The sequence below is a fragment of the Mesoplodon mirus genome (genome assembly GCF_964341445.2).
Source record: "Mesoplodon mirus genome assembly, chromosome: 18".
NCBI lineage: Eukaryota > Metazoa > Chordata > Mammalia > Artiodactyla > Ziphiidae > Mesoplodon > Mesoplodon mirus.
Genome location: NC_138994.1, coordinates 16,437,062 through 16,700,469, shown reverse-complemented (window position 1 = coordinate 16,700,469; position 263,408 = coordinate 16,437,062). Strand labels below are relative to the sequence as shown.

Genomic DNA, 263,408 nt, shown 5'->3' with positions numbered 1-263,408 from the left:
ACAGTGAGTCCCATCTGCCGTTTTGAAACTGTCCTGTGTTCACTGTGTGGCCATGTCGGGACAGCCTGTGGCCTGGGGGAGCCCTGCTTCTGTGTGACAGGATATTGTGGGCGTGTGTGTGTGTGCCTGCAGGCGTGTGTGTCTTGGGGTGGGTGTGTGTCAGTGGGGGGACGGGGCGAGTAGAAACTTAGTTCAAGTAATGAAGGGTTCGATTGCATAGAAGCAGGTCAGATTGTGAGGTTGGTCTGCTTTTTACTTTTTCTTTTTGATTCCAGTTACCAAGCCTGGTCTACCTTTTATTGGCCCTCGTTTTCTCAGCTTGTTATGGGAAAAGCAGGTTCTTTGCGAAATCTGTCCAGGTGTTGCCTTGGGTCAGTCTCCGTGGTGAATGAAGACGTGTGCCGTGGTGGGTGCGTGGCGGAGGCTGTGCTTTTAAGGATCTGGGCCAAAAGCCAGGCGGCCATCGTCAGCGTGTGATGGGCACGGAAACCCTGAGTTGCGTTGTTGTAAACCTGCCCTGGAGGTGTTAGGTGGGTGCCGCGTGGCAGGAGAGCTGTGTGGACGAGCGTGCGCCCGCGGGGAGGTGTCCGCAGGTCTCCGGAGGGGCGGAGCAGCCCTCCCGGGCAGCGATGCTCGGTGGCTGCCTGCACGCTGAGGACGTTCCTGGGCATCTCCCAGGGCTGCTGGCCTGTCCGGAGCACAGCTGTGCGTTTCCTTCACAAGAGAAGCTCACCATTGGCACCTAAAGGCTTGTTTCCAGAAAGCACAGTAGGGTTAGTTAGTGCATCCGTGCTGCTTCCTGTTTCCAAATTCTCAGGACCTGAAGACGGTCCCGTCTCTCTCCTTCTCTGTCTCTTTCTCTGTGTCTCAGATGGCGATTTTGCTGACAGCTGCCAAGAAAACACTTCACTCGACAGTCCACATCAGCCCAGGGGCGCTTGTAGAACTATCTGAATTGCAGCCACCCCTCCCCCAGTCTGAAGAGCGGCTCTTTTTGAGTTGACTCAGAAGTGGCACTGTCTCATCCCCAAAGAGTTGAATGCATCCTTAAGCGTTCACAGCACATCACTGCACAAGTACTTGCAGGGTACTGCTGAGTACCCATCGCCCCGTCCTCCTTGGAAGGGGGCTGTGAGGCAGGTAGACTTGGATCCCGCAGTTCCTCGCGACTCCTTCAGTGCCCTGCACTCTTAAAATGTTGCTGTCGTTGCACCTGTCTTCAGCACTAACGATCCTTTTGGTTTCCCCTCTATTACTAGTGTCTTAATTCACTTTCTTTCCTAATTTCATTATTTACGTATCAAATTCTGTAAATGTTTTGTAAACATATTACCTCACTCTTGGTAATACAATACTGATAGTCTTTAAAAGATTTTTTTATTGTTATCAATAATAAATGTGAACTGTTTAAAAAAAAAAAGAATGTCTTTTTCTTACTATGGATCGGCAGTCTCCCTTGAAGAGTGTGACGTCCTTAGGAGACTTTAGAGATTGCAGGAAGGGGAGATTCTGGAGCCAGAGGACTGGTGTTCCAGAAGCTCGGGAACACTGGCTAGCTTGTGAGGGGCCATTGTACACTGTCCTGCACACACGTCGCAGCTGTGGGCTGCCGATTCCTCAGGAGTGCGGAGCCCGGTACTTACAGCTCCCTCGCTCCCGGAAGAGAACAGGCTGTAGTTTTCCTTAAACTCCATGAGGTCGAACAGGACTCAGCCACGATGCAGTGCTTCTTTAATAACAAAATGGGTCCTTCCATCAGGTGGCCGGCGCGGACCTTCAGAAACCTGGGCCGCCTTGTCCCCAGCTCCTGCAGTTGGGCCTGCCGGGCTGGGATGCCGCAGAGGCAGGAGCAGTGCCTACCCCATCAGGAGCCTCGAGGGCCCGTCCTTGGTGGCAGCGGCCGTGGGATCGGCCCGGCCGCGGGGCGGGAGCAGGTGATGCCTGCATGAGCCCCCATGCCCGCGGCCCAGCCTGGATTGTGAGCCCACCCCCACCCCCCCGGCAGTCGAGACAGGAGACGGGCTTCAGTCCTCCCTCAGCAGCACCTGCAGGACGTGCAACTGATGACTCAGCCAGCCTGTCCCCAAGGGAAGGGAAAGGCTTTTTTCCACGAATTCCTTCGAGCTCTGCCATCTCCTGGGCCCACTTTACCAAGCCTTTGGTTTAGCGTCAGGTTCTCACAACGGTGGCCAGAGCAACATGAAAAGCAGGTGAGGCTGTGAGCACCTGTCCCCCACTGCCCGTCTCTGACTATCTCAGGGCCAGAGTGAAACGGGGCATCCTGACAGTGGGCGTCAGGTTTTTATACCGGGCCACCAAGCTGTAACATGTATTGATCCGTAAGTGTGTCGTTCCCTTTAACACCAGGTCTCATCAGACGACAGAGCCTAACCACAGGCTGCATTGCAATCTTGAGTCGTGGCAGGGGTGTTCTCGGTAAAGTGTTGGTGTGAAACAAACCAATGAATCAGTTTTGTTTGAAAAGTTAGGGCTTTGGAAAGCAGGGGATTCTGGAAAGATTGTAGTGTCATCCCCACATGAAAACAGAAAGACCAATGTGGAACCTGAAAACTACGTACAACTGGCTTGTACCCTAGAAAATAGTTAAATGGCAAAGCTTATATATTCTCCACAGTTAAAAAAAAAAAAAGAAAAAACTATGGACATAATTTACAACAAAGCTAGGGGATAAGGTATCCTCATCAGCCCCAAATAGAGGCACAAACCAGCTATAGTCACAAGACTCATGTTAAACAATGGAGTGTCTGGGAATTCCCTGGCAGTCCAGTGGTTAGGACCCCGTGCTTCCACTGCAGGGGACACGGTTTCTATCCCTGGTTGGGGAACTAAGATCCCCCAAGCCATGAGGCGCAGCCCAAAAAAATGAGGGGAGAGTGGGGACGGCATATGCAAGAAATTAACATGGTTATTCTGAGCGTCTTGGTATGTAATAGGTGTGTGTGGGTACACACACACATATATACACATACATAGACACATAGGTCACATACTAAGAATAGCCATGTTGATGTATATATGTGTGGATACATATATAACATGTTTGTGTGTATGTATGTGTGTGTGTGTATACAGGTATAGCCTGCTTTCCTAGAGTTCGTCTTGCACCATTTTGCTTTTATGAAAGACCTACATTAATACCCACTTTCGGTAACAATTCCGAAGAGGATTTTTGCGTTCATGAAGAAAGGCAGAGAGTGAAAATAGCATTCAGTGTTGGTTTTGCACGGGATGGAATGGGAGCCGTGGGGCAGTTCTTATTCACCGAGTCACAGATTCGACATGTGTGCTCTTCCATGTCTGTGTTTTATCTTACAATAGAAAGGTTTTTTGTTTTAGTTAGGGCTTTAGGTGGGTTAGTTTGCCTTCAAGGAAAGTAACGCAGGTTCTTGAATTGGGAGTTTCCTTTTACCCAAATCACCATGTGGGGACTGCTGGCACCTATGGCCCAGGCACTGTGGCCGGGGACGTACCCTGCAGTAGCTAGTGTTTGATCCTGCGTTTGTTGTGTCTGTGCCCAGGACAGCAAAGCAGAGTCACCCAGCTGGTGACAAGTGACAGCAAGGCTCCTGCAGTTCTCCAGGAGAAAATCTGAGGCCAGTCCCTTTAAAGCTCTGCCCCTTGCCATGTGCTGCCCATGACCCGTCCTTTCTCTTCCTTCAAATAGAAGCAACTAGACTGTTTCCCACTCTGACCTTGCCTTTGGGTTTAAGAGCTCGGTCAGTCACCAGGACCCAGTTTGACAGTGACAGAGAGCCAGCTACGAGCCCTGGGAGATTCAAATTACTGAGCCTCTGTGCACCAGCCCCAAACCACTCTGTGTCAAAGTGAGACAAGCACAGAGGGTTTCTGGGTTATTTCTGGGAACCAAAGAGGGGCAAGTGCCTGGCTGCAGAAAGGAGGACCTTCTCAGCTCCACCTGTAGAGCCTTTCAGACTTCCATGGAATTGTCTGGCTGCCCAGTCCTTCTCCTTCCCTTTTGCAAGGCTGGTCTACACTCTAGATCTGAGTCCCTGGGGCTACAGCCAGAGAGTGAAACCCAACCTCAGCCCCCAGGTGGAGCCCCTTTCCAGCCGGCTGCGGGTTGTCACGGCTCCATCCAGGGAATTGCCTCCGCGGGCGCCACCTTGTGGCCACATGGGAGATGCGCATCCCGGTCACTGAGCTGGGGCGATGGGCGTGTCTTTGCTCCTTTCAGCTCTGCCCCTGGAGTCCGAGCCATGGGAGCAAAGTCTCCAGCCCACATGTCTACCGAAATCTTACCTTGGGAGGGGTGTGATGGTTAATTTTGTGTGGTAATTTGGTTGGGCCATGGGCCAGATATTTGGTCAAACTAAGGTTCTGAGTGTGTCTGTGAGGGTGTTTTGGTTTTTGTGTGTGTTTTTAAAATAAATTTATTTATTTTTGGCTGCATTGGGTCTTCGTTGCTGCACGTGGGCTTCCTCTTGCGGCGAGCAGGGTCTACTCTTTGTTGTGGTGCACAGGCTTCTCATTGTGGTGGCTTCTGTTGTTGCGGAGCATGGACTCTAGGTGTGCAGACTTCAGTGGTTGTGGCTTGTGGGCCCAGTAGCTGTGGCCCATGGGCTCAGTCGTTGTGGCTCGCTGGCTCTAGAGCACAGGCTCAGTAGTGGTGGTGCACGGGCTTAGTTGCTCCGCGACATGTGGGATCTTCCCGAACCAGGGCTTGAACCCGTGTCCCCTGCATTGGTGGGCGGATTCTCAACCACTGTGCCACCAGAGAAGTCCCTGTGTGGGTGTTTTTCGATGAGAGTAACATTTACTCAGTAGACTGAGTAAAGCAGATTGCCCTCCCTAATGTGGGTGGGCCTCATGCAGTCAGTTGAAGGCCTGAATAAAACAAAAAGGTTGACCCTCCCCCAAGTAAGAGAGGCTTCCTCCTGCCCAACGGCCATGATATGGGATACTGGCTTTTCTCTCCTTTGGACTGGAGCACTGGCTCTTCCTGGGTCTCAGGCCTGCCAGCCTCCAGATGGGAGTTATGCCATCAGCTCTCCTGGGTCTCCAGCTTGCCCACTGCAGGTCTTTGGACTTGTCATCCTCCATCGTCACATGAGCCAGTTCCTCATAATAAGCCTCTTTCTGTATATATGCATCCTATTGGGTCTGTTTCTCTGTGGAACCTTGACCGATTACAGGAAGTTTGCTCCAAAGTCCTGGCATTGCAAAGCCTTTGACATTTACCAAAAACTGGTTAATCTGGAATCATATCTCATTGGGTGTGTGTGTGTGTGTGTGTGTGTGTGTGTGTGTGTGTGTGTTTTGGTTTGGGTTTTTTCCATCAATAGACTTATCCTTCTTTATTTTATGTAGAATAAAATTCCAGGCTGGGGACTTCCCTAGTCGTCCAGTGGTTAATAATCCCCCTTCCAATGCAGGGGATGTGGGTTTGATCCCTGGTTGGGGAACTAAGATCCCACATGCTGCAGGGCAGCTAAGCTGGTGTGCCACAACTAGAGAGAAGCCCGCGCACCACAACGAAGAGCCCGCACGCCGCAGTGAAGATTCCGCATGCTGCAACTAAGACCCGATGTAGCCAAAATAAATTTTAAAAAAAGGAAGCAGCCATTAAATTTTCTAAAAAAGAAAAAAAAATTCCAGTCCATCAGAGCTGGGCAAAGAGCTTAGCCTGATCTGGTTCCAGCTCTTGCAGCTTGAGAAGGTGCAGCCCAGAGGGGTGAGAGGGGGTGTTCCCCGAGCAGGTGGCCGTGAGTCCACCTCCTCAGCGCCGATTCTCATCCGCCCACCGTGAAGGCCGAGCCGGGAGAGCTCCCGCGTCCCTTCCATCTCGCTGTCGTTGCCGCTGATCATAAAGTGGGAAGAAGCAGGTTATCTCCTCGGGTCGTCGTCAAGACACAACGAGCAAGCGATACTAGAGCATGTCACACACTTGGAAGCGCTCTGCGAACGCGGGGAGTACGGTACAGCCGGGGCGCACCAAGGACTTGGGAGCACAGCCAGGCCCAGGTCCGAGGAGACACCAGGGCCTGCCCGTCCCCGCCATGCCTGCGCGGGAGGGTCCTCTGGGAGAAGAACGAGCTCGGCATCAACAGAAGGCAGGCCACCACAGGGGAGATCAGAAAGGGCAAACAGTAAGAAAGCATTGTGGCGCCCTTTCTTCCCTCTTCAGGGGAGGAAATGAGACGACCACAGGGGTAAATGTCCCTCTGCTCAGGCGCCCGTGAGAACCGGAGGACAGACGGCTTGCTGCTGGAGCCAGGGGCTGGGGGGCGGGTAGGTGGCTGCCCGGGAGAGCTGCTCCCAGGCCTTCTGGCACCTTCTCTCTGCCCTCACGCTGGCCTCCTGCTGGCCTCACTCATCACGCTCCGTGTGGGGCGCTCAGCACAAGGCGTGACGAGGCTCCCACGCTCAAGGGGCGGGGGCTCGCCCGGCCCGTGGCTCTGGTCCTGCTGGGGCTTAGGACAGTGCCTGCCACAGGGCAGACATCCCGAAATATCTGTGCAGTGAAAGTGGAGTTCTCATCGTTCCGGCCTCGCAGTCAGGGCGTTATTCTGACCCCATGGGCTGGGCACGTTTGCTTTCCTCTATTCGACAAGGTGGCTGAGGACGTTTCTGTCTGGAGGCATAAAGATGCACGTAATCCAGTCTGGACTCATTATACACTCAGCCCTGGGACACAGTTGGCCCTCCGTGGCTGCGGGTTTCGCAACCTCAGATTCAGCTGACCGTGGCTGCTTGGAGCGAATCTGCGGATGCGAAATCCGCAGCCGCGGGAGGAATTCTGGGTGAGGGACTCACGCAACCGCGGGGTCTGGGCGTCACGGGGGCGCCTGGAGCCACTCCCCCCAGAAACCAAGGGACGGCTGTGCTCATGTTTCCTTCTGATTTTAAGAGAAGTTAAGACACGTTTGGGGGCCCCCGGAAGAATCCTGGGCCCTGGGTGCCGGCCTCCCGGGCCTGGTGAGGAAGGCGGCGCTGGCCCAGTGGCAGGGCAGCCCAGAGGGCGAGGGGAGGCGCCTGCCAGGTTTCCAGAAGTCCTGTCCGGAGCCACCCGCTGACAGGTAAACCCTGAGACCTGCTGGGCAGCCCTGTCCCTGCAGCGCTTCCCAGAGGGGATGTCGCTCCCTCACGGCCCTAGGCATTGGCATGTGTGTGCATGCGTGTGCATGCATGTGTGCGTGTGTGTGTATGTGCGCCCGCTGGGTCTGTGTTGACCCTGCGGAGGTCTCTGGAGGATCCGTGCCCTATAGACCATGTAGGAGAAGCCTGGAGGAGGAGAAGGGTCCCTCGTGGTCGGTGGGTGGGTGCATGTGGAGGGTGGTGCTCAGCTTCCTGGGACCTGATTACCTATTTCAGAACCGCTCTCTGCCGACCCACAGACAAGCAAATAGGAGACACTTTGCGTTTGGAAGTGAAATAGGGCAAGTTGGAGTTCTGCACGGGAAAGAGAGCAAGGACAGGTGTGAGTCTGTGGACAGGCACCTGCTGCTATTTTCTCCCTCACCTGCACTTTGATTTTGGCACTGCAGGACTTGGCTGTTAGGGACGGGGACCTGGTACCGAGGAGATGAGCTGCTTCTGGACAAGCTCAAACAGTGATGACCCCGTGCCCAGGATGGACTGGATCCCTGAGTCACCGTGTGGAGTGGCTGCTGCCTGCCTCTCACTGGACTTGGCGTGAGTGGGGGTAAATTCATACTGCATTACGCCTCTGTGACGTCAGGGTTTATCTGTCACCACTGCAGAAAGGAGCTTGTCCTGACAAATACAGGGATGAGGTCAGAGTCGGGGGGAGGGGAGGCTAGGTCCCCAAAGGCTATATGGGTCCTGCGAGGCCACCAGCTTTTTGGCTTAAGCTCTGAATGAGGTGGGAGCAGTGTCTTTTCTATCCTTTGGCCTTGACTTTTTTGTTTTGTTTATTTTTGAACAGAAAATTTTTATCTTTATGAGATCAACTCTATTATCTCTTCCTTAGTAGCTTCTGGGTTTTACATCTTGCTTAGAAAGAAGTTCCCCATGCTAAATTCTCCTACATTCTTGGGGAGTTCCCTGGTGGCCTAGTGATTAGGATTCCAGGCTTTCACTGCAGTGGCCCGGGTTCAATCCCTGGCCGAGTAAACTGAGATCCCACAAGCTGTGTGGCACAGCAAAAAAAAAAAAAAAAAATCTCCTACATTCTTAAGGTGCTTTCATGGCTTTATTTTTCCACATTTAAATCTCTGATGCATCAGATGTTGGTTTCTATGTAGTGACTTTTTTTTTTTTTTAAAGGGCTTCAAAGGCTTGGCTTTTTGTTTGTTTATTTATTTATTTATTTATTTATTTATTTATGGCTGTGTTGGGTCTTCATTTCTGTGCGAGGGCTTTCTCTAGTTGTGGCAAGCGGGGGCCACTCTTCATCGCGGTGCGCGGGCCTCTCACTATCGCGGCCTCTCTTGTTGCGGAGCACAGGCTCCAGACGCGCAGGCTCAGCAGTTGTGGCTCACGGGCCTAGTTGCTCCGCGGCATGTGGGATCTTCCCAGACCAGGGCTCGAACCCGTGTCCCCTGCATTAGCAGGCAGATTCTCAACCACTGCACCACCAGGGAAGCCCTATGTAGTGACTTTTGATTCATCTTCAGTGACTCTCTAGATTCAGCCGCCACAGGGCCAAACTCATTTCCAGCTCGAGACCCTCGTGAGAAATCCTTTAGGGGCTGGTGCCGAGTTGGGGGTAGGAAGGGCGGGGAGAAATAGGCGGACAGTAGCAGGTCCCCAGGGAGGGCCAGGGCCAGCTGGGCAGCTGCTTGTGGACAGTTTTAAGGGTTGAAAAATCGCAGTGCTAATGCCAGTCGGCTCAGGTGTTGACTGTGGACACTTTCCATACCCAGCGGCCACAGTCGTGATCACCCTCACGTGGACACAAAGCTGGCAGCATCCCCGCGTCAGTGCTGAGTCCCAGAAATACGTGGCCAGGTAACTAAGCGGCTGTTGTCCGATGACGAGTGATTTCTTTTATTGCCTCACTTTATTTATTTATTTATTTAAATCAAGTGGTCTTTTGTTAAAAAAATATATATATTTATTTATTTATTTTGGCTGCACCGGGTCTTAGTTGTGGCATGTGGGATCTAGGTCCCCGACCAGGGATTGAACCCCGGGCCCCCTGCATTGGGAGCATGGAGTCTTACCCACCGGACCACCAGGGAGGTCCCTTGCCTCATTTTAAAACACTTCAGTATGCTTCCCAGGACGCTGTTTGGTTTGGAAAAATTACAAGAGAAAACTGAAGAGAAAATGCAAACTATAGACAAGTGGGGAAGGCTTTGCCCCAAAACATTGGCTCTACTCTGCTGTGGGTCACTTGTTAGGGGTCAGTTTTGGGCTTCTGGAGCAGGTGGCTGTTTCCTGGGCAGGGTCTGATTCCCAGTACAGATCTGAAAGAGGCACATGGGTTTTTATTAACCATATAAAGAATATTGTTTCCACTGCCTCTGGAAATAAGCAGGGAACATCTATCAGGTTAAAGGGGTGCCTACCTGTCTCTGAAGCTATTAGGAAATGAACAAACGAAGGCAGGATGGAGGAGAGAGGGCAGGCCCAGGCCTCGGTCACCCTGTACTCTGAGCCCCGAATGTGACATTTTGACCCCGAGTTCCAGGGTTCACTGTCACAAGCTCCAGCCTCAGCTGCCAGCTCTTCTCTGCTGCTCCCAGAGCTGGAGGGAATCCCATTGGAATGTCACCAGATTCCCTGGAGACCCTCAAGGACGGGGGGAGAACTGGGCAGTGAGCCTTTCCCGCCTCCCCGGGTGAGTCCTGCCCGGCCGGGGCTGGCTACGACCTTGGTCCTGCCCCATCATCCTGACAAATGGCATCAACTTCGGCCCCACTGACATCCTGGGAGGGATCATTCTTTGCAGTGGGGGCTGTCTGTGCACTGTAGGGTGTTTGGTAGCATCCCTGCCCTCTGCCCTCCAGGTGCCAGTAGCCTCCCCCAGTTGTGACAACCAATGATGTCTCCATACACTGTGCACTGCCCCCCTGTGGGGATGAAACCATCCCCAGTTGCTGTTCTAATCCAGCACTCTCATGAGTGGGAGGAAGAAACTGAGGTCCAGAGAGGTTAAGACATTTGCCCAAAGTAACACAGCGAGTCCACGGAAGCGGAGCTGGAGCTTGGCTGCTGGTCCTGGGCCCCCAGATCGGTGCTCTGCCCATTGCAAGTGCAGCAGCCAGTGCGAGGAGTGTGGTTTTAATGAAGGGTGCAACTCGGACTCCTCCAAGGTCCAGTTCTCCCACGGCAGTCACTGAGATTGCAGACGCTTGGGGCGGGCAGAAATTAGTCTCCTTGGCTGGACCAAGAGCCAAGGGAGTTTGAATTCCAGGCCCTGACATGGACTCTCCCCTGCCTGATCCTGCACAGAGAACACAGCCTTGCAGATCCGGGCCGGGACATCTGGACCAGACAGTAACGCACTCACCTCCGGACAGTGCCCGCCTTTGTTCCAGCTGTTGCGCTCAGCCTCACGGACCCTCTTGATCCCCATCCTCATCAGTAACTACTCACCTCAGACTTCAAGGTCCAGACGTGACTGCGGGCTCCTCAGTAAACACCTTCCCAGTAGATCAGATCAGATTTGAAGATGTGCTCTGGGAAAAGGGTGTAGAAAGGAGCCCCCAGCAAGAATCCTTTAGTAATGCCAGATTCCCCTTGTGGTTACTTCCTGATTTTCTGTTTAATAAATGAAACTAGACACGGTGGGGAATTTCCTTACATCACGAATACAGTTATTTGGGGGCAGCAATAGAATTGTGTGCGTGTGATGTGGGGGTCAGACATACCCTAAGGCCTGAGTCCGTCTGTCCTAGAACAGGGCGCATGAATCCAGTCACGCATTTGATGTTGTCATCCAGACGGGGTCAGCAGCTCCGGCACACGACGTGCACATCAGAGGGAAGTTGCCCCAGATGAGCAGAGCGTCGCTCCTGTTTTCAGCCTGTTCTCCCGACTCCCTTGGGACGGCCTCGGTCAGAGCCAGATGGGGGTTTCTTGTCTTCATTCAGGCACGTCCCACAGCCCTGGGGTCTGCGTGTGTCCTGTCTCATGCCTGCAGGCTGGACGTCTGCAGACCGAGACACGGGAGCCCAGGTGTCAGGGAGCTGGCGAGGGCTTGGGGACTGCAGGCCTCAGCTCTGCCACGGGCTACCTGTCCAGCATTGGGGAAGCTATGGGACCTCTTTATTGTTTATTTTTTTTAATTAAAAAATTTTTTTGTAGTATGTGGGCCCTTCACTGTCGTGGCCTCTTCCGTTGCAGAGCACAGGCTCCGGACGCGCAGGCTCAGCGGCCATGGCTCACGGGCCCAGCCGCTCTGCGGCATGTGGGATCTTCCCGGACCAGGGCACGAACCCATGTCCCCTGCATCAGCAGACGGACTCTCAGCCACTGCGCCACCAGGGAAGCCCTATGGGACCTCTTTAAATCTCAAGAGGGTTATTCTCCGGGTGGAATGAGCTCACGTGCATGGTGTGCTTAGCCTCGAGCCTGACACATACACAGCAAGTCTTTTATAAATATTAGCCACTGGAGAAAGCCCGTGATGACAATGATTCAAGGTGACCTGAGGACCTTGCAGTCACACTCAGGGTTCGGTTCCTTTCTCAGATGTGATCAGAGCTAGTCTGAAACTTTCAGGGTCTCGGCTGCAGCAAGGCCCCCAGAGCCGTTCCGGGCTCCAGCTCAGCCCAGCCGGGTGTTGTCACAGGCTGTCTGCTCCGCTGTCCCTTCCCTCCAGCTTTCACAGCCACAGGAGGCCTGCTTGCTCTCAGAGGGAAGACAGAAGTAGGGGAGCAGAACACAGGCTGTGCACGCCAGTGAGGGCCGCCGGCTGCTTCTGCGGCTGTAGTCCTGGGAACACGGCCACACAGCCCCTCGGGGTCCAGCAGCCGAGGCTCCTCCAGGCAAAGGACTCAGACCAACTTGAGGGTCCCCTGAAACTTGAGAGACAAGCTAATGAACATGATAACATAGTAGAAGTCTACATTCTCCAATACCTATAGCTGGATTACGTTAGTTCTTAAATGTCAGCAAACCTGACTCCACAGAGCAGCACTCCTTCCTGGAGACCTTCCCCTTAATTTGGGGTGTCACATTATGCCTTGGGCCTTTCCGAAGGGCCCACTCCAGACTCGCCCACTCCCCAGATGGCTGAGCCTTCGGAAGAAACCCGGGTAGATGCATGGCCCCCGAGCTGAGCCAGGGCTGCTAGCGCGTGTGCCCATGACACTCCCGTCCTCAGATCTGGCTCCCGGGATGGCTGCCTTGGGGACAGCTCGCTGTGCCTCCACCTGTGGCTGAGGATGGCTGTGCACACTCCAGGGCAGTGACCTGGGGGCACCCACAGACCAGCCGGGCCGCTGCATTTGCCGCAGGGACCAGTGACCTTTCTCAGGGACTGCAGTTTCTCAGTACTTTTCCTGGCGAGGCTCCCACACCCCCAGCCCCCTGGAAACGAATTGAGAGGGTAAATAGCGCCTCTTCCATGAAAGTGGCTCAGGGAGAGCCTGCTGCGCACGTCACCAGACAATCCTGCCAGCCTCACACAGGCAGCTCCTGTCCAGAAACAAAGCAGATCCTCCCAATGGGACGATGAAACTGGAGGTGGGTCAGGGGTGACCAGAATCCCCCAGGCAGGGCGCAGACTGGCCTGCGGTGGCGTGTGGCTCAAGGAACACCTTGAACTGGCCAGAAGCCTCAGCAGGTGCTGTGCTCGGTCGGGAGCGGAGGTCTCAGGTGGAGGCTGTAGTCTGAGCACCGGGGCTTCCCCACTCACATGCCCCTATGTTGCTCCTTCACTAAGTGTCCCCAGGCTGCCATGCTCTCCAGTTTCTAAAATTGTTGTTCAACACTCAGCTCCCTCACCTGCTAATGATGTGGTCTGTGACAAGTCATACAATTCCTCCGTCTCCACTCTGGCCGTGGGGTGTGGGAGCTATGGACCGGGTGCTGAGCCCCGGAGAAGGTGCCCCCGGGACCCCCAGGGCTTTCGTCCTCTGGCACCCATCCCCACCTCCCAAGCACCCACGTGGAATTTCCAACACGGCCACTCCCTGTACGTCAGGGCCATCGACTGCTCTTTATTGTTGCCACTGTAATTGTGTGCTGTACAACGCCCATGTCCCCCGTGTGATCTGTACTTGATCTTTATTGAAAGTTTAAAAGACTATTATGAGAAATTTCAAACGTATGGAAAAGTACAGAGGGTAGCATTACAAATGCCTATGCATCCATCCTCTAGATTTAGCAGTTGCTAACATTTTGCCATATTTGCTTCATCTGGTTTTTCCAAAATTATTTTAAAGTAAGTTGCCATCTTTGTGACATTTCCGCCCTTAGTATTTGAGTACACGTATCTTCAAAAAAGGACATTTTCGGGCTTCCCTGGTGGCGCAGTGGTTGGAAGTCTGCCTGCCGATGCAGGGGACACGGGTTCGTGCTCCAGTCCGGGAAGATCCCACATGCCGCAGAGCGGCTGGGCCCGTGAGCCATGGCCGCTGAGCCTGCGCGTCCGGAGCCTGTGCTCCACAGTGGGAGGGGCCACAGCAGTGAGAGGCCTGCGTAACACACACACACACACACACACACACACACACACACACACACACAGACAGACACACACACAGACATTTTCGGGAATTCCCTAGCAATCCAGTAGTTAGGACTTGGTGCTTTCACTGTCGGGGCCTGGGTTCAGTCCCTGGTCAGGCAACTAAGATCCCACAAGTCGTGCAACATGGCCAAAAAAAGGACATTTCCTACTTCAACAATGCCATTATTGGACTTCCCTGGTGGTCCAGTGGTTAAGACTCCACGCTTCCACTGCAAGGGGCGCTGGTCGGGGAACTAAGATCCCGCATGCCACATGGCGCAGCCAAACAACGAAACCAAGCAAAACAAAAATGCCGTTATCACAGCTAACAAAATTAACAATAATTCCTTAATGTCATTGAGCGCCTGGTCCATGTTCAAATCTGTCCAGTTATCTCCCAAATGTCTCTCAGAGCTGACTTGTTCAATCAAGATGTGATCAAGGATGGTGCCTTGCACTGGGTTGTTAAGTCTCATATGTCGCTTGTAACCTAGAACCAGACCCGCCTCCCCCTTTGTTTTTATGACACTGACTGTGGAAGAGACTGGGCCGGGTGATTTGCAGAGTGTCCAACCTTCAGGATTCGTTTGTTTCCTCTTGCTGTTACTCGCTTTGTCGCCCCACATTGGCTATGACATGGGTGTCAGATCTGAACGAGGTGTAAGCAGAAGGTTAGACGTTTGGCGGGAATGTCTTGTAGGTGATGCGTCACATGAGGACGCATACAGTGGCCAGTGGTGACACCCCTCTCGGGGATTCTAAGGTTGGTCCCTGGGCTTGGGGGTGAGAGCTGGCCCTCTCCGTTCTTAAAGCCACGGCTCCCCTCTTGGGGGCCATTGGGTAACCCATGGGGGACACTGTGGCACAGGAAGAACATGTAGTTCCCTGCCAGTCTGTCACCAGCACCTGCTGATGACCCTGCTTGAATCAGTCGTTTCATTCAGAGTTACAAAATGGGGATTTTCTAGTCTACGTTTATTGCTTGACGTTCTTCTGAAAGAAGAATTTGCCTCATCAACTGGGCCATTCTGTTGTCATTAAATACAGTTCCTACTTGAGTGGCAGTGTTGACACTTGATTTGTTCTCTTTATATCCTGTTTTCAAATTAAGGAGTAAGTGTAATAATTTCCAAGAAAGGCAGGGAAGGTTTTATTTGTTTGTTTTGTCTTTGCTTTTTCTTTGTTGATTATAATGGATTTTTATATATCCAGTGTGTTTCAATCATTATTCTTTCTGATGCTCAAATGGTCACAGCTTTGGCCAGGGGTACCCTCTTTGAGCTGGTTCCTGTGTCCTTTTGACATGACCCTATTAGTCTTGGAAAGCTTCCTTGCTTTCTGGCACAAGATGTCCCATGATCACTTTGTACATTCTCTGCCCCTAGACCTGGAATCAGCTATTTCTCCAAGGAGCCCTGGTTCCTTTGAGTAGAGGCTGGTTTTAGAGACCAAAATCTGAGCATGGGGGTGCTCGTGGTCTGCAAAGCATGGACACTCACAACTCTCATTGATTCCTGGTAATTGTACGTCCTTCTTGAGCCTGGAGTCTGGCTGCATCACACATAGTGTCACTTTTCCAGACCCGAGACATTGGGCCTGGGGAGCTGGCTGAACTCCAAGCCCCTCGGCCCATGCCTGGGGGTAGAATGCTGGCCCAGAGCAGGTGCACTGCCCTAGGCATGGAGACCCAGTCATAGGAAGAGTAGCAGCTGTGTGGTTAAAGTGGCAGTGCTGGTCACCGTGTGGCTAAGTGACCCAGGACGGGTTTTGTCTGGCTCTGTGATCTTTCCTTCCCACCTGTAACCTGAGCTTCCCAAAGTCTCACCAGGCCAGAGTACCAGCAAAACCCCCAAAACGTCAGAACCTCTGCCTGCCGTAAGCCCGTGTCTCCCAGGTGATTCATTCACACCTGTTTACAGCAGGTGTGCAGGTGCGTTCTGTCCAGCTCCACTTCTTATCGTCTGCAAGTGAAGGAAGGGGGCGCACACCTTCATGGCTGTGACTCACCAGACCGGAGTGCGCTGCTGCGCTTACCCCTAGCTGTGTCAGGGCCGCTCTGTGTGCCGTATGGAAATGGGAGACCTCCTACCCCCCGACACCAGGGGGCACTTCTCACCTGTGGTGGGAGTAGAACCATTTGTGCCCAAGTCTCACTGATTCCTGATGAAATCAGCTCACTCACCTTTGCCTCCAGCGCCAGGCTCTGTGGCCGTCAGACCCGGAGCCTGAAGTGTCCTCTCTGCGTCCCCACCCTGCCTCCTTGATTGTTTGTCCCTCCTGAGAGATGCTGTCTCTGACCCCAAATCTATCCGAGGTAACACGGCTTCAACAGCGCCTCCCCTACACTCACCAAGCTGGGGTCTGAACCTGCAGACCCCCCACTGCATGATGACTGTTCCCCCTGAGTTTTCTCCGTGGAAGGTTCTCCCCCAGGGTATTTGCAGCCTTGGTTCCAAACCTCAGGCTAACCTGTTCACGATCTCCTGTAAGCTTGGTTCCTAAGAATCCACTTCAAACTTTCGTGACCCACTTTGGGTGTGAACACTGGGGAATCTGAGCCGATCAGAACAGTGAGAGTGGATGGTGGGCTGGGCAGAGAACTCAGCCAGGAGGGGGCAGTGACAGGACCCAGGGCAGGGTGCTGGGCACCAGCTGTTGATTACAGGGCATCAATCAACCTGTTGATTACAGGGCAGCTGTAATCAACACAGTGTGTGGGGGGGGGAGGGAGGAGTCTGGGGGAAAGGAGAGCGGAAAGTTCAGAGCTTTAGGAAGGGACTGTAGGGGGGGACTCGAGCCCTCAGGGGAGTCTGTGCAACGGATGGGCAGCTAAACTCTGCCAAGTTCAGGGGAACAAGGGGAGCAGCAGCTCTGAGACAGCACATCACAGGGAGAGAAAGGCCGCCCATCCCAGGCCATGATTTTCTAGCTGCGAGGCCTTGGGAGAACGAATTTCTCAGAAGCTCAAGCCTCTTTTTTTATTTATGTCAAAAATTTTTTAAATATTTATTTATTTTGGCTGTGCCGGGTCTTAGTTGCGGCGTGCGTGATCTTTGTTGCGGTGTGCGTGGTCTTCGTTGCGGCATGCATGCGGGGTCTAGTTCCCCAACCAGGGATCGAACCCAGGACCCCTGCATTGGGAGCGTGGAGTCTTACCCACCGGACCACCAGGGAAGTCCCAGAAACTCATGCCTCTTATCTACAAAAATGGAGAGAACGGTGTCCACTGGCCAGCACTGAGGTAGAGGATTACACTTGCCGATGCCTGGTCTCTTGTACGAACTTGGGTTGTGTGCAGCTCACCACACCAGCCCTGCTCATCAGCTCAGCCTCTTTGCAGACCCTCTCCCCCGCCTCCCTTCCCTCCCAGAGCAAGTCAGGCTGGTCTCTGCCCCAGGGCCTTTGCACCTGCCATCTCTCCCCCAGGTCTTGGCCTGATGGCCCCATCTCTGGCCACCTGATTTAAATGGCACCGCCTACTCAGGTAGCCCAGCAGTCTCCTCTGAGGTGACCGGCAGACTCGGGCCCCATGACAGCAGGGGCCCCGTGTGCTGTGTCCACTGCTGTAGCCCCGGAGTCTCACAGGTGGGGGTGGTTGAATGGAGGATGCAGATGGATCGTCAAGGTCCTTACTACAGGAGAGGGCTGCAGGGCAGGCAGCTGGGGTCTCCAGGCCCTCCCAGGGTCTCGGGGCTGCAGACTGCGTGGTCGAGAGCATCGGGCTTGGGCTGGTGGGGTCAGACTTCCAGCCCTGCCTGCTAGTCACTGGCTGTGGGCCCTGGTGTGAGTTTCTCAGCCTCTCTGAGACCTGACCTTCTCACCTGCCTGACGAAGACCTAAGAGTAGAGGGAGGATCCCTCTGAAGGTGAAACCAAAGCCAGCTGAAGGCACCTCAGCCCCGGATGGGGGGCACGTGCAAAGGTCAAGGAATGCCAGACCGTTTGTTCCATCTGTGAGACCTCGAAGGCTCTTCTCAACTCCAAATTCCATGGTCCCAGGATAATTAGAAACGAAGCACTTGAAAATGGGCTTGAATTTTCAGCTCCCTCTTATCTGTAGGTAGGGACGACAAAGGATGCTCTCCCCACTTTGCAGATGAAGACAGGCCCGACCCCGCCTCTGTTCGGCTCTTGGTCTGGTCCGCGGGGAGGGAGCCCCGGGCCTCGGTCCGACGGGCAACAGCGCCACCTGCTGGAGTGAGCCCGGCGGGCACTGGGCCGTCTCCCGGTCTCTGACGAGGGTGCCAGGGGCTCACCTAGCCCTTCCCACCGGCAATCCGTCCCGGAAGGACCAAGGCCAGGAGACTGCGCGACACGGGGAAGCGTCTGACACCCAGAGCTGGGCCTTGGGACCTTCAGTGGACACTCCAGAGGTCAGCGGGGACTGGGCCTCCCTCCTCCCTCGCAGGGCTGGTCCTCACTGAGCCTCATTGCACCAGGCGGATGACACTGCACTCCTCCCCCCTAACCTCCCTCCCCCATTGCTTCTCCATCTTAAAGACAAGGAAACTGAGGCCCAAAGAAGTCACAGACTATGGGTGGGCAGAGGGCCTGGGATTCCGACCCAGGCTGGTTGGCTCCACAGTCACCTGTGGCTCTCTGCCGGGAATGTTCTCTCCCTCAGCCTAACCTGAGGAACTTTACCTTCAGGAGGCCACCTCCTCCAGGAAGTCTTCCCTGATCCCTCCACGTTAGGGCGGGTACTCCTGCTCTGTGCTCGCCTAGCAGCCTGTTCCCCATCCTAGCTCTTGCCAGGTTGGACCATCATTGTTCCTCTGTCCCATGTTCACCTTATCCCAGTCTGTGAGCTCCTGAACGTGTCACCATGTCTGTTTTGTTCACCTGCCCACTGTAATGAACCAAACCTTTAATTGCATAATTTTAAGTTAATTACAAGAGGGTGGAGAACAGTGAAGGAGGGGCAAGGTCAGAGGATGCACCAGAAGCCCATCTCCTGCTGGGTTTGGCTGGGGGTACCTCTGGGGTTTGCCTCCAGGGAAGATGCTGAGCTGGGCTCTGAGCAGTGCAGAGGCAGGACCTGTGTCTGCCAAGCTCACAGATGGGCACCAGGACTCTTGTCCCCCAGTGAGGTCCAGGGGCAGCCCCGTAGCTGGTCATATCTCAGATTCGGCAGGAGCATCTTATGGGTGCTCCTTGCAGGGTGCTGACTTGCCACCCAGATTCCCATCCTCCTCTGCCCTCCCCACCCCCTTTCTTTTTTTTTTTTTTTTTAATAAATTTATTTATTTTTGGCTGCGTTGGGTCCTTGTTACTGCGCGCGGGCTTTCTCTAGTTGCGGCGAGCGGGGGCTACTCTTTATTGGGGTGCGCGGGCTTCTCATTGCAGTGGCTTCTCTTGTTGCGGAGCACAGGCTCTAGGCACGTGGGCTTCAGTAGTTGTGGCTTGTGGGCTCAGTAGTTGTGGTGCACGGGCTTAGTTGCTCTGCGGCATGTGGGATCTTCCCGGACCAGGTCTCGAACCCATGTCCCCTGCACTGGCAGGCGGATTCTTCACCACTGTGTCACCAGGGAAGCCCCAAGAAGGAATCTTAAAGCATCAGGAAGGTATAAAGAAAAATAGAAAGAGCAGAAATGTGGGAACATACAATAGACTCTCCTCCCCATAAGGCTTCTAAATCAAATGTGATGATTGAAACAAAAATTATAGCACCATCTGACACCTGGCCACTTAATGTCAGGGGCTCCCAGTCGGTCCTCTTGCTGGTTCTGCCTGGAGGAGCTTGTGTTTTGTGAGACTCTGGGTCAGTCCAGGAGAGCAGTGAGCCTGCTTGGACTGCCTCCTGTTTCACGGTCAGAGCTTGGGAAATGCACACCTGGGTCACCTGCTTCTATTGGGTTGCAGGGGGGATCATAGGTGCCCTGCTGTTCACTGTCCTGACCCAGCCTTGGAGTCCCTGACCAGCTCGCCTTCTCCTTCCACTTGTCAGAACCCCCTTTGGTTGCCTCCTGCATCATCCCGGGGTTTATAGCTGTGCTTAGCAGAGAGGCGCAGGAAGAGACTAGTCTGCACCGTCCTATCCAGGCTGGACGTCCCTAACTATTTGTCTGAGTGATGGAGCATCTGTTTGAAGGACAGTGATGCACACAGGACCTTGTCCCAGGCAAGACCTTCCTCTGTGAAAGGTGGACGAACTGCCTCCTGCTGGACCCATGAGACACCGGCTGGACTCGCAGGCTAGCCAGCTCCTCCCACCGTCCCCCCCCCCCCGGAGGGGCCCCATCTGGAGTGATGGGTGAGGATCCCAGGCTACGGGACGTGTCCTGAGGGACCCGCTGCTCATCTGCCCTCCACCGAAAGGCACTGGCCGGGGGGAAACAGCCAACTGCTCCCCAGCTGAGGGATGGAGAGAAGCAGGGAGGGGTACACCTGCAAAACCACCTCTGCCCCCGATGAGGGTCACCCTTTCGAGTGGAGGGTTTGTGAGGATGGGTGTGCAGCCTTTTGGAGTGGGAAAGAGAAAAGCTGGGGGGCGAGCCCCACGGATCCCTCTGAGCCCAGGGGCCTCTTGAGACCAAATCTCCTTTCTCTGCTCCTTTCCTGCGGCCCCAGTGCCTGAGCCTGGGGCAGTAGGAGGCGGGGGTGGGAGCTGCACAAACCTCTAGAAAGTTCTGTGGGCCTAATGAAACTCGGAGCTCCGTCACGGGCCTTTGTTCCGGAGGGAATGGCTGCTGCCTTTCAGAGCCCGCCAGCTTCCCAGCTCCTTATCGCCTGGAATCTTGGCCACTGAGTCAGTGTGTAAACAGCCCCGCCGGGGTGGGGGCCGGAGGGGGAGGGGAGGCCGTGGAGGCAGGTGACTTTGGGGGGATTAGGACAGGAAGAAAGGGAGACCCCAGAGACCAATCCTTTTTCGTTCTTTTCCATTTCCTTCCAGATACATAGACAGTCCCTTTCTGTGCGCAACTCCGTGCTGGGGGAGAGGCAGGGTGTGGGGAGTGGGTGCACAGATGAAGCAGACCCAGCCCTGCTCTCCGTGCCAGTTCACAAACCCTTAATCCACAGCCCAGCCCTGGAAGAGCACCGCAGGCTCAGGAATGCAATAAAGTGAGAATGCTTCCCAGTCCTGCCCTAGGTGGTCTCAGTTCAGAGCGCTGGAAGGTTCCAGATGCCAGCGTTCGGACAGGGCCAGTCTCTCTCTCGGTTGGCACCTGGCCGGGCGAGGGGTCCCCTCCATCACTGAGGGGGAGCTGAGGCCTGGCCCAGCCCCCAGTCACTGCTCCCAGGCCTGTCCTGTGCTCCCTCCCCCTCTCCTGCTGTGGCCTGTCTTCCGGGGGGGGCCCCCGCCCCCGGTCCTTACTGTGTTCCCCTCACCTCCCTTTGCCGGGCCCGTCTGTGGCTCCCGGAAGGTGTGACCCGGGTCGCCCTCAGCAGAGGCCCTGCCCCACCCCGGCTCTGCCCCGCTCTCCTTCCCCCAGCCTGTATTTAGGCCCCTCTTGGGCCACCTCCTCCGACAGACGCCCACCAATCCTTGGAAGCCTGTAATTTCTGAGGGCTGAGTCACCGCCGCCTGCCCAGAGCTGGGTAAGCGTGCAGCCTAGCATGGGCGCTGCAGTGAGCTGCCGGGTTCTGGGCCTGCGGTGGGGAGCCCAGAGGCCTGTTCCCAGGAGGCCTTGCCTGTGAATAAGTCTTTAAATGCTACGAGTCCAGGCTGAGAATAGCCACTCCTTTATTCCCTCACCCCACCCGGTCAGGCAGCGCTGGGCCCCCCACATCCACTGGGCTTTCCCCAATGCCCCCGGGGTCTGGATGAAGCCCAGAAACAGAGAAGAATGGACAAAGCCTGCACATTTCAGATGGGGTGCTGGCCACGCCATGCAGGACTCGCCAAGAGATTGCAGAGCAGTCAGCAGAGGGCCAGACAGGACAGTATAGTGGTTACGAGCACAGTGCCAGGAGGTGTGCCTGGGCTTGCGTTAAGGCTGCGCTGCTGAGCAAATGTGTGACCTTGAGTGGGTGACTTAACCTCTCTGTGCTTCTGTTTCCTCATCTGAAATGGGACTGTGATGAGGCTTCAATGAATTAGTGCTTGTAAAGCACAAAGACAGGGCATGCCCGAGCCAAGGCCACAAGAGCTCAGAGGATGCTAGAATCTGACAGTGGGCTTAGCTGGAGGCAAGGTTTTAGGAACAGAGGTGGGGAGTGGGGAGGGGGAGGCGTGCTCCCCCCACCCAAGCCGAGAGAGGGAGTCCTGAGGGAACCACTTGCAGAGGTCAGATCCTCAGCCGGGTGTTTACTGAGCTTCAGAATTGCGCCCCGGGACATGAGAAGTGGGGCGTTCCTGGGAGGCTTGGCCCGTATGAGTGGGGCTCCTGGGTGCAGACAGGCAGAGCTGGCTCTGTGTGCATCTGGAGCGTTCTGAAGGCTGCCTGGGTGGCCACGCTCTACATTTCTACTATTCTCCTCGTGGCTCCATGGGGTGGGCCAGGTGGGGAGTCTTTGGAGGGCTGGCTGCCTGAGTCCGTTGAGCCACCAGCCAGGGGCTGCGGTGGGGCCTGGAGTGGTCCCTGCGGGCATCTCCACATCAGAGCCTCTGCTGGGACACCCCCCGACCCAGGACTTGACGGGCAAGAGAACTGCACCGGCACCAGCTGAGTGAGCCTCGGCTTCGCTCCCCTTTCCTTCTCCCTCCTGCCCCACCAGAGTGAGGGGAGAGGAGGTGGGGGGGTGGAGGGGAGCCCGTAGGTGAAGGGCAGTCCAGTCTCGGGCCCTGCGGCTGTGACGTTGATATTTTGGGTTGGATCAGTCTGGTTATTTGAAAATGCGACAGTGAGTCTAGATTAGCAACGATGATATGGTTCTTGGTGCTCAAGATGAAGGAAAAGCTAACAAAGGTGAACATCTTGCCATGTTTGATTCAGACTGCCCCTCTCTCCCTCCTTCCCCTCTAGTAAATGTTAACAATAAAATGTTACACATAAAATTGAAGACCACTCGGTACCCTGTCTGGGACCCCATTTTTCCTACTTTTGCAAGGCTAACTACTTTCCTAATGTCTTTACGTTTATAATTTTATGTATTTTTTAACATGTATAAATATCCATAAGGAATACCTAGAATTGTGTGTCAGTCTTGCTGTTCGTATCATTCTGCATTATTGATATATTTGGACTTTGTTGTTTAATTTTATGTTTCCTATTCACCATGACGCTTTGTCTCCCCTTCCTATCTTCTGCTGGATTGATAAGGGTTTCAACATTCTCTTTTTCTTTTCTGTTTGGAAGCTGCAGGAAGCACCCTTTTGGTAGGAATTAATTAATTATTTAATTAGTTATTTTGGGCCATGCTGCGCAGCTTGTGGGATCTTAGTTCCCCGACCAGGGACTGAACCCACACCCTTGGCAGTAAGAGCGTGAAGTCCTAACCACTGCACTGCCAGGGAATTCCTGCTAGGTATTTAAATCTAGATATTTAACTGTAAATTTTTATAACAAAGTGGAAGGTTATTCAGTATTTCTATCCTTCTTTGCAAGCTTGAACTTGCCATTGAACATAATCCTTCATAGTCTTTGTTACTGTTTTTAGAATTTCAGTCCCACTGTTTATAACTCATGAAATTAGTTGTTATTTTCACAATCAACATGTACTAAATCAACCAGTATGTTTCTGTGTTCACCCTTGTTTCTTGCAGTCTTCTCTTTCCTCCTGGGTTGACTTTTCTTCTTGCTAAAGTTCACCCTTTGGTAAATCTTTCAGGGGTGGTTTGCGGTAGAGGAACTCTTTCTTAGACTTTGCATGTCTGAAAATGTCTGTTCTCTACTCTCACTCTTGAATGATAGTTTAGCTGGCTATAGAATTCTAGGATGACGATTGTGTTCCTTTTGCCCTTGGAAATATTTCTCCAGACTACAAGAAATCTGCTGAATTCTATTCATTCCTTTGTGGATAATCTGTCTTTTTGTCTCTGATACCTTTTTGGATTTTCTCTTTATCCTTGGATATGGTACAGTTTCACTATTCAGTATCTGAGTGAGAATTGATGTTTATTTATCATGTGCTGCATTTTGTGTTCAAAAGATTTTGGCTATTATCTTTTAGAATATTATTTTTGCATCATTCCTTCTATTCTCATCTTCTGAAGTCCCTGTTAGACATATTTGGAAGCTTCTTGATCCACCCTTGTGTTTCTTACCTGTAACGTCTTATTTTGTCTGTTTCATTCATTTATTTCTGGGCCACATTCTCAGTAATGTCTGCCAACTAATTCTCTCTTCAGTGTGTCCAACCAAGTGTATTCTGTTGAGTTTTTAATTTCAATAATCACACCTTTTATCTCTGGGATTTCTAGTTGATTCTTTTTCAAGACCACCTATTTTTGTTTAATTTAAGCCAGTTTGGGTTTCATAATTAAAAAAATTTATTTGATAATCCTACATATTTTTATTTGAAAATCATTTTCAGATTCCTCTGTTATTTCCATTTCTTATGGAATGATTTCTTATCTCCACAGTTGATTTTTCTTGATTATCTTTATTAGCATTAACTATGCCCAAGTTTGGGGGGGTCAGGTTTGTAGGCTCATCTTTTTTTTTTTTTTTTTTTCGTGGTATGTGGGCCTCTCACTGTTGTGGCCTCTCCCGTTGCGGAGCACAGGCTCCAGACGCGCAGGCTCAGCGGCCATGGCTCACAGGCCCAGCTGCTCCGTGGCATGTGGGATCTTCCTGGACCAGGGCACGAACCCGTGTCCCCTGCATCGGCAGGCAGACTCTCAACCACTGCGCCACCAGGGAAGCCCTGTAGGTTCATCTTGAGTAGATGTTTCTTTCTCTTCAATCTTCCCAATTCCACCACCTTCCCCCATTTTCCAGTGGCCTCCACTTGGCCTCCTAGTGGTCCCAGTCCAGAACAGTGAAGTCATTTCCTGTTGGCTCAGAGAACCCATCTCCTGGGGGGATGTTGGGCATATTGGGGACCCAGTTGCTAAGTCCCTGGGTGTCATGGCTTGGAAGCTCTGGTTGCTTCCTCCTACTTCTCCAGGTACACAGCTGAGAGCCCTGCTTCAGCCCCTGTGCCAAGCGTGGCTCCAGTCCCTGCTTCGTTTAGTGTCTGTTACATGGAGATGGGTGTCTTATTTTTTATTATGGTTATGTCTTTTAAGTTTCTCTTTTTATAGTTTAAGTGTCTTTCTCTGTCTCTTATGTCTATATGGGATGACTTGAAAAATGAACTTAAAGTGCCATCTATGTTTTTTTTTTGAGCTTTAAATGTTTCCTTTTATTGTAAGCCCATTAAAAATGGAAAACCAGTGTAAGTTTTTAGTTTCCTGGAATGTAATAGGTTTGAAGGTTAATTTAAAAAAATAAAACCTCATTAAACTGACCCAAATGTAAGCTCAGCTGAACATTTTTATTCCATAGTGGTGGGCTCTGCCAGCTGCATGCAGGCAACAAATAATAAATTACTATTCCCACTTAAAAGTTGGAGGTAATAACATTTCCTAGCAAGATAAATCATGTCAGTTTCTCTCTATTAGAAGCCTCTTTGCTAATTGAACTTAGTTGTTAATTTTTAATAAACAATTTTATTGAATTATAGCATTGACACTAGAAAAGTGCACAGATTATAAGTGTACAGCGTGAAGAACACAGCACGTGGATACACCTGTGCAGCCTCTACCTGATCCTAAGCAACCCTGTGGCCTGGGTCATGGTCTCCATCCCAAGGGCAAGAAAGCAAAAGATCAGAGAGGTCAAGGGCTTTTCCCAAGGTTCCCAGCTAGGAGGGCACAGCCAGGCCTCATGGCTGGGGGGTGGGGGGTAGGGGGGAGCAGGGGGGAAGGGCTGGAAAGGTGGGAAGTGGCAGCTGGGAGCAGAGAAATGTAACTTCTGACAGGACCTGGGGAGGGGCGAACCCACTGGACTGTGGTGTGGAGACAATCATTTTACTGCCCCTGGCTTTGGGATTTCACAGTCCAGTTTTGTTTGTTTTTTTAATTGGAGATTTTAAGATGGAGTGGCTATGTCTTCATTTTGCCAAAAAGATAAATTTTAAAAGACACACACTACTTCCTATTACCATTATTTTATTTTTTTAAATTTATTTATTTATTGGCCGCACCATGCGGGCGTGTGGGATGTTAGCTCCTGGACCAGGGATCGAACCTGGGCCCCCTGCAATGTAAGAAGAGTCTTAACCACTGGACCGCCAGGGAAGTCCCACCATTGTTTTATTTTTTAAAGGACTTTTTCTCATGTAGGACATTTATACATGTAGGAAGGGAAAATTTCAGAATAAAGACCAGTCCTTTGAACATCTTCAGCTTTACTTGAAAAAAAAAGAAGGCAAAAACCAAAAAAGCCAAAAACAAAACCCCAGAACCTCACCTCTTTGCATTGTGCTTGCTTGTCTTATTTTGCCTCTGACTTGTCACAGGCTGGCTCCAATCCCCAGCCTGGTGTTTGGGAACCCTGAATGTGGGGATGGCCAAAGCTCCCTTGCAAGGCTACTAGTCTAGGTCTGGGAGCTGAGGCCACAGGGTTTCCAGGTTCAGCAAGGAAAATTACAGGATGACCGGTTAAATTCTAATCTCAGATAAACAATCATTTTTTAGCATCAGTATATCCCAAATACTACATGGGACATACTTATACTACAAAAATTATTTGTTGCTTATCTGAAGCTCAGAGCTAACTGGACATCCTGTATTTTATCTGGCAACTTCATGAGGGACACTTAGAGCACAAGAGGACTGTGGGTTTGCCAAGGAGAGCCAGAAGGCACTGCAGGGATGGTCATGTCCCTCCCCACCCCCGACTCCCCTCCATGACCCTCGGCCATGCTCAGCTGCAGCCCCTGAGGGCTGCCAGCTCTTTCCCAACGCTCCCACTGGCCCTGTCTGGCAGGCCCTGTATTTATTTATGTTTTTCATGAAAGTAAATGAAGATTCACTTACTCTGGGGAACTGTGCCGCGATTGCTCTCGTGATAAGTGGAGACACCAGGCCTTCCTCTCGGGTCCTGCGTGGGGCCCGTTCCCACCGGCTGCTCTTCACCCCACCATCCAATGTGTACCAAGCGCCTCTGCACACCTGGCTCACCGTCCACTTGGGGACGCAGGGGCATCACCCAACTCCAGGACAGTCCAGGACAGGCATCTTTATCCCCACTGAGCAGACGAGGAAACTGAGGTACAGAGGTTTGGGGTTGTGCAGGAAGGCATAGTGCTGAGAGCCAGTGGCGCTGGGAGCTCAGCTCAGACCTCTGGCTTCCTGCCACCAGGCCCGTGGGCTCAGCCCAGGGAGCGTTGTAAAAGCTCCCTGTCCCAGAGATTCTGATCCAGAGATTCTGATAGAATGGGCCTGGGGCGGGGCCTGAGTGGGTGGCTGTAAAAGCTCCCTGGGAGATTCCAATGGAGGGAGATAACTCTAGCTTCTCCCTGCTACAGAGATAAGCTCAGAGGAAACCTCCCCGTGGGAGGGGAAGCCCCACAGAGGAGGAGGAGAAAGAAGAGGAGGAGGAGGAGGAACTCCATCCCGTTCCAAAGACCAGATTCGAGTCCCTGGAAAGGGTGTTCCCTGGGGAAGGGACAGCAGGAGCAAAGGCACGGGGGTGGGGGTGGGGGGGGCGGGGGAATGTGCTTGCCGTGAGTGAACAGGATGGGCCGTGATGAAGACAAGACCCAAGATGGGGGGTTGCCTGCACTCTCCTCTAGATGCTTCTCGGAGATTCCCAGCTTCCCCTTGTGCCACAGGCACTGCTGAAATGTCAGTCCCTCCCCTTCCTCATTCCTGGATGCAGTTTTCCCATCAGAAAGCTCATCCTGACTCCTTCTCCTGTGGGATAGTAGAGGGATAGCGTAGGAGTAGGCAAGGCCAGCAAGACTCCACTCTCCCAACGTGGGGGGCCTGGGGTCGATCCCTGGTCGGGGAACTAGATCCCGCACGCATGCCGCAACGAAGATCCTGAGTGCCACAACTAAGACCCGGTGCAGCCTAAATAAATAAATAAATATTAAAAAAAAATTTCTTGAGGTGAAATTCACATAACACAAAATAACCTTTTTAAAGTGAGCAATTCAGTGGCATTTAGAGCATTTACAGTGATGTGTGACCACCATCCCCCCTGAGTTCCAAAACATTTCCTGAAGTCCTCGTTTTGCACCCTTCAGAGTTGTGTCTGTTCTTCTGCCAACTAAGAGAACGGTTATTATTTAAATCTCAACCTGTTCTTGAGCACTAGCTTGTTTTAAACTTCCCGGTATTGTCAGTAAGACTGCTGCCAGCACCTTTGGGTCTGCCTTTTGTTGGCGAGTCTGTTTCCATTAGGCAGGGCCGGGGCATTCGTGTCGCCTCCCGCACTTCAGTTCCCAGCTCTCCCCAGCTGAGACCCCACCTCTGACGCCAAACCACACAGCCTGAAGCCTTGGATGCTTTGGAGTCTCCTCAGCACCACGTACCCAGAACCCAGCCAGTCTTCTCTCATTCTTTCCTCTCTCTGCTGAGGGCACCACCTACCATCCTGCTGTTCCCGTCACAATCCGGAGCCACCCTGTCACCTCCCTCCCTCTTGGCCTCCCATGCAGCCCGTCCCCAGGTCCCGGTGATTTTCTCTTCAGAATTCCTCTTGGGTACTCTGGAATTTCTCTCTTCACATCTGTCCATCTCCCCATCATGGTCCAAGCCACCATCTCTTCGTGCTGGGAACACTGCTTTAAGGCACCCAGCTGGACTCTCATCCCCTCCTGTCGCTCCCCCGATCATCTATTTTTATTTATTTGTTTGTTTGTTTACTTATTTATTTTTTCAATTTTTTGGCCACACCGTGCAGCACGTGGGATCTTAGTTCCTCGACCAGGGATTGAACTCCCGCCCCTTGCAGTGGAAGCATGGAGTCGTAACCACTGGGCCGCCAGGGAAGTCCTCCCCCCTGTTCATCTAGAGCCGCATTTTCAAAATGCCAATCTGGTCATGTCAGCCCCACTGTTCCCCTCTCAGAACCTTTTCATGACTTCCCTTTTCTTTTAGGATCTTTATCCTAAAGATAAATCCAAGACCTTGCGGGCCTGGTTCCTCCACCATCTCTCCAGCCTCTCTGGGCCCCAGCCTCCTGGGTCCTCTTCCGGTTCCTTGTATGGACTATATTTCCTCCCACCACAGGGCCTTTGCTGTTCTCTGCCTGCAATCTCTTTCCCCTTGTTTTTCCTGGTTAAGCCCTGTTCATCTTCCTGGCCTCAGCCCAATCTACCCTTCTCCAGGGAAGCCCTCCCTGACCCCAGACCAGCTGCGAACCTTTTAGTGTATACCCTCATTGTACCTTCTTATGTGGTTATTTGGTTAATGTTTGTTTCCCCTACTAAAGTATAAGCTTTAGAGGGCAGGGACCATAATGAGTAATCAAGAAATATATATTGAATCAACCAACGAGAAAACAGTATAATTACTGGAACAAAGCACATGGGCACTTTTTAAAAGCCATTTAAATTTTATTGCCGAGTGCTTTCTGGAAAGGTGGGAGCAGCGTACATTCCCACATTGCATAGGAGAACGTCAGTGCAGCCACACCTTTACCGTAAATTGTACACATGCAGCAAGGCCTCAGTCATCTGACAAGTTCAAGCTTGGGGACTACCACAAGTCAGAGAACAGTCAGCAGCAGAGATGCTAAGCCAAGCAGGGGAGAGAGCAGCTGAGCTGAGCTTAAGAAGCAAAGGTGGCCACACCCCCAGCATGAGCCGGCCCCTCCTGGGTCAGGAGACAAAAGCAATGCCCCCAGTTGGCCTGTGAAAGCTAAGTCTGACCATTCAGGTCTGGAAACCTGAGGGATCAGCTGGAGAAAGGACTAGAAAGAAGTGGACAGAAGAGAAAGAAGAAGAAGTGAGCAGAAGCAGCAGAGCTCAGAAACGGAGGCCGATGGCAGAGGCCACGGCTGGGGCAGGAAGCCTCAGAACTGCTGACGACGGGAGAACGTGCAGTAAGGGCACCCGTGAAGGCTCTCTGCTCTCATTTCTTGCGTCTGGGCTGGGACGACTCAAAGTCCAGGACTGCCCACTAGGGCGGCCGCTGTGGCCTCCCCATGACAGGTTGCTTCTGAGATGGTCCCAGTGAACTCTGCCTCCTGGTACCTCTGGGCTGCCACTTCCATGGTCAGATCATGAGTCTGTAATGTCCGTTTTGCCAGCAGACCATCTTTCTTACTGGCTTTGATGGACAAGTTGCTACGTTGGGAGTCCCGCCTGGCAAGGAACTGAGTTCTAGTTGGCTAAAAAGTGAGGCTTTCCAACTAAGAGTGTTTGGGGAGCTGAGTCTGCCAACAACCATGTGAGCCTGGACATGGCTCCTTCCCCAGCTGAGCCTCCAGATGAGACCCAGCCTCCGCCAATACCTCGGCTGTAGCCTGTGAGACACTCTGAAGCTGATAACCCAGCTAAGTTGTACCCGGATTCCTGACCACAGAAACTGTGCGACGATAAATGTGTGTCATTTTAAGCCACTAGGTCTGTGCTAACTTGTTATGTGGCAATAGATAACGAATACACCGCAGTTCTCTGGCTTCCTTGCAATATGGAGGTCTCTGGGTGACCAGACCCTTACTGAGTGGCTCAGGGCTCCAAGTTCAAGGGTTACAATCAAACAAAACCCCTCCCGGATTCAAAGGGAGGGAACACAGAGAAGCATGCCAAGCTCACATGTGGAGGAGGAGGAGGGGTGGGAGATATTGTTGGGACTGTTTAGGGAAAACAGTCTGATACAGCCCGCCCTCGGCCACAACAGCTCACATCTCTCCCACGTGCAGAATACGCTCACTCGACTCCAGGACCCCAAAAGGCTCACCCACCGTGGTGTGCATGCTCAGACTCGAGGTGCAGGATCTAGTTCTGTAAATCAGTGCAGGTGGGTGCTGGGTGAGGGGGGCGTTCTTCCAGGCCTTCACCCCGGGGGTTGTTTTCCCTGCCTTGGCTCTGCCTCTGAGTCATACGTCCTTTTTCATAAGAAAACTGAGTTTGCAACTAAACAGCTTTCCCAGCCTGCTTCCTTCCTCTAATAGTTTGAGTCCAAAAGCCTCTTTTTCATTTTGTCCTGCCTTCATCCCACTGAGTCCAAGAACCTAATTAATTCCTGTCAAAACCTGGGGGATGCCTATGTGTTCACTTAAAATCCATTCTATGAGATAAAAACCTTACCCACAAACCTTTTTCTTAAATAGACTTTTTTTTTTTTTTTTGCAGTACGCGGGCCTCTCACTGCTGTGGCCCCTCCCGTTGCGGAGCACAGGCTCCGGACGCGCAGGCTCAGCGGCCATGGCTCACAGGCCCTGCCGCTCTGCGGCATGTGGGATCCTCCCGGACCGGGGCACGAACCCGTGTCTCCTGCATCGGCAGGCGGACTCTCAACCACTGCACCACCAGCGAAGCCCTAAGTAGACTTTTTTTAAGAGCAGTTTTAGGACTTCCCTGGCGGTCCAGGGTCCAGTGTTTAGGACTTGGTGCCTTCACTGTGGGGCCCCAGGTTCGATCCCTGGTTGGGGGACTAAAATCCCACATGCCTCGCGGCACAGCCAAATTAAACAAAAAAAAAAAAGCAGTTTTAAGTTTATGGAGAGTCACAGAGTTCCCATATGCACCGCCCCCTTCTCATTTCCCCTCTTATGAACATGTTGCATTAGTGTGGTATATTTGTTACAATTGATGAGCCAATATTGATATTTGATTACTAACTAAAGTCTGTAGTTTACATCAGGGTTCACTCTTGGTGTTGTACATCCTGTGGGTTTGGGCAAATGTTTCATGTCATGTATCCACCAGTACAGTGTCATACAGAGTAGTTTCACTGCCCTAAATATCCCTGTGCTCCACCTCTTCATTCCCCCACCTCCCCCCACCCCTTGGCAACCACTGATTACTGTCTATAGTTTTGCCTCTTCCAGAATGTCATATAGCTGGAATCATACAGTCTATAGCCTTTTCAGATTGGCTTCTTCCGCTCAGCACCACAAAACTTTTTGCGTTAAGCCCTCTCTACCCTCACATGAGGATGCAGTGGGTGGATCCCCTTGAGAGTTTAGAATCTACTGCAAGGTATGTTCTGAAGATCCTCAGAAAGCCTTTGTGAAAGCGTTTATGAGGCATCTCGACATTTTTCTCTGAAGTCTTAACAAAGGATCTTCTAGTCCCATTTGGACTTCTTTGTTCTGAAGCCCTTGACTTTGAGACTCCTTTGCTGGCTGAAAAGACTGTCCTGGTCCTTTGCATTCCCTCCTAATTCCACTTGGAACTGGATATTTTGCTTTTAGCTCATCCCTCTCCTTGTTAATTTTATTCCAGTGCCTTCAGCATTCTGCCTGGAAACCCTCTTGGCTAGATCGTCAGGTTTGCTGCAAACACTTGGTGTCTGTTTTCTGCGCTACTCCAGGCAACAGTTGTGCTAAACTTTCTGCCACCAAATTACGAAGGTCTCCTTTCTTCCCACGTCCAATAGCTTTCTCTTTGCTTCCCTTCAAGCTCTCTTCGCCAACTTCCTCCAAGACAATCAGGCTTCTGCCCACCTCGCACTCTCACGGCCAATGCCACATGTTGTAGGTCTGAGTGACGGCAGCACAGCAAGGCACTTAATACACATCACTTTCCTAATCATTACCTCCGCCTTGCAAACTGTGTAAGGGATTTTAATCCCCGTTTATAGGAGTGGAAATGGAGACGGAGAAACTATATGGCTTGTCACAAATCACACCGTAGGTGAGGGAGCTGAATGTTGAAAAACAATTTTAGAAATTGCATAGCATGGTGGCCTCGGGACGCTTACTGAAGGAGCAACATAGTAGTATGTGAGTCTGTAATGGTTAAACGTGTCATTTAAGATGATCCTGGGACTTCCCTGGTGGTCCAGTGGCTAAGACACTGCACTCCCAATGCCAGGGGCCCGGGTTCGATCCCTGGTTGGGGAATTAGATCCTACATGCATGCTGCAACTAAAGATCCCATATGCCACAACTAAGACCCAGTGCAGCCTAAATAAATAAATAAATAAATAAAATGAAAAAAATTTTTATTTTATTTATTTTTGGCTACATTGGGTCTTCGTTGCTGCGCACAGCCTTTCTCTAGTTGTGGCTTTCTCTACTCTTCATTGCTGTGCGCAGGCTTCTCATTGCAGTGGCTTGTCTTTGTTGCAGAGCATGGGCTCTAGGCGCATGGGCTTCAGTACTTGTAGCACACGGGCTCAGTAGTTGTGGTGCATGGGCTTAGTTGCTCCGTAGCACGTGGCATCTTCCCGTACCAGGGCTCGAACCCGTGTCCCCTGCATTGGCAGGTGGATTCTTAACCACTGCGCCACTAGGGAAGTCCAATAAAATAAATATATTTTTTTTAATGTGTAAAAAAAAAATGATCTTGAGCCACGAGAAGAAGGGTCACTAACATTTGGTATACACTACTCATCGAGGCAAGTGATTACATCATACAGTTTACAGAGTTGTCCATAAAATTAAAATTTCGTGCTTAAACAATTTACCTTCATGCATCCTGAAAAAGCACTCATTCCCCCTCCTTCCCTCCCTCTCTCGTCTTTCCTTCAGATTTTTGGCAGTTTTTTATGTGCAATATCACTACAACACAGGTGTCTTGATTCCTGGGTGCCCAGGTACTTGTGAATTATGACTCACAGGTAGAAATGCTAGCATTGAGAGGCCAACCAAACACAGAGGACACCCAAGGGTCCTCCATGACTCCGGGATCCATCTACTCAGAGGATGGAAGTGTACCAGAGCACCTTTGACTTGAGCTAAGTGAAACAACCAACCCCTAACTTGCCCATTAGACAGATTCCTTTTTTAAAATTAATTATTTTTTTGAATTTTATTTTATTTATTTTTTTATACAGCAAGTTCTTATTAGTTATCTATTTCATACATATTAGTGTATATATGTCAATCCCAATCTCCCAATTCATCCTCCCACCCCCCCATCCCCCCACCACCCCCACTGGCCACTTTTCCCCTTTAGTGTCCGTGCGTTTGTTCTCTACATCTGAGTCTCTATTTCTGCCCTGCAAACCGGTTCATCCCGTTAGACAGATTCTTGAGAGGTAGTTGGGCCTTGGGAAGCTCAGGCATCAGTATGGGGGTGCTATCACCATGCCTACTGACCAGAATGAGGACAGAGTTCAGCCTTCTGGCTTGGCCAGAGCGAAATTTGCAGGAGCTGGTAGAAGCAGCACTTGGTGGGGCGGGGTGGGGGGTGAGGGTGGTGGTGAGTGTGGATATCCCAGAATCCAAGGACAGCTGTTCACAGTTCATCTCTGCTCCCCAGGCCTGTGGCTGCTCCCCCTCCCTTCACCTCCTCCCCAGGTCCCCAGATAAGGAGTTGGAGGTTGGCCCAGGTGGAGTCCAGTGTCCACTCTGGTCCAGTCAGCTCTAGCCAGGGGTTAGAGGAGGTCACGTGGCTGGGCTGCTCCCTCTGCAGGTCCGTGGCTGGACAGATTTTTTTTTTAAGGAGATACTTTTATTTATTTATTTATTTATTTATATTTATTTTCGCCACTCCGGGTCAGTTGCCGCTCGCGGGATCTTTGCTGCAGCACGCGGGCTCTTAGTTGCATTATTTGGACCCTTTGTTGAGGCATGCGGACTTCTTAGTTGTGGCATGCTTATGGGATCTAGTTCCCCGACCAGGGATCCAACCTGGACCCCCTGCATTGGGAGTGCGGAGTCTTACCCATTGGACCACCAGGGAAGTCCTGGACAGATTTCTTAGGAAGTGGTACAGGAGAGACAATCTGACGGAACCACATGTGCCTCGGTTCTTATTTATACAGGTTTTTCCACTCTCTGGCAGGAAATGAAAATGCTGCTTAGACCCCCAAGGAAAGTAAAGGAGAAAGAAAAGAGAAGAGGGTGCTTTGGTGACGTTAAGTCTACTTTCGGTCTCCTGTACACTCTGGATTGTTGGGCAGAAGGCAGCGTCGCGCCCTTGCTGACAGTTTGCGGCGCTCCTCGGCCCTGCGTATCTCTCTCCGCAGGTTCTGGGCTACTACGCGCCTCTGGCTCGGCCACACCCTTCCCTCTGCCAGGAACAGCCCGCCTCCCCATCACCTTGGCTTCCTGGCAAATTCCTGCTCATTCTTTAAATCCTTGTTTTGAATCACCTCAGTAAAACTCTGACAACACCCTCTAGACAAAATTAATCACTTTTCCCTCTGTACATTAAAAAAGTCGTTTTATTATGGAAAATTTATTTAGGGTACAAAGGCAGAGAGAATTATTCTGTACAGTTTTTGCTCAGGAACGCACACTCTCCTCACTGCTTATATTACCCGGGCTGTAAAGACGCGTGTCCTTGTATCTGCTCTCCTAGGTCGAGGCCCTGAGCGCGCACAGTACCCGGTGCAGGGGAGGTGCTCAATATTTCTCAGATACAACAGAAATTATCATCTGGTCCAACGCACCCATTTTACAGATGAGGTACCCGAGGCCCCAGTTCAAGGAGTCAATGCAGTCGGCCCTCTTGATTACCAGAAAAGTAGTGGGACAGATATGGTACCTCCCCTGCCCTGCCCTGCCCTGCCCTGCCCTGCCCTGCCTTGGTCCACTAAGCCGGCGTCCGGGCTCCGACCCCCGGGGCTGTGCCGGCGCGCTACCGCCCGGCCCGGCGGCCGCTCCCTCCGCCCTCCTCCCGCTGCCACCTGGCGCGGCCCCGCCCCGCCCGGACTCCGGACTAGAAAGTGGCGGCGACGCCCCGGAAGGAACCATTCGCGCCAGGGGGGTGTGGCGGCTGAGGACGGCCGTCGCCTTGGCGACCCCCACCCTCGGACCGCTTGTGTCGCAGCTGCAGTGCAGGGGCTGCGGGGACTGGCCCGGGCCGAACGGGGTCGAGCGCAGGGCCGGGCTCAGGGATGCTGCCTCTCCAGGCCGGGTGTCGGGAGGCGCGGCCCGCGGGGCCCCGCCAGGTATGGGGCTGCGCGGGGCGGGGCTCAGCGCTCACCTCCGCGCGGCGGGGCGGGGCCGGGGCCGGGCAGGGCCGCCCGTCCTCCCCGCCCCCATCCCTCCCACTCCCGGCCCGGGATTAGCGACCTGGGAGCCCGCGCCCCGCGGCCTCGCCGCCTCACTTTCCTGGGAACGGCAGCCACGGCGGCACCATGAGGAAGTCGTACTCAGGTGGGCGCCGCGCCCGGATTGGGGAGGGGTGTGTCCCGGGTCGAGCCCCTCTCACCTGAGCGGAGGCGGTCGCGGGTGGCCGAGTGGGTCCTTGAGGCGGGGACACCGCGGGGCTCCGGGCTCCCGGGGCAGATTTTGATGTGTGGGGCGTTCGCGCCGGCCAGTTGACGCAGCTCCACCCCGCATCGGGATCGCGGGGTCCTGGAGGCATTGAGCCCCTCGACGGACTTGGCTTTCTCCTTTGCTCCAAGCCGCCTCTCCAAGGCCGCGGGGCCCGCGCGCTGGTCCGAGACCACAGGTGCCTGGGGGACACCGGGTGCTCGAGACCTCCGACCCCTGCACGGTTGGGCCCCGATTCTGACCTTGGCCGAGGGTCTCCTGCCCCTGTATGTCGGCCACTACTCGCTCAGGTGTCTGGAGGGGCCACTGTGGGAGCCGCTGCCCTGGGCTGGCCGTCCCTCCTGCTCGCCCTCCTCCCCCCTTGCACCTTCTCTGGAATCGCTGACTTTACAGGCGCCGAGGGTGCAGGCGTTTTGTGGTGTCCCCCCCCCCGCAACTTCCTCTGGGCGTATGTGTGCGTGGGTGGAGGCTGGGTGGAGGATTTCCTTGGGGTCAGCCTCCAGGACTGGTGGTCCAGGTCACAGCATCCTTTCTTCCCGTGAACTCCTGTTATTCCTCTACCCAGTGGAGCACGGGAACTTCGCCAAATGGGACCATCTAGCTGCACCCCAGCTTGGCAACTCGGATTCACCTTTTAGGTATCAAGATGCCGTCAGGTGTGCTGGCATCCTAGGTCCACTAGCAGGCCTGACCTCACATAGGTGGAGGGGGCCTGACCAGTTCTTATCATGTGCACAGGATCCTTTGTAACCGTTTTCCCCTTGGGTACTCTGAAGTTCCATTCTATGGATGGGTAAACTGAGGCCACGAGCCTTGAAGGGCAGGTTAAGGGTAATCCAGATCTCTGTTCTTTTTTTTTTTTTTTAATTTATTTAATTTATTTATTTTTGGCTGCCTTGGGTCTTCGTTGCTGTGCTGGGGCTTTCTCTAGTTGTGGCCAGCGGGGGCTACTCTTTGCTGCACTGTGCAGGCTTCTCACTGCCATGGCCTCTCCCGTTGCGGAGCACGGGCTCTAGGCGTGCAGGCCTCAGTAGTTGTGGCTCGCGGGCTCCAGAGCGGAGGTTCAGTAGTTGTGGCGCACGGGCTTAGCTGCTCCGCGGCACGTGGGCTCTTTCCGGACCAGGGCTCGAACCTGTGTCCCCTGCACTGGCAGGCAGATTCTTAACCACTGTGCCACCAGGGAAGCCCTCTGTTCTTTTTTATTTCCCTTTTTTTCTTTGTGATTTTTTCCCCCCAAAGGATCCAGGCAGGATCTTTTGTCTTCCTCAGTTGTCGAATTATAAACAGCATCTCTTCTTCTGCTAACCCTGCAAAGTTTCTCCTCATGTTCCTCCCCTTAATCTATTTGGACATGAAGTTTTCTGCCAAGGACTCATGAATTAATTTTTCTTCATAAGAGGACAGAGTCATGGTACTTAGTTGGAGCTGAAGAGGTCATCTGGGCCATTTTTGGGGTCATTTTTTGACCCTTCCTTTGGGTCATTTTTTCCAGTCTCCTCCTGCTTTCCACATTCAGAAAGGAAAACAAGTAAAGAATAACTCGTCTCAAAGAGGGTTACTTAGAACTTCCCCTAAAATGGCCTTCTGGGCCGGTGGCATAGAATTTCAACTTTCACCCCCTGTTGCAAACAGCATGGCCCTCAGACACCCTGCTCACAGCTCCGTCTCAGGAGCGTGGGAGTATTGATGTAATGGTGGGGGAGGAGGGGGCTTCCAGGTGGCATATGCTGGGGTTCGGCACTCAGCCTCCCTCCCCAACATGCTCCAAATACTTGAGATGGTTGTGGGCATCACTGCCCCACGCGGCCCTTTCCCTGGGTTCTGCAGCCCAGTGTGGCCTAGGGACCCCAGCTGGCTCTTGCCCTTGGCTCTTGAACTTTGCCTGCTGCTGGTCCGTCTGGACAGTGGGGGCCACCAGGGCCCCCCCCCTCAGTTGGCCTTTTCCTGGGGGGACTTTGAGACCCTCCGACACAGATGCCAGAGGGCCTCTGAGGCAGGCTCGATGTCTGTTCTCTTCCACGCCTGCCCCCTCCTGCCCTGGCAAATTAAGAAAAAAAAAGAAGACGAAGGTTTTTGCAGTAGTTAGAAGTAGAGTTCATGGGTGGGTAGGAATCAGCTCTTGTAAAGGCAGCCTCCGTGGCTCCAGTGTTTACCTGAAGGGGCAGGGCCCTGGAGGATGGGCCTGGGAGGGCTTGGACCTCTTCCAGCTTGTTCTCCTCCTGGCGATGGTCCAAGGCGAGCTGGGTCACTCTGTTGCAGTTGTGTGGGGTCGGGCTGGAGGGGGCCGGCCCAGGGGCGGGGTGGCAGCTTGGCCCCATTCTGAGGGGCTCCGGTTCTCTTAGTTCCCACCCCCCCACCCCCGCCCAGTTCCAAGGAGAGGCATTTTGCAGAAGTCAGACTGACCCCTATGTAGCATCAATGCCATGAAATTAAGGAAAGCAGCAAACTGTGAAAAATTCCCAGTGTCAAAAATTCAAGGACAGCCAACCAGGAGGGCTTTTATTTTTCACCTGGGTTGAGTGGGATGATTGCTTCTGGACCTATTTATGGGCTCCAAAATAAATCAAATATGTTCTCGGTAGAGCTGGCTTGAACATTCATGAGTCTCTGAAAAGTGGGGAATTTTCGAAATGTTTGAGGGGATCCCGAGTGCCTTAGATATACATTCACTGGACACACATTATGTGTTAGGCCTGTGCAGCCAGGGCCTCAACGGTACAGAGATGATGGAAAGACGTGGTCCTTGCTTGCAGGGGAGCTGCATTCTCCTTGGGGAGGCAGGATGCAGGGGGGACCCCGGCTGGTTAACACCCCCCAACCCCCTCCCGAGCAGTACAGACTCCAAATGCCCAGGTGGGAGGTTTCAGGGGGAGGCAAGATTGAAATGGGCCTTGAGGAGTGAGCAGCTCTGAGAAGGTGGAGAATAAAAAGGGCCCTTCTAGGTGGGGAACAGAGCGAATGCCCAGTGGGGCTGCAGGATGCCAGGTGGGTGTGTGGGAGCTCTGTCTGGTAGCTCCAGTTCTGCTCCACGCTCTTCCTGGATCTACCTCACCTGATGCTCCAACAGGGCAGAGCTGCAAGTGATGTGGCCCAGTGGTTCATAGCATGGGCTCCTGGAATTCAATCATAGGCTGGCACCTCCTCGATGTAGGGCAAGGTACTTGATCTTGGGTGTCTCCTTTGCCTCATTTGTTAAACAGGGACAGTGCCAACTGGTTGTAAAGATGAAATGAATTGCTGCATAAAAGGCTTGAAAATGCCTGCTCCATCCATAATTCCCTGCCGTTGTCTTCACTATCCGTATCAACAGCTGGAAGGACGAGGAGACTGTGTTGCCGCCTTTGCCAGGATGCCTGGGGGCTGCCGGCACCCTCCCTGGGCCTTTGCTGGTTTGGAGGCCAGGAGGGTGGCCTGTCCCCCGGCCCCTTGGTGTCAGAGCCGACTGCTCTCTGAACCCCTCCGGTGTCCTGAACTTGGGGCTTCGGGTTGCATACCAGCTCACGTGGAACCTGCCTTTCAGTGGCCCCGGCTCCCCTGGGAATTCTCAGTGGCACAGACGCTTATAGCCGAGGCCCCCGAGCCACAGAAATGGGGAGTCAAATCAGACCAGTGTGCACCTGGGAATTATTTGGAGATGCTGGGTGGCTTTCAGGAGACCCCCGAAGAGGTACCTGGCCTAAAGGTTAAAAAGCTCTTGCACTAGCGGCCCAGAGGCCTGGGCAAGGCGGGAGGCTGCACCCAGAGGAGGCGGGTTGGGGAGATTAGCCAGCGAGAGGCCTTCCCCACGCCTGGCGCTCCGGGAGCTGAGTTCTGGGAAGGAGAGGAGAGTATGTCCCCAGAGCGCTAGCCCCGGGTGAGGGCGAGGAAGGGAGTGTGTGAAGGCTGGTTCCTTCCCCTTCTCGCCCTGTGCCCCCTCCTGCTGGCCCGCCTCCCTCTCCTCATGCCCCAGCCTGCTTGCTCTGGCTCCTGCAGGGACCTGGGCCGAGAGGAAGCGCCACCTGTGGCAGTCAGTCCATGGCCCCCTTGGACTCATGCCTAGTATCCCCCAGTTCTGGGGGAGCTGGCAGAGCCTGAATCCTTCCCGGCCTGTTGCAGAGGAGGGAGGCCAGCTCCTGTCTGCCCGCCCCTCCGGCTCACCCCAGACCACAGTCGCCTGCCCGTCAGCCTTTCCCCAGCCTGCCCAGAGGGGTTCCGAGAACTGAGTGCTATGCACCTGGCAACGTGCCTGAGTTTGAGACAGCCCACCTTCCTCCTGGAACCCCCCGGGTGACCAGTTCAAGGCAGGACAGGTGCAGAAGGGACACCGGCTCGCTGCTCAGGAGCAGCGGTCTGGAGTTTACGTCCAGGTGGATGGGCGGGCTGGCCATGTGCCTGGAGCTCCCGTGTGGGTGTCAGCAGCAGAGGACATCTCCCCAGGGACCCCAACAGCAGGAAAAAGGCACTTCCCATCCTCCACCCAGCTTTTTGGGCTGCCCTCCTCTGAGACTCATCCCACATGGATGGGACCTGGGAGTGGGACCTCGCTTCCGCACGCACTGCTGTTTGTCCATGAGCAGCGTTGCGTGGGCTCTGAAGTTTGCTTAAGATGTACTTGATAAGAAACGTTCAGCAAACAGCAGTGCAGGGCCTGGCCCTGGCAAACAGCAGTGCAGGGCCTGGCCCTGGGACGACAAGTGAGTGCCAGTTCCTGGGCGGATCCAGCTGGTGGCCTTGGGGGGAGGGGGGCTGGAGAGAGAGACCCCAGGCCTGGGGGGTGTGAGCGGTTGGGTGGGGAGGGAGGTGACATGCTGACCTCCTACACCCTTGTTGAAGCTATTACTTTGGGACACCCCGGCCCTAGGCATTGCTGGGGGATTTATGGGGGACCAGTGGGTGCTCGTGGCCGGGTGAAGCCCCCTGCGGACCTGTGTGGGTGTGGAGCACACAAGATCACAGCCCCCACTGTGCTCCAGGAGAGACCTTGGCCAGAGAGTCCCAGTGGCAGCTGCCAGAGGTTGCCTGGTCCAGAAGCACTAACCAAAGGAAGCCTGTCCTGGTGGGCACAGGGCCCTGGGGTCGGGGGTACTGCAGTCAGGCCTGGGACCATGGTGCACTGAGCTTCGAGGGGAGAACTGAAGTGTCCCCGAGGCCGGTGGGCTGGTTGTCCCTGCCCCTTCCCTGCTGGGCAGCTGCAACTGGGCCCAGAAGCTGCAGCAGCCAGGCTGAGCTGGGGGGTGCCCGTCTCCCCAAGGTCCCTGGCCTGCTTGGAGCCTCCCTATAGGTTCAGTCATTCATTCCAGAAGTGTCTGCCGGGGGCCCCTGAGTCCTTCCGGCATGCTGCTCCGGAAGGGTGGCCTGGCCCCGGGTCTCCTGGGCCGAGTGTGGCACTCTGCTCCCAGCCCCGTTTCTCTCTGTGTTATCTCCCTGTGCCCGCCCTGGGCCCGGGTCCCTTTGCAGCCCACGTGAAGGGGGGCATTGAGCCGCTGCCCACAGTGGGCGAAGCGGCTCCAGGCGTCCTGCTGTCAGCGGCCTATTGGAAGCCTTGCAACAACTGAGCTTTGTTCCAGGCCTAACCTGACCTGGTTCTGCGAAGCGTGACTGCTGGCAGCCTGCAGGCCTCTGGGACGGGAAAAGGGGCATCGGCGGGGAGAGTAAGATGATCCCGGGTCGCAGGGCGGCCCTTGGCCCAGGCTGCCTCTGGCAGGAATGAGAGCCACGGTCATCCTCTGAGCGATGCTGGCTTTGTGATGGGGAGAGGAACCCTGAATGGGCGCTCCGGCCTGCATGTGTGGACCCCAGCTTCCCAGGGGCCCCTCGAAGTGCTGGGTGGGGCAAGAAGGGCCAGATGGCTCTCCCTGGGGAGTAGCGCCCTCCCTGGCCCAGGGTTTCAGAGATGGGGCTGAGGGAGGAGTCTTCCTTTCCCGGTGAGGGATGGGGGGTCCTTGCCCTCTTTCTGGCTCCTGGGGAGGGCTTGATCCTCCCCAGACTCTTAAAGGGCATGCAGTGAAGCCTTGGCTGTGGCTGGGGCCCCCTGGGTGCCCCAAGGCTGTACCTGGGAACCGGGGGCTGGCCACATCCACCCTAGATCTCCCTGAGAGCCGTGCCTGGGCCCCTTGTCCCAGCCGGGCCAGGCGTGTCGGGGCAGCAGTGGAGACTGTCTGCCCGGGCTGGGGATCACTCCCAGCGAGCGTGGTTACCAGGAAGACCTGGGAAGGGGCGAGCTGGCAGGCCGCCTTGGGCTTGTCCTGCAGATCAATCTGATCTGATCTGCATCCTGGGGCTTTCACAGCCCTCCCCTGGACTGTGCCTTCTGTTTCCACCAGGATCAGGGCCCAGCGGGAGAATAATGCTTCTGTAACCCAAGCCACTTGGAAGTGGGTTAAATCCAGCCCCTGTCATCTTCCAGCCTAAGGACTAGGCTAATCCACCCGGAGGGCTGTGGAGGGTGGTTTGCAAAACTCACTAATGAGCACGTGACTTTGACTCTAGCTACAGGGTCCAACGTGTGTGTTGAAGGACAGGTGGTGGGTTTTTGTGCAGAGGTGACCCGGTATAGACCCCGTGGGGACACCAGGTGGTGGAATAACAGCCGAGTACACACAGTGGCGGCGGCATGGGACTGGAGGGGAGGAGGTGGTGGATTTCTCGTCAATGTTAGGCCCCTGAGGTGTGGTCAGCAGACCCTCAGCAACGGGGAGTGGGTCGTCCTGGTGGCAGCGCCTTTCTGGTAGCTGGGGATTGACACTCTAGCTGCCAAACCTGTGCCTTAGTTTGTTTGTTTGGTTTTTTTTTTTGCGGTACGCGGGCCTCTCACTGTCGTGGCCTCTCCCGTTGCGGAGCACAGGCTCCGGACGCGCAGGCTCAGCGGCCATGGCTCACGGGCCCAGCCTCTCCGCGGCATGTGGGATCTTCCTGGACCGGGACACGAACCCATGTCCCCTGCATCGGCAGGAGGACTCTCAACCACTGCGCCACCAGGGAAGCCCTGTACAAATCGTTTTTAACTCTGCTCTTTTCGCTTGATAGCAGATCTCAAGCATGGATTCCCTGATCACAGTTTGAACGTCTCTTCAGAGAGGATGTTCCCGAATTTACTTAGCCATCCTCTCACCAGAGCTCTTAAACGTTCTGCGAACGTTGGCGCTCCTCCTTGGTGATGTGCACCCATGACCCTGAATGGAGGGTGCCTGCTGTGCTGAGCTGCAGATGTTAGAGTAGCCGTGCTTATAGCTGTGAGACATGAGCTGGCTGGATACTGGAAATTTTTGCTGTCAATTAATTTAATAAAATATTACCCGTGATGATTCCCTTTTCCAGCATTCCTGGGGTTATTCCAAAAACCAAATAAATGTTCTTAACACAGCATTTTATTAAGAGGTTTAATGAACAGAAAATGCCATTTGCCCTGATTATCAGCCTGCTTAGAGCCACTGAGAAGTCCCAGGGTTTGCTTGTCGTTTAAAAGATCCGCCCGTTGCCCATGGTCTGTGATTTCTCTCTCTGACTGGTGTGTAATGCCAGGGGCTCCCCCCACGCCCGCCCTGCCTCTCCTTCTCTCTTCTTTGGCCCCTACTGGATGCTCATGTACCCTAGGAGGTGTCTCTTTGCTTCCTTGGGCCAGCCTGAATGTCCTAGTCTTGGCGATGGGCCACCTGCCCCCAGGTGACCAGCCACCTCTCCCGGAGATCATTCGTTCTGTTGCCGGGTTACGTGGGCAGTGGTTTCTTCTGGAATCTCCAGGCTCCCCAGGCCAGTCAACAGTGCTGCCTGTCGGGCCGACCCTCCGAGGCCGCTATTTTGTTTCTCTCACCTCCCATCTTCCCTCCCAGGGCCTCTGCCCCTCAGTCCCTAATTGCACCTCTCTCTATGTATTAATATATCCTTGCATTATAATCTCACGACCGTTGACAGGTTGAGTGAAACACGTGTACCTCTTTGGTGACTTGGTGCCCATTAAACAGAAGGGCTTGAAGACTGATGCAGCCTTTCCCGTATTCTGGGGCGTCCCCTTGCGGCTCCGTTTGCTGTTGTCAGCTATTTCTGATCGCTAACCATCCTGCACCTTATCCACGATTTCCCCCTTGGTCCATTGGCCTTACTTTGTCAGTCTGCTCATCTTTCTCACCTGTGCAATTGTTCATGGCGTGTGAACCGGGGTCTAACCAGGAAACAGAAACCACTCCAGGATTTAGAACAGAAGGACTCAAACGTACAGATGATAGAAAAGCCAAATCAAGCATAAGGAGGCAGCCAGGGTTGGGTGGGGTTGATACAGCTCTTTGAAGGTATGAATGGGATTATTTGTTAAGAGTGAGAAAAGAGGGCTTCCCTGGTGGCGCAGTGGTTGAGAGTCCGCCTGCCGATGCAGGGGACGTGGGTTTGTGCCCTGGTCCGGGAAGGTCCCACATGCCACATGCCGCGGAGCGGCTGGGCCCGTGAACCATGGCCGCTGAGCCTGTGCATCCGGAGCCTGTGTTCCGCAACGGGAGAAGCCAAAAGAGTGAGAAAAGAAGTAACAACAAGTTATAAATTTTAAACAGCGGGCAAATTTCATAAGCATCCCCAAATCCAGAAAAATAACAATGTTTTTTATCATCAACTACTTGTCCTATCTCCAAAGTAATTTTTTTTCCCTACATTTTTTTGGCTGCATACCGTTTGATCACTTCTTTATATGATGACTATGTAATATCATTTTCTGTTGAATGAATAGAAAGTGAATTCATCTTCCTGGTGAATCAGAATTTAATTTTTACTTTTGGTAGTTGGGATGCATGAAAAAGTGTGGCTTAACTCAAGAGTTTGTGGTACTGCTGCTGTTTTTCACCCTACAAACACAAGAATTCTGATAAATTCCATTTTATGTGATTCCCATCCAGAAAGAAATAGACAAGTATGGGACATTTGTAACTGTATATGATGCATTATTGCATTTCTTTCTGACCAGAGATACTTTCTGTTTTGAGTCGACATTGAAGAGAATTGAATTCTCTGCTTACAACTTTATATCTGGTGATTGGAATAATTTCCCATAGACTAGCTTCTGGCTCCATACGTTTCACATCTTGCTCTCCCCCACTGCCCACGTTTTTCCGGCACCAGGTACTGCAGGCCTCGTTCGTATCTTATCCCTTCAGATACTGCACAGTAGACAGATTTGGGGAAGTACATGGAAGGAGTACTCCTGGCCTTGCACATTGGGGCGACGAGCAGTCACTTAACTCTGCGTGGAAATCACTGCGAACTATGTAAATAAAACCCAACTAAATCCAAGCTAAATATCTTTCCAATTCAACTTTTCCTTAGCAGGAGCCCCCAAATGCCAACAGTCCCTCCCCTGGTACCTTACACAGGAGGAAGGGTGATGGCTAGGAACTCAGAGAAGAAAGAGACAGCAATCTTAACTGATGGGGGTTAAAATATCTTCTGTTTTGCAAGTTTTACAAAAACGCTATGGCCCTTCTCAGTGCCTTGAAAGGGATGCACATGAACCAAGGGCCCTGGTGCTTGAGGTTCCTTAGCTTCCCGGGGACAACCAGAGATGAGCCTGGGGGAGCCACTACTGCACCCCACCACCTGCAGTCAGAGGATCAGAGAGAGGAAGGCGTGTTATCAGAATCCAGGGACCAGGGTCACCTGACAGGAGGCTGGACAAAGGTGGGCCTGCCTGGCGGGAGCTGCAGCTGCAGAATAGACAGAAACTGCTGCTGGAGAAACCTTCCAAGGCAGAAAGCGGGGGAGAGATCTACCCTGGTTCTCCCTGGCTCTCACCTTCCAGTCTCCTCCTATAGGTTGAATCCAGCCAAAAGGCTACAGACCTGGGGACCTGGAGACCTCAGCCTGCAGAGGTCAGCTCTTCTGCCACTAAAGAGAGCCTGGGAAGGGCGAGGAATGCGGGGTACACTTATGCTTAAAATTATTCATTGTTTATCTGAAATTCAGATTTACCTGAGTGTTGCGTATTTTAGATGGCAATGTCTTTTATGGGAGTGGGACCCAGAGTGCAGACGCCCAACTGGTGAACCTTCAAGGGAAAGGCTCTGTGGGTCCTTGGTCAGCATTGATGTCATGTGATGGACTTGGCCGTCTGGTGATGCTGCTGCCTGCTGGGCAGAGCCCTCCACATGCAGGAGCTGCTGGCACGTCCCCGGCCTGAGAGTGGGATACCAGTGCTGGCTCCCCGCCTGGCCTCAGGAGAAAGGGGAAGACTGTGGTCCTGGGGGCAGCCAGAGAGGCAGGAGGCTCCTGGCCGAGGTCCTGGTGACCCTATCCTTTCTGAAGGGACTCTCATGATTTTTAAGAAAAAATTGAGAATTGATTCCTTTCTCTAGATAAGCTCCTGTCATTATTGAAAATGGGTATTTGTGTACGAGTTTGCACAACGCCCCTTCCTGCAAAGCTCCCTTTTGAAAGAATGGTGACTTTCTGGCTGGGAAGGGCTGTCCAGCACCACTCATTGCTGGCACAAGAGCAGAAGGGTGTGTGTGTGTGTGTGTGTGTGTGTGTGTGCACGTGTGTGCACATGGGGCCGAGTCACCCTCCACTGGAGACCACCTGCTTCCTGTTCTGCCCCCCTCCTTGGGTTAAGATGTCTGGGCTGTGTGAGACCCCAGGAGGGTTGGGGATGGCCACCCTGATTATGGATGGGGACAGTGGCTCTGCGACTCCAGTAGGAGAGGATGATGGTGCGTGGGTTCCCCATCATTAACGTAATAATAATAATACACTAACTCCAGAGTCTAGTTAGATTCTCAGTGCCCGTTTAACCTTGTATTTTACAATACCAGGATCTATCATAAAAATTTGGCTGAAAGGAAAAAACAAAAGGTCTTCTCAGTAACTGTATCCTTCTCTCTCTTATCCAGGCTCCCCAAATTATATGCACAGGGGAACACCCATGAGCTGGCATCCAGGCTCCTAGATGCGGGGCCAGCACAGGTCTGCCAGGCTCCTGTGCCTCGTGGGGTTTCACCTGGCCCATCTGTGGCGAAGGGGCGGGGAGGGCATGGGGCTGTTTACCTGGAGGTGGGCCCTGCCGTCAGGCTGCAGTGGTGGCTCCCCACCCCGAATCCTGGTTCTACCAGGAAATGCTCCCCAGGGCATCCTAGGTCTCCCCCGCGACCCAGCACCATCCCCTTTCTCTCCAGGACCAAGGAGCCCCATCTCTTTGGCCATCTTCTTTCCTATTTGAAATGCTGCCTTTTCATTCTCTGTGGGACACCAGCCAGCAGTGACTCCCCATTCCCTTCTCCTGTCTTTTGCTTCATCTCATCTGAAGTGTGTTTTCATCTCGTGGCCTCCATGTGGGAAACCTGACTGGTGTTTGTCACTGGCCTGTAGTTCATGAACATTTGTGAAATGGCCTTTGCCCTGGCCTAGGTGAGCCCAGACACCAGTTGGGGAGTTTCTGGTGTGGCCAGGTGTGGGAGTGCACCGGGATTCTGAGTCCCCCCAGATCCTGACGGTTTTCTCTGGATCGCGGAAACTGCCCCCCCCGCCCCCCCCCCCCCGTCTTCCTCTAATGTGCAGTCCATCCTGGAGGCTGGGAGGATTTTCAGCTTCCCTTAGTTGGGAGGGAGTCAAATAGGACTCCTGGTAGCCTTTCTTGGGGTAGCAGTATCCTGGCTATAACATGCAAGGTGCCTTGGTTATAACTTACATTTTGTCTAATGCGTTAGTACAGGGCAGCCAAGCTTTATTAATTTCTGATTGCAGATCTCTGGGTCCAGGCTGGTGTATGTGGCTGGTGTATAATGATAATAATAATTTATATTAGTATGTAATATATAATATGCTAATAATGGTAATATCTGCTGAGCGTTCATTTTGTGCCAGGCACTGTGCTAAGTGCCTACCATGTGTGACATTGTTTAGTCTTAGTCCCCTGTGAGTAATCCCCATCTCTGTCCCCATTCTGCAGATGGGGAAGCTTGCAAAGGGGAGGTCGTTTCCTGGGGCCTGCAGTGAGCGCCTGGCAAGGTCTCGATTCGAACCCTGTTCATCTGACTGCAGGCTTTCCTGCCTCCTTGGCCTCTGAGAACTCAAATAATTTGGTCTGGGATGTCGCCAGAGAGCTGAACTTCAAATCATCTCCTCTCTTTCCGAGTATGTTTTATTTAAAAATCACATAAAAATAACTCAGTTCTCCACTGGAAAGACTGAGCCTTTAGATAGATGTCTTGGAGGCTTTTCTGGCTACCTCTTCGCTGGTCTCAGACACAGGCCTCAATAGTTAGGTCCAAGGAACTGAATTGCAGCTGCTCTTGTTCTGGGGTTTCTCCCAGGGCTGCGGTGGAGGCAGCCCTGGGTGGGACGCTGGTTGGAGCGCGGGAACCCCGGGCGACTGCTTCCCATTCTTTATTAAGGGAGCAGGCTTGGCGTCTTCTCTGTGCCAGGGGCTGCCTGGCACCAGCTGCACGTTTTGGGAAATCTGAAAAATAAACAGTGTAAATAAAACATAACTCGACCGGAGAAATCTGAGACAGAGGCTGTTTCCCTCATTACCATGTCTCCACCCCGACCGTGGGTTTTGGTTCTTGGGGATCAGATGCCTGGGGTTGGGGTTTAACCTGAACAGACCCTCTTCATTTTTATCTTTGTCTAGAAGCCAAAGGCGGGGGCGAGGGTGGGCGCCCAGCTGGCCTGGGGGGATGCGTGGCCGGAAGTGACTGGATCCCCGGGAATGTGTGGTTGATCCTTCTCCATTCCTTGCCATGCTGTTTCCATACTGGGGATTCACTGGATTTATGGGCTCAGCTGTCGCTCACTGGTGCCACTTTCAGCCCAGACAGCTGACCTCTAAGTAGCTCATGGTGGGCATGTGTGGCGTCGGGGGACAGATGTTGAGAGTTCTCATGTATCATTGTATGCAGTGCGGATCCCAGTTAGGCGTGTGGAGGGAGGTCACAGCCATGGTGGAAGTGTGGCTGGAGCTGGGGCCGGGGATACCCACACTCACTCCTCTACCCTCTCAACAGCCCTGGGACCTGTGCCTGTCCCCACCTCCCTCTCCTCCCCAGCCCTGGGCAGCCCCACCAGAGCCACTCTGGACCTGCCCTCTCCTGGTCTTAAGGTGCGGTCAGTTCTGGGAGCTGGATGCTGGGCCCTCCTGCCCCCCGCAGGTCTGAGGCTGTGGTCCATCCAGCCTGTCTGTCTGGCAGGACCAGCCTGGAATCGCCATTCTGGTTGGACTTTTGAGGAAGGATGGAGCTTTCATCACTCAGCAGGGGGCAGACTTCTCATCAGTGTCAAGTGGGCGCTGGGGAAGGATGCTCCCATCTCTGCCGTGTGAGGCCCCTGATAGTTAGGGTTTGTCAGAGCAACAGAGCCAATAGGGGAGAGAGAGGGAGAGAGTTATCATGAGGAATTGGCTCATGAAATGATGCAGGCTGAGGAATCCACCGTCTACTGTCTGCAAGCTGAATACCCAGGGAAGTCGCTGGTGGATTCAGTCCAAGTTTGAGGACTGAGAACCAGGGGAGCTGGTGCTCAGTCCTGGGGCAGAAGATGGGTGCCCCAGCTCACGTGGTCAGGCAGAGAATTCTCCCTTCCTCTGCCTTTTGTACTGGTCAGGCCTTCCAGGGACTAGAAGATGCCCACCCACATTGGGGAGGTGACCTGCTTTACCCAGCCCACCAATCAAACCGTTCATCTGATCCAGAAACACCCTCACCGACAGGGCCAGATGTAGTGTTTAGCCAAATATCTGGGCACCCTATGATCCAGTTAAATTGACATGTACAGTCCACCATCATGGTCCCCGTCGTGGCTGGGGTGGGGCTGGGGGCTTTGTAGGAGACTTGACGGCTTCAGGGCTTCTGAACCTCTCTTCCCTCATCTGTGAAATGGGGGTGGTGGCACCTGCCTCAGGGGATGGTCATGTTGAGTGAGTGGGAGAATGGATGTAAAGCCCGTGGTTGTCATGGAGCCTTGGCATTGGAAGTGGCTGTGAGAGCCCCGTGTCCACCTGGCCCTCCTTCAAGGGTCAGCTTGCTACCCCCCTTCCTGGCCCCCCGTCTCCTCGAAGCCTCGACAGTCACCCCGGGCCCCGGTGTTCACCCCCCCATCAGAACCGCATGTCACATGCATCTCTTGCAGTGCTGTTTACACGGTGGGTGAGTTCAGCTAAAACTGGGGCTGTTTTGGCGTCCTCCCCAGCCTGGAAAGAGGCCAGGGCTTAGTGGCAGGTATTTGTCAATACCAGGCCCTGAAGGATAGACCTCTCCCGTCTTGTCAGCTGTTGAGTCATCCTGCAGATGTGGAGAGTGCGTGTGTCCCGGGGGAGCTGGACAGGAAGACCAGGTCTGCACGCTGCCCTGCTCAGGGCTCTGGAACCTTTTGAAACAAAGCTGACTGCATTCACTCCTGGTTGGTCATAGTTTAAGAGTGGGTTTGTGGAATGAATGAATGAATGAATAATCTCTCTGGAGGACTGCAGGGGAGGAGCCAACACAACTGACCCCAGCAGTCTGGGTGCATGTTGGATGACAGAGGCTGCAGGCGGGTCCAACCTGGGCCCCTCTGGCGCTGCAGGCTCTTCTCCACTGTGTCTTGCTGTCCATGGGGAAGGCCTCCGCTGGGCCATCACGGATGTCCCTGCCATCCTCTGTAGGATGGCCTGGTCATCCAGGCAGCAGACCCTAGAGCACCATGACCTGGCAGTGGTAGGACGGCCGCCTCCCACTCCCTCTTAGAAACCTCTTGCGTCTGGCCGGCTTAGCACCTCAGCAAATCTGCTCGAGTTGGGACTTGCCTGCCCTGAGCCTCCCCAAGGATTGAATGCTGGGCCGAGGGGTGTGTGTGGAGAGGTACGAGGCCGTGTTAATCTGGGGCTCTGTTCTTGCTCCCTCCTGGGGGCGGGGGAGAGAACGGCTTGTCCTCCATGCTCCCCAGTCCAGCCTGGCTTCCTCCATGTTACAGACCCCAGGACAGGGAAACCCCAATTCCCAACAAGGTGGATGCAGGTTATACGGGGGCTGGCCTGTGCCTGACCTGTGCCAGCACCTCTCCAACCCGCAGACGGTCCCAGCAGCCCAGCACGCTGGAGCCGAGCCCAGGTTTTGGAGTTTGAGGGACTTGTCTTTATCCTGGGCTCAACTCCTCATGGCTGTGTGGCTTCAGACAAGTGACTCAACCCCACTGAGACTTGGCTGTCTTATCTGCAAGATGGAGTACTGAGGGTTAGATGGGAGAACGTGTGTAAAGGCTTTGACCCAGTGCCTGGCACGCATCCGGACGGCAGTGGCTGTTAACTGCAGGTGGCTGCCGGGGCCAGGTGTTACCTGGGAGGACTGGGGCCTCTGGGCCCACAAGGGACCGGTTTCTGGTTCTGGAGCCCCTGGCAGGAGCAGAGGTGAGAATATGCCCAGTGTTAACCTTCCCCCAGTGGCCTTGGGTGACCTTTGCCCTCTGCCCCTGTCTTTAGGAGTCACGCGGACCTCCAGCGGCCGTCTCCGGAAGCTTGGCGACCCGACTGGCCCGGGTAAGTGGCTAGGTCAGCCTTGGCCTCCTTGGTTTGTCCGGGGCAGGAGTTACTGCTCACATGCTCCGAAGAGACTCTCCCAACCACGGCCCGGCCTGGGTGGGCAGGGGGTGGAGGGGGTGTGGAGCTCCGCCTCTCAACCTTGGTGCTTCAGGGGCGGGGTCTGTGCGGCTTCTCCCCACCGGGGGCGGGCGGCTCCGGCCTCCCAGACCCCGGCGTGGCCAGCGTGGGAGCCTGCCTTGTGTCTTTGTTGTCGCGTCCAGCGGCCAGGCCCAGGGGCTGTGCCTGATCCGTGGTCTCTTGTCAGAGGACATTGGGGCCCAGGGGTGAAGGGACTCGCCTCCCCTAGGAGGTGGGAGAAGCGTGTTGAGGACCTGCTGGGTGTCAGACCCCAGGCTGGACGGGCAGAGGGACATAATGGCGACGTAGCAGCTGTTCTACAGGAGGGGATGTGCCCACCTGGAGCCCACACCCTACCTTCTAGGCCAACCCTGTCCAGTAGAACTTTCTGTGTCAGTGGAAGTGTTCCCTGTCTGCATTGTCCAGTACGTTAGCCACTGTCCACACGTGACTATTGAGCACCTGAAGTATACATTGTCTATATTATTTATTCATTCATTTGCATAGAATTATTTAACTAATTTATTTTTTATGAATTTATTTATTTATTTATTCATTCATTTGCATAGAATTATTTAACTAATTTATTTTTTATGAATTCCCACTTAATATCTACTTGTGGCTATGAAATTAGACAATCCGAGCCCATGCTGGCTCTCTGGGACCCCAGAATTCTGAACCCGAATCTGGGGCCCAGCCGACCTCTCTCCAAGGCTGTCCTCCAGAGGCAACCCCCACCAGTGGGCTGGGCACCCTCAGGCCCGTGTGGTGGCCGATGGCGGTTCTTTGCTGGGAGTGGCCGGGTGGGGGGCACGTGATGTGCAGGCTGGACGTCCACATGAGTGTGTAGGAGGCCCTTGCGGTACAGGACAGGCCGGGTGTGGGAAGGGAAGGGTGACGCCGGCTGGAGGCCTTGGGGTGGTGAGTGATTCATGTCCGTGGTTAAGCGGAGCTCCGCCCCCTGCAGACACGTTGGGCTGCTAACCACTGGACTGCCCGGCTGCTGCTCTGTTCCTGGAAGCCTTTCTCGGAGCCCCTGGCCTCTGCCGCTGTCTGCCTCTCCATGTCCCTCCCTTTCAGCCGCTGGGCTGCGTCTCTGGGCCCCTCGGTGTGATGGCCTGGGGGAGATGCCTGCGCTCCAGGAATGAGGTCTCAGGAGGCTGGCGCCCGGGGCTGTAAGAATACAGCCTCCCTCTGGTCATTACTTCCTTGTGCTCAGAGAGGCCAGTTCTGTGCCATCAGCACTTGGCAGCCATGACCACGGCTCTGCTTGGAAGCCTAAGGCATAATTTGCCCAAGCGCAAAGCTGTGATCTGGGTTTCGCATGGGACTGCCTGCTGACACACGAAACCCACTCTCTGGGGGCCTCTGCGGGCTCCGGCCCAGACACCCCTCCTCATCTTCCTGCCTCCCTTTTCCAACCCCTGCCTCCCTGCGGCCAAGACTTTGGTCCAGGCAGGCTTCTTTCCTGGATCCCCAGTCCCTCTGACCTCACAGAATGCCCCCATTCGGAGCTGCCGTCCCCCTCCCCTCCTCCCAGCCTGACTTCTGTACCGTCCTCTGTCCCAGACACCTCTGTCCCGTGTCTGGACCCTGCACCCCGTCTCCTCCCCAGAAGGCCAAGGGCCCTCGTTGTGGTATTTCCTCCTTTATTTCAGGTTTTCACGAGGCTGGGTTTGGGACGGGCCAGAGATGGCCGTTTCTTCCATGAGCCACAGTCCGTCAGCTCAGACTACACCCACGGTCACCCTTTGACCAGCTCACTCACTTTCTGGCCTTTTTTTCCCCCCAAAATAGAGTTGTTAGACATATAAAAAAATGTGAAGAATATAATAAGATACCTGTACACCTACCATCCCGCTTAAGAAATAAGGTGTTACAGGTGCAGCCCAAGAGCTTGGGTGACCCTGTTCCAGCCGAGGTGAACAGCTGTCTGAATTTAGAACTGCTCGCTGCCGGGTGTTTCTGTACTGCGTGCTGTGTGTCTGCAGACGACACGCTGTCTGCTCCTGACCCCGGCAGCATCGCATCATGTGTCCGAGGGGCCCTTCGCTTTTTCGCGAGATGGGACGACTGAGATGTATCCACGCAGCTCCGTGTAGCTTAGTTCAGTTGCTCTGACCGCGGGCAGGCGGGGGTTCCTCTGTGTAGGGGGGCAGAGTTTTCGCCCCCTCAGCCTGTTGCTGGAGGCCCATGCAAGCTTTCCTCTCTTAGAGACACTGCTGGACCCACTGTCATGGGTCTGGGGCCTGTGTGTGTTCCCCTGGGCAGACTGCCTGGGCTCTGGGACGCTTGCCCCGGGCCCTCCCAAGTGGCCTTCCTCTTTGCTCTCCCACCCTCACCCCCTTTCCGTGCTATGAGCAGCCACCCCGGGGCGCTGCTGGCCGACCTTTGCCCTGGTTCCCACGGCACCCATAGCATTTCCCCTGCATCTGCTTCCTCACCTCCTTGCTGCCCTGCCCAGCCCAGCCCGTCTGTCCCCTGGCTGGGATCCCTGGGGCCTTCTCCTTCTGCCCTGACATCTGCTGTGTGGCCGGGTCCTGCTTTACGTCCTTCAAGTACCTCTGGGGGTGGCGGCCGGAGCCCCAATCCCACCCTCATCCCTTGAGTGGTGGGTTCAACAGTGCTGAACCGCACCCCCGCCGCGAATTCATATTTGCTCAGAACCTCAGGAAGTGACTTTATTTGGACATAGGGCTTTAACAGGTTAGTGAAAGGCCTGGAGATGAGGTCATACTGGGTTAGGGTGGCCCTAAATCCAATGGCTGGGGTCCTTATACGAAGAGAGACACAGAGGAGGCCACGTGAGGACAGAGGCAGAGATTGGAGTTTTGCAGCCACATGCCACGGGATGCCTGGGGCCACCAGAAGCCAGAGAGGCAAGGAGGGATTTTCCCCAGAGCCTCTGGAGGGACCACGGCCCTGCTGACACCTTGATTTTGGACTTCTGCCTCTAGAACTGTGAGAAAATCGATTTCTTGTTATTTTAAGCCCCCCTGTTTGTGGTGATTTGTTACAGTAGCCGCAGGAAGCTAGGGCCCCTTCCCTCTGTGATCAACACCCCACCCACGCAAGGAGCTCCCTAGTAGCTGCTGTCTGGGCTGCAGGCAGGGGTCCTTACGGGGGGTGCCCAACATGAGGCCCTGGCGGGTGTCCCCGTGTCCCCCTTCCCCACCCCCGCCTTCGGTCCCGGCTCACACTCCCCTTCCTTAGGGAGGGGCCCTGCTCCAGGCCCGGCTAGGGCCCCACCCCAGTGTCCTGTCACTCAGCTGTACTCATTGTCGTCCCCCGTGGACAGCAGGCACCGGAGGAGGGGTAGGGCCCCTCCAGCTCGTTGCCCACCCTTTCTCCAGGGCAGCACAGAAGAGCCGCTCACTCTGTCACTGAGGGAGGGAAGGGAGTGTCCTTTGTGGAGGAGCTGGTCCAGGAAGAGACCGCCAGAGTTTTGGCCGCTGTGCACCTGACACCTGGGCCCCCGCAGGCATCCCCAGCTGTTACTCCCCCCGACACACTGACATCCCCACTCCTCCACTTCTCTCACGTTTCAGCCTCGCCATCCACCCAGGCACTCAAGTGACAAGGCTCAGTGTCGTCCTTGACCTCTGCCCCACCCAGCCCCCCCAGGTCAATAGGTGGCCACGGTCTTGTCGACTCACCATCCCCCCAGATGGCCCTTGGACAGGCCACCCGTGATCTTGGCCATGTCTCGGTCAGGCCTCTGTGTCTCCCCTCACCCCCACCCTTTCTCCCCACCAGAGGCTCCTCCTCCCTGTCCAGTTGGTGTCTGGGGGTCTTTACTCAGTCCCCTCTGTGTGCCTGGGCCTGGGTGATAGGCTCCACCCACGGGATTCTTTAAAACAGACCTGGTTGTGGTCCTCTGACTAAAACAACCCTTGCTTCCCTTCTCCTCATAGGATAAACGGTAAACCCAGCGTGAGGCTTCCCTCCCCTGTCTAGCCTCTCACCCCTGCTCTCCCCTCCCTGCTGGAGGGGTCACAGCTCTGGAAGCCATTCTCTTTCCAGGGTAATTTGACCCAGCCTGCCAATCCCGTTAGCAGGTGGGTGGCGGGGATTCCTCTATCCTCCCCACCCCGTAGGGCTGGGTGCTCTTATGGCACATGGCAGGCAGCCAGTAAATATTGTTGAATTGAACTTGATAGGAGAAGCTGGGGGGGATTGGCCAAAAAACGAGTTTAAAATAAAAATATCGGTCCTCTTTTGCCTTGGTTGACAAGTAGATTTTCTCTTTGTTTGCCTTCTGGGGAAGAAATTTATGGAGAACTCCATGTCTCCAGGGAGGACGAGGAGGAGAGGCAACCAGTAGGCACAGTGGCTATTTACATTTAAATTATTTATTTAACACAAATTAAAAACTCAGTTCCTCCATAGCACTGGCCCCACGGAAGGCTCTCAGCAGCCACACGTGGCTGCCATGTTGAACGCAGCAGATACTCGGCATTTACATCAACGCAGAAAGTTCTGCTGGGCAGGACTGGTCTGGATTAGTCTACACACTGGATCTTCAGATGCATTGTTCATCCAGAGAGCCTTTACTGGGTGCCACTGAGCAGACAGAATGTTGGGATCTCAGTGGGAAGTGAAAGACACCAGCTCTTTGGGGAGTTTTCGTGTATTCCGGAGAGTTTAAACACAGGGGCCTTGGGGCAGACTCTATCAAGGACCCTGGTCTCCACGCCCCTGGATCCTCCTTGCTCTGTACAGGCAGCTGGGGGCCTTTAGGAATAAAGTGCCAGCTCCCTGCTCCGGCAGGGCTGCAGCCAAGGTTTGATGGCTGAGCATGAGGGCCGTTAGCGGTGGAATTTGGCCCTGTCTGGGCCGCCTCTCTCCATTGTCTAGATTTCCTTCCACACTGACCTGGAAGAACTCCCAGAGCAACAGGCCGGCCCAGGCTGTTTGCACCAGTAAACCCTGCAGCAGTCCCCAGGGCAGAGAGTAGCTGGATCGTATTTATTTAGGAACAGCCGAAACTTGAGGCGCAATAAAAAGTGGAGAGAAGATTCCGGAGAGGAATGCAGCAGGCCCTGGGCCCGGAATTCGTCTTGCTCTGGAAGGCTGCTGGCGGCCAGACTGGGGCCGGCCCTGGAGGGTCTCGGCCGGCTGCCCGCTTTGCTGGCAGGTACAGTAGCAGTGACTGCAGGAGGGTCAGCGGGAGGGGGTCTGGGGGATGGAGCTTCTTTATTTTTAACTCAGGGAAGCAAACTGTGTGGTTGAGTCTGGGGATGAGCAGGAAATGAACGGAAAAGTCTTTTATTTGAAGTGAGAGGTTGGCATCCTCTATAGCTTGGAGCTAATTATGGAGGATTCGCAAGTACCTGAATGAGGGGAGGGGGAGGGGAGAGGTGGCAGAGAATCTGAGCCCAGAGCCTCAGAAAGTGTCCTTTCAGCGAATCCTTCTTCCCCCGCCTCCTCACAGGCCCCTCCCCAGAATGTACCCCAGGAGCAAGGCTGTGCCCCTCTTGTCAACCCCTTCCTGAGGCCCCTGCTGCCTGTGTCAGATTCACCTGGAGTGCTTGCCCCCTTTCCACATGGCTGGGCCAGCCCAGGCCTCCTGGCTTGTGATGGGAGTTCAGGGGTCACTGGGATTGCCTCTTTTGTGTCCCGTCCCAGCCAGGCGCCGGGGCGCGCACGCGCACTTCGTGGAAAGGGGCATAGCAGTGTCTTTAAAGATAAAGCAGGCCTCTCTCTTCCTCCTTACCCTGCACTGGGCCCCTCGCTGGTGATGGTGACATCAAAAAGAAGGTGGCTGGGAGTATGCAGATCACAGGTACAGGTCTGTGGGGGTCAAGGGTAGAGATACTGCCTTTAGAACTGTCTGGAAGGGGCTGCTGGGCAACAGTACCCATCCCAGGATGTGGGCAGGCTCCGGTGGCTGGGAGCTGGGGCTTGCTGGCTGGCACAAGCAGAGTTCCCAGAACTGTGGCCCCGCGGGGCGGGTCCTGCCTCCCCAGGGCATAAGGCGTTGGTCAATTTGGGGATGTGCTGAGTTCAAAAGCCAGCCCCCTCACTGGGGCTGCTCACTGGTTTACTATGCTAATATGCTTGGTGAAATCAAAGACCAGGACCAAGTTTTTCATAACCACAGAGCCCTGTCTTGTTCTGCTAGAAGGAGAAGCCACGTGGGGAGCCCTGGCCTGCTGACCAGTTGCCCCCTGAGTGGCTGGTGCTGAGGCCAGGACTCAGTGAGCGGTGGGGGTCGGCCGCCCCCTTCTCCCACTGCCTGGCCTCACCCCACCTCTGTGCCTGGCCTCTTCACGGCTCGTGACTAACACGGCCCCATCGGAGCCAATCGGCGCTGCCAGGTTTTCGGTTTCAAATTATCCCCCGCTCGGGCCAGAATGCTTGGAGTTTGAGGCATGGTTGGGGAATGGACACTGAGCCAGACTATGCCGGGGAAAAACTGAGGGTCAAGCTGTGCTCAGCAGCTGTACCAACCGCAGCAACAAAATGTACAGCGTGTGCAGCCGGCACCTGAAGCAGGTGGTCAGGACGGCTGGGGCCACGCTGGGCTCCTCGTCCTGGTCCAGCCGTCCCCCCAGCTGGCCTGGTCTGCCGCCCCGTGGGGCCTTCCTGAGCCTGCTCAGCGCAGTGGGAATTGGTGTCGAAGAGTGCCCTGTGGCATTAAAGGGGTTTCTTTTTTCATACGTTTTCCGTAGTTTCTAAATCTAATACAATGAACATATAGCATGTTTATAATCAGACAAAAACAATAAGGAATATTTTTTTCAAAATCAGAAAGGAGACTAAACAAACAAATCAAAAAACCTCCAAGATTCCCATTGTTCTAACTTAATTGTTGGTGGTTGGCTTAATGTAATGTGTTAGAATGAAATATAATCACCAGAAAACAGCGTACAGGGAGCCCTGGCTCTTAAGTCTGTCTGTGGTGTCTGTTTGAGTGTCCTGTGGCTGATGTAACAAATTACCACAAACATGGGGGCTTAAATCAACAGAAATTTATTCTCTCACAGTTCTGGAGGCCGGATGTCTGAAATCCAAGTCTCGGCAGGGCCGGGCTCCTGGGGAGCTCTAGGGGAGAAGCTGTTCCCTGCCTGCTCCAGCTTCTGCGGGCTGCCAGGCTTCCTGGGCTTGTGGCCGCGTCACTCCACTCTTCAAGGCCAGCCTCTTCACATCTCTCTCTGATCCGTCTGTACATCCCCTTCTCTCTCTGTCTCTCTCTCTGTGTCAGATCTCCCTCTGCCCCCCTCTGTGTGAGTACACGTGATGGCATTTAGGACCCTCCAACCCCCTGATTCAGGATAATCTCCCATCTCAAGATCCTTCACTTAATCCCACCTGCAATGACTTTTTCTCCAAATAAGGTCCCGTTTACAGGATCCACAGATTAGGTTGTGAGATCTTTGGGGCCACTGTTCAGCCTACCACAGTGCCCACCTTCCGTCACTGTGCAGGCGGCCACCTTTGGAGCTGTCCTCCAGACTCTGCTGGGGATGGGGTGTTGCTATTTGGTGTCTCCCAGAAGGTGTCACCCCCCAACCCCCAAGAAGATGCCCTTGCTACCTAGGAGACTGCATTTGGGGTCCTGCTGGGCAGGAGGGGACGGGGACTTTGTGACATCCAGCAGAGAAGTGTGCATTGTGTTGACATGTGGCTCATGTGGCCCTGTAGGGCAGGATTGTAAACTCAGAGGTCACCTGGAGGAGGGGCTGGCAGATAACGAAAATGAGTGACGGGGCCGTGGGGACCACAGCAATCCAGAAAACGCGGTTTCATCTAAAGAGGGTAGCACTCTTCAAGGCAGCCCCTTGGGCCAGGCAGGAAGGCTCATTCCATGTGGCTATATGCCCTCCCTTTTCCGAGAGAAGAGGAAAATCTGGAGTTCTCGGTGAAATTGCCCGTTTTCAACATTGGCACGAATACACATTTTCTTTAGACAGGGTCAGTTAGGCATACAAAACCTGCTTCTGTGTCTTGGGCAGAGGGCTGCCAGTCTGCACCCTTGCGGTGAATGAAGCTTAAAGGGCAGAGGGGGTACCCCCCAGCCCTCGCTCTGACCACTTGCTGTCCCCCTCCACCCCCGAGTTGCCAGCTGAGCAGTCCTGGGACCCCAGGTGAATAGCAGGGAGCAGTGCTGAGCCCCCAGCCCGGCCAGGCCCCGTGTCCTCTCCCAGAGAGGCGCTGAGTCTGGGGAAATCAGTGATGAGGAGCTGCGCTCCCTCCCAGGGGACAGCTGGAGCCTCACTGACTCATGAGTGAGTGGTAGGACTCTTCCAGGAAGTCTCCATCCCGCGCTCCCCTCTCGGCTGGGGTGGGACGGCCAGCTGCCTCTGTCTCCGCAGGCGGACGGGACACCCGGGTGTCTGCAGGGGTGACTTCTCCGGGCTCATCCCCGGCAGGTGTTCCTGAACCTTCCCTCGGCCCCTGCCTGGGGCGCGAGTGCCCCTCCTTCCGGCCGGGTCAGGGTGGGGGTGAAGGGCCGGCAGAAGTGGAGGGAAGGGAGGGCGGGCAGGCAGGAACCAGGATTTTCAAACGCTCCAACCAAAGGGAATCGCAGCATCGCCGGCCGGGGGAAATGAAAGACTCTGGAAGTCTCCAGGAATTTGATTCTGTGAGCTGGTTTCCAAGAGGCTAAGTTAAGCTTCTCCAAGTGGATATTAAAAAGGAGCAGCGAGACGAGCCCGGGCGGAGGGGCTGGAGGGGGTGGAGAGAAGGCACCGGAAGCCGCCGCACGCCGCACCTCTGGAGCCACCGCACAAAGCCCCGCCGGCCGGTCCTCGGCCCGGAGGACCCTGGGGACCGCAGGAGCCTTTCAAGGCCCACGTCCGGCCCTTGCTCCCGCCTCTTCTTTTATTTCTCTCCTTCGCTGCCTTTCCCCTCCCGATTCCAAGAGACAATGCTACTTCAGTTTGGAGCACAAACATATGATCAGCACATGGAAATGTGGTAATTTGGATGCATTCGTGATTGCAACAGATTGAAGAAATTAGACCAGACAAAGAGTGTTTTTGGAGGAGGAGGAGAGGAGGCAGAAAGAGGGAGGGCGACGGGGTGAGAAAGGGGAGGACGCCTCTGGAAAGGGGGACGCCGGGACTCCCGCCTGCTGCTAAATATATCCGTAGTGATGGAGAGAGACCGGATCACAGGTAGGCAAGCAGCCCTCCTCCCCGGCTGCCCCTTCCCCTTAACTCACAACTTTCTTTATGCTTCGGGAAATAAGCACCCAAGGGTCACTTTGACTCATTTTTGTGGACATATTTCTTTTCCTCTTGACTGTTCTGAGGTCCTGGGATGTAATGTTCCAAAAGTGAAGCTTCGCTAAGTTGGGCTTTTATTTAAACTCGGCTCTCCATCCCCTCAGTATTTCTCTTTCATTTCCCAATGTGCCACTTTTGCATCTTAAGACGGCCGTGAATGCTGAGACTGTGGGCGCCGAAGTCTGGGAAAGGGTGGGGGGACCTGCTTCTGGCGCTGGGGTCCGGGGTGGCGGCACCGGGATGCCGATCGTGGTTTGTTTGTCCACTGTGTGGTTTGTTTGTTCGCTACCAGCCAAAGTCCGTCTTCAAGGCCACCTTGGTCTCCTCCCTGAAATAGCATTTCGGTGCCTTCCCGGGAGTTGATTACAGGGCCGGGAGCTCCCGGTGCCCAGACAAGATGTGCAAATGCGTGTGTGTGTGTGTGCGTGTGCGCGTATGCACACGTACAGCGGAGAGAGCTTATTCTATTCTGCCGGAAGCTTGGGGGAGTTGACCAAGGTGACTCCCACTTGGAGGTGCTGGTGTCATTTGGGTCCTGTACTCACCTGGGCACCGTGGACAGAGAGGGGGTAGCGATGATCATCCATGGTTGGATGGGATTGATTTAGGACAGAAAGATCGGAGCTGTGGGCTCTGCTCAGATTCTGGGGCAGAATCACTGATCAGAATATCAGAATGTCATGTTGGGGCAAGGAGTGAGGGCAGATGGCTGGCTGGTCCTTGGGCTGAAGGGACCTTCCAGGTCCCTGGATCGGTCCCCGCACCCTGTGTGGGATCCAGGCCAAGTGGGTCACTTTGGAGCGGGCTCAGACCCATCGGGGCAAGAACCAAGCAGTGGAGAGAAAAGAGGCCACCCCTCCTAAGTCACCCCGGTTAGGAGCCCCTCTTTCTCGGGCTTCGTGTCCTGTGTCAGCATCTGACATCATCACGAATAATTCCCATTCATTATGGGGCCTGCTGCTTACGGCACACCCCTCAAGCCAGGTGCTGGGGTACACTGTGCAGGCCTGAGACGTCCTGGGGCATCAGCCTCTGGGCTTCAGGTGCTCCAAGATGACCCCTGGGTCAAAGTGAGGATAAGAATGTCACTCCCCAAGTGCCACTGGCTTGGTCTGTTGTGTGCCACTGTGTGTGTTGCAGGGGGGACTCCCCAAGAGGCCAGAGGGAAGGAAGGCGCATGTCAGTGGCTCCTCTGAAGACAGCCCCTTGCCTGCTGCTCTAGGGGCTGATCAGATCCCAGTGTGAGTCAGGGCTGATGGGGCAGCCACAGGCAGGGGAGCTGCTGGCGGGGTGCGTGTGTGTGCACACACGTCTGTGCTGCAGGGCACACAAATGGGCACCGCGACTGACCACGGGAGGTGGGGCAGCCACGGAGACTGGCGGAAGGCACGGCTGGTGGAACCGCATCTCGTGTGTGTTTGAGCTCAGTGACGTGGGCCAGCTGGGGTGGATGGGGCGCTAGCCAGGGTGCCTTGCTCTCCGGCCGGCAAGGGCTGCAGGCTGTGGGACCAGGGAGGATGGTTACTCCATTGGCCTGGCTGCCAGGGGCCTCCGGCCCAGCCTTCATTTAACAAATGACCAAGCCAAGGCCCAGCTGGGTGACCGCCAGGGGACCAGAGAGCCAGGGCACAGAGGCTGGGAGGGGGTCCTTGGGGAATCAGAAGCGGTGGCAACGTCTTGGAACCTCCTGGGCTAAGCGAACTTGAGGAACTTTTCATGAACTGAACAAACAGTCCGCTCTGTGCCTTTATAACAGTGTTGAGCACCACACCCTAGGCCGAGGACAGCACAACGAGGGGTGAAGTAGGGACCTTCTCCCAGGATGTGCCTGAGGAAAAACTGGTACTTTCTATGAAATCCTCATTTGGATGCATTTGCATTAAAAAATACTTCTTTCAAAGCTTGGTTAGAAACTGGTTCCAGAAGAGTGAAGTCCCCAAGCTGTCTCCCCATGTTTCTCAAACCTGGTTAGACCTTGACCTTGGTCTTTACTTGTAACTCAGAGCTTAAGCAGTCCCTGGGGAAGCAAATTCCACCCCGTCCCTGCTGGGACCTCGAGCAAGTCTCGCTCTGCAGCCCTGGGCTCAGTTTCCCAACCTGTAAAGGGAGGGAGTTGGATCAGCACAGCCTTGAGGCCGCATGCCCACAGCCAGCGGGCTTCTGAGCCTGTTCTGGGGACCCCGCCGGCTGCGGGCCTGCTTCTCAAGGGCACTGCCCCTTAGTGACAACGTAAGACAGTTGCGGCTGCCTCAGTCCGCACTGGGCGGAGGTGGGGCTGGGGGCCAGGATGCCGAGCGTGTGTGTGGACGGGGGGCCTGTCTGGCCAGATGCCCCACCCGCCAGTTTCCAGAAGTAGCTGTCACTGCTCATGGCCCACTGGGCTGGCATTTAAGGCGTGTCTGGCTGACTCTTGGTCGCTGCCCAGCAGCTGTCCAGGAGGGGCTGGTGAGGAGGGGGCTTGGGGCAGGTGCGGGCAGCCTCAGGAGCCCTCAGATCTCCCTCCTCCGTCTCTTGCGAGCACCTAGCTCCCATCTGGTTTGGGACATGGGCCCTGGGTCCTCTTCTGCAGTCAGGCAGCCTCCAGCCCTCTCGAGGCTGCGGCCTTGCCCTGGGAAGATGCCGGAGGGCTCGTCAGCCGAGAGGGAATGAGTCACGGAGCAGTGACTGGCCGCTGAGACACAGGCTGCTCCTTCCAGCCAAGGGTCGGCCTTTTTTCCTTGTTCTGGACTGGCTTTGTGGCTTTTACAAATCAAGCAGTTTTATCTTGTTCCAAGTGCTTGTGTTTCAGCAGGGAGACTCTCCAGGAAGGGAACTTTCCACTGAGGGGCTGTGACTTAGCTCAGCTGGGCCTTGGGGAGGGTGGGAAGGGCCACGCGGTGAGCTGTCTTCAGAGAATGTGGACGTTTCTCCGCTCGATCAGGAAGGTTGGCGCGGGGACCTGGAAGGGCCGGGCTGTGCTGCACCCGGGAGGAGAGAGCTGGCACTCTGCTCTGCTTGGGGGTGTCCTGTGTCATGGTCATGGGGAGGGCAGGGAGCTGGACAGCCCCTACCGTGGGAGGCGTGCCTCGGTCCTCACTCTGCTGTACCCTCTTGCCTCTGGGTCCCCAGGCATTTCATACTCTTGGCCTGGACAGACGCTGCGGTCATCAGCTTCCTGGACCCTCTTTGCCAGAGCTTCACTCTCCTCGTCTCCAAGACGAGAAGCTTGGCCCGAGGCCCTCCTGGCCCTCTTCCTCTTCCACCTCTGACTGACGAGGGCCTTGGTTTCCTGGGGCTGCTGTAACCAAGTACCACCACTTGGGGAGCTTACAACGACGGCAGTTGATCCTCTCCCAGCTCTGGAGGCCAGAAGTCCAAATTCAGGGTGTCCGAGGCTTGGTTCCTTCAGGAGGCCCGGAGGGAGCATCCTTTCCAGGCCTCTCTCCTGGCTTCTGGCAGCAGCCGGCGCTCCTTGGCATCCTTGGCTGGTGGATGCCTCTCTCCAGTCTCTGCCTCTGCCTTCTTCTGTGTCTCAAATCTCCCTCTGCTTCTCTCTTATAAGGACACTTGTTCCTGGATTTAGGGCCCACTTGGACAATCCAGGACGACCAAAATTCTAGAACCTTATCCTAATGACATTTGCAAGACACTTTTTCCAAATAGGTCCACATCCACAGATTCCAGGTGAACATGAATGGGGGGGGGCACCATTCAACCCACTTCAGTCCCCATGCATTCTGGATGCACAGGATGATTCCATGTCCCAAGATCACTTTCCATCCTGCACTCTGGCCATTGGGTCCCCTACCCCTGGTGAGGTGTGGGAAGCTCAGCCCCATGAGAACTGCAGAAGCCTGCCCACCCCCCTTCCAGGCACCTTCTTGCTGGAGTTGCCTTGTGTTCCCTGTTGGTGGGGGTGAGGCCTGGGGCAGGCCCTGGGGACAGAGTGGACCTAGGATGGAGAGCCTCGGTACCTGGGTCAGCCTGCCCAATAAGGGCACCTTCGCCTGGTGCCTTGTAATGTTTTTTTCTTTGAGCTCCAAATTGGTCTGTCCAAAACTTTCCCTGATTAGAGGATTTATTTCTATGTAAAGTCCTACTAAGGAATGGCATGACAATTGCACTGTTATGCATTAAAGAACCGCTTTCAGTAACATCGTAGTGTGAGATTGGGACTGTCCTGAGCCACTTGTGAGTGGTCACTGCAGCCATTCTGTACTATAAGGACATGGAGTGCCAATTTTTAAAAAAATTGTGGTAAAATGTACACAACATAAAATGTACCTTTTTTTTTTTTGGTACGCGGGCCTCTCACTGTTGTGGCCTCTCCCGTTGTGGAGCACAGGCTCCGGATGCGCAGGCTCAGTGGCCATGGCTCACGGGCCCAGCCGCTCCGTGGCGTGTGGGATCTTCCCGGACCGGGGCACAAACCCGTGTGCCCTGTATCGGCAGGCGGACTCTCAACCACTGTGCCACCAGGAAGCCCAAAATGTACCTTTTTTAAAAAAAAATTTTATTGGAGTATAGTTGATTTACAATGTTGTATTAGTTTCAGGTGAACAGCAAAGTGAATCAGTTATATATATACACATATCCACTCTTTTTTAGATTCTTTTCCCGTATAGGCCATTACAGAGTACTGAGTAGAGTTCCCTGTGCTCTACAGTAGGTCCTTATTAGTTATCTATTTTATGTATAGTAGTGTGTATATGTCAATCCCAATCTCCTAATTATCCTTTCCCCCATTTCTCCCCTGGTAACCATAAGTTTGTCTTCTACATCTGTGACTCTATTTCTGTTTTGTAAATAAGTTCATTTGTCCTATTTTTTTAGATTCCACATATAAGTGATATCATATGATATAAAATGTACCTTTTCTATAATTTTTAGGTGTACAGTTCAGTGGCCTTAAGTGCGTTCACATAGTTGTGCCACCATCCATCCATCTCCAGAACTTTTTCATCTTCCCAAAGTGAAACTCCATGAAACACTACCTCCTCTTTCCCCCCTCCGACCTGACCCCAGCAAACACCCTTCTGCTTTCTGTCTCTATGAATTTGACTATTCCAGTTTCCTCATATATGTGGAATCATGCAAATTTGTCTTTTTTGTGACTGGCTTATTTCACTTAATGACTTCATGGTTCCTCCATGATGTAGCAGGTGTCAGAGTCTCCTCCTGTTTAAGGCAGAATAATATTCCATTATATGATAGACCACATTTTGTTTATCTATTGATCTATGCGTAGACATTTGGGTTGTTTCCACCTTTTGGCTATTATGAAAATTGCTGCCATAAATATGTATGTATAGGTATTTGCTTGAGTCCTTGCTTTCAAATATTTTGGGTATATACCCAGAAGCAGAATTGCTGGACCATATGATAGTTCTATGTTTAATTTTGGGGGGAACCACCATACTGCTTGTTACTGCAACTATACCATTTTACATTCCCACCAGCAGTGCCCATGGGTTCTAATTTCTCCACATCCTCCTCAACACATGTTATTTTTTAAAATACATATATAACAGCCATTCTAATGAGTGTGAAGTGGTATCTCATTGCAGTTTTTTTTTTTTTTTGCGGTACGCGGGCCTCCCTCTCACTGTTGTGGCCTCTCCCGTTGCGGAGCACAGGCTCCGGACGCGCAGGCTCAGGGGCCATGGCTCATGGGCCCAGCTGCTCCGCGGCATGTGGGATCCTCCCGGACCGGGGCACGAACCCGCGTCCCCTGCATCGGCAGGTGGACTCTCAACCACTGCGCCACCAGGGAAGCCCTCACTGCAGTTTTGATTTGCGTTTCCCTAATTATTAGTGATGTTGAGCATCTTCTCATGTGCCTGTTGGCATCTATATGTCTTCTTTGGAGAAATGTCTATTCAAGTCCTTTGTCAGTTTTTAAATTGGGTTTTTGTGTGTATGTGTGATTGAGTTGTAGAAGTTTTTTTAAAACATATTCTGGATATTAATTCCTCATCAGACTATGATTTGTAAATATTTTCTCCCATTCCGTGTGTTTCCTTTTCATTCTGTTGAGAGTCTCCTTTGATGCACAGTAGTTTTGCACTTTGATGAAGCTCAATTTATCTATTTTTTCTTTTAGTGCCTGTGCTTTTAGTGTCACACCCAATGTCACAAAGCTTTCCCCTTATGTTTCTTTCTAAGAGTTTTACAGTTTTAGCTCTTGCATTTAGGCCTTTGATCCATTTTGAGTTAACTTTTGTACATGGTGTGAGACTAGGCTCCAAGTTCTCGTCCTGGGCTCTTGATTTTTTTTTTTTTTTTCTTTCACACCCAGGCTGGCTTCACTGGGTGGGGTGGCAGGAAGTGGGGAAATCCTGGGTTGGGCTGGTCTTGACCATACCCTCAGGCTGGCCAGGGAGCCTCAGCTCTGGCCCTGGGCATGGCTGGACATGTGCTCTGCCCGGGGCAGCCCAGGCCTGTGTCCTTCTGGACTGACGAGGAAGCCAGCCTGGGGTCTCCTCGGGTCCACTCTCAGGTGGGCCTCCTATTCTCAGTGGTTTCAGTGCCCAGCCTGCGTGTGAGACTGGCTGTCTGTGTGTCAGTGTCTGTTGGTCTGTCCCCATGCTCCATCTCAGGAAGCCTCCTCCAGCCCCATTCTTCCTCTTTGCTTCTGCAAGCCCAGACTCCGTCTGCCTCCTGCTTGGAGCTGGTCATCCCCATTGTCTCCCTTCCTATCCGGGCACAAACCTCTGTCCGGAAGCTACCACCTAAACCGCCTTGCCCAAAGTCCCCTGGACCACTGGGTCCCGCCTTCACCGCCCTCATGTCAAGTCTGCTCCCCTTGGGCTGGGCGCAGGGTGGGGGTGGGACCCAACAGAGAAACTGGGGAGATTTCCTCTTAACCAGAGGCCCATGTTTGGAGACTGTTTTGGGCCCTAGGCCTCGAGTGAACTCAGGACAGATAACAACACAGATTTCAGCTCCTGGAGACCCCTCTCTGCCTGCGGGCTTGGGACCTGCCTTAGATCTTCTGATCTTCCCTCCCTCTTTCTTTCTTTTTTCTTTTTAAGGTATGTACGTATGTATGTATTTATTTTTGGCTGCGTTGGGTCTTTGTTGCTGCACGCAGCTTTCTCTAGTTGCTGCGAGTGGGGGCTACTCTTCGTTGCGGTGCGTGGGCTTCTCATTGCGGTGGCTTCTCTTGTTGCGGAGCACGGGCTCTAGGCGCACGGGCTTCAGTAGTTGCTGAGCGTGGGCTCAGTAGTTGTGGTGTGCAGGCTTAGTTACTCCACGGCATGTGGGATCTTCCCAGACCAGGGATGGAACTCATGTGCCCTGCATTGGCAGGCGGATTCTTAACTACTGTGCCACCAGGGAAGTGGTGCAGTAGTTAAGTTTTTTTTTTTTTTTTTTAGCAAATGAGGAAACTGACTTGAGCAAAGCTGAATAAACAAAGCAACACACCCCTTGGAAATTAGCAAAGAGGCACCAGCTCTGAAACTTTTCTATGAAAAGTTGAAAATGCATTTGGGCTGGGCCTGTCTGCTGGAGCAGGTGGATGTGAAGAGCCACCCAGCTCTGCGTGGCCCGAGCCCACACACCCAGAGCCCGTTCCTCTGCGTGGTCCCGATTCTGCCTTCCTCCAGCAAGTGTGAACAGTCAGTGACCTCTATCTCTGTCCTGCGCTTTAAGTTCACCTCAGGTCATGATGTCTCCGGGTGGCTGTTCGCAGGACCACTAGACACCTGTTGTCCCAATTATCTGGCAAATATTTTTTGAGGTCGGACTACGTGCAGCCATCTCCTAGGTTCTTGACCTACAGTGAGGAGCCAGTCCCTGCTCCTTTGGGGCTGGCAGTCTGAACTAGATGTCAGACAGCTAACCAATAAACACATCAATTGATGACTTTAGATGAAGAAGCAAAGAACAGGTGATGTGATGTGATTGTTAGTAGGTGTGTGTGTGTGTGTGGGGGGGTGTATTAATGGACACCTTCCTTGAGGGGGTGACATTGAGCTGAAACTTACGTGGCCAGAAGGACCTGACAGGTCAAGATCCAGAGGAAGCACATTCAGGCAAAGGGAAGAGCAAGTACAAAGGCCCTGAGGTTAGGACATCACGGAGGTGCAAGTGGCTGGACTGCATTGTTGGAGGAGAGGGGCAAGTCTGAGACCAGCAAGATAGGCGGGGCCAGGTCATGCCAGGCCTCGGAGGCCCTGGTGAGGGTTCGTTTCTTTCCTCGGTGTGCTGGGTGGAGAAAGTGGCAGGACCTGAGTGCTCCGTGGCTGCTGAGACTCGCCTGTAGCAGGCAGGGAGGAGAAGCAGGGGGGCCTGGAGGGGTGGCCATCACCGTCACTCTATGCAGTTGGAGAGGGAGGACCTCTGATTGCTGGGTGGACCCTGGTGGTTGAAGAGGCCGCTGGACGCCCTGACGTGTTGGCCAGCCTTGCCCAACCCTGCCCAGTCCTGCCCCGCGGGCTGCTATCTTTAGGAGGAAGCGCTTGCGGCCTCTGGGCGCAGAGGCTGTGGTTTGGTGCATGCTTGGCCGAGGGTGGGGTGGCCTGAGTCCTGGGAAGGTGACCCGAGGAGCGGACGGCCTCAGGGGAAGCATGACTCTGGGCCTCCTTGCTTTGTATCTCCTGGGTCCTGACTCTCTGGCAGGGATATCACACATGCCTGCTCATGCCCCCATGTGGGGTAGTGGCCAGTGTGTCTGAGGACACCGTCCCATCCCACCGGTCCCTCTGAGCCTCAGGTTTCTCCCCAGCTCTGGGCCCCTGACTCTGGGGGAGGCATGGAAGTACAGAATGTTTTCCAGGGCATCCCACTGGCCCTCAGAGCTGGGGTGAGTCAGAGCCTCTTCCCATAATGGAGCAGTAACAGAGGCCCGGGGATTCTGGCCTGGTGCCCGGTTCCTGGGGCAGGAGAAGCGAGGTGGCCAGGCAGGCAGGGCTGGGGGCTGAGCCTGTTGTGACCTTGGGCTCCTCCCCTCCTGCTCTGTCCCAGCTCCAGGTCCCACTGGGGCTCCCTTTGTGCCTCCTCCACTCGCTGGCCTCTGCATCCCTTCTCTCCCCTCTGGGGCCAACCCTGTCCTCTGGCCCAGACTAGCCCTCCCAGCTGCCCTCCCTACCTCCTGCCCCTTCTCCTTCAGACCCTCCGCTGCTCCCCCGGGGTCCACTGTGTCCCCTCCGTGTCCCTTGCCACCCAGGGAGGCGGTGCAGGGAAGTTCGGGACGCACGCGCTGTTAGAGTGCCTGGGTGTGCCGAGCGCCTTCCTCTCCTGCTCTGGCGCTCCCTCGAGCCTGTGGCCCCTCCGCACAGAGCCTGGCCCTGTCCCGCATCCAGAGCTGGTGCAGCAGGAAGGAGCTGCCCAGGGAGCCCGGGCACCTAGCCTGCTCTGCTGGCTGCAGCCTCCAGGGCTCGGGTGTCAGAGAAGAGGTGCTTCTGGGGACGTGTGACCGTGATGTGGCTCACGGGTCAGGGGACCGACCCTCCCCTCCCGCTGGAGTGGCCTGAGATGCTGCTTCTCCGCTCCTGTTTCCGGGGCATCTTGAAGTTGGCCCTTGGGCAGCCTGTCCTGGATTCTCCCTCTGGCCTTTCCTGGCACTGTTTCTGCTCACCTGGAGAAGGCTGGTGGGACTTGGGGACAAAGGAAATTCAAGAGCTTCCCTGACAGGACACCCCACCCCCACAGAGGGGACGTTTTGGTCAAAGCCCCAAGAGCCCTGCTTGCTACTCAGAGAGCAAGATCCTCAACCACCTGCGGGGCATCTGGTGGGGGCAGTACAGGTGTGACTGTCAGCACAGGGGCTCAGTGCACGGCCCAAGCCCTCCCTTTCCATGGCTCTGCTCAGGCCCGTGTCCTCCTCTGGCCCTGTTGCCCCCGATGTCCACACTGGGCAGCCCTCAGTCTGGACTTTGCCCCCCACCATCCGCCCAGCTCAGCTCTGGCCGGCTTGTCCCTCCCCCGGGGCCCAGGTTCCTTCTCCAGGTGGCGTATTCCATCCAAGGATGCAGGGCCCTCAGCCATGCCTGCCCTGGGAGATGTCGGTATATTGTGATCTGATAATAACTAAAGAACTATAGCTTTAGAATGACTGTTTTCAATGTTTTTCCAAGTTCAAGGGTCTTTAGAGTGTCCTAATCCTGATGTCGCCGTGTCCGAGAGAGAGGGAAGGGGCTGGGGGTGATTGCGGGCTGGGGGCTTGTTCACCACCTGGAGAGGGTGGTCTTGGGCTGTGCCTCTGTGACGTGTGTTTGGGGGGGTGCGTATCTCCAGGAATGCCCCGTAGCCCTCGCCACCCCCCAGCTTGTAGAGAGCAGCTGGGGGCGGAAGGGGAGCGTGCATCCCTCTGAGGAGGTGTGGACAGAGGAGCCCGGGTTCTGGAGACGTGCATCCTCCATGCATCTCACCTGCAGATTGACTGCAGTTGGGGCCTGGCTGAGCCTTGGAAGGGAGCGAGGGGACCGCGGTGAAGCCGAACCCCAGAAAGGGGCAGGAATTCAGGTGCAGGAAGCCTTCCTTCCAGGAGGTGGCGGTGCAGGCCCTCGAGAGCCCAGCGCCTGCTGAGTTTTCATTTTCGCTGAATTTGTGGGAAGAGGCTGCTCAGGTGTTATTTCCATCCACTGCGTCTGCTGCAGTGACGGAAGTTGCAGGTGGGGAGCACGGGAAATAGGTGAGGACGGCACCTCCCCTGGCACCGGGGCTGGAGCGCTGCAGACCTCGCCCGGGGTGGTCCTAAACCGGGCCAAGCAAGCGAGGTTTGAGAGCTCTGGGCTTCGGGGAGGGGTCTCCTGCCACCTCTTCTTTCTTCCCTATTTCTGGTTGATATATCTCAGTCTCTTTTAAAATTTCCCAACTTTTTACTATGAAAAACTTTCAAACGCACAGGAAAGATGACGGTGTGAACACTCCCACGCCCACCACCTTGATTCTGTGGGGCACGTTCTGCTCTCTGCTTCCTCACACTCCCCTCCCTCTAGCCAACAACACTCCGTGTGGTTTTTTTGGATGCGTTTCAAAATCAGTTGCTGGCATCAGTCCACATTACCCCGTAAACACTTCAGCTTGCCTCTCACTAACCAGAGGCCAGTATTTGTTTATGGTTCTTTTTCTTTCTTTGAGGTAAGATGTATGTACCCTGAAACGCACAGATCTTAGGGTACCGCTCTCTGTATCCTGGCTCCTATCAGGGTGTAGAACATCACCATCACCCCTGCATGCCCTTTCCTGGTCGGTGTCTGCCTCCACTGCCCCGGGAGCAACCAAATATTTTTTTCTACTGTAAATGAATTTTGCCAGTTTGACTATGTATATATTTTTCAGATGTACCCATGTTGCCACAGGTAACAGTAGTTGTTCCATGATTGCTGTATAGTGTTCACTGCATGAACTTTCTCTGTTTTTTTTTTTTTTTTAGTCCTTCTGTTCATGGGCCCCTGGTTGTTTCCATTTTGGGGGTCTCATGAATAAAGATGCTTGTACAAGGTTTTGTGGACATATGCTTCCATTTCTCTTGTGTAGATACCAAGGAGTAGAATCGTTGAGGCAGAGGATAGGTATCTGTTTAGATTTGTAAGAAAATGCTAGCTCTTTTCTCCAAGTGACTGTGTCAGATGCTCCCACCAGCAACGTCTGAGCGTTCTGGATGCTCCGCATCCCCACCAACGTTCGGTACTGTCTCTTTCATGATGTAGTCACTCTGGTGGGTGTGTGGCAGTCTCATTCTGGCTTCAATTTGCATTTGTCTGATGACTCATGCTGTTGAGCACATTTTCATGTTCTTATTGGCTTTTTGTATATTTTCCTTTGTGAAACGTCTTTTCAAATCTGTTGCCCATTTTATTTTATTTTATTTTTTTAAAATCCCATGCAGCTCTGACAGTCTTATTCCTTTTTAAAAAAATAATTAATTAATTAATTTATGGCTGATTTGGGCCTTCGTTGCTGCACATGGGCTTGCTGTAGTTGCGGCGAGCGGGGGCTACTCTTCGTTGTGGTGTGCGGGCTTCTCACTGCGGTGGCTTCTCTTGTTGCGGAGCATGGGCTCTAGGCATGCAGGCTTCAGTAGTTGTGGCTCGCGGGCTCTAAAGCACAGGCTCATTAGTTGTGGTGCACAGGCTTAGCTGCTCTGTGGCATGTGGGATCCTCCCGGACCAGGGCTTGAACCTGTGTCCCCTGCATTGGCAGGTGGATTCTTAACCACTGCATCATCAGGGAAGCCCTGTTGCCCATTTTAAAATTGGGTTGTTTGACTTGTTCTTATTCTTTCTGGATACTGGTCTTTTGTTAGATACATGAATTGCAAATATTTTTTCCCAGTCTGTGGCTTGCCTACTCTTTTCTTAATGATATAGCTTTTGGTGAGCAAAAGTTTTTAATTTTGACTAAGTTTAATTTAACAAAGTTCTTTCTTTGTGGTTACCACTTTTTGTGTTCTTTGTAAGAAAGCTTCACTTACGCCCAAGTGGCGAAGGTATTTTCAATGATTTCTTCTAAAAGTTTTACAGTTAGAGCTTTTATGTTGGGTTTAGAAACCACCTTGAATTAATTTTTCTGTATGGTATGATGTAGGGGGTTAAGGTCCATTTTGTTGTTGTTTTATCTGTATGGACATCCAGTTGTTCTAGAACCATTTATTGAAAAGACATTCTTACCCCATTAAATTGCCTTGGCACCGTTGTTGAAAATCAATTAATTTTATATATGTGGTTCTATTTCAGGACTCTTGTGTTTTATTAGTATTTTGTCTATTCTTTTGCCAGTACCACACTAACTTGATTAATGTGGCTTTATAATAAGCTTTGAAATAAGATCTCCTAATATATCCAAAACATTGCTTTGGCTTTTCTTGGTCCTTTGAATTTCCTTATAAATTTTAGAAGTAGAGTATCAACTTCTACAAAAATGCTATGTGAACTTTGATTGAGATTGCATTGGATCTATAGGTCAATTTAGGAATAATTGGCATTTTAATAACATTGAGTCTTCTAGTCTTATAAACATGGTGTCTCCATTTTTTAAGCTTTTTTTTGTATTTCTCTAATCTCTACAGAATTATGTTGTTCTGTAGTTTTCAATGAAAAGATCTTCGTGTCAATAGTTAAATTTATTTCTAACTGTTTTTGGTGCTATTGTAAATTGAATATATATTTTAAATTTCGTTTTCAATTGTTTGCTGCTAGTATATAAAAATTATGTAAAAATACAGTGGATTTTTGTGTATAAATCTTATATCCCATGACCTTGTCAAATTCATTTATTAGTCTAGCACTTGTTTTGTAGATGTTTTATGATTTACTAAGTAAACAACCATGTTGTCTGAAAATAGGCAGCTTTACTTCTTTCTTTCTGATCTTGATGCCTTTATTTTTCATGCCTTATTTCACAAGCTAGAACTGCCAGTACAGTGTTGAATAGAAGTGGTACATGGACATCCTTGCCTTGTGCAAGAAAGAAAGTATCATGTTAAATATAGGTTTTCCATATATGCCTTTTGTCAGACTGAGGAGATTCCCTTCTATCCCTAATTTTCCAGAGTTTTTAATACGAATGGTGTTGACTTTTGTAAATACTTTTTCTGTATCTATTGAAACGGTCACTTTTCTTCTTTATTCTATTAATAAGGTGAATTACAATGATTGACTCTTTTTTTTTTTTTTTGGCCGTGCTGCACAGCATGAGGGATCCTAGTTCCCCAACCAGTGATCGAACCCGCGCCCCCTGCAGTGGAAGCACAGGGTCTTAACCCCTGGACCGCCAGGGAAGTCCCACAATGATTGACTTTTGAATATTACACCAGGAAATAAGTCCAGGAAACTCAATTTATGTATTGAGCTTCCTTTTTATATATTGCTGGATTTGATTTGCCTAGTTTTTTGTTAAGGATTTGTTTTGTGTGTGTGTGGATTCATGAGGGATATTGGTGTGGTATTTTCTGTTAGTTTTTTTTTTTTTTTTGCGGTACACGGGCCTCTCACTGTTGTGGCCTCTCCCATTGTGGAGCACAGGCTCCGGACGTGCAGGCTCAGCAGCCATGGCTCACGGGCCCAGCCGCTCCGCGGCATGTGGGATCCTCCTGGACCGGGGCACGAACTCGTGTCCCCTGCATCGGCAGGTGGACTCTCAACCACTGCGCCACCAGGGAAGCCCTGTTAGTTTGTTTTGATATTGTCTTGGTCAGGGTTATTTTGGCCTCAAGGTGATCAAAGTGTTCCTTCCTATCTGTTTTCTGTAAAAGTTTGCATAAGATTGGTGTTATTTCCTTCCTTAAATGTTTGATAGAAGTCACCAAGGAAGCCATCTTTCCCTAGAGTTTTCTTCTTGGAAAGTTTTTTTTTTTTAAGTTACAAAATTAATTTAAAAATGTGTATTAGGGAATTCCCTGGCAGTCCAGAGTTTAGGACTCAGTGTTTTCACTGCCGAGGGCCCAGGTTCAATCCCTGGTAGGTGAGCTAAGATCCCGCAAGCTGCACGGCACAGCCCCCCAAAAAATGTATTAAATAAATATTTAATTAAATATATTAAATATAATTTAAATATACATTTATTTAATATATAGAGAGAGCCATTCAGGTTTTTTACTTCCTCTTGTATCAATTTTGGTAAGTTGTATTTTGAAGGAATTTGTCTGTTTCATGTAAGTTGTTGAATTTATTCATATAAAGTTGTTCATAATATTTATTATCATTTTAATATCTATAGGATCTTAGGGATAACCCTTCATTCCTAATATTGGTAATCTATATTCTTCATTTCTTTTCCTCTCTCTCTTATCAGTCATGCTATGAGTTTGTTGATCTGTAGATCTTTTAAAAGAACCAACTTTTGGCTTTATTTTGCTTCTATTTTCCATTTCCTTGATTTCTGCTCTTATCTTCATTACTTCCTTCCTTCTACTTACTTGGTGTATCAGTCGGGGCCCAGGCAGGAAACAGAAACCACACCAGTAATTTGAACAGCAAAGTGAAGTATAACGAATTATTAACTGGTAAAAGGTGTTTACTGCAAGGGTGAAAGAGGACTCTGAGGAACATGGAAAGAGCAAAGACGAGAAATAACTACTTTAGAAGAAATTGTAGGGGAAAGCTTTGGAACGTTGCATTTGGCAGTGACTTCTTTTTTCTTTTTCTTTCCTTCTTTCTTTCTTTCTTTATTATTTATTTTTGGCTGCGTTGGGTCTTCGTTGCTGCACACGGGCTTTCTCTAGTTGCAGCGAGCGGGGGCTACTCTTCGTTGCAGTGCGCGGGCTTCTCATTGCGGTGGCTTCTCTTATTGCGGAGCACGGGCTGTAGGCGCGTGGGCTTCAGTAGTTGTGGCACGTGGGCTCAGTAGTTGTGGCTCGCGGGCTCTATAGTGCAGGCTCAGTAGTTGTGGTGCATGGGCTTAGCTGCTCTGCGGCACGTGGGATCTTCCCGGATCAGGGCTCGAACCTGTGTCCCCTGCATTGGCAGGTGGATTCTTAACCACTGCGCCACGAGGGAAGTCCCTGGCAGTGATTTCTTGTATAAGACACTGAAAAGCACAGGTAACAAAATAAAAAATAAGTAAATTGAGCTTCATCAAAATTAAAAACTTCTGTGACTCAAAGATGGCTATCAACAGAATGCAAAGCCAACCCACAGAATGGGAGAAAATATTTGCAAATCATATATCTGATAAGGAATTCATATCCAGAATATATTAAAAACTTCTACAACTCAATTACAAACAACCAAACAACCCAATTAAAAAAGTGGCAAAGAGCCTCAACAGGCATTTCTCCAAAGAAGACATACAGATGCAACAGGCACATGGGAAGATGCTCAACATCACTAATCATCAGGGAAACGCAAATCAAAACTGCAATGAGATACCACCTCACACTCATTAGAATGGCTGTTATATAAAAACAAAAACAAAAACAAAAAAAACCCCAGAAAGTAACACGTATCGGAGAAATTGGAAACCTTGGGCGCTGCTGGTGGGAATGTCGAATGGTGCAGCCTCTATGGAAAACAGTTTGGTGGTTCCTCAGAAAATTAAACGTAGAATTACCAGACGATCCAGCGATTCCCCTTCTAGTTATATACCCAAAAGAACGGAGAGCAGGATCCGGAGCAGATGCATGTGACAGTGGTCGCCAGGGGCTGGGGGAACGGGAGGGGGGGGGTTAGTGTTTAATAGGGACAGAGCTTCAGTTGGTAAGATGACAAAGTTCTGGAGATGATGGTGGTGATGGTTGCACAACAATGTTGAATGTATTAATGCCACTGGAATGTACACCTGAAACTTGTTAAAATGGTACCTTTTATGTTATGGATATTTTACTGCACACACAAAAGAAGCAGCTACTCCCTCCGGGGCTGAGGGAAGATACATGAGAAGAAATGAGGAACTCGGGGTGTCATCCCTGCCTTGCTTCACCTTGGGCTCAGGCCTTGTTGGAGAGTCTGTGGCTGCCACAGACACCTGCGGCCTGCTGGTGGCAAAAAAGTTCTTGCCGGAGGGTGTGGATGGAGTTGGTCTCTAGCAACAGCTTACTGGGTGGCTGAGAAACTTCTGGAGGGGATGCGCAGGTTGGAGCTGGCGCACAGGAAGTGCGCTGGGACCAGGTGTCCCAGTGTTGACCAGGTGCGGGGGCACTGGGGGGAATAGAGCTGGTCCACGGGAAGGGGCCTGCTGGCTGCTAACTCCGTGGCAGTTGTGCCAGAGGCCGAACAAGGCCCGGGACCAGGAAGAGAAGCCCCTTCAGCTCCGCTCGGCAGAGAAAGCCTCCCTCTCTGCTCCCCCCAGCGCTGTGCGCATGCGCCTGGTGCAGAGGAAATGGTTCACAGCCAAGTGCAAGGGTGGCGGTCAGAGCAGGCGGCCCAGGGATGGGAGGAGCCCAGAGGAGGAAACAGGGTGGGGTGGGAACAGGAGACGCAGCAGAAACTGGAGAAACGCCTTCCACACCTAGAAGGACCGAGGGAGGTTGCCGGGATGCTCAAGACAGATCTTCAAATTCCTGACATCCGGTCTTGTTTCCCAAGCCCAGAGATCCTTCGAGGCAAAAGGAAAGGAAGGCCTTCCCTCTGTGTGTGTGTGTGTGTGTGTGTGTGCACACGTGTATGTGCCCATTTTCCGTTTTTCCATCTTCCTGCACCAGAAAGAATTTCCGTGAGCTTCTCCACCCTTCCCCAGGCTGCATGTGGAGGGGGACACACACATACACACACACACACGTGCGCGCGTGCATGCACACACGTGCACTCTCGCACACACACACACACACATATAGGGAGCGCTCCTGCAGGTTGTACCTAGGCCTGACAGGAAACTGGACTCTGGGAAATTTCAGCCCCACCTTTGGCACAAAATCATGTTTTTTGTTGCTGTTCATTCAAAGGAACAGAAAGTGGGGTGGGTGGGGACAGTTTATGTTCAGAAGAAGAGATTTTGCCAGAAGTGTCCGGTGCAGTTGAGGGCTTGTCCTGGCATTGCGTGCCCCAGCTCTGGGGGGCTCAGGAGACCCACCTGTGCCCCAGGGAGTCTCTCAAGGTCGGGAGGGTTCACACTCCAGGTCGGCCCTTGTCCTGGGGTCCTGGGCCAAGATCACCTGGCCCAGAGCCCCCCAAGCTGGCTGATGAAGTCACCTGGAAAACCTGCTAAAATGCAGGTTCTGGGCCTGCCCCGGGGCCCCAGGATGATGGGGTGTGTGAAGGGCACTGGGCTGCCCAGAGTGAGCTGGATGAGGGGCACCGGGATGGCGGGAGACCCCTGACAGCAGGTGCTCGGTGAGCGTCTGGGCTTCCTTTACTGGGGGTGTGGGAAAATCCACAGATACTTGCTGACCGGAACTCGGGGTGAATGGCCTCTTGATCTTGCCAGTGAGACAAGATGACGGATGAAGACTTTGGCTGCAGGGGTTGAGGGGCGCGGGACACGGTGCCAACTGGGCCACCCTTGCTCAGGCCCTGGATCGGTACTGTGGCTGCCATAACAAATGACCACAATCCAGGGACTCAAAAAACTGAAATCAGGGCTTCCCTGGTGGCGCAGTGGTTGAGAGTCCGCCTGCCGATGCAGGGGACGGGGGTTCGTGCCCCGGTCTGGGAAGATCCCACATGCCGCGGAGCGGCTGGGCCCGTGAGCCATGGCCGCTGAGCCTGCACGTCCGGAGCCTGTGCTCCGCAATGGGAGAGGCCACAGCAGTGAGAGGCCCGCGTTCCGCAAAACAAAAACAAAAAACAAAACAAAACCGAAATCAGCGTTGATTCCTTCTGGAGGCCCAGAGGGAGGATCTTTTCCATGCCTCTTCCTAGCTCCTGGTGGCTGCAGGTGCTCCTTGACCCGGAGCCACATCACTGTAGTCTCTGCCTCTGTCACCACGTGGCCTTCTCCCCTGTGTGTCTCTGGGTCCAAATCACCCACTCCTTTCTCTTATAAAGAGACCAGGTAGTGGATTTAGGGCCCCACCCTAACTCGGGGTGCCCTTATCTTGATCACATCTGCAAAGACCTGATTTCCAAATAAGGTCATGTTCGCAGGTTCCAGGCAGTAGGGTTCCAACATATCTTTTGGGGAGCACAGTTCAACCTACAGCAGGGCCTGCCTACAGAGGGGCCCCTCCAGGGCTCAGTCCTGAAGGAGGATGTGGATGGACAAGTGAGGGCCCCAGAAGAGGGGCCTGCATGGCGAGAGAGCTTGAGACGGGTCAGAGAAGGGGACTGGAAGGGGGCTGGTGGTTGCCTGCACAGGAGACGCAGAAAAGAGGAGAGCTACAGTCACTGTCTCCAAATAGGTGGAGAGTTGTCACGTAGAAGAAAGAGAGGGCTTGTTTTGAGTTCCTCCAAAATACAAAACCATAACCAGATACTTGGAAGGTAACAGAAAGTGGAGTTTGACTCATTACCTAAAGAGGAGTTTTTCTTGCAAGTTTCACTTTCTGACAGACGAGCGAGCTCTTCTGCAAAGTAGTGAGTTCCCCATGCCTAGAAGTATTCGAACAGGGACTGCATGGAGATTGTTCAGGATTGCAGTAGAAGGGACCTCAGGTTCTGGCCAATGCCAGGAGTCTGTTATTTTATGAGAACTTGAGTTTCAAAGTGTAATATTACTGAGACTATGTCTGTGACAAGGGCCCTCCACCATCAGGCTCCATGCACTCTGCTTTGTCTTTAGGGCAGGGGACCAGGCTGGGCTTGAGCCTACCACCCTTTCTCCCCTGCTCTTTCTCTTTGGCTTCCTGTGCCGACCAAAAGCTCGCTTCACCTGGTTCCAATGGAAATGGAGCCTCAGCCCTGTGGCCCACTCGCCTGGCCCCGACATCATAATTCAGAGCTATGTCAGATGGGTTCTGGGTAAGCACATGAAGAGAGTCACGCGTATGTATGAACACACACGCACCCATGCACTTGGAGGCTTGAGGCAACTCTAATCATAGAGGCAAATCCCTCTAGGTAGAGACCCTTCTGTTCAAGGGTCCCTAGAACAGGGCTCAGCATCCACGGCTTCTCCTCGTTCAAATGGGAGAATTCAAGAACACCAGCTATCCATGTTTATGATATGCCAAGCTCTGTTCTAAGCACATAATAACATGTGTCTTTTGTTATTTTCTTTTGGCTGCGCCTCGCAGCATGCGGGATCTTAGTTCCCCGACCAGGGATCGAACCTGCGGCCCCTACAGTGGAAGTGCGAGTCCTAACCACTGGACCCCTGCAGTGGAAGCGCAAGTCCTAACCACTGGACTGCCAGGGAAATCCCACACGTGTCTTATTTTTACTTATTCAGCAAACCTAGAGCAGTGGTTTTGTGCCAGGCCCCATTCTAAGCATATTATAAATATTAATACGTTTTCATTTCATGACAACTCTTGGAAGTAGGTAGTGTTAGCCCCATCTTATAGATGAGGAAACAGAGGCATAGAGGGGTACAGGGCCTTACCCAGGTTCTGTAGCTCCCTTACCCACACCCATCCCCCACTCATACACACTCACACACTCACTCAGTGGTTGCTGTTTCTCCTCTGATGTGAAGCAGGTCTCCTGCCAGCCAGGGCCCTGGTCAGTGTGTGGGTCTCCCTTTGGCCCTGTCCTGCTTCGGGCACTGAGGGATATTCTGGCAGCCTGGTCCCTCTGGTCTGGCCCAGCTCCCAGGAACTGGATTTCTCCAAATGCCCCTGCCCAGCCCGGAGCCTCCCTTCCAGCTGGAGGAAGGGCTGAACGACCCCCTCCTCCCTGGAGGTCACTGGTCAGGTTCAAACCCACTCCCGCAAGCCCCTCCTGCACCATGGAGCTGGCTGCCTGGCCAGTGGCCTTGCTTATGGATCCAGGCAGCTGTCAGGGAAGGAAATGGCGCTTGAGGCGATAATTTCTCCTCTGGGGGAAGCTTTGGGAGAAGCAGCTGAGGGGCCTGGCCTGCCTCCTGCTGCGATTTCCCTGTGCCTTAGGATGGCCATGGGAGATCATCCCTGGAGTATCTCCCACAGGGAGCAGAGTACAGCACAAGGCCTGGTGCCTGCTTGTCACACTCTTGTCCACAAGGAATGGATCTAGTCCTGTGACCCAGTCCTGTGACACATTTCTGACACCAGCTGCGGCAGGCACTGGGAAACAGAGGCTCCGAGACATTGAGTAACTTGCCCGGACTCCACCAGCTAATAGTTTAGCCGATCCAGGAGTCCTCTTTAGGTCTGTGTGACACCAAAAGCCCAGTTCTTCCTGTTACAATTAGGCCCGGAAAGAGTCGAGATGTTTCTCATGAGTTGGGTTCCCCGGATGCTCTGGGCTGCTGGGCTCTTCGTAGTTGCTCAATAAAAGTGCTAAATGAATGGGTTTGTGCTCCCCCGTCAACCTGCGTGACGGACAGCTGATGGCTTTGTCCCAAATGCCTGTCTCCATCCTCTGGTTCGGCATCTCCCTTTGGGGTGTGTGACCTTGAAAACAGTGACCCTCTCCTTTCCACCTTGGACAGCGTCTCCGAGTGGCGTCAGGAGAGCAGCTGGGGATTACTAGCGCCCTGATACCGGCAGGCTCTGGGCCAGATTCCCGGGCACGGACGTGGGGGTGATCGTCAGCCGCATGTGTACGAAGAGCTTGTGCAAACGCTCCCCATCCCCCGACCTCCCCTAGCCCTGTGGCAGCGGGGTGGGGTGGCTGCCAGGATTCTGTTCTGGAACACTAGCTAATGGGGGGTCTTGCCTTGTGTCCTGGCTGCTGTGCCTGTTCATTTGTGTCACACAGCTGTGTGCAGAGATCCTGAAGGTGGCTTGTGGGTCACGTGCCCACCCCATGTTCCTTCTACCTGGTAGGTGGAGACCCGCGTCCCCCACACAATGGCTGCCGCGTCTGAAAGGCCTTCACAATGAGGGATGTGATGGGATCCATGCAAAATCCCTGGAGCCTTTAGAAGCACTCCAGGCTGCTTCCTCCCATGTCGAGGTTCTGAGTTTTCATCCTCAGAAGAAAACCAGCATCTGAATCTTCCAACGATGCAGGGTGGGGTCCTCGCTGCAGGGTGGAGGTCGTTCCCAGACCTAGAGGTACTGCCATGAACAAGGACCCCCATCCTGGGGGACTGGAGTGCCAGCTGCCCACCGTGGATTGTTTGGGGGAAGCCGTGCAGCCTCTCGGCCCAGTTATCCCTGTGCTGCACAGACACTGTGAGCACCCACCACACCCCGCCCCCCCAGCTTCTCCCGAGCATTACGGGGGCCGTGCACCTGGCCTGGCCTCCAGTCCACTCTCCCTGGCCTTTAGAACCTCCTGCAGGGGCTCAAAGCCATGGCCCCTCCTGCCCTGGAGCCTTTTTAGGTCCACACGGATGGATGTGGGAGTCGGACAGGTGGAGCCCATGTCCCAGAGGCTCTACTGGTACCTGGCAGCCTCAGCAGGCCCCCATCCTCCCCACACCTCTGCTCCTGTGCAGAAACGGGGTACTGGGGAGCCTACCTCCTGGGGGTTCATGAGGATTAAAGGAGTTAATAACGTAATTAAAGGAGATGATGAACGTAGGAGAGGCCCGGCTTTCAGAAAAGGTCCTCCTGTTTTTCCTCTTGTTCTTATTCCCCCTCCATCTTTTTCTCCCCCTCCAGTCTCACTTTCAAACTTTCTCACTGATTACCTAGTCCTTATACTCATCCAGGACAACTTCTTACACAGCAAGGGCACTGCAGGAGGAGTAGGGACCCTGGGTTCTAATCCTGCCTCTGTCAGTAACAGCTACGCAACCCTTAGCAAACCATTCTGCCTCTCTAGGTCCAGTTTTCACACCCATAAAAAACAAAGGGGGGGGCTTCCCTGGTGGCGCAGTGGTTGAGGGTCTGCCTGCCGATGCAGGGGACACGGGTTCGTGCCCCGATCTGGGAAGATCCCACGTGCCGCGGAGCGGCTGGGCCCGTGAGCCATGGTCGCTGAGCCTGCGCGTCCGGAGCCTGTGCTCCGCAGCGGGAGAGGCCACAACAGTGAGAAGCCCGCGTACCGCAAAAACAAAACAAAACAAAACAAAACAAAAAACAAAGGGGGTTAAACTGTATGTTATAGATAATAAGAGCTACACTTACCAAGCTCTTGTTTTATGTCAGACACTTTCCACTTATGATCACTAATCCTTTCAGTCTAGGTATTGCTGTTCTTAACACAGTCACTGGGAGCTCAGAGAGGTGAAGTAACTTGCCCTCTATCTCATGGCCTGGGGAATGGCCGCCCTGAGTCTGCACCCACCATCTGGCCGGAGCCCAGGCTCAGCACCTCCTGATGTTCTGGGCACGTGCTTTGTTCCTGATGTGGCTGGTTCCTTGATTCCTTTGCTGCTCTGTTCTGTCCAGCACGCATCTGACTGTGTAGGTGACTTTTAAGGTCTATCCCAACATCTAACTCCCTGGAGCAGTCCCAGCCTACTCTGGGCACGTATTTATTGGGTGTGCTCTCTGCTTTATGTTAGTTAGTGTACGTCCTCAGATCTTTATGTTCCAGTTTCAAGTACCAAAACAAGCAAACAAAACAGACCTTGGGTGAACTAGACTGTTTTTTTTTTTGTTGTTGTTGTTGTTGTTTTGCAGTACGCGGGCCTCTCACTGCTGTGGCCTCTCCCGTTGCGGAGCACAGGCTCCGGACGCGCAGGCTCAGCGGCCATGGCTCACGGGCCCAGCCGCTCCGTGGCACGTGGAATCTTCCCGGACCGGGGCACGAACCCGCGTCCCCTGCATTGGCAGGCGGACTCTCAACCACTGCGCCACCAGGGAAGCCCGAGACTGTTCATTTTGCTTTAACTACACTTATTGTATCAGACTCTGCTAGGGGCTCAGTGCATAATGCTAAGAGCCTTGCCCTGCCCTCTCCTGCCCAGATTGTTGGGATGATGGGCACATACCTTTTCAGTCAGGATGCCGTCTGGCTGCATAACAAAGACTAACAACAACAGAGGCTTAAGCAGGAGAGAAGTTCATTTCTCTTCCACTTCCTAATCCAAGTGTAAGCAGTCATGGTGGCCCAGAGCAGCAGGGACACAGTTTGTTCCTCCTTTGCTGCTCTGCCATCCTTAACATGCAGCCTCCACCTCATGAAATAACATGGTTGCTTCAGCTCCTGCAATCACATCTGCACTCTAGCCAGCTAAACCTTTCAGCTCCCCTCCCGATGGCCAGAACCTCGTTACATGACCACTCCTAGCAGCAGGGGTGGCTGGGAAATGTATTCTTTAGCTGGGCAGCCATGTGCCAACTGAAACTTTTGTTACCGTAGAAGAAAGGGAGGTCAGATACTGGGGGAGCAATTAGGGTCTGTGCCACACCAATAACTCCCTTTGTATGTACAGAGTGGTAGTAAATTCTGCGGTAGGGATTACTCCGGAAAAAGGTGAGACTGGGAAAGAGTTCGCCAAGGAGGTGACCTTTGCACTGAACTTTAGAGGCAAGAGAAATGTCTTAGGTCAGGAATGGCAAATGGCAAATACGTGCACCAATCTCCCATCCTGAGGCTGGGGCAGGCATCATCAATCAATTATCATCGAAACCTCCCTCACATCATGATGGTGGGCCATTGATTGGGTTGGCCTGCTGGTTGAATCCTATTTGCTGTTGCTGTTCTGCCTAGCGAAGGGCTTCCTGGACTTCTCACACTCCCAAGAAGAAAGACTAAGCTGTAGTGATCTGAGGGTTTCAGCTAGTGGTGTGCACATCTCTTACCAACTCTGTGTTCAGGGAGGTCATGTTGGTAGCCTGAACTCAGCCATGGTGGGAGTATTGACATCACGGCAATTGGCAAACGTTATAAATCACTCTTTCCCTTGTCCACCAGAGCAGGTTGTTAGACATTTATGAGCACGCCACTGTTTCAGCCTGGTCTTTCAACCTTTCTTAAAAATCTTGCTGAAAGTTGAGTACTGATTTCTGTTTTTATGAGGGTTCCTACTGAACCCTCCTTGGAAGATCTTGCTTTGTCTTGGGGTCACCATTCTGAACGTCAGTTCCTGCTGAGAACTAAAGGTGTAGTGACAAATGGGGGAGATTTGGAAGACCTGTAGGATTAACAATGGTTGTTGCTGTGTTGTGTTCTGGACGACGGATGCTTTGGTGGCAGATGGGATGAGAGGGCGGCGCTAGGAACGTGACATGTTTCTGCAGAAAGGGGACATATGTTCTGAGATTTAGGTTACCAATTGGACAATGCTGGACTTTTTCCTGGATAAGTGTTCTAGATTATTCATAATCAAGTGGTCAAACCTCTCAGCTGCTGGGTTGCACACCCTGCTGGCCCAGAAGACCACATGCACCATATGTAAGCTGCGTCAGTTTCCTTTTCTCCAGTGGTAGGGGGATGGGCCCACGGCCTGTCCAGATGTGCAGACATTTGGTGATTCATTGGCCTAGAATGTCCTCGTTCCCCTCCTTGGAAGTGATGCCACGGGTACCAAAGTCTCCACTTGAATCTGTGAGCAGGTCTGTTCTCCATTTGTGTGGCAGCTTCAGCTAACCAGGCAGATTCCCTGCCCTGCCCTGCCCTTTGGGCCATGCAGCTCCTGATGTGTGCTCACTTGGGCAGAGCCAGGTCTGTGGCCACGTGGATGGAAGGAGCCACGGAGACCCAGACTCCATGGTCCCTGTGACCAGATGAGGCCCCATCTGGAATGTTCCCGAAGGTGAGAAGTTTCTCTCTGCTGAAGAACAGCTGTGCTGAGAAGGTGGCCCATCTGGCTGGCAGGACCACTGGGGCGTGGGAGGGGCGATGCTCGTGGCTTCCTTCCTCCTTGGGCTGGGGGCTCCCCGTCTCACTTCCTGCCCTGCAGTGTCACTCCCTGGTGCTGATTCTCTGCTCCGGGAAGCCCATCTCCTGATCCCCGCTGCCTGGCTTCCCCCTCCAGCGAATGGTCTGGGTTAGAGGCTGACCCGGCCACTGGGAAAACCCATGGTAGGGCCCAGAAGGGAGTCCCCCCACCCAGGGTTTCCAGGGAAGCTCCCTAGAAGTGCCAGGGAGGCACCTGCAAAAGGATTGAGAATGAGTCAGGTCAAGGAGGGCGGGAAGGGCCTGCCAGGCAGAGGGAACGGAGTAGGACAGTCGCAGAGCTATGACGCCTGGCTTGTCCAGGAACCGGGAGCAACTGGGCATGAACAGAGGGCAGGGGTGGCCCGCAGGAGGTGAAGGCCTGGTTGTCAGCCCTGCTGGGCTCCCACTGTATCCGGAGGGTCGCCGGTCACATTTGCATTTTAGAAAGGCTTCAGCTTGCGGGGAACCAAGACCCCGGGCAGGGAGGCCAGCTTGGAGGCTCCCTTCCCAGAGCCTAGGGCTGAGTGGGTGAGAGAACCTGCGTATTTAGATTTTAAAAGGCCAGCAAACAAACCCCCAGACCTGTTTCTCAGAGGTGGGAAGGGTGGTAACTGGCCCTCAGCAGCCTCGGCACTCTTGTTCCTGATGTCTGTGGCCAGTTTCCATGTGAGTTAACCTCTCAGCTCCCTGCCTGCAGGAGTCTGCCGGAAGATGGTCTGTCCGCAGATGGGTAGGGGCATGGCTGCCAGGGTCCCCAGGCACCAGGGAGGCACAGAGGGACGTACCTCTAGCTTCGGGGGCCCGGGGTATAGACAGTCCCCGGGAAGCTGTGTGAACCCCGGGCCACTGGCCTCCGGCTGGACAGCCTTTGTCCTCTGTGTCTCCCCTCACACGGCCCGGCCAGAACTGGCAAACCCCTGGCAAGGGCCCTGCCGGGCCGAGTCATCTAGGCGAGTGACTCATGCTGGGGGTGGTGGAGGAGAGGGGAAGAGCGGAGGCGGGTGAGTTAATAGCAAACCCATTACGTCCCTGAGGTCACTTCACATGAGGGACAAACGGTCCATTGAGGTTGGTTTGGCTGCTGGCTGGCTCTAGCAGCACTTGGGGTAGGAGAGTTCATTATCCAGGAAAGCAATACCAGATTGTCGGGAGGGGGCCCCCGCCAGCACGCCCCGCTCTTCCTCCCTCCCTCCCATGCGGAGCTGTCTGTTCCCAAGGCTGCCGGCCAGGACCTGGAGCCTGCATCTCAGGTACCCTCTCCCGTGGGGGTCACGGCGGGCCAACGGGCACGTCCAGGGGCACAAAACATCCTCTCGAATTCGCGGTGGACTGGGAACGGGGTGGAAAAAAATCCAGGCCCCCAGAAAGATCTCGCAGTAAAACTATAGTCCATGCCCCTACATCTTCTTTTCACTTTTGTATTTTGGAAGAAAGTAAAGTGGATATCTCTACCATGGGCAAAAGCTGTGGTCAGGCAGACTTTAATTCATTCCTTCCCTCCCCCCACCCCATCTCTTTTAAATAGCCCAAACTGGCCAAAGATAGAGTGAGCAGCATTGATAGGTACTGAGCTGCCCATCACTGGAGGTTTGCAAGGGTAGATGGATGAGCATTTAGGGGGCAGTCATTGAAGCAGATTCCAGCAGGGTTTGTGGTTGCAAGATAAGCCTGGAAGACACTTCTGAGAGTGTGCAGAAGAGGCGGGGAGGGAGCCTGCTTCCCTGCCCTTCCCATGCTGATGGGCCACCGCTTCTGGCAATGGGCTGGGGCATTGTCAGAGCATGTGGCCGCAGTCCAAGGGGCCAGGCCGGCTGGCAGCTCCCTGGGGACAACATCGCCTTGGTCACTGCGGTGCTTTAAGCGTGGCCACAGAGGCCCTGTTGTCCCCTCTTCTCTGCTTAGATGCCGCTCAGATCCCGTTGTTCCCGCTGACGTGGAACTAGGGCAGGCTGGTGACTCAGCCTCATCCCCACACTGCAGCAGCGGCAAGCCGCCTTCAGCTTTCGAGCCCTCGGAGCAGGGTGCCTGCTTGAGAAAAGTGGCGAGGAGACCAGGACAGTGATGGCCTCTGGGGACCTGGGAATGTCCTGTCCCCCCGGGAAGGTGGCCAGGCCAAGTCTCCTGGCAGCCTTGGGGGTGACGAGTCCACAGGCTGGCACAGTCACTCGCTGCTTTGAGGCTGGGTGGGTACCAGGCCGGCCACTCCCCTGAGGCCCCTTGTGTGACTTTGCAGAGCCATCGGAAGGGCCCGAGGGAATTTCCCATCAGCTGGTGGGTGTGGGAGGCTGAGCGTCCCCCACCCCATCTCTGTACCTCCAGCCTCTACTGGTTGCTAGGAAGTTGGGGACTTTAATCCATTCCAAAGCCCTGTCTAGGGGGCTTGGAGTGGGAAGGGAGGGTTGTGGGACTGTGTAAAGAGGGAATAATCAGGAATAAAACATGAGTCATCAAAAGAAGAGACTTCCTCCTCCCCCATCGTATCTGGGTGATAACTCACCAAGCCAGAGTCTCAGACAGCCGAATTTGCCAATCAAAAGTCCATTGGCCCCACGAATAAACAATTGAGTCTCCAAAGCCACAGCCAGAGTTCAGCTGGTGAGTGGTCATCTTGCAGGGTAATTTCCGCCCTGTCCTTCTGCCTTCTGTGTTAGGAGCCGCTTCCCCCTGCCCTGGCTCCCAGGGTCCCCCTAGGGTCTAATATCATGGCAGTAAAATTTGCAGCGAATCTGAAAGATGGGAGGGGTGGGCAGTGCTGCCCTCCTAGTCATGCTGTCATAGTCAGGATGCAGGGGAACTGCAGCTGATTCAGGCCTGAGCGTCTGTCAACTGGAGTCGAGGGCTCCGGCTCACTGGGGGTGGGGAAGCCTGTTTGCTTGGGGCCCGAAGGCCAGGAGCTTCCTTTGGTGGCTCGAAAGCATGATTTAGAAGAGAAAGATTTTGTTTAAAAAGTCCCCTGCCTCCGAGATAAGGGCCAGGCCGCTGTGGTCAGAGTTTGCTGTAAATGTTCCGAGCAAAGCAGGCTGGAGTGAGAACTGGGAAGTTTGGGGAACAGATTGATCACGTGCTAAGAGAACGGCATTCCCCTTTGAAGTGAAACCTTCTGGTTGCATTTAAGCAGCCAGGCAGATGGTGTAAGGTTGTTTTGTAGCCTACGCACCGGTTAAATGTCAGCTGTACCCACAGACGGGCTTCAAGGGAAGATTCAAAATCAGGCTGTCTGAGAGACTCAGTGGTCTGAAGCATGGTTGCTGCTGATTTCACAGGGTGATAAAGGGACACGGGTCCTGGAGGCCTGGTCCAGTGTAGGCGACGCCCTGCCTGTCACCCTGAATGCTGGGGCTGGGGCTGGTCTGTGTGAGGCTGGCAGGAGTGCAGGGAGTCCAGGGGAGTCCCAAAGGGCCCTCTGCCCCTTTGGGCCGGTTCCCTGTCAGGAGTCCCCGTGACCCTGCCATCCCGCAAAGGGAACTGAATGAACTCTTATTCCACAGGATCTAACAGGGTCTCAGGGGAGTCTCAGGGAGTCTCCATTGAAGGCCTGGAGGCAAGGAAGCAACTGGCTCAAGGGGTCTCCTGGGGGGCCCTGGGGTGGTCGCTTTGATATTTAAACGGAAATGACAGGCAGGGAGCCATCAGGGGCAAGACCTGGGGGAGGCCATCCAGGAAGAGAGGACAGCTATGCAGGAGGCAGACCGGAGGAGAGGGAGGAGGCCGGGGACGTCGAGTGAATAGGTGAGGCTGCAGCGGTGGGTAGAGGCCAGGCACCTGGGACCTCGGCGACCTCGGTAAGGAGTCTGCACTGGACTCTTAAGCTGTGGGAGGTGACGTAGTCTGATCTCACTTTTAAAGCCTCGCCGTGAGTTCTAGGGCGAAGGGAGGTGAGAGCAGAACAGCAGGTCAGTTGGGAGGTTCTGCAGAAATGCAGGGGAGAGGGGACCACGGCAGGGCAAGAGCCAGTTGTTGAATTTTGAGGCATTTTGTGAGCCAGTGGTTAAGCGCAGTCATTATTAAAATTTTAATTATATATTAAGTGTATATAATATAAAATATGTGATTTCCATTTCATACAATGTATGTTTTATGAAAAATATACGATCAAAAATAAATTATATATAAATTATTATTTAAAATTAAATTCTATGGAATTATCATACAATCCAGCAATTCCACCTCTGAGTATACCCCCAAAAGAATTAAGTGCAGAGACTCAAAGACATATTTGTACGCCCGTATTCGTAGCAGCATTATTCACAATAGCCAAAAGGTGGAAGCATCCCAAGTGTCCATCGATGGATGAATGGATAAACAAAATATGGTATATACGTACAGTGGAATATTATTCAGCCTATAAAAAGAAGGAATTTATGACACACGCCAAAACATGTGTACCTGGAACAACAAACCTTGAAGACATTATACTAAATGAAATACGCCAGATGCAAGGACAAATATTACGATTCCTCCTTACATGAGGTACCTCGTGTAGTCAAATTTGTAGAGACAGCAAGTAGCATGGTGGTTGCCAGGGCCTGGGGTGAGGAGGAGGGGGAAATGGGGAGTTACTGTTTAATGAGAGTAGAGTTTCCGTTTGGGATGATGAAGACAGTTTTGGAAACGGATGGGGGTGATGGTCGCACAACAGCGTGAATGCACTTAGTGCCACTGAGCTGTACACTTAAAGGTGTTTGAAATGGTAGATTTTATATTATATATATTTTACCACAATAAAAATGCATCGCTCTATTAGAAAAAATTATAAAATTAAATCGTAGTTGTATATGGTATGAGTTAAATTACTTACAAGTAATTGTATTAAGAACAAAGATAATAAATACACAAAGCTCACCCCTTCCGAAGTATCTTACTACATTTAACCATCATCTTTGTTCTTTTTTTCTTTTTGAGTTAATTTATTTACTTATTGGAGTAAAATTGCTTTACAATGTTCTGTTAGGTTCTGCTGTACAATGAAGTGAATCAACTATATGTACACCTATATCCCTTCCCTCTTGGACCTCCTTTGTCCCCCCCACATATCCCACCCATCTAGGTCGTCACAGAGCACCGAGCTGAGCTCCCTGTGCTATACAGCAGGTTCCTACTAGCTATCTGTTTTATACATGATAGTGTATTTATGTCAAACCTAATCTCCCAATTCGTCCCACCCTCCCCTTCCCCCTCTGTGTCCACATGTCTGTTCTCCACATCTGAGTCTCTATTCCTGCCCTACAAATAGGTTCATCTGTACCATTTTTCTAGATTCCACATATATGCGTTAATATATGATATTTATTTTTCTCTTGCTGGCTTACTTCACTCTGTATGACAGACTCTAGGTCCATCCACATCTCTAAAAATGACCCAATTTTGTTCATTTTTTATGGCTGAGTAATATTCCATTGTATATACGTATCACACCTTAACTCCAGATGGATTAAAGACCTAAATGTAAGACCGGACACTATAAAACCCTTAGAGGAAAACATAGGAAAAACACTCTTTGACATAAACCACAGCAAGATCTTTTTTCACCCACCTCCTAGAGTAATGAAAATAAAAACAAAAATAAACAAATGGGACCTAATTAAACTTAAAAGCTTTTGCACAGCAAAGGAAACCATAAACAAGACGAAAAGACAACCCTCATAATGGGAGAAAATATTTGCAAATGAAGCAACGGACAAAGGATTAATCTCCAAAACATACAAACAGCTCATGGAGCTCAATATCAAAAAAACAAAAAATCCAATTAAAAAATGGGCAGAAGACCTAAATAGACATTTCACCAAAGAAGACATACAGAGGGCCAAGAGGCACTTGAAAAGATGTTCAACGTCACTGATTATTAGAGAAATGCAAATCAAAACTACAATGACGTATCGCCTCACACTGGTCAGAATGGCAATCATCAAAAAATCTACAAACAATAAATGCTGGAGAGGCTGTGGAGGCAAGGGAACCCTTTTGCACCATTGGTGGGAATGCTGATACAGCCACCATGGAGAACAGTATGGAGGTTTCTTAAAAAACTAAAAATAAAACTACCATATAACCCAGCAATCCCACCACTGGGCATATACCCTGAGAAAAATGTAATTCAAAAGGACACATGTACCCCAATGTTCATTGCAGCACTATTTACAATAGCCAGGAGATGGAAACAACCTAAATGTCCAACGATAGATGAATGGATCATCTTTGCTCTTGAGTTCTTCACCTCTGCTGTATCTCTATGGTAGAAACACTGTATAACGGCAGCTACTGCAATCTCTTCCCAGCCCCAGTTTCTTTTTTTTCTTTTTCACTAATTTTTATTGGAGTATAGTTGATTTACATTGTGTTAGTCTCAGGTGTACAGCAAAGTGATTTGGTTATACATATACATATATCCACTCTTTTTTAGATTCTTTTCCCATACAGGTCATTACAGAGTATTGAGTAGAGTTCCCTGTGCTCTACAGTAGGTCCTTAATAGTTATCTATTTTATGTATAGTAGTGTGTATATGTCCATCCCAATCTCCCAATTTATCCCTCCCCACCCTTTCCCCCCAGTAACCATAAGTTTGTTTTCTACATCTGTAATTCTATTTGTTTTGTAAATAAGTTCATTTGTACCATTTTTTAGATTCCACATATAAACGATATCCGGCCCCAGTTTCAATGGTGTCTCATTGGTAGCCCCAAATTGGCCAAGATGGGAATACTTACACCACAGAAATAGGCAAATGCTACATACCAGGTAGAGTTGTTTTTGCTGGTTGTTAAACTTTAGGCAGTGTACCTCTGGCAGAGGGGGTGGGCTGGAGAGGGGGAACTTGAGGAGGGCAGAAGTAGACTGATCCACGGATATTTTTGAGGCAGACACTTCCTGATGGCTTGGATGTGGTGGGGAGGGAAATGGAGAACTCGAGGGTGACGCCTTGATATTTGGCTTGAGTGGCTAGGTAGATGGTGGTGCCATTTACCGAGATGGTGGGCTGAAGAGGCTTGGGGGCTGTGGAAGGCTCAGCAGCAGATGGACCCGAGGCTCTGGGGCTCAGGGAGGCCCCGCTGGGCGACAGGTGCACGTAGAGCTGAGACCGTATGGCCCCTGCCCCAGAGAAGCCAGATGGTCCACTGCATGGGGTGTCTGGTCCAAAGGCCCGGTTTTGCTGGGCAAAGAGCCACCATCCTCCCTCTGCTCCCCATGCCACCCCCCTGGAGCGTGGGGTCAGGGATACTGACAGGTGAGCCAAATGGCTGTTTCTGCCCATCTATTTCCTCCTCCCGTTCTTCCCATGCTTTGCAAGGGTCACTCCACCTGGGCTGGACCTCTGGGGTTTCCCTTCAGGCTTGCTCCATCTCCAGAAAGGCTTCATATTTATACCTTTCTCACCCAGCCCTGGCTTCCAGCTTTTCTTAAGAAAACTTGCTGTCTGAGTGCCCCCGAGCCCCCTCAGGACTGCCACCTGCTGGCCAGCGTTCACTGCTGACTGCAGGTTTTGTGGCTTATGAGACACGTTTGGGAGAGGCAGCTTTAGCCTAAAGGGATGATTCAGATGGGAATTTATGGTCTGTAGGAGTGTCCTGGGGCTGCTGTAACAAAGAACCACAAACTGGGAGGGGCTTAACATGACAAAAAATGATTCTCTCGCAATTGGAGACCAGAAGCCTGAAATCAAGGTGTCAGCAGGGCGAGCTGTCTTCGAAGGCTCTGGGGAAGAGTCTTTCCTTGCTGCTTCCAGCTTCTGGGGTCCCAAGTGTTACTTGATTTGTGGCTGCATCACTCCCTTCCCTGCCTCTGACTTCACGAGGCCCTTTTCTCTGCGCCTCTGTGTCTTCTCCTTTTTGGTCTCTATAAGGACACTGGTCATTGGATTCAGGGCTCACTCTAATCCAGGGTGATCTTGTCTCAAGGTCCTTAGCTCATTCTTCTGCAAAGATCCTTATACCAAGTCAGGTCTCATTCTGAGGTTCGGAATGGACATCTCTTTTGGGGGGCCCACTATTCACCCCACTACATGTCTCATGGTGGACCTGTGAGGTAGGTGGGCCCTCTGATGTCCCCCTGATCACACCTTCCCCTTGGGCCAGGCCTACAAACGGTCTTGCCTTCCCCCATGGCCTTGGGAGAGCGCACCATCACAGAATTTGGACGCATTGCAGGGCTTTTTCTCTCGCCAAATTTAAGCTCATTTTCTTCCCTCTGCTGCTGCTGCTGCTGATTTTATCTGCCCAGCGCCCCTACCAGGATTGTCTGTCCAGACCCCTGGTTGTTAAACATGAGCCCTGACTGCTCATGCCCTGGGACGGGGGGTCAGGGCACCCTCCCCATCCTACAGGGATCAGGCCTTATTAAAGTCCTGGAGCCCCAATTTGGACACAGTCATCAGAAGTGATCAAAGGATGGGGGAATGATTAAAGGGCGGGGGACAGATGATTTAAGCTGAGAAAGAGAAGGCCAAGGAGCAACTGGATTGTCTTCGAGTTTGGAGGAGGTAATTATTATTTGAAGGGTGGTGCCCAGCTGTTTCCCATCTCCTCTGAGGACAGAAAAAAAGAGGAAATAAATGATGTACAATTAGAGCGGTTGGTTAGATACAAGGGTGAACTTCCTGGCTGAGAGTGTGGCCAAGTGCCGGGGTCGGTTTCCTGAGGGAACATGGGGGAATCTCCTTACCTGGAGGTGTCTAGGCCTGGCAACGGCAGCCTCAGTGGTTAAGTGAAGGGGGGCCAGAGGCAGGCAGGGGGATGGACTGGATGGGGTCTGGAGCACAGTCGTGCCAACATTCTGGCCTCGGAGGTCCGCTCCCTCCTGCCATTGTCCTCTGGGTTCCCATAGGGGAGCATTTTGGTGAGGCATGCACCCTGGCTGGGCTCCCTAAGGAGATAAGCTGAAGTATGTTTAGCTCCACTGTGAATGGAAGTGAATAATGCACAATAAGCTGAACCTATTCGAATCTGGTAGAACTCCAAGCCAGCTCCCTGGGAGAACAATCGCATGGGTGTGTCTACACTCACCAGGTGCTTTTTATAAAAACACTGGAGAATAATGCTGTGGCCCAGGCTGGATGCTGCCCTGTCTCTGAGACCCAGCATCTTCCCAGGGGGTTATGGCATTAGGCTGTTTCTTAGAGGCAGTGGACCACCAAACCCCCAAATACTGGGTGGGCAGGTGGCCAGAAGATTAGACTATCGGGTGGGCCCAGGTGCTGGTTTTCAGACAAGAAATGCCCCGGGCTGGTGTGGAAGCCACCAGGGGTGCTATTAATGACAGTGGCGACTCCATTTCTGAAACCCCAGCTCCCAGGCAGAGGGTGTGTGCACATCTGAAATGTCTGTGGTTTTGCAGTTCCTTGTCCACAAACTCACTTGGTTGAAAATAGTTCAGAATATCCAAAGCATGGGGGAGGGAGAGACTGCTTTTCTTAAAAAGGAAGGACTCGATTTCATCAACTTAAAAAATCTCGTGCCCAGCGCATTGCACTCTCCGCAAGAGGCCCTGAATAACCGGGATGGCGGTCAGGGCTCAGCATCCCCTGCGCATTTGGGATCTTTCAGAACTGGGGGCGTGGGGGCTGGGAGGGCACTGACCAGTCTGAGACCCAGGACGAGCTCTCGGGCACTCGCATGCCACCCGGAGGGCACCGTATTGCCGAATTGCCCACCAGCTCAGAGAGCGTCTTTCCCTGCTGTTCTCACACAGGCCCCCCGACTTGGGGCAGAGGCCCTGGGTCTAAGGAAATGGGAGGATAGGCAGGAGTGCCTAACTGGCTGGGGGGATTGGAAGAGACACCCCACCCCCATTGTTGGTGCCAGATCTGGAGGGCCCTTCCTGGCTGCTCTTCAAGTTCCAGCCCATCCTTTTGTCCCCAGCCCTTGGGACCTGCCTGCCTTGTAGGTAATAGGGCTTAATCAACGTTTGTCGAATGTACGGAGAAGGGTAGAAATTAACTGCCCAGGAGGGCAAGGCCAGGCCTGGGGTGTGGGCCAGATGGGGCCGAGCCTCACCGGCAGTCCCCTTGCTCCCCGTCCCCTCCCCCAACTCCTCCCTTCAGATACTTTGAAATATCTGCGCCTTACCAGGGAGAACACGGGGTCTACGCTCTGCCTTCAGGAAGCCCCTTGTTGTGCAGCGTTGGAGTGGCACGTGTCCCTGGCCGTTCTGACAAGGGTGTTCCGTCCCTGCCCCGCGTCTCCGGTGGGCCAGCGCCTTTTCTGACACCATCCCCGAGGGTGCAGCAGCGACCTCGGGGGCGGTGGGCTGGGGGTAGGGAGCAGCTGGAGAGGTGCCCCGAGAGGGTGGGATTTGGCGCCCCCCTCCCCGCCCCGGGTCACGTGACTGGCGCTCGCCCCTCGGCTCTTGGCCAACAGGCTGGGCTCCTGCCGGCCGCCAGTCCGAGCGCTTAACCCTTGGAGGCGCTGCGCGCGGGAAGGCGGCGGCGAACTTTGTTTGGCTGCGTAAATAAAACCTCCCGCAGAAGGAACCCTGCGCCCCAGGGAAGGGGAGGAATCTCTTCCCCGCTCGGCGCCGCCCCCGCGCCGCCGCCCGACCTCCACATCCGCCCACATCTGGCCGCAGCGGGGCGTCGGGGGGGGGAGGGCGCCGGGGCCGCGTCCGTCGTCGTCCCCTGGGCGCGGGCCAGGCGGGGAGAAGGGGGGCTCTCGGGTCGGGCGCCCGGGACTCGGCCTGTCCCCGCGGCGGCCGCTCGGGTCCCAGCCCCCCAGGCCCAACCTTGACAGGCGGGCGGAGCAGCCAGTGCGAGAAGTGGAGGCCGGGCCGCGGGTGCGGGAACCTGATCCGCCCGGGAGGCGGGGGCGGGGCGGGGCGGCGGCGCGGGGAGCAGGGAGCGCCGGCGCCCGCCCGCCTCCCCCATTCATTCAGCCGAGCCCGGGGGCCGAGGGGCTCCGGCGGCCAGCTCTGCACGGCGGGAGCGCGGGCGCGGCCCCCCAGCCAGCGCGCAGGGCCCGTGCCGGCCAGGGCGCTTCCTCGCCGCCGCCCTCCGCGCGTCGCGCCGCCCGCGAGCCACCATGTCCGACCCCGCGGTCAACGCGCAGCTGGACGGGATCATTTCGGACTTCGAAGGTGGGTGCCGGCTGGCCACCGCGCCGCGGGCGTGCTCGGGGGCCCCTCGGGGCGGACCTCAGGCGAGACGGGGGCGCGGACGGGGAGGGAGGACCCCGATGGGGCGCCCTCCCGCCGCGCTCCCCGCCCCGCGCCCGCGTCGCCTCCGTGGAGCACCCCGTTAGGGGGACGCGGGGACCGCGCGCCCTCGCTGGCCCCTGCGCTCGCCCTGCGCGCTGCCGCCGGGTTTCCTTCCTTTTATTGTTGTTTGTGTTTGCCGAGCGACGACAGTCTCCTCGAGGGCTCGCGGGGCTTCCTCAAAAGGCCCTGGCGCGCAGTTTCCCTCTCAGCTGTCGCTCAGTCGGCTCCCTCCCGCGCTCCCCGTCGGCCTCGCGGCCCTGGCCCTGCGGCGGGTTGGGGGAGTTCGCTACCCGCCCCCGCGTCCCGCCCGCAGGACAGCCCCCTCCCCCACACCAGTTTCGGAGCCGGGGCTGAGACGAATCCGGGCTGGGCAGGGACCCCAGTGGACACGGCCCAGGCCGCGGCGAGTGTAGAGGGGGGCGTCCCATCGGCCCCCATCCGGGCCTGGGGACATCCTCCTCGTCCTCCCGGAGTCCGGCTGTGGGGGGAGGAGGGGCCTGCTTGCCGGTTGGGAGCGCGTTTTGGTCCCCTCCCCCCTCCGGGGTTTACAAAGTGTTGAGAGACTTGGGGGGCTTCTCCCGCCGGATGCGGTAGGGCATCCCGGTCCTGGGCTCGTGTGTGTGGCTTTCGTGCGTCCTCGTGACTGCCTGTGGCTCTGCGTCCTGCGTCTTGGGGAGTAAATAAAGCGGTCGGAAGGGAAGCTCACACAATAGTCTCCAGCACTTAGGGGCCGGATTTCTGAGGGGCGGGTCTGCCTCTGCTGGGATCTGGAGCCCCCGCCCCTCGGAGGGGCTCCCAGGCAGCCTTGGGCAGAGCCCTCTGGTGGACCTGGCCTTGGGAAGGCTGGGTTGAAAGGAGTTAACAGACGTCCAGGTGCCAGGCCTTGCGGGGAGGTCCCCCTCCCCCAAGGGCAGAATCAGTACTGGGATCTGGGGGTCCAGAGCCCAGCCGTGCACGTGGCCCACCGGAGGTCAGCCCCATCTGCGGGGGGCACTTCTCCGGGACCAGAGCCTGGCTGGGCCCCAAGCAGAGCCCCAGAGGCGGTGATTCTGGGCTGGGCCTGGACTGGCTTAGCAGGGGGTGGAGAGACAGGAGGGGGTGGGGTCCAGTGGCCGGCTTGCCCTGTGCGAGGGATGGGTCTGCTGGGGGCTGGCTCTGTGGTTGGAGCACTTTTCCGACTCTGACACTGAGCACTGAAAAAGGGGAGTGTGGGTCTGAAGAGCTGTGGTGGCTTGTACCCCAACATCGGGACCTCTTGGGGCGCATGCTCATACCCAGCATGCTCCCCGAGTCTCCTTCCTTCTGTTTGGCCTTCTGCTTGCCCCCAGCAGCCCTCCCGCAGCTCCTCAGGGGCCTTTCATCTCCTGAGTGTCCGAGCGGGAGAACTGGCCCATCTGGAGACTGCTGCCGCCTTCAGGTTCCGCGCTGTGTGTACTTTTCTCCTGTGGCCTGTGGGAGTTAGCTTGGCTTGCAGTCCCTGACCTGGAAGCAGAGCTTTCTGGGGTTTCTGGGGATGCGATGGGAGCCCTGAGGCAGGATGGGGAGGAGGAGGTTTGGGGGTTGTGTGGTCTGTCACAGTTCGTGCCACGTAGGTAGTTAGTGCCCCTCCCTCCCGGCCCCGCGCGCGACTCCATCCTCACCCCGAAGTGCGCCATCTGGATACGTTGGTGGCCTCTGAGGCTGCTTCCCAGGCGGCTTCTCGAGGCTGTCATTTAGTTGGAGACAATGGCCTCATTGAGACTGTCCTGATGCAGCAGTTGGCAACCCTGTGCCTTCAGGGGGAGATTTCTCACTCTTGGGGAGCGCGGCCTCGGACCCCCCCCCCCCGTTCCCTGTGTGTCAGCCTCTCCATTGTGTGCCCTGGAGAGCCGTTGTGCTCTGAAGACAGGAGAGTTAGAACCCCCCAGTGCACCTGGGTGGGTGTGTGTGGGGGGCTCTGCACGGCCAGCTTGGGGACCAGAAAGGCGGCCTCCCTAAGAGCCCCAGAAACTTGGAGTGGAGTTGGGTTTTGGGGCTGATAGCCTCGAACAGAGAGACGTGGGAAGGAGCGATCAGGGAAGGAGGAGAGTGTCTGACCCAGAGCAGCAGTGGGTGATACAGGCTGGCAGAGCCAGGGCAGAGGAAGGTCGTGTGGAGGAGACACAGTCTGACTGCAGTGGCAGGAGGAGCGCGTTCAGGCAGCGACAGAAGCGGGGGAGGCCGGAATGAGCCGGTCCGTTAGGACTGGGGCATAGAGAGGGGCCAGGCTGCCACGGTTGGACAGCAAGGCCACGGAGGCCCAGGTGTGCCCACCCGCCGGGAGCCCGGACCGTCCTGGGGAGGCAGCTGCAGTGGCTGAGCTCGGAGCCGGAGAAGTGCTGGTCTGTTTCTGTGGGGCCAGTGGGGGGCCTCGGCCCGGGCTGCCCACTCAGCGTCTCAGTTTCCGCAAGGTAGGGTCAAAGTCCCGGTAGTTCCTGAGGCTGGCGGACCTGGCCCCATCTCGAAGCACGTGTCGATGGCCGAAGGATGGAGGCCCCAGGGGCCACCATCAAAGCCGGGCGAGTTCTGAGCCACGGCGTTGCTGGGGGTGACTGTAAGTCTGAGCAGACTGGAGTCCTGCAGCGGGGGTCGACGGGCTCTGATGGGGTGTTTCCTGGAGGTTTGGGGCGATGGCAGTGTCCAGGCCAGAGCAGCATGCCCTTCAGGGCAGACAGATAGCTGCCCCAGGTGGATATGCGTGTGGGGGGGTATGGAGCGGGCACCCACAGTTAAATTCTGCTGATGCCCCGCATCCCGGGCACATCCGCCCCTTTCCCTGAGGAACGCTCTTCTCTTTTCATCCTGTTATTCCTGCCAGTCCCGTTCCCCACCCTGGAGAATTGAGGGCGAGATCCTTAAGCTTCATCACATCACCGAGGTGGCATGGGGATTCAGCCTGTCTTCTCTTTTGGACACGTCTGTGGATTCAGGTCTTCCGGGGGACTGAGAGGGTGGCAGTGTCCTCCATGGATGCAAACCTCCCACACTGGTCTTTGCTCTCCCTCTAAGGAGGATCTCAGGGCTCCGTGGAGACCCTCATGTAGGGACAAGAAAAGTATTTTGTGTTTTGCTGATGCGATTTTTTTTCAGAGAGTCTCATTTTCCACTTTCCCCTGTTTGAAGATGGGCCTCAGGTGGCTTCCGCGCCCGTCACTCCCTGGGTGATGGGGTGGCCCGAGCGGTGACGTAGTCCCCTATCCGGCTGCCAGGCACAGGGCAGTCGAACGGCGTGTTCTCTAGTGAACACAGGCCAAATCTGCTATCGCAAACGCTATTACAACTCTGGTCTTTGTGTAACAAAAGCCCTTCCAAGTGCCAGCTGTTGGCCTACTTTCCCTAGCAGTGTTTGCTGTAACCAGATTTGCACACGGAGAAAGAATCCTAAAAGTCCTTGATGTTGGTTGAAACACAGTCTGGCCCAGGACCCAGGAGCTCCAGACCCAGAGCCTTGTTCTCCCGCCTAGAGGACACGTCTGCCCTTCTGAACCCTCTGCCGTCCCCTCGAGGACCCTGCCAGCCAGGTCCTGGAGCCCAAGCAGGCCCTAGGCCCCAGAGCATGAGAACGGGCAGAGGGCAGGGAGAGGGTCTTCTGGGGAGACGAGACCATGCAGATGCACCTGCTTGTCTGGGAGTCCAGACACCTCCTGGACAAGGGCTCCCTCGATGGCTGGATTCAGGTGCCCGTTTCCTCCCAGGAGGACAAGGCCTAGCTTTGTGACAGGTGCAGATCTGCCCCTAATTAATGCCAGTTGGCCTCTTGAGGGATGAGTCCTGCTTTTCAGCAAGACTCAAGGCCTCTTGTGAATTCAGCCTCCCGCAGTTCTCATCTGGTGGCAGGAGACAGGAACTATGGTGGCGTGAGTTTACTTGGTGGACCAGAGAAGCCGGCCTTGCCGGCATTCTGCTGGACTCTTGAGGGATGAGTCCTGCTTTTCAGCTACAAGGGGACGGCTCTCTGACGGGTCTGACCACCACCGACTTCGTTGGCCTGCTGCTCTTGTGTCCCGGGCCCGGGCCCTGGCTCACCCACCGTCCTGATTGTGAGGCAGAGGGCGGACACACACGTGCCAGGTGGCAGAAGCGTCCCCGTCATCGGCTGGGCTGAGGGTCAGACGTGGGCCAGGGAGGTGGGTTGAGCAGGGAGGGACACCCTGTGCTGTGGGGCGTCGGTCTGGAAAGGCTTTCTGGAGGACATGGATATCTAGGAAGGTTTTTTTTTTGTCTGTTTGTTTGTTTTTGGTTGTGCTGCATGGCTTGTGGAATCTTAGTTCCCGACCAGGGTTCGAACCTGGGCCCTCGGCAGTGGAAGCGTGGAGTCTCAACTGCTGGACCGCCAGGGAAGTCCATGTAGGAAGGTTTGAAAGAGACAAGTGGGCAGAGTTTGCATCCAAAGGGAGAGGGCCTTTGGGGGAAGTGATGGGTAGGGCAGCTGGGAGCCCCGCGCGGTGTAATGCTTAGGAGGGCAGGCTCACTCTGCCATTGGACAGCTGGGTGGTGGAGGTTGTCTTGGCCCCTGAGCCTCAGTTTCCCCTTCCGTTGAATGGGGTCATAAATACCGCTGTCCGGGGGTCGTCTTGGGGAGATAGCCGGCAGCCTGAGCCTGGTGCCTGCTCCAGGAGCAGAGCTTGAGGTGGGGGGTCAGGTATTTGCAAGAAATGGGTGGGCGTGGATGCCTAAATGCAGGAATCTGGGTGACCAAAGGGAGGGGTTCAGAGGCCACCAGCAAGGGTCTCCCTGAGTGGTGATGGGGCGGTGAGTGAGACTGTGTAGCATGGTCAGCACAGCAGATTCGGAGCCTGCCTAGGGGTCCCCCTGAGTCCAGCAAATACTTGGGCTGCCGGCCAGCGTGGGAGCCCTGGCCCCGGCCCGGTGGACATCCCATCACGCTCTTTCACTGTCAGAGCTCGGAGGCTTGGGTCAGGTGGGCTGCAGGGTTCCTTCATCGGGGAGGTCATTCCAGTCTCCTCTGCATCCCCCCATCCCAGAGCGCCCCAGATGGGTGGACCAAGGGCCCGTCCTACAGACAGCGACACAAGCGTACGCTGGACGACCTGACTTTGAAGACAGTGGGGTCTGGCTGCCTGCCCGTGGCTCTGCTGGCTGCCAGCCTTCCTGAAAGGGAGTCGTAACTGGGAGCTGGTTGTGTTGCAGACCAGGAGCTAGGAGGATGATCCCATGTGGGGCCAGTGGGGAGAGCCAGCGCTCAGAGGCCAGAGCTTTGTGCCTCGAGCTCGCCCCTGGGGGCTGGTTAGGTCTGCACCCCTGCGCCCGCTGAGGCTGAGGGCTGGGGGGAGGGTGCCTGGGCACGGGCTGGGGCCTCTGTGCCTGGAGGAATGAGCCCACCAGGGTGTGAGCCCCCAGGCTCAGTGGCAGCCACGGCCAGCACCGTGCCCAGCATGTGGTGGATACTTGCTCAGGCCACGTTTCTGGGCGAGGCTGTCCTGCTGGTGGAAGCAGTGGCCTGGCAGCCCGTTCGTGATGGGACGTTGCCAAGGAAGTACTAACGTGCAGGTGGCATGCTTGCCCTGCAGGGGCCGGGGACTTCGCAGCTTGGTGGCTGTGGCCTTGGCATGCCCCTCAGGGGTGCTGCGGCCCTCAACCTGGCGCTGCTGAGCAGAACGGGGCCTCCCCTTCTCTTTTTCCTTGAATGTTCAGAGTTTGGGGGTGTTGTCACATTCCGAGATCAAGCCCCCTACCACGGTTCAGCTCAGCCATCACTATTATTGCACACCCCCCGCCCCCCATTTCCCAGCTGAATGCCCCTCACTCGTTGTGCTGGGGGTGGGCTGGCTGCTATCGGAAGAGTCTCCTTGGGGTACAGACAGGACCACGGGGCCAGCAGCAAGGATCTGGGGGCCAGGCTCAAGGGATCCAAGGTGGCCCCCAAACCCAGGAGTCCCACCTTCCTGCCAGGCCAGGCCAGGCGCTCCCGAAGGGCAGGAACAGTGGGTGCATGCTGTAGACCCTCAAAGACCTGGTGGTGTGTGTAGAAGGGTGGGCTGGGGTAGGGGATAAGGGGTGCCAGGCTACCAGATTTATCAGAGATGAAGGCCTCAGGGGATGTCAGTTTTTTGGCTCATCCCAGAAACCCAGCCAGGAAACCAGTTCCTTTGCTTTTTCTTGACAAAGCCACTGAGGAAAAATGGTCCAACAGTGGCTATCTTTCCAAAGTTCTCTCGGTTTTTCCCAAATTTGGAGGCTGAGTTGTTATGAGACCAAACAGGCTGGAACTCCCTGGCACATGGTCCCAGAAGGCTGAGGATTTGTCATCTCTCTGGCCAAACAGACCCAGCGCTTGGCCCCTAGACACCCCCGGCGCCTGGGGCATTTCTGGCCTCCGGCTGTTTAATTTGGTCTGGACAGAGCCCGGAGGCTCCGTTCAGCCTGGACCAGGAGATGGTCTAGAAACTTCAAGTTTGTTGTCATTTTTTAAAGTGCTGCCAATGCCCAGAAATTTAGGCGAAGGGACAAGAGGATGGTGGCCTTAGAATATACCCAGCGAGCCCCCCGCCCCATAGGACAGAGCAGGGGCTGCAGGGGGGGCGGGGGAGCCCCTGGGAATAAGGCTCCAACCTGCCTCTGTCATTTTTGTGTTTGGTGTTCTTCTCTGTTGACGTTCTGTCTCATATTCCTGAGTCTCTGACAGCCCCTCCCGGGATGCTGAGCCCCCGTAGTCTCCAGCCTTCTCTACCCGCCAGGGTCTCTGGGCCAGCTGGGGAAGCCCACGTCTGCCCCAAGTTGCACAATCCAGAGAATCAAGGGACCTGACCTTGAACACGTTAGTGTGCCCTCCCCACACACAGCTTAGAGCTTCCTGTGTCCCTGTCCCCAAGAGCGGGAGCCTCTGCCTTCAAACACTGGGAGGGCCGGGTGGCATGGTGGGGGGGGGCAGGAGAGGTGACTCCCCCCCCACCTCCTGTCCATTCCACTTGTCCTCTGGCTACAGCCTCCAAGGGACCATCTGGTTGGGGATTCGATGGGTGTTCCCTGGGTACAGATGGGGGCAAGTGTACCTCCAGGGCCTCAGGAGGGTCTTGCGGGGGATGGGCCGGGGTAAGGAGTCAGGTTTGCCTTGCCTCCTGGGCCTTTATAAGACTGAGTTGGGAGTTCCTGGGTCTGGTTTTTCCCTCTCTCAAACAAGGAGAGATTGGAACTCTGAGCTTTTTGCAGCCAGTGACCAGTCTTTTTTTTTTTTTTTTTTTTTTTTTTTGCTGTACGCAGGCCTCTCACTGTTGTGGCCTCTCCCATTGCGGAGCACAGGCTCCGGACGCACAGGCTCAGCGGCCATGGCTCACGGGCCCAGCCGCTCTGTGGCATGTGGGTTCTTCCCGGACCGGGGCACGAACCCGTGTCCCCAGCATCGGCAGGCGGACTCTCAACCACTGCGCCACCAGGGAAGCCCGTGACCAGTCTTTTTTGATAGTTCTGTCTGGCTTTCTACCCCTCAAACCCACAGCCTTCCCCTGCCTTTCGAGGAGTGCTGGCTTATGGCTCTTCTGGCTGCTGGGTTTTTGACTGTCCCCTGGGGCAAGGCCTGGGGGTCCCGGGCACCTCCTTGTGGGAGGTGCTGTGGCTGAGGGTCCCCCTGAGAATGGGGAAGGAAGCCACAGGAACACAGACGGCCCCCTCTCTGCAGGAGGTCAACTGATGGAACTTTGGGGCATGAAGGGGGCGTGGTGTCCTAGGCAGAGCCGGGCAGTGCGGGCCTCGGTTCGGGCTGCCTCGCCGTGCCTCCTCCCCCGTCTCCTGCGAGATGGAGATGTTTCTGGTTCTGCCCATCAGTGGCCAGCAGTCTCTGGCTCTGCAGACTCTCCTAGGCAGAGCCTCAGCCTGGACCCTGCTGGCTCCTCCCTGGGTGCAGAAAGCCGACCCTGGGCAGGGCTATCTCTCTGGCCCTCCTTTCCACGTGGGTGGGCAGTTTCCCTGTGAGGGGTAGGCCAGGCCTCTGCCCTGAGCCCCTGGAGACTGATATTATCTACAGTAAAAGCATACCAGTTTTCCTGGCTCCATCCCAGGCCCGGAGGGGTGGCCTCCTCCGCTGTCCCCTGCCTCGTGTCCCCCATCACAAGTCAGGGGAGGAGTGCTCTGTGGAGTAGCTGGGTTTGGGTTTTTTCTTTCAGTTCAAAATGAAGTAAGTGCTGGAATCCCTCTGTCTCTGGTGGGCCAGGAGGAGGATGGCCAGGGTGGGAGAGACAGTCAGCTCATTCGTTTGTTTATTCAACAGCTATTTGTGGGCTCCAGCTAAGTGCTAGCTCTATTCTACGTTCTGGGGGTCCAGGCATGAGCCCAGGAGAGGGGTAGGTTCAGGAAGACTTCCTGGAGGAAGGGACACCCAAGCAGAGTCCTGGGTAGGAGTTCACTAGGTAGGGTCTCCAGGCAGATGGTGCTGGCTGGCTCCCGTTGCAATTTCTGTCAACTTGTAGTTTGTTTGGAAGACACTGTTACGCCCACACCTGGCACAGGTGCCCTTGGCACGGAGGTGGAAGGTGGTGGGAGGGGCCTGTGCTTTCAAGCATAGGTAGGGGCATGAAGAGGCTCCAGCCTCCATCTTTCTTCCTGGTCAGAGAGCTGGGAGGGACTTGGGTGGTGCATAATCCAGGTGGGAGAGGGGCACATGATGTATTCCTGTAGCGAGGGTGGAGTGGGTCTGGAGTGGCGAACTTTACTCCCCAGGCCTCCATCAGAAGACCTGAGAAAGGGCTACTTTGCTTTTCTGCTAAACTACAAAAGAAACCCTGGGGCCCCTTGGGGGTGAGAATGGGAAGGCCCCATTCATACCTTTGCAGGTGCAGTGCAGAGGAGAGGGGAGAGGTGGGGTTGTGTCCCCTCCCTCCCTGGTTGCTGTCCCCACCCCCGCTCCTGGCCCTGGAGGAGGAGTTTGAGGGCAGCTGGGGGAGGGGTGGGGACACTGGTGAGTGCAGAAATCTTGCCCGTGCCCTGGCTGCAGCTCCAGTGAGGTGGGCTTGGGGGGGATGGCACGGAGAGTGGCACTCAAATATTTACATCTCTCCTAATATTTACAAGATGGAGCCAGGCTCCTGCGAACAGCTGCCCTGGAGCCAGCTGGTGGGCTCCGGCCTCCCTCCTGAATTTTTATCTCTGACCCAAGTCCCAGCCCTTCCAGCTGTTCCCCCTTCTCTGACAGGTACTTCCTTTGACTGTGCTGGTTCTTGCTCTTTGTAACCGTCTCCTTATTGAGCACCTACTACATGCCAGGCCCTGGGCTGGGCACTTTGTATCAAGGGCTCTTGGTCCTCCTGGAGCTCAGCAAGGTGGACAGGTCATGCAGGTCATGGCTGGCCCGAGGCCACGCTGGAAGGCAGACCCCAGTGCACCTGCCCCCCGCCCTTGCCTGTGCCACCTCACAGGGCTGACCCTGCCTGGCTGGGATGGAAATCTCAGTCTACCTGGCAGTGGTGGGTGGCGACAGCTGTTTGTCCAGAGCCTGGGGTCTGGCAGCGGTTCCCTCCGCTCCCATCCCTGCCTCGTTGCTTTCCAGCTCCATGACCATGTTTGTGACATGGGAATCAGCGGGCCCATCTTGCAGGTGTGTGTCTGGGGCTCAGCACAGTACAGGCGCAGTGCTGTGTAGCAGGCGCTATGCAATTGTAGAGTCTGGCGTTTAGGGGGCGGGGTGGGGTTTGGAGGCAGTGCGGTGTGATGGTTCAGCATGCTGGCTCAGTTCGGCTTCACCCTTGCCCACGCTGTGATGTTGGGCTGGTCATTAGGCTCTCTGTGCCTCGGTTTCCCATCTATAAAATGGGGATGAGAGTGAAATCTCTCCATCTCCTGGAGATCATGGGAAGTGAATGAGCTAATGTAACAAAAGCCCTTAGGGTGGTGTCCAGTATGTGGTGAGCACTCAGTAAACATTGACTGTTAAAGATTCAAGGCCGGCTTCCCTGGTGGCGCAGTGGTTGAGAGTCCGCCTGCCGATGCAGGGGACGCAGGTTTGTGCCTCGGTCCGGGAAGATCCCATATGCCACGGAGCGGCTGGGCCTGTGAGCCATGGCCAGAGCCTGTGCTCCGCAACGGGAGAGGCAACAACAGCAACAAAAAGATTCAAGGCAACAAACACTTTTTAGAGACTCATAGGACATTCCAGGCAGGGCCCAAGGCCTCAGTGGAAAGTGGAACTGTCTTCGTCTGTAACAAAAAGACCACAGACTGGGGGGCTGACACAGCACGCGTTTACTTCTCTCAGTTCTGGAGGCTGGACATCCGAGATCAAGACTCTGGCAGATTCATTTCAAAGATGGCATCTTCTCACCGTGTCTGCACAGGTTGGAAGGGGAGGGAGAACTCTCAGGGGTCTCTTTTATAAGAGCGCTAATCCCATGACGAGGGCTCCACCCTCATGACCTAGTCACCCCAAAGGCCCCCACCTCCTAATTTCATCACCTTGAGGGATAGCATTCAACTTGTGAATTTGCGGGGAGCACATTCAGCGTGTAGCAGGGGCCAACATGGACGAGCTTGGCTCCTGCCCTCAGGAGGGTGACAGCCTATTGGGAGGAATGTGATGGCCATTCTAGGGAGGAGGGGGAAGCTGGCTGGAGTCTGGCTGGGGCACCGGACGCTAGCGCTGGGCCTCTCTCCTGCCTGTTTCCTGGAGCAGGTGAGTTAGTGTGGAGGCCCTGGGTGGCTTTGACCTTCTCTAAGCTGCACACACCGCAGGCCTTGGGCAGATCTGGGGGCCTTGTGACTGACATGCCCCCTCGTCACATGGGCCTTTGCCCCAGCAGAGCCCAGTATACATCCTTTGGTTTGTGACCGACCCAGGGGCTGAATGGTGGCAGCTGAGGCTGGACAAAGACCTTGGGTGCCTTAGGGGAAGGTGGGGCGGGCAGAGCTGCTGGCCAGGGATGCTTAGGGTTTCCTTCTTGTAGGATTCTCAGGAGGGGGATGGAGAGAAGGCTTGTGAGCCCACGGGAGGGCAGAGGTCCTGACCCACCTGCCCCCCCAGACATACCCTGGGGTGCCAGGCCCACCCATCCTTCCTGACAGAACCTCCAGGAGGCAGGGACAGTCTATTTTTTTATTTTTTATTTATTTATTTTTTTTGCGGTACGTGGGCCTCTCACTGTTGTGGCCTCTCCCGTTGCGGAGCACAGGCTCCAGAGCACAGGCTCAGCGGCCATGGCTCACGGGCGCAGCCGCTCCGCGGCATGTGGGATCTTCCCGGACCGGGGCACGAACCCGTGTCCCCTGCATCGGCAGGCAGACTCAACCACTGCGCCACCAGGGAAGCCCCAAGTCTATTTTTTAACAAGCTCCACAAATGATTCTGATCATCAGTTGCAGCTGAGAATGATCTGGAACCAGAACTTTAGAACCACAAAGGAATTTGGGTAACGAGTGCAAGAATATATAGAGATGTGGGCTGCGGGATGCTGCAGGAGAAAAGCCTGGAGCCGTGTCTCCATGAGCCTGCTTTAAAAATATTCATGTGTACACTCAGTGAAAAGATTGGAAGGACGTCTGCCAAACTATTGATAGTGGTTATCTGGGTAATGGGTTTATATACGTTTTCCCCTTCGTTTCTCCGTGTTTTGCAGATTTCCTGCATTGCACATACATTTTCTGTATTGCTTTTAGAGTCAGGATAAGAGCAATAGATATCAGTATTTAAAGTTCATTGTCAAAAAGAAAAACAACTTACCCAGCCCGATCTCCCACCCCAGTTTGAGAGACTCAAAGTGACTCGTCCCCTGGCTGATGGTGGCCGAGCCAGGACCCCTGGGTCCCGCTGGCTCTTCCCAGCTCTGGGTTGGGGTGCTGGGTGGAGTGAAGCTTTTGCCCAAGCACGCAGGCTGTGGGACCACCTCTGCAGGCACTGCCGGCAGCTGCATGTTCAGCTGCAGAGGAATGTGGCCAGAGCCTTGGTCCTCGACCTCGGCCCCGATGGGAGGTGGGCTGGCCGGGCCCCTCCAGCTCTGCTGAGTGTTTGGAATTGCTGGGCCTGTGTCGCAGGAGTGATGAGAGAAACTTGGAGCCGGTGGCAGACCCCAAAATGGCCCTCATGGGGTCATTCGGTGTCCCAGCTGGAAGAGACCAGGATGCTGAGGCCAGAGGGGTCAGCTGCCTGGCTCGGGTGGGGCGTAGATGGTACTCGTGACAACTCTGTGCATCGTCCGGCAGCCCCCAGCTCTGGGCTGTCTGCAGAGCCCCCCGTGCACCGCCCCCCCAGACCCTCCTACACCTAGCAGTTCTGCTGAGGACAACTTGGCCGAAATTCTCCATTTTTAGTTAAGAAAAGAATTACTCCCACCTGCAGCCCTGTTTCCTGCAGGCACTTTCTCTCTGCTGCTCCGGACCTCCCCGACCCAGGAGCTTTCAGGCTGGGGGGTTGGTTGTGTCCCTGGTGATGTAGGGAACCCGGACAGTTTCCTGGTGTGTGTATGAGGGGGGGCTTGGCCCTTTCTGCCCCATGGCCCCTGCAGCTGGTGGCTGGAAGGGCCTGGCTGTCCGGGGGCTTTGCAGGGTGGGAATCGGGGAGGTGGTGATTGGCAGCTTGGGCCCCGCGTGGCTGGCAGCCAGGTCAGAGGTCATGGGGCTGAGTTGGTGGTGCTGGGTGGTAGGGGCGGGGGTGGGTCTCTCGGAGCACTCTCTGGCACAGCGGGTTTGGAGTTTACTGTATACAGCGCTCATCTTTTCCCTCTCCCTCAGGCCAGAAGCAGAACTGAGAGGTTGTCAGTTTTGGGGCTGTGTTTCTGCGGGGGGTGGGTAGTTTACCTGTCCACCTGCAGCTGTGCAGGCCGGTGGCAGAAGGCTCCCACACTGCCTGCCCCAGAGGCCCTTCCTCTCTTGGGAAGAAAGTGTGGGGGGACCGGAGGCCGCCTTACAGGGTCATATTTAAGGCTGGTCACCCTCCGAGAATGCTCGGGGCACAGTGCCCGCCCTGCCCAGAAGACAGGTCTGTTCTGTCCTTCGGGAGGTTTTTGCCTAAACCTGTGGGGGGCAGGTGAACACTCAGAGGCTCAAAGAACAAACGTAAAGAGAAAAGAATAAGTGGGTCGCTGCCTGGAAGCCGCGGCTGGGTGGCCCCTGGAAGGTGCAACAGAAGAACAGAACAGCTGCGTGGCCAGTTCAGGGAGGCAGGGGGCAGAGATGGTGAGGGGCTGGGAGTCTGAAGGAGCATGTGAGTGTCCTGTGGCCGCAGCAAAGACCACAGGCTGGGGGCTTAAAGCACAGTTCTGAGTCCAGAAAGTCCAAATTCAAGGTGTGAGTGGCGCTGGTTCCTCCTGCCCAGCCTCTCCCCCCAGCTCCTTGGGGGGCTGGCCAACCGTGGTGCCCTTGACTGGTAGACACACCCCCCAGTCTCTGCTCCCTGTGCCTCCGTGTCTCTCTCTCTGCCCTTTTTTAAAAAAATAAATTTATTTATTTACTTATTTTTGGCTGCGTTGGGTCTTCGTTGCTGCGCATGGGCTTTCTCTAGTTGCGGCGAGCGCGGGCTACTCTTGAGTGCGGGCTTCCCATTGCGGTGGCTTCTCTTGTCGTGGAGCACGGGCTCTAGGCACGCAGGCTTCAGTAGTTGTGGTGTGTGGGCTCAGTAGTTGTGGTGCACGGGCTTAGTTGCTCCGCATCATGTGGGATCTTCCCGGACCAGGGCTCGAACCCGTGTCCCCTGCATTGGCAGGCCAATTCTTAACCACTGCGCCACCAGGGAAGCCCTGTCTCTGCTCTTATGAGGACATTCACTCTCAGATTTTGGATCCATCCTAAATCCAGGGTAATCTAATCTCAAGGCTGTTAATTACATCTTTAAAGACCCTTTTTCCAAATAAGGTCACGTGCACAGCTTCTGGGGGTTAGGACACGGAACAGTCTTTGGGGGGGGCCCGTTTGCCCTCTGCATCAGCCCTCCTTGGGGGCAGCAGAGTGTCTGGGTGTGGGTCGGGAGACCAGGCTTGGACAGGCAAAATGGCGTAACTTTGACCGGTGGTCTCCGCGGGCCTCAGCCTCCCCGTCTGTATCCCCAGAGCGTGAGGGTGCCCCATCTCCGATCCTCTGCCTGGTGGTGCAGCCTAGAGGCCTTGCCCGGCTTGCTTTAGGTTTCCAGGGTTCTCCCCAAGTTCCAGGTGGCTGTGTTGAGTTGGCCAGGATCTGGCTGTTCCTGGTGAGAGCCTGGTAAGGCCTCGAGAGGAGCCCTGGAGGTGGCCTCACTCAGGCCCCACCAGGGCTCTTCGGAACAGCTGGGCAGCCCCGGGGAGCCCCTTCCAGAATCTCCTCAAGGTCCAGCTGTGGCCCATCTCACACAATAAACCCACTTCCTGCTGTCAGTTTTCTGGACTCTTCCTTCTCTGCCAGCCCCCTCTACCCCTGTGTCCTTGAGGGTGGAGACCAAGTCCTCCTGAGCCCTCGAGTCAGCCTTGGTGCCTGCAGGGCTTTGTGGTCACGGAGACTCCGTCCTCTCGCCCAGTGGAGCTTGGCTAGTTTGGGGTCATGCGCTGTGACCCACTCCATTCCTCGGGAGGCCTGGGGAGCAGCTGGACTCCTGGCTGCTGCTCTGACCGGGGCCTGAACTCTGCTCTCTAGGGTCACCGTCCCCAGTAATTAGGCCAGAGCTCATATGGGCCTGGGCAGCACCCGCCTGCGCCCGCCCTCAGGCCACAGCACAGAGAGCTGCAACTGTCCCTCTGGCGTGATTAATGGAGGGCCCCAGCTGGGCCCAGCAGCCCTTGGTATTAGGGTTTTGTTTTGGGGTGGTTTTTTTTTTTTGCATTTTTAAGCGTTTCTACCATTTCCTGCAGTAGTCAGCAGGATGGTTCCTCTTCCCGGTGGATAGGGAACAGCCACCACCCTCTACGCTGAGGACAGAGAAGGGAACAGCAGCTCCACCAGGGTGGACTGTCACGCTGACCAGCAGCCTGGCAGCCCAGCCCGGTGCCGTGGAGCTGAGACCGCCCGGTGCACCTGGTGGCTCTGGGGTCCTGCTCTGCGCCCAGCCCAGTCGTGTGGGAAAGAGCCAGCAGGGGCGCGGACGGCTGTGAGCAGGCCGCCCTGTTCGCAGAGTCTTTTCCTGGATGGGATGATCCTTGCTCTGTGGTGGGGGGGGGGGGGCTGGGAGAGCATCCAAGGAACAGCCCTCAGCGGAACCCTCTTGTTGGGGGAGGGGCTGTGCTCCAACCTGGAGCCAGGGCGTCGGGGCAGCCCGAGAGGGGCGTTGTGGATTAAAGGGCCCTGTAACCTTTGAGCCCTCGGAGCTGCAGCCTGTGGCTTTGGTTTCGAAGTCAGTCCCCTCCCAGGGACTCCCTCCTGCCCTCCTTGGCTGCCATTTATCAGGGGACCTTTGACCCTCGGAGGCCAGAAAGGTCTTCTGTCCCCTCCTCTCCCCCGAGGCTGGGCCGCACCTAGGCCCTCCTCCTCGGCCTTTCAGGAAGCCTGGTCACCACCACCCCCAGCGTCCCCACCCTGGGTCAGGAAATTCTTCCCCTATCTGGCCCGCATCTCCTCACACGCGGCTTCAGCCCCGATCCGTCTGTCCTTTTAGTGGAGAGAGCCCACAGCTGGCCTAAGAGGGGGAGGACAGATGGGTCTAAATGTGCTCATGTTCCCATAACTTTAATTTCATCAAGGAAAGAGGGAAGTCCAGTGTCTTAGGGTGACTGTTAAAGTTTGCCCGGAATGAGCCCGGTGTCACCAGAACCAGGGGGACCGGGAGATGGCTGGAGCGAGAAGAGGCCCCAGGTTGAGAAGTGGCTTCCTCGGAGCGTTTGCTGTGGTTTTTCTCTGTGTTGAGAGATTTCTTGAAGCAGAAGTTGCTATGTGGCTGTCCCATGATGCCTGCCAGGGTCTCCACTGTCAGGTTGCTCCCCAACCCTGAGAGCCATCACCCCAAGACCCTTCTCTGACGGCGGGGAGGGGAACACCGGTAATGAACCCGCCTTAGGTAGGCCGACCAGATAATTCATTGCCCTGATGGGGACCCTGTTGGGAATGAACAGGGTGCCCTGATGGATGACAGTGGAACAACGGGTGTGAGCTGGGACGTCCCAGGTGGGCTGGACACAAGGGCCCTGCCCCAGGAAGATGGGGGGGGAGGCTCGGAGGCCAGGGGGCAGCCAGCGGCAGGAAGGGGCTGCTGGCCCTGGCGCTGGCAGCTGTGAAGGTCTGGGGTGACCTGATGGCTGACGCAGGCTGAGAGGAGAGAGGTCCTTCCTGCCAGCCAGCCCGATTCCAGGGCACCCATGTGCCCCTCCCCAAGCTGGTGAGTCACTGCGGAAAGTGGCTTCGGCATCAACAGAGGCTGAGGAGGCTGAACAGAAAGGCCACGGCAGCCGAAAAATCTGTTCTCTTGATGCGTGAATTTCCTGCAGCTGCAAAGTGCCACAGACTGGGGAGCTTCAAACACAGCAGTGTGGCTGGTCTCTCCCAGGTCTAGAGGCCAGAAGTCGGATGTCAGGTGTGGGCAGCGTTGGTTCCTTCTGGAGACTCCGAGTGAGAGCCTCTTCCAGGCCCCTCTCCCAGTCTCCAGTGATGGCTGAGAATCCTCGGCGACCCTTGGCTTGTGTATGCGTCCCTGCATCTTCACACGGCCTTCTCCTCTGTGTGTCTTCCTTTCTGTCTCTTACGAGGACACCTGTCATGGAGTTAGGGCCCACCCTAATCGAGGATGATCTCACTTCGAGATCCTTGCCTTAATTACATCTGCAAAGACCACATCGCTTTCACAGGTGCCGGGAGTTAGGACTCAGACCATTTGGGGGCCCCTGTTGGACCGGTGTCCTCTGCAGACGGCATGAGATTTGGAAGCCCTGTGAAGGAATGGGACAGGACCCATTCTGGGTGGATTTTACACTATGTAGCTGGGCTGGGGAGGGCTGGTTCCTGCCTGTGTCCTTGCTAGCCAGGGCGCTAGGGAGCTTTTTCCTGGGAGAAATTAACGTAATGAATTTGGAGATTAAGAGAAGGTCTGGAATCGGAGGGCTGGCTGTTGACCACAGCTGCCCCTGGGCTCCCTGACCATTGTGAGGGGTCTTGTTCGTGTCCCGAGTTGAGGGGGCCAGGGATCACCTTTGCGCTCTTTTTGTGCCTGGAAATGTCATGGGCCGGAAGGGCTGCGTGGAGGGTCCCCCTGGGGTGAGTGGCAGCCTGGGAAGGGAGGAGGGGGCCTGTTGCTTTCTCTTGGCCCAACTTGGGAACCCAACTGGCAGGCACAGCAGACCTCCTTCCCACATCACTGTTCCAGGGTGGGCGGTGGGCCAGGCCTCCTGGGGGGAGGCTGTGAGAAGCAGGAAGGCCCCCTGGGGTGCCTGTGTCCTAACAGCCAAAGTAAAAGGCAATCCTTAAAATAAATTGCGGGGTGGAGGGGTTGACCTCACATCTTTCACCTGGGCGTTAAGACCCCCTGGGGAACCTCCAGTTCTCAGGGACACTGGGCTCGCCCCATATGGCCCCTCAGGGCTGAGTAAAAGTGGCTCAGCTTGGTGCTGTTATCCAGAGCGCACAGGCCATCCCTGTGGGACTGTGCAGGGTGCTGAGATGCAGGCCTGCATCTGGTCAGGGCCCGGAGCAGGGGCTATGTGCCGCCTTCAGCCACGTGTGCAGCTAAGCCCAGGGCGGCCAGTGCCCTCAGCCAGCACGCTGGGACCCGGAGCCGGAGCCGGAGCAGGAAGCAGGACGGGGCTGGCACTGGACAGGGTTCTTAGGCTGCCGCTGGCCCTGCAGCCCAGCCAGGCCTGTCCAGGGAGGGCAGGAGAGAGGCCCGAGGGGAGGATTTTGAGCCGTGAGTGCCAGTGCTGGGCCTTGTCTCTTCCTTTGTTTGGACTTTGGCTGGTTTCTTGTGTTTCTCAGTGGGAAACCCAGGGCCACCCGCTGACAGTGCTGTTTACTGATGTCCCTGTCCAGCCTCTGCTCAGCCACTGTGTCTATTTTGAGCCCTTCCTTTTGGACTATTTCACTTCCTGAGGACACCCCCCCCCCCCGTCCCCATCTGCATCCTCTTCCCTGCCCTGAGTCTGCCGCCCCCCACCTGCTCTCACCTGCCCTCTTAGCCCTGCCCCTCCTCCACAGCCCCCCCCCCCCAGGCAGTTCCTGAGACAAGGATTCAGGTGGGAGGTGATCCCAGGTGTTCCCCAGGCATGGGAGTGAGACACCACTGGGGATGCCGGCGGACCCTGCATCAAGCCCCCCAGAGTGCTTACCCTCCAGTTACTGCCTAAAGGCTGTGTGCCAGGGACGCACTGTTAACCCCTTCCTGCCTTCCGGGCCTGGGCACCAGGGGGGCACTGGGTGAGGCCCTCAGGCACAAGGGAAGATACTGGCCGTGGGTGTGATGGACACGGGTAAGGCACGTGCAGCCTCAGCCATCAGTGGGGTGACCATACATGCACGTGTGCACACCCACCCCCCGGGGTGCACACACAGATCCAGTTATACCGACAACAGTTGTGATTGCTGCCCGGGCACCACTGTGTCAGCGCCTCAGCACGACACATAGGGAAGCAGATGCCCGGAGGTGACTGTGGTTGTGCCGCCCCCTGTTTGAGCCCCTGCATTAGGCCCTGAAAGCAGGAACCCAGTGTGCATCCAGGCTGTAAGGCCCCCAGCCATCCGAGGCATGCGGGGGCCTTTGTCCTGCCCTGCCCTCTGCCTGGGATCCTCCCCCTGGCCCTGCCCTGCCCGGTTTTCCCCAGTGAATTTGTTCTTTCGCCGGGACCAAATCTTGCTTTTGTGGCCTTGGGTTCCTTTCCTTCGGAGGATTGTTATTGCAGGGACCGGCCCGTTGACCCACCGATTCCTGTTCCATCTTCCCTGCTGCCCTGGAGGGAGCTTGTCCGCCCAGCTGCAGCCCCAGCTCCCTGTCCTCCCGGGAGAGCAGGAACTGGGGGGGTTGCATCCAGCCCACCCCAGGGGTCGCACACGCTCCGGACTCACTCTGTGAGTCTGACGGCCCGTGCACTTAGCTTCAGGGTTGACTTTTCCTGTGCCCTTTCCCTGCAGCCTCAGGCCAGGGAGCAAGGAGGTGCCCTTCGCCTGGCACCCTGTGTTCCCTGGGTGTCTCACCCTGGCTCCCAGGTGGCCATTGTTTCTCAGGACAGAACCTGCTTTGCTACTGCCTGGAAGAGACTCACTTTCACCAGGGCCACGCTTCTGGAGCCTGAGCCCCGAATCAGACCCCTGAGCTGGGCAGTGGCCACGTCACTCCTCCCACTGGAGCCGACCCTGGCTTTGTTTTGACCTTGTTCTCTAACATTTCTCTGCGTGACATTTGTCGCAGGCTGGAGCAGGGCTTTGTGGCTCACCCCGTGTCCCCTCCCCAGACCGAGGCCCGCGGTGCGCTCCAGGAAGTATTCCTGGAGCGGGGAGAGGTTTGCGGGCAGGCAGCGTGCCTGCGGTCAGAGCGGGGGCCCTCACAATGGCCTCTTGTGTGCGGCACATTCCTCCTTAAACAGGCCCAGATCCAGGCTGCTCCTGCCTCGACCCCCATGCGCACGACAACGGGAGGTTTGCATCTGGCCAGGCGGCCTGGCCTCTGCAGCAGCCGAGACTGTAGGTGTTTGATGGACCGGGAGAGGCTGGGCCGGAGGCGCAGTTATCCACACCCTCCCCCTCTTCTTAGCAAGGTTTGTTTTTTAAGAGCAGTGTTGATGGTTTTATCCCCTGAAAATATGAAGTGACCCACATTAGCATAGGCACCTTGGGAAAAGGCAGGAAAGTGTAATGAATTGAACGGCCACCTTAATTCCATCCAGAGACGGCTGTTTTCCTCGAATGTGCGTGCACCCTGCACATGTGTGTGTGAGATGAAGTCAGGCCCGTGCATACATCTTGGATCCTGCTATTTTTACTTAGTATTCTCAGCATTTCTCATCTTCAGAACCGTGATTTTGATGACTTTGCAGGACTCTGGCATATGGGTTCAGAAAAATCTACGTAAACTCGAATTGTTTCCAGCATTTGCTGTTTTAATGCTGATGCAAACATCCCGTACATAAATCTTTCTGTACGTCTGATGATTTCCTGGGGGTAAATTCCCAGCAGTGGGCCAAAGGGCACAACAGTCTTCAGGCTCATGTGCTCGTGGGGAAAGGCTGACTGGGGCCGAGGAGGCCTTTGGGGAGCAAGCAGCGTTCAGGCCCGGCTTTGGGGGTTCTTGACTTCATGAGAGGGAGAACGGGGGCGTTCTTATTTGGGAAATGGTGTGAGGATGGGTGGGTCCCCCGTGCCCTGTGGGAGATGTCAGTCCTTTTCCCTCCCAGTGGCAGTTCGGGGACCCTCCCAGTACAGCCTGGTCCCATGTTTGTTTGGTGCCCCACAGCCATGCAGTTTGTCCTGTCCAGCTTCAGGGCGGGGGGTGGGGGTCTCTTGCCTGCCCTCTGAGGGCATTTAGCATCCTGCAGACAAAAGAGGAAACAGCACAGCGCCACTCCCCACTTCTCTGGTTCAGTGAAAGGCCACTTTTCTGCCCGTCGGTCCCCGATCAGATGCGGTTACGTAGGGGCCTCCAGTCCGCACTCTTGCTGGCTTCCTCGGCCGTACTTGGACCTCTTGGGCTGCCTCTCCACGGGGAGGGGGGAGAAGAGTAAAGTGGAAAAAGTACCCACTGCCGTGGTGGATTATAGCCATTCTCCACGGAGGAAGTGGAAGGAGTTTCCAGGGTGAGTTTGACCCAGGAAAGGGAGGGGTGGCTGTGCGTGTTGGGGCAGGACCTGGAACGTGTGTTTAGGACTTCCTTTGGGGGACGGGATGCTGGAGGACCCTGTCCTGCCAGCTTCGTGACAAGCCGTCTCCTAATTCTTCCCAGCTGGGTGCTAATTGTGTCATGACATCCTCTGTATAGAGGCGGCTGCTCCTAGGGCATCCCTCGCACAGCCTGCCTTAAAAAAATGATCTTTGGGGCTTCCCTGGTGGCGCAGTGGTTGAGAGTCCGCCTGCCGATGCAGGGGATGTGGGTTCGTGCCCCGGTCCGGGAAGATCCCACATGCCACGGAGTGGCTGGGCCCGTGAGCCATGGCCACTGAGCCTGTGCGTCCGGAGCCGGTGCTCCGCAACGGGAGAGGCCGCGACAGTGAGAGGCCCGCGTACCGCAAAAAAAAAAAAGAACCCCCATCAGCCCTGGATGTTTGCTGAGCAGTGACCGTCCTGATGGTGGGAACAGCCCTTGTCCTCTCAGAGGGAACTAGACTAATGGGGGTGTTGGTGCTGGCCAGTGAATGCCTGGATAGATAATATAGCCGAGTGATAAGCATGCGGATAGTATGGGCCCAGGGAGTGGCATGTGCCAGGAAGAAACACAGAGCAGCCAAAGAGAGGAGAGGGTGGCGGATGGGGCCGGGTTTGTGCGTTCTGTGTAGATTTTGTGTTCCGGGGAGTAGTGATCTGTGTGCCGGCCAGTCTGGTTCCAAGTCATCGCCGAATTGGGCCTCCCGACTCAGGGAGGCCTTTACTTTGGTGCAGGGTCTTAATTCATGAGTTGCAGTTGGAGGTGCATTCAAATGGGCTCCCCAAGAAGGGGGCTCTCCAAAGAGGGGCACAGACATTGTCGGGACTCCCAGGAAAAGGTCGTCTTATTCCCATGGGGCAAACCTGGGAAAGGGCCCTCACCCACCTAGTTCCTGTTCTCCCAACTTGGCCCCAAGGAGCTAACACCAAGTACTCTTGGACATGCACATGCCTAGGTGGGTGGGGTGTGGACCCCTCCTCGAGGGAGCTCACAGACAGACAGGAGCCACCGTCGGGGACAGTTTGGACAGTGCTCTCGGGGCGGGGGTAGACCAGACGTCTCGGGAGGCCCTGGGAACCATGAGAGGACAGAGTTCCAGGCACTCAGCCCTGGACTTTCTGGCCAGTTTAGCAGGCACTTGACCTCTCCCTGGGCACTTGAGGCGTCTTTGGATGGGCAGTTTGTACCCTGCATATCTTGCTGGACAGCCCCCGGTGAGAGGCAGAGCTGCGCCAGGCTGGGGTCCTTGCACAGGCACAACCCCTGCCGCACTTGGCCATGTGCCTTATCAACCCGAGGTCACGGCAGGGCCCACTGGCCGAGTGCAGCCCTTGGATGTGATTTCCTTTGACCACACAGTGTTTTTTAAAGGAGTTGTTTTGCTTTGTTTGTGCCAGCATTTAAAAATCAGGAGATAACATATTTTTAAAAATTCAGATTTTCAGATTCTCTTGAATCAGGAGCTCTGGCCACGTTGCACACACATGCCTGCTTGGCCGCAATGAAGCTGAACAGCAGGTGTGTCCCTGAGTCAGTGTGTGGTGAGGCGCCCACTCCCGAAATCTGCACAGCTCCCTCCCTTGGAGGACATTTCCCATCCCTGCAGGGCCTCTGGGACGGTCGAGCTTTGTGACCCAGGATTTTGTGCCCTCTGTCCACCGAGAAGGAGTTGTGCCCAGGGCTTAGACAGGGTCCCCCAGGGGTGTCACGTTTGGGGAACTGGTAGTTCCGGCAGCCAGGAATCAGGGTCTGGGATCTCGTTTGCTTCCCCCTACATCCAGTGCTTCAGAGCACACACGCTCCTGGCCACCCACCCACTCAGCCACCTACTACACCCTGGTCTTCTGAGGGAGGTAATGTCCACGGGGAAGAGACAAGGGCTGTGTTGGAATTTGGAGGAAGGAAGACTGGAGGGAGGGACTGCTCAGAATGGCCCTGAGAGCTGGTGTTGGGGGCTGGGGATCAGCTGCGGGCTGGGGGAGGAAATTGGGGGGGATCCCTGTAATCCTGGGCTCCTGGGGCTGTGGGGTGAGGTGGGGAGGGGGGTAGGGAGACACTGTGGGTCACTGAGGGCGCGCTGTGGGCCCGGCTGGGGAGGAGCTGGTGCATGTTCCTGCCCCGCGGGCCCCTTCCCACTCTGGTCTTTATAACCCGGAGCAGCTGGTTCTCATTTGCAGCATGGCTGCAGGGACTGTGGGGATAGTGGCTCCTCAGGCAGTGTCCCCACCGCCTTGGAGGGAGCAGATCCTGGCGGAGATGGTGGGTGGCCGGGTGGAAATGCTGGGCTGCGGGGTGGGAGTTGGGTGGTCAGTGTCCTGCATGGGCCCAGGTCCAGCTGGGGCAAGTGGTATAGGATGGAGGCAGAAGCAGCCAGTGTGAGGACTAAGAAAGGCAGCGGTGTGAACTTCGCCCAGGATCTCCATTATTCCACCAGAAAGGTGTAAGAACCCTGGGCCTTGGAGTTAGACGCATCTTCCGGCTCTGCTACTCACCCCGCGCCACTGGGCACTTTGCTTAAGCACCTGGGCCTCAGTTTTCCCATCTGTATCGGGATTATAGCATTGTTTACACCATGGGGTTAGGGTGGGGAGTAAATGTGGTTATGCACACACAGTAAGCCCAATGCCTTGCCTGTGTTACAAGTTCCAGCGTTGGCTCTCCATGCTGTTATTGATATGGTGGTGACATTCCCATCGAGATTCTTTTTTTTTTCACCCTAGTGAATTTTTGTATTTATTTATTTATTTATATTTATTTGGCTGCGCCGGGTCTTAGTTGCAGCACACGGGATCTTTTTAGTTGCGGCACGCATGCGCAATCTGGTTCCCTGACCAGGGATCGAGCCCGAGCCCCCTGCATTGGGAGTGCGGAGTCTTAACCACTGGACCACCAGGGAAGTCCCCCCATCGGGATTCTGATTGGTTAGGGCTGTGGCTGTTATTCTGGGGGACATGTCTCCACCGCTGCTGCGGCTGGTGGTGTTTGCTGGGCGGAGGTGAGGAGGGAAAGAATTCAAAGGCCCCTCCCTTGAGCCAGAGCATCCTTATAGAAAATGTAGCTGGTGGGACCATGGCCACGGCAGGACAGAGAGGACAGAGGGCGTCCTCCAAGCTTCCGCCTTTTCTCTCTCTCCCAGAACACGTGGCTGCCGGTGCCACAGTCCCCTAGTAGAGTGGGGCTGTCCTCTCTTCTTCCTGAGAGGTGAAGGGCGCAAGAGTCTTCCCAGGGGCCCCTTGCTGTAGCATCCCCGCCAGCTGCCTTCTGATGTTCACCGTTAGCGGGATGTTCCCAGGGGTTCCCGAGCCGTCTACTTACCACCTTCTCCTCGCTTTCTCTCTCAGCCTTGAAAAGATCTTTTGAGGTCGAGGAGGTCGAGACGCCCAACTCCACCCCAACCCGGAGGGTCCAGACTCCCCTGCTCCGGGCCTCTGTGGCCAGCTCCACGCAGAAGTTCCAGGACCTGGGTGTGAAGAACTCAGAGGCCGCGGCCCGCCATGTAGACTCCCTCAGCCAGCGATCCCCCAAGGCTGCCCTGCGGAGGGTCGAGCTCTCGGGGCCCAAGGCCGAGCCTGTGTCTCGGCGCACCGAGATCTCCATCGACATCTCGTCCAAGCAGGTAGAGAACGCCGGCACCGCCGGGCCGTCCCGGTTCGGGCTCAAGCGGGCTGAGGCACTGGGCCACAAGACGCCAGAGCCCACCCCTCGGAGGACGGAGATCACCATAGTCAAGCCCCAGGAGTCAGCCCACCGGAGGATGGAGACCCCCACCTCCAAGGTCCCTGAGGTGCCCGCCATCCCCACCGCCGACGCAGCCCCCAAGAGGGTCGAGATCCAGGTGCCCAAGCCAGCCGAGGGGCCCGCCTCCCCCATCCCACCCCAGACCCTGGAGAATTCGGAACCCACCCCGATGTCTCAGCTGCAGAGCAGGCTGGAGCCCAAGCCCCAGCCACCCGTGGCCGAGGCCCCACCCAAGAGCCAGGAGGGTGAGTAGCAGGTGCTGGTCATCCGTGCTGCAGTGATTTGGGGGGTGGGGAGCTGGCTTTGCCCTGGAGTCTTGGAGGAAGAAGCTGAATATTGAGGAGGGGGGCGCGTATACTTCCGAAGGCTCACGGGAGGGGACTGGCAGCTCTTTCTGTCCACGGGGGGATGGACCGAGATGCAGCAAGTTGGATTTGAGTTAGACTTGGCAAAGAATCTCTGGGTTGTGGAGGGCCCCCGTTAATTGGTCCACAGGGCCGTGGTGTAACCTCTGCTGTGAGCCCAGGACTTGGGGGCAGGAACCGGGGCAGGCTCGTGTCGGGGCTGGATGGATTTGAGACCCTAGGACAGGCTGTCACATTCTTGGTGGCTGGTGGTCGCTGGGCCGTGGAGAGGCAGGCTCCTGCTCAGGAGGGGATTGTGGCTGCCCTGCTGGTACCCCCGGGGCAGGGGGTGAGGGGGGTTTTCTGCACAGGAGGGTCTTCCTCTTCTTCCTTCCCAGGTAGGGAGGGTTGTGGCCAGATGCAAAGGGAGCATGAGAACGCCTCATCTCTGCATGCTCATATTTTCAGGGCTGCCTGGAGGGGGTCCCAGGCCAGGGAACCCCGTGATTCCTGTTCACAGCTCCGTTCGGGGGTGTTCTGCTTGGCTACCATCCTCGGAGGGTCCAAACCCAGACTTGTGCTCACGGGGAGCTCACGGGGGAGGTGGTGCTGATCCCGTGGGACACCGTTACTGCCCCTGCAGGGAGGGTCTTGGCCCCATGGGCTGTGTTAAGGTGCCGGCTGGGTTGTAAGCCCAGTGAAAGCTGGGTCCAGTTCTGATCCCGGGACTCGGAGCTCAGTAAATGTTCAGTAAGTGTCCTTTGGGTTGAACAGGCAGAACATTCTGGGATTTTGATACACCTTTTAAAAATTATTTTTAATGGTAAAATACACATAACATCACTGACTGGTATAGCCGTTTTTAAGTGTACAGTGCATGGGCATTAAAAACATTATGTTGTTGTGCACTGTCACCGTGATCCATCTCCACAACTTGTTCATCTTCACCACCTGGAACTCTGTCCCCATAACGTACTAACTCCCCCTCCCCCCCCATCCCCTGGCACCCACCATCCTACTTTTTGTCTCTACAAATTTAACTACTCTGGGTACCTCATGTAGGTGGAATCCTAAATATTTGTCCTTTTGTGTCTGGTTTGTTTCTCTTTGCACATCTTCAAGGTTCATCCATGTTGTAGCAGGTGTCAGAATTTCCTTCCTTTTTAAGGCTCAGTAATATTCCATTATGTGTAGACCACACTTTGCTTATCCATCCATTGTTGATGGGTACCTGAGGTCCTCCTACTGCTTGGCTCTTACGAATAAAGCTGCTGTGAACATGGGTGTGCAACTATCTCGAGTCCTTGCTTTGAGTTCTTTCAGGTTTTCCTTTTTGAATGAGAATTTTCCTGTGGTCAGTGGACTTGGGGGCTTGTGATGGGGTGGGGTAGGGGTGTTGGCGGAGCAGCTGCATTCTGCCCAAGTGCACATTTGACCGAGCAGGTCTGGTGGGCTGAGGGGCTGACTGAATTTCCTCTGACGCTGGGCCACGCTGTGGGCAGCAGGGGCCAAGAGGTCCCTTCCAGCCCTGGTGTGTGAATCTGCATCTCCCCAGACGTGACCCTGCAGAGCCACACCACCCCCGAGGTGCGCTGGTGCCAATGTCAGGACGCATAGCTGGTGTTTGGGGAGCGGCCAGGAGGCTGTTTCCTCACGATCTTCTGCTGGTCCAGGGCCTTTGCTGCCGGATACAGCCCCGTCACAGGGGTGAGGTGTTCACGCTCAGCTGAGTCAAACAGCATGTGGCTGGGGAGGCGGTCGTCACCGTCCAGATCTTGGTGACCGTCGGCACTGCATGCCCGAGGACGTGGTCCTGCTCTGGGGGACAGGCAGGGGGTGTCTGCTCAGGGTGGCCCCGGCCTGGGTCGTCAGGGCGGGCGGGGCGGGGCGCAGCCTCGGGCACATCTAAGAACGTCTTCCTCCAGCGGCAGCCGCTGGTCAGGCCGGACGGTGGGGACTGGTCAGGCCAGCTCTGCCTCGGGAGCGGGACGTGAACAGCGGCTGTGGAACCAAGTGGGCGGGGCCGTGGGAGAGACCCCGGGAGCCCGGGCCTCAGCAGCTGAGTTTTGGAGAGGGTGGGATTTAGCCAGGGAAAGACGGGGAGGGAAGAGCATTCCCGGCTGAGGCCACAGTCCAGAGGTGTTGGGGAGCCTGGTGTTGGGCCTGTGCAGCTTTTCCAGGGAAAAGCATTTCAGTGTCTGAGCTGGGCGCCAGCACCCTGGACCCGCAGCCCCTCTCTGTGCAGATGGAAGTCCAGCTCTTCGTGGAGAGGTCCACGGGCCGGGTTGGGGGGCTGCCTTCCTGGCCCTGGAGCACGAACTGGGGGTCGGCGTATGTGCCAGTCATGGGTGTGCACATGTGTGAACTCACAAGTGTGCTGAGCCCGCCTCCTGTATGTCCTGTTGGCTGGATGGGGAGGGGGCTCTCTGAGACCAGGGCTCACAGGTTGAGAACCTTTAGGTGCATTTGAACCAGGCAGGGGCGTTGGACAGATACTGCAAAGAGGAAGGATGCTCGGGTTTGGAGGAGGTGGGGGCTTGGATGACTCTGGGAGGATTCTCTTCATTTAAAACAGAAGTCACGGGCCTCCCTGGTGGCGCAGTGGTTGAGAGTCCGCCTGCCGATGCAGGGGATACGGGTTCGTGCCCCGGTCTGGGAGGATCCCATATGCCGCGGAGCGGCTGGGCCCGTGAGCCATGGCCGCTGGGCCTGCGCATCCGGAGCCTGTGCTCCGCAACGGGAGAGGCCACAGCAGTGAGAGGCCCGCGTACCGCAAAAAAAAAAAAAAAAAACAGAAGTCACTGTGGGGTGAGCCTGGAAGTAACGCGGGGTGAGAAGTGGGCTGGTGGAGGAGGAAGCAAGGCCCTCTGTGGGCTTGGAAATTTGGCCTTCACCTGCTCGCTTGGACATCCAGTCCTGAGGTCCTGGGCAAGTCCAGGTGGAGGGCAGGGTCTTCCCGATGGAGGGGTGTTCCCTGCATCTATTGCAGTGGCTTCTGCAGAGCCCCGGGTCTTAGCTCCCCGCCAGCCCCTGTTCTGAGGCTCCATCTGCTTCTCTCTCCCTCCCCCTCCTCTGGTCTCGGCCTATCCAGCCCCTCCAGGCACAGATCCGGTTGTCCCTCGGCCTCATTTCCTGTCCATCTTTCCTGCAGACCTGGCACTCCCATCCCCTTCCGCCCTTCCATGGCGGGGCTGGGTTGGGAGCTCCCAGAGCCCCCCAGCCTGCAGGGCCTGCTCTGACTGCCTTCCATGGGCTCACTATCCCTTACCCCTGAGGGCCAGCTGGCGCTGCGGTGTCAAAGGATCAGGGAGGTAGGGAGCTCTGTGCCCTCTGATCAGACTCAGCCCTTTGCCTCTACCTCCAGGAAGCCCTCCAGACTGTGACTGTGGGCACAGGACAGGGTGTCCTGGGACCTCAGCTAAGTTGTTCCTAGGTTGACCTCCCTAAAGCACAGCACTGATGAAATCCATGCCCACTACGAGCTTTCACTGCTCACCTGCCCGGGCTCCCGCCCTCCACAGTGGATTCACCCTCTTGTCCGGCTCATACCTCCCTGCTCCCCAGCCCCTCCTGCTCTGGTCCTTTCGTGGTCTCCCACTGGCCACCTTTCCTCACAGCGGTTCTGCACTGATCTCCTCATCCCCAGCCCCGCTTCTCTTCACATCACTGCTTTTCAAACTCCTATGCATCCTTCAAAGTCCTGCTCAAATGGCACCTCTCCCACTAACTGGAACTAGCCTCACTTCCTCTGATTCCCGTGCCTTTTTGCATCTTTCTCACATATAATATCGTGTGTTTGTCTTGGAATGTAAATTATTTGTGTATGAACCTTCTTTCCTCTGCTAGACATTTTTTTTAATGCAAAAACAGCTTTTCACAGTACTATTTCTTTAAAATTTGGAAAATATAGACATTAGAAAGAAACTATAATTCACCTGTAAGCCAGCGATACCCACTCTTAACGTTTGCTATGTCTTCTTCAGAATTCCCTCCATGCCCTGAACTGGATTCTAGGTTACTTGAGGCTGGGGCTGTTGTCTTTTTTTTTTTTTTTTGTAAAGACTCTCATGAGATACCGAGTGACTTGGACATAACAGGTGCTCAATAAAACAATGTTGGAGGAGTGACATGGGGATGGCTTTGTGGTGGCTCTTGTAGGCAGATGCAGGGGCTGCAGGGACCCCATGGGACTCTCCAGGGATCAAGCAGATACTTTTTTGGTCAACCAGGAACCCACAGGTCTGATCCGCTCACTCTGGCGTGCTGGGTTCTTGGTTTCCGAGGCTGCTGGCCCCTGCCCCTGGACCTGGCACCCTCCATCCCTGATCCTCTCTCAGGCTCTGGGTGGCAACGGCCTTGCCTCCCCTCCCAGGTCCCCCTGCCCCCACCTGGGTGGCTCTGGGTGGGGCTGGGCTGCAGGACCCAGAACCGTGTCTGTGTGGCAGGCTCGTCGCTCTCCCTCCCCGCGGGAGCCACCCCCCTGGTTCCACCAGCCAAGTTTCCCCGAGGCTGCCTTATAAGGCGGGCACTGGCCGCTCGCTCGTGGGTCTGGTTCTTTGCCGTCTCTGGATGCTCATTGGAGGCCGTGGGGGAGGCTGGGGTGACCGGGCCGTGTGGCGAGTGGGGTGTCCCTGGACTGGCGCCTGGCTGAGTTCTTGGGTGTGTCCTGGCTCCACCCCACTGGCCGACTGGTTCTGAGCCATCACTTCGCGTCCCCCGCAACCTGCCGCCCACTCCCCAGCCTCAGTTTCTTGATCTGTCAAATGAGGGAGGCATTGGGCTTGCTGGCCCGAGGCAACAGTGGTGGTAGGGGGTCTGAGCTGTCTAGGTACAGCTGCACCTACCCAGCCCCCAATAACGAAGACAGGTATCCAGTCCACGGTGGTGCCAGGAGTCCCTGGTGATGTGGGCGTGACATTGGGGTGGGGCAGACACAGCAAGTGTCTTCCTCCGGTTTCCCTACGGCTAAAAACATCTAGAAATATCTTTGGTCGTGGGTAGAGCCTTGAGGAAGGTGGACGTCAGGCCCCCTACACCTCTGGTGGTGAGCGTGGCTTTTTGGCAGACGAGGTGAGCCTGCCGTCTTCCGGGTGTACCTGGGTGCCTGCTGCACCAGGCGTGTGTTAGGGGCTGGGGCAGAACAGGGAAGATGTCACTTCCACGGGGAATCATGGGAGGCGACAAGCACAGGGACATGGGGACCGAGGAGGCTGGGCGGAGAAGGCTTTGGGGAACGTGAGATCTGAGCTGAGTCTGAAGGGTGGGAAGGGGTCAGCCAGTGAAGTGGGGGGACCGTGACGTGCCCCAGAAGTGTGTGTGGGGATCAGAGAGCGTGAAAGGGGGGGAGAAGGGGACCGCCATCTGCTTAGGGAGGAAGGGCCAGCTCTGCAAAGGCTCCCTAGACACCCCCCGTGTTCGCAGGACAACTCACTAACCAGGGTCCACTCTGGGCCTGTCCCTGGACTGTGAACTCCCCACTGCTGGGGTCTGCACCTCGTCTAGCCTTTCATCCCAGCACCTGGCATATGGCAGGAGCTTCATAAATGTTGAGGGTCTCGTTTGTGTCTGGCAAAGCAGAGCAGTGAACTTGAATCTCTCTGTGCCTTGGGCCCTTAGCCCGGAGAGTTTTCTTCTGTGTGGGGGGCTGCGTGTTTCTATTCTGGTGGGAAAAAGGCTGTACCTCCTGCAGGAATGTTCCCACCTGGCTGCCTTGCCCGACAGACCCCTCTGCTCTGGGCTCCTCCCCGTTCCGTCGTGGCCCCAGAGGGCATCCGGGCACCCTCTCACCTTTCGGGATTGGGTCCCTTTCTCCTTCCGCCTTTTAAGAACAGACGCTCTCCTCTGAGTTGACCCTGAGGCCCACGCACACCTCGGTCTGAAGCAGGAAGTCCCCATGCATGGGGGGACAGGAGGATGTGGCGGAGGGGTGGCCAGGCCCAGGTGCGTCTCCTTCACGGTGGGGCAGAGTAGGGGGCAGGGAGGACAGAGCGTGGCTCCAGGCCTGGGAGAAAGCACCCGCCTCCCCCGCTGGCCCTCCAGCTGCCTGCCAGGCCCAGCCCAGTGGTGAGGAGGGAGGAATGCGGGCCCGTCCAGGGAATGCAGCCGAGCAGCTGCGGAATGCCTTACATAGAGCTGGGCACAGCTGCGGGAGCGGGCCAGGCAGGGAGGCCGGCGCTGCAGGCGGGTCCCCGCGCTGCCTCCCTGCAGCTTGGGGGCTGCAGCCCTGACCAGGGACGGAGCCCGGGCCCCAGACACGTGGTGCTGGGTGAGGCCTCCTGGGTGCCTGACCTGAGAAGCCGAGCAGCTGCCAGGAGAGGGGCTGTGTCTGCAGCCGCAGCCTCTCCGCCCAGGACAGCTGCTGGGAGCCAGGGTCGGCACAATGGGGCTGCTGTCCGGGGGACACGCCTGTGCGGACAGCCACGCTCTGTGGACAGAGGGCACATTCAGCACCGGAGGAGCGGCTCAGACCCCCGCCTGGCGCCCCGAAGTGTGGGCGGCCCTGCCCAGACCCTGGGTTCCAGCAGGCAGCCTGAAGGATGATGCCACGTGGTTCCCACTGGCCTGACGTGGCTCAGTGTGGACCTGGGGCCGCATGTCTGAGAGCTATGGGCGATGAGGAGGGGACCCTTCTCGGGTCCAGGCATGACTTCCTTTCCACGTTTTATCCACTTGGGCTTTCCCTGACCTGGGCCTTTCTGTGGGTGTCACAGACAACCCCCTGGAATCCCAGGGGCTCCCGGAGTTACCGGTTGTAGCAAATGAGCAAAGGCAGCTCGTGCCCAGGACTGAGCGTCCAGTTCTCTGAGCAGGGAGGCCTCCCGTCCCCTTTCCCATGCTGTCACTGGGCACACCGCTGTGGAACCCCAGGGCTCTAGGGAACCTGGTTTGGAAATCCCTGGTCTGTCCAATGCAGTTCAGAGAGACCAGCGCTGGTCCCAGCAAGGAATTGGGAAGTGGAAGTGGCCTTGGAGGTCACCTCTTCCATCTCCCTCCTTCTAAAATATAACACACACAGGGTACAACTTAGAAGCACGGAATGTTCCAGCAGGAAGCCACTCGGCAGGCCTTGCCCACTTGTTCGTGGGGGAGATGGACCTCAGACCACCCTGGCCTGTTGACCTATGCTCTCTGAGTCCTTTTTCTCATCATCGCAATGGACCTCATTCCTCCTGCACGGCATTGTTAGAACAAAAGTGCTAACGTGTGAGGACCGCCAGTGCAGGCCCAGCACCCGGGAGGTTTTGTTAAACAAGCTCATAAATGAAAACCAAATGCAGCCTTCTTTAACGAACGGGCTCAGCTGGGCCATTGCACGGTGCCTCTCCCTCCCCGAGCTTGTAGTCCACGCTCTGGTCTGTATCCCTGGCTCCCTCGGCCCCGTCTGCCCTGTTGCCTTTTTCTCTTCTAATTCTCCAAAGCAGTGCGTGACCATTGGTAGAAGAGAAAAAGTCAAGGTCACATGAAATGTGAAAAGGAAATCTGTCTCTCCTGATCTCCCACCCTTTCCCCAGGATAGCCCATGTGGATGGTGGGGCGCACTGTGTGTCCTTCTGGATTTTGCGTGTGTGTGTTTTCCCCATTTAATGACACTGTGGATGTAGATTGGGCACATTCCTCGTAACAGCTGCGTCCTCGGCCCTGACATGGTCCTGCCATTCTTGTCCAGCTTCCTCTGTGATAAACGAGGCTTCCATGAACATCCTTTCGCTTATATATGTGCACATGTTGGATAAACCTTTAGGAGTGGAATTTCTTCACCAAAGGATGTGTGCGTTTAAGATTTTGATCCATGTTGCCAAATTGGCTTCTAAAGCAGCTACATCAGTTTCTGGTCATGACGGAGAGGTGCTATGTCCCTTGCCCTGGGCGGAGAGGTAGAAAGCTATCTGATGTGTGTTTTATTTTGTGCATCTCTTACTAAGTTGCGGGGCGGGGGTGGGTGGGTGGGTATCTTTTCCTCTGTTTACAGGCCAAGGGCCCTGGGTTCCCTGGGAACTGCTCGTTCCTGTCCTACGTGCCTTTTTTTCCCAGTTGGGTCGTTAATCATTTTCTTGGTTTTTTTGTTTGTTTAAGAGTTCTTGGTACACCTTTGTTGTAGCTGTTACAAGTGCTTTTTTCCAGTTGTTAACTTTTAATTTTGTGTCTAGTGTGTTCTTCTAAACAGAGATTTTTAACCCTTAGGTTGTCAAGTTTATTCTTTTTCTTTTCTCTTGTGGAGGTTTATGTCCTGCTTAGAGGCCTCCTGCATTCCAAAATCATAGGAAAAAATTCACTCAGGTTTTCTTCTGGTACTTTTATGGTTTCATTTTTATGTACTGAAATCATTAATCCATGGGAATTTATTTGGGTTTAAACAGCGAGGTAGAGATGCACAATTCATGCATGGATATACACGTGTGAGCTTGGTCTACAGCGTGTTGGGCATGTGTGCGCCTGCTATTTTTATCAATTTTGGTGTCAGTGTCGTGCTGGCTTAGCAAAAATAATTTGGATGCGTTTCTTTACCCCCCTCTGTGTTCTGGAACATTTTAAGCGGCTACACGATCATCTCTGTGTTAAAACGTTTGAAGAATTCACTAGTGAAACCATCTGAGCTAGATACTTTTGTGGGAGCCTCATCCTTGAAAAAGTTTTTTCCATAGGTTTGTTTGAGTTTAGGGTTTGTTTCCTCCTATTTTATACCTTTTTTTCGCTAGAAAATCATCCTGTAAGCTATTTAAAATCCCTCAGATCATTCAGAGGTAGTGGTGTGTAGAGCGGGTGGTGAGGGGCCAGCTCCCCATGATTGCCACCATCAATCTGTGCACCTGAGCTGCTGCCCTGGGCCTGGCACTGTCCTCAGAGGAGAGTATGTGTCAGTGGCTAGGACACAGCCCGTGTCCTGGGGACGCTCCGTCTGAAACATGCGTGCGGTGCAGTGTGACAAGTGTTCTGAGAGGGACGAGTCCAGAGGGCCTTGGCACCCCGAGGAGGGAGCCCCCCAACCCTGCCAGCAGAGAGCTCTTGGAGGTGGGGGGCGGGGGGTAGGGCCCTTGGTCTTGAAGGGGGCAGAGTGGTCCAGGCAGGTGAAGGGCCATTGGCTTTCTGGAATCCTGAGTTTGATGTTGCCCAGAGAGTGGCTTTCAAACTTATTTTGGACTGGAGCCCCCAGTAGGAAGTACGTTTTACACTGCAAACCAGGACACGCGTATGTGTAGATGTGTGTGTGTGGTGTGTATACAAATGAAACAATATTTCCGCGGAGCACGTCTTACCTTGTGTGCCTGCTACACCTTCATACTTGCTGTGTGTGCTTCTTTGGATGGGGGGAGCTTTTCTTATTTTCTAAACACAGCTCTATTGAGATACAGTTCACAGAATACCATTCCGTTCTTCCATTTCAAGTGTACAGTCCAGTGGTTTTTAGTTATTTACAGGGTTGTGAAACTGTCGCCACATCCAATTTTAGACCGTTTTCATCACCTCAAAAAGAATCTCTGTCCCCATTAACTGTCACCTCCTGTCCCCCACCCCCGTTTCTCCCAGCCCTAAACAATGACCGTAGATTTGCCTGTTGTGAACCTGCCTCAGAAATGGGATCATACAGTGTGTGGTCTTTTTTTAACTTTTTTTTTTTTTTTTTCTTTGTGGCACGCGGGCCTCCCACTGCTGTGGCCTCCCCCGCCGCGGAGCACAGGCTCCGGACGCGCAGGCTCAGTGGCCATGGCCCACGGGCCCAGCCGCGTGCGGGATCCTCCCGGACCGGGGCACGAACTCGCGGACCCCCAACCACTGCGCCACCAGGGAAGCCCCAGTGTGTGGTCTTTTGTGACCGGCTTCCTTCCCTTTGCATCGTGTTGCAAGGTTCCTGCATGTTGTAGCCTGGATCAGGGCTGCGTCCCTTTTTCTAGCTGAGTAATATTCCATGTATGGACTGAGCACATCATGTTTATCCATTCATCAGCTGAGGGCCATTTGGGTTGTTTCTACCTTCTTCTTCTAGTTCTTCTAGTATGAATGTATTCTTTTTAAACGTAAAAAAAATAATGCTGGTTATGACCCACTAACTAGTCTTCAGGACCCATTAAAGCATCAGAACCCACAGTTTGGGACATGCTGGCCTAGGCAGTGGGCTGAAGGCGGGCCGGGCCAGAGGTGGGCTGGATGCTGTGTTATGGGCCCGATCCACCAGAGGTGTTTCACCAGGGCCTGATCAGATTTCCTAGAGATTATCATGCCGGGAGTGTTTGTTTATGCAGGAAGGGTTGAGCGTTGACATGTACCAGGCACTGTTCTCTGCGCTGAGGAATTCATCGGTGCTGAACATACAGAGAAAAATCCTGTCCTCCTGGGGCTTATGTGCTGATGGGAAGCGGCAGAGCGTAAACAAAGCGAACAGTAAAACCTAAAGCCCATTAGCCGCGGTGAGGGCCAAAGAGGAAAGTGAAGCAGGCGAGGCGGCTCTGGAATTATCGCTGGCACCGGGAGGTTGTGACCCGAACCAGGTGGTCCTGGGTTCAAGGTCGAGCTTGGGTGTGGCCCCTTGGAGGTTGGTGGGTGAAAGCAAAAAGAACACGCCCGAGATTAGGGCAAGTGAGGCACTCGGGGGCGGGCGGGGGGGGGGGGGCACAAAATTTAGCGGAGGGGTGGGGGAGCGCCAGAATACTCAGGAATCAAGAGAAATAGTATTTTTATGCAATGCTTTTAGAAATCAAAATTGTGCCCCCCAAAATCCTTGATGAACAAATATCCAAATTTTCAAGAAAGACGGGCCAGGCATGTGCACAGCCCTGCTGCACTCTCCTCGCCCGAATCCCGCCCGGTTGGATTGCGCTCATTAAGGATTTTTTGCAAAAGTTTGATTTTCAAAAAATATTGCATTGAGATATTATGTATCTTGATTCCTGAGTTTTTTGGCGGTCCCTTTAAAATTTGCACTCCCTGGTCTCGGCCCCAAGAGGGTTGAGGTTTGAGGGGCTGAGGACTTTGAACTTGCTGAGTGCAGCACCTGCCAGGGATGGCAGTGGGGAGGGTGGGGCAGGGTGGGGAGTGCCTGGGGGCAGGAAGGCGAGGGTGGAACAGAGTCCTCCTCTAGAAAGCTCGGTGGGGTGGGGATGGGGGGAACAGTACAACCGCCCTTCCAGCCTGTCATTTTGCTGTTGAACGTCTGGCATCTGTGCCTGGGCATTGTCCCCCTAAATGGAGTGTGACGGGGAGAGGAGGGTGCCTGGCACACCCAGAGATCCAGTGGGAGGAAAAGGCGTAATAAAGGGGGTCCAGAGCTCGGGCCTGGGCTGGGCCTTCTGCTGACGGTGGGGAGGCAGCCCTGCCCACTCGAACCTGCTGCCCAGCTGGCCTCCAAGGCCCCGAGGATGCAGCAGGGCCTCCTTTCCTGTCTATCCCAGTGAGGTCTCCAGATGCTCTACCCAAAGCGCCCTCCTTCTGGGGGCTCCCTGAGCTGGCCAAGGAAGCAGCCAAACAGCATATTCGGTTCCAGGCAGCCTCAGCTCGGCCAGGCCCTGGCTGGAGCACAGCCCTGGCCATCATCTGAGACCTGTGCGTCCTGTTTCCCGTGCAGGGCCGTGGGACCGGCTGCGGGGGGCGTGTCTGGTCTGAGATGAGGCCCTCGTGGCCCGGGAGGAGCTGGAACTTTATAACCGTGGCGGCCACAGCTTGGAGGTGGGGAGGGCTGGCTGTCACGTCCCAGGGAGCGGCCCGCCCCTCCCTTCCTCTGAGTCCCCCAGTTGCCTGGTCCCTGGGCTGCGAAGGCCAGCCTGACAGCCCGTTCTCCTAAGTCACTGTCTCCAGGCCTACTTCCTCTCATCTGTCGTCACCCAGACTTCATGCCTTGCCTTACCTCTGACAGGGCAGAAACAGGAGATCTTGGGCGACCCCCGAGGGGTGTGAGGAGACTGCTGTGTGAACAGAGGGGCTCTGTCCCTCCCCGGGGCGGGTCACCCTTGCAGACGCAGCCTCCTGCTCTGGCAGAACTTGCCGTGTCCACTCCCTCCTCTGCACGGGGATGGGGAGCCCAGCTGGGGGGTAGGTAACACCCATGGTCACCGTTGTCAGTGGTGACCCCAGGGCATGCCTGAGTCATGATGTGTGACCCCTGCCCGTTCCCCTGGCAGTCAGGTCCACTTCCTTGCACAGTCCAGTAGCCCAGCCCAGGAGGGGAGGGGGCTCTATTTTCACCCCTGGGATGATGCCCCCTCTCCTTAGTGCTGGTCTAAGGCAGGCCTTCCTGAGGTCTGTGGCTCCCTGCCTGTTTACCTGCTGACTAATGCCTATCTGGTGCCTGATGGGAAGAGCTGGCTTGGTGAGGCGTCCAGGGCTCAGGTTACAGTGGGTTGGGGCACCTCCTGAAACAAGGCCCTGCAGTGTTGGCCTCCACCGCCCGCCTGGGTTTCAGGCACCTCTGTCCCCAGCCCCCACCAGGTGAGTTCGGCCTGGGAGTCCCAGGACGTGGCGGGGGGCTGTGGTTTTCCGGTGGGGGGCAGGGCTGGGGAGGCTGCGATGGGCGAGGCCGAGTGGGGAGGCGCAGCCCCACTTCTTCCTGTGGCAGCCGGGGGGCCTGGCCACTCCTGTGTCTCAGGAGGGTGACAGGCGGCTGGGCAGAGGCTGTAGGGCAGCTGTATGGACCAGCTGGTGCAGGAACGGGGGGCGGACCTTGAAGCCCAATCCCAGCTTTCCGGGAGGGGGGTGGTTTATTTAGTGGCTCTGTCAATGGACTTTCTGTTCAGGCGAGAGAGCCTAGGTCAGTGAGTTGGAAGCTGAATTTCTTGGTATTTAATTTAGCAGCAAGTTTGCCTCCCCCCTCCCCCCCACCACCACAAGCCCTTGCTTATTATATGTGCTTGTTTGGGGCAGGTATTTGCGCTCTGCTCTCCGTGGGTGGCGTAGGTCCCCCGGCCTTGGTGCCTGCCCCCGTGATGCCTGGGCAGCCCCACCTGGGCCTTCAAGCCAGTGAGACTTCTGGCTCCAGTGGTGGGTGGCTCTCTTTGGACCCAGAAGGTCCGGGACCGTTCAGCCTCAGTATCCAGATGAGGCTTGGGGGGGCTAGGGGAGTGTTCTGAGCCGGCTTCCCGTTGCGTGGTTGGTGTGGCCTTGGTGGGGGCCCTCCCTGTTGGCTGTTCCTTCCTCCTGCATGCTTCGCTCCACCCTTGGCTTTCCCCTTCCCTGGCCCCTGCGTGGGCCAGCTGGCACAAGCACTTTCCGGATGGAACTTTGAAACTGGAAGACTTTCCAGGTCCATCCAGATCCAGATCCCTGTGGCAACAATGAGGGAAATCCTTATCTCAGCCGGAGGAGGCCGAGTGGTTGGTAATAACCACCAGCCTGACAACTCCAGCAGGATAAGGCTAGCTTCCAGGCGCTCTCATTACCCCATTTTCCAGATTAGGAAATCAAGGCACAGGGAGCTCCAGCCGCTTGCCTAAGGCCCCCCAGTTGTTAATAGTCTGAATTTGAACCCTGGGGGATGGAGCTCTGCCGGCGCTGGCCACTCAGGGCTGGGGACCAGGGCTGAGGCATGAAGCTGGATCCCTGCCCCGAAGCTTGGGCTGGGGTGTGGAGCCGCCTAGGCTGGCACCCTCCTCTGGCCTCTTTCTTTCAGAAGGTGCCATGAGATGATGAAATGAAAGAAAAGAAAACTCCAGTTAGAAAGGAGGGACTCTGGTACTCCCCCTCTTCCTCCAGCCCCTCAGCTGCCCTGGACTTTGGAGCAAGATGCTGTTTGTCCGGGGTGAGTGGGAACAGATTGGAAGTCCCGTTTCTCCCCCATCACAGCTGCAGGGAGCCTGCACTGGCTGCTGCCACCAGCCCAGCCCAGCCTGTCTCATCCTCTCTCCTCTTTTTCCTCCCCATCCCGTTCCTCCTCACAAGACCAGCTTGAGTTGTTGCTGAAGTACCAGCCAGAGATGTGCTGGCTGGGCTGGGGGCAGAGCAGAGGGGCGGTGTGCCTTCTTGGTTGGGAGGGGCTGAATTAAGGCCCCCGGTTGTAGTCTCCTGGTCAGCACTGGAAGAGGGGGAGACCATCGTCCCTACCTGCCAGCTTTGCTCCCTCGCCCTGGAGCAGGTCCCTGCGGGTCCCAGAGAGGCTGTTCTTATGGACAGCACGGCTTCTGCAGGCTCGCCTGGGCTATTGATCTTCCTGGGGCTTGGAGTGGCTCCCCTGATTGGGCTGAGCAAGGCGCTGAGATGGGCGGAGGAGGGATCCCGTGAGTGGGGGCGTCTCTCCCTGGGGGCTTCCTCTGACTAACCTCACGACGGCACAGGTCTTACTCCCAGGGATTGGCTCAGCTCTTGATTGCCATTGCTTTGGACAGCCCAGGCCCTGTCCATGCTTGTTGGACACCATGGCAGGGGTGGGGGGCGCGGGGGGCGGGGGTGTGCCCTCAGGGCATCAGAGAGAGGGAGAGGCAGGTGGAGAAGCAGCTGGAAACACAGCATCTTCACTCTTGTCAACGCTGCGTCGGGGCCTGGCCGGGCGGCCAGGACAGTAGCGGCCACCGCCCGGCTTTCTGGGAGGTCAGCCCATTAGCACGGCCCAGGGGATGAGGAGGGGAGCTTCTGTCCCCAGTTCCCCTCATTTCTGGCCTGGGCCTCGGGAGCAGGCCCCCAGAGTTCCGCCTGGGGGCCCGAGGTGGGAGCAGCTGAGTGAGAGTAAGGGCCTGGAGGGGCCAGGGCACCCCGGCAAACTACCTCCCCCCACCCTCGCCTACCCCTGCAGGACTTCCTTCCCCAGGATTGCTTGGGGTTGGTCCCAGGGAGCGAGGCTGCTGGCCCACGTGGACATGGGGAAGCTGATACCCATGGGGTGAGACCCCACAGCAGAGGGCACTCTTATTACCTGTTGGGTCCGAGCTCTACCCTCCAGGCCTGTATTTCCAAAGCACGGTGGGCACCTCTGAATCTGAAGGCAGCTTCCTGGGCCCAAACCCAGCCTTTTGGGGACCAGGGTCTGTGGGGGAGGCATGAGGACAGCTCTGCAGAGAAAGTTACTAACGTGCCTGTAACCCCTCCCCCGTGCCTTCTAAGGCTTTTCCATCCTCCCTCTGGGACCCTGGTCAGGACTCGGCTCCAGGGTGGGCACCGGGAAGACCTGTGGGCTCTGGGGTCACATCTGCCGCCTGGCTACGCCGTGGGTAGGAGATGAGAAGCTTCAGTCGCCCTGAAAGTTCTGTGTACTGATTGCTCAGGAACCTAACCCTAACCCTAAGCACTACCCCACCCCCGAAAATGGCCGACTTGATGCAGCGTTTGTGACCATGTGTGTGTGCAGTCTGCCCAGGAGGCTTTAGAGATGTGGCCCCAGGCCAGGTCCTAAGGGGGGGGCGGGGGCCTCGTGACCCCCACTGTTCCCCACCCCACCCCCGCCGGCCCCCAGTCCTTGGCTCTGCAGTGAGGAGGGAGCCCTCCCAGCACCACACCCCCTGCAGTGTAACTGCCACCCAGTCACGCTGCAGAGAAACTTTTCCAGGGAGCCAGCTGTCACATTTGGCCTCGATTCTTTGTTTTTGAACAGGAATGAAAGGAGAGAGTGAGTAAGAAAGTGTGTTGGGGGTAAGTGAGTAGGGGAAGGTCAGAGAGAGGGGAGGAAAGATCTGGAAAGTCCAACCATGTGCTTGCGAAGCCGGTGCCAGCTCCGAGATTATCTGGAGGTGGCGTCCTGCCCTGGGCCCTGCCTGCAACCAGGAGGGAATGTTCTGCAGGGGAATTGCCTGACGAGCTGGAAGCGAGACCTGGGAGCCTGCCCTTGGCTTGAGTTCTGCTGCTTTGAGAGCTGCACAGATTTGTTTCCATTTTAGGGACACCGCGGGGAGGCTGTCATTCCCTTCCTAGCCTTTATTAATTTTTCATTAATCACAGTGACCGCTTACTGCGTACTTACACGCTCCAGTGCTGGGCTGGAAGCAGCTTTATGTGCTTCCCGGGACGTTTCTGCACAACAACCTTAGAAACAGTTACTGTTACGGTTTGTAAAGAAGGTACCAAGGCACAGAGAGGCTGAGTAACTTGCCCCTGGCCACACAGCTGGAAGTGGCTGATCCAGCTTTGAATCTGAACACAGGGCCGTTTGACTCCAGAGCCGCGGCTGGTTTGTAACTAGGTGCATGGTTTCTGTGCCCCTGGGGCAGCCAGCTCGGCTGAGGCTCCTTCTGTGTACAGGCAGCCCCCGGGGCAGCCCCCCCCATGGCTAAAATGGGGCCAGGAGAGGCGGGGGCTGCAGCCAGAGTCGCACCCCGGGTGGGCAGCCACCCTGGGGACACAGCCACATCCCCCCTCCTGGATCTCTGGAGCCTGCAGGTGTGGGTCAAGGGCTGCCAGCTGCAGGCAGAAGAGGGCCCCACGGCAGCAGACCCTGGGAGTCCAGCCTGCGAAACCCTGAGGCTTCTGGAGGCCTCTGGCCCGGCTTCCTGTGCAGCTGGGTCCTCCTGCACGCTCAGTCCCCAGGCAACACGACCTCCCACAGCCGGGTCCATCTTCCCAGGCCCAGGTCACGTGGTGCAGGTCAGCCTGCTCTGGGGGAGGGCAGGGCGCCAGGAACAGCTGGGGGCAGGATTGGGGGGTGGCGGGGTCACACTTCCCGGGAATGGAGGGAGAGCTCACTCGGGGCAGCGTCCACTTTGCACACTGCACTTCCATGTGCGGTCAAGCAACCTCCCCAGCCCTGCACATGATCCTCCAGTTACGCACAGGTCCAATCCCCGTCCTTCCCCCTTCCCCCAGCCCATCCAGCAGACATTTGCACCATGCTCAGGGTGTATGCATGGAGCACAGCCCTCTGTGTAGCTCTGCTGGCCCCTGGTCCTGTGATCTGGACAGACCCAGGCCTCCTGCCTGTGTGTCCTAATCCAGGAGGAGGTGTGACGTGAGGGGAGGTGTTCCCTCTGAGAAGTTAAGGTCTGTGTTCGCCCAGGTGGGCGTGGCACAGAACAGTGAATGGGGATGAGCAAGGGTTCTGGGGATGGGGGGTTCCAGAGTCGCCTCCTCAGGCCCACCCCTCCCTGAGCTGCACTGGGCGCCTCCCAGCCTTCTCAGCCTAGCACAGCCCAGCCCAGTCATTTCCTCCTAAGTCCCCACCCCAGGCCGCCTGCTTGGGAAACAGCACCCTCTCCGCCCACCAAGTTGCCTGGGCCTCAGAAATTTGGGAATCATCCACCAGGCACAGCCGTCTCCAAAACAGACCCAAATCTGCGTGCGCCTCGTCCGCCTGCTCCAGCCCCAGGCCTTGCCTTGGCAGACGGTCCGCCCTGAACTGCCCCCTGCTGTCTGCTCCCCGCAGTGGCCCACAAGGCCCCTACGCCTTCCCCAGGAGCATCCACACCTGTAATGTGTGTGAAGGACGCCCCCTGGAGGTGTGCGTTGGCTGGGCATGGTGAGCCTGACAGTCCCAGTGATTTCCTAGATGGAGGATTGGTTCAGATCACTCCCTAGCTTAAAGCTCCCTGTGGGTGCCTCCTGTACTTGGGACACCTACTCCCTGCTCATGGGTTTGCAGCCCCCTGGCCTGGCTGCTCCTGGGGACACAGACGTTTGTCCCCAGCAAGCCTGTTCCTTCCTGGGACATCCTTCCCCACATCTTTTCCTAGCTGCCTCATTTGGGTCCCTGCTTATACACTTGTCTGCCTGCTTATATGGGATCCCAAGACTCTTACCACTGATTTGTTCACACGGAGTGTGAGCTCCAGGAGGTCGGGGGAAGCTGGCTGTGTCCCCAGGGCCTGGCATGTCGGCGGTGCCCAGTTCATGCCTGTTGGGCACCTACTGAGTGCTAGAGGAGCACCGAAGGGCGGGCTCTGTCCAGCTGGAACAATCAGGGAAGACTTCCTGGAAGAAGTGGTGTCTGGGGGGCCTTGGAAAGTGGGAGGTTTGGTGCCAAATTAGGACAGAGGGCAAAGGGGCATTGTCATAACTCAGCAGACAGCCTTGAGCAGCGACGGCTGGCACAAGTAAGAGGCAGAGAGAGAAGTACCTGTGAGTCGGGGTCCCCAGGGAGGCTGAGCTCCCGGCTGAGCAAAGGCTGGAGGTGGGAACGACACCCATGGGTGCAGCTCAGTGTGGAGTGGGCCTGTCTGCTCAGGCCACTGGAGCCCTGTCAGATGAGGGGCGGCCCTAAAACCACCAACCAACTAAGGTGCCTCAGGAAGGATGAGGGGGGTGTTTCTGGGGGACTAACCTAGCGTGGGTGGACAGTGGAACAGAAGAGAAGGGACGGGAGCGGGCCCTGAAGCCTGCCGAGCCTGAGGCTCTGGGAGGCTGAGTGAGGGTAGAACCGTGGGAACCGAGAGGGCAGGGTGAGTTCTGGAAGCCCCCAGAGGAAGAAATGGCTGGGGCCGGGCGTCCTGCTCCTTACGGGGGATATACCGCCTCACCTCCCCCGGCCGGCCCGGCTCTAGCTCTTGGTGACGCTGGGTGAATGCGTTTGAAGTGCAGGGCTGGCTGCAGTCCCTGGGTCGTGGCTGCCTGAAGCACTGTGTTGAGAAGGATTCTGAGGCCAGGAGGAAAACCTTCTGCTCTGGTTTGGCAACGTCTGCCTTGGGTCAGGGAGAGACCACGGGCAGCCCTGAGTGATCCCATTTACAGAATTTGAGGAGACCAGGCAGGCGAGGGGTGGGGAGAGGGGGCCCTGGACAGCACCCAGGGCCTTGTCATCCCAGGCCCTACCTCGGTTGCTGTTTGGAGCTCTGCTTGACATTTCAGAGTTCCGATCAGCTCGGCTTGGTTTAGTCAGCATCCCACCCCAGGCTTGTCTGCCTTTTTGGTTTTATCCATTTATCCTAGTCGCTGTCATCCCTACCCCACACCTGCCGTGTGTCCAGCCTTTCCAGGGTGCCAGCCACTCGGCTCATTGCCCTCCATGCATCTCCTGTAGCCCTCATAGCATCTCAGGAGGCACAGAGAGGCTGAGTTGCTGGCCCATAGTCACACAGCAGGCACCAGGATTCAAGTGGGACCTCTGACCTCAGGGCCTTTGCAGGGCCCCAGGGGGATACTGGTGAGGAAGTGTGAGGTATGAGAACTGGCCCCACCTCTGAGCACCAGCAGGATGGCCCAGCAGGCCCAGCTGATACAGTGACTGCAGTAGGCTGGTCCACTGACAAACAGGAGTGTGGGCTCTGAGCTCCGTGCACCCACTTGCAACCCGGGTGACCTTGGGTGCCTTCCAGAACCTTTTAGCTTCCTTATCTAGGAAAAGGGGAACTAACCGTTTCTACCCCACAAGGCGGGTGGGGGCAGCATACGCGGGGTTCAAGGAAAGCTGTGCGCCCTCGATGACCTTTTGAAGCAGTCTGGTGTTGCTGTGTCCTCATTTTCAAGATGCAGCCCTGAGAGGTTAGTGCACTGACCCCGGTCACACAGCAAGAGCCTGGGCTGCAGACAGCAGTGATGGAAGGGAGAATGCTGGAAGCATGGGGGCGGGGATGGGATGTCAGTGGAGGGAGGGAGTGCCTCCCAGCTGGCGGGGTTCAGCACTTCACAAATATTTAATAAGCGCCTACTTTGGCTGGCGCCTGGTGGGCTCAAGGAAGGCAGACGGAGGGAGGCTGGAGCCGGGCCTGAGTTCAGATTCTGGTTCTGCAACTGACTCTTCCAGGCTAGTTGTTTAACTACTCTGAATTCATCTCATCGTTTGTAGATGGGGGGGGACACGTGTGGGGATTTAATGGGATAATGTAAGAGGTGGCCATGGCGCAGCCCTGGGCACACAGTCAGTGTATGATAAATGCTAAGGGCCGCTACTGTTGACAGCATCGGCCGCGTTTCATGGGTGCATCCCGGCAGGCCTCCCGCTCCATGAGCCTGCTTTCCCGAGGCTGAGCGTGTGGGTTGGTGGCTGTTAGCTGTGTCCACCCGCGGCCTGACCGGGCCAGTGGGCACATGTGGAAGGCTCGCTGTCTCTGCCGCTGCCGCCAGCACTCACGGACCATGCCTGGGCTGCCCACTGGTTCCTGCAACTGCCTGGCGGAGCGCTGGGCTGGCACCGGCATGGGCTGTGTGTGGAAGTTGCCGGACGCCTGGGCTGCCGTGGCTCCGTTGGTGGAGGATCTGCGGGATGATTGCATCGTTGGGGTAGTGGCAGAGAATCCAAGGGGACCTCAGAAAAGGCCATGGCACCTTGATGTGGATGGGCTGCTCTGGGCTTCGGGCACCCAGGTGATGTCTGTCCTCTTGGAGGGGCCAGGAAGGCTGGAAGCTGCGTTTCAGTTTTCTGTGATCAGAAAAGGGTGGCTTCTTAGGGGATGCGTTTGGGGACAGTCTCCTTCCTGGAGGAGGAAGGGTTTGGGGAATAAAAGGCTGGAGACAGGGGCTGGTGAGGGATGGAGCTGGCGAGGGAGGCTTGGCAGGGTTTGGTTGGCGTTCTAAGCAGTGAGGGCAGAAGCCTTGCAGAGATCCTGAGAGCTGATGGGACTCAGGTCCAGAGAAGGGAGGGGCGTGCAGTGGCCACACGGCGGGCGGGGGCAGATTGGGGGCAGGCTTCTGGGACCCACTCTGTGCTGCCGTTTCGGGGTTCGCCTCCAGAGTTGTGGGCGGTCTTGGTGTGCCGCTAGTGGAGTCAGGACCACTCACCTGTGAGCTGGGCTTCGTCCCGTGACATGAGCACCGTTCGTTCCCCCGTTGTTCAGGAGGAGTGAGGCTGCGACGTCACAGGGCCCAGCCAGGGCTGTCTCTGTGCCTGACTGTCCCCGCACAGGGCGAATGGAGGGTCTGAATGTGCTGGCTGCGGCCTGCCTTCCTTCCCACTGAGGCTCGTAGCTTGTACGTGCCTTGCAGGAGCCTGGCCCGTCAGGGTGGTCCAGGCCAGCCTGGAGCCATGAGGGTCTCTAGGACAGTGGACAAGAGCTCTCCTTGCCTGCTTTCTCTCCTGCTGCAGAACTGTGGCCACCCCTGTCCCATTCCCCCACCACTCAACAGTTGTTAAATCCTTTCCCGGCACATCCCGGGGACGGGCTTGAGCGTGGGCGCTTCTGGGCTCTGTCGATGCCCCACATCCTCTTCCGCGGCAACAGCAGACCCTGGGAGCCTGCTCTGGAGGGCTTGGCCGTGGGGTGCACTGCCCAGGCAGAGCTGGGCTTTCTCACCCGGGAAGTCGGTGTACAATCCCAGGCAGCCTCATTTCGTGGCGAGAGAAAGAGGGACAGTGACTTTTTTGGAGACAGGAGCTGGTCCAGGTAAGAAGCCGCCCTCCCAGTGCCCCCAGCTCCACTCTCTGCCCCGGTGGTGCCCCTGTCCCCCCAGCTGTGGTCTCACAGGGCACTCCACCTCCAGCTTCCTCTCTGAGTCTCGGCTGGTCAGTAGGGGGCAGTGGAGGCCTCAAGTCCTCCTAGAGGACTGGGCATAGTGGAGGAGTTTTTACAGATCTGTCCCCGGAAAGTCTCTCGCATCACAACCACAGTGTCTTCCCTCCCTGCTAACATTTTTCCCGGGGTCGTCATGCCGGGTGGAGTGGGGGTGGGGGGCGGCACCAGGCTGTGGACAAAGCAGAGCTGTGTTGACACAAACTCCAGTTGAACCCATATCCTCCCTGCAACCCAGCGGAAGTAACCTCATGGCAGGGCCGGCAGGGCCAGGGCTCAGCTCTGCACATGGAGGAGGGTCCAGGCCCCTCGGAGCCCCCCCGGGGAAGACCCAGCCCAGTGCCTGGCTGACAGATCCTTGGAATGTCCCATCCACTTGTCTAGGTGATACAGTGGGCAGGTGTTAGCACTTCTGAGAAGCTAAGAAGCATCTATCTTCCTGGTTGAAAAACAATTTTATTGCGATTTTAAAAATTATGCCTCCTTACGACAAAAATAATTTACTTAGAAAGCCATAAATAAGGCAATCAGTTATAACTGCATTCTACAGAAATAAGCACTGTTCACGTTTTGGGGTTTTCTTCCAGTCTTTTCCCTACACATATACTTAATACAAATGATTTTTTTTTTTTTAAAGAACAAAAGTGGGATCTGACACTTCTCCCTGCCACTGACAAGACTGCCCCTCACTGGGAGATCTTCCTCACTCTTGGCCCAAGCCTTGCCTCATAAAGGGATGGGGATAAATTGCCCTAGGAGGGTATGGGCAGTTGAAGAACCATCTCATGGCTGGTGGGACTTGGAAACAGGCTGAGGAGTTTTGGCAGAGGGTGGATCCCAGCCCAGGGTGGTGGGCAGGGAGGGGATGCTTGGATGCTTTCACTTTTTACTCCAGAGGGTTATCTGTGAGGCGGTGTGAGTGAGAGTGTGGCCAGTGTCTGGGCCATGACCTTTCCTGGCAGCATGACCTTGGCCAACACACTTTGTTTCCCTCCGTAAAATGGGCTAGTAGAGACGCCCGCTCAAGAGACGGTGTGAGAAACAGGCTTGCTCATACACGCAAAGGACTTAGGGCGGGGCTGGCATCACCACCGCCATTGTGGTAAATGGTACTTTCACTGTGTTCTATCTGCATCCCTGTTTCTCTCCTCCAAGGTCAGGCTCTCATTCATTTGTTCATTCATTCATTCACCTGCTGAGCCCTCCTCTGTGCCGGGCCCGGAGCTGAGGATGATGCCCTACTCCCTGACCCCGGGGTTTCTGAATGGGAATGTGATGATCTTGGAGACTGGCCCACCAGGCTGCCCCACTGCCCCCTCCTCAAGGGGGACACTGGAAAGCTAGCAGGGAAGGGGGCCAGCTCTGGAGGGAGCCAGCTCTATCCCTTCGCGCTGTGTGACCTGGGGCAAGTTGCTTAGCTCCTCTGTGCCTGTTTCCAAATCTGTTAAAGGAGGAGAGTCATAGGGAGGCTCGAATGGGGCTTCCCTGAGGACCTAAGGGGGCTGCGTGTGCGGCTCTGGGAACAGGGCCTGCACTTAGTGAGCACTCACTCAGTGTTAGCTGTGGACGTAGTTGCTGCTCTGAGAATATTCTTGGATCTCCGGACCCTGACAACTGTGGATGGAATGCTGTTTCTGGAAGCCATCAAGGGGGGCACTCAGCGGCTGCAGGAACAGTTACTGACTTGGGAGCCACGGCCCAGAGCACAGTCACTGTTCTCGAGAGGGAGGCTGGCTCCCCTGGAGTCCCTCCTCCCAGAAACTTCTGTCCTCCTCCGCTTGAGCAGGGGGCAGTGGGGGCTGGTGGCGGTGTGTCTGGACGGCCCTTTGCAGGAGTCTGGTCATCTCCTGCTCTGATGGCCAGGGCCTTTCCTCCCTCGCTGCTCTGGCCTGCTGTGCTCTCAGCTGCTATGACAGGAGGCTTTGGCTTCGAGTAACAGAAACCCCAACTCAGAATGGCCTGAGCTCCAAGGAGAATTTGCTGCTGCACAAAATGAGAAATCCGGAGCCTGGGCAGCCCAAGAATGCTATGGAGGACCCTGCGTTCGGCCATCCTTGGGTGTGGCTTTGTTCCCGGCTGGTCCCCACGGTCACAGACGCTGCAACATTTGCCAACACGGCCTCATTCAGAGGAAGTCGAGCCCCCTTCCTGTGGGCCTCGTCCGCAAGCCGGGAAACCTTTCCCCCAAGCCCCCGGGCGCCCTCCCTTAGCCCCCGGCCATAGGCTGAGCCCCAACCTGATGGCTCCTGCCCCGAAGCACGCAGTGCTTCCGGGCAGCTCAGGGAGGAGAGTGAACCCCTGAACCAAATTAGGGTCGGCCCGGCGGGGCCGGAGGAGGGAGGGACCACGTGTCCTCTGTGGCCACTGTCCCTTGGCAGAGGGAGCAAGGAGGGACAAGGCCCTTTGACTAGCTGGGGTCCGAGTAGAGACGGTGCCATCACGACTGGTCCTTCCTGACCAGGCCTGTACAGCCACCACAAGCGGATGAGCCAGGCCCCATCTGCCACCCCAGGCTGAAACAGGGGCCGGCCAGCCACGCCGGAAGCAGCAGCTGCGGCTCACGGTACCAGCCGGCTGGCGTTCTGGGGCGAGAGGGTTGGCTCGGGCTGGAGCCTGACCTCTGAGCGGAATCCAGCTGTCCCAGCGACAGGCTGTAGCTAATGAAACGCTGGGACAGATCGGCAGGCGAGGGGGGCGGGCTGCCCCTCTGCGCCCCTTCCCTGCAGGGTGGGTGGGAGGGCACCCCGCTCTTTCCCGGCCCCCAGCCTGCCCTCCCTGGGCCCTTCGTGTGCCTGTCGGCTTCCTTCCCTGCCCCCTTCCTGCTCCCGGCACAAGCGTATGGTACCGATTAGGGCCTTCCGCCCCCTGCTCCGTGGACGGCCAGAGCCAAGCTTGTGCGGTGCCTCCCCGACCAGCGGGGTGGGGCTTCCCCAGCGCACAGCCCTCATCTTCTGGGTTTAAAAACCAGACTATGCGTGTGTGCCCGCGCGCGCGTGTGTGTGTGCGTGTGGGGGCAGGAGAAATACTAAGCTGCAGCCCATCTGCGTGTGTGTTTCTCACTTTTCCCACTTGTTTAAGGGCCTTTGGCTTGGTGTTTGCAGGCCGAGCTGCCCGTGCTCGCTGGGAGAGGCAGGCCCCTTCCCCCTTGATCCGGGCTGTTCCGCTTTGGCCTGCTTCCTATAGGAGCTTCCCTAGAACAGGGCCACGCAGTGTGGTGGCAGGACCAGCTCGGGCTCTGGGCTCCAGCCCGTTAGCCTTGTGCCCGGGGCTCCCCCGCACTTCCCCTGCCTGGGCCATACTCACCGTGTCCTCCCGGCAGGGCTGCTGGGAGCATCGCTGGAGGGAGGGGCAGAAGGGAACAGGGAACGTGCAACATAGAGGGAGCGGGGTGGCGGGCAGGGGTGGCAGGGCCCCATCGGCCTGCGGGGAGACCCTCCACGGCCGCGGGCAGCTCCGTGCCACCCTGGCTTACTCTGGTAGCCTCAAGTCCGAGGCATCCCTGTGTCTCCCCCCCGCAACCTCCCATCACACACACACATGAAGTAAAGACTTGTTGGGAGGAGGGAGTGTAAGGCGTGGGTTTGATGAGGAGAGGAGGGATGGTTGGATCTAGATGTGGCGGGCTTGGGGCCTCTGTGACGGCTCCTTCAGGAGGGTGGTGGGTCACTGGGAACCACGGCTGGGCTCCAGCTGTGGCCGCCGTCAGCAGAGGGCCTAGAGGACAGGAGGGCAGCAGAGGATGCTCCGCCTCCATTCTCCAGGGCTTCAGGTTGCCAAGGCCAGACAGGATCCCTGATAACTGGGACAGCAGTGGCCAGTAACCAGGGCTGCCTGTGGAACCTGCACGGTCGCAGGGCTCTTTACCTGGAGTAAGTACAGTACCTCATTTAATCCTCTTATCGGCCCTGCGAAGTCCATTCTGTCATTATTCCCATTTCACAGATGAGGAATCCAGGGCACAGACAGGTTAAACAACATGCCCCAGGCCACACAGCTGGTGGGTGTGGCGGAGGAGGGTTGGAATTCAGCAAGCCTGACTCCAGAGCCCCTAAACCTCCTCAGACCTCTGGTTTCACTCCCTCTTGTCTCTGAGGCTCAGAGAGGGGCTGGTGACATGGCCAGGGTCACACAGCGGGTTAGTGGCAGAGGTGGAGTCATGTCTCCCAGGCCCTGATGCTGCAGCCTTTCTTGAGCCGGTGCTTCTTTGGAGGCGGAATGGCCCACCCATCCTTGGGGTGGGGCCAGAGGTGCCAGCAGTGGCTGGTCTGCACAGCCCAGTCTCCCACATGTCGTTCCGGAAAGTCATTAATACCGGATCGATGGGGCAGCTGGGGGGAGACGGACACCTTCGCGCTAATGAACTGTTACAGTTCTGCGGGTGCCTTTGCGTCTCACGGCGCTTCACCTCTTGCATTTGTTTTGTGTGTGCCTGAGCAGCACACGTTTGCAAGCAGCTCCGTGGGTGTCTGAGCCCTGCCTTTGTGTAATCCGTGAGGCGCCAACCTCTTGGGGCTTCCTTTCTTCCACCCGCAAAATCCGTGCCCTGTCTACCTCGTGCAGGGCAAGAGCAGAAAGGCCCTTTCGCAACAGAGCGTGTGTCCTCTTAGCCTTGACCGTGTGCGCTTTCATGCCTGGGGCATCGGGGAAGGGCGGCGGCCTCTGCTGTCCACGCTACTCAGCTTGGTGGCCGTGGAGTGCGGTGGCCGTGGAGTCCACCGGCCCTGCCTGCCTTCCTGCCCTGCCAGCCTCTATGGGGAGGATGCCCGCAGGAAGTGAAAGAGTTAACAATGGATCCCTCTCCAGCTTTCCCAGGAAAAGGGCAGGAACTGCGAGGCCTCCTCTTCAGAGGAAGGGGTGGGCGGGGGGTGCGAGGAGAGCTAGCTAGCTCTTCTGCTCAGGCACCTCCAGCCACCCTGCATATTCAGTTCCACCGACTTCTGCAGACCAGCTGTTCAGAGCGAACCCAGAAGGCGGAGGGAGGGTTTCCAATAAGCAAAGCGGACAGAATGAGTGTGGGATTCATTACTGGAATTTGGCAACGCAGAGAGCCTCACTTTCTCCCCTGAGATAGGATGGGGGCAGGGTCCTGCAGGAGTCGGAGGCCCTGGGTGGGAGCCGGGCGGGGGGGGGGTGGAGGGTGGGGCCAGAGTCCCTTCCCTTCCCCCACGACTGAGCTCCGGGGCCCCTGCTTCCCTTTGCTGCGGCTCGCCCTTCCCCTGAGAACCGCGGGCTGGAATCACATGCCTGCTTTCCTCCACTTCCCTCCTGCCCCTGCGGAAGAGAATGGCTTGGCCCCTTTGGCCCCGGCCACCTACGGCCTCCTGTTTGGTAGAACTGGCCTTTCTCCATGGAGGCTGGGGCGGGCGTGGGCAAAAGCCACTTCCCGGCAGCCAGGCCAGGTCCTGGGAGCAACTGAAGGCAGCCGATGCCCCTGCAGGGAGGGCTGACTGTCCTGGTGTTGGGAGGACACCCGGGAAAAGGCCAGGGGGCCACTACGTCGGGGGGTGCCACTGGGTTCTGGAAGCTTTGTCTTGCAGACCAAAGCTGGAAGGGGCTGGTGAGCTGTTCTCTGTCCTCTGTGGGTGCAGGAGGCAATTCATGGGATCCCCTGGCCCCAATCCCGCAGTTTATGGAGGAGGAAATGAGAGGCCCAGAGAGGCAGAGTGACTTCCCCAAGGCCACACCCCCCCCATGCCTCCCCATGTGGCAGCTACTGTGATGCTATGATTTGGGGCTCCTCGGCCTGTCCAGCGTGGACGCCTGATGCAGCAGTGTTTGGAAACTAAGACCCCTGGGAGAGAAGTGAGGCCTGTGGTTTGGGCTGTCAGGAACCAGTGGCCTGGTTCCCGGGAGCAGAGTACTGACCCCTCGCCCATGTCCCACACCCCACACCCCTGGGACCTCTCTGCCACAAAGCCGGAGTGACCTGGGCTCGGGGATCCCAAATTCATCTCGCTGGACACGAGGCTGCCTTACTGTAACCAGTTCTCTCCCGTGGTGGAAGGGGGCTCTCTGTGCTCGAGAGGGTCCCACAGTGAGGTGGGAGGAGCTTGGCAACCAGGGAGCCAGCGAGGGAGGCGGACTGCACTAGCTTCCAGTGGTTCTGGTGAGGGAGGAGACCGCGGACAAGGCGGCTGCCACCATCGCTGTGGCCGTGGCCTGTCACCCTTCTGGGGTGGCCAAGCACCACTCTGGGAGAGCCCAGGTGAGCCCCTGGAAGAATCACTGGTCCCGAGCTGAGGATGGAATTTCTGGGGAGGACCTTCTGCAGCCCTGGCCCCTCTTAGGTACATTATCCCAGTTTACAGATGTGCATAACTGGGTCCCTCAGCTACTAAGTGGTGGGGCCAGGATTTGAACACAAGCAGGCAGCCTGCTGGGCCTGCCATCCTCCGCTTCATCTCCTTTCAGGACCTGGGTTAGTGGGGTCGGCAGAATGATGATTCCTAAAGATGCCCGTGTCCTAATCCCCAGAACGTATGACAATGTCTGGTCACAAGGCAAAGGGGAATCAAGGCTGCTGATCAGCTGGCCTTAAAATAGGAAGATTATCCAGGATAATCTCAAAAGATTATCCTGGCTAATCCACACAGACCCAGTGTAATCACAAGGGTCCTTAGAAGTGGAGGGAGGAGGGAAGCGAGTCAGCATCAGTGATGGAGTGTGGGAGAGATTCCACCGGTCACGCCGGCTGTGAAGATGCTGGGAGGGCCAGGAGCTAAGGAATGCAGTGGCCTCTAGGAGCTGGAACAGGCAGGGAAACGGATTCTTCCCTGGAGCCTCCAGAGGGAACCAGCCTTTGGTTGTTAACTCAGTGAACCTGTGCTGGACTTCTGACTCCCAGATCTGTAAGATGAGGAACCTGTGTTGTTCTGAGTTACCACGCTGGGGTGATTTGTTGCAGCAGGAGCATGAAGCAAATACAGTTAGGAAGTGGTGATCCTCTTCTGGAAGAATTCAGGAGGAATTCCCTCTGTATCCTGAGCCCTGGCAGATTCTGGGTTCCCCTAGATGCTCCCAGCCCTGGAGTCCACAGGATGCTCCCCCAGGCAGGGCAGGAAAGAAACCAGTTGTGAAACTGTTTCCCTTTTATACACATGAAGGCAAGGGTGTGGGCTTGTGCACCTGCCTCCTTGTTGTGGCTTTTTCCCACCCCCCAGACTTAGAATTCTTTAGCTGCAGGAGACCCCAGGGTTCATCTGCTTGATTTGCAAGTGAGGAAACTGAGGCCCAGAGAAGTGAGCCTGCATGGCCAGGGTGTGCCTGGCGGTGGTGGAACGTTAGCGGGTGTGGACTTCCAGGGAGAAAAGCGGATTGGCCTTGGGGGGCGGTGCGGGCAGCTGGAGGAGCAGCTGCTGCAACATCTTCCAGGTGCCCCTGCCTTGGCAGCCCTGGGAGCCCCGGGGACCAGAGGATGTCCAGGCTTGGAGGCAGTGGCCTGAGATAAGAGATGGGAGAGTGCCAGGTGTCCTGCCTGGGGTGGAGGCTTCCTCTGCAGGTGCCACCGGATTGCAAGCCCCACCTTTCCCCATCAGCACCCATGGCCAGCAGCTTACGAGAGTTAGGCTCCTGTCTCTGGCCATGAAATAGTCATTTTCTGAGCTGCGTAGGGCCCAGGTGAGCAAATCTCTGCCCCCTGACCGCTGTGATCATCCTATCCTGGGGTCTGGAAAAACAGCCCAGATGACACTTAGTGATAGTTTTACAGCCTCATCACTTGCCCCTCTGCAGCTCACACCTCCCCTGGCTTCCTGAAAGGCTTCCCTGAGGCTCCCCTGAGGCTTTGCTGCCAGGCCTTTGCCTGCAGGTCCCTCAGCCTGGAAGGTCTGCTTTCCCACAGGGGTGGGGCCTTCTTTCGGATTCTCTAAGAACAGCCTTAGTGCAGTGTTCTCTGGCACCGCCGGCCCTTGCTAATTGTAGCCAGATTCCTTCGCTTTGTGTCTTCTCCCTGAGGCCAGGATCCGAGTGGGCAGGGCCTCTGTGAGGCTCAGCCCCAGCCCCATACCTGACAAGATGCCTGCACGCACTACACGTGTGCATGGTATGAAGGAATGAACAGTTAGGTTGTGAAATCATCCAATTCCCATTTCTAACTGGTACATCATGATAAAATATGTGTGGCATTTCACAGTTTGAATATACTTTTGTGGTGTGTGAAAGATCGAAGTGGTTTTATTGCGTGATTCATGAATCAGGCAGCATCCCTTTTAGCAACTAGACGGGAGCTCCCTTGAATGTACTTAAAAAAATATTTTTTTATTTTGAAATAATCTTAGACTCACCAGAAACTGCAGAAGTGATAGGAGAGAGTTCCTGTGTACCCTTTTCAGCTTCTCCCCTAATGACATATCACAGTACACATCAAAACCAGGAAGCTGACGATGGTACAAGAATGTTAACTCAGCTACACACTTTACTCAGTTTTCACCGGTTTTACAGGCGCCCCCCCCCCCTTTTGGGGTGTATGGTTCTTTGAAATTCTATCACGTACATAGGTTCATGCAATCAGGAGACAGAAATGTTCCATCACCAGTGAAGGTTTTGCCTGGTTTTGAACTTTATCTAAATGTTACCATACAGTATACTTTTATTTTTGGCTTCTTTCACTGAATCTTATGTTTGCAGCATTTGTTCCTTTTTTTTTTTTTTTTAATGTACTTTTAAAAGAGAAATTTCCCAGAAGATCTTTTGGATCCACCATTAAGGTTTTGAAAGCACAGTTACATGAAACTCATCGGTAATCCAAACTCATGTCCATCAGTAGTCTCTGCTGATTCTTCTCTGCGCTTCCGCCGGGGAGCTGGCAGACACTGCGTTCCTGCAGGCTGTCTTCCCTGCTCCCACGCCCGTGGAGGTACCAAGAAGAGGCAGGGAGGCATCTTTGTTGGAGCGTCTGCTTGGGTGCCAGGCTCAGCGCCAGTCTGTACCATCTGTACTGGCCTTAGGTGGCTCAGTGCCATCTCTTTCCTTTTCATCTTCCTTGAATTCTGGTGAGGGAAGAACCCCTTCCCCCTTTCGACAGATGTGAAAATCACTCGCAAGAGATAAAGAAATTTACCCAAAGTCACTCAGCTGATAGGTGGTGGAGTCAGATTGGAACACCCATATTTCTGACCTCTAAGCCTGGATTTCCTGGATAAAATGGGAACTTGGGTGGCTTGGACTGCAGGCCCTGGAGCGCTCGTAAATGAGACTGCTGGCCCCTGGGCAGGGAGGGTCTGGCACAAGGGGATGCCCAGGTTTGTGGAGCCAGCTGGGAAGGGTCAGTGTCCCCTGAGTAAACAGCCGGAGGTCATGTGCCCGCTGTTTCACAGCCTTGAATTTCCTGAGCTGCCAGTTCTGGGAGGAGAGAAAGGAGAGGAAGGAGCTGGGCTGGGCTGGTTTGGGCCCAATTCCCAATTAAACAAGCTGCTTAGTTTCCCATGAGGGGCGGTTTTTACCTGCCCCAGGGTCTTTGCTGAAGGGAAGAGGGGTTTCAGGCACCCCAGTTAAAAGTGGGTCTGGGACTCACAAAGCCTCCTATCAGACGCCCTAAGCAGCCGCAAAAGCCCTCAGCCCTCAACGCCTGATACCCAGGCCTCCGCCCCGAAGGAAAAACAAGGCTTCTTCGCCTGGGGCATTTTCTGCCAGGTCATGACAACGGGCCTGGAGTCGCCAGCTCCCCTTGGTTAGAAGCTCATGTGGTTTTCAAAGCACTTTGACATGGTTAGTTCAAACCACCCTGCCCAAAACCCCACAAGGGAGGGCAGGAAGTTTGAGCCACCCTCCTCACGAGCAGCCAAGTAACAGGTGGGTTCATTGTCCTCGGTCTCAGTTGGGTAAATGGAGGCTCAGGGAGGTGGCGCCTCATCTCCGGGGCCACCTGGCCAGTTAGCCATGGGTAAGCTCAGGGCTTTGATTCCCCGGCGCCTGCGAAGATTGCTTGCATTTAAAAAACACAGGCACTGTCTCAGTGAACACCTGGGTGCCTCTGTTGAGCCTGAGAAGCAAACATTTGACAGTCCTGTTTCCTTCCTCTCACCAGACACGACCTGCATCCGTATTTATCTATTTATCGTTCCCATGTTTACTTTAGAACTTTGACTACACGCCTCTGTTTCTCTCAGTAATGTATGCTGTTGGTTTACACGTCGCAAAACGACATAACCAGGAGCATGTTCTGTAAGTAGCCTTCTGAAGCTTACTCTATGTGTGAGTTGAGGTCATCTGCAGCAGTGCCTGTAGTTCTGGCCTGTGCATTTTCTCTGCCAAATGGTAGTCAGTGGGCAGATACACTATAGCTTTCTGTGCTCCCCTTGATGGACATTTGGGTTGTTTTCATATTTTTTTGCCTTTATAAACCATGCTGCTCCGACCATTCTTGTGTCCCCTGGTAATTTAGGAATTTGGACTTAAAAATCTTATTCCAAGACCTGTGGCTGCCCCAGGTAAGCTACCCTCCCCCTCTTTGGGACGCATGTTCTCCACTCCCACCCCTCCCTAATCTGTGTCCAGAGAGGCTGGATTGGTCCGATGTCTGGCCTAGAACAAGAGCAGAGAGCTGATGGGCTTTTAAGTCTAAACCAGGGTTTCCCAAACTGTGTTCGCTTCGGGCTCATTCATACACATTAGAGAGGCAAAGGGGGTTCCACAGTCCAATAAGTTTGGGAAATAGTTAAAGACTTTGAACTTTTAAAAAGCTCACATGGTAGAATTTAGTTCAAAAATATATTGAAATGTATTTGTAAATATCCAAAAGAATGACTGCAGAGGGTAGCAATTGCCAAGTCTATTTGACTGCGGAAACCTTTTGGGATGGGAGCATCCTGCAGAGCAGGTTGTCCTGCTTTAACAGACTTTGAGAAACGGGTCTAAAGTGCTGGCTGTGGGTGGGGAAGATGCCGGTCTGCAGTGAAGAGGGTTTTTTTTGGGTAAATATTGGGGAAGGAAAACTTTTCCTCTACCCTCTTAGATTCAGTCTTTGGGGGTCTGCAAATTAAACTGACAAGAGCCATGTTAGCAAGAGAAACGACAGACTTAAGCACGTACATAAGGGAGTTCACAGAAAACTGTGACTCAAAGGGGCGTTAGAATTTGGGGCTTATATACATACCTTCTTCGTAGGGGAAGGGGAGGGCAAGAAGAGCACTTACTGGAAAACAAAAGACTCCGGAAAGATAAATGGGCCCTTAGGAGGAGAGAGGGGATATAGGGTAGTTTTGTGAGAGTATCTGGTAGGTGTGGTATGCAGACTGCTCTGCTGTGATAGAGTCAGTCTTCCCTGGGTTGCTCAGGGGAGGGGATTGATGACAGTTGCATTCTTCTGGAAGGCTCTGCTTTTAGGCAGATAAGATTTAAGGAACGTGAATGCCTTCTCTCCCACATCTTAGGCCGCAGTAGTGTATCCTGGACCCCTTTCTGGGTGTCCTTCTCTTGTTCTCTTCCAAGTGCCAGCCAGGCAGTGGGCAGTGTGGAGACCCTTCATAAAAAGGCCAAGCCTTGCGCATTGAATTGGCCGGGGTGCCTCTGGCCCGGGCACCCCCCCGCTACTGCGGGAACTGTTAACCCTCCCACCCCCACCCCACTCACCCCCCCCCCGTGTGTCTCTTGGGCACACCCAGCTCTAAAATGTTGTCAAGATCTCAGCAAATCTCAGGGGTGTGTATGTGTCTGTCAGTCCTAAGGGTAGTTCTCAACCTAGGCTACCCATTGGAGTCCCCTGAGAAATCTTTTTAAAATTACCAACCCCTAGATGAGTTAAATCAGAATCACTGGGGTGGGGCCTGGGCATCTGTATTTCCTAGAAGCTCCCCTTGGAATGGTAGTGTGCCACCAGGCTTGAGAACCTCTTTTCAGAGGCCAAGCAAATACCCTGCCCTTTCTGCTTGCTTAGCCCCTACCCCCCGGTAGAACCTCAGTCCGCCCTTCTAAATACTAAACCATGTATTGTTTGACTCAAAAATTTACCATCTTAGCTGCTAAGGCTTTTGTTTCCGTCCTTATTCTGTGAAGGGTAAGGAGGTCCAGAGTGTCACACGTTAATGCCGGCCTGGAGCGCCCCCACCTGGCGGTCCTCCCTCCTGACACCCTGGAGAAAGCCTTCGGGGTCAGACACCCCTGGTGCGATAGACGTCCTTGGTTTCTGTTTGAAATCAATTCAGGATCTGATTGTTTTGTTGCTGGGTGTTCAGCATTCTGGAAGGAGGATGGGGTGGTGGGGTTGGAAATGTGCCGGGAGCTACAGTTCAGCTACAAAGTATCCTTCACACCAGAGTAACAGAGTTGGCTGCCAACGAGAGTTAAGATATCATCAAATAATTTCTGACACATTGTTGATTTAATGATAGCTTTTCAAGAGGAAAAAGAAATGTGTATGAAAGGTGCCTGCGAGGGGAAGATGCAGCCTGACAGTGGGGGTGGGAGAAGCACTTCTTACAAAGGAGGAAATGGGGCCTTCCTGCCGCTGAGTTCCACAAACATTTATGGGGCCACTACCTAGGAACCCAGGAGGAGGTAAGTCAGCCAGGCAAGTGCTCCGGGTCAAGATGTGAGGTGGGAAACACAAAAGGGGGCGGGGGTGGTCACATCTGGTGGAGAAACATCCTGAGGGCTTCCTGGAAGTGGTGACTTCTAACGGGATTTTAGATGGGGTTTGGGAGACTACAGGGCCTGGATGAAGAGCATAGGATCCTTAGAACACAGTATGTTTGGAGATGTGGCTGGCGGGAAGGTGGTCAGGGCCAGAGGCGGCGGCAGTCTGGGGATCGTGGCTGAAGCTGGTGATGGAAGTAAGGCTGGCCTCTCCTCTGCTCGCATCTCAGAGGAGACCACCGTGTGCTGTCTAAACCCCTGCCTTGGGGGATGAGAGAGGAAGGTCTCCCAGAGAAGTGCCCTTCTAGGAGGGGTGCTTAATGCATGCCACGTGCTGCCTCTGAGGTCAGATGGGACGGAGGAACTGGAGGCTGGCCATGAGGATTTTTTCAAGAGGTCGGTTTTAATGGTGAAATGGGCAGAAGCCAGATAGCAAAGGTTAAGAAGTGAGTGGGTGGTGGGAAGGTGGAAGCCGCAGTGTAGACCAACTGTTAAGAGGCTGGATTGTTAAGAGAGGCAGAAAGCAAGCCTACAGTGGAGGAGGGAGCTGGGCCAAAGGAAGGGGGCTGGCCTTATTTTTGAGATGAGGGGCAGCCTGAACGTTCTCCTAGGTCAAGTTGAGAAGGAACTGGAAAAAAAAGATGTCAACCCAATGTGACAACTAGCCCCTGCAAGCATTGCTCTGCTGCAGAGAGAAGCTGTGCGGCAGGGCCCCTCTCTCCCCCGTGCACGCCTGGGCCTTCGCTCTGGGGCTTTGGGGGTAACCCCCAGGAACGGTCGGGGCTTGTGTGTGTGTGTGTGAGCACCTCTCTGAGGTCTGCCTGCCTCTAGGCAGGGGGCTCCCCACCCCCCCACCCCTGGGGGCCTGTGGCTGCGTATGCTCCCTGCCCACTTCAGCCCCCAGGCCGCCCACACTTCCAACCCGCCCAGCCCTTTCCCCTGTTCCCCTGTGGGGGGAGCCCAGCGAGCTGCCCACAGAGGAGATGGAGGGATATTTTTCTTGGCAGTTGACAGGAAGCATCTGCTGCATCCCATGGGGGTCTGCCCGGGGTGGGTGGGAAGAGAGTTGGCAGGTGGGCTGAGCTTTGTGCTCACCACCGGGCTTTGGGCTTGGCAGGAGGAACGTTTGGGACCTGGGAACTGGGGTTGGGGGGACGGTATGTGTGTGCATGTGTGTGTGCGTGTGAGTGTGCATGAGACAGGGAGGGAGGGAGGGCGGATGCTGTGTAACCACTTCCTCCCCTTCCACTGCTGCTGCATGCTAGAGCAACCGTCTCGGGCATCACATGAGTGCCCCTGTCCTGCAGGGCGGGTGACTCCCTCAGAGGCTGCTATGCTCTTCACCCAGTTGGCCCAGCTGCAGGTGGGAGCCCCGACTGTCCCTCTGTGGTTTCCAGAGTAGGACCCTGCTGCAGGACAGCTGATCAGTGCTGCCGCCCCTGGCGACCTTTCTGTTGGGGGTTCCCCAGGGGGGATGGTGGGCTCTGCTCATGGGCAGGTGGAAACGGCCCACAGCATCCTTTTCCAGGACACCATGGGACCCCCCTCTCTACGGCAGCTGGTGCCCAGCGAGGGGAGCTTCCTTAGTTTTGTGGGGGTGAGTCCAACTCCCTCCCCCAAAACCTGACTTACACCCCATTGGGTCTGGGAAGGGTCCCGCTCATGGATGCACGGCCTGGAGCAAGTTCCCTCCAGCTCTGAGTGTTTGTTTCTTCATCCTAACATATACGGGTCGAGTTCCAGACTGCAGGGCTGTATGAGTTTCCTGTGGCTGCTATAACAAATTACCACACGCTCAGTGGCTTAAAACAATAGAATTTATTCTCTGGCAGTTCTGGAGGTCAGAAGTCTGAAATCAGGGTCACTGGGCTAAGTCGGGGTGTCAGCAGGGCTGGTTCCACCTGGAGACTCCAGGGGAGCGTCTGTCCTCACCTCCTCCAGCTGCTGGTGGCCGCTGGCACTGCTTGGCTTGTGGCCACATCCCTCCACTCTCTGCCTGCATCATCACACGGTTATCTTCTCTATATTCTTCAATTTTCCCTCTGCGTCCCTGTCATAAGGACCCTTGTGATTATGTTTGGGGCCCACCCAGATAATCGGGGTCCTCTCTGCATCTCACAATCCTTCATCACCTCTGCAGCGTCCGTCCTGCCATTTAGGAACCTTCACAGGTTCCAGGAAGAGGGGGCATGATTCAGCATCCCCCAGGGCTCCTGATTTGTCTCAGGGCCCTTCTGGTTTTAAGGTCTAAAACAGGAGAAGAAACTGGCTCAAGTGAAAAAAGGACACGGTAAATTCTTTTCTCTTTAATCTACCATGAACTTATTTGCATTGTTGTGCAACCATCACCACTACCGAGTTCCAGGGCATTTTCATCACCTCAAAAGGAAACCCCGTATCCATGAAGCAGTCACTCCCCAGCCAACGCCTGCCCCCACCTTGGCAACCACTGCTTTCTGTCTCTATAGATTGTTTTGGTTTTGTTTTTTGTTTTTTTTTTGTGGTACGCGGGCCTCTCACTGTTGTGGCCTCTCCCGTTGCGGAGCACAGGCTCCGGACGCGCAGGCTCAGCGGCCATGGCTCACGGGCCCAGCCGCTCCACGGCATGTGGGATCCTCCCGGACCGGGGCACGAACCTGTGTCCCCTGCATCGGCAGGCGGACTCTCAACCACTGCGCCACCAGGGAAGCCCTATAGATTGTTTTTTAATCACTAATTCTGTGTGACTTTGAAGTCAATAAAAAGAAGCATGTTGAGGTACTTAGGGGAGGCCGGTGCCTAGATGCCTGTGGACGGAGGAGCACAAGTTGCAGTAGCTTGGGTGTCTGGAAGGGTTCCTGGCTCCACGCTCCCGAGGAAGTTCCAACAGCCCAGCTCACTCTTCAGCCGCTGCTTTTGAGTCAGGGGTGCATCCTGGCCTGAGCGCCTGTGATCCAGGTAAGTGAGGGAACCCTGGAAAGGGGTGGGTTGGCAGTCGCAGGAACCGACATCTTTGGAACCGTCTGACCGATGCTTAGCACACGTCTGGCAAAGTAATTTCTTAGGAGAAGCTCTGTTCTTTCTGATGGTCAAATCTGAGAGTAATGTCCCCATACGTTCCCAGAAAGGGGACACTGTGATGTAGGGATCAGTGGCCTCAACAGTATCTCACAGTAGATGCTGCTCTGTGTCCTATACCACCCCCTGCGTGGCTGCATACACGGTGCTAAAAATGATCCAGATAAACCGCTCTCCAAGGATCTGGTGTCATCTCAGGATGAAATTGAGGGTATTGAGAGCTATACTGTCCAGGACAGTAGCCACTGGCCACGTGTGGCTACTGACCACTTGAAATGTGACCAGTCCAAACCGAGAGGTGCTGTAAGTATAAAATGCATGCTAGATTTTGGTACGGAAAGAAAAAAGAATGTAAATATCTCAAGAGTTTTTATGTTGATTACATGTTGGGTTGATAACATTTTAGCTCTTTAGGTTAAGTAAAATGCTTTAAAATTAACGTCACCTGTTTCTTCTTACATTTTTTACTGTGGCTACCAGAAACTTTAAAATTATGTATGTGGCTGGCCCGTCTGTGGACGGCTTTCCATTTCCGCCAGAGGATTGGATGGGCAGCTGCGCAGGCCTCAGGCTGCTCTCTCTAGATGCCGAGTGTGTGCTGAGCAGCAGTGAACTCTGAGCGGTTTCGGGGGGGCAGATGTTCTGTGTTGGAAAAGCCCCTGGACTGGGGGGCTTGTCAGGCACAGGGATTCCCTCTCCTGTACTCTGGGGGCCGCCGTCAGTGATGAGGGAAGGGTACAAGAGGAGCTTGTCACGTATACAAAGCACCCAGGCCGCCTCCTGGGCCAGAGATCTGGGGGTTGGGGGAGACGGCGGGCAGCGTGAGGGGTGGGCTTGGAGAGCAGCTGGTAGGCGCCCAGGAAGGGGTGATGGGCCCTGGGAGTGGACTCTGGGGGACAGAGTGAGGCCAGAGATGAGAAGGAGGCTCCAAGGGGAGCGCTGGGGGGCAAGGAGTCTGCCAGGGCAGGCGTGGAGCGGAGGCTCTGTGTTAATTAACTCTGACACCTGGCCTGGCCTCCTTTGTGCTGGTTCCTGGAGCTGCTTTTTAGGGCCCAGTGATGAGGGCCCAGCCAAGTGGGCAGGGGTGTCAGGAGGGGCTGGGCCTTCCCCACTCTCTGCCTAGGAAATCACCTCCTTGGAGGAAAGGGAATTGTATTTTTTGAGTGGCCGTCCTTCCCGTTTCTGGACACACATCTCACTTTAATTCTCGCAGCTGGAGTTGATTATACCCATTTTACAGATGGGGAAGGTCCAGGCCTGAGTAGTGGGCCAAAACTAGTTCGAGTGAAGGGGCCTCCATCTTGTTTTGACTCTGAGGCCCATGTCTCGGATCCACCACGGCCTCCCGCCCACTGAGGTGCCCACTGAGATGCGAAAGAGGGCTCTGGACATGGCAGTCCCTTCCCTGGACACTCCCCCGGCTCTGGCCAAGTGCCTGGAGACCCATGGCAGCAGCTCTCCATGGCCACTCCACATGGGGGTGTGGAAGGGTGTGGGACACAGCCCCCTGAAGCCTTTGTGGCAAACCCCAAGACCTCGGAGGCCGTTGGGGAGCAAGTTGGCTGTCAGGGGTGGGAGTGGCCGCTGCTGGCGAGAGCTGGCTGCTGAGGGACATGGTGGTGAACGGGGTCAGCCTGCCCATGTGACTGGTGGGGCTGGTGCCCCCGGGGCCTTGCCCACCCACCATGCGGGGGCATCTGGGAAGGGAAACCCTGGGTGTGGCCTGGCCCACGAGGGCCGGGCTGGAAGTCTTTATCCCGGAGGCAGGAGGATGGACTGGCTGGTGTCACTGGCCCTAAGACAGCCTTCCGAGGTGTCACTCAGGCTCTTGTGCACTTGAAATAACCACTCCCTGCCCCAGGAAGACCCCCCACACCGGCCCCCAGCAGCTCTCTCCTCCTGTGGGAGTCGGCCTGAGCGTAGTCAGCCCCGCCTGTGCCTTGGAGGGACTCACTCCCTCGAGGTCAGAGGTCGTGACACAGGATGGATCTGGCCGATCCCAGCGTCCAGGCCCAACAGGGTCACTCCCAAGCTCCCTCCTCTGGGGACCACCTAGCCCATCCCCTGAGGGGGTCTCGGCACTTGCAGGGAGGGGAGAGAGGAGGAGACTCCGTTACTCATTCCCAGGCCCTTAGGGGCTGGAGAGGCAGGAGCCGGATCGGAATCGGAGTTCGGAGGCTCCAGGAAGAAGAAAGAGCTCTGGGTGAGCTGGCCACCACCTCTGCCTCCCCAGCCCCTGCCCGTTCCTCCCTTCTCCCTCCCGGGGTCATTGCCACCTCCGCACACACAGCAGGGCTGGCTGTGCTCCCACCGGCAGCTGCCAGGAAGCCTGGACCTCCTGGGGAGGGCGGCCTGTCATCCGAGCTGCTAGGGGTCAGGACCAGGTGGGGGGGTGCACCTGGCAAAGAGGGAGCGAGGGCGGGGCGGCGGGGAGAGAGGGTGCCTGTGGGCAGCGTCAGATTCTGGGCATCGCCCCGAACGGACGGGCTGGGAAAGGAGGGCAGCCTGGCCGGCCGTCCAGGTGAGCCTCTTTCCTTCTCTCTCTTTCCCGGACTTCTTCCCCGGGGACCATGTCACTCCTTTTGGGGGTGACTCAGGCTGGCTTGGGAACTGGGCTCCTTGGCATTTTCTAGGCACCCGGGGTGGGGGTGATTGCCGGGGGCGCCTCTTCTCTCCGCCTGCCCCACCTCTCCCTCGGCAGCCCCTCGCCCTGCCCCCTCCGCAGGGAGGCCGTCGCGGTCCCTCCCTACCTCGGGCCCGCGCTCTGGGAGGTTCCTTGTTCCTCGGCCACAAAGCCTCTTTGATCCTCTGCTCGGCTCCGAGCCATGTGACCCGGTGGGCGGGCCGCGCTCTCAGGCGGCCAGCGCAGCCCGACTCAGCTGCTGGGTGAGTCCTCGCTCCCTTTGTTCCTTCCAGCCTCGCACCGCTTGCAGGGGCCCCTCAGGTGGTCCGGCTGCCCGGCAGCCCCCTCGAGGGCCGGGCGGGAGCGGCGCCTCCCCGGGGGCCCCCGGGTCCAGCCCCCCGGCGGCCCCCGGGTCCAGCCCCCCGGCCGGCGGGACAGCCCCCGGGCCCCAGGAGCGGGACGGGGGGATCTCGGTCTTCACTCGGGGCCAGATTTTCGGGCGCGGAGCAGAAGAGAAGGGCTTTGTGTGCCACACCCGTGTCTCTGTAAATATTTGGCCAGCTACCCGAGTGGTTAAGTCCTTCTCGGCCAGGAGTTTCTTGGAGCCCTTTCCCTTTCGCAAGGGGCTTCCCTGACTTCCAGGAGGGCTGGGAAGATCTGCGGATTGGCCACCGCTGCCTCTTAAAATCGTCCCGTCCAGATGGTCAGCCGTTAGGGGTAGGCGGCTCCGAGGACCTGCTGGAGATTAGTTTCAACAGATGCTAGAAATGCCGGAATCAGAGATCTTGCGGCCGGCATTGCGATCTGGGGAGTTTCTGCTGCAGCATGTCTGGATTCCTGGGAGGTGTTTGGGATGTGGGCGATGTTCCTGGGAGCGGGCCGGGGGGCGGTGGAGGGGTGGCGGTGCGGGGGGCTGGAATGCGAGTGCTTTGCTGGAGGATGGAGCGAGGGCGTCCACCACGCCGTCACGCCGTGCTGAGGAGCAGGGGTGAGGAAGCGGCTTCTCGGGGACGTGCCTTCCAAGGGGCTTTCCGGCCCGGCCAAGAAGTTGGGAGAACCCCCAGACTCAAATCCCACAGCCAGCCCGGCACGTCACCCTAGGCACCAAAGCTGGAGGGCCGAGGTGCTTCACAGGCAGTGCCATCTGCTCTGAAACTTCATCCCAAATGTCCCCTGGGTGTTGACTCAGCTTCCAGGCTCCTGCCCTTCATCCTTGTCTCCCTCCTTTTCTTCTGCCGCGAAATCTGCTGGCATTTTTGTCCGAGGTTTGGGGAAGCATCTCTGCTCACCAAAGAGACGTTTGAAATTCCTTTCCTGGAGAAAAGCGTGCTGCCCGGCAGAGGTCCATACAGCGGGTTTCTGGCCCGTGGGGACAGCACCCTCGTTGGGATTCAGTTTGGATCCCGCATGGAAAAACCTGTTGGGAAAGAGGGAGAAAAAGGCCCTGTGTCTTCATAATTGTGTGTGCTTTCCCCCGCTTCATTCATTGTTGTTTTGCCTTGAAACTAGGGCCTCCACGGGTGTTTACACAAATGTCATGTCTCTTTGGCAACCCGGGGGCTCCTTTTCAGGAAATAGAAAGAAGAACACGTTTGTTTAACCATCTGGGGGTGGGGAGCCAGCATCCACATGAGGCCTCTTTGGAAAGGGGGGATTCCCACCTGTCTCCCCTTGGGTCCCTTCTGGGTGAAGACATGGCTGGGGAAGGAGGCCACTTCTGTGGCTGGCCTCTCGTTACGCCCGTCTCGGGGCACCCGCGTGGTCGCTGACCCTCGCCCACTCCTCCTGGGCGTCCCTGCCGCCCCCGTCATTTCCGGGTTGTGGCACCTGCAGTCCTATTGGGTCTGCTGGTTTGTGTCTGCATTTCCGCCAGACTCCGCACCTCGTGGCCGGCACTGTGATCGGGAAGCTGTCCAGTTCAGCTGGCGCGTGGGGAGGATCGGGGCCCTGGGCATTCTGAGATGGAGGAGACAGAGCCCTGTTCTCATGGGAAGGGGGAAGCCAAAAGGCAGAACACAGCCAGCGCTGTCATTGGGCCCCACCAACCCCAAGCCTTGTGGGGCCCGTGGGGTTACCCCCTGAGTGCCGGGCCCACTGCCCCAGGCCTCCAGGACGGGGTTCACAAGGGCTTTCACCCCAGAAGCCCTGAACCCATTAGGGTAACCAGGGTCCCTAGGGCACCTTGCCTCCCCACCCCCTCCCTGATCCCCCGGGCCATCATGCCCACCCCACTTCCTGTTGTGTCACCACCAGCCTGAGCTGCTCTGGTCAGATAGGGCAGCTTTGCAGGAAAGAGGTTTCCTAGGGGCTGAGATGCATTGGGCGGAAGGAGAGACCCCCACCAGCCTGGAGCAGCGCCAGCTTCCTACGGTGTCAAAGGTCTCTAGGCTGTTTTAGGAAGCCTGTCCCCCCTGCACGGTTCACTCTTGGGCTGGCTTTCCCATACCACCAACGGCTCTGGGCTCCCTCACTTTCCCATTGGCCAGGTGTGTAGGAAGGAGGACTTTATTTTAGTGTGTGAGGGTGAGGACAGACGCTTGCTGGCCACCCCAAGTCCCTGGCCAGGGTCCTCTGCAGTGGCCTTCTACACCTGCTGTTCCCGCCCATCCCTCTCTTCAGCCCTCCTCTCCCCAACCTTGGTTTAGACCCCTGATACCACTGGGCTTCAGAAAGATGTGGGGTTGGATGTGGCCTGGTGCTGAGATCCCGGTGGCCCAGCTCCCACAGGAGGGGAGTCTCGGGGAAGTTGACTCCAGCAGAAGTCATAGCCCTTGGCTGGGACTCTCTTCCCAGACTTCTGCCTTCCAGCACCGGGCTTTGATTTGTTCACTGCGTGCCAGCCTGGCTCCTGGGACAGGTAGGGACCTGTTCTCAGAAGCTCAGTGGAGCCTTCTGACGTCTTCCCAGGAGCGCTCCTGAGGTGGCAGCCGGGCACAGCCAGCTCCAAGGGCGAGCTTGCTGGGTGAGCAGGCTGGAGGCCCAGCGACGGTGCAGGTCTAATCACAGCCGGGAGGGCGCCTTGCCCCACCTGGTGAGCCCTCCACCTGCCCACCTCCCAGCGGGCTCACCAGGAGCCCTGTTTGGGGCTGGCAGAGGTGGCGGATGGAACATCTCGCCCTGGGTGTGGGTGGATGGGCGGGGTTCAAACCTGCCACTCTCTCCTCTTTTTATCTGTGTCCTGTGGAGAAGGGCTGAATCCCGAGAGGCCCATGGAGCTTTGATTCCACCTCTGCAGGGGCCTGTGTGGCCACTTGTCCTCATCTGGACTCACCGGTCCACCTTCAGAGCAGAGTTAATAATCAGCTCGTGGGAGCAGCTTCACCCCACCCACCCTTCTGGGGTGCGGGGCTGGGCCTTGGTTTGGAGGGACAGGCGGCTCAGCGCAAAGGTCCTGAAGGATGAAGATGGACCCGTTTGCTCACTCCCCTCTTCCTGGCCTGTCCAGCTTAAATGCGATTTTTAAACCCTTTAATCTGGGTTTGGTAGCCGTATCATAGCAGAAGCACCAAATTTCTTGTCGCTCTCCTGAAGCTGGGGGTGGGGTGAAAGGTCAGCTCCTGAGCACCCAGGCCGCCCTCGGAAGCTCCGGGTGGGGTTCAGTCATCGACCCTGACCCCCACAGGGAAGGAGATCCACCAGCCGCTGGAGTGCCCCTCCCTCTGTTTCTTTGCGCCTGGTGTGCAGCACCCCCTTCTGGGGCCATGTCCCCCAGAGGGGATGCCAGCCCCTGTCCTGCTCTGTGAGTGCCAGGCACCGAGTGCCCAGTGAGGCAGTCACTCCCATGGCATTGGAAGAGCGCCCTTGCTGGTGTCCCTGGTGGAATGTGCCCGTACCTCCGCCAGCCTCCCAGATCCTTATCGCTTATCTTATCTCCCAGGCCTGTCACCAGGCCTGTCACCGGGCTCTGACAGCAGATAAGGTTTTCCTTTCCTGGGAGCAGGAAAGTGAGTTTCCCTCCTGCGTGGAGGACATCCCACACCAGGTGGGGACGTCCGCGTCCTGTCTGTGTGTCTTTCCCTGGACTGTGCACTTGGGTTGTGTTTTCTCGGTCTTTGTGGCGGCCTGGACGCCCCAGTGCTTGCTCAGTTGCTGTCGGAATGGATGCACGCACCGCGTGGTTGCAGCGTTTCATCTTTTGTCCAAAATACTCTTGTGGTTTCTGTGAGACAAGCTCGAGAGAGCCTTATAAGAACAGACATTTGTTTTGCTCTCTTCATACAAGCTCTCCTTGGAGGCTTTTTTTTTTTTTAGAGAAAAAGCACCAAAGAGCAGCGTTTCTTCAATGATTTGAATACATTCTCCTGGGGCAGGGAACTGGACCAGATGACCCCAGGCTTGCCCCCATGCTCTGGTGCTGGGGGAGCCGTAGGGGAGTGAGGACAGGATCCCAGTCTTTTGTTCCTCGTCTGCCAGGGACAGAGGAAGAGCTGCCCGTTGCTGGGGGTCAGCTGTGGGCCCCGGAGACAAATGGCCGCTGGACAGCGGCCCCGTTGAGTCAGGGAGAATCGTTGTTGACTGTAGCTTGGGGGTCGGTGGGGGCCGAGGGTGGGCAGGGGGTGCAGAGGGCGGAGGGGGTGTCGCAGCCCCCATGGGGGAGCAGGTGGGCGATGCACCACCTCTTGGCCTCACTCATCTGCCTCCGGCCCTGCGGTGACGGAGGGCACGGAGCAGAGGCACTGCGGCCACTTTGCAAACCGCATGCTCTGCTGATGTCACTCTGGTCACCCCGGTGGCTTTGCAGTCAGCCTGCCAGGCCCCGAACCCCACAACCAGCGCTGTCCTCCGACCACGGTTTACTCTGGGCCAGGTGCCCGGGGCCCCCAGTCTTAATGTCGAGGAGTTTCATTGAAGCGACCTTTGTCACCAACTGCTGGAGCTGCCTCCCTCCCTCCCCCACCACGTGACGGAGGTGGGGACCAAGGCCGAGGCGAACGGTAGGTTGGGATGTGTCCACGACAAAATGTCATCCTCCCAGACTTTTCCTCGTGGGAAAAAGAACACGTTTTATGAGACTTTTGTTTGCCCTTGGTTTAGGTGTAGTTGTTTAAAAAAGTGGGAAAACGGAAGGATCTCCACTGTGTCACCTGCTGCCTGGGAGGTGCTGAGGACAGGTGGGAAGGGGCCTTTCCGTCATCTCTGGGCTCTGGCCGCTTGCTGTCCACCCCGCCTCCACAGCCACCCTCCGGGGCTGGAGTGCTGGTGAGGAGCGCGGTCAGGGCAGAGGAGGGGACCCAGGGGGTGTGGGGCTGCGTGTCCAGGTGGCAGCGGGGGGAGGGCCGATGTGGCGGCTTCTGCTCAAATCGCTCACCTCCAGCAGGGCCATCCCGGCACGGCACCCGCTCAGCAGATGCCCGCCTCCTGCTTGCCTGGCACAAAGTTCCGCAGCTGTCCTTTTCCATCTTTCCAAAGTCTTGCCTGTCTCCCCAGCCTCCTCCAGGGCTCGCTGTAGAACTGGATGGCCTGGTCCCGTCTCCCCGAGGCTCCTGGGGACCCCCCCCACACCATGCGCCAGCAGCCACCTCTGTCCCCATTCACTCCTTCACTCCCTCGTGCGTTCATCCACCAGTGATTTTGGGGGCACCTGCTCAACGAATCCTGAGCGGAAGAGGTGCCACCATGCTTGGGCGCCAGGCCCCCCGTGGGCCACGGAGGGAAGGACGGGAGACCTCTGTGTGCACCTCAGTTTCTGCGTTCAGCCTGCTGCCAGTTCGTCGGGTTGTGGGGAGACGTGTGAGCTGGGGATGGGGGGGGTTGGTCCTCCGGTTTTGTGGGATGGGTGGAGGTGAGGTAAACTCCCCTCCGTGGGTGCCCCCTGAGCTGGCTCCTCGTGGGGCTCTCCGAGGATGGCTGGGGAGTAAAGAGCTGATTCACACCACAGGGCACCCGGAGACCCGAGTGCGAAAGTTATAATTAAAGTTGCTCTTGGGCAGCCCAGAGGCCCGTCTCCCTCTGTGGTCTGTGCTAACCCTGTAAAAGTGGGACTGAACTGAATTCTCTCTAGCTGTGGCTTGTTTGGTATCCTTAGGGTTTGGGAAGGGGAGGGAGAGGACTTGGGCTTCTAGCAGATTTGGGGTGGGTCCTACCAAGAGGGCCCAGGAAATCCGGCAGTGGCCCCCCAGCAGCTCCGGCTCCCCCCATCATTTCCTCCGGGCGGGCCTGCTCTGAAGACGCTGACCAGACTCACGCCCTGACTGGTCGGGCGGGGCCGCAGGTGGGTGCCGGGCCTGAGCCCTGCTGCCGGGGCCCCGCTGGTTCAGGTATGTGGAAGGGGTCTGAGTGGGTGTCTTGGGAAGCAAAGGTTTTCCCCTCTTGTCCCTCCTGCCCAGGGATTCAGGATGAGCCAAGTTCAACCTTTCTGATTGCTGATGGGCTGTGTTTTTATTTCCACTTCCCCCTCCTTTCAGGGTGAGGTTTACGGCTTCCGTCTGTAAAAGGGGCCTGCTCCCGGGTCATTCTGTGACTTGACAGGTTCCAGCCCATGACACTGAGGGCCGTTTTTAAAAATTCTCGTCCTTATGAGCACTGGTGGTTTGAGGAACAGGCTGGGCAGGTATAGAAGTCATCAGAGTCACCTGGGCTGCGGAATTGTAAGGGGGCGCCTTGCAGGCCAGATGCTGGGTCGGCGCTGTGGGCTGGCCGTGGACCAGAGGACACAGTCCCTGCTCTGATTCCCTGGAGAGCTCAGCCATCAGGCTTCTTGTTGTTGATAATAGCTTAATTGAGAAATAATTCACTTTCCCAAAAATTCACTCTTTTAAAGTGTACAATTCAGTGTTTTTTGTATATTCACAAAGTTAGGCAACCATCACCACTAATTCCAGAATATTTTTATCACCCCTCACAGAGATCCATTAGAGTAGCTTTCCATTCCCAACTCCCTGCTCCCAGCCCCTGGCAACCACGAATCTGCTTTCTGTCTCCATGAATTTGCCTATTCTAGGTATTTTATATAAGTGGAATCATATAGTAGGTGGCCTTTTCTGTCTGGCTTCTTTCACTTAGTGTAATGTTTTCAAGCTTCATCCATATGTAACATGTCCATGTTCCATTTCTATTTATAACTGAATAGTATTCCATTTTATGGCTGCATCACATTCTGTTTATCCGTTCATCAATTGATGGGCATTTGGGCTGTGTCCACTTTGTTGCTCTTTTTTTTTTTTTTTTTTTTGCGGTACGCGGGCCTCTCACTGCTGTGGCCTCTCCCGTTGCGGAGCACAGGCTCCGGATGCGCAGGCTCAGCGGCCATGGCTCACGGGCCCAGCCACTCCGCGGCATGTGGGATCCTCCCGGACCGGGGCACGAATCCGTGTCCTCTGCATTGGCAGGCGGACTCTCAACCACTGCGCCACCAGGGAAGCCCTGTAGCTCTTTTGAATCACGCTGCAGTGAGCATTGGTGTCCAGTTTTGGGTGCGGACATGTGTTTTCATTCCTCTTGGGGAATTGCAGGGTCACTTGGGAAAGCTTGGCTCACCAGCACTGAGTCGGGGGTGCCCTGATGGTCCCTTGGGCCCCACCCCCAGTGGCTGTGAGCATCTTGCATATCATGTCTCGAATCTGTGTGTCTGTGCAATTTGCTGGGGGTTCTTTTGTTTTCTCTGTGAGTCCAGGGCCAAGCTCCGTGGAACAGGATGAATCGACGTGGAATCAATGCATGGATGAGTTGGGAGCGGGAGGTGGGAGCAGAGAAGCCCGTGAGGTCTGCAGCTGGGGCCTGTCGCCGACTTCTAGTTTCCTTTGCCTGCATGGGGCCCAGAACAAGGCAGAAAGGGGAAATGGAAGGCTTGTGTGTCCTCTTCCAGGGAGACGGGGAAGCATGCAGCAGTGAGCTAGTCGCAGTCCGAGAGGAAGTGGGTGGATGGAAGGAGTGGGTGGGTTTGGCGTACCCTCCCCCAGGGGGACGTGCCCCTCTCTCCACCATCCTTGGCCCCAAGGGGGGGTGGGGGTGGGGGGAGGCGTTTCCTTCCTGGGAGGGTGGAAATGTAGGGTGGGGGGCTGCCTCTGGGATCCAAGGAGGGGGTGAGGGTGGCCGCAGTTCTCCCAGATCTGCAGGAGCTACATGCTACAGCGTTTCTGGACTGTTCTGTGCATCACACGCAGAAAAGTTAAGCTGTAGAGAGAATGCATGTCGGTTGTCTTTTTAAACTACCGCACAAGTGCAGCCAGGAAAGTCCCACCCCTGCACACGTCTGGGCGCCCGCTGTGTCCACTCTCAGCATCGCAGCCCGGGAGCGCGCTGGGGAGGGCCCACTGGCGCGGTCTCGGGTCTCGGGAAGGCGGCGGAGCGGCCAGGCTCCCTCCCTCCTCCTCTGGGCCCTCCCCGCCGGCAGCTGGAGGGACGTCTGCTTCTCACTAGTTCTCAGGCAGAAATTACCATATGAATGTGGCTCCTTCCCGGAGCCGCTGGCTGGGGAGACCTGGGAGGGGACAGGCTCCCACCCTCGGGGGCCTCCCTGTTCTGTGCTGACCGTGGCACCGATCGATCTGGTGGAAGACGCCGGGCATTTTCGATCCACAGTAGGTCCCCTCTGGATGCGGAGGGTGCAGGGCGTGGGTTGGGGTCTGCCTGCGGGCAGGGCAGAGCCTGCTGGGTCCCAGCAAGTGTGGGAGGCCCCGGGGACAGGCGTGCTCCCTCCTTTAGCTTTCGTCTCAACTTGTAGGAGAACGTGTTGTTACTGTAGCTCTTGTTATTTTGGTCTGATGTCAAGTCTCAGCTAATTACAGCAGGAAATGTAGACTCTAAGGAAGGATGTGAGGACGAGGATCGGGAAGGATAAAGCAAATCTAAGCGCTCTGTAAACTGTAAAGTGCTGTGCACGGGCCAGCCCAAGTGTCAGCCCTCCTCTGATGGCCCAGCCCGGCCCCTACTTGTGTCTCGATTAATACCCTTTGGCAGTTGACCAAATCACTCTTAAGTTTGGGCTGGTGATATGTCACATTTAACTGCTGGACAGCAAATTAATGGATACCTAGTGACTGGTAGCCTGTCCACTCCACGTAGGGGACCCACTGCTCGCCAGAGCACCGGCCAGGCAGGCCAGGCCAGCTGCAGCATGGGTGCAGCGTGGCTGAGGTTTCAGAGTTAGCACAGAGCGCAGGGTGGGTCCAGGTGTTCGGACCTGAGCCCCCTGCACACCAGCCCTGCCTGCCTCAAGCTTCTGGGAGAGACCCCACGTGCCTTGAAGCCCCAGTTAGGGGTGGGTGAGGAAGGTGGTAGGGATTAGGGACCGCCCAGTGTCCCCGCCCCAGTGGGCGCCGCCATCCCCCCACTGACTGTTTCCTGAGCAAAATGTCCTGAATGGACAGGAGCTGTCCCAGGATGTCCATCCATCCTTCCGCCGAGGTGCTTTGTGGCTGCCGAAGGAGGACGGAAACCGGAAATTGTTCACATCTCATTCACACGCTGCCACACACTGAAAGCCGAACGAGGGGGAAGCCCATGGGAAAGGATGCAGGCCAGCACTGCGGGAACCTCGCAGAGGGGCAAGGGCTGGAGAGGCACCACCTGGATTGACCCGGGAGCAGTGGCCGGCCCCGCGATGCTCTGGGAAGAGAGGAGGGCAGGAGGAAAGGGCAGTGAGCTCACCTTTCATTCATTCATTCATTCATTCAACGTCTTACTGGGCTCTCGGATGTGTAAGGTCTTGTGAGCAGCAAAGGAGACAGACCCAGGCGTTGAGCAGAGGAAGACAAAATCTGCAATTACAAGTTGTGCGCAGGGCCACTCCGGAAGAGAACCACGGGACCCAGCGGGCGTCCCCCTGAGCAGTGCCGAGGGAGAACCTCTCTGAGGAACCTTCTTTGAGCCGCAGAAAGGAGCCAGGGAGACGGTGCACCTGTCAAAACTGGAGAGGTGGGCATGTGCTTGTATTTTATTAACAAATGCTTAGAGCATTTACAGTGCCAGGCACTATTCTCTGTGCTTCGTAAATATCTCGTTTGGTTCTCATAGTACTCTTACAAGGCAAGTATTGTTATCCCATCTCACACATAAGAAAATTGAGGCACAGAGAGGTTAAGTTACTTGCTCAGGGTCACACAGGGAGTCTGGGATGGAACAGGATCCCAGCCCCAGGTTTCTGGGGCCTCGGGATCTTGTGTTTTCCCAGGTGCAGGGAGAACTAGTTAGGGTTTCAAGCCAGGGGGATGATGCGATTAATTTGTTTTAAACAGGCCTTCCTGGTGCTTTGAGAAGGATGGACTGCGGGGGAGGGCAGTTGATGGCGATGGTTTGGACTGTGGGAGCCGTGGAGGGAGGGAGGCAGGGCGACTGCCTGCAGATGTGTTGGATTCGGATTGATAGGACTTTGGGGTGGATGATTGGATCTGGGGAGATGGGGGGGACCAAGGCTGGTCCCTGGATTTCCAGCTGTCATAAATGGATGCATGGAGATGCCATTACTCACAGGGGCAGGGGGTGGGGTGAGGAGGGTAGGCTCGAGGTCCAGAGTTCAGTCTGGGGCATGTTCAGTGGGAGACATCTAGACTTCACTAGGGCAGGGGCCAGATACCCAGTTCTGGGCAGGGGGCCTTCCATAGCGGGACATCTCTGCTGAGTCATGATGGACTCAGGGGACCGGTCAGGTTGGCGCTGGTGTATGAATCTGGACAGAGTTTGGCATTCGATGTCCAGAGGATGGGCGAAATCACTGGGGAGAGTGTCCAGCTGGGACCAGACCTGGTTCTATAGGTGGAGGAGGAGCCAGCAGAGGAAAAGCTGGGCCGTCAGGGCTGCCTCCCTGCAAGTTGGGGTGAGGGGTGACCCCTGTGCGTTTGCTCTTCAGAGTGTGGGCGGCTCCATCTGGCCAAAGCCCCAAGTCCAGAGGTACACCCAAGCTTCATGCACAGTGGGGGCATGCAAGGGCCGCAGGAAGCTGAGCCCTTCCTGCTTCGCTCTGGTGTCCGACCCGCATGGGGCTCAGGGGTGTCTGTGCACCCTGCCCGCAGCCAGCTTCTCCCCGGGGCAGTGTTTCAAGGGTGATGAACGTGTCTCCCAAGGGGTGGCCAAGCAGCTGTCCACACACACTGCTTTTTTCTGGAGTGAGCCTGCGGTAGGCGGATGTGTGTGTCTCTGAGGCTGCTTGGATAGGCGGGCCATCCATCCTCATCCTCACCTCAGAGAGCGTTTGAAGTCGTGGCTTAGCGTGTGTCCTGAGATTTCACAGGCCTGTTCTGGCGCATCCGCTCCCCTGAGTGGCTCCCTTGGGAGAACAGGGGCTCAAGGTTGTGTGGGGCGGGGAGCAGTGGGGTCTTCCCGGTAGGCAGGGCTCTGAGCAGCCCTGCAGGCAGGTGAGCACAGTCTAGGTGGGCTGGCTGCAGAGCGCACGCGGTGGGGAGCCATGTAAGGGGCCTTGCAGGTTCCCAGGCCATGAGCACACTGCTTCCTGACCTGCTGCCCGGAGTTGGCCGGGGCGGGGGTGGGACATGACTCCAGCTCCCCCCAGGTCACATCAGCCTGGAGCTGGGGCTGCCATTGGATGGCTGACATCGTTCTAAATGGTCCAGAGCTGCTGACCCTTCGTTTCTTCCCCCGCAACCTTCCCAGACCCTCCAGCCAGTGGTACGAAGTGTCCTGCCTCCTTAAAGGGTCACTGGTCAGGCTTCCACTCCTGCCCCAGGAATTCCCCCCTCCCCGCTTGTCCCCCTCCCTGGCCCTGCCTTCAGCCCCTGCCTCTCTGCCTCTCTGAAGGGACGAGGGCAGGGGGAGACCTTAGGCAGCATCCCGGAGCCTGAGTGGACGGATCTGCACGAGAGAAAGGCATTGCTTGATACCTTTGAGGGGAAAAGCTCTTTTCCTACTGAGCTCCTGGCAGCGGGACGCCCTGTTGTACCCCAGAGACCCCTGTCTAGTTCGTGTTATTTTAAATGATCTCATCAGTTGCGGGAGGTGGAGCCCCCAGCGCCCCCAGCCTCCCCAGCCATGGAGCTCTGGTGTGCATCTGCTGGACAGTCGTGCTGATAGCAGAGGGGGCTGGGGGAGGGATGCTTTGCCCCTCCCCCCCTTAGGGGGACACCCCTGATAAGAGGAAATTCCACCCTGTGACAAATGGCTGCTTTCCACCCATCAGAGGGGGGAGATCTTTTCTTTCTCTCTTTAACTTGGCGAGCATTTGCCAAGAATTAACGGAGGAATCTCTGTGGCCGGCTGCTTTGGACACGGTGGGCGGGCTGGCCAGGGCGGATTCTGGGTTTGCCTTGGGGCAGGGGCCCATCATGCTGGAAGATTCCCTGGGGTGGGAGGCGGCTCAGGGGCACATTCCCTGATCCTGCGAGGTGAGTGGGCGGTGGAACAGGAAATGAAAGATAAATCCCTTGACACAGGAAGTCGGAGGCCTCTTCCCTGGCCTTCACCGCAGCATCAATTCTGCAGGCCGCTTTTTAGGAAGTGAATGGGACGGAGTGCAGGTTGGAGCCTGCTCTGACCAAAAGATTGATGTCTCAATAGGCCGCTGAGCCCGGGTGAGGAACTTGGCTGGAAGAGGAGGCGGGAGGCGGGCTGGAAATGAGAGAACAGAAGGGGCCTCTTCCAGAAGGGGGGCGGGCTCAGAGTTGGACGCTGTCCAAATCTGGCTCTAACGACCGACGCCAATTGAAACCATGTTGGCAGAAATGAAGAGCTTCTTGAGATTCTTTCCTGGACAAAAGAGAAGAAGTTTGCTTCAAAGGGTTTGGCAAGAGAAAAGGGCAGGCAGTAAGAGTGGAGAACGCCCCCCCTCCAGGACTTTGGGGCGCCCTGGGCCCCTGAATGAATAGAATCGGGTGAGGACAGCGCTGTTCCTGCCGTGACCTCTCCCAGGTCCCGCAAAGGGCGCAGGGTCGTGGGAACCCTTTCCACCCAATCTCTCCTCACACAGAAACTGTAAAACTGCAGTTTCATTTTGGATCTCCTCTTGGGAAAGAGCGGGGGCTGCAATGGGGAGAGATGCAGTCCTTGCATTTGCAAAACCCTGTCTTTCTCTGGAGAGGCCTTCACCTTTGTGCTGGATTTCTAAGCTGGGTTTCAGGCCAGAGGGCAAAGTCTCAGATTTCTGGCCTCACGCTTACTGATCAGACTTCGGGGAGACGCTTCCTGCCCTGTACAAAGTGTGAAGTGTAATTCGCTTTGGAATTCATTATCAAATTAGATGCGCCGTGTGCACTTTAAAAATTCGTGCCTTGATCCCTGCCTGCACAAATTTGCAAAATTCGGTCGTTTATATTCAGTGTTTCCATCTTTAGAAGGGAACAGGAAGTTCCCCTGTGACATTTATGGGGAGTTTGTAGTGGCTTGGCTAGCTTAACAGGGACACAAGGAAAAGCGGAATCCGGTAAATGGGAAAAGATTCTGTTTCAAAGCCCTGCAGAGAATGGCACCCCTTACATCCCTGCCCCCGCCCCCCTCGCAGCTTTCTCCTCCGGCTCAGGGATGGAGACCAGCTGTTCATAGCCTCTTTTCCCGCCTTTGATCATTTTTAAAACTTTTTATTTAAAATTTTTTTTGGCTGTGCCACATGGCTTGTGGGATCTTAGTTCCTTGACCAGGGATCAAACTCATGCCCCCTGCAGTGGAAGCTCAGAGTCTTAACCACTGGACCGCCACGGGATTCCCTGATTTTTTTAAAAATAAATTTATTTATTTATTTATTTATTTATTTATTTATTTTTGACTGCATTGGGTCTTCATTGCTGCGTGCAGGCTTTCTCTAGTTGCGGCGAGCGGGGGCTACTTTTCCTTGCAGCGTGTGGGCTTCTCATTGTGGTGGCTTCTCTTGTCGCGGAGCCGGGGCTCTAGGCACGTGGGCTTCAGTGATTGTGGCTCGCGGGCTCTGGAGCACAGGCTCAGTAGTTGTGGCACACAGGCTTAGTTGCACCGTGGCATGTGGGATCTTCCCGGACCAGGGCACAAACCTGTGTCCCCTGCACTGGCAGACAGATTCTTCACCGCAATGAAGAGTAGCCCCCGCTCGCCGCAACTAGAGAAAGCCCGCCTGCAGCAACAAAGACCCAACGCAGCCAAAAATAAATAAAAATAAAATAAATTAATTAAAAAAAAAAGAAAGCTAGGGGTTCTTTGATGAACCCCCCCAGATTGTCCAAATTTATCTGCATGTGTCTGTCTTCATGTGTATTTTTTTTTTAGGGAGAGTGTCCTTACCTTTCAACAGCTTCTAAAAGAGGTTTGTGATACATACACCAAAGTCCTGAATTGCTGTGCCAGACTGGGTTCCTTGCATGTAAGGGACTACTGTGAATCTGCCTGGAAGTTTTAGGCTAATAAACATTTGAATAAATGAACTTCACGTTCCTATGTGCCACCACTGTTTTCATTCAGACTGATTTTAAGCCTATAGTGTTTTCTTTTTGTTTGTTACTAAGTAATAGGTACTCAATAAATTTTTGTTGAATGAATCATTGTTGTGGTCCTGGTCCACCAGGACCCCAGGATCTTTTTCAACCATTATAATTTATAGCCATTTAAAAATATTGAAGTACTGTTGATGTACAATATTATATAAATTATAGGTGTACAATATAGTGATTCAGTTTTTAAAGGTTATACTCCATTTATAGTTATAAAATATTGGCTATATTCCCTCTGTTGTACAATATATCCTTGTAGCTTATTTTATACATAAGAGTTTGTACCTCTTAATCCCCTACCCCTATCTTGTCCCTCCCCCTTCCTTCTCCCCACTGGTAACCACTGGTTTCTTCTCTATATCTGTTTCTGCTTCTTTTTTGTTATATTCACTAGTTTGTTGTATATTTAGATTCCACATTTAAGTGATATCATACATTATTTGTCTTTCTCTGTCTGACTTATTTCACTTAGCATAATGCCCTCCAAGTCCATCCATGTTGTTGCAAATGGCAAAATTTCGTTCTTTTTTGTGACTGAGTAGTATTCCATTTGTGTGTGTGTGTGTGTGTGTGTGTGTGTGTGTATATACACACATACATATGCACCACATTTTCTTTATCCATTCATTTGTAATGGACACTTAGGTTGCTTCCATATCTTGGCAGTTGTAAATAATGCTGCTATGAACACTGGGGTGCATGTATCTTTTTGAATTAGTGTTTTTGATTTTCTCAGATATATACCCAGGAGTGGAATTTCTGGGTCATATGATAGTTCTATTTTTAGTTTTTCAAGAAACCTTCACACTGTTTTCCACAGTGGCTGCACCAGTTTACATTCCCATGAACAGTGTATAAGGGTTCCCTTTGTCCACATCCTCGCCAACATTTGTTATTTGTGTTCCTTTTGATGATAGCCATTCTGACAGGTGTGAGGTGGTATCTTACTGTGGTTTTGATTTGCATTTCCCTGATGATTAGTGATGTTGAGCATCTTTTCCTCTGCCTGTTGGCCATCTGCATTTCCTCTTTGGAAAAATGTCTATTCATTTCTTCTGCCCATTTTTTAATCAGTTTTTTTTTTAATGTTGAATTGTATGAGCTGTTTGTATATGTTGGATATTAATCCCTTATATGTCATTATAATTTGCAAATATTTTCTCCCATTCAGTGGATTATCTTTTCATTTTTTTTGATGGTTTCCTTTGCTGTGCAAAAGCTTTTAAGTTTAATTAGGTCTCATTTGTTTACTTTTGCTTTATTTCCTTTACTTTAGGAGACAAATCCAAAAAAACATTGCTACCATTTATGTCAAAGAATGTTTGGCCTATGTTTTCCTCTAGGAGTTTTATGGTTTCTGATCTTTTAGGCCCTTAATTCATTTTGAGTCATTTTTGTATATGGTGTGAGAGAATTTTCTAATTTCATTCTTTTACGTGTAGCTGTCCAGTTTTCCCAGCAGCACTTATTGAAGAGACTCTATACTCCATTGTATATTCTTGCCTCCTTTGTTGTAGATTAATTGACCATAAGTGTGTGGGTCAGCAGCACTTATTGAAGAGACTCTATACTCCATTGTATATTCTTGCCTCCTTTGTTGTAGATTAATTGACCATAAGTGTGTGGGTTTATTTCTGGGCTCTCTGTTCTGTTCCATTGATCTATGTGTCTGTTTTTATGCCAGTATGGTACTGCTTTGATGACTGTAGCTTTGTAGTATAGTCTGAAGTCAGGGAGTGTGATTCCTCCAGCTCTGTTCTTCTTTCTCAAGATTGTTCTTATAGCCATATCTTTGACATCTTCTCCAGGGCAGTTTCTTCTCCAAGGTCTGTGCGCCTCTGTACATGTGTCTGGTGTCCAGTCCCATCGGTGTCCTGTTCTCTTTCGTTCACACGCATTTCCTGAGCTGGTTAATAACAGTGTCTCCGTCAACTTAGTCACTTGTATGAGAAGTAGGGAGTCGTCTTTGAGGCCCCTGTGGGTTTTGTCGGTTCTAGCTGGGGCCTCGTGGAGGTGGAGGTTTAGGATGAGGATGGACATTTTGATATGTGCTTGGCATCAGTCCACCTGGAACCTCTGGCTGGGGCACCAGGTGTGTGGGCCTCTGATGTGCCAGGGTTTGCCTTCATCAGCACCGGTGTCTTGGGGGAGCTGTAGGTAATCCTGAGAGGGCCCCGGAATCCTGGACCCCATGCTGAGCCTGGCGACTGGAGTTGAAGAGCTTGGCCTGCCAGGCTTGGCCTGCAGGCTCCTTTTCTCAGGAGTTTATGAAGACTAAGATGCTAATGCACTCAACAGGCCTTTCCAGATGGCTGGGTGGGATCCCCTCCCAGCAGCTCCTGGGGAGAGCACCCAAAGGAGGGAAGGGCTGGAGCCCTGAGGCCTCAGAGCACTACCCCAGCACCTGGCACTTTCTGGGTCTTTGCTGTAGGAAAACTATACTTCTTTTAGCCTTTTCTTGGCCTGTAGAGTCACGCTGCCTGACATTCACTAGCTCTGTGACCATAATAAGTGACAAAAGCACTGTAGGCCTCAGTTTCCTCATCTGTGAAATGGGGAAACTAACAATACCTGACGTATAGGGTTGTTGATGGTGCGCGGAAGGCGTTTAGAATAGTGCCTGGTGCAGAGCAAGCCCAGCAAATGCTGGCTGTTGTGATTCGCGTCATTCCTTTGTTCGTTCGTTCGCTCGGCAAACATTTAGTCTTGGACTTGCCACGTGCCAGGCCCTGCTCCGAATGTGGCAGCACAGGAGTGAGCATAATGGCTGAGGTTTGTGGCTTCGTGAATCTTACGTGGGGGGGACACGTGGTAAAAGTAAACCACACACATCACTGTTCGGTTATCATATTTTAAATTTTTAATTAATTAATTAATTAATTTATGGCTGCATTGGGTCTTTGTTGCTGCGTGCGGGCTTTCTCTAGCTGTGGCGAGCGGGGTCTACTCTTCGTTGCGGTGCACGGGCTTCTCATTGCAGTGGCTTCTCTTGTTGCGGAGCACGGGCTCTAGGCGCACAGGCTTCAGTAGTTGTGGTACGCAGGCTCAGTAGTTGTGGCTCGCGGGCTCTAGAGCGCAGGCTCAGTAGTTGTGGCGCATGGGCTTAGTTGCTCCGTGGCATGTGGGATCTTCCCGGACCAGGGCTTGTACCTGTGTCCCCTGCATTGGCAGGCGGATTCTTAACCACTGCGCCACCAGGGAAGCCCTGTTTGGTTATCATTGTGGAGACTGTATAAAGTGGAGCACAGACCCAGCAAGAGAGCAGTGAGGCCGGCTAATCTGGGCGCCAGGCCGGGCCCTGCAGGCCTGTGCAGCACCCAGGGAGGTGGGAGGGAAGGAAGGGGCAGCTCTGGTCACTCTGTCCCCCTGGCACTTCCTCCATCGGGGACATGCCCATCTTTAAGAAGCCTCTTTGCAGGGGGCAAGGAGCATCTGCTGTCTGGTCCTGGCCTTGGGCTCAGGTGCTCTGGTGGGGGCTGTGGCTGTCCCCTCAGCCTGCAGTGCTGCCTTCCCTGTGGTCCCAGAGGGTGGGCTCCAGGGCCGCTGGGGATGGGGGCCCCTCTGCTGTGTGCGTAGTTGCCAGGTGAAGCCGGGAGACTGCCTGGCTGCGAGGAGCACCTGGGCGAGGGGGTGGGTTGGGGAAGGAAGGCTTCACTGAGGGCGGGATACTGGCTGGAGACACAGTTTCCTGCAGGAAGAGCACATGGTGGTCGGCTCCCTAGGACCCCCACCATCAGACCTCTGAGTGGGTCCGCCTGGACCTGCCTGGTGACACTGGCTCCTGTTGGGTGGCCTCATGGGTGTCTGTAGACAGGTTGGCTTGGCCTTCTGCTCGGCCACTGTGGGTGGCGATTGAGCAAGGCCTGTGCGGGGGTTGGCACCGGTGTACCTGGGGAGGATCGGGGTGAGATCAGGAGCCCTGAGTTGGCTTTACCCTGAGAGCTTTGTCCTGGGCTGTGTCCCTGCCTGTGACACGGGTACCATGTGGCCACCCCCTCTGGCTGGGAGCAGCATCAGGCAGCGGCCCAGGTCCTCCCATAGAGCCACCTCTGCGTTTGGCAGATGGGGCTGATGCTTGGAGAGGATGGAACCTGTGGGGACATTTCTGGGCTGCAGGACAGGCAGCAGGACAAATAGGGAGGGGGCGGGCGGAGAAGGGTGACCCCTGGGCGTTGCAAGCCTGCCATGCCGAGCCCCCTCCCACGGCCGCCTTGGGGCTGTGATGAAGTGTGAACCCCCCTGTGAGGCGTCCTACCTGGGAGCAGGCTCCTCTCTCGGCGGTACCCCCCAGCCAGATGTGTGTCCCACCGCCCCGGTCCCCGGCGAGCCGCAGACAGCGATCCCAGCCCTGGGGGCGGGGGGAGAATTTCTCACTTGGAGCAGAAGTCCGAAGCTGGTGCTGGTGACATACAGCCCCTGTGAAGGCGTGTGGAAGAGGATGGGACTCCTGCCTCTCCGATTTAGAAGCACCGACCCCCACCGTCAACTCCTAGAACAGGCGGCCCAGCAGGGCCCTGTGGGGAAGGAGAGGGCGAGGAGAGGGCAGCCCCATCACCGGCGGGACCAGCTGCCACCAGCCTGTGGGGACAAGGGCTCCCCACCAGGGACGCGGGCCTGGGCTCAAGATGGCGGCCTGCGGAGAGAAAGTGCCAGGGTTTCCTCTGGCTGGTCCGGACATCCTTGCTGGGAGATGACGGGCTGCTTCCACGGCCAGACAGCACGGGGGGTGTTCAACAACCTCAGGCCTGAGTGGGGGCGTCTGGGCCTCAGCTGTCCTTCAGTTGTACAGCTGGCTGGTGGGCACTCATGGGCACAGTGGGTTCTTTCCAATCCATCTCTACCAGCAGCGTCTTCATTTTTGTCGTAACATAACAGCTCGTTGAGATATAATCCCCATCCCATACAATTCACCCATTGAGCGCGTGCGTCAGTGGTTCTTCACAATGTTGAAAAGCCGTCATCGTTACCTAGTTCCAGAGCAGGTTTATCACCCAAAAGGAAATCCCATGGTCATGATGGCGCAGCCCCTGGCAGCCACGCACCTACTCTCTGTCTCTATGGATTTGCCTCTTCTGGACATTTCATTTAAATGGACTCATACCATATGTGGCCTTTCACGTCTGGCTTCTTTCATTGTGCATAATGTTTTCAAGGTTCATCTGTTGTAGCCTGTCAGGACATCAGTGCTTTTTTTTTTAATTTTTTTTTTTTTCGGAGTATGGTTAATTTACAATGTTGTGTTCGTTTCTGGTGTACAGCAAAGGGATTCAGTTTTTACACAAATATATTCTTTAGCATATATATATGTTCTTTTTCAGATTCTTTTCCATTTTACTTTATTACAGGGTATCGAATATAGTTCCCTGTGCTCTACGGTATGACCTTGTTGTTTATCTATTTTATTTATTAGCAGTTTGTATCTGCTAATCCCAAACTCTTAATTTATCCCTGCTTCCCTCCCCCACCCTTTCCCCTTTGGTAACCATAAATTTGTTTTCTATGTGTATGGGTCTGTTTCTTTGTTGTAAATAAGTTAGTTCATTGTATCATTTTTTTTAGATTCCATGTAAAAGTGATATCATGATATTTGTCTTTGTCTGACTTACTTCCCTTAGTGTGATAATCTCTAGGTCCATCCACGTTGCTGCAAATGGCATTATTTCATTCTTTTCTTATGGCTGAGGAGTATTCCATTGTATACATATGCCACGTATCCTTTATTCATTCATCTAAGACATCAGTGCTTTTTTTTAACATCTTTATTGGAGTATAATTGCTTTACATTGTTGTGTTAGGTTCTGCTGTTTAACAAAGTGAATCAGCTATACGTATATATATATCCCCATATCCCCTCCCTCTTGCGTCTCCCTCCCATCCTCCCTATCCCACCCCTCTAGGTGGTCAAAAGCACCGAGCTGATCTCCCTGTGCTATGCGGCTGCTTCCCACTAGCTATCTATTTTACATTTGATAGTGTATATATGTCCATGCCACTCTCTCACTTTGTCACAGTTTACCCTTCCCCCTCCCCGTGTACTTAAGTCCATTTGCGTCTTTATTCCTGTCCTACCCTTGGGTTCTTCAGAACCGTTTGTTTTTTTTTTTAGATTCCATATGTATGTGTTAGCATACGGTATTTGTTTTTCTCTTTCTGACTTACTTCACTCTGTATGACAGATTCTAGGTCCATCCACCTCACTGCAAATGAGTTTCACTCAGTTTCATTTCTTTTTATGGCTGAGTAATATTCCATTTATATATGTGCCACATCTTCTTTATCCATTCATCTGTCGATGGACACTTAGGTTGCTGCCATGACCTGGCTATTGTAAACAGTGCTGCAATGAACATTTTGGTACATGACTCTTTTTGAATTATGGTTTTCTCAGGGTATATGCCCAGTAGTGGGATTGCTGGGTCATATGGTAGTTCTGTTTTTAGTTTTTTTTTTATTATTATTCCCGTCTTTTTTTTTTTATTAGTTTCTGCTTTATAACAAAGTGAATCAGTCATACATATACATCTGTTCCCACATCCCTTCCCTCTTGCGTCTCCCTCCCTCCCACCTGTTTTTAGTTTTTTAAGGAACCTCCATACTGTTCTCCATAGTGGCTGTATCAATTCACATTGATAAACCCTCCAACAGTGTAGGAGGGTTCCCTTTTCTCCACACGCTCTCCAGCATTTATTTGTAGATTTTTTGGTGATGGCCATTCTGACCGGTGTAAGGTGATACCTCATTGCAGTTTTGGTTTGCATTTCTCTAATTACGTCAGTGCTTTTCATGGCTCATATTCCATTGTGTGGATTTACCACATTGTGTTTATCCTTTCATCTGTGGGTGGACCTTTTAGGTATTTCTCGAATAGCTACTTTGTGCCACTCCCTGGGCTAGGATTGGGGGTACCGCTGAGCGAGCCATGGCCTCGGGTTTGAGGAGATTGTGGGCTAGGAGCTGTGGGGGGGCAGTGCAGGGCAGGCTGGAGGGACCTGCAGAGGACCACGTGGAGCCAGGACAAGAACCTGAGGCCCCTGGTTCCTGGCCTCGAAGCCTTCAGGGGGCGCTGCACCTCATTTTGACTGCAGGATGACCGTGTCACCTATTGTCCAAACTGCAGCCTTTCTGAGCACCACCTGGGTTCTGTTAATAATTAGGCCGGATACCGGAAAAATTGAAAGCAGGGACTCAAAACAGACACATGTCCACCCATGTTCATAGCAATATCATGCATCATAGTCAAAAGGTGAAAACCACTTAAGCGTACATGGACAGATGAATGGATAAACAATGAAGTACTATTTAGACGTAAAAAGGAATGAAACTGTGACACAGGCTGCAACAGGGAGGAACCTCGGGGACATTATGCTCAGTGAAAGAAGCCCGACACGAAAGGACAAATACAGCATGACTCAACTTTTATGAGGTTCCCAGTGGAGCCTGATTCACAGAGACAGAACGTAGAACAGAGGCTATAGGGGGAGGGGGGAGTTAGTGTTGGATGGGCTCAGAGCTTCTGTCCAGGATGACGAAGGCATTTGGAGGTGGGTAGTGGTGGTGGTTACGTGCCATCCTGAATGTATTTAATGACGCGGACTCAAACACTTAACATGGTTGAAATGGTCAAGGTTGTATGTTGTGTCTGTTACTGCGGTAAAGAAAGTGATTAGGAAGTGGAGGGAAGGCGTAAACTGGCGTGTTAAGGTCACCCCCACCCCACCCCCAACCCCAGGTGGTCACTTGGGCTTTTCTTCCCCAGAGGAGGGTGGTGCTGTGGTGGGCAGGGATGTTGCCCTGGGCCTGGGAGCCTGGGGAGAGAGCGACTGACCCAGAGTGGCCGACCCCGTGGAGCAGGGGTGAGGCTGCCCCAGGGGTCACCACCCCCACCGCAAACCTACATTACCTCCTCAGAGTGTGGCTCTGGGAAGGAGGGGATACGGTGGGCCAGGACCGCCCCCCCACACCCCTGCCATCCCCTTTCCCAAGGGGTTCCCAAGTAGGAGCAGTGAAAAGTAGCAGCAGCTCGTGCTGTGTGACCTTGGATAAGTTACTTAACTTCTCTGAGCGTGAGTTTTCCACATTTAAAGACCAGGGCTCCCTCTTGCTCTACTTTCCTGAAGTGAGAGTCACCTTGGACATAAATGTGAAACCTCTTATTTTTCTGTTAAGAACTTCCCTTTCCTATTAATAGCATTTGATGAAGTTTGGGTGTGAAACAAAAACAGGTAACAGGGCCATGGGGAAGAAGGTGAGGCCTCAGCCGCAGGCAGGTCACTGGAGGAGGTGGATTGGACACAGGTCTTGGGGGGCGGGTCAGGAGGTGGCGTCTGGCCTTCGTGGAGGGTCTGCAGGCAGCCTGGGGCAGCACAGCCCTCCTCCCTGTGCCCCCCACCCCACGCTGAAGGGAGACTCCTAAGACCCCATTCATTCAGGAGTATTGGTTGAGTGTCCCCTCCTTGTAGGTCTCTGGAGGCTCAGTGGGGATCCATACATGTCACTGCCATAGTCACTGGAGCTCACGGTCTGTGGGGGGACATGGATGTTAATCAAATATCACAGGAGTGAATGTGAAGTTACAGGGCTGATTAAATTCAGTGAAGGTCTCAGGTTGGCCAGACTGCTTCCAATGCATTTCAGAAAAAAATCACTCTGGGGACCTCAGTTTCCTCATTTGCAAAATGAGTAGGTTGGACAAGAATTCTGTGCTGTCCAGTATAGTTGCCGTATGCCATGTGTCATTCTTTATTTGAAATTAATTAAAATAAAATAAAAAATTCTGATCCTCCGTTGGACCAGATGTATTTCAAGCATGCCAGTCTCGTGTGAAAACAGTTGGTGATTCTGCAAAAAATTAAACATACGATTACCATTTGACCCAGCAATCCCACTTCTGGGTTTACACCCGAAAGGTTTGAAAGCAGGGTCTCGAGGAGATATTTGTACACCCATGTTCCCAGCAGCACTATTCACAGAAGCTGAAACATAGAAGCAACCCAAGTATCCATCAAGGAATGAATGGGAAGGCAAACGGTGGTCCATCCATACGGTGGAATATTACTCAGCCCTCAAAAGGAAGGAAATCCTGACACGTGCTACAACATGGATGAACCTTGAGGGCATTTAGCTCAGTGAAACAAGCCAGTCACAAAGAGACAAATACTGTATGAGTCCACTTAATATGAGCTACCCAGAGTAGTTACATTCACAGAGACAGAAAGTAGAATGGGGACTGGGGAGTTCGTGCTTAATGAGGACAGTTTCAGTTTTGCAAGATGAGTTGAGGGCTTCCCTGGTGGCACAGTGGTTGAGAGTCCGCCTGCCGATGCAGGGGACATGGGTTCATGCCCCAGTCCGGGAAGATCCCACATGCCGCGGAGCGGATAGGCCCGTGAGCCATGGGCGCTGAGCCTGCGCTTCCGGAGCCTGTGCTCCGCAACGGGAGAGGCCACAACAGTGAGAGGCCCGCGTACCGCAAAAAAAAAAAAAAAAAAAGATGAGAGCTTGGGTGCACAACATGAATGGACTTAACACTCCTGATCTGCACACTTAAAATTGGTTAAGATGGTACATTTTGTGTTATGCATATTCTATCACAATTTTTGAAAAGTCACACGTGGCTGCCACACTGGATGGTACTGGAGTCGCCAGTCTCTGCCGTCCCATCCAGCCGGCTGGAGCCCCAGGGGCCTGCAAGGGTCACAGCGTCTCTGGGAGAGCCTCTACTCTCGCCCGTGGGGTCCTGAAGGCAGACCCCAAAGCCTCCTGGCTGGGTGGGCATAGAGGGAGGGTCCCATGTCTGCGGGCCATCTGGGTGGGCACAATTGGGGTTGCCCACCAGGGGGCCTCCCAGAGGAGGAAGGACCTTGTAGGAATGTACCCTCACCTGTGCAAAAGGCCAGGCCTTTCCCTCAGCGGGAGGGATGGTGCTTGTCATGTTTTTATGATTATTTCTCAAGCAGGGCCCTGGTGGGCAGGATGTTTGCTTTGGTTTGAGTTTCTGCAGTGGATGTTGGTGCCTGTGGAGGGGCCGGCTGGAGTCTCTCTCGCTCTGCTGCTCCCAGGGCCCGTGGAGGGAAGTGAGGGGGTTCAGGGGACGCCCCCCACCCACCCCCGCCGTGCTGCTCGGGAGGGGGTGAGGGATGGAGGGAGATGTAGGGGTGGGGGGGGCTGGCCCAGTCCCGGGCAGAATGGCTCCCAGACCCACAGACAGATGGAAGCAATTTTCGGTCACGTGGGGCAGGGCTGAACTGCCGTCCTGAAAGACAAGGCCCCATGTCTGTCTCCAGGAAACAGCCCCAAAGCCACACGTTCAGGCCAGATGCAGCTCTGGTCTTTGTTTATTTAAAGATGCCGGAGCCCGGGGCAGAGTGTTTCTGAAGAGGGAAGGGAGGCACAAGCCTTCCGGGCCATGCAGGGAGGAGGGGGTCCTTGCCTCCTGGGCCCTTTGCCTTTCCCTGGCCTAGGGCGGTAGTGGGGGTGGACCTGGAACCGAAGCCTCAAGCATCAGCCTGTTGTTAGGAGAGATGTGTGGGCCCCCTGGCAACCCCTGGCACTTTTATATGCATTATGTTACTTGCTCAGCACCCCCATTCTGTGAAGCAGGAATGGCTGTGCTTGGTCAAGGGCAGAGGAGATGGGGAAGTTACTGGCTGACTTGAGGATGAACCAGCAACACCCCAATTTCTCGGATTTGTAAGCAAACGGTGCCTGTCATCTTTCCTGTCTTACTGGCCTGGGCCTGGGCGTGGGAGGTGAGGGTGCTGGCCCCCATCTCGGCTCCCTCTGACGCTCCTGAAGACAGATATGGCTGCAGAGGTGCGAGCTTGGGGACCGGGTAGAGTCCGGTTTTTTCCCCAGGAAGTGGAAAGGCAGTTTATCTGAAAGCTCAGCCAGTGACCTTCCTGACCTGGCGACCTGTGTCCTGCTGCTTCCTGGGGCAGGGTCGGAGGGGGTGGGCAGGAGGGCATGTTTGGGACGGCTGCTTGCCCACCCTGGCGGTGGGGCACGCCCCCAGGAGCATGGGGCACCCAGAGCCGATGCCCAGGGAACCAACAGCCTCTCCCCAAGGGCTGGCGGGAGGGGCTCGCGGGGCCGGGGGAGGCATCTGGACTCGCTGTGTGGTCGCTTCCCATGAGCTCAGGGTGCCCCAGGAGGAGAGACGGTGATCCTTCTTGGGAGGTAGGATGAAGCCGAAAATCCTCCTTAGTGGGAAGAGCTTGGACCCAAGGGGGCAGGGAAGGGGAGCTGGGGTGCCAGCCGGGGAGGGTGTGGCCTGGGCATGTGCCACGTCGGGGGCTCAGTGGGACGCGGCAAAGTGCTCCAGCCGGACCCTGGTGGGGAACCTGCACCGTCCTGAGTGCCCTGACCAGCCCTGCTGGCCGGGTGCACCTCAGGTCCCCACTGGGGGCCTTCTGGGTGGCATGCCCCCACCCCCGGATCTCGAACCTGGGCATGTGGATTCTTGAGGGCAGCCCGGGAAGAAAGGAGGAAGGCTCTAACCTATAGACCGCAGAAGCTTGAGGTATTTCGAGCAGCTCAGCCACGTCTGCCTGTCCGCAGATATGAAAGCAAAACCTCCTCCTGGCCTGTGGGTGTGAGGCCCACAGGTGCTGGGCGGCCAGAGAGAAGACGGCCACCTGGATCCAGTCCAAGGAGGGGAGGCGGGGGCAGTGCCCCCAGGTGCTGCCCGGGGCCCTCTCCTTCCTGCCATCTCCCAGGAACGCTGGGCCCGGAGCTACACTGCACCCAGGCCCTCCTGCCTCGAAAGAACGCCCCTCGTCCCAGCACTCCCGCCGCCCCAGGGCTATTGGCTGGTAGCTGGGACTGAGCCAGTGCCGGCCCCCTCCATCCTTCCTTCAGAGGGCTGTCCTCTCCTTTGTCCTGGCTCATGGGTTCACCCAAACACTGGCTGTTTGACCCCCAAGGCCCCTTTGGCCGTCAGGCTGCAGCAGGTGTTGGGGCCAAAAGTGAAGGAGATGGGGGGGCCCACCTGGGTGCCCCGGGCACAGGGCAGGAGGGTGGGGGGCAAAGAGCGCTCCCCGCCGTGCTCAGGCTAGTTCTCCTGGGTGCAGCTCAGGTGAGACAGAGGAGGGTTCAGGGGTCAGCCCTGCCCTGGAGCCTAGCGGAGGGCCCCAGCCTAGGCAGGGCTGGTGGCTTGAGAACTGGAGTGAGGCTCTGTGGGCCAAGCTGAGTGGCTGCAGGACAACTTGGGCCTCCGGCTCCAGCTCCGGGGCGTTTCTCAGGGGTCTCCCGGGCAGCTGAGCCTCAGTTTCCCCACCTGAGGATGTGGGGGCTTAGCAGACGCCTGCACGTGCCCCCTGTGACCCCCTAACGCGCCCGCTCCTCGTCCCGCAGCCACCGAGGCAGGTCCCGGCAGCGTTGGCGACATGGCCGACACCCCCAGAGACGCCGGGCTCAAGCAGCCGCCCGCGCAGAGGAATGAGAAGGCCCCCGTGGACTTCGGCTACGTGGGGATCGACTCCATCCTGGAGCAGATGCGCAGGAAGGCCATGAAGCAGGGCTTTGAGTTCAACATCATGGTGGTCGGTGAGTCCCCGGTCCCCACCACTGCTCAGCTTGCCCCCGGGCCTGAGCTCGGTGGGGACACAAAACCATTGGGCAGAAGGGGAGATGGATGAGGAGAAGGGCCAGTCCTCGGGCTGGTAAACAGCTCAGGCCAGGGATTCCTGATGCCACCCTCTGGGGGATCCACACTTTTCCTTGAAAGGTTATCAAAGTTGGAAAATCAGTGTGATTCAATTTTTAAAAATAACGTTGGTTACCATGGCCTAAGGCCAGCTCAGCGCAGAGGCAAAGCGATTGGGGCTCCAAGTCTGGAGTGTGTGAGCCTGTGTGCATGCATGTGCGGGTGCGTGCATGTGTGTGCACATGTGCATGGTGCTGAGGTGTGCCTGGTGCATAGTAGGCATCTTATAAGCGTCAGTGGCCATTGCTGCTATTAACCCCTGATGTTGGAAGGTCCTGGCTGGGGCCCTGGAGCTGGACTGCTGCTTCTAATCCTCAGTCTGGACTTGGCCTCAGTTTTTCTCATCTGTCTGATAGGCTAATGACGGCACCTGGTTGTGAAGGTTAAACTGCCGCTCTTAGGACAGTGCCTGGGGCACAGCGAGGGCTGCATGGGCGGGACGTGGGGCAGCAGCAGCCAGGCAGACCCTAGGTTCAGGGTGATGTAGAGCAGGAGGGGCCTTCCAGTCACGACTGAGTCCAGGTCCCCTCCCTGTTGTGTCCTCTCCCCTCGTCCCTCTTGCTGTAGGAGGGGACTGTGGGTGACGTGAGGTTTGGGCTCACAACCAGGCCAGAATCGCTTCTGGGGCCACACCGGGGGGCGGCTGATGCCCCGGGGGCTCACTGGCCCCGCGGCCCCTCAGCTGCCAGGTCTGTTGATGTGGGCACTGGTCAGCGCTGTCCCTGCCCTTGGCCCACCATCCGGGGGCCCGGTCAGGCCTCCTGTGCCAGGAAGAACTGCAGCAGTGGCCTTTATGGAGCCTGGCGGTCACTTGGCTGCAGGCTGTGTGTGCTGAATGTGCCGACTCTTCAACTGAGATGATCCTGGGAGGCGGGGAGCCCGGCCCCCAGGGCTTTGGACTGGAGCCCCACAGTGTGGGCAGCCCGGCCCCGGGGGATGCAGACCCTCCATCCTGAGGTCCCAGGGTGGGGGGCTCTGTAGGGCTTTTCCTTCAAACCCCACGTCGATCCCAGTATGCCCAACAGCTAAGAGTGGAGCTGCACTGGAGGGGCCAGCCCCCCACTTTGCCTCTGCATCTCAGCTTTGCATCTCAGCTCCTCCCGGGCACCCCGGGACCTCGCATGGGGCAGTTTGACCATCCCTGTGGTCAGAAGGCGAGGGGTCCGTGTCCTGCTCTGCCACAACGCACTGTGAGAGCTCGGCCACCACCCAGGCACCCTCCTGCCTCCTGACCTCCCCCTGACCCACCCCCAACCAAGGTGTGCTGGGGGGCGACGCCCAGGCATCACTGCATCGCAGGGCCGTGACCTGCCCTCTCTGGAGCGCCACGCCAAGCAGCCCCGTTCTCTCCCCAGGGCAGAGCGGCTTGGGAAAGTCCACCTTGATCAACACCCTCTTCAAATCCAAGATCAGCCGGAAGTCAGTGCAGCCCACCTCAGAGGAACGCATCCCTAAGACCATCGAGATCAAGTCCATCACACACGGTGAGTGCCAGGCGGGGGCTGGGGAGAGGGATGCCCTGTCGGGTACCTCAGGTCCCCTGAGTTGGTGACCCTCGGCAACACCTCTGGGCACGTTGAGACTCAGGGTGAAGGGTGAGGGGTTGGGGCTGCTCTCCAGGACCCCTGCGGGCCCTGGTCAGAGCCCCTTGGAGATAGCCGAGTTTTCCACCAAAAATCGTGGGCAGGGGGTGCCCAGAATAAGTGTCATCAGCTTTGCTGGACTTTACTGCTGCAGGCTGGCATCACCCTGGGGGCGCTCCAAGTGGGCTTCTTTGGGGCAGGGTGGTCAGGGAGCCTGGGTCTCCCCCTGAGCTCGGTGTGGGGCTGGGATTCTGTGCAGATATTGAGGAGAAGGGCGTCCGCATGAAGCTGACGGTCATCGACACGCCGGGGTTCGGGGACCACATCAACAATGAGAACTGGTGAGGGGCTCCGGGGGCCGCTTCCCGGGGTGGAAGAGCCCTAATGGGGCTGCTGGGAATCTCGCCCTTCCCCCCGACCCCTGAGGTCAAAGGTCAGCATGGGAGGCTAGCGCGGGTCTCTGCCCTGCTCAGAATGTCGGACGCCTCCACACGTGTACGGGCGTTGGGCTGGGACTTGGGGAATTACGGACCTGCGGGTGGGGACGGGGGCCTGCCCCCCAGCTTGGGTGGTGGGGGTCCCGCGTGCAGGCTGACTGGGGCCTCTCCATGCAGCTGGCAGCCCATCATGAAGTTCATCAATGACCAGTACGAGAAGTACCTGCAGGAGGAGGTCAACATCAACCGGAAGAAGCGCATCCCAGACACGCGCGTCCACTGCTGCCTGTACTTCATCCCCGCCACCGGCCACTCGTAGGTGCACACAGCCGAGGCCCGGGGCTGGGCTGCCCTGAGTGCAGAAGGGCTGGGTGGGCCGTGGTCGGCAGCCTGTGTGCCCCAGTCTCCCTCTGCCCCCATACCACGTCCCACCCACTTGTCCACCACCCAGCTTGCCTGGGAGGGTGGAGGACCAGGCGGGCCCAGGATGGTTCGGGGCCTGGACTTGCCTTCTCAGGCTGGCCGTTCGGGTAGGCCTGGCAGGCGGGTTAAGACTCCGGCTGTGTGTCCTTAGCACTCACCTGCTCTTCCAGGGTGGCTGCCGGTCCCTAAGGGGGGTGATGATGATGTGATAACAGTCCCCGGCGGGGACCACCAGGAGGGTTTAAAGCACAGAGAACGGGCTTGGCCCCTGGCAGGGCTGGATGAGGGCTGTCGGTCGAGGCCACCTTGGTGAGAGCTGTTTTCTCCTGCGGGTTCTGTCTGCAGCTAGAGGAGCACGCACAGGTCAGCGAGGCTGGCCTGCGGTGGGTGCCCTGGAGCAGGGGTGGGGGGGTGTCTCCTTGCCTCCTTTGAGCAGGGGTGGTGTCCCCTGTGAGGGCAGCTGGGCTCTTGATGGCCTCGTAGACCCCTTGTCCTTGGTTCCCTGTGGGTCTGTCTGCACCAGATACCTTGGTGCCTTTCTACCCGCTGGTGGACACCCTCCAGCGTGGGTGGACGGAGAGGGAGAGCTGGGGCCCGGCGCCCTGCTGGTCACCACAGCCTGAGGCTCTGGCTCTTTCTGGCTGTTCTACCCTGGGTTCTACTCAGAGCAGGGCGCCCAGGGGTTGGGGGCCTCAGCCCCGCAGGCACGTCCAGGAAGGAGCCCGGCAGGAGGCGGCAGGCCGAGTCCCCGAGCTGCCCGCAGCGAGGGTCCGCTCAGGGGCGAGCAGGCCCGGCACCAGAGCAGGGACCATGGCCGAGCTTCTCCCTCTGGGGGACGGCGGGCTCAGCCATGGGCCCCACGGCAGCTGGTCCAGCTGGTCCAGGCTTTGCTCCACTGAGGCCGACGCTGGGAAGCAGAGCCGGCCGGCGAGCTGAGGGTGGGCACTGCTGCTTCCGCAGGGACCCAGCTGGGCACTGTGCCGTCCCCTCTCTCGGGTCCCGGGCCCGTGGGGCTGGGGCGGCCCCTCGCCCTCCTGTTCGGACTTCCTCCCGGAACCCGCCTCAGCCCCACCCCATGTCTGCGACTGACCGACCCTTGTCGGGGGAGGAGAGCAGACGTACCTCTGCTCCTGGTGGGAATGTGGTGCCCGCCATTCGGGGGTCCTGCGGCCCTGCCCACACACCCGCTGAGAAGAGGTTTCGAGTCGGTGGGGGGCAGGGAGGGGCTGGAGGGTAAGCCTCTCTCCACGTCAGATCTCAGGCGCACTGGAGCCTGTGGGCGGGGGGCTGGGACCACCCCAGAGAGCAGCCTCCCAGCCCGGCCCAGGAGGGGGGGCCGAGCGAGCTCCCATCCCTCCTTCCTCTCCCCCGTATCGAGGACCCACGGCACGATGGCCACCTGAGCCGGTGGCAGCGGCAGCGCTTCTCCGAGTGGACACACTTGGGGCTTTGGGAACTCGTGCACGGGGGTGCTCGGAGCAGGCCTGCCCCTCCGTCCCCTGCTGCCCGGGCTCCGTGTGTCCCAGGAGCCCGTTTCCTTTTTCTGTCCCTCGCTCCTGGCTTGGCTGGAACCCTCACCCCACAGCCTTGACCTTGTCGGCGTGCACCCACCTGGCAGCCCCTGCAGGCACCCCAAGGGCCTCCCTCAGCTCCATCCAGGCTGGAGTAGGCCCCCTTCCCTCGTTCCTGCCCCCCGTTTCCCACGTCCCTCCAGCCACACCCTCATCCATGTCCTTGTGCTCCAGCCTCAGGCCCCTGGACATCGAGTTCATGAAGCGCCTGAGCAAAGTGGTCAACATTGTCCCAGTCATCGCCAAGGCTGACACGCTGACCCTGGAGGAGAGGGTCTACTTCAAACAGCGGGTAGGGCTCCATCTCTGCCCAGCCCCCGGCCCCCTGCCCCTCTGTGGGAGCGAGGCGGGTGAGGGGCAGTCAGACAAAACATGCCAGGTTTTTATTAGGTGGAAGAGATGGTCTGAAAGGGACGGTCTCCACCAGGGGACAGCTGGCCGCTTTCTTCTCTGCCACTGTCCCACTTTGGGCTGCTGTCCAAGCAGGAGGGTGAGCCCTGGGCCGCTTCTTCCTAACAGGGCCGCATGTCCTGGGGGACTTGAAAAACCCAGGTGCCTGGGACCCCGCAGAGCCTCCGCCTCAGTGGGTGTGAGCAAGGAGGCCCCTCAGTCTAATCCCCAAAGCTCCGCCCCCCCCGCCCCCCCCACCAAACCGCCACGCGGGCCTCCGCTCACAGCCCAGGTGCCAGGGATTCTCCCAGCATGCTCAGGGGAGGACGGTGCCCTGGTAATGGGTGTGTCTGGAGGAAAAAGGAATGAGAAAGCTCCCAAAGCTGCACCCAGGCATTTGCGCTCAGGGCAGAAATGACAGCTGTTCACCGGGATGTTATCACTGAACACCATCCATATGGGTAGCTGTCGCTGCAAAGGGTGGTAATGGTTTAACACAAGCAGGTGCACCTGTGCAGGATGGTGAGCTGCAGTGAGTGGCTTTCCAGGTAGAGCTCAGGGAGGGGAGGATTCGGCAAGCCTGAGTGAGTTTCTTCAGAGAGGGACAGAGACCCTGGTCCCTTGGGCGGCTGCCGTCTCTCCTGGCAGGCAGGTCTGCAGCTGCCCCTCCTCCACTCGGGAGGCACAAGAACTGGAGAGTAGCAGTGTCACCAGCCCCCCCAGAGCCCACCCCTGATCCCGAGCCTGGGGCCACTCACTTCGTGGAGGTTGCGGCATGAGCAGATCCCCCAAAGCTGGGTTTGTCCAGCTTGCTGCGTGGACGGTGCCCGCATCTCTCCCCTCTGGACCCCCAGATCACCGCAGACCTGCTGTCCAACGGCATTGATGTGTACCCCCAGAAGGAGTTTGACGAGGACTCAGAGGACCGGCTGGTGAACGAGAAATTCCGAGTGAGTGGACCGACCAGGATGCTGTTCCCAGAGGCCTCTCACTTCCTGCTAGAGGACATGGGTGGGGGTCTTCCCACCCCGTCCAGGGTGTCTGGGGAAACGGGTGGGAAGGCCTTGAGCCATGAGAATGTTATTTTCTGGGCTAGGAGGAGTCGGTGCCAGTGTCCAGGCCAGGGGTCTTAGTGCTGGGGGCCTGCACTCCGGGCAGCTCCACCCAGGGGCCCAGGGGAGTGGACTGGCCTTTGCACGCTCACGTGACCCATGCTGCCTGCCCTTCCCCCAGGAAATGATCCCGTTTGCCGTGGTGGGCAGTGACCATGAGTACCAAGTGAACGGGAAGAGGATCCTTGGAAGGAAAACCAAATGGGGCACCATTGAAGGTAATCGCTGAGCTGATGTCTGGGGCCTCCAGACAGGTCAGAATAAAAGCTGCTTCTGCTGACTGGGAGCTGCGTTCATCTATTGCCATGGCGAGGGGTCCCATGGTTCCCGCTCGGCTGGGGGGAAATGAGGGGGCAAGTGGCTCGTGTGGGGCCCACAGCCATTAGCTGACGGAGCTGCGCCTCCACTCCCATCTCCCATGGGCGGGGAAATATCCAGGGAGGAAGGAGGTATGACGGGCACTGTCAAGTTCTAGGTCCTGGTGCTGGGGTTTCACAGGCGTGCTGTGTGACCCTGGACAAATCACCCCGCCTCTCTGGGCCTAGGAAAGGGCTGGGCTTTAGCTCTGTCCAGCTGAGAGCCAGATGCCCCCCCCACTTCCCACCCCCAGAAGTCCCTGGGACCCCCGTCTTAGTGTTCTGGGGCTGCTCTGACAAACCAGCACAGTCTGGGTGGCTTAAAACAGAAGTTTATCCTCTGAGTTTTGGAGGCCCCGAGGGAGAATCTGTTCCCTGCCGCCCTCCTGGTGGCTGCCCGCTGTCCTTGGCATCCCTTGGCTTGTAGGCGCATCACTGCAATCTCTGCTCTGTCTTCACACAGCCTTCCTCTGTGTGCCTGTGTCTTTCTTTCCCTCTTCTTTTTTTTTTTGGGGGGGGGGGTACGTGGGCCTCTCACTGTTGTGGCCTCTCCCGTTGCGGAGCACAGGCTCCGGACGCACAGGCTCAGCGGCCATGGCTTATGGGCCCAGCCGCTCCGCCGCATGTGGGATCTTCCCAGACCGGGGCACGAACCCGTGTGCTCTGCATCGGCAGGCGGACTCCCAACCACCGCGCCACCAGGGAAGCCCTCTTTCCCTCTTCTTATAAGAACACTTGTCACTGGCCTTAGGGCCCACCCTAAATCCAGGATGACCCCCTCTTGAGATCCTTACTTTATTTATACCTTCAAAGACTTTTTCCAAATAGGGTCCCATTCACAAGTGCCCAGGGTTGGGAGTTGTTTGGGGGACACAATCCAACCCACTACAGTGGCCATGACCCTGGGTGGGGTGGACCTGGGCATTTCTTTACCCCCCCTCTGTTCTGTTCTCCCTCTTTAGAACAGAGTAAAATAGGCCACTTTGCTCCTTGTTCACTTGGCTGAAAGGCCCAGCGTAGAGAAGGAAGCAGAAAATCCAGCAGTTGCTTTCAGCTCCAGCTGCTGCCACCCCAACCCATGCCCAGCTCACGACCTTGGGCATGTCCCTGCATCCCCCAGGGCCCCTGCTTTCACCATCCATAAAGTGGGTACCATGTGCCAAGAGCTTAATAAAATGAGAGAATGTCTCAGGGACCATTGGAGCTTTTGGGGAGGCAGATACTTTTATTTATTTTTTTTCGGTACGCGGGCCTCTCACTGCTGTGGCCTCTCCCGTTGCGGAGCACGGGCTCTGGACGCGCAGGCTCAGTGGCCATGGCTCACTGGCCCAGCCGCTCCGCGGCATGTGGGATCTTCCCAGACCGGGGCACGAACCTGTGTCCCCTGCATCGGCAGGCGGACTCTCGACCACTGCGCCACCAGGAAGCCCGGAAGCAGATACTTTTAAGTAACGGATATAAGGAAAACTGATATAATGGAGCACTCCCAGGCTGGCTCATTTCACCTGGAGTAATTGTTAAATTCCTCTACCTCCCTGACCCTCCTGGGCGGTCTCAATTAGGCTTCACCCTGGGCTCATCCCGCCTTGGGTCCACCTCTTCCGTTTCCTCTCTTCCTGAAAGCTTGCTGTTTAGGAACCTTTTTGTGAAGGTATGTTGTGGAGGGTGGAGAAGTTCGGGATAAGAAAGGGCCAATGCGGGGTGGTGGGGGGACTTCCCTGGTGGTCCAGTAGTTCTCTGCGCTTCCACTGCAGGGTGCTCGGGTTCAATCCCTGGTGGGGAACTAAGATCACGCACGCAGCCCCAAAAAATTAAAAAAATAAAAAAGAAAGGGCCAGTGGGGACCTGGGAGGGGCAGGGAAGGGCAGCCTGGCAGCTGGCAGGCCTCTGCTGCCCCCTGGTGGCCAACTAGGTCCCTGCAGGCAGCCGGTAAAGGAAATTGTCGGAAATGAGCGAGGCTGGTTTTTTGTGTCCCCCTCTCCTGCTCTGGCCCGGATACCACGCATTGAATGACCTGTGCGTTGTTGTGGTGCCACCAGCTCACGCTGAGGGTGGTGATGAGAAACAGCCCCATGGAACCTGTAAAGACAGTGGTGGGGTGGTGGTTCTCACATCCCAGCAGCCTTCATGAGGCCCTGGAGGGAATTTCTGCCCTATCTTAGAATAGTTGAACTTCCTCAGGACCTGGTGGACATTTTTTTTTTTTTTTTTTGATCTCTGAGACCTTGTGAATTGGGAGCTGGCCAGAGAGCTGGCCACTCTGTGCTGGCCCTCAGCCAGAGTTATTAAGTGCTTCTCCTCATCCCCACCCCCACCAGTCCTAGTTCTTTGTTCTTCCTCTGACTTGGTGTACACCGGCGTCCTGAGGTACTTTACTCATCCTTGGAAGCCTCCTGAAATGTTTTAAGAGGTAGGCAGGTGTCATAAAGCACACAGTTAACTCATTTAATTCTCTCATGTCCCTGAGAGGTGGATGGCATTATTATCCCCATTTTACAGATAAGGAAACTGAGGGTCAGAGAGGCCAGAATAACTTACCTAAGCCAGGAAGCGACAGAAACGCACTCATTCCAGGTTCAGAGCTCAGTTCTTCCCGCTAGCTCTCACTGCTTCTCCAAGTTAGATTAAAAGGCTGCGTGAGAGTCAGCCGGCAGAAGGTTCTAGTGTGGGCACAGCCCTGCGGGGGTGGGGGAGAAAGGAGGGCAGGGGTGTGGAGGGCAGAGCCCAGGCAAGAGGCGAGTGAAATCGAATCAGGAGCACTGGAGGCCCTGCCTACTGGCTCATCAACCCTTTAAGCTTCAGAAAGGCCCTGCTGCTCTGGGCTGGGGAAGCCTGGACCAGGGAGCCAGGCCTCACGGGCTGTGGAACCCAGGCAGATCTCTTTTGCTCTCTGAGCCCCATCTCCCTACAAGCACAGAAGAGGAACCTTAGTTGCTATCCTGTAGGGTGTGTGAAGGTCAGATTAAGTCCCCCGGGCTGGACGCCTCCACAGAACAGCAGAGAATAGCCTGTCCTTCTGCCTGCTCTGCCCACCTTCCTCAGTCCAAGTGATGCCACTCAACACCCTTTAAAAGGTGTGCTAGCACCTGCTGACCACACAGCAGGCAGAGTGTTCCCACGTAGTTCTGGACTGTGGCAGTAACTGCCACCAGCTTCAGCCCCAAGGCATTACCTGCATGCTCCAGGGTACCCGTGGGGACCTGGGGACCCCTCCCTGCCCTCTTCCCATGTCCCCAGAGCTATCCGCTGCTCTGCAGCTTGTCAGCCTGGGAGGCTCTCGTGTGTCCTCGTGTGCACCTTCCCCAGGCAGCGTACGGCTCAGTTTTGCTGGTTCTTGAGCTCAGTGTAAACAGTCACCCCCGGTGCCTGGTCTGTACACGGGTGTCCTTGTGTGTGTCCTGAGCACGTGGGGGAGAAGTCCCAGCCCTAATTCCTGCCTCATTCCGTTCCCAGCCCCCCTCTCGTCTTCAGTTCTCCTCTGGGACATCCCCCGGTCCCCCCGGCATAGCAGCCGCCCCACCACCACCACCTTCTTAGCCTAGCTCTCTCCCCCGCGGCCGTCTTGGCCGGGTTACGGTGCCATCTCCCTGCTAGAGCAGAACCCTCCGGAGGGCAGGAGCCAAGGTGCCCACTGCTCGCCTGTGCGCGGTGGACCCCTCCTCCACTTGCCTGCCCAGCGTTGCGGGGAAGGGGCTTTGCCTGACGTTAAAGCCCCTTCTGTTTCTCCGCAGTCGAGAACACCACGCACTGTGAGTTTGCTTACCTGCGGGACCTCCTCATCAGGTGAGAGCCGGGCTGGTGCTGACAGCGCCGGAGGGGCCTCCATCAGGGCCGAGGGAGGGGTGGGAGCGGGCGGAGGTCTTGAGCAGCAGCAGCCGGCATGCCCCACCCATCTGCCTGCCTTCCCGGGAGGGACCTCGGAGGCCCATTTTCTAAAACACCTTCTTGGAAATGAAGCAAGAAGTGAAATTCCTTTCTACTTCTACTTGAAAAGGGTTGAGTCTGCATCACCGCAGCCTGAGCCCATTAGATTCAGGGCCCCCGGAGGTCTCGTACGCTGGGCGTATGTTGGGAGTCCCCAGCTCCCATCCCACCAGCGTCCTCTGACCTGGTGGAGGCCCCTCTTCAGTTTCCTTGAGCCCAGGCAAGGAGTAGCCCATCCTCCGCCCATTCGCTAGGGTGCCAGGTGGGTGGGTCTGGGCCTGGGCAGGTGAACAGAGAAGGTAGGGGCTCCCACCAGGGTACCAGGGGCTTACAGCTTCTCAGCCAGCAGGACGGATGCTAGGGAAATATCAATAGGAGGGACGGGACCATCTCTCGTGGCCTCCAGGTTGGGGGGCTCTGGCTTCCAGGAGCAGCCCTGCCATGCTGGAACGCCTGGCTGAGGAAGGACGCCCACCTTGGGCCCTTTGGACACGTCCTTTCCAAATCTCTCCTGCTGAGCTGCAGAGAAGGCAAAGTTGAACACAGGACTAGCGGGGTGCCAGCACCCCCAACCCCGGCCACCTGCCGCAAGCCGCTGCCCCTTACCTGCCAGCACACCTGGCTGCCGGCCTGGCTCTTCTAAACTGGAGCGAGGACACTCCAGCCCTGCGCACTGCCCGGGGGCCTCTGCACTCAGCCCTGGTCCTTGGACTGGCCACTGGGTTGACACAGAGAAAGGGGGACATGTTAGAACACATGGTCCCAAGAGAGCTGGGGTTGCCCTGGAGACCCCACACGCACACCCCTGCCCAGGCTTGGTCTGTCTTGGTGGGGCTAAAGCGCCCCACTGGGGGACCCCCGAGGAGCCAAGCAGTGGGGATTGGGGGTGTGGAGGGCAGGCCGAGTGAGCAGGGCCAGCCTCCTGCCCTCGCCCGTGACCCTCCTTGAGACCCACCCCCCGGCCTCTCCCAGGACACACATGCAGAACATCAAGGACATCACCAGCACCATCCACTTCGAAGCCTATCGCGTGAAGCGTCTGCATGAGGGCAGCAGCGCTGTGGCCAATGGTGTCGAGGAGAAGGCGCCAGAAGCCCAGGAGATGTAGACACCGCCTGTCCCGGGACCCCGCCCCGAGTCTTTTCCGTCTCCCCCCACCCTCCCCCCACCCACCTGCCCCGTTTTATTTTATATAATTTTCTCCATGTGTCCTCCATCTCCGCCCCTTTACACCTGCCAAGTAACAAGATGACGAGTGCCCTCTGAGTATGTTTGTCATTAGACCGCTGACTACGGGGACCCGGGCTGGGGGGGTCCTCGGAGTGGAGGCCGGCTCTCTGGCCGTCCCTGAGGTCCAGGAGGGGCGGGAGGACCACTGACTCAGTCCTGACCCTGCCCCGGGGCCAGAGGAGTGGCCTCCAGCTCTTGGTGCCCCTCGGACACAGCCTCTGCGGCGTGGCAGGGTGGTGCCCGTGGGAGGATGGAGCCATCCTCGTGGACCTGGAGCCCCTGCCTGCCCCTGCCTCCCCACGTGGCCCCCGTAACTCAGAGCACCCCACCCCGCCCCTAGGGGAGAGCAGTTCATTCCACGAGACCCAAGTTGCCAATTGCTTAGATGCGGCAAGGCCATTGGCTGCTGCCCGCCCACCTGCCTGCGCGCCTGTCCTGAAGCAGGAAGTGCCTTTATCTCAGCCGTCCTCGCGAGCCAGCAGCTCTCCCCGCTGTCCCCTTGGGCGAGAAATTGGGACAAGTCGGAGAGAGGGAGGTGTGTCTTCATCTCCCCTCATGTCCCCACCCCCACTGGGATTTGATTGAGGATTCAAAGGAAGGGAAAAGATGCACCCCACCCGCCTGGTTTTTGGGAAGGTCCGAGTGAGTGAGTCTGGAGCAGAAGCTAAGGGAGGAAGTGCTGGCAGGTGCCCGAAGGCAGTGGGGGGCCACGGGGACCATGGCTGGGGACGCTCAGAGTGGCCCTTGTGGCCTTGGTGGTTGCCCTGCCTCACCCCGTGTGACTGGGGAAGCCTGTGTCTGTCTGTCTGTTTAGACATCCATTGGGCCCAAGATGCTCTGGTTAAGTGAATGCCCAGTTGGGCACCCCAGATGCACACTCAGCCCTCCCAGCCCAGGCCGTGCTGATGCCGCCACCAGGGAGGTGGGAGGCCAGGGAAGCCTGACTTTATGTTGCCCTAAGTTTGCCTGGGCCTCTGTTCACCACCCCCACCCCCACCCCGGAGCCCATCATAACGACCCCCAGAGAGGGATTGGCCAGGGGTCAGGTGTGCACGGCCCACTGCTGGGCTGCAGAGCGGGCTTCACGTCTGCACGGCCATCTGCACACCCTTGGCTTGGTGAGAAATGTGGTGGGAGGGGTGGGTGCAGACTGACCTGGCATGTGCGTGCGTGCGTGCGTGTGCACGCGTGCGCGTGCGCGCAAGTGTCATCGCTTTGCGTGTTCGCTCCCTCCCCACCCAAGAGAGGAAGGACCCCTTAGCGAAACAGTTTACTTGCCGACTTGCCATTTTTGCCAAAACCAAGATGTTGAAGGACGCGTCTGTCTCCAGCGTCGGGGTCCCGCTTCCGTCCCGGGATGCCTTCGCTTTCCTTCTCTGTAGCCAGATTTTGAAACATTGTTAGTTTCCCTGGGATCTGTTCCACAGTGGCCTTTCGCTATGTGCCTCTTGAGAAATTCGTCTCTTTTTGTATAAATAACAAAGTGTTGAAAATGTATTTCCTGAAATAAATGTTCCAAATGCAAACCCGGAAGGCTCTGGAGTGGGGATTTTTTTCTCTTTTCTGACCCCGGAAGTGCAGATGAATGTGAAGATAGCGTGAAAGTGATCTCTGGGGAACTGTTTAATCTCCTTTCGCGGGGGAAGAAAGGTTTCAGGGACTTAGAAGCACTGATTTAAGGGGATGATTGAAAAGAGAACAGAGAATCTTAATTTATTCATTGCAAGGAGGCTTTGCAGGGTTTCCACAGGGCAGTGCTGTGAGCTGCTTCTATTACTGTATCCCTGGAAATGTTTTTCATGTTAAAATTGAAATCTGTTGCAGTGAGCTCTATGAGCTGGTCGATATTTAACAATAATTTCATACCAATTTATTCCAAGAGAACTTGGCCCCCAAAAGGCTAGAATATAAGAGGCTGCCATGCGAGGTTTGCTCTGCATCCCGAGAGCCGGGGAGTGAGGCCGGGGGTCCGGGTCCAGATTCTTAGCTGTGCGCAGGCCTCACCAGCCCCTTTCTCCCTCCTGGCGGGGTGGCCTGGGGCTGTTGTCACAAATCACCACAAACTGGGGGGCTGAAAGCAACAGAAGTGGGTTCTCTCATAGTCTGGAGGCCAGACGTCCAAGGTCGTGGTGTGGGCAGAGCCGGGCTCCCTCTGAAGGTCCAGGGAGGAGGCTTCCTGCCTCTTCCAGCTTCAGTGGCTGCAATCACTCCAATCTCTGCCTCCGTCTTCACGGGACCTCTGTGACTCTTTCTGTCTCTCATTGGATCTCGGGCCCCCCCTAATCCAGGGTGGCCTCATCTCCGTCCTTAACATCTGCAAAGACCCTGTCTCCAAATAAGGCTGCATTCTGAGGTTCCAAGTGGACATGAACTTGGGGAGTCAGGGGTCACTGTTCAACCCACAATACCCCTCATGCCTGCCCCCACCCTGTCTCAGGCTTCAGGACAAGGCAGGCAGCCGAGGTGGAGAGCAGGAAAGCCCTGAATTGAGACACTGGTGACCTGGGCTCGAGACTCTGCCACCAGCAAGTCGGGTGGCCTCAGGATTGTCTCAGCCCCTCGGGGTCCCCCGGGCCCTTTTGCCAGGCAGGTTGGCTCATTCTGGAGAAGGCAAGTGGATTTTATCTCCAAATGAGCCGATGGGCAGTGGCCACACGGAGCCTCTACTTCCAGCATCCGAGGCATGTCATCGACGCCCACGTCTGGAGCCCCGGCCTCAGGCTCCCCGGCCCAAGGGACTCCTAAAGGACCTCAAAATCCAGGCTGGGCTGTCGCCAAGAAGTCCCAGGGGGGTGAGCAGGAGGCCCCAAGGATGGGCCACAGCCTCCTGCTGGCCTGAGCACCTTCTTTGGGGGGTGGTTGGGATGTCCCAATGGGGCTGCAAGGCCCAGATGTCCTGTGTCACCTCCTCCCCTGCTCTGGACTGCAGGGTTTGGACAAGCCAGAAAATCAACAGGTAGCCTTTGGGTTTGCCCAGACCTGCTTTGCCTCGTATGCATCCGGCGAGGACCCAAGGCAGGTAGGCTCCACCTGGGGAGGAAGCCAGATGGAAATCAGCCAACTCGGGGCTCTCCTTTTGGATCTGTATTTATGGGTGTGCCCCTCCCATTTGTAAACACTACTTTCTGACTACAGAATTAGCACATACAACATAGGCAATCTGGAAAATGCCAGACAAGAAGGCCCCAAGGGCCTGATGGTTATGTATTTTCCATGGTGCTAAGTGCTGGATGGAGAACTTCGGGGCTGCAGGGTCATATAATGGGGGGACCCAACCCATTCTGGGGCGGCCTCAGGAAGGTCCTCCTTTGTGCAAAGGTCTGAGACACAAGGGAGCTCAGAGTTGGAGGAACCAGGAGGCCAGAGAGGCTGCAAGATGGGACGAGAGGTCGGGGGCCAGGCCGCGATGGGGGCCGATTCTCTCCCAGGCCAAGCGCTGCAGGGCGAGCGCCCGCCTGCACCAAGCTCTCCTCCCCACACCCCTGGAGGTGGGACTCATCCTCTCACAGGTCCGGCCAGCCAGAGCCAGAGCGGGGTCTGTGTGAGCCCCCGTGGGCTCGCCTCCGAGCCTCTGCCCCGCGCTCCCAGGACTGGCTCCGGGGCCACGCCTGCTACAGGCGATCCTCCACGCTCGGGGGCCTGGCCAGCCCTTGAGGGTCCTGTGGGCAGCCCTGTCCAGCTGCACAGCCACTGCTTCCCCGGCAAGCAGGGGGTTTTGCCGGGCCTTGGAGAAATCACAGCTGCAGGAATGCCAAGATGCCGGCGGAGAAAACATCTCCCTTCCAGTTCAGAGAGGACGCCTGTAAATAATGAGAACAAAAAGTAATGAGAATAAAAAGGGAGTGTAAATAGTTAAAGCTGCCCAGAGTGAGTGGGTCTTGAACCGTCTGCATGACTTAAAAACTAATTACTGGGAGAGTCTGCACTGCCAGGGAGCTGCTGCCCGTCGCCCACAACGCCGCCTTCTCCTCTCCATCCACCCCCTCCCATTTACTCCCCCTTTCCCCCCTTCCCCCTCCCCCTCCCCACTCTTGGGTAGCAGGGGCACAGGCATCAAGCAGTCCCGGCACATGGAGAACAGCCATGGCCTCTCCATCTCCCTGATAAGTAACGTCATCAGAGCCCGTTCCATGGAAAAATATTAAGTCCCCTGAAGGAAACAGCCATGTGGAGTGACCACGTGGGAGGGATGCCAAGGACGCCATCCAGGAGGGGCTGAGTCTAGGGCCAGGACACTCAGGAAACCCCAGGGGCGACTTCGCCGGCCCAGCCAGTGTGGGTACCACTTAGAATCAGCCTCTGCCTCCCATCAGGAACCCCGTGGGGGGTGGGGTTTGGGGACGCACACCAGATGGCATCCTTCTCAGCCTCGTCCTGGCTGGGCATCTTCAGAATTTCTTACCCTCAGAACATCCTTGGCTAGAATGGTGGGTGCCAGGGGCTGGGGCAGCGGGCAAGGGGGAGTGTTTAATGGGGACAGAACTTCAGTTTGGGAAGAGAAAAAGTTCAGGAGGAGGATGGTGGTGATGGTTGCACAACAGCACACATGTGCTTAATGCCACTGAGCTGTACAGTTTGAAATGGCTGAAATGGTAGATTTTATGTTATGTGTATTTTACCACAGTTTGCAAAATGAGTGTTAAAACAAAATGTCTGTGTCTCAGCCCCACTGGGCCTGGAGCAGCGGCGGATGTGGCTCCAGGTGTACTCCTTGGGTGATGCGGGTGCAGGGAGAGGGCCCCTGCACCTCGGCAGGATGTGGTGTGAGAGCGGAGGGGGGCCTGTCCCGGAGTAAGAAGCAGCCCAAATCCATGAGGGCCTTGGGAGAGGCTGCTGAGAGCAGGGCTGGCAAAGCCATGGGGTGCCTGGAAGGCACAGAGAGATTGAGGGAGTGGGAGGGGTGACTGGGTGGGGTGGGGGGTGTGGGGGGAGGGGTGAATGGGCACCTCCCAGCCGAGTTCCTAGGGCTGCCAGATTCAGTGAATAGAAATGCAGGACGCCCAGTTAAATCTGAATCTCAAATAAGTCACAAATGATTTTTTTTTTAATTATACGTATGTCCCAAATATTGCAGGGGATTTACACTACACTATCATTCATTATGTATACAAAGTTCAACTTTAACTGGGTGTCCTGTGTCTTGTGTGGCAACCCAAGTTTTGGGTGTGACTTCTGGAAAAGAGCTCTGATAAGAGGGGTGAGGAGGTCTGGGTTCTGACATGACAGAGGGCTCCCGGGGGACGCGGAGCTGGCTGATTTGGCCTCTTGTGACTATAAAGTCACATATGTGCAGGAAAGACAGTGTGTATTGGGTGCGGGTTAAGGTGTGTGTGGGCAGTCTCTCTTGTCCTGAGCTGTAACTAATGCTGGGTTTTAAAATAAAATGTGGGGCTTCCCTGGTTGCGCAGTGGTTAAGAATCCGCCTGCCAATGCAGGGGACACGGGGTCGATCCCTGGTCCGGGAAGATCCCACATGGAGCGGAGCAACTAAGCCCGTGTGCCACAACTACTGAGCCCGTGCTCTAGAGCCCGCGAGCCACAACTACTGATGCCCACGTGCCTAGAGCCCGTGCTCTGCAACAAGAGAAGCCACCACAGTGAGAAGCCTGCGCACCACAACGAAGAGTAGCCCCCGCTTGCAGCAACTAGAGAAAAGCCCACGCATAGCAACAAAGACCCAATGCAGCCAAAAATAAAATAAACAAAAATAAAATAAATATTTTTAAAAGTTAAAAATAAAATAAAATGTAACCCACAAACCTGGTTATAACACACAAGAGAACTGGAAAACAGTACAGAGGTTCCTTAAAAAACTAAAAATAGAGCTACCATATGATCCAGCAATCCCACTCCTGGGCATATATAATACGTATCTGGAAGAGATGAACGCTCTAATTCGAAAAGATACATGCACACCAATGTTCATAGCAGCACTATTTACAAAAGCCAAGACCTGGAAGCAACCTAAGTGTCCATCGACAGAGGAACTGATAAAGAGGATGTGGTATATCTACACAATGGAATATTTCTCAGCCATAAAAATGAATGAAATAATGCCATTTGCAGCGACAAGGATAGGCCTAGAGATGATCATACGAAGTGAAGTAAGTCAGATAAAGAAAGACAAATATCTTATGATATCACTTATATGTGGAATCTAAAAAATAGTACACATGAACTTATTTACAAAACAGAAACAGACTCACAGACAAAGAAAAACTGGTTACCAAAGGGGAAGAGAGGGGAGGGATACATTGGGAGTATGGGATTAACAGATGCACACTACTATATATAAAACAGATAAACAACAGTGTCAGGGAACAGGGAACTATATTCACTATCTTGTAATAACCTGTAATGGAAAAGAACTGAAAAAAAAGAATATGGATATACACATATATGTGTGTATAACCGAATCACTTTGCTATACACCTGAAACTAATACAATATTATAAATCAACTATACTTCAATTAAAAAAACAAACAAACCAAGAGAACTGAGCTGCCTGGTGGAAGGAGGGCCCAGTCCCCCACCTGCCTGCCCGCCCCCCAGCCCACCCACCCCAAAGGTTCTAGGGGAGGGTCCTTCCTTGCTTCTTCCAGCTTCTGGTGGCTCCTGGCATCATGTGGCTTGTGGCAGCACTGCTTCAGTCTCTGCATCTGTCTATGCTGTGTGTCTTACCTCTTCTCATAAGAACACCTGTCATTGGATTTAGGGCCCCCGAACCCAGTACGACCTCCTCTTGGCTTAACTAAGTACATCGGCAGTGACCCTATTTCCAAATAAGGTCACATTCTGAGATTCCAGTGGACGTGAATTTTGGGGGACACTGGCCAACTATACTCATCATAGGCCTCAAGACTCCTGCACTAGAGCAGAAGCCTCATGAGGGCAGAAGCCTATTGGACCCGTGGAAATGTCATAGGATTTCATTTAAAGGTGCCTAGAAGGCCACTTCCTTAGGGGCTAGGATGGTTTAGAGGGGGCCGACGTGTAGGTGCTAGTCTTGAGAAGCAGGCAAGGACCCAGTGTGGGGCTGGGCTCCACTTGGCAGCCCTTCAGGAGAAGCTGTGACCTGAACCTCTCCCCCACCCTCCCACATGTGACCTGCTTCCTTGCATGTCATTTATTTTTTTTGGCCACACCAGGTGGCATGCGAGATCTTAGGTCCCTGACCGGGGATCGAACCCATGCCCCCTGCAGTGGAAACGCGGAATCCTAACCACAGGACTGCCAGGGACTTCCCTGCATGTCATTTTTTATTTACTCCATATATCGTGTGTAAAAAAACAGTAGTATGTAAAATAGGTATATTTTCCCTGGAAAAAGAACCTGCCCCTTCCTCCATCAGGCCATGACCGTGAGGGGCTGTCAATCTAATATGCAGGTGAGCTGCGTCTGGGCTTTGACGAAGTTTTAGATTCACCTCCCCACTCAATTTAAATGTTTTGAAGGTGGGATCAGGTCTTTCCCTTAAGTGCTTGGAGGCAGCATGAAAAGCATAATGTGTGTCTATGTGAACAATGTAGGCAGGACACACCTGTATGTAGTTGGTGTGTCCGGAGCCGCCGAGGATATGAACATGGTATGTAGAGGGGGGACGGGATATTCAACAGGAGACCGCTGGTGTGCAGAGATGGGTGGTAATTCTCAGGGGAGGAGAGAACTTATCCTTGAAACTTTAGATGTTACAGGTGGGAATGGTGAAAATAATGATGGAGACCGGCCTGAATCCAGTGCCTTCAAAGACCCTGGAAAAATTCTCAGTATTTCCAAATCAGTTGGCTACAGGCCACTGCTGCTTCCACGTACAGGAAGTCCCCTATGTACGAACCTTCAAGTTGCGAGCTTTCAAAGATGCGAACGTGCCTTCGCATGTCCAATCACGTAAGTTAGTTTACATGTCTGGCGTGCATTGTCACTTGTGGGCATCCTCTACAAGTGGTTGTGGCTTTGTGTACTGTACTGTACAGTACTGTATAGAGTACAGTAGTACAGTGTCTTTATTTCAAGCCCAAGATGTTGGAAGCAAGCATAAAAGCAGCGGTGATGTAGCTGGGACTACTGTACTTTTCAAGGTACAGTACTGTACAGTGAGATTTAAAATGTTTTCTTTATTTTTTGTGTCTGTTTTTTTTGTACGATTTGTGTGAAAAGTATTGTAAACCTATTACAGTACGGTACTATATAGCCGATCGTGTTAGTTGTGTACCTAGGCTAACTTTGTTGGACTTATGAACAAATTGAACTTATAAACGCGCTCTCGGAATGGAACTTGTTTGTATGCAGGGGACTTACTGTAGTCAAGAAAGGCCAACATCCCAGTTCTGCCTGCAAACCCTAGCGCAGGCTGCACTGTCCCCCACAGGAATTTGCTATTACAGAACAGAAACTTCACTGGTCCTGGCCCATCTCTGCATTCCAGCATTGCCCGTAATGGGGGCTCCCAAAGCCCCACTCAGCTCCCTCCCAGACTTCCCACCAAGCTTTTTGGCTTTTGTCAGCTCGAGACAGCCCTTGAAAACTGTGGAAGCTGAGGAGGGGGGTGTCTAATAAAGTTGGAACTCTGTAATTTATCAATTACTGTAACCCACACTTGTAATTTAGGGGGTTCTTGTAATTCTTCTTTGTACTCGGTCTTCTAAAAAATATGCTGCTTTAATAGTTTTCTCTTTAACGCTCCGAACCAAGGCTGGCATTTGCCATCCCCACCCCCAGTCAGCTGCAGAGCACACAGAAGTGCAGATCGGGGTCTGTGCTGCTTTTCGGGGATTAGAAAGGTTAATTGAATGTTCAGCAGCTCCCAAAGGAAACCGAACTTGCTCTTTGCTACCGTGCCTCCCTCCGAAGCTCTGAATTCAGCTAGTTTGATCATCGGTGTGTATGGAAGCCCACTGAAAGGTGTAATCTGCCCATCTCCCCAGGTTCTATTATTCAGCCAGTCTCTTTACTGCTCCCTGACGCATGAGTGCCCCACTTTTGTTCCTCTCTCTCTCTTTTTTTTTTTTTTTTTTTGTGGTACGCGTGCCTCTCACTGTTGTGGCCTCTCCCGTTGCAGAGCACAGGCTCCGGACACGCAGGCTCAGTGGCCATGGCTCACGGGCCCAGCCACTCCGTGGCATGTGGGATCCTCCTGGACCAGGGCTCGAACCCATGTCCCCTGCATCGGCAGGCGGACTCTCAACCACTGCACCACCAGGGAAGCCCTCTCTCTCTCTCTCTCTCTCTCTCTCTTTTTTTTTTTTTTGGCTGCACCATGGGATCTTAGTTCCCCAACCAGGGATAGAACCTGCACCCTTGGCAGTGAAAGTGCAGAGTCCTAACCATTGGACCTCTAGGGAATTCCTGCTCCTCTCTCTGCATTCATGTGATTAGCTGTTTGTTTATTTTAAAAAACTTTTTTTAGATTTATTTATTATTTTTGGCTGCATTGGGTCTTTGTTGCTGCGCATGGGCTTTCTTCAGTTGCGGCGAGCAGGGGTCACTCCTTGTTGCGGCGCTTCTCATTGTGGTGGCCTCTCCTGCCGCTGAGCACGGGCTCTAGGCGTGCGGGCTCCAGTAGTTACTGCACTCGGGCTCAGTAGTTGTGGCACGTGGGCCTCAGTAGTTGTGGCGCATGGGCTTAGTTGCTCCGTGGCATGTGGGATCTTCCCGGACCGGGGCTCGAACCCGTGTCCCTTGCGTTGGCAGGCGGATTCTTAACCACTGCACCACCAGGGAAGCCCTCAAAAGCATTCTTGACCACATATATTTGCACAGGTGTTCAAATGTTTCAGCAGCATAGGCTCCAGATGGTGGAATAACTGGACCAAAGGGCATGCATTTATAATTTTGATATATATTGCCAAGTTATCCTCCAAAAGGGTGGACCTACATATATGCCAAAGATGGATAGGACAGATCATCTTCCTATATTCTTACTGCACTGGATGGTCTCATTTAAAGAGTAATTTGCCAAAAAAAAAAAAAGAAGAATTTGCTAAACTGGGCTTAAACTCATATTTTGACATTGAGATTTATTCTGTGGGAGTACGATATAAATAGCCCTTGGGTCTTGGATGACTGGGCACCTCTGTACAGACTGAGAATTCATGAAGCCTATCAGAGCAGCTGCCATGGGATGTTCACACTGGTTACAGCTGCTATTGAAATTCTTTATAGAGTTATTATTTTATTTTTGGTACGTTTGATCTGCCCGTTCCTGAGATGTGTGTTGAAGTTTCCCACTGTGATTACGATTTTGTCAATTTTGAAAATTTCTAATTATATTTGCTTTACCCAGTCCATGCCATGTCATTCAGAAAGTGAAAAGGCATGTCACCACCTGGGAGAAAATATCTGCAAAACATACATCTGACAAAAGGCTTGAACCCAGGATATATAAAGAATTACTAAAATTCAATTAAAAACCAATCCATTCAAAAATGGGCAAAGCAACCAAAGCAAATATTACACAAAAGAAGATAACAGGATACAGATACAGGTCAGTCGGCACATCAACACCTGGGCAACATCATTTGCCATCACACTGTAAGTGAAAACCACAATGAGATACTGATTCAAATCCAATAAAATTAAGGCTCTGATAATGGTAAGTATTGGCAAAGATGTGGAAGGAGCAGAACTCTTCTAATTTCCTGAAAGTTCCTTAATGGAGTTAAACATACACCTACTCTGTAAATCAGCAGTTCCATTTCTAGGTAGTTATTGGTTGTTTCTATGATCTCAAATCAGCTGTTGAGCCCATCTTGTGAATTTTTCATTTCAGTTATTTTACCTTTAATCTCTAGAATGATCATTCCTATTTCTCTACTAAAACTATTTGTTGAGTGGTCATCACGTTTTTGTTAATTCTTTGAATATAGTTTCCTTTAGTTCTTTTTTTTCCCACCCATATTCAGTTTAAAAATAGTAGTAAAAGATACATAACATACAATTTGTCATTTTAACAGTTTCTCTATCCTTTTGTTCTTTGAACAGATTTCTAAGAGCTGCCTGGAAACTAACCGCGACATCAGGGCACAGAGCCACTGCTGTATTTCCCTGGATGTGGCTCATGCTTCCCTGTTTGTTTGCATGTCTCATAATTTTTTATCAAAAGTGCACATTTAAAATAATATAATGCAGTAACTCTGGATTCTCTTTCTTTTCTCTTTTTTTGTTTTTGGCCACACCATGAGGCTTGTAGGATCTTAGTTCCCCAACCAGGGATTGAACCTGGGCCCATGGCAGTGAAATCAGTCCTAACCACTGGATCTCTTTATTTTTCTGAGTTGTGTTTTTGTTTTTGACTCACCTGTAGGATCTGTTCCCCCATGGTGTGTGGCTGCTCATATCTGTTCTCACACTTTTGACTTTTCAGCCTGCCTTTCTCAGAGTCACCCCTGAGTCTGCATTGCTTAGTGGGCAGCCAATGATTTTGACAGTTTGTGCTCGGATACCTGGAGCCCTAAGCCTCTTCCCTCTGGAGTGGACTCAAAGCCCAGCCTCCCTTGGCTCGTCCTTTATGGCAGCCTCCCTCTGGCCTCCCTCAGGTGTCCTGCATGCATGTTGTTCCCCATTCAGCCAGGTATTTTGGAAAACTGATTTCAGGGCTCCCAGAGCTCTCTCCTTTCCAGGTTCTCCCTGGTAAATTTCTGACTGGTTTGCTGCTTGTCTCAGCTCAGAATGCATTACAAAACTGTGGTTTTCCCCCTTGTCCCGAATCAATCCCCACCCCCGATACAGCTGTACTGCTCACTGCACGCAGGGAGGGTGGGGTCAGCCCCAAGTAAGAAAACCACAGCCCTTGCTATTCTTACCTGAAGCTCTAGCAGTTTTCCAAGAACAAGAGCTTCTCAGCTTATTGTTTGCCTTTACTTGATTCCCAGTGCCCCCAAAAGGTTGATTTTTTGACAATTTTGTCTAGTTTACTACTTAAAGCCCAGAACCCCACCCTAGCCCAGAAGTACCTCCAACAGATTAAGGTTTAAACACCACAGGACTAGACAATCTCAACAGATACAGAAAAGGTACATGGTACAATTCAATGGCCACTTTTGAATCATAATAATGAAGCCTTAATCTAATAATAATGGTGGTCTACCCAAAACTGACAGCAAGTGTTGTACTTACTGATGAAATGTTAAAAGTTGTGACTTTAAAGTCAGAAACCACTCTGGGTGTTTCAAGCCAAAAGGGATTGAATATGGGAAAGTAGGTGCTTATAAGATTAATGGAAGGTGGAAACAGTGGGAATGAGGGGGCACCACTAATTTCAAGCTCGTGCGCTGCAGCTGTGATCCAAAGGTCCTGGCATCACCACTGCTTCACACGTATGGAGCTGGAGACCAGGCAGTGAAAGGTGGGCTCGGGAGCCCAGAAACTCACTCGTGAATCTCCACCACCACAGAAAAGAGTTAGGATTTCTCTGTTCAAATATTACACAAGTGCATTTAGGGGCTGTTGGCAGCCCCTAAATCACCCTAATCTGGTGTCCTACAAAAGCCAGGCAGTCTGGGAGATGTGGCTTTTAGCGTTCTATCTCCCCTGACACAAAGTGGTAGGAATGGGTGCTGAATGAGAATATCCAGCACAAACGGGCAGAAAAATTCTCCTTTGGTCTTTGGAGAGAATAATAGGATCTGCTTTACCTCCAGATCTGTCTTGAATTTCCCTGGGTCCCCAGCCCAGGTGAAGTAAGGGAAATGGCTTGTGAACGCACACGCAATGTCTGACATTTTATGGATGGTGCTTCAGAACATTTAAGCCTTGGTTCAGTCTGGCAGAAAGAATCCCTCTTAGTCCGTTTGGGCTGCTTTAATAAAATACCATAGACTAGGTGGCTTATGAACAACAGACACTTACTCCACTCACAGTTCTGGAGGCTGGGCATCCAAGAACAAGATGCTGGCAGATTCGGTGCCTAGTGAGAGCCTGCTTACTGTTCATAGAAGGCACCTTCTCCCTGTGTCCTCACGGGGCAGAAGGGGCAAGGGTGCTCTCTGGGGTCCTTTTTGGAAGAACACTAATTCCATCTGTGAAGGCTCTACCTTCATGACCTTGTGCTCTCTCGAGGCTCCACCTTCTAATACCATCACCTTGGGCGCTGGAATTTAACAAATGAATTTGGGGAGAACACAGACATTCCGTCTATAGAGAATCCCTAATATTAAATAAAGCAGAGACCTTGTACCTCAGCATGATGTTAGACTCTAGCATCTGACCAATGTTCATATCAAGGAGAGGGAAAGCCGAGGGGGCTTCCTGGAAGAGGAGGAGGGAGGATCACAGGGGACCGGTGAGCCCTGCTCCTCCATCTTACTTCCCTGCCCCTACCTGGTGACTCAGTAGTTTCCACCTGCAGCCGCAGGCCTGTCCCTGCCGTGAAGGTTGTGACAGCGTTAACTCAAGAGTCCCTTCAAGCGGGGAGTCTCTCCAGCTGTGTCAAAGCAGTACTTGCTGCAGGCGCTCCCCTCCCCTGAACTCAAGTCTTGCTGCCCCCTGCTTCCCTCACCTTCCAGGTGGACCTAATTCAGACGGACCTAACCCCACTGCCTACACCCACAGCTCATGCCTTTGGGGGGGTGCCTCTGGACCTGACCTCTGGCTCCCTTCTCTGCACCTGCCGTGTTTCTCCCCGTCCAGCCCGGGTCCTGCTGGGGGCCCCCCGCCCCGCTGGTCTGCCCAGCTCCCTGAGGAAATCTCCTGAAGGTGGAGGTGCTCAAGTTGGAAGTACTGGGAGGGGTGCCAGTATCCAAGAGCCACCTGGGAAGTGGCCGCTGACAGCTGAACGGGTTAAAGCCCAGGCTGCAGTGTCCTCCTCCTGATTTTCAAGTTCAGTCTTACATTTCTCCTCAGAAGTGCATTTTGGCGGGGGAGTGGGGGTGAGGGCAGGTTTCTGTGGCAGCGGCCCCGACCCCAGGGACTCAGAGTTGGAGAGGGAGGTTTAAGAGGCCCCTGCAAAATATTTTGGAGAACCATCTGCCTCTAGCCAGATTTTTCTAAATGGCTCTTAAAAAGCAGTGAAGACCCTACTTGCTTGAGCCTTGCAGGGCTCAGGGCTGGAAGCAGCTGGTTTAGGACATATGAAGTGGATTTCGACCCCATGCTGGCAGTGAGAGGAGATGACAGCCTGTGCCAGGGTCCTCCCTCCCCTTCCCCCTCCTCCACGTGGATGTCACCCCCAGTGCCCCTGCTTTCCTCCTCTGTAACGGGGCCAGAAGCTTTCAACCCTGTGGAACCGCATCTGCTGCCGGCAATGGGCTTCCACGTTCTTGAGGGAGAAACAATAAGTACGTTTATACAGCATCCCTTCCTCCCCGGGATCTGCGGGGCATCCCTACCCCTCCATCCCCCTCCCCTCTCCCGCGTGGATTTTCATGTAATTAATTAATATCACATTCATCAGAGCTTAATTCGTGTTCTTGTAATATACAAGGATTAAAAAAAAAATCCTACCAAGAGAGCAGTAACAGGCTCTGGCTTTCTATCTGGGATGGAGGCTAATGAGCCCCTGTGATAATATTCTCACATCTCGAAGCCTCCCCATCTCAGGGCGCGGAAATGTTTACCACCGTGAGTGCCTCCCATGCTCAGAAGCACCACAGCCTCCACCCTGGAGCCGTGGCCACCCTGGGGCCCTTCCTGGGGATGCAGTCAGCAGCCGCAGCCAGCCGCGGGCCCGGATGCTGCAATGCCGGGCGTGGCAGGGGCGCGGCCGTTTCTGGTGGAGCTGCTCTGAGGCTGGGGCGGCCCTGCACCTTGCTCCTGCCCTCCCTGTGCCAGGTATTTTTTAACCACTGTTTACATTCCACTGCAGCCTGAGGGCTCCTCTGTGCCAGTCACTCTGTTGGATAACGGGAAAAGGAGAGGTGGCATCTTCAGGGTTTAGATTTTGCTTTATAATTAATTGCGGGCAAATGAACTTAGAAGACCAGCATGGTGAGGGCTGGGCTGTTGAGGGCGATTGGATGGCGAGTCCCATCTGTGTGCCCAGGGGCAGCATCTGGGCACCAGAGCATCAATGCTCTCTCTCCCTGCTTTGCTCAGAGCCTGAGACGTGCCCGTGAGTGTGTGCACAGTCTGGGGGGAACCCGAGGGGCCAGTCAAGGGCTCTTGCTTCAACCAAGCCTCTTCCCGATGTCCTCCAAGCAGAAGACCCTGTGTCCTGTGCGTGGTCCCTGCGGCCCTTGTCCCCACTTCAGAACAAAGCACGGCTACTTTGGGAAGAGAAGAACAAAAGCTGGGAGGGCGGCACTCTGAGTGGCAGTGGCCAGGCAGCGTGCCCCATGGTCACCCAAGGGGCAGGTGCACCAGGCTGTGGGAAAGCGCCCTGGGGGAAGGGAAGGCAACGCCAGGGCCCTGCCTTTGTCTGCCCCTCTGCCCCTCTCTGGGGTTCCGTGTGGCCAGAGAGGATCTCCTCTTCTTTCCCCACTTCCCACCCTGCAAGCCCTCCCCTCTTCCCTCCCCTCTGCCCCCCCCCCCCGGTACGTGGGCCTCTCACTGCTGTGGCCTCTCCCGTTGCGGAGCACAGGCTCCGGACGCGCAGGCTCAGCGGCCATGGCTCACGGGCCCAGCCGCTCTGCGGCACGTGGGATCTTCCCAGACCGGGGCACGAACCCGTGTCCCCCGCATCGGCAGGTGGACTCTCACCCACTGCGCCACCAGGGAAGCCCCCTCTCTGCTTTTTAAGTTCTTCCTTTCTGCAAAGCTTTTTGTGTCAGCGCGCTGGCCTCCAAGTTGCCTGTCCCGGGCACTCAGGCCGCCCGTCTGCCCTCCGCCCGCTGTACACGCAGCCACACCTGGTGCCCGGGAGCTGCTTTCTCTTGCCTCCCCCTGCCCCTTCATCTCACCATCCTCTTTCCCACAACTTCCCCGGGGGCGGGGCCCCCGAAGGAGAGAGGGGGGATGGGGGGCAGAGGGACCGTTGTTGGGAAGGAAGGCCCGCCCACCTGCCCTGCAGTAGCAGCTGCCAGGACGCAGAGCACCTGGACGCCCCTCCGGCTGCCCGTGCGAGGGCCAGGGCCAGTGGGGCTGGCTGAGGAACCTGCTGAAAAGCCAGTTCATACAATAGCAGAGAGCATTCAGGAGTGGGCAGGGGGCACGCACGCAGGGGCTGGAGCACGCGTCTCTGTCCTGGTGCAGAGTTTGAAATGCCAAGGTGGCAGCGATGATAATAAATAGAATAAATTCGGTGACAATGATACAGAAAACAGAGCCGTGGGCTGCACACACAGGTGGGGGCCGCTGTGGACCGGGGCTTCAGAGATGCTGAGACGATGCAGTCCCCTGGGAAGCAGGTCCCTCCTTTTCTCTCTGCAGCTTGGAAGTGATGGGCTGGCTAGAAAGCGAGGGTCCTCACCCCTCCAGCCACGCCACTGTGGATGCCCCGCTTTTAGCCATGCTTTGTTCTAAAGTGGAGGTGTGGGCCCCAGGGGCCGCGCCCTTCATGGTGACTATTCTGCTGGCCTTTGGAGGGCCAGGAGGACAGTGCTGTGGGGGCCGCCTGCCTGCCATCATTAAGGGGGGTGTCTGTCTCTCTGTCCACTGCTGGCGTGGGGTGGCTGGAGGTGAGGGTGACAGATGAGGAAGATGTTTTCAGGAGAGCTGGTGATTTGACTTGACACATGTCACATAGGCACTGGTCTCCTGCCTGCATCCCCACGGGGAAGAGCCGCCAATTCTCCCAGAGCAGGAGAACGGCCCCCAGGAACAGGGATGGCTGCTCACGAGGCTGCAAAGGGGCTGCCCACGGGGGCGAGGGCTGGCCTGGGGGTGCCGCCTCCTGCTCTCTGCGGCCGGGCTGCCCTTGCCCCCTGCCCTCCTGGCCACCTCATGGGGCGTCTAAGGTTGACTCTGGAAACCAGCCGCTTGCCTCTCTTATCAGGACAGTCCTCCAAGACGGGGATTTTCTGGAATGTCCCTTCTTCCTTTGAGGCAGTAATTTTATTTATTATTATTTTAAAATCACCCTCTGGCATATTTCTCCTTAAAGATAAATAAAGCCAGTGGTCAAAACCAGGAGAGCTCTCGGAACTGTGCCCCACACCATTCCCAGGAAACCCTTCCTTCCCTGGGCAACGCATGTTTGCAGAAGGACTCTGTTACGTGCTGGGCCATGTTCCCCCCAAATTCATATATTCATATTGTAAGCCCCAGGACCTCAGATGTGAGGGTATTTGGAGAGGGGGTCTTTAAAGAGGTAATTGGGTTAAATGAGGTCCTTAGGGTGGGCCCTAAGGCAATAGGACTGCTGTCCTGATAACAAGGGGAGATTAGGACACACACACACATTCACGGGGAGGATCACGGAAAAGGAGGAGAAGGCGGTCAACAAGCCAAGGAGGGAGGCCTCAGAGGAACTGACCCTGAGGGCACCGTGATCTTGGTCCAGCCTCCAGACTGTGAGACAATACATTTCCGTTGTTTGAGCTGCCCTGTCTTGGTGCTTTGTCATGGTAGCTGAGCCAACATGTGCAGAATCTGTTGAAAAAAAATGAATCCAAAATGTATTTCTAAAGACACATTCCAGGTCCCTAAAAACCTCTGCTCTGGGCTTCCCTGGTGGCGCAGTGGTTGAGAGTCCACCTGCCAATGCAGGGGACACGGGTTCGTGCCCTGGTCCGAGAAGATCCCACGTGCCGCAGAGCGGCTGGGCCTGTGAGCCATGGCCGCTGAGCCTGCACGTCCGGAGCCTGTGCTCCGCAACGGGAGAGGCCACAGCAGTGAGAGGCCTGCGTACTACAAAAAACCCCAAAAAACAAAAACCTCTGCTCTGATCAGAGGGGAAGTGCTTCACGAATGTGTGGCCGGGAGACACCAAGATGCTCTTAGGAACAGTTTCCACACCCCACACCCCTGACCAACAAGCTCCCCCTTAACAATGGCTCCTTAAAAATGTGGCCTTTTAAAAAGTTATCAACCCAGGGACTTCCCTGGGGGCGGTCCAGTGGTTAAGACTCTGCACTTCCACTGCAGGGGGCACGGGTTCGATCCCTGGTTGGGGAACTAAGATCCCACATGCCACGCGGAGCAGCCAAAAATAAATAAATTAATTAATCTAAGAATTAAAAAATGGTATCAACCCAACAGATCAACATTTCAATACACGTTTAAAAAGCAATTCTGAATCTGCCCACCTGTCAGAGGGGGTTGGTTTCGTTCACGTGTTTCCAGTTGGTTGCATAAATTATCAGCTTTTAAACCTGCTGCCTGCTGTAACTATGTATTTACCTTTATGATAATGTCACATCACTCAGTTTTAGCTACTAATGGGAATGAAGTTATTCCAGTAAAAGACAGAGGAATGAATTTGATAGAGGACTGACCTGCTTCCTGCCCACCCCTACCCCGTCACGCAATGTTTTTTTTCCCAAACCCTGGGGAGCAGTTGAGAATGTTAATGTCCTTCCTCAAGCAGCTTTTTGTGTCTGTGACCCACTTCCTGATGGGGCCTCCAGTGTGGGGACCAGGGGATGTGGCCCTGCCATCCATGAGGTCACTGGAGAGGGAAGGGGACCTGTGAGACACAGCCAAGCATGGCTGCTCTGGGGGCCTGGGGCAGCCGCCCCTGAGTCCTATCTCCAAGCCTTTCAGAATCACATGATCTCAACTGGTCCTCACAACCTCCCTCCTTTTCTCATGGAGGAGTCCATGATGGTGCCACATCCAAAGATACCCTTGCCTTCCTTCAAGTTTCCAAATCACTCGGGATCTTGTGCCCTTACCTCTTACCCTAGACTCCAGAGCACCTGAGAGTTGGGGAAGCGGATCCCACTATCTCCGCAGCCCTGGCTGTTCAGCACATCTGCCCTCCACCCATGCTTATTGTAGGAAACGAAAGAGGTCATATCATGCCCATTTTACAGATGGGGAGAGAGAGGCAGAGAAGTTCAGTAACGTGGCCCTGGTCAGGCATTTGTGATTTTTATATCTCACATATTACCTGTTGCTTTTCCAAACAATTCCACGTTGGAAATTTTGAGGCATGAAGCCAGTTGACAATGGGGTCATCTATCTAGGGAGGCACTGGGGCTATAGGTGTCGAGAAACTTTGCTTTAGGAAAATGTTCAGCCCGCATCTGCTTACCAAGTAGGTCAGAGATGGCTGCTTTCATTAAGAAAGCATATCTCTAAGATACCTTGGAAGGATGAATTCCTTAATGTACTTTAGATGGCTGAGGTCACACACAGCCCACTGGAGGGAAGGCCCTCCTACTTGGCAGCCTGCTAGCTGAGCTTGTGTGTGTGTGTGTGTGTGTGTGTGTGTGTGTGTGTGTGTGTGTGTGTCGGGGGGAGCACAGGTGAGGTGCTGTTAATTCTTATTACCTGGACTTTCACAGGCAGAGTGATTGTGATATGAACCAGGAATGCTAAAGTCAAAGGAAATGGGGGAAATTGTTTTCTCTAACAGCAAAAGCAGGCAGGAAAAAAACCTCCAAAGTTTTACTTCTTAACTAGACATTTTTAGGTAAAGGAGAAAAACACTCAAGTTGGAATCTAAATTCCAGCCAGTTTGGGGCCTAGGGGAATCTAACTGAAGGCTTCCTGAGTGGGTTTGGAAAGTCTCACGAGATGAACGTGTCTAAGTGTCTGGCCTAGTCCCAAGGAGGGCAGGAGAGGTGGCCAGGCAGCAGGCTAGGCTGCGAGTGGCCTGCCCAGCACCCACAGGTGGGCTCAGCTGACAACATCTCAAAGGCCAGGGAGCAAGTCCTTCCCTGACCATCACACCAGCCAGGTGTCTCTGAGGACCTCTGGGGCTTTCACAAATACTCCCGAAGTCAAACTCATCACAATGAAACCCAGGTCACTCAACAGCGTTAGTCATTAGGGAAGTCCAAATCAAAATGAAAATTTGATGTCACTTCACACTGACCAGGATGACATTATTTACAAAACAGAAAATGACAAGTGTGGGAAGGGATGTAGAGAAATTGGAACCCTCATGCGTTGCTGGTAGGAAGGTAAAATGGTGCCGCTGCCGTGGAAAACAGTTTGGTGGTTCCTCAAAAAGTTAAATATAGAATTACCATATGATCCAGCAATTCTACTCCTAGGTATATACCCTGAAGAATTGAAAACAGGGACTTGAATAGACATTTGTACACCTATGTTCATAGCAGTGTTATTCACAGTAGCCAAAAGGTAGAAACAACCCAAGTGTCTATGGACAGATCAATGGATAAACAAAATGTGGTCTATAGATACAATGGAATACTATTCAAATATAAAAAGGAATGAAATTTTGGCATATTTACAATATGGATGGACCTTGAAAACATTATGCTAAGTGAAATAAGGCAGACACAGAAGGACAAATGTTGGGTGATTTCACTTATACAAAGGAACTGAGTTGCTAAAATCATAGAGACAGAAAGTAAAATAGAGGTTCCTGGGGCTAGGGTGGAGGAAGGGGAGGTAGTGTTTAACAGGGACAGAGTTTCAGTTGGGACAACGAGAAAATTTTAGGTAGTGGTGATGGTGACACAACATCGCGAATGTATTTAATGCCAATGAATTGCACTTTTTTGGGGGGCCGTACCTCACAGCTTGCGGGATCTTACTTCCCCCACCAGGGATCGAACCCGTACCCCCTTCAGTGGAAGCTCAGAGTCCTTACCACTGGACTGCCAGGGAATTCCCTGAATTGCACTCTTATGAATGGTTAACATGATAAATAGTATGTCATGTATATTTTACCACAACTTTTTTAAAAAGGAAAAAAAAACCCTAGGTCAGTTATCTAGTGAGATCTCTGGGAGGGGTGGCTAGATGGGTGGATGGGAGGGAGTGAGATCAGGGGCCTGGAGACCCTTTGTGCTTGGGTACAGGGTTTGCTCTGGACAAGAGCCAACCCCTGGCAGCGGAGTCTGGCAGCTCCGCCCCTAAGAACCTGTAGTCTTCAGAAGGAAATGACCTTGATGTTTCAGAAGCCCAGGAGTCTCTGACACCCTGCTGCCCACTCAGCACCCCCGATCTGTTCCCAGGTGCCTGGTATGTCAGAGTTCATTGTTCCTCAGGGCCAAAAGCCGGTTTACTCAGGGTTCAAAGCGGATCATTTATTTTTTATTTATTTATTTATTTATTTATTTATTTATTTATTTTTGCGGTACGCGAGCCTCTCACTGTTGTGGCCTCTCCCGTTGTGGAGCACAGACTCCGGACGCGCAGGCTCAGGGGCCATGGCTCACGGGCCCAGCCGCTCCGCGGCATGTGGGATCTTCCCAGACCAGGGTACGAACCCGTGTCCCCTGCATCGGCAGGCGGACTCTCAACCACTGCGCCACCAGGGAAGCCCCAAAGCGGATCATTTAGACTTACCCTGGGGAGTGCATGGTAGAAGCAGCTCTGAGATCCTTTCAGAGAGACGGGCTTCCTGTAGAGGCTCATCGTCAGAACCAGCAGAAGTACTTCCACGTGCAGATTCCCGGGCCCAATGCCAGCCTGCTAAACAGGAACGGCAAGGTAGGGCCCCGGATGCTGCCCCTAAACGCATTTCTGCTGAGTGGCGCACAGCTGAGGTTAATAGGGAGGCCTGAGGGCGAGCTGGATGGGGTGAGGGTGCCGATACCAAACCTTGCCCGGGATCCTCCCAGGAAACTCGTGGCTTGGCTCTCTCCGAAGGAGGGCTAGGGAAATCTGACCTGCCTGAGGATGCTGGGGTTTCCATAGCTGCCCCACCTGACAATGGCTAGTCTGAAAAGGCAGGGAGTTTGTGGGCAGAGATTATTCTTATCTCTGAACGCAAAACTTATTCTCTGAACACAAAACTCCTTGGGCTGAAAGTCGGAGCCTGGAGAACCATGGGCGCTGGCACCACTCACCACCCCCAGCCGCTCCCCTTCCAGGCTCTGAACGAGGCAGCCAAGAACAGAGCACCAGAGGGCCGTGGCCTCTGCGGTGCCCTGGTCTCCGGGAAGCAAGTTGGACCCTGCTCACATCCCCCTGGAGTAGGGGGTGCTGAGCTGGGCGAGTGGCATGTGCCATTTGGGGAGTGTGGTCTGGGGGCAGGGACAGCAGCCCCTTGAACACCCACCCTTGGGTTCCAACCTAGCTTGAGGGGGGGTCTGATTGAGGAGTCCTTTCTGCTGTGTCTTTACATTAACCACTTGAGGAGAAGATGTAATTTGTAATAAATCTGTGTTACAGTGGAAGTTCCACTGCTCCAGTGGCTATAAAAATTAATTCCTGATTCTAAACGTTATTATATGGCTTTAAAAATGAATTGACCTGTGGTTGGGGTCCTGGTTTGGGCCATTATTAGTAATTAGTGTAATCAAACAGCATCTCTGTTATGTCCCCCACTCCCACATCCAGCTCTTTGCTGGCCTCACCCCCGTGTCTTGTCGCGAACTGGATTCTGTGAAGTAATCAGACCTGGAAATGGGATGTGATGGGTCGAAGCTGCCTGCTGACTTGGATGGCTAAGAAAGATGTTTTCTTTCTACTCCCAAATGGTCAGTTTTGCTCACTGCTTTTTTTTTTTTTTTCTTTCAAAGTACTGTGTATGCTTGGAGATATCATGACAATTTTCCTCTTGGAGGAAGCTGCTGAGTGGAGAAGGACTCTGACATCTGTTTAAGGAGGAGGGCTCCTTATTCTGGGGTCTGAGCGGGGAGTCTGAGGGTCTGGGGACCACCTGCAATTGTCCAGCAAATGTTGTGTCCACGCACATGGATAAGCATTTATGTTCCCCTGAGGAAGTAAGCCAGTCGTCTTCAGCAGAAGTTCAAAGGGAATCCACGTCCCAAAGAATAGTAGCTGATGTTCCTTGAGAAGCAATAGAGACCTGTGGTCCCTGACCTGGAGTTCATGACCTATTAGGGTCTTCAGAAAGAATCCAGGAAGTCCAGGAGCTTGGGTGAGGCAAATGTACATCTTTAGTTTCAGGAAACTTCTGAAATTGAACATCTCTGTCAATTGTAAATGGAATCAACACAGCACCGTGGTGTTCACAGCTATTTCTCCACTATATTAAAATTGTTGCAGATATCTCAAACTATTCTTACACGCGTCATTACTAAGAAATTATGGTGGTTTTAAACCAGCAGCTATGCTTTATTTAATGCATTACTAAAGAAGAACATATATGATACTATCGTGCTTTTAAAAAAATATTGTAAGAACTGGTATTCAGTATCATCGGTTACCATTATAATTCTATGTATTTAATTTTATACATTTAAATGGGTCCATAGGCTTCACCAGATGTCAAAGCGGTCCATGGCAGAGCTACAGTTAAGAACCACTGGTGTGCACTAAAGCAAGTATGCCCATCTGAGGGTGTATCGTGTCTGGGTTTGAACTCTACTCTCCCACTGCCTAGCTGCCTGATATGGGCTCTGATCTCTCATTGCTCACCTTGAAATTGGAATGACAGCCACCACACAAGGTGGTTGGGGTGATTAAAAGAACTAGTACTGGTATCAGGCACTACATCATACTCTTTACATGGGTTATCTTATTTATCCTCCTGCAACCCTATAAATGTTGTCCTAGAATTATTCCCATTTTACAGATGGGGAAATTGAGGTCTATTTTAAGTAAGTAGCCAAGGTCATATAGCAAGGAAGTGGTAGAACTGGGATTAAAGCCCAGCTCATTGGACAACTGGTCCCATGTGCCACACTGTACGGCCTTCCAAAAAAGCCAAGCACTCCGGGTCAGTGGAGATTATCATCTGGGCCACACAGAGTCTGGAGAAGGCCAGGCTAGAGTTTCTAGCCTCCTGAATCCCTTATTTGACCTTGAGCTCCAGCTAGGTGCCCACAAACAAGTGCTGTTGTGTGAACCTGAGGTCCAGACCTGCCCCTGATGCCCAGCCTCATCTCCATCCACTGCGCTGTGTTCTCTGCCCTCTCCCTGTCCTGGTTTCTCAGTAGTTCTCAGCCAAGCCATGGGATTTGAAGCCTTGCTGCTTTCTCCAAGGACTTGCCTGTCAAGGGGAATTAGTTTGAGAGGAAAGGGAAATAAGGACTCGATGTGAATTTAAGGTAAAAATCTCCTGGATCTGAAGACAGTGGGTGTGACAGCCAGCGTGGGCCTCAGGGACCCCGAGGGAGATGCTCACACAGGTGCTTCACTGTCACACTGTTGTGCTGACTGTGACCTGCTGGGACCAATTAGAATCCTTCCTTCTGGACTGGGTTCATTTGCATAAACCAGAAGGCCTCCTCTTCTCCGCTAAATGAAAAAGGTTCTTTTTCTTTCCCTAGCTGTCAGCTCACACATGGCTTCCCTGGGAAGCTTTTGCTGGCTCCTCAGACCAGGTTCCCCTCATCACCCCCCTCCGCCCCTCAACAACACCTCAACTCACTCTTAATAATTCATGTTTACTCCCAGACTCCAGCACCAAGGACAGGGACTTTGCATAGTGTTGTAACCATTATACAGCCAACACCTAGTGCGTAGTAGGCATTATTTGCTCAAAGAACACATGGATTTCATTACACGACACCCGTCTGCCCCCTTGTGAGCCAGACGCTCTGCAAGGGCCACTCTTGGGCCATTCAACAGAAGGCCTGTTGGTATTTTCTTTAGCTCTTACCCTGGTTTAGTCTCTCTGCTAGTTTCTGGGCCCACCCCTTAAGGAGCTTACAGCTGAGCTGGGGAGATAAGATGTAAGTCCTTGGAAAGATTATTTTCAATTTGGAAAGTTGAACGTTTGAAGCCAGCATCCCATGAGACTGTGGGGTTAGGTTAGAGGTAGACCATGCTTATCCAATTTGGAATCACTGAAGAGTTCCAGAAAGGGCTTAATTCTCCATCCATTAAAAAAATGTATGTTCTGCAGAGATTCTGAGATGCCGAGGTTAGGCTTGGGAGAAAAGCAAATGTCGAAGTGTCAAATGATGTGTTGGAGGGAACAAGTGGGAACTTTGGAGGTAACGCCAGAGGGGTTGGGGCTGTCTTGGGGTCTGACTAAGCATTCGGTAGAGCACGGCTTGTGATAAGCTGTGTGCACATCCTGGCTCCTGACTCTTAGCTGACGGTGCATCCTTGTCCCCAGAGCGTAGCAGAAGATGCTGGCACATCTAACGAGGAGTGAACTACCCCTAAACTGGAGGAGCATGAAGACACCGCCCCCACGGTGACGAGAACGCAGGTTGCCGGTGTGGGAACTTGAAGACACCAGCTGAGGCTTGTGTCCCAAGCAAGCGTCTGAAGGAGCTGGGGCAATTGCGCAGAGTGGCCATGAGGCGGCAGTGTGGAGCTAAATCCCTGATTGTGTTCAGGAGATACACTGCTGTCTTGAGTTAGATGCTCCCTCATGAAGTCAGGCAGGCTGGGAGCTAGGGCAGAAGCCGGGAAGGTTCTTCCTTAATTTAATCGACCTGTGCACTGAGCTGAGACCGTGGCTGCCATCCTCTCAGGCTGGGTAGCTGCCCTTGTACAGAGGCTCCTGGGCACTTATTCTGGGCTGGGAACACGCTGATAAAAAGTTAATTTCTATTTGCTGTTGCTTGGTAATTGGATGAACATGAAAGCAATTAAATATTAAAACATACAAACAAATAACTAAGTCACTGTAATTAGCCAAAGTTTGATCACTGTCATATTTATTTAAGAAGAGGTGATATGTCTCAGCAGGTGACATTTTAAATACCCTGGGCCTCTCTGGTGTTGTCTTCGGAGAATGCTGAATAATGTACTGAGAATTTAATTAAACCCTGTTATAAATCAGCTATGATGACAGGGAAATGACAGCCACATGTTGAAATGAGAATTAGTCCACAGCAAGGGATATTAATTAACTCCTTTTCTGAAGGCCTTTGGCACAAAGTGGCGTTAAAAAAAAAAAAAAGTGGCAGCCAGCGCTTTGACACAGGGAGGGACTGCGCCTGTTATTTCTATAATCATCATTATTATTTATGGCTGGAATTTCTTCAATGGCCAAAGTGCAGCTAATAACCACCATGCCATACAATGAGATTAAACAATTCTTTCCCCGGGAGCTAGGAGATACAGGTAGAAAATAGCAGCGTAAAAGGATGCCGGGGAATGAGAGAGAGTCCCTTTGGAAAACACGAGCATGCGTATTATTCTCTTCCAGATTTGGACTCAGGGAGAATATGCAGAGAGGTATTAGACATGGATGCACAGACCGCAGAGCTGGAAGACACCATGGAAACCAACTAGCGTAACCCCGCTCCCCTCACAGAAGAGGCTCAGGGAGATGTAAGGATTTGCCCTAGGTCACAGGCTTACTGGGGCTGAGTCAGGGTGCGCTGTGACCCCAAGCCCAGGTCAGTGGAGTTTCTGTGAACTCCTCCCCTGGGTTTGTTTTTTTAAATAATTTTATCTTTTTTTTTTTTTTTTTTTTTTTTTCGGTACGTGGGCCTCTTACTGTTGTGGCTTCTCCCGTTGCGGAGCCCAGGCTCCGGACGTGCAGGCTCAGCGGCCATGGCTCACGGGCCCAGCCGCTCCGCGGCATGTGGGATCCTCCCGAACCAGGGCATGAACCCGTGTCCCCTGCATCGGCAGGCGGACTCTCAACCACTGCGCCACCAGGGAAGTACCTCCTCTGGGTTTTGAAAGGCAAACTGCACAGGATGTGGATGTGGTGGGAATGGAAAGATGCTTCTGAGAAGGACGAGGCAACAGAGATGCTGTGTTTGTTCCTGATGTTGAGGCTACCTGTGCAAATTGGAGCAGGTGTCTCCACACCCATGAGGATGGCGTGAGGTCTCTCCCACTCGGACTCTGTTGGCCTTGACCCCCGGAAAGGAGGTTGGGTTTGAGGTGTTGGTTCAGTCATTCTTTGCCCAACTGTGAATACAAACACTCAGCAAATAGGAGGTGTCTTGTGCAGTCCCTCTGAGGGAGGGGAGACCTCATCAGTCAGAGAAGAATTGGGGCCTTCCCTGGCAGTCCAGTGGTTAAGACTCTGTGCTTCCATTGCAGGGGGCATGGGTTTGATCCCTGGTCGGGGAACTAAGATCCCACATGCCCTGTCATGTGACCAAAAATTAAAAAAAAAAAAAATCAGAGAAGAAATGGACTCTTCACTGAGGGCCGGGACCAGTGAAACCACCTGTGCATCCCAAGACCTTACAGGAGCCACGTTACTTGCTCCTTTGGTGAATGCGAACAGGGTCAGGGAACATGCACTTTCCTTCCACCAGGAATTACAGTCACACCAACGTGTATCTAGAGGTGTGGATGCTACGTCTGTGTAGAGTCCTGGGCACTTGCTCCAGGAGCCATTAGCCAAAGCAGCCACACCTGGACCGCAGACTGTCACCCTATTGGCTCCCTGGGTTGGTGATGGACAACTGTATCAGCCAATTAAGAACTCAAAAGGCTGGGAGGTCAGTTGCAGTAGAGATGGTCGTAGGTGGTCCTGACCTCATGTAGAGGTGGAGGCTTCCTGAATGGCTAGAGCAGCAGTCCCCGACCTTTTTGGCACCAGGGACTGGTTTCGTGGAAGACAAGATTTTCCACGGACGGGGGAGGGAATGGCTCAGGCGGGAATGCGAGCGATGGGGAGCGATGGGGAGCGGCAGATGAAGCTTCCCTCGCTCCCCAGCTGCTCACCTCCTGCTGTGCAGCCTGGTTCCTAACAGGCCGTGGACCGGTACTGGTTGGGGACCCCTGTTCTAGAGCATCTCCTTGAGCGTCCCACAGAGATGAGAATCTGGCCTTGAGGAAATTATCAGGACACACACAGTCTTTACAACGTTCCCCAGGGTCGGAAGTGGTTGGTTCAGACAAAAGCCTGGTGTTTCAGAGAGGCGGCTGCACTGACTCCAGTGTTTCAGGTGTGTGTGTGCCTAAGTGTGGCCCCAGACGGTGGGACCCCCACGGATGCTCAGAGGAAGAGTGGCTGACAGCAGATGGGAAAGTTATGCTGAGAGCTTTCTTGGCGGAGTCTGAGAAGCATTTGTGTTCAGGGGAGAACCACAAATGTCCCGTCGGTTTAGTTGGGATGATGTTATCTGGAAGGTCGGGCACTTAACAGAAGCTGAGCTTAATCCCCGGGGCCCTGCAGTCCTTGTGTCAGAGTCACCGACACAGAGGCCCAGGGTCTTGGCTTGTGGTGGGGAGCCCATCTCATCTGGGCCAGCCAGAGCCTACAGCATGAGGCAGTACCGTTTTTGCCACTTCCACATGAAGTCTGACCGGCAGTCAGAAGTAAAGGTTCAGGTTACTATTTTCACCCTAAGCCGTAGTTCCCATCCCAGCTGTTCCAGACCTCGGCTGCTGTGTGGCCTTGGGTGACATCTTACTGGACCTGGGAAGGCTGGCAGGAGGGGAGCACAGGAGGAACCGGAAGGGTGAGAGAGTCCCACTCTGTGTTCCTAACCCCAGTGACCTGCAGAGTTCCGTCATGGAGTGCCAATAGTTACGGCAGAAAAAGGGATTCTGGGGTCACATGTGTGTAGCCATAAATCTGCCCAATGCCATACACTATAAGCCTTTCTTAGAAATTTGGGCTTCCCTGGTGGCACAGTGGTTGAGGGTCCGCCTGCCGATGGAGGGGACACGGGTTTGTGCCCTGGTCCGGGAAGATCCCACATGCCGCTCCGCGGTTGGGCCCGTGAGCCATGGCCGCTGAGCCTGCACGTCCGGAGCCTGGGCTCCGCAACGGGAGAGGCCACAACCTACGTGAGAGGCCCGCGTACCATAAAAAAAAAAAAAAAAAAAAAAATTCCCCAAGCTCATATGCATAGGAAAGGCTCTGAACAGTCCTGCAATTGTGTTAACTTGGATTAGTAGAGTGAGTCACATTTAAATGATCACGGAAACAGCCCCACCCACTTTTGTTGTTGTTCCTACACTGTGATAGGCGGAATAAAGGCCTTCTGAACGTGTCCACCTCCTAATCCCCAGAACCTGTGAATATGTCGCCTCATATGGCCAAAGGGACTTTGCAGGTGTGGTTAAGGACCTTGAGATGGGAGGTCATTTGGATTTTCCTGCCCCCTAATCAAATCATGAGTCCTTAAAAGCAGAGACCTTTTCCTGTCTGTGGTCAGAGGGAGATGTGGTGACAGAAGAGTCAGAGACATGCAATGTTGCCAGCTTTGAAGAAGGAGGAAGGGGCCAGGAGCCAAGGAATGCTCTAGAAGCTGGAAAAGGCAAGGCAATGGATTCTCCCCAGAGCCTTCTGAAGGGGCACAGCCCTGCCGACACCTTGATTGTAGCTCAGTGATACCCACGTCAGAATTAGAACCTAAAGAATTTGTAAAATAATAAACTCGTGTTATTTTAAACCTCTTAAGTTTGTGGTTACAAACTTAACAATAGAAAGTGAATACACGTACCTACAACACGCTATTGCACTCTGACATCGTTCTGAGAATGATGCCTGGCTGGTAATCCAATCAAGCAAGTACAAATGATTGACTGCTCATCACCTGGGTACTGGGCACTGTGGACCAAACCAAGCTGCACAAGACACACTCCCTGCCCCTGAACGGTGTGCATTTCACTTGGGAAGTCAGGACACACATGTACAGAAGGGAAATTCTGTTTTGTTTCTAGGGCATGCTGACTCAATTACAGAATACAGGGAGCTAGGGTGAAACCACACCCACCAGGGTGAAGGGGGGTGGTTTCCTGGAGGAAACGTCAATTCCAAGTTCCTTGGGTGGGGCTCCTGTCCATCCACCTGGCAGGAGGGTCTCCTGTCTGTCCCCTTGGCATTCTGTCTGTTGGCTCCTGGAGCCTCACCTGTACCCAGGGTTGCTGTGAGCCAGGCAACCCCCCTGAGTGTTCGAGACATCCTCCCCAGGCGAATGTGCATCCACTTAATAAAAGCAAGACGCTGTGTTTGGAGACGATGGGCCCCCAGTGCAGACAGAGATCTGGGTCTCCCTCCTGCCTGTTCCCCCAGCGCCTGCACCCTGGCCGGGCACCTGGGCCGTAGGGGAGTCTGATCCTCTACGTGGAAGGAAGGAGGTCTCTTTCAGGGCTCTGGGCTTTGCAGACCTTTCCTTAAACAAACAAGAGAGCTTATTTGTCTTCGGTTGAGCTACACGGAGGTCAAAGGGCTGGTGACCCCTTTTAGTTGGAGTGACAGGGTCACGAGGTTATATGCTCCTGGGCCGGGATGATCCCCAGTGGGGGGAACTGGCTTGTGGTAGATAGACCTCAACTCCGCCCGCTTTGCTCATGAAATCCCGGTGGAGGAGACAGCCCGGGGCCGGCTACTGAGTGACATCACTCAGGTGGCCTCCACCTGTCCCCCCCAGCACACTTCTCAGCCACGGTCTCTCTTGTTTAAGTGTCCCCTTCCCCTCTGCCCGGTCCCTCCACACCTGACCCCCCAGCCTGTTCACCTAGGCTTTCACCCATCCTGGGCCCTCAGTGAGTCTCTCTTGGCCCGATAGATGACCTTCAGGATGTTGGCAGGTGAAGACGCCCCCTCCTCCCCTGCTCGCCCCATCTCAGTGGATGGCACAAACCGTTACCACCAGGAGTGGCATGAAAGGTGCTGCTCCGGGACATCAGCCTGTGGCCCCCGCCATCCGTCTCCAAGTGCAGAGACCGCCTGCCTTCCACATTTGCACATGTGAGAAAGAAGAAAGCCTGCGAGGCTGTAGAGACCACACAGTACAACTGCAGGGTAAACCGTTTTGAAAATAACTTGAGTATCGCTAAGATTAATTAGTTGACTCGGCATTAGCACCCTGACCTGATCACATGCCATATTTATTGATAATAAATTGATTATATTCCTGTTACAAATTTATATTTTAATGTGGTCAATCTGACCTACTGTATTCTTTTTTTTTATCTGGCAGGGTTATTGGGGGTCTAATTTGCATACAGTAAAATTTACCCTTGTTAGTAGACAGTCCTGTGAGCTTTTTTCTTTTTTAATTAATTAATTTATTTTTGGCTGTGTTGGGTCTTTGTTGCTGCGCATGGACTTTCTCTAGCTGCAGTGAGCGGGGGCCACTCTTCACCGTGGTGCGCGGGCCTCCCATTGTAGTGGCTTCTCTTATCGGCAGAGCACGGCTCTAGGCGCGCGGGCTTCAGTGGCTGCGGCACGCGGGCTCAGTAGCTGTGGCTCACAGGCTTAGTCACTCCGCGGCATGTGGGATCCTCCCAGACCAGGGCTTGAACCCGTGTCCCCTGCATTGGCCGGCGGACTCCTAACCACTGCGCCACCAGGGAAGCCCAGTCCTGTGAGCTTTGATGAATGTGTACAGTGTTGGAACCAGCACCACAATTAAGATGTGTAACCATTAATTCCCTTAGCCCAGAACATTCCCTCATGTTCCTTTGTAGTCAAGAGCTGCCCTCCACTTGGTGTCTGGAAACGAATAATCTGTTATCTTTCCCTATAATTTTGCCTTTTCCAGAATGTCCTATGAATGGAATTAGACAGTATGTAGCCTTTTGAGTCTGGCTTCCCTCACTTAAAAATACATTTGAAAATCAGTCATCTGTGTTGTGGGCATTTATGGGTTGTTCCTTTTTATTGCTGAGTAGTATTCCACTGTGTGGATGTACTACTGTTTCTTACATCTGTTATCATTTGAAGGATATTTGGGATGTTTCTGGGTTTGGATGATGATGAATAAAGCTGAAGTAAACACTCACAGACGGGTTTTTGTGGGAATACACGTTTCCAGTATGGGTTGCATAATAAGTATATGCTTAACTTTATAAGAAATTTCCGCACTGTCTTCCAGCGTGGCTGTACCATTTTGCATCCCCACAAGCAGTGTGAGAGTTCCACATCCTCACCAACACTTTGTTATTGTCAGATTAAAAAAAAATTCCAGGCTTTCTAATATCTGTGTTGTGATATCACATTGTGGTCTTAATTTACATTTCCTTAATAATTAATAATGTCGAACATCTTTTCGTGTGTTTATTTGCCATCTGTGTGTCTACTTTAGTGCAGTGTCTTTTCAAATTTTTTGCCTTTTTTTTTGAATTGGGTGAGTTCTTTGTCTTTCTATTATTAAGTTTTGAGAGTTCTTTAAATATCCTGGATATGAGTCCTTGAGCAGATACGTGTTTTGCGAATATTTGCTCCCAGTCTGAGGTTTGTCTTTTTTGTTTTCTTAACAATGTCTCTCGAAGAGTGGAAGATTGTAGTTATGAAGAAGTCCAGTTCATCACTTTTTTTCCTTAACGAATTGTGCATTTTGTTTTATGTCTAAGAAATCTTCCCCTAATCCAAGATTTTCTCCTATGTTTTCTTCTAGAATTTTTGGCTTGTGTTCCGTTATGAGTTAGTTTTTATATATGGTGTAAGGTATGAGTTGAGATACATCTTTTTTGCACATGGATGTCCAGTTGTTACAGCACCATTTCTTGGAAAGACTGTCCTTTCTCCACTGGAATGCCCTTGTACCTTTGTGGACAATAAATAAACCATAACTCGTTTGTTTGGAAAACTTTGGCTTAATGCTGAATGTGATTTGAAGGTCTACTTTTTTTTTTTTTTTCTTTTTTGGCCATGCCATGCAGGTTGTGGGATCTTAGTTCCCCGACCAGGGACTGAACCTAGGCCCCCGCAGTGAAAACACCGAGTCCTAACCACTGGACCATCAGGGAATCCCCTGAAGGTCTACTTCTAAATTGTTTATTTGAACACTTTTTTCATGGTGATCATAGGTGAAAATGACACCTCACAAAGATATGTAGATCCAACCAGAAGAAGCGAGTTGGTGGCTGAAGCTAATAAACCAAGACAGCTGTTTTTCAATCTCATCTGACAATTGTGTAAAGTTTTTTAAAATTGAAATTTGGTGGTTTAATTTCTATCTTTCCTTATGTCAATCAGTTGTTCTTGCAATCTTGGAAAGCGTTATACATTTCATATCTTTAATAAGTGAGTTCAAAACCCACAAAACTCTTCATATGAAATATTTTTAAAAATGTGTTAGGAGGGCTTCCCTGGTGGCGCAGTGGTTGGGAGTCCGCCTGCCGATGCAGGGGACATGGGTTCGTGCCCCGGTTTGGGAGGATCCCACACGCCGCGGAGCGGCTGGGCCCGTGAGCCGTGGCTGCTCAGCCTGCGCGTCCGGCTCCGCAACAGGAGAGGCCACAGCAGTGAGAGGCCTGCGTACCACACACACACACACACAAAAGTGTTAGGAAATTGCTTCCAGGTCATATATGCAAGCATGAAAAATCATATATGCAAGTATGAAAAATCTTTTAAACAGGTGATGCATTGCTTTCGTAATAATGGTGCCAGCCTGACTCTATTGAGGACTTTGTACCTTCCCTTCAGAACACTCAAGACCATGCAAGAAATGCAGCACATGGATAAGGTGAGGTGCTAATGCCCGAGCTCTAATCAGTAACAGTGATATCTATGTTCTTTATAAGTGTAACCTGTTCCACACGTGTAGTATTTAAATTTTCTATTGAACACATGGCCTTTTTAAAATTATTTATTATTTATTTTGGCTGTGCTGGGTGTTAGTTGCGGCTCACGGGATCTTTTTAGTTGCAGCATGTGGCTTCTTAGTTGTGGCATGCATGCGGGATCTAGTTCCCCGACCAGGGATCGAACCTGGACCCCCTGCATTGGGAGCTCGGACTCTTACTCACTGGACCGCCAGGGAAGTCCCCACACGGACTTCTTATTTTTCTAACCTGTTAAATGTTGATGGCAGGTTGAGTCTCCGCATTTGGAGATTGGGGGTCTGATGGCCTCAACAGCATCTCCCAGGTTCCCTGCTCTTCCTTCCTTGAGAGACTGTGTGTTCCTGAGGCTCTTGCTTCTTTGAATCCTGCTCTGTTCCTCCTTGCGGTCCCCTAGAGCCTCTATTGAACACGAGCGAGTCTGTCTTTGACCACTGAGTGAAATGCATCAGGCAGTACTAACTACAGAGGCCCTTTCTCTCACCCAGCAAGCACCGTAGAGCTATCAGTCCTGCAGGGGCAGCTCTGAGCACTCCAGCCTGGTGGCCCCTGTGGCCAGCTTCACTGAGAGCCACACCCTCTGCAGCTGGGTGTCTGGGAAGTGGAGATGGAGCTCCTCAGCAAGCCTAACTGTGAGCACGGAAGTGATGGGTCTGCACATACCCTCCTGGATTTCCTATAGGTCACATCCTGAATTGTGGGTTTGCAAACTTTTGGAGCATCTTCTCACAGCCCTTGGGTGGGAGCCAGTAGATTTCACAACACCAAGTGCAAACTTGCTTTTCTCTGGATCCTTTCCTCCCCCGGACAGCACCTCAGTTCTTGGAAAGGTGCCCTGGGGATCTCACTGTACTTTGGCTCTCCTGAGTTCTGCAAACCCCCATGAACTTGTCAGTGTCCAGCAAGCACTTGAGTGTGGACTTTTACAGGCTCTGCAGGCTTAACGGCTCAGGTACCCTGGAGAGCGGCGCCGTGTGGCCAGAGGACACAGAAATGAAGCAGGGAATGAAGAGAACTTGGTTCTCCACTTCTGGAACCATCGGGAGGCTGGGATTTGCTTTCGAGGGGGCAGCCTTTGGCCTCTCCTTGCCAGGGGATGGGAGTTCTTCCTAAGGAGGCCTGTCTGCTCCGGCCTGTCTAGATGTCTCCTGCTGTTCTTGAACACAGAGAACGGATCTGGGAGCTGCCCAGCCTTTGAGGAGCAGGCTGAGTTGGGGCCATCTGCTGGCTACTTTCCCCAAGGGTGTCTGTGTGTTCTGCAACCAGGACCCTCTGATGCACGAAAACCATGGCAGCTATCATGGGTGTGTGCATGGAAGTGGGTTTTCATCTCTAAGTTCTGCCTTCAGCAGGTCCCAGATGGCTGCTGGCACCTCCTCGGGGCTCCATGCTTCCTTGATCATATCCAGTAAGGAAGAGCGAGGCTCTTGTTCTAACATTCCAAGGTTCTGAGTTTGCTTTAATTAGGCTGCCTTGGTTAATGAACCCATATTTGGATCACTCACTGTGGCAAAGGGATGGGAAACACACATGTTGGCTTAGCCTACACCATGTGCTTTATCCCTGGACACAGGAATGGAGTTGGGTTACTGGGACTGGCATAGACCCCTGACTTGAGAGGTGGAGGCTGTTGGGGAGGGGGGATATAAGTGCCAAGGAGGCAACCAATAGGTGTCTGTCTTACTAAGGTTAGGGAGACCAAAGGTTGCTAGTCAGGTGATCACAGGAGTCGGGGAAGGGTCACCTCAGGAGAGTGGACATTGGTGGGTTTGTGATGTGCGAGGGGGGTGGTACCCTGGCCCCGGGCTGCTGGCACATCATCTGTTCAATACCGGCATAAAGATGGTCTTGGTCCAGTGACCTTGTGCAGGTGGGATGAAGGAGAGCACATAAATGGAAGCCAGGCTTGTCTCAAGGGAGCTCATCCAAGGTGCCCCAAGGGGAGATGAGTCTTCCTTTTCCTGGGCCGCTCAGATCCACGGTTCTGTCCAATGGCAATGTGGCTTCTAGCAGTCCCATCTCTCCATGCTGAGAGGGTGTCTTTTAGTCAAAGCAGTACTTGTACATAAGAACAAATCCCAGTGTGGGGGAGCCCATGATGAGAGCACAGCCCCCTGCCACTCCCCACCTCGAAGATTTACTTCTTCAATATTTCCCTCCATGATTCCAAACTGGATGCTGAGCTTCGCATGTCCGAAGCATGGCTGTGGATGACGAGTTTTTGTCCACCTCTCACCCAATTCTCTCTACATTCCTTTACCATGTTTGACAGTTATCATCTCATTGTCCTATGGTCTGTCTTTGCAATGAATATATTCTACCTGCTGACATTTCTCTGCTGCTTATTTCATAAGCATCATGTCGTGATACTGGGATGGATAATGCAGACGTCCGCTGGGCATGAGATCAGACTCTCTGACTTCAAATCCCAGGCCCTCGGTGTTCTCCATGTGAAATGGAACTATCAATCCAAACTACCTCCGGGGTTGTTTGGAGGATTCAGTGGGCACATTGTCTCAGGGTATTCGGGCTGCTCCAACAGAATACGATGGACCATGGAAATTTATTTCTCATACTTCTGGAGACTTGAAAGTCCAAGACAAAGGTGCAGGCAGATTCGGTGTCTGGTGAGGGCCTGTTTCCTGTTCCGTAGCCATCTTCTTACTGTGTCCTCTGATGGTGGAAAGGACAAGGCAAGTTTGGGGGGGGTGTCTCTTTTATAAGGGCACTAATCCCATTCATGAGGGCTCCACCCTCATGACCTACTCACCTCCAGAAGGCCCCACATCCTGATACCACCACATTGGGGGGTACAATTCAATCTATGAATTTTGAGGGGGGACACAAATATTCATTCTATAACACATGTCAAGGGCTTAGCTGGGGGAGGGGGCATGATATGAGCACAGGAAGTGGAGCCACTCCACTGGCTACTGCCAGTCCCTGGGACCACAGCCCAGAGGAGCAGAGTGAGCAGGGTGAGCAGGAGGAGAGAGAGGGGGAGGGGGAGAGAGAGCAAGAGAGAGAGAGAGAGAGAGAGAGAAAGAGAGAGAGAACCCCCTGGGAGCCGGGAGCCCGTGCATACTTACCCTGTCCTTCTGTGTACCTGATGCAGCCACTGTTAAAAATAGAATTGTACTTTGCAGAGAAAGCCTCAAATGACACCCACCAAATGCCCATTAACTCATCAAAGTGGTGATTCTAAATTGATTACTTCAAGTATAAGACATAATAACATGTTCATCATGGAAAACAATTAGTGGGGGAGTGGGGCCCAGGATGGCCTGCTGCCTGCCTGCCTGGCTCCCCAACCCTGCGGCCAAGGGGCGGGGAGAGGGTGGGTATAGCGCACTGCTGGCTTTCACTGGGGGCGTTGGTTGGTGGCTGAGGATTAATCTTTGTCCTGTGACCCAGCCCTCCTTCAGCCCCACTGGTCCAGCCAGGCCCTCTCCCCGGGGCGGTTTAGTGCTCCCTAGCCCCTGGCCCCTCTCCAGGTCCGCTGTAGGCCAGCCCCTCCATGTTCTGCTGCACCAAGTGGGCAGTAATTGGCTGGGCTCCAGCTGGGAGCCGGGGCTACCAAGAAATGCATTTCTCACTCTCTGAGCGTGGGCAACAGTCTGTGCACCTTCACACTGTTTCCTTGGAAACCAAATTGCTCTGGCAGCATTCCGCAGCGACACACGCACACACACGTGCACGCGCGTGCGCACACACACACGCATGCACACACACTCCCCACTGGAAAATCAAGTGCCACAGAGAGCTGCCACTGACCAACCCCCCACCCCCACCCCCTGCCCTGTGCTCTCCCTACTGCCCCCTGTGCATCCCTGCCCCAGGCTCAGACCCCACAAAGGGATGGTCAGAAATGCCCACCCCCTAGGGAAGGGAGATGAAAGGCTGGCATCTGCTGAGGTAGCAGATTGAGGAGGAGGTTTATGGGCTCTTGGATGGGAAAATGGCTCCTGCTGGTGTGGAGATGAAACAGGTCAGACTCTGGAAGAATCCCCGCTCCTCTGGGGGCTTTGGTCCAGAGCTGCATCCTCTGGTGGGGGGCAGGCAGTGAGACCTGCACAAGAGGGGTCTCTGCAGCCATCCTGCTCCCCCATCCCTTACCCCGCTCCCTCAGCCCCTCACTGCATTGCATGCCTCAGGCAGAAAGCATCCATGGCAGGAAATATTTGGGAAAAGGCTGTCCTCCCCATGATGGGGTGATAACTGCAGGGAACGTGGGTTTGTATAGTAGATGCTGCTGTCCAGGCCTGGGGGGCTCATTCCCCCGCTCAGGCTCTCAGCTGAGTCTTTCTCCTGGACTTGCCTTCAGCTGGAGAGTGGCCTCTGCAAAGGCCCGGGCCTACCTGGGGCAGCCTGTATCCCAGTCCTGGCCAGCGCAGGGGGACAAAGGCCAGGCCACCTTGACTCAGCTGAGCAACTCTGGGGAGCTGCCCAGCTCAAACTCCTAGGATGGAGGGCCGGCTGAGGCTTCACTAGGGCTGCCGGGAAGCTCCGAGGTCCCAGACCCAGCACATAAAATTCCATCTCCCGGCCAGCTTCCTGGACCCTGACCATGACCCTGACTACGGCCGCATGTAGGTGTGTGATTTCTGAGCACCTTCTTTCCTTCCATCCCTCCTTCCAAATTCTGTTGGATTTGTGCCAAGCACTGTCAGCCAGACAGGCACAGTTTCTGCTCCCGTGGAGCATCTATGCCCATTGGTGAAGACAGAAAAGAAACACACAGTAAGAAATATCCCACCCCAATGCTCATAGTAGCATTATTTACAATTGCCAAGATATGGAAGCAACTTAAGTGTCCATCGACGGATGAATGGATAAAGAAGATGTGGTATATATATATATATATATATATATATATATATATATATATACACAATGGAATATTACTGTCGTAAAAAAGAATGAAATAATGCCATTTGCAGCAACATGGATGAACATGGAAGGTATTATGCTAAGTGAGATGAGTCAGACTGAGAAGGATAAATACTGTATGATATCACTTATATCTAAATCTAAAAATACAACAGACTAGTGAATATAACCCAAAAAACCCAGACTCACAGATCCAGAGAACAAACTAGTGGTTCCCAGTGGAGAGAGGGAAGGAGGAGGGGCAAGATAGGGGACAGGGATTAAGAGGTACAAACTATTATGTAGAAAATAAACAAGCTACAAGGATATATTGTACAGAACAGGGAATATAGCCAATACTTTATAATAACTATAAATAGAGTATAATCTTTAAAAATTGTGAATCACTATGTTGTACACCTGAAACTTACATAATATTGTAAATCAACTATACCTCAATAAAAAATAAATTAAAAAAAGAAAAATATCCGGTAGAGAAATATGTTTTGTGCAGTTAAAATAGGGTGATGGGCTAGAAAGTGGCAGGGGTGGGGCTACTTTACATAGGGTAGTCAGGGAGGGCCTCTCTGAGGAGGTGACATTTAAACTGAAATTTGAGTAACAAGAAGCCAACCCTGTGAAGAACTTTCCAGGTAGAGGGGACTGCAAATGCAAAACAGCAAGTGAAAGGTAGGGACAAGCTTGGCACGTTCAAGTGACAAAAAGAAGTCTCTGGAGTGGAGCAGGTGGGGGAGGGGAGAGAAGCAGGAGAGGAAATGGGCGGGGTTGGGGCCAGGTCTCTGAGGTTTTGTCCTCCAGCAGAAGGAGTTTGGGTTTCCTCCCAAGTGTCCTCCTGGGCAGACACTGCAGTATGGGGCTAAGTGATGTTATTGAATTTGTGTTATTTAATTTTTTATTGTGGTAAAATACACATAATATAAAATTTACTATTTTAACCATTTAAAAAGGTATAGTTCAGTGGCATTATGTACATTTACATTGTTATGCAACCATCACCCCCATCCATCTCCAGGACTTTGCATCTCCCAAATGGAAACTCTCTCCCCATTAAACACTGACTCCCCTCCCTATCCCCCTCCCCCAGCCCTGGTAAGCTCTGTTCTACTTTCTGTCTCTGTGAATTTGATTATTCTGGGTACCTCATATAAGTGAATCATACAATATTTGCCCTTTTGTCACTGGCTTATTTCACTTAGCTTAAGGTCTTCAAGGTTCAGCCATGTTATAGCAAATGTCAGAATTTTCTGTTCACTGAGGGTCTCCAACCTGTAGAACAGCATGAGGCACATAGTAGGTCCTCAGTAAACCAACAGGAAACTAATGGGAACAAGGAGATGTGATCCTCCCACCCCCTCTCTCAGACCCCTCAGTTTTTGCCCATTTTTAAGAATTGAATTATAGTTGATTTACAATGTTGTGTTAGTTTCAGGTGATTCAGCAAAGTGATTCAGTTTTATATATATATATATATTATATATATATATATTATATTATATATATATTATATTATATATATATTATATTATATATATATTATATATATATATAATATAATATATATATATATATTCTTTTTTCAGATTCTTTCCCATTATAGGTTAGTATAAGATACTGACTATAGATCCCTGTGCTATACAATAAACCCTTGTTTATCTATTTTATAGGTAGTGGTGTGTATCTGTTAATCCCATACTCCTAATTTATCCCTCCTCCCACCTTTCCCCTTTGGTAACCATAAATTTGTTTTCTATGTCTGTAAGTCTGCTTCTGTTTTGTAAATAAGTACATTTGTATCATTTTTTAGGTTCCACATATAATAATATCATAATATTTGTCTTTTTCTGACAGACTTCACTTAGTATGATAATCTCTAGGTCCATTCAAGTTGTTGCAAATGGCATTATTTCATTCTTTTCTATGATTGAGTAATATTCCATTGTATATATATATACACCACATCTTCTTTATCCATTCCTCTGTTGATGGACACAGGTTGATTCCATGTCTTGGCTATTGTAAATAGTGCTGCCATGAACACTGGGGTGCATGTATCTTTTCAAAATTACAGTTTTCATCTTTTCTGGATATATGCCCAGGAGTGGTATTGCTGGATCATATGGTAGCTCTGTTTTTAGTTTTTTAAGGAACCTCCATACTGTTCTCCATAGTGGCTTCACCAATTTACATTCCCACCAACAGTGTAGGAGGGTTCCCTTTTCTCCACACCCTCTCCAGTATTTATTACTTGTAGATTTTTGGTGATGTCCATTCTGACCGGTGTGAGGTGATACCTCATTGTAATTTTGATTTGCATTTCTCTGATCATTAGCAATATTAAGCATCTTTTCATGTACTTGTAGGCCATCTGTAGGTCTTCTTTAGTGAAATGTCTATTTAGGTTTCTGCCCTTTTTGACCATTTCTTAATGCCATGGAAACACAGTCTATATCAGTGTGGAAATGGGAGTGAAATTGGATGGGGGAAGACTGTATCTCTTGACTTCCACTTACGGAAAATAGAATTGCTCCTGGACCACTGTCTCTAGCGGGAGTGCCTGGACCAGCCCTGCATGAGTCCCATTGGGCTTCCGGAGCCTGCTGTGGGTGCCGTGGGTTCCGCGGCTGTAGAGGATCCTGGCTGGCGGAGATAACACTTGATAAGCAGGGAGAGCGGGCCGTCCCCTCTGCCCTCTTTTAGATATCTAGCGTTCTTTATAGCTTTGCTCAGGTAGATCATTCATTGCCATAAATTTTCTTATCTCCAGTGCTTTTCCAATTATGGATAACAACAGAAAAGCAGTCATTGATTTCTAAAAGGTCATCAAGATATAGAGCCCACTGGGGAAGGGAATGACTTATGCAGCTGGCTGTATAAATCTGGAGAAGTTTTATGCACAAGTCAGACAAGAAATGTAAGTGAGATTCATAAAACATATAAAGATTTATGGTGTCTTGGCTGATGAAAATCGCCTCCCCTTTTGCTGTTTGTGTGGGAATTATTAGTTCCTTCCAAGTGTTTTACATATGGCACACAAGCCAACAAGTCCTCATGAAGCCCCTGTGAGTGGCTAGTGGCATCCTAAGGGCATGGTGACAATTAGTCATGACATCTTTGAGCAGCAGGCTGGAGGGGATCTTAGAAGCCATGGTTCCTCTGAACGCCAAAGATGCTCAAATTCCTGCAGGCAGCTGTTGCACTTTTAGCGTCTGTGTGCAGAGAAAACAAATATGCACATGGATGCCCAACTAGCAGGTCATGTCATCACTCCCCTGAGATCTGGGGGGTGGGACATGTAGGCCTGGCTGCCTGGCGTTTCCCAAAGTGGTTTTGAGAGTCCCGGGCTTGGACTCAATGCAGATTCCCAGCCTCACCTCCTGAGAGGTGAGTGGCTTTGCCATGCTGAGTGGCTTGTGGGATCTTAGTTCTCCGAGCAGGGATGGAACCCGGGCCCCCTAAAGTGGAAGCACGGAGTCCTAACCACTTGACTGCCAGGGAATTCCCAAGAGTTGGATTTTATTAGTTGAGGCTGGTCTGGGAATCTGCATTTTTATTTAGCAAGTTGCCCAGGTGTTTCACATGCACGCTAAGGTTTGAGAAGGACTCGTATAGCTCCCTGTCCTCCCTTTTGTGGACATGGGGGTGAAGGTCCAGAGAAGTAAAGTAGCACAGTTAGGACCTTCTGCCTTCCAGGGACTCAGAATATTACAGAGGAAAGAATTATCAGAACCTGCAAAGCTCTTCCATGAAAAAGATGCAGGCTGATTGCGAATCACCATTTCTCCAGGAAGACTCTCTGACCCAGCCCGAGGGTCTCTCCCTTGCCCTGCCAGATCAGCAACTCTGCTCACCCTGAGCCTGGCACAGTGGGAAGCTCACTAGCATCCTGTATGTGCGGTGGCGTGTTGCTAAGTCTCTAACAACTGGCTCTCAGCGGGGCCGCGGGGGAAGCCTTGACGTTTGCCAATTCCTCTGGTGTAAATACTCCCACCACAGCCAACTTCAAGCTTAGGAATAGGACTTCACTGTTGGTGGAGTTGGGAAGAGATGTACAGATCCAGCTCTCATAATGGTCTGAGCCACCTCCAGCAACCACTGCATCTTTGTGTCCCAGGAAAAGAGTTGGATGCAGCCAGAAACAGATCAGGCCAGAGGAAGGAGGAGACCAGGCAGACGAAGGGTTATGTCCAGGAGGTCGCTTACCCATATGCTTGGGGTACCTCCAGGGGAGGTGTACCTCCAGGCCCAAGATCCAGGGCAACCTAGGAAGTCCACGTGGCACTGGGGCTCGGGGTTCAATGCTCCCCCAGGGCACAGGAGGGTGACAGCCCTGCCGCCTGACCTCATCCACAGGGCTGCTGGTCACCAGGTCACGGGTGCAGGGTCTTGTGCTTCCGGCCCAAGAGGCAGGGAGAGGTCAGAGGTTTCCTTCCTGATCAGGCTGACGCCCCCTGCGGGTGTGAGGCAGATGTCAGAACCAAGTGCTAGCCCCTCCGCCTTGCATTTGAGGTCACCCCTTCCACGAACTGGCCCCACCCCTGTTCCATCCAGTGCACCCACCCTTCTGCGCCCACCCCACAGCCTGGCGAGAAGCCAGGGCCCAGTGAGCCCCCCGGCAATGTAGCGGACGTGTGCCCATCTCCTGGGTCTTGCTTAGGCTGTGACTTCCCCTCACAGTATCCTCCACCACCTGCCTTTTGGTCTGTGGAAGTCCTGGGCTTTCCCAACAGCCCTCTGCAAATACACTGTTCTGTGGGACCTTCCCATCCCCCTCTGCCACAGAGAGCCCCTCCCTTCTTTGACCCCAAGACACTGTGTGCCTTTCCAACAGCATCAATGACATCTGCCCTGCATGGTCACGTGGCCTTTCCGGGGAGAGCCAAGGCGGCTGTTTATTTGGCCAAAGCTTCTGGGACAGGCAGCTGGCCCAACCCTGTGGCCACCACAGCCCTCGCCCTGCAGCCTGGGACCTTGCTAAGGTTTAGTTTTACCCCCTAAGGACCCAAAACAGTTTGCTGCCACTAGCAGTGACTGCTAAGGTCCTGGATGGCTGATGGGACCAGGCACGTCCATCTGAATCCTCATGAACCCCCATGCCCTCACGTGTGGCTACTCCAGGTAGCTTGTCCTGCTGACCAGTGTCCGAGACTCACAGTGATGATGGTTGGGGGCTGCAGTCCGAGGCTCGGGCCCATGTCCACCTTTCTCCGGAGGCCTCTGGTCCACCTCCTTCCCAGCTCTCCTTTCCTGAGATGCTCCACAGGGCAGGTTCAAAAGCCAGCTGCTGACGTCAGGCTAAGTGTGGGTTGTCAGAACAGGTTTACGGACCAGCTGTGGCCACGTAGAGATAACCATGGCCCCTGTCACCAGCCAGAGCCTCTTCTCGAAGCCCAGGCCCGTCCCTCCCACCATGGCTGCTGGATGGGACCCCATGACCGGCAGTGCCTGTGGATGCCACGTGGTCTGAGGTCACCTTGGAAACGGTCGGTCCTTGGGCTGTGACCTCCTTCTTTCCTTCTTCCCTCCCTACTTCCTCTCCTCAATCCATCAGAAGGAAGAGTAGTTTCATAGTTAAAAACGCAGGCTCTGGAGCTCAAATCTCAGCTCACTCACTTGCGATCTCTGTGACTCTGGACAAATTCTCAAAACTGTGCTCAGTGGCGTCATCCACGCAGTCAGTGTTAACAGTGGTATCCATCTGATCGGTTTCTGTCGGCCTTAAGTGAGACAACACAGACAAAGCACACAGAGCCATGCCTGGCACACATGTTATCAAGAGTATCGTCCTTATAACGACCATGACCATCATTATGGGGCAGCCCAGCCTCTGTGATGGCAGTTTCGCTCATTGCTTCTCTGCTCCACCTCTTTTTTTCTCTAGCTTTCTCATGTGTGCGTCTTATTACTATTTGCTGAAATTCAATCAGGACACACGGGGACGTGCATAACCGTGCCCACACATAGTAGGCACCTTATAAATTACTGTTGCTTTCCAGGAGTCTCGGCACAGCCTCCCCTTGGTACCTAGCACGGTGCTGGGCATGTAGTAGGTCCTCTGTGATGGAGCCGAGGGGTTAGTCTGGCCACCCTCTCTTCCTCCTGTGCCCCCTCGTCAGTACCTGGACCCTCACCCGTCATCAAAGCAGCAGTGCAAATGAGCTCTGTGTCCCACGGAGGAGTGTGGCAGGGAAACATGCTCTCAGTTCTGGGGGTGAAGGGGCTCATTTTAGCAGAAACGAGAGGATGTGACTGTGTCTTGGATTGCCTGCCTGTTTTAATAACGGGCCCACGGGGACTTCCCTGGCAGTCCAGTGGTTACGACTCCGCCCTTCCACTGTAGGGGGCGCGGGTTCGATCCCTGGTTGGGGAACTAAGATCTCGCATGCCGCGTGGAGTGGAGTGGCCAAAAATAAAAATAAAAAAATAACGGGCCCAAGGTCAGGAGGCAGCTGGGTAGCCCACCCACTCAAATGAGCCCTTTCACCCCCGTCCGACACCCCAGCTCCTCACGGGGCTCACAGCTCCTGCCCCCGTACGACACTGGGCTGGAGTGTAATCTCTGATTGATGCACCTTCTTAAGATGCAGGATGGAGGGGACAAGCTGTCCTCACCAGGCTCTTCCCTGGGACAAAGCCCAGCCGCGAGTCTGTGTTGGCCAGCAGGCAAGACCCTGGGAGTCAGTGTGCAGGGGCATTTGTCACGTTGCAGAATGACAAAGAGGAGGCGGGTGTCTGACCTGGGATGACAAAAACACAGAGCAGTGAAGGCCCCCCCGAGGGGGGAGGGGGCAGAGACCCAGTGTCATTTTTCAGCACGATTTTCCTCCATTTAATGTTCCCATAGATTATGGGGCCCGATCATCCAATGGCCTGTAGAGATGTGTTATGGTGTCAGGGTGTAAGGTTTTAGGAGAGGGAAAAATTAATTGTGAACTTTCTGTTCTACAAAGACCCTCATCATCTGTAGAATACAAAGTTGATTTGGTTTTGCTTTTCTTAGAAATGTAATCAAGGTGAGAAAGATAAATAGGATTTACAAACCTCCTTCTGCATGTAAAAAAAAGATGAAAAGGAACTTCCTCTCTAGAAACTTCCTTTCAGCTTGGAAGAAACCAAGGATGTGTCTTCTCACGTTCATGAGTGGGAAGTTTAAGAGGTTCCTGGAACAGCAGAGAATTTGATGCTAAATATTTTTCAAAACCTTCAGGTCTTCTGTTACAGTTCTCTGTCCTGGTTCTGTGATCAGAAAGGTCTGAGGAAAGAGGCAGAAAGTTCTTTCTCTCCAATGGACCCTGGTCTGGGCCACATGTGCCCCAGGGTCCAGTTTGTAGTTCTTGAACCTGTGAATGAAAATCTTTATTGAGAAACCACACTTCTTCTTTGCAAAGGAGGAAAAAAAGAGAAACCAATATCACATCCAAGTAGGGGCCGGTGAGCACATGAAAAGATGTGCAATGTCATTAATCATCAGAGAAATGCACATCAAAACCACCCACCTCACACCCATTAGGATGGTTAGAGTCAAGACAGTTAATAGCAAGTGTTGACCGGGATGTTGAGAAATTAGAACGCTTTCACATTGCTGGTGGGGATGGAAAATGGTGCGGCTGCTTTGGAAAATAGTTTGGTGGTTTCTCAAAAAGTTTAACACAGAATTACCATAGGACCCAGAAATTCCACTCCTAGATACATACCCAAGAGAACAAAAGAAATGTATTCAAACAAATACATATATGTGTATGTTCATAGCAGCACTATTCACAAAAGCCAAAAAAGGTGGAAACAATCCAAGTGTCTGTCAACAGATGAATGGATAAACAAAAAGTGGTCCATCCACATAATGAAATGGTATCCAGCCATAAAAAAGGAATAAAATTCTGATACATGATAAAGCTCAGAAACATTATCCTAAATCAAGGAAATCAGTGTGATTCCATTTATGTGAAATATCCAGAACAGGGAAATCCACAGAGACAGAAAGCAGGTTGGTGGTTGCCAGCGACTGGGCGCGGGGAGGTGGGGAGTGGGGGGGGGAGGGGAAGTAACTGCTTAATGAGTAGGTGCAGTTCCTTTTGGGTGATACAAATGTTCTGGAACTACATAGAGGCAGTGGTTGCACACCACTGTGAATGTACCAAAAACCACTGAATTGCCTGTTCACTTTAAAATGGTTAACTTTACGTTACATAAAATTCATCTCAATTAAAAATACACATATAAAAAATTGCAAGTGGGGCCCTGAGAAGTAGCCTCAAAGAGCCAGGCTGACTCAAGGAGAACTGCCATGAATGGGCAAAGAGTCGGCTGTTTTCTCCTCCAGAATTTCTTGCTTCCTCCATCTCAGTAGTGGCAGTTTGGGGAGGGTGTCAGGTAATAGATAAATGCTCCCTTGGGAGAATCTTGGGACCCAGGCTGGACAGAGCCAAGAACCCAGGGGGACACAAAGTGGCAAGCTCCCCAACCCTACTCATTTCCCCTGCAGCTAATCACCCCCCACAACCCCATGCACATACAAGCACCTGCCCAAACTGCCAGACCTTTCCGCCAACCCCGTCAGTGAGAACCAGTAAGGTGAGGGTGCTGGTAGCTGGTCAAGGAGAATGACTCCAGGAAGCTGGGCACATGGGACACATGCTTGGCCAGCCGGGGACTGCAGTGCCACTGTCCCTTCCCGTCTGTGGGCTCCAGGAGGGTGGCCCGCTTTACCTGGTTCCCTCCCTGGAGCTGGTACAGGGCTGGCCCACAGGCAGGCTCCGTAAATGGCGTCTTGATGGTGCTTGGGTCCCAGGCAGCCCCTAAGCTCTCCTGGAGGGATGGTGGATGTTTTCCCGCCTGCTCATCGTCCCTGCCCTCGGAACGTTCCTCAGAGCTCTCCTTCTGGCTTGGTCCCAGGATGGCCTGGAGTTCTGAGCCAGCTCCGCCTGAGGGTCCAGGAGGAACCGCAGGTCCTCAGTGGGGCCTGGGTGGGTCCAGGAGGCAGAGGTCACTGAACTGTTGGCACCTGCAGGCCCTGATCCACCCTGGATGCCTGACTCCCTCCCCCCCGCCCCCCCCACCCCCGGCTCCCATCATCACCCCCATCTCGGGACTGCTGAGACTGCCTGTCCCCTATTACAGTCTTTTCAAGTGGCTCCTGGTACCCTGGGGACTCCCTCTTTCCTCCACTACATCCCTGCGTGGGGGGAGGGAGAGGCAGGTCCCCAACTCCCAGGCCTCAAAGAAGCCTCTCAGAACAGAAGTGGCTCTTGAGGGTCGTGCTAAGAGCCCACTCTCCCTGCATTAACCAGTGAAGAGAGAGATGCTACAATGGACGCTGCTACCCCGCAAGCTGGAAGACTCAGGTACGGGTACGGATACGGAGGAAAATCGTATCTTATCTTCATCTGCTGCAGCCCCCGCCCCACCCCCTCTGCCCCTGGCATCGGAGCCTGAGTTATCCGTGGCAAGAGAGGATAATTAATTCAAAAAGGCCCACATTCCCAGGCCTTGGCCCTTTGACAGAGAGAGGAGGGGAAGCGAGGGAGAGGGGCTGAGAGTCTGTTGGAATAATCCCTGTCTCGGGGCTAGATCGTTCCAGTCCTAATGAGACCCCCAGGCATTATCCCTGCGTGTATTGTCTATCTCGGCCAGGAAAAGGGCGAGACCAACTTTATTTCTGAATTTGGACTGACTTAAAGAATTGGCATCACATTTGAAGGGCACCCAATCAATCTGTTACTCTCACTGCATGAAATTGTATTTGCTTGCCACTTCCTATCTCGCCGGGCGCAGCTGGGCTGTAAGTCATTGGTGATAACATTCTTTATTATGCCATCCTGTTTATGAACTGTGCCTGCAAAGAATGATAGAAATATGCAGCAATATGCAAAGGGATGGGGCCGGTGGGGGGAGGAGAAGGGGGGGGCAAATGCTAGTTGCCAGGGCAACAGTGGGGCTATTTTGGGCATCGGATTTTGCGGATGATGAAAACCATTTTCCTGCGAAGGTTGGACTCTCCCTTCCCCCCCCTCCTGGAGGCCATAAATGCAGAACTGAATATTTAAGAAGGGGATGGCTTAATTTCTTAATTAAAAATTATGATGTATATTTTTCCTACGTCCGTTAAAAATGGATGAAAAATCTAAGGGTGTGGATAAGCATTCTTGAGTGGAAGGTGAGCTTTCGTCCTGGTGGAAAGAGATGTGTGAATAATTTACTAATCTTCACTGATCCCCTGCTGCTTCCCCACCACACACTCACCTCTTTTTACCTACAACTGACTTAGCTCTGATAAACTCCCCAAGCAAAATCCCCAAGCCCTGGACCTCAGCAAAATCTCAAAACCTGCAGGTGTTTACGAGCAGCCTGAATTCCAATGAGTCTCAGGCAACCTGGCTGCCAAGGAGACGGCTGGGGCTGGGCAGATTCTCCATTTCTGGGCACACATGTCCCCGAGAAACAAAGGCTTGGGAGCATGCCCTCCTCCTGCCCGCTCCGTCCAAGTCTGAGATTTCCTGGAGGACTGGGGTTTCTTCAGTGGTTCTCCAAGTGGGGTCCCCGACCATCAGCAGCAACACACTGCCTGGGTACTTGTTACAAATGCAGATTTGGGGGTCCTCCCTCCAGACTTGATGAATGGGAAACTGGAGGTGGGCTCGGTACCCTGTGTTTTAACGAGCCCCCTGGGAGATGATGAGGCCGGTCCAGTGTGAGCAGTGTTGTGTTAAAGAAAGACAGTGGGGCTTCCCTGGTGGCGCAGTGGTTGAGAGTCTGCCTGCCAATGCAGGGGACACAGGTTCGTGCCCCGGTCCGGGAAGATCCCACATGCCGCGGAGCGGCTAGGCCCGTGAGCCATGGCCTCTGAGCCTGCGCGTCCGGAGCCTGTGCTCCACAACGGGAGAGGCCACAACACTGAGAGGCCCGCGTACCGCAAAAAAAAAAAAAAAAAAAGAAAGACAGTGACCGGGTATTTCATATACCAGCACGCAGCACGTACGCACCACACGGTTGTAGGTGCCCAATAAGTAGGGGCTGGGTGATTGGAGCTGGGGAAACGCTCTTGGAATCTGCCCTCTCCCCAGCGGGTGTGCAAAGCAACAAGGGTGGTGGGCAAACAGCAGGTAGATTTCCAGTGCTCATAGTCCAAAATCTGGGACTGAAGGGAGGTGGCTCACAGCAGCCTCTTTCTTTCTGATCTGGACGTCTTTGGCTCATCCAGCTCTCCATGGCCAGGCCCCGCCCCCCTCGACCCTGCCCCCCGGGGCAGGGGACTTATCTCTCAGGGGGACTCTGTGAACTGGGACACCCAGATACGTTCTCCCTGGCTGTTGAGCTCTGGTATCAGGTCTAGGACATGCCCCTGGACCTGGGGAGCATCTTGCAGGGCTGGCTGGGTTCTGGAAGATTCTATGGGTGTCAAAGATGGTGGGATGGGGCTCTTATTCTGTAATTGAAATGGCTTTGTGCCATTAAAGTACTTTTGTGCCCCTGGCTTTGTGGCAGTGAGCCATGTGTGTTCTCCCAAGTGGCCCCTTCTGCCCACTCCTGCTAGCAGAAAGAAGTCCCACGAAGATGTCCTTTGTGGGTTAATCTGGGGGAGGTTCTTTGTGATAAATTAGGGGAGAAGATAGCTGGGCTCTTCTTGTGGGGATATAACTTATAAAAGCATCATTGCCCTAAGCCTGAAGAGAGAGATAGGATTTAAGATTTCTTTTTTTTTTCTTTTTTAATTTTTATTGGGGTACAGTTGATTTACAATGTTAAGCTTTCTTTTTAAAATGACCTTTTAATTACATATTATCCAAGTAACATATACTCATGTGGAAAAACTGGAAAATGTAGAACAGTGGAAAAAAGTAAACAAATTATACTTTTTCTGTCTGGAGATAAGAGATCATGTTTTTCTTCATTTTTTGTTCTATGCTTTTTTTTTCTCACTCTCTCACTGTTTATTTTTACAAACTTGAGATCATATCGTATTCTGCTTTTTTTTTTTCAGCTAACATCATAATGTGAGCATTTTTCAATTTCCTTAAATAGCCTTCAAAGCTTTTTTTTAGTGGCTGCATACTATTTTATAATGAGGATGTATCATAGTTAAGCTTTTTCTGCGAATAAATTATTTTCCACGTCTCTTTCAGGATGTGGAAGTGGCAGATTGTGATTTTAATAGTAAAGGAAGCCAAAAGCGCAGAAAGGCAGAGGTGAGTCCCTTTGTCTCTGACGCCTGGCATTCGAGTCGGTGCTGAAGGAGGAGAAACCAATCAGTCAGTGGGGTTTGAAGTGAGTTTCTGGGGTGACATTCAGGGTAAGAGATGAAATTACTTCCCCCGGGGCTAGTGGCAGCGTTTGGCATTTTGAAGGTTGGCAATGAGATAAATGTAGTAAAATCGAAGTTCACGCAAAGCTTCCTTTTAATGCACTGGAACGGGGCTGTCACAGGAGGGAAATGGGAGAGGTGCTGGTCGGGCAGGGCCCGCGCTCCGCGGCGCGTGGACCACCTACCCCCTCAGGGACGGGGAGGCCCTCGGCTGGGCTCTCTACGGGGCTATCATGGACCTGCTAGCAGGTCCTGTGGAGAGAGCGAAGATCTGCTCAGTTTCCTGTGGTCTCACATCTGTTCCGTATTTCCCCTCTGCTATTGCATTTTGGGTCCATACACCTGTGAATAAAAGTGGGAGAAATGAAATCCCTTTCATAAACAAAATAATGGGTGTCAGCCTGCAGAGTCAAATTTCCTGCCCGCTGACTTTCCCTCTGCTCCCCAGTGAGGCCTCTAACTTTTCATGACCCTTCGCAGCTCTGCTTTGCAAGTTTGGACTTGGCATTGGTTTCCAAAGCCTATCAAGCCAATTCCCCTGCTTTCCATCATGCCCGTCACAGCCACCTCTGCTAAAAGGGAACCCCCAAAGCCAGTTGCTGTGGATAAACAACACTCAGACCCTGGGGACTCTTCTTTATACGCAGTTATGTCAGCAGAATTTATTGCATCCTAAGTGCAAATACTCCCTTGATTCTCGGGGCCGGGGTTCTCAACGGTGGCCTTGTTGATCTTTGGGACCAGATGGTTCTGCATTGTGAGGATTGCTCTGTATATGGTAGGATGTTGACAGCATCCCTGGTCTCCTCCCACTTCGTGCCATGGCACTCCCTCACCCACAGCCATGACAACCAACAAGCTCTTCAGATATTGCCAGATGTTCCCTGGGGGCAAATCACCCCTGGTTCAGAACTACTGGTCTAGAACAGTGTTTCCCAATATGTACTATGCGAAACCCAAGTTCAGTGGGATACCAATAGGTATTTTCTGGAAAACAGGGTTCCAAGATGAGCTAACCCTGGGCAACCACCGATCTTTTTACTGTCTCCATAGAGAAAGAGCTGCCTTTTCCAGAATGAATCATACACTATATAGGCTTCTCATATTGGCTTCTTTCACTTAGTAATATGCATGTAAGTTTCTGCCATGTCTTTTCATGGCTTGATAGCTCATTTCTCTTTAGTGCCAAATAATATTCCAGTGTCTGGATGTACTACAGTTTAGCCATTCACCTATTGAAGGACATCTTGATGGCTTCTGAGGTTTGGCAATTATGAATAAGTTGTTACAAACATCTGTGGGCAGGTGTGTGTGTGGACATAAGTTTTCAGTCCCTTTGGGTAAATGCCAAAAAGCACGATTGCTAGATGGTAAAACTATATTTTGTTTTGTAAGGAATTGCCCATCTTCCAAGGTGGTTGTACTGTTTTGCATTCCCACCAGTAATGAATGAGAGTTCCTGTTGCTCTACATCTTTACCAGCATTTGATGTTGTCAGCGTTTTGGATTTGGCCACTCTAATAGGTGTATAGACCTCATTGTTATTTTTGCCTTCCTCTGATGAAATATGTTCTGGAGCATCTTTTCATATGTTTATTTGCCATCTGTATGTATATCTCCTTTGATGAGGTGTCTGTTAAGGTCTTTGGCCCTTTTTAAAAATTGGATTGTTGCTTTCTTTAATCGTTGAATTTTAAACGTTCTTTCTTTACTTTGGATTACAGTCCTTTGTCAGATGTGTCTTTGGCAAATATTTTTCTCCCAATCCGTAGATTGTCTTCTCATTCTCTTGACATTGTCTTTCACAGAGCAGAAGTTTTAAATTGTAATGAAACCCAGCTTCTTAATTATTTCTTTCATGGATCATACCTTTGGTGTTATGATATAAACTTTTTTATTTTGAAATAATTTTAGATTTATAGAATGGTGTAAAGATAGTACAGAGAGTTTCTGTTGACCAGTGATTCTCCTCATGGGACATTTGGCTGGGTAAGGGGGCATTCTTCATTGTCACATCTGGGGGGCAGGGGTACTTCTGGCATCTAGTGGGCAGAAGTCAGGGATGCTGCTCAACACCCTGCAGTGCCCAGGGCAGCCCCCACGACAAAGAATGATCTAGTTCAAAACATGCCCTTCATCAGCATCCCTCTTGTTCACATCTTACAGTAACCATGGCACATTCACTAAAACTTCGCAGTTGACATGGGTGCAATACTATTATCAATCGGCTTCTTTCTTTTGCCCTCTTTACAAATTTTTAAGTGTGCTGTATATTATTGTTAACTATAAGCACAGTAGCTGTACAGTGGATGTCTAGGCCTTTTTCGTCTTGCACAACTGAAACGTTATACTATTTGATCAGCGACTCTCCATTCCCCCTCTTCTCTCAGCCCCTGGCAACCAACCACCATGGGACTTTCTGCTTCTATGAGCTTGATTACTCTAGGTCCCTCATATAAGTGGAATCACACAGTATTTGTTCTTCTGAAGCTGGCTTATTTCACTCCAACTAATGTTCTCAAGGTTCATCCATGTGGTAGCATGGATCATAATCCCCTTTCTTCTTAAGGCTGAACAGATAATATTTCTTGTGTAAGTAGACCACATCTTCTTTATCCATTCATACATCAGTGGACATTTAGGTTGCTTCCACGTCTTGGCTATTGTGAACAATGCTGCAATGAACATAGGAGTGCAGCTATCTCTTCGAGGTCCTGATTTCAATTCTTTCAGATTAATTTCCATAAGTAGGATTGCTGGTAGTTTAATTTTTAATTTTTTTTTTTGCGGTACGCGGGCCTCTCACTGTTGTGGCCTCTCCCGTTGCGGAGCACAGGCTCCGGACGCACAGGCTCAACGGCCATGGCTCACGGGCCAAGCCGCTCCGCGGCATGCAGGATCCTCCCGGACCGGGGCACGAACCCGTGTCCCCTGCATCGGCAGGCGGAATCTCAACCACTGCGCCACCAGGGAAGCCCTAATTTTTAATTTTTTGAGGAACCGCCATACTGTTTTCCATGGTGGGTGCAACGGTGAACAGGGGTTCCAATTTCCCCACATCCTCACTAACACTTGTCATCTATTCTTTCTTTTTTAAAGTGGCCATCCTGACGGTCTGATGTGGTATCTCACTGTGGTTTTGATCTGCGTTTCCCTGATGATTACTGATGTTGAGCACCTTTTCATGTCCCCGTTGGTTGCTTGTATGTCTTCATTGAAGAAATGTCTGTTCAGATCATTTGCCCATTTTTTAATTGGGCTATTTGTGGGTTTTTTGTTTTGTTTTGTTTCTTGCTATTGAGTTGTAGGAGTTCCTTGTGTATTATGGATATTAATTAACCCCTTATCAGATGTGTGGTTTGCAAGTATCCTCTCCTATTCTTAGGTTGCTTTCTCTCTCTTGATTTTTTCCTTTGCTGTCAGTTGGCTTTTTAACACTTTTGTTTTATTTCTTTATGCCCCATATCCTTCTGCTCTCAGTTCAGCCACTGGTGGCCTGAAACAAATGTAAGCATGTGAAGGAGGCTTCTTCTGGGAGGGGTGCATCATTTTATCAAATAAAACCTCTGTCACATGGATCACCTTTGCATCATGGGTTTGTTTGGTAAAGATCCCCTTAGGTCAGGCTTTATGAAATCAGAACCCAGGTGTACTTTCCATGAAAACATTAACAAACCTGCATTTGGGAGGCGAGAGATCTGAGTGGCAAGACTTGGAGTGGCGGGGCCTTCTCAGGGACACAAGTCCCCTCTCCTGAAGACAGGCCATCATCTAGAACTGGGGCCCATGGGGACTCTTTGCGTCCGTCAGGATGTGGATGTGAAGGACCATCCCATAGTAATGACCAGCAAGCTCACCCCAATGGATATTTGCTGAGTGTCCCTCAAGCCCTGGGCTCAGAGGGGGTCATGGTGAGGGCAGATGCTGCCTGACCTTGGCTGATTGGGTCTCTGTGGTGCCCAGTGCAATAGAGTGAGCTCTCAGGACCCCCACCAGGCCAGGTTGAAGAGAGATTTGGGGAGAAGCCACCAATGGCTTCCATTGTTTTCACTGGCTCTCCGTGGTCCCTGGTGCCACTGCAGATCCCAGAGAAACAGAGCCCTGAGCCCTTGTCCCAGGGAGCTGACGCCAGGAGGGCCAGAGAGAAGAAAAGCTCATTCAACCGGATGGCATATACCCCCAGAGAAAAAGAGCTATGGATCAGGGGTCTCAATTAGGACGTGCACATGGTCCCCTGGGGTTCTTGTTTAAGGCAGATTCTGATTCAGTGGGGCAGGGTGGGCCCGAGAGTCTGCATTTCCAACACGCCCGGTGACTGGTGCTGCTGGTCCTGAGCTGCACGTTGAGAAACTGAAGGAAAGGGCACGGTGAGCCGAGTGATCTTGAGATGCTGCCCTGAGCCTTGACGGATGGACAGGATGGAGGTTGTACTGGTTGTACCGGGACAATCTTGCAATTTCTGGGAAGCAGAGGTCTGCCTTGTGTGGACCCAGAATGTGAAAACCAGAGCAAGGTGGGGTGGGCAAGCGCCTCCTTGCTTGATGCATCAGGATTCACCTGAGACACGCAAGGGTCTGACAGCCAAGCAGCGGGAAGTCGGTGGCTACTTAGGGACTTTGCGGTGGGTGCGGAGGAGGGCTTTCTCAGCCAGGCAGGTTCCTCACAGCTGGAGGGTGAGGATCGGGCTGTGTGCAGTCCAGACCTGCCGGTGTCATTGCCTTCGGGCAACCGGTGGGGCCACGTGCCATCCAAGGGCAAAGTTGATGCTTTCAGAAATTTCTTTCCAAGGAAGCGATTAGCCAAACAGACCTGTTGTCCTTTTGCAAGCAGCAAATTACCCAGGAAAATGTAATTACCCATTTGCTTTGTTATTAGTGCACAGCTAAGAAGATTGAAGCAATCTCCCCTTTCATGGTATTTCAAAGCTTACTCACATGATGCATCCCTGATATTTAAACACAATGAGACTTTTTTGAATTCAATTAAGCATTTGCCTACTGTGACTCTTTATTCATTGCAAATTGTCTCAGTAAATAATCTTCATCAAAAGTCAGAACCAATCCCCATTAGTTGTTTAGATTAATTAATGGGTCCCCCCGGAGCCACCCAGATGAATTCAATTTGAACGTCAACAACTTGACGATGGAGTTTCCCAGGTTGGCATTAAGACAATATTAAACCTGCAATAAGTCACATTTAAAATGTTAATTCAGAGAAGCTCTCCATTTAGAGCATTTAATTAAATCCTTAAATAAACTGCATGGGCTCAGTACCAGATGGTTCTGCGTTTTCATTGCAGCACCGAGCAGGCTCGGTGAAGATAACCAGGATATATAGAGTAATAAAATCTAATCTCGTTTCTAGCGGGGAGATTCAGTGTATGTACACAACCCGGGCTCAAATTGTAAGTTAATTACATTAACCCTGGTGTACTCCGGGATCTGAGCAGCCAGAGATGAAATTAGTCTTTTTCCTATCATAAGATTCTTTTCAACTTCACTATATTAATTTTTAGCCAAATACTAACTCATAAGGAAAATTGAAGTTAATGTAACCAAAGATGAAGTAATGCAGCCTTAATATTCTGAAGGGATTATGGAGACCCGTGAAAATACACTCTGCAAATGTCATCAACTTGGAATGGATTTATGGAGGGCAGGAGAGAAGAGATGAAGATGCTAGGCAGCCTCTTGTCTCCACCCATTTCCCCCCTCCCAACCTGGGGTTAATAAAGAACCTAATCTAGAAAATCCAGCCCTTGGAATCAAACAGTCTCACAGGGGTAGTGGAGAGTGTCTGTTGGGGGAAGGGAAAAGTTGCTCCTTCATCTGAGATGCCGCGTTGGGGCCCAGGGGTCCCCCGGCAGCAGGAGTACCTCTGCCTGCCCTGTGAGCTCCGTAAATCTCCATGGCTCAGCTTCTTAATCTCCCCGTCCTGAGAGCATCAGTCCTCAGTGAGGAGGGACTAGAAAAATTGCTCTTGCTAGCTTCCTTTTCCGGCCATTGGTCCCCCATTTGGCAGCCCAGAGACCCTCGGAATCACCCTGAGTTATCACAGCGATGTTTGGTCATGTGGTGACTGCAGATCTGGGGCAAACCTTCTGAAGGAGTTTCCCCCAAAAGTCTATCAATTCTCAAACAACTAAGAAAAGCCCTCCACTTCACCCACTTGGCCCTGGGAGCCTGGTGTTCTCGAGTAGCTATATCAGGATGAACCCCAAAACCATTCCTCTGACCCCACTGGGCTGAGGTTTCACCAGGCGCCTGGTGGGGGAGGCCTGGAGTAACAGTGGCGGCAACCTGTCTGTTGTTTGTAGTTTGGGGTGTACTGATTTTACCCTGAAAGGTTCAGCTTGGCATCCAGCTCTCCATGCTGTGGGAGCATTTATTTCGGAAGCATCTGCCCTGGCTCTGTCTGCCTCTGATTAAAGATGACGATTATTACCCTGTCACCTTTTCTGCTCTAGGGAGACTCATTCCCTCCTTGAATATTCTCGCCCTCAGCAGCCTGTACCTGCGTCTGTCTCTGGAGGAGGTGCAGGAGGTCCTCCTGGGTCACATCAACGCCTCAGCCTGCAGCCCGGGCCGTGTCTGCATGACAATCTCCTGCTCCCACTACCAGCCTGCATGGGGCTGGGGAACTGGGCACCCCTGGCCTGCTGCAGGGCCGGCGAGGCTCGTGGTCCTCCTTTTGGCAGTCTCTGGGGTGGTCCCTGTGACTTCAGTCCCACTGCCTAACAAGCCAGCTGGAGCTAGATTAGCTGGCACGAAAGAGAGCAGAGGCACAGGTGTTTTTGTTTGTTTGTTTTGTTTTTAAAATATAGAAAAGGCATGAGACTCAAAACTATTTTTCTCCTCCTCTTTCTCCAAAGCGAACACACAATAAAAGTGTCCATCCTGTGGCTGGTTCAGGCCTGAGGTTGACAGATAATGAGGTTTCTTGGCTTGTGGTTCTCTCCAGCTGCCTCTCCCCAGGACACGTCCTCAGGTCCAGGTGGTGGGGGCAGGCGGGGTGGGCGGTCACATAAGCCCTCTGTCTCCTGGCCTTGTTCTGACTGCTTCTCCCTGAGCTGGGGGACACCTACAGCCGTCAGACCTGGTGTCCTGGTGACAGGTGGTAGAGACAGAGGTGAGCAGTTGGTGGAAACTGTGAAATAAATGCTGCATAGTTTTTATGAATTGAGCCTAGATGTAGGCTGCCCAGGAGGGCAGGGCCAGTGGTCTCCTCTGGACGAGAAACAGGAGTGGTGGGTGGCTCTGGAATGAGCCAGTCTTCAGGAGGCCCCGGATGGAGGCTTCCTGGCAGGGTTGTGTGCTGGGATAATTTTTGCTTTCGAGCAGAGTGGGCTGTGCTTCCCTCTCAGACTCCACCTGCTGGGAGCAAACTTCCCAGAGTCGCAGAGTATGTTCTACCTTCCCTGAGGCTCCGCCACGCCCTCTGCTGTGTTGTATCCTAGGCCAGGTGAGTCTTGGTCCTCCTGGGCAATACCATGCGGCTCTCATTCCCCAGCAAAGAATGACCCCCTCGGTGATGGGACCACTGCTCTGTCAGGGTGCGTCATCAGGAGCTGTCTCTTCCCGTATCCTTGAGTTGGAGGGAGGCTGCTCTATCCCCCAGGGTGGGCGCTGCAGTTCGGATCCCCAAGCTGAAGCAGCCTCCAGGAGCTGCTCCAGTCAACAAGTGTTAATTGAGCGCCTCTGGGATCCCCTCCTGGTGACAGAGTGAACAGATGATCTGGCCGCCATCCCCCAGGGCCTTGGGCACAGGCGAGTTTGGTGCCTGGAATCGGAGTTCCAGCTCCAACCTGTCGCCATGGCTGTCAGGAGGCCTCTCTGCACAGCTGTGGCCCCAGCGTTGTCAAGTCAGGCAAGCGAGCCTTGTCATCAGGGGCTTTAGGACCGGAGGGAGCTGCAGAGACGGTGCCATCCAGGGACAGGCTGGGCTGAGGCAGATTTTGGTTGCAGGAGAGAGTCACGCTGAGGGCAGATGTTACCAAAGATGTGCTTCTCCTTCTAGGAGAGCTGGGCACCGACTAGGTAGATGACAAGACAGAGCAGGGGCTGGAGCCAGGCTGGGCGCTGAGCTCACGTTCTTGGTCCTTCCGGTGGCCTTTGCTGCAGACACCTTTGCTGGTCTGGATGGTCGTGGGAGGATTCGCCCCGGGATGGTTTAAAGGGCTGTATCCCTGCCATTGCTTTCCCTCTTGGACTGTATCTGCTGGGAGCAAACTTCCCTCCTTTCTCCCCCACAGGGTGCACCCACACTTCCCACCAAGCAAGGCAGGATTCCCTTATTCAGGTGCGTGGATCTCAGACAGCTTGGTGTGGACTGTTCCTGCGCAAGGTTAATGCCACTTGCCTGGTCCCCAGAGGCCAATTCTGTCGGGATCTGGGACCTTATCCCCAAGTATGCAGTGGTGCCAGTTAGAGACCCAGATGTCGGGGTAGCCACCAGCAAGGGATAATAACACCTCAAGGCAGATTGTACTTGATCTTGGCTTTTTAATCAGAATTGTGTTTCATTAAAATAAAAGAGATGCCGAATAAACAGTAATCACTTACAGTCACTTATTGATAGTGGGAAAAAGCTAAGGTTTTAGGAATGTCCCTCTTAGGCTGAGAACAAGGCAGCACCAGCCTTGCTCTCTTATTAGCTATTTTCTCAGCTTAGCCCACATCTGGAGAGTGAGAAAAATGGTCATGAGCTTTTGAATTAGACCAAGCCTGAGTTCTGACCCCAGCTCCATCCTGTTATTATCAAGGGGATTTAGTGAAATGATGCCTATGGAGCTCCTAGTACACAGCAGGGGCTTGTTACTAATCAGGAGCCTTTGGTTGCAAGGAACCAAAATACCAAACTCAGATAAGGAAAAGGAAAAACATCATTGACTCCAATAGCTTCAGGTATGGCTGGATCCTGGTGCTCCAACAATGTGGTCAGGAGCCGGTGCTGTCTGTCTCTCTCTGATCTCTGTGTCAGCTTTATTCCCAGGTGGGCTCTTTTCCCATGATGAAACCTGGCAGCTCCAGACCTTCACCTTCCCACCTCTAAGACCATCATCTTTTCCAAAAGTCAGAAGATGTTCTTTCCCAACAGGTCTTTGGGGAGACTTTCACCAATCACAGAACCTGCCTGACCTATGGGGCCACATGGGGACAGGCAGGTAGCGATTTCTGGGCCCAAATCCTCTTGGCCCACCTGTGAGTTCAGGTGCAGCTGTGGAGGCAGGTCTCACCTGCCCCCTGCCCCGCCCTTCTGCCTCAGGGCATTTTCCCAAAGGAGTTAACATTCCCAGGGGCAACCATCTGCCAATGTTAGCTGAACGTTAGTTCCCGTCTTGGCCTCCCTGTCTGTCTCAGGGTGAGCAGGTCACGTCCCATCTTCCTCTGGCCTCCACATTTCTAGACCAGATCACTCTGACCTCTGCAGGCGGTGGCCGCCTCTCCTGTTTACAGGTTGGACAGAGGAGGTTTCCGTGGCCTTTCACTTCAGGGGCTTTTTCCGGGAATCATGAAAGGGAGCACAGCTAGAAGCTCTAACCCCCAAACCCCTAGAATGAAGGGGACCCCCAGGTGGACCTATCCCATGTTTGGGTGTGTTTTGTGGTCCCCTCTAGTTCACCAGGTGATCGGGTTACTAAAACTGCAGTTTGGGGAGCGCTCTGGGAGATGTGGGCGGGGCGGGAGTGAACCTGGGAGAAGATAGCTGCTAAAGCTCCTCCCACTCTCTCCCTTCTCAGGATGGGTGCTGATTCCTGCTTAGTCCCATTTGGGGAATGACTCCTTGAGATGAAATTGTTTCCCCCCTTTGCATAAGTTTCCTCTCGCTGCTGTAACAAATTACTGTCAACTTGGCGGCTTAGAACAACACAGACTTATTCTTTCATAGTTCTGGAGGCCAGAGTCTGAAATCAGGGTGTAGGCAGGACCAAGCTCCCTCCAGAGGCTCCGAGGGAGGATCCTTCCAGCTTCCAGGCATCCTTGGCTTGTGACTGCATCACTCCATTCTCTGCCTCTGTGGTCACAGAGCCTCCTGTGTGTCTCTCTGTTTCAAATCTCCCTCTGCATCGCTCTTATAAGGACATTTGCAGTGGCTTTCAGGGTTCACCCAGATCGTTTAGGGTAATTGCCTTATCTCAAGACACTTAATCACATCCGCAGAGATCCTTTTTCTAAATAGGGTACCATCACAAGTTCTGGAGATTAGGACGTGAACGCATCTTGGGTGCAGGTGGTTATTTTTCGACCTACCACACCCTTCTAGGGCATACTTCCCAGAGTTGTTTATAACTTGGAGGCCAAATTGCCGGTCGATTTCTGTCTCCCATTTTCTTTGGGGATCTTGTTTTTCAACTCTCTGGAACTTTCAAATATAATTTTAACTGTAACCAAATGTAAAGCCCCAGGCAGGGTGCATGGCACTCCCCCGGTATGTAAATGAGTTGGGCTCATCCAGCTTTTGTGGAGCATCTGCTCTGTGCCAGGCTCCTTCACTCCTCACAATGACCCCATTTTCTAGATACAGAAACAGAGGCCCGGAGTGTAAGGAGGTCACCCAGCTGGTAAATGTCAGGGTGGGGACTGGGGTCTGGGTCCTCTACCTGGAAGTGCAGGCCCTTGTTCTGGATCTGCTGGGCCTGAGCTCCCTCGCTGCACTGGACCCATGTGAAGCGTCCCTTGGTCTCCTCCAGTCCAGACTGGACTTTCTATCCAGCACTGGTCACTTCCCTTCCCCTGGACTTTCCAGCATCAGGCTGGGCTCCGAGATCCCCGAGCAGCAGACGTCTCCCTGTATAGGCACAGACTCCCCTGTCCCGAAGTCCCTGCTGGCGTGAGGCTCCCTCAGTGGCAGATGTGTTCACAGCTCTTCTCCTGCCCCGCTCGCTGCCCCCGTGGACCCCCCGTGTGAAGGGTCCTCTCAAAGCCGCCAGTCCTCCCGCAACTCTGTCCCCGTTTTTTTTTTTTTTAATTAATTAAGTTATTTTTGGCTGTGTTGGGTCTTCGTTTCTGTGCGAGGGCTTTCTCTAGTTGTGGCAAGTGGGGGCCACCCTTCATCGCGGTACGCGGGCCTCTCACTGTTGTGGCCTCTCCCGTTGCGGAGCACAGGCTCCGGATGTGCAGGCTCAGCGGCCATGGCTCACAGGCCCAGCCGCTCCGCGGCATGTGGGATCTTCCCGGACCGGGGCATGAACCCGTGTCCCCTGCATCGGCAGGCGGACTCTCAACCACTGCACCACCAGGGAAGCCCCCTCAGATCATTTAAAATTCTCCTTCTGGTCCTTGTGCTGGAGATGAAGGGCCCTAAACTTGCTTTTCTGAAATGCAGCCTGGCCTGTTCCCGAGTCTGGACGATGCCAGCTTTCCGAGAGGTCTGAGGTCTGGCCCTGCTCTGAACTTCATCCTGGAGAACGGGTGCCGACACACATGCGCTCTGTGCCCTTAACCATGGCGGGCCAGCGGCAAATAAAACAAAATCAGATCCTCCGCTCCACCAAGCAGCCTTGGCCCTGGGTTTCGGAGCCTGCGTGCCAAATAAACTTTTTGTCCAGCTGTCACATGCTCCATGTGTAGATTCCGTGGTGGCTCCGAGGAGACCTATGTGGAGGGCCCCAGGCTGTTGCAGACCGCCTCTATAAATAGCCAGCTTCAGGAATTAACTCGGAGTATGGGCTGTTTTTACAGGTTTGCGTCTTTGTTTTTCCAGCAATCCGGCTGAGCGCTCCTGGGCCACAGCCCGGGTAGGGACAACCCCACATCTGTCACAGGCAGAGAACAAGGGGGGCAGGGGAAGTTCTTTCCCCGCCTTTTAGGAGGGAAAATTGGAGGCCAGGGCTGCTGATGGCTCATGAGTCCTGGACTGTCTTTGGCGCTGTGGCCAGCACGTGACTGTGGTTATATGGGACAAGCCTTGGTCCCCAAGTCCACATGCATCTTCCCCTGGGCCTGTCCCTTGCCGATACATCTGGTAAGCATCACAATGAAACAGAGAACACTGTGTAACAGGAACCAACTCTGGGCCATTCCAGGCATCCCTTATGAGAAAACCCTTTCTACCAAGTCGGAATTCTGCTCTTAAGTAAACTGTGTGAATTTCTTCCAAGCAACTGGTTACCAGCCAGCTGTGGGATTTGGGCAAAAACAGTGACTCATCGGGGTTCCTTTCCTCCAAAGTGAAACAGGGATGCACCCCAGGGGGTCTCCAGTCCTACTTGGATTCAATTCAATAGCCTTGCTCCAGGCACCAGCCAGCCGGGAGCCGGGACCAGGAGTGGGGTCCTCTAGGCTCTGCAGACGGAAGGTCAGGGGTGGTCAGGGCAGGGCTGTACCTCTCAAAGGAGAAGGAAGTCTATTGTCTTGTGAGTGAGCGCTGGCTGGCCCTGGAGAGGAAGACTTCGAGGGAAGTGAGATTGTGCTCCTGAGCATGAGAAGAGGAGACCCTCCCGGCCTGAGCAGAGGGTCAGGACGGCACAGTTTTGCATCCGAGAAGAGTGCAAAGGTCAGACAAGGACTTGGGGCCTGGAAGGTCAGACAAAGACGGGGGCCTGCACCTTGGAGCCCTGGGGCCATGACTTGATGGGAAAGGCCGGCGCACCCCCGTGTACCATCCTGACTCTGAGCCTCTGGCCCTGAATCTCTCTCACTCTCTGCCTAGAACTAGTCCTGATCTCCCAGATCCTGTTCCTTGGCTTCATTCATTTGTTCATTCATCCACTCATTCATTCATTCACCCATCCACTCAGGAAGTATCTACCCAGTGCTTCCCACTCCCTGTTCATCCTTGACCTGGACCTCAATGCCCACCCCCAAACCCAGTGATGACCCTGGCGTCCCTCCCCCAGCCACGCCCACCTTTGCCCTTTTGATGCGGCCACTTCCATGGGGAGACCCCTTCTTGGTCTGGTCCAGTCCCACGGGAGCAGCTGGAGTGCAGAGCAGGCCCAGCAGACGGGAACGCAGGCTGCCGATAGGACAGTGATCTTCCCTATCTCTCCCTCTGGGACCAGAGGAATGAATGGTTTTGGGGTCACGTGGGTTGTGTAGCAGAACAGCAAGTGATATTAAAGGAGAAGAAGAAATAAATTCAGACACAGACAGCTAGAGGCTGAGATAAGCCAAATTTTTACTCTGAAGAAGGTCTCCTCCCTTGTTGGTGACCTGTCCCCAGTTCCCCAGGCAACGGCTCTGCAGGGCCTCAGCCAGCCTCTGCAAGAGGCTCCCTCTCACCTAGCTTGCTGCTTGGCAGTGGTAGGCGATGTGTGACTGCTGTTGATTCAATGGTTGAGTCCTGCAAAACAAGGACGGTACGCCAGACCACAGTCATTCACCTTTGCACTGTAGCATCCTCTCAAAAGGAGCCCAGTGGACTCCAGTCCCTGTTAGGTTGCAGAATTATCCAGAAAGCGGCTAAATGTGTCCCCTTTGGGGGCTGAATGCCAGTTCTGCCATTTGCCAGCTGTGTGACCTTAGCCCCTCACCTGATTAATGGCGACAGAGGTGGCCACAGTGCAGGGCTGTGGATGGACTAAATGA

The 263,408-nt window shown here is 54.2% G+C and overlaps 1 protein-coding gene across 3 annotated transcripts; it reads left to right on the top strand.

Moving 5' to 3' along the window:
- Positions 1-35,692: 35,692 nt before the first annotated feature.
- SEPTIN9 (septin 9) lies at positions 35,693-200,903 on the top strand. 3 transcript variants are annotated; one of them, XM_082604003.1, is made up of 12 exons: positions 35,693-35,726; positions 51,250-51,306; positions 121,033-121,674; positions 187,998-188,189; positions 189,705-189,833; positions 190,192-190,273; positions 190,547-190,684; positions 192,538-192,655; positions 193,608-193,703; positions 193,987-194,083; positions 197,953-198,004; positions 199,118-200,903. In XM_082604003.1, exons 1-12 carry the CDS (start codon positions 35,708-35,710, stop codon positions 199,251-199,253), a joined length of 1,758 nt encoding a protein of 585 aa, XP_082460129.1. In that variant the 5' UTR covers positions 35,693-35,707; the 3' UTR covers positions 199,254-200,903. The 3 variants fall into 3 exon arrangements, with proteins under 3 accessions (XP_082460129.1, XP_082460131.1, XP_082460130.1); XM_082604005.1 differs by lacking the exons at positions 35,693-35,726; positions 51,250-51,306 and adding an exon at positions 59,693-60,548; XM_082604004.1 differs by lacking the exons at positions 35,693-35,726; positions 51,250-51,306 and adding an exon at positions 96,671-96,885.
- Positions 200,904-263,408: the final 62,505 nt, after the last annotated feature.

Coding starts and splice junctions, on each gene's coding strand:
- SEPTIN9 (XM_082604003.1), top strand. Junction 190,274..190,546: donor CACATCAACAATGAGAACTG/GTGAGGGGCTCC, acceptor CTCTCCATGCAG/CTGGCAGCCCATCATGAAGT. Junction 192,656..193,607: donor GGGTCTACTTCAAACAGCGG/GTAGGGCTCCAT, acceptor CTGGACCCCCAG/ATCACCGCAGACCTGCTGTC.